Source organism: Nycticebus coucang, chromosome X, assembly GCF_027406575.1.
Source record: "Nycticebus coucang isolate mNycCou1 chromosome X, mNycCou1.pri, whole genome shotgun sequence".
NCBI lineage: Eukaryota > Metazoa > Chordata > Mammalia > Primates > Lorisidae > Nycticebus > Nycticebus coucang.
Genome location: NC_069804.1, coordinates 27,817,529 through 28,105,886, shown reverse-complemented (window position 1 = coordinate 28,105,886; position 288,358 = coordinate 27,817,529). Strand labels below are relative to the sequence as shown.

Here is a 288,358-nt window from a genome sequence, read left to right as displayed (position 1 = left end):
GGCTGGTAACCTGCAGAAGACTGAAATTGGACCCACACCTTTCACCATTAACTAAGATAGACTCTCATTGGATTAAAGATTTAAACTTAAGACATGAAACTATAAAAATACTAGAGGAGAATGCAGGGAAAACCCTTGAAGAAATTGGTCTGGGCGAGCATTTTATGAGGAGAACCCCCTGGGCAATTGAAGCAGCTTCAAAAATACACTACTGGGACTTGATCAAACTAAAAAGCTTCTGCACAGCCAAGAACACAGTAAGCAGAGCAAGCAGACAGCCCTCAGAATGGGAGAAGATATTTGCAGGGTATAACTCTGACAAAGGTTTAATAACCAGAATCCACAGAGAACTCAAACGCATCAGCAAGAAAAAAACAAGGAATCCCATCGCAGGCTGGGCAAAAGATTTGAAGAGAAACTTCTCTGAAGAAGACAGGCACACGGCCTTCAGACATATGAAAAAATGCTCATCATCTTTAATCATCAGAGAAATGCAAATCAAAACTACTTTGAGATATCATCTAACTCCAGTGAGACTAGCCTATATCACAAAATCTCAAGACCAGAGATGTTGGCGTGGATGTGGAGAAAAGGGAACACTTCTGCACTGCTGGTGGGAATGCAAATTAATACATTCCTTTTGGAAAGATATATGGAGAACACTCAGAGATCTAAAAATAGATCTGCCATTCAATCCTGTAATTCCTCTGCTGGGCATATACCCAGAAGACCAAAAATCACAACATAACAAAGATATTTGTACCAGAATGTTTATTGCAGCCCAATTCATAATTGCAAAGTCATGGAAAAAGCCCAAGTGCCCATCGATCCACGAATGGATAAATAAATTGTGGTATATGTACACCATGGAATATTACGCAGCCTTAAAGAAAGATGGAGACTTTACCTCTTTCATGTTTACATGGATGGAGCTGGAACATATTCTTCTTAGTAAAGTATCTCAAGAATGGAAGAAAAAGTACCCAATGTACTCAGCCCTACTATGAAACTAATTTGGGGCTTTCACATGAAAGCTATAACCCATTTACAACCTAACAATAGGGGGAAGTGGGAAAGGGAGGGGAGGGAGGGGGTGGTGGGTAGAGGGAGGGGCATCGGTGGGATCATACCTGTGGTGCATCTTATAGGGGTATTTGTGAAACTTGGTAAATGTAGAATGTAAATGTTTTGGCATAGTAACTGAGATAATCCCAGGAAGGCTATGTTAACCATTGTGATGAAAATGTGTCAAATGGTCTATGAAGCGAGTGTATGATGCCCCATGATCATATCAATGTATACAGTTCTGATTTAATAAAAAAAATAAAAAAACAAATTGATATGAAAAGAGGGTCGTGAGTTTAGAGGACTAGCTTTCAGTGTGGCAGGAAAGACAGGAAAATAGGTTAATTATGATTCAGGTAAATTACCATAATAGACATATTACAATAACCTCAGTGCTATGTCTCTCTTGGAAGAAAGTAGTTGCACAACTTTTCTGTTACCTGCTGACAAATATACCCTTTGGAGACTGTTTGGGTCAACATGTCATTTCAGTTCAAGCAATCTGTTCCACCGATTTAGAATCCAAAAGACAGAGCGAATTAACAGAAGAACTCTATTATTAGGCAATATTAAGTTTGGAAAAGAATAAAGGAATATGTAGCTTGATAAACCTAAGGAGCTCTGCTAGCTGTTAATTTTGCTGTGAAAAAGTTTTTTTTAAATATTTTGTTATTATTCCAACTTTAATTTTTTATGTCCAAATAATTTCAAGCTATCCAAGACTTGTAAAAATACTACAAGTCACTCTTATGCATCCTTCAACTTCACCCAGGTTCACCAATTGTTAATAGTTTGCCAATTCTTCTTCTTCTCCTTCTCTCTCTCCATACACACACACATCTATATGGTTTTTAATCTCTAAAATATTTGTAAGTTTCAGAGGATCATTCCTCATTTCTCCTAAACATTTCACATCTCTTTGCATTATTTTTATGAACAAAAATATTTTCTCATACAATGACAGTATAATTATCAAAATCAGGATACTTAATACTGATACTGTAGTATCTAAACTACATTCTTATTCAAATTATTGAAATTATTACAATAATGTCCTTTATAGCAACTATTTTTATTTCTTTCTGGGCTCCAACCTAGAATCAGATTTTGCATTCAGTTGTCATATTTCTTAGGCTCTTTTAATTTAAAAAGTTCCTAAGTGTTTCTTTATCTTCAGAATATTGACATTTTGGAGAGTTAAAACCAGTTATTTTGTATAATGTCCCTCAATTTTGGATTTTCTGAAATTCCCTCTTTATTAGATTTAGAATATGTATTCTGGGCAGGAACACTACATATGCAATGTTGTGTTTCTATTAGTATATCATGTCAGAAGGCACAAGCTGTTGCTTCATCTTATTGTTGGTGATGTGGACTTTGATCACTTGGATACAGTGACTTCTGCCAGATTTCTCTATGTTATAGTAACTATATTTTCTTTTGTAGTTAATAGGTAATTTGGGGAGACATCTTGAACTTGTTCTAATATCTGTTCCCTCTCAAATTTTCCCTCACTAGTTTAACATCCAAAGATAATTGTTATTTGTATTAGTTATAATTCCTAAAAAATGTTGACTTCAACATTTTTGCAAATATTTATTAGTTGATATTTTATACTAAGTGTGCATTGTACCTCTCTCTCTCTCTCTTCCCTCCCCCCAACATCATGGATCAATAAATCCTTACTTTTATTTTTGAGACAGAGTCTCACTCAGTTGCCCTGGGTACAGTGCCATGGTGTCCTAGCTCACAGCAATCTGAAACTCTTGGGCTGAAGCAATCCTCTTGTCTCAGACTCCTGAGTAGCTGAGAATACAGGCACCCACCACAATGACCACCTCATATTTTTATTTATTTATTTATTTATTTATTTTTTAGTAGTGACAGAGTCTTGCTTTGTTCAGGCTGTGGAACTCCTAAGCTCAGGCAACAACCGCCTCGGCCTCTCAGAGTGCTAGCATTATAGGCATGAGCCATGGTGCCAGGTTTAAATCCTTACTTTTTAAGGTTTATGATCCCCTAATGTTGTCATCTTTATTACTATTAATATAAAAGTGTCTCATATTTGTCCTTTGGAAATCCATTCATGCCAGCTTCTGTTTCCTTTTGACCTTTCCTTGTCATTCTGAGAATGTACTTATTTTGTAGCCCCAAAAGGTGTTCTAGATGTGTGTGTTTGTGTGAGTGCGTACGTGTGTTCTGCTTCAGCCCCAGAATGAGGTATTTCTCCAAGGATCCCTGATTGTATGGCAACTCTGTAGAATTATTTCTTCTAAGTTTTCTCTTTCTTTCTTCCACCACTGTGCTCTTTTTTTACTCCCTTATTTTCTTTCTGGGCAATCAAGATTGATATTTTTCACCCCCATATATAGGTTGGCAGTAATTTTTTTTAACTCTACTTGCTTTGTGAGGGCAGAAGTTGGTCCTGGGAGATAAGAGAACAAAAGTCAGTATCACGTGTAATTTCATTAACATTTTACTTGCTTCCCAGGCCAAGTGTGTTGTTGTAGTCTTCTTCTTTTTTTTTTTTCTTTTTCATTTTTGAAGTTAGTGCAGGGCTGATAAAATTGAATTCACTTTCATGATTATATAGAGAGGGAATAATGAAGGGAAAAGAAAATGGAATTTGAATTCAGAAAATCTAATTGTTATAAATAATGATCTATCTAGATCTTTGGCAAGCCATTTTGGTTCTCTAAACTTCTGTTTTCTTAGTTTTAAAAGAGAATAGCTTTCCTTTTTCATTGATCTCAGAGAAGTACTCTTCATAAGCAATTATTTTAATCTGTGAAATACTATCTCTTTGCCTTGAATCTATTTTTCCCCTTCATAAATGTGTTTTTTACTAGTAAATAAAAATATTATTATATCAATATATTGCAACATGATGACTTATTAAGCACTGATTTATTTGTAGCAAACTTGAAGTAAGAATGAGGAATTATTATTTTTTCATAAATATGTTTTTTAAATTAAATTAACAAATGATCATTGTTAGGTATTTATTTGCTTCAATGACTTATTATAAAGTAAATTGTCACAATGTTGACATTTCATTGCTTTGGATATGAGGAAGGTTTAGTGATTTTTAGATTCTATCTTTCACACAATATGGGCTTATAAATGTTGAACTTATTGAATGAAAGAAGAAATCATATCATATAATGATGGAGGTGTCACAATATTCTTTTTACCCAAGTAAGAGCCTATTTATAACACTAAGGCTATACAAGTAGAGACTTGTGGCTAAGAGACTGAATATGCAAAGGAACAAGGGCTAAACCATATATAAAAATAGAACACTGATCCACAAGTTCTATAGCAACCAGACCAGGATGCCAAACACAATCTTTGCAGCAGTTGGCCTTTAGTGGTCAGGACGTGGCCAATAACTTCCATTTCCCCTAATTTTTGTCCCAACTTACAACTCAGAACCAGTCATAGAAGGTCAAATTTACTCCCCTGACCAATCATATAGGATGTCCCATGTCCTATATAAGCAGGAAGTTAGTCAATCTCCAGCTTCCCCATGCAACACACTCTCATCGGGGCATACCTGGAGCTCTTTGTCTTAGTCTTAATCTGTTTGTGTTGAATACCTGAGGCCAACTAATTTATAAAGAAAAGAGGTTGTTTGGCTCATGATTCTGTAGGCTATGTGAGAAGTATGGCTCTGGCATCAGCATCTGGCAAGGGCTTAAGAAAATGAAAGGGAGTGAATGTGTGCAGAGATTACATGGTGAGAGAGGAAGTGAGGGGTAAACAAGCTCTCCTGGGAACTTACAGAACGTGCTAATTACTTCAAGGACTCACAAAGTCATTCATGAGGGACATTCCCCCCCCCCAAACTTCTCATTAGACCCCATTTCTAACATTAAGTCTCAAATTTCAATACACAATTTGGAGAAGGCAGACATCCAAACCATAACAGCCTCCCTTTATGCCACTATAAGCTTTCCCACTTCCCTGTCTGCCTTTGAGGCTCTGGCAAATGTAAGTAATGGTGGATGATTCTTGCTCTAGTATGTACTGAACAAACAGCTTTTCTTTGTTCTCATTTGGGCGGCCTTCATTTATTTCCACATAACTATCTTTGTTTGAAAGATCTTTTGGTGACTTCTTACATGACCCATGTTAAAAACGTCTACAAGAAATTCAAGTTCACAATTATATTGTCAAGTTCTTTTTATCTAGCCTTTTATTGTATTCACTAATGAAAGGTTTACTAAGCACCTGCCTCTTTTAAAAATACAATTAAGGGTAAATATAAAGAGACAATTCACATCTTCTGGTCACTTAAAATCTGTACTATGCTTTCCTATGAAAACAAAATAGTTCTCCTGAAATGGTTGTATAGGAGTGAATATGTGGATATAATCAGTCAGAATATGTGGATATAATCACTTGAACATAAAGCAAAGTATTCTCTTTCCTATAACCTTGAAAACAATCATTCCTTAAAGTCATATAATGTATCTTAACCTCGTTGGTGCATTATGAAAGATGATCTACCAATTAAAGCAATAAATACTCTCATTTTAAATCATCTCTGAGTTCAGACTCTGGTTTGTACACCCAATTTTCTTTTATAGAGACTTGAAATTATCTAGCACAGGTGGTAATGGTAATTATGGATGAGCATTATTCTTTGGTTAGTGAAATCTGGCTACTAGAAAATAAAAGACAAACCAACCCATAGTTAACAATTCCTCTCAAATCAGCAAGCATTTCTATACAATCTTTTTGGATAGTATTGTCAGCAATTAGGAAGGTACCATTATTCTTATTCATTTTTCCATGATAACATATTACTGTGCCCTATCTACTCCATCCATTCAAATGCTACCATCTTTTAAGATAAAACTAAATTGCCATTTACTTAATGAAATATTACAGAAACCCATTTGGGCTCAGTGACAATTTTCTCTTTTCAAGTCTATTGCACTTGTAACTTATGCCAAATAGCATTTCTACAATAGGGCCAAATACTTCTTGAAGGCAGAAACAATGTCTTGATTTGTCTTTGGATCTCCCATAGAATATTTTACCACTGTCTCCTTGCATGTGTGTTGAGTTGAATGGAAATTTGTTGGGTTTAATTCACTGCATTTACCTCTGGCTGATACTTTATGCGCCACAGCGTGTAGGGTGATTATGAATTCAGGGCAGGTACTCACTAAAAGGCTTTTTGGCTAATTAGTATTAAAATAGTTAATGGTATATTTTAAATTCATATCCTAGGGACTAAGAAAATTTGATAGATAAAATGTATCACAAAGCACTGTTGAAAATAACTATGTAGGTTTATCTTTATGTAGGTGTGTATGTATTTTAATTCTGAGGCACTGTTTATGGCCATTACTCCTCGTATTTCATGGTGGGACAAAGGAGAAGGAATCCAGTGAAATGTGCTGAGAAACTATCTGCTGACTCTAGGATCTTGTGTTACAGGTTGTTCCTTTTTCTTGCTTGATTAAACACTGTGTTTTATATCTATTCCCTGGACATATCATCAATTACTTACAGATTGTTAAAGGTAGTTATGTTTTCATAGAAGATCACTGGTAAAGGTCATGAACAGGCATATTAATTTCTTCACTTGCTCTTCACTTTTTAAAGGGAAAAGTAATTCTTTCTTTGCAATTGTTATAATTATCTTTGTCTAAATATGCAAAATTCCTTTTTTAAAATTGTTGGAAGAGGGAAGGAACCAAAGAACCAATATTTACTGAATACCTAATATATACCAGATTTTCCTTATCTCATTGAATTCTTGTGAAATTTTTATTAGATGGGATTTGCAACTACAACTTTCAGTTGATACTTTAAAAGGTTTGACAATTAAAAATTGATACTCAAAGAGATTAGACCACATAAAATTAGATATTTCCTTTCATTTATTACATTCGGTTAGACTACACATCTTTTAATTAGGAAGATAATTGTTATGAGTATGTTTATGCCTAAATAAATGTATGTACATGAAGACTAAAGAATAAATGTATTTTATAGAATTCTTCTCTTATGAGTTTTAATTTTCAATTTAAACAAACAGGTGTCCCTTAAATTTCTCAGGTGTAGTGAAGAAAAATAAAGAAGCTGTTTGCTTGCTTTTACTTCAAGACACTAGCAATCCCTTCTTTGGTGATACTTTTAAAAGTACCACACAGGACATTATCTGTTTCTTTCTCTCTCGCTCTTTCTCTCTCTCTCTCTCACAGACACACGCACTCACACACACACTCTACAAAATCAGGCTTTTGAATAAGTTTTATGGCAGATAAACTAGAAACATGTCAGGTTATAACCACTAATGTAGAAAGCACTGTTTTTCATCAAGTCTCTTCAGCAGGGCACTAAAAAGGATTTTAACATTAAGTGGGCCACTACCAACAAACTCAAGAGATATACTGCTTATACATGACAGAGCAGGCAAGAAACCTGTTTTAGTGGAGAACTGGCTTACCTATGCCGAGTTCTTCTTTTCAAATGTGAAGAAATCCCAAACCATAAATGATAAAAGTAGAAAAAATGAAAATTCTTTAGATTATAATTACATATGTGAATTATTTTAGTGTTAAGTGTTGCTGTTTCAGTGTCTATTATTGTATACCTTATTTTTCTTTTTTATCTGATATTTTTATAACAAAGTAAAGTCAAGGACTATATATTAATTGTTTTTCTTTCCATGCAGGGAATTATCAGAGAAATTGAGCAAACCATAAATGAAAGAGAGATCATGACCCCTCTTTTTTAGGAGCTGATAAACATTATGGAGAAATAAGGTATAATATGTGGAGGCTGTGTAAAGCAATAAATTGAATAAAAATTCATTGCTACAGAAATCCAGGGATGAAACAGCATAATGTGAGCTAGAAGATGAGAAGAGGTTGACACAAAGCTTTTGGAGTGAAAAATAACCAGTTGGTTATGATTATAAACCCTTCTACCAATACCTAACCCTTGAGTCTATTGTGTATTAGTTGTCCCGTTGTGATTAAGCTCCTCAAGTTAGACAACACTTACTCACCTTGTGTACAATGGGGATTCTAACAGCAATTATTTCATAATGTCGATAGGAAGATGAAATAAGTTGATGCATTAGAAATGCTTTATTTATAGAACATAGTAGGCTTTCAATAGGCATTATCTATCATCGATGTTGTGATTATTGAGGGAATAGTAATTGCAAGTGTTTTGAAGTTATTATTAGATTTACACTAGATTTACATTAGATTTGCTAGAAAAAGGCAGGCAACTATGGTTCCAAAGTAGTAAAAATCATTGGTCATAGGGAACACCAAATGTGAACAGCAATTTGACATTACGACTTGTCTTGACCTGGTATGTGGCACATTACAGTTTGTGAAATAATTTCATTAATATAATTATATTGCAATCTTTCAAAAATTTTGTGAAGAAAGAACTATTACTTTCAGTTTAGAAATTGCAAAAATGAATCTCAAAGAAACTAAGTCCTGTATGCATGTTAGGAATGTGAATTCAAATCCATGCCTGGCACCTCTTTCAATTGAATTACAATTTGCTCATTGAACTGGCTGGAGGTTGATGTTTGGAGATAAGGGCCAGAAAGTACATTATGGTTTTGATTGCCAAGAATGAAGTGTTTGCATTTTCTTTAAAAAGGAACACAGAGTTTAAACTGAACTGATAAGTGAAAGAGTGGCATAAAGAAGCTGGATAAAAACTTTGGTCATGTATGCAAGAATGAAAGCTAAGAAACTATGGGAAGAGGGTCCTTCTTTATCATCGTCACTGAAAGACCCCCGGAGAAGGAACTCAGAAATTTGTTAAGTAAAATGGCCTTTGATGCAAGGGAAATGGATAGTGGGCTATTAAAGTGGTCTGATATGAAGTATATTGAAGGTACCATTCACTGGGGACAAAGGTAAGCAGAATCCAATTGAAAACTTTCATGATAGATAGAAGAAGGAGGAAACAAGGTGGGTACAGTAGCTATTAGATAATAAATAATAACTCAATACTTCTTACAAAGAGTTGTATTCCCAATTTCCAAGTAATAATGTACTTTTTACTAGAGGACTAGATCATTGAGTTGAGAAATGTATATTCTGGAATGTCTTTTTCTTTGTCTCCAAGCCTCTAGTCAAGAAGAAGGAGTGGAATTAATATATAATACTTGTGCATTTTATGGAGTGTATGGGTTACTTTGTTACATTCAAATTGGTTGCCTTACAGGGAGAGTGTGAGAATCCCCCTTTCCATATAATATCAACTCATTAAGTTGAGGAATCCATTCATCTCCACTCTCCCCCACTTCCCCTTATGGAGGTGGCCTAAATGGCATAAGGCAGATAGGCAATGACTCAGATTCAGGAACATAGATGAAAAGTCACAGAAGGGAAGGATACAGAGCTCCTTAGCATCAAGGACGAGCTGTGCTCACTCAAGTATAGACCAGGTGAGCTTGAGTGTGACTGGATTAACTGATGGTTACATACTCAGCTCCCATGTGGTTCCCAGATGCTAGCACACACAGTACCCATTTGAAAGGAGGCCTGGTGGACAGTAGACTCTGGCTCTTATCTTGGGTTCTCAGGTTCAGTCTCCTTTTTAGGGACCTTGCAACCACCTAAGGCCTTCTTCCTTTCCTCTCTTTGATTCTAACCTACTCCTGCAAGGACACCTTGAAAAACTTCTTTAATCTGGGAGGAAACTCTGGTTCTCATTTATCATGATTTTTATTATTTTAGGTCATTTATAATAGTCTGAATTAAATGTATTCTCTAGGAGTTCTCATTAAAAATTTTCTGAAAGGAGAATGCTTTCAAATGGAAAAAATGTCAGACTTATGATTATATAGGGAATATTATAATGTTTCCTAAAAATGTTGGAAAAATATATAATCACAGGGGTGACTGCACTTTATTATAAGAAATATAATTAAAATGATCTAGCACAATCATTGTCCTTTTTCTGTGTGTAAAGGGGTTGCTGGTTTGAAAATAAAACAGATATCAAGTATTTCCCCATGCTTGCTTTATATAACACTGAGGTTTTAAATAATACATCACTTTATTTAAAATCTATTTACATGGTAATTGCCACTGTATAATGTATGAAAGATTACTTCACTGAGTTTAAATCTGCTTTGCAATGTAGGCTTGACATATATTTTATTATTTTTTTTAAAAGCTTCTTAAATTACCCTTTGTGTATTTCTAAAATACAAGTAGCTATTTTTAGAAAAATAATCATGAACTCTAGCTGTTGCTAACCTGTTTTGTGATCCTTTGCTTTCTAGATTTGGTTGCCTTTCTGAAATGCCATTCTGTTTCTTTAAAAAGGTGGGCAGCAATGGATTTAAATATGACCTAAGAGAATTATTTTTTTAAATCCTATTTCAAATTTCTTACATGATAAATCAGATTTTTAAAAGTTGTACTTTGAACATTTTATCATATATGGTAAGAGATAATTGCTCTGAAGAATATATTTGACTTCATTAATTCCTTCCACATTGCTAGGCTTTGGGCACCACCAGAATTTGAGACCATTGAACTCAAAGGCTCAGTACATTTCTCTGCCTCCCCATGCTGCAAGCCTTGCTCTCAAGCCTTATTCCTTTAGAGACAGCAGCACCTTTTGGTTTAGAGCTCTTTTTCATTTGTCTGTTGTTATCACTAATGCTAGCTGTTGAATATCCTATGATCTTCATAGAGATCTTATACCTAGTAAGGACTAAATTAATATCTGTTCAGTAATTTCACCACTATGATTGGCAGTAAGAAAATGAGGACCTTACCTTTTTAAGAATAAAATTGAGAAATGTATTTGTCATAGGGAGGACTTAATGGTGAACCCAGTTCAACACATGACATCACTTTGCTGTGTGAGAGTTTTCCGATTGCTTCATTGTACCCCAGAAGACGCAGTCCATGGACATTTTAAAACTTCTGCTGGTACTCACATCTTAGGTAATTTCATCCAGAATTAAATGATTATATGGATTAGATCTCATTTGTTTGCAAATTAGTTTACAATTGTTTAAAACTGAGAATTTTTATTGGCTCACACACTGGAAGTGTAGAAATTGGATGTCTTAGGACAAGAGACAACAGTTATCTATGTCTGTTTCTCTATTTTTTTCCTTATGCTTTTTTATCTGAAAAAATTTTTTATTTGTTACCAATATTGTCCCAACCTCCTCCCCTCACTTCTGCTGGCCTCTGGTAACCACAATTCTACTTTTTACTAATAAAAATTTAAATTTAACTTTTTTAGCTCCCACATATGAGTGAAATCATGCAGAATTTTCTTTTACCTGTCCCACTTATCTTATTTCACTTAATATAATGTGGAAAATGACATAATTTCCTTCTTTCATAACATTGAATAGTATTTTACACACACACCACATTTTCTTTATCTATCCATTAATTGTGTGTACACTTAGGTTGATTCTATATCTTTGCTCTTGTGAATAGTGCTGCAGTAAACATGGGAGTGCAGGTATCTCTTCAGTGTACTGAATTTATTTCCTTTAGATACATATCCAGTAGTAGGATTACTGGATGTATTCTTTTTATTTTCAAATTTACAATTTACTGTAATTGAGAGATTATATTTTATTATTATTTTTAATTGACACACAATAATTGCACATTTTTATGGTGTATAGTGTGATATTTTGATACATGTATAAAATATGTAATGATCAAATCAGGGTGCTTATAGCCATACACTGAAACCTTTATCATTTATTTGTCTTGGGAACATTCAAAATCCTCTTTTCTAGCTATTTGAAGATATACAACAAATTATTAACTATTAACTATAGTCACCCTAAAGTGCTATAGAACTTATTCCTCCTATCTAGCTATAATTTTGTGTCTGTTAACTAACCTCTCCTATCTCCCTCTGCACTACCTCCTCACCCTTCGGTAAACAGTATTCTATTTTTTTTTTTTTTGAGACAGAGCCTTAAGCTGTCACCCTGGATAGAGTGCTGTGGCATCACAGCACATGGCAATCTCCAACTCCTGGGCTCAAGCGATTCTCCTGCCTCTGCCTCCCAAGTAGGTGGGACTAAAGGCATCCACCACAATGCCCAGCTATTTTTTGGTTGCAGCTGTGATTGTTGTTTGGTGGGCCTGGGCTAAATTCGAACCCCCCAACTCAGGTGTATGTGGCTGGCTCCTTAGGTGCTTGAGCCACAAGCGCCAAGCCAACAGTATTCTATTATTACAGTATTCTATTATTTATTTCTATGAGGTCATTTTTTTTTTTTTAGCTTCTACATATGAGCATTGGACGTGAGGTACATATCTTTCTGTGCCTGGCTTATTTCACTTAATATTGTTGGGGTCCTGCCCTGGGTGCAGGGTCCACTAAGACCTGTGGAACTGCTGCAACCAACTGAAGAAATATAAGGTTAGCAACAACCATAAAGAAAAGACACAAGACACAGAATATAATTTTCAAAGGTGGAAGCTCAGGGGACCACTGCCTGTTTGTGGGCTCCAGCGAATGGACTGGAGTCTTTGTTCCACACAGCTTTTATTGAAATCTATCTGCTCAGGTGGTAAGCTGAAGGAGGTAACAAAGACACCAACAGTTTGTCTGAATGAGCATATCAGCTCCTATTTTTATTATTATTAACTTTAAGGATTTGAGTAGTTTTGGATCATCTGTAACTTGAGCCTTGTATGGGGGAAGCCTCCTGTCTGAAGTCACACACAGATTCCTACGAAAGTGTTAAGCTATGCTACTTCACTGTGGAGTATAACACTACTGGTGTTAGTCTCCTCTGAGGAATCGAAGGGAGAGAGGCTTTTTCCTTTCATCTCCACCACAGAGGATTTTCCTCTGTGATAAGGGATGTTAAACTTTCCTGCCCATATCTCAGAGCTCCAGCTATTCCCTTGGTCTCTGCCCCAGCCAAATGCAAATCTCCACAAAGGGTATCTACTTTTTCTGTTTAATGGGCAGGAAATGACCTTAAAGGTGTATCTATTCCAGGTCTTGTCATAATGTCTTTTATAACCATTACCTTCCTCAGAGTGTTCACAGACTCAGCAGGGTCTTGGTGTAAGCTGTATCCCCAATAGGCCAGAGTTTCAGGGAAGGCCAGAAACTTGTTCAGATAAGAAATTTAGCAATGGCTAGCTTAAAGGTAAACTAGAAGACTTTCCTTTGTTCTGACTTCTGCAGCTTACTTTTTAATTTTCCCATTCTCTGGGCATGCTCTCCCCTGCCAAGAATGTGGTCTTCGATCCCCATTATGCCTGCAAATACAATGTTTTCCAGGCTCATCCATGTGACGAGAATGACAGAATTTCATTCCTTTTTGGCTGAATAGTATTCCATTGTGTATATATACCATATATTTTTTTATCCATTCATATGTTGATGAACACTTGGGTTGCTTGCATGTCTTAGATATTATAAATGGTGCATTAAACATGGAAGAACAGATATCTATTTGATATCCTTTCTTTTGAATATATACTTAGTAGTGGGTTGGCTAGATCATATAGTAGTTCTATTTTTAGTTTTTTTTTCCCTTTTATTAAGTCATATACACATAGATCATGAATATATTTATGCATTTTCAGGGTACAATGTGTTGATTTATTATACAATTTGGAGTACTTACATCAAACTAATTAACTTAGCTATCACTTCATTTACTTGATTATTATGTTAAGACATTTATGTTCTGTACTTGATAGATTTGACATGTACCCTTGCAATATGTTCCATAGGTGTGGTCCCACCATTTACCCTCCCTCTATAATCCTTCCCCCTCCATTTCTCTCCTTCATCTTGGGCTATAGTTGTGATCTATCTTTCATAAGAAAGTGTGAGTAAACAGAAATTGGGTTCATAAAAGTACTGAGTACAGGATACTTTTTGGATACTTTTTCTTCCATTCTTGAGATACTTTACTAGGAAGAATATGTTCCAGCTCCATCCATGTAAACATAAAAGAGGTAAAGTCTCCATTTTTTAAGGCTGCATAATATTCCATGGTATACATATACCACAATTTATTAATCCATTTATGGATTGATGGGCACTTGGGCTTCTTCCATGACTTGGCAATTATGAATTGGGCTGCAATGAATAATCTGGTACAAATATCTTCTTGCAAAGTGATTTCTGGTCTTATGGATATACTCCTAGTAGAGGAATTGCAGGATCAAATAGCAAGTCTACTTTTAGATCCCTGAATGTTCTCCAAACTTCTTTCCAAAAAGAACGTGTTAGCTTGCATTCCGACCAGTAGGCAGAAGTGTTCCATTTTCTCCACATCCACACCAAAATCTGTACTTTTGGGATTTTGTTATGTGGGTACTCTTACTGGAGTTCGATGATATCTTAAAGTGGTTTTGATTTGCATTTCTCTGATGATTAAAGATGATGAGCACTTTTTCATATGTCTGTAGACCATGTGCCTCCTGTTTTCTTCAGAGAGGATTGTGTTCAAGTCTCTTGCCTACAATAAAATGGGATCACTTGTTCTTTTCTTGTTAATAAGTTTGAGTTCTCTGTGGATTCTGGTTATCAAACCTTTGTCAGAAACATAACCTCTCCTATTCTCAGGGCTGTCTGCTTGTTTTACTTACTGTGTTCTTGGCAGTGCAGAAGCTTTTTAGTTTGATCATATCCCAGTAATGTATTTTTGGTATTGCTTCAATTGCTTGGGGGGTCATCCTCATAAAGTATTCTCCCAGGCCAATTTCTTCAAGTGTATCTCCTATACTCTATCCAAGAATCTTTATAGTTTCATGTCTTAAGTTTAAGTCTTTTATCCAGTGAGAGTCAATTTTTGTTAGAGGTGAAAGGTATGGGTCCAGTTTCAGTCTTCTACAAGTCACCAGCCAATTCACCCAGCATCATTTATTAAGTAGGGAATATTTCCCACATTTATATTTTTGACAGGCTTATCAAAGATCAAATGATGATAAATGTCTGGATTCATCTCTTGGTTCTCAATTCTGTTCCGTACATCTGCCTCTATTTTTTGTGCCAATACCATGCTGTTTTGATCACTATGGAATTATAGTATATTCTGAAGTTTGGCAATATGATTCCATCTGATTTGTTTTTATTTCTAAGTAATGTCTTGGCTATTCGAGATTTTTTTATTTTCCATATAAAATGAAGTACTAGTTTTTCCAGATCTTTAAACTATGACAGAGGTGCTTTAATAGGGATTGCATTAAATTTGTGTATTTCTTTGGGTAGTATGGTCTTTTTTTTTTTTTTTTTTTTTTACTATTATTGGTTTATTATAAATGCTACAATCCAGGAACAGCCAAATGGAAGAGATGCATAGGGCATGGTATAGGGAGAAGGGTGAGGAGCTTCTATGCCCTCTCCAGACACATTACCTTCCTAGCACCTCTGGATGCCACTAACATAGCAGCTCTCCAAGCCCTCTAATTTAGGGATTTCGTTGAGGTTCCATTACATAGGCATGATTGGTTAAGTCATTGGTAATTGTGATTGGCTCAATCTCTATCCCTTCAGGTGGATGGGGTGGTGGTGATGGTGGTGGTACCGAAAGTTTTATCCCTCCAATCTCATGGTCAGTTCCTCTGGCAGCCACCAGCTGTCTGCCTGAAACTATTGAGGTACCCACCAAGAGTCACACCATTATTGTAAACTCAGGGATGACTGAAATGGGCTTATTAAGAACAACTAAAGCTCCTCATATCTATCTCTCAGGAAATTCTAAGGCTTTTAGAAGCTCTGTGCGAGGAACTGGGGATGAAGACCAAATATATATTTTTTATTATAATAAGATTACTGTGGGGTTGGATCAAGGTGCAGGAGAGCAGCGTATGAAGGAGGAAGGAGTCCTTCCTTCCTGAAGTTCAAGGGAATATAGAATGTGGACTTCTCTGACCCTGAGGAGTGGGGCCTGTTGAGCAATGGGGGCTGATTGCATTGGGCAGGTAATGGTGAGTCTGATCATGGGTACTTTAGGAGCTACATGGATATTTAAACATGGTGGGATAGCAGAAGAGAAGGAAGGTTGTTCCCTAAGTAGGGGAGTGGTATGAGAAAGTGGGACTTTAGAGAGATTGATTCTTTCTTTTTCTTTTTTTTTGTTCATTCATGTGCATTTCATATATATATTTGTGTTGGGGATTCATTGAGGGTACAATAAGCCAGGTTACACTGATTGCATTCATTAAGTAAAGTCCCTCTTGGCATCATGTTCTGGGGGCAAGACATGATGGATAGTATGGTCATTTTAACAATGCTGATTCTTTCTAGCCATGAGCATGGTATGTTTTTCCATTCGTTAGCATATTCAGCTATTTCTTTTCTTAGAGTTTCATAGTTCTCTTTATAGAGATCTTTCACATCCTTTGTTAGGTACACTCCCAGATATTTCATTTTCTTTGGCACTACTGTAAAAGAAATAGAGTCCTTGACTGTTTCTTCAGCTTGACTATTGTTGGTATAAATGAATGCTACTGATTTGTGAGTATTGATTTTGTAGCCTGAGATGCTGATGTATTCCTTGATCACTTCTAAGAGTTTTGTAGTTGACTCCCTGGGGTTTTCCAGGTATAAAATCATGTCATATGTGAAGAGTGAAAGTTTGATCTTCTCTGATCCTATTTGGATACCCTTGATCACCTTGTCTTGCCTTATTGTGATAGCTAAGACTTCCATTACAGTGTTAAAAAGCAGTGGAGACAATGGGCAACCTTGCCTGGTTCCTGATCTGAGTGGAAATGTTTTCAATTTTACTCCAGTCAATATGATATTGGCTGTGGGTTTGCTGTAGATAGCCTCTATCAGTTTAAGAAATGTCCCTTCTATACCTATGTTCTTAAGTGTTCTGATCAGGAAAGGATGCTGGATATTATCAAAAGCGTTTTCTGCATCAATTGAGACAATCATATGGTCTTTTTTATATTTTATTTATGTGATGTATTATATTTATAGATTTACATATATTGAACCATCCTTGAGACACTGGGAAAAAACACACTTGGTCATGGTGTATAATTTTTTTGATGTGTTGCTGGATTCTGTTTGCTGGGATCTTATTGAATATTTTTGCACAAATATGCATTAGAGATATTGGTCTATCATTTTTGTTTCTTGTTGGGTCTTTTCCTGGTTTGGGTATCAGGGTGATATTTGCTTCAAAGAATGTGTTGGGAAGTATTCCTTCTTTTTCTGTGTTTTGGAAAAGGTTAAGGAATATAGGTACTAGTTCCTCTTTAAAGGTTTGGTAGAATTCTGATGTGAAGCCACCTGGTCCTGGACTTTTCTTTTTGGGGAAATTTCAGATAGTTGATGCTATTTCAGAATTTGATATAGGCCTGTTCAACATTTCCACTTCTTTCTGAGTAAGTCTAGGAAGGTGGCATGCTTCCAAGTATTGGTCTATTTTCTTCAGCTTTTCATATTTCTGAGAATAGAGTTTTTTGTAATATTCATTAAGGATTTTTTGAGTTTCTGAGGAGTCTGTGGTTATCTCATCACTGTCATTTCTGATTGATGCAATTAGAGATTTTACTCTTTTATTTCTGATTAGGTTAGCCAACGGTTTATAATTTCAATGACCTTTTCAAAAAGCCAACTTTTTGATTCACTGATGTGTTGTACAATTCTTTTGTTTTCAATTTCATTTAATTCCACTCTAATTTTAGTTATTTCTTTTCTTCTGCTGGGTTTGGGGTTGGAATGTTCTTCCTTTTCCAGTTGCTTGAGATGTCCCATTAAGTTGTTGACTTCCTCGCTTTCTGTTCTCTTGAGGAAGGCTTGCAATGCTATAAATTTCCCTCTTTGTACTGCCTTTGCAGTATCCTACAGGTTCTGGTAGTTCATATCTTCATTATTGTTTTGTTCCAAAAATTGGGTAATTTCTTAATCTCATCTATGATACAGCTATAATTCAGCATATGATTATTTATTTTTCAGGTCTGTGTGTGAGTTTGCAGATTCCTGTTGTTACTGAGTTCAACTTTTATTCCATAATGGTCTGAGAAGATACACGGAATAATTTCTATTTTTTTAAAATTTGCTGAGGTTAGATTTGTGACCTAAGATGTGATCAATTTTGGAGGATGTTCCATGGGCTGATGAGAAGAACATGTATCCAGTTTTGTTAGGATGAAATGTTCTGTAGATGTCTGTTAAATCCAATTGTTGAATGTTTAAGTTTAAGTCTAAAATGTCTTTGCTTAGTTTCTTATTGGAGGATCTGTTCAAAACTGCCAAAGGGATATTAAAATCTCCGACTATTATGGTGCTAGACAAAATTAAGTTGCTCATGTCAGTGAGAGTCTCTTATAAATAGAGGAGCATTCTGGTTGGTTGCCTAAATGTTAATAATTGAAATATTATCATGTTGAGTGTATCCCTTAACAAATACAAAGTGACCATCCTTATCTTTCCTTACTTTTGTTGATTTAAAGCCTATTGTATCTGCAAGTAAAATTGCAACACCTGTTTTTTTCTGATTTCCATTTGCCTGAATTATAGATGACCATCCCTTCACCCTGAGTCTATATTTATCTTTTAACGTACAATGAGATTCTTGTATGCAGCAGCTATCTGGCCTGAGTTTTTGTATCCAGTCAGCCAACCTGTGCCTCTTTTGAGGACAGTTTAACTATTCACATTAAGTGAGACTATTGATAAGCCTTGTATTATTTTGGGTGTCAAGTTTTTCAAAAGTCAGTAGATATTTTTAATCCTTTCACCACTGTGGATGTGGGGAGTTGATCAAAAGTTTCTGAGTGAGTTTACTTTGGTGGTGGAGCATTGTGCTGGTCATTGTGGAGAATAGGTCTGAGAATATCCTGGAGAGCTGGTTTAGTTATGGCAAATTTCTTCAACATATGAATGTCATTAAAGTATTTAATTTCTCCATCATAAATGAAACTCAGTTTAGCTGGATACAGGATCCTGAGTTGAAAATTGTTTTGTTTTAGGAGGTTGAAGGTAGATGAACATCCTCTTCTAGCTTGAAAATTTTCATCAGAGAGATCAGTCATTCTAATATGCTTCCCCTTGTAGGTTATGGTTTTCTTACATCTGGCTGCTTGCAGTATTTTCTCCTTCATATTAATTTTGGCAAAGTTAATTGTAATGTGTGTGGTAGATGCTTTATTTGGATAGAGTCATGTTGGGCTTCTGAAACTGTTGGCTATCTGAATATCAGAATCTCTTTACATGTATGGGAAGTTCTCCTCCATTATCTCTTGGAGTAGAGCATCTGGGCTTTTCGAAACAACCTCATTGTCTTCAGGAATTCCTATAAGGTAAATGTTTGCTTTTTTGGAATTATCCCACAGCTCTCTGCAAGAATGATCTGTTTTTGCTCTCCACTTCTCTTCCTCTTTGAGCATTTGGGAGCATTCTAAAGCTTTGTCTTCAATGTCAGAAATCCTTTCTAAAGCTTTGTCTTCAATGTCAGAAATCCTTTCTTATGCCTGTTCCATTCTGTTACTGAGGGATTCTTATGTATTTCTCATATCTTGGAGGGCTGCAACTTCTTTTCTAAATGTGTCCAAATCTTTGGTGATTTTGTCTTTGAATTCATTGAGAAAACTTTTGAATTATTCCTAGAATTTCTAATTCCAATTTTACTTCCATTCTGTTAATACTATTTGTCATCCAAATTCTAAACTCAGTTTCTGACATCTCAGCCATTTGTTTATGAATGAGATCTTCTGATGTGTCTGCTTTGTTGTTCCTTGGGGGAGATGATCTTCTCTGATTATTCATGTTGCCAGAGTTTTTCCACTGATTCTGACCCATGATTGTTTTCACTATTTGGCTAGATGAGCAGGTAAGGTGAAATTGGATTGGGGGTTCCTGGAGTTGTGATTAACCAGCCCTTTGCCAAAGAGCTGGGACTGGTGACTGCAGCTTTTCCCTTACAGCTTTGCAAAGCTGAATGGAGTTGAATTGAGTCAGAGGTAATGCCATTCATAGCACAGAATAGAAAATACACACAGGGAAGGGTTAAAGTCAATGAGATGTGGACATAATTCCAGGTAGTGTCGTGGATTTGTTCTGTAACTAAAGACAAGTTATTTAATCTTTTTCTATTATCATGTTCTTCAGTTACTTACTACAGTAACCTGATACATATGGCATGGGGCTACTTTATGGATTAAATTTGTTGACAATATGTAAACTGCCTGCCAAGCTGTAACACTAAATATAAGCTGTGTTTCTTCTTCTTAATTAATGGTTATTTCCATTACATGCAAAATCTTTTTTTTTACATATACATGTGTTTATTAGGTTTCCATTTTTTGCCTTCACAAAATTAAAGAGGCTTAAAATTTAAAAACAATAACAATGTTTAAGATAAGGACTAGAAACAAAAACCTTGTAAAGAATGAACAAACATAAATACATTCAGAAAATAAATCAGAGAATTGCTGCATCAAAATATTAAGCAATAATAATAATAATGCAAAGAAAGTAACATTCACATTGTCAAATAAGAGTATGTCTATTATAGAATGCTTTGATTCTGAGAATCAGTATGGAGTCATCAGTTAACTTCTTATTATTTTTTTAAGTCTCAAAAAATAGACAACTAATATTTATAAATAAAAGTAAAAGATAATTTCAGAAAACAGATCATGCCAAATCTTATAGACAATAGAAAAAGAAGAAATACTTCAAAATCATTCTAGTTGATCTGGGTACACCTGATATTAAAATTGGAGAGAATATATCATTATAAAGGGGAAATTACAAACATATTTCACTTATAAATGAGGATGCAATATCCCAAACAACATATTAACAAGTTGAATTAAAAATTAATGTTTAAGTAATATACTTTGGTTGAAATTAAATCCAATTTATATGAGAATTGCTCACTATTTTCTTTTCTTATCTTTTTCTTTTCTTTTTTTTTTTCATTTATAAGGAGATTAAGTTGGGGAAAAAACATTGTAAAATAACAAAAGCAAAATAATTAAAGTAATTGGGACTAAATATGATACTTTTCCCCATAGGGTAGAAGATGATGATATGAACTCTCTCTGTAGCTACAATCTGATTTCAACATAGGTTACATTAAATCTGAACAACAGTAATTAATGCTTTCTAAAGATTGTGTCCAATCATATTCATGACTGAAATGAAACACACAGCTCAGAATTTCCGGAGTTAGCTTGTTCATAATGTTCTATCTTTATTTTTATATTTTGAAGTTGGAGCTTTTATTTCTGAATTAATTCCTAAATTTGCTTCCTGGGTTGATATCCGGCACTCAGTAGATAAAGAAGAGGCGTGATGGGATGGCCTGTAAGAATGCTAAAAGTATGGCTTTTTATAGAGGAGTAATTTGAGGCATAAAGGAGCAAAATGACTTACTTAACTGAGATAAAACAATGACTCAGGTTCTTAGCAGGAATAGAACATGAGCTTTGGATTTAAGGCTGCTCAATTTTACTCTAAGAAATTATTCTTTCCCCTGTACTTTCTTTGGTAATGTGCAATACACATTAACACTTGAGTGAGGGAATTTATTTTCTGATTTTGTTTCTCTTCAATATGCATTTCACTGCCTAATTATCATGTAAAGATTGCTCTTGAAGAGTCTACCAACCTTCATTTCTGTTTTAGAGCTGCTAATTTCCTAAGTTTGCTTTGACATCTAAGAAGTTTTTGCTGCTGTAATCATTTTTCTTTGTCAGCCTTATGATCCTATATATAAATGAACATAAATATGAGCCATATATGCATAAATAGGGATTTATATCTCCCATTTTGTCATTCATTGCTATTTAAAAAATTGATTTGGTTTAAGTTCTACTATCATTTGTGGGGTTATTGATTTTCTTTTCTATTTCCTTTTCCATTCACTTACACAATAATGACTATAGGTTTGATGGACACAAAATGGTGTTTTTAACAGTTACAGCCCAGTCAATTACAATGTATTATAAAACTTCCATGGGGGGGCATAAGTATACATTATCATGACTCACCAGAAACAGCAATGTTACATTAAGAGAAGAACCAATAGAAAACACAACCTCTAAAATTATCACTTTCAGAATAACTGTATTTCTAAAAAATTGTTTTAAATAGTGATCCAGGCAATTTTTCATTTTGTGAATGAAAGGGGAAATACATACTTTAGACTCAAAATGTACAAAATCTCAAGTGTAGGGAATGACAAAGATATAAGCTCAATACTATCTATTTTACAATGCTCATGTGATGGTCCAATAACACAAAGTTTAAAATGATACAATACAGAACATGTGACACATAATAGCCTCCAAACAAATAATGGTAGCTTTTCTCTTTTCCATTTTTTGCACTTGTCCAGAAAAGTTGTAAAGAAATTTATTTTTTTCTGATTAAAATGTAATATGTGATCATTGTATAAACTTTAGGAACTCCAGAGAATCTTAAGAAAGAATTAAAATTCATGTACTCATACCAACTGGAGATAATTTTTTGTGATAATTTTGAGAACCTTTTATATCTTTTATGTGTTTATGAATATTTTCCTTTTCTGCAACATTAATATCATTTTTGGTTCTGATTTTCATGACATAAATTATAGAACAAGACTTGTATTAATACAAATGCTAGGTGAAAGGTGGCAATGAAGAGTTCAAGAAATAATTTGGGTCTAGAATTTTATATTCGTGAATATAATCAAATAAATAAGATACTGTAAAAAAATTCTCAGGATTAAAATGCCTCATAATACTACTCAGACACATTATTTCAAAGCACTCTTGAAGGAAACATTTCAGTAATTACCAAAAGGAATGTAAATGAATACCTTAGTATGTTTAATCATTGTCTAAAAATGATGGTTTAAAAATTGTATGACTCAAAAATTAGAAACCAAAGCTCTAATCTAGTAGTTCTTTAACATCAATCTACTTTTAAGAACCAAAACTCTAATCTAGTAGTTCTTAAACATCAATCTACTTTTACAAAATTATTGAGAATGCCAAGGAAGTTTTGTTTATGTGGGTTATGTCCATCAATATTTACCATATTAGAAACTGAAACAGAAAATTGAAAAATACTTATTAATAGTAATAAGTCCATTTCATGTTAACACAAAGACATGTCTTATGAATAAAAGCACAAAAATGAGGGATTGACATTGTTTTATGATATTTCAAATCTTTTCAATGTCTAAAATAATTAGAAATAGCTAGATTCTAATCCCTGCTTATGCATACAGCCTGTTGTGATGTATGTCATGTGGCCTCTGGGATAATCTACCATATACTCATGAAAGAAGCAAAGTGAAAGGCAAATAAGTACTTAGGATTATTGTGAAAATAATTTAACCTTGCATGTCCTTTACAAGTGTCTTGGGCAACCTCAAATTGTGGACCATACTTTGAGAACTGTTGCACTGAACAATGCTAATGCTTTGAGAAAAAATAGTCAGGTTGGACAATAGTACAGAAAGAACGGGAGAGAAAATCTAAATATTGAGAAAATTTCAAAAGGGATTGGTAAAAAGAAACATAAATATTAATCTTAGTAATTTATTGTAGCTACCGGAAGAACAAAAATATAACATATAGCCTTCAATCCAGAGAATATATTAATATAATTCTATGTACTCAATGAAAGGTAACAAAGTAGAATTCTCTGTATTATAAAATAACATTTAGATTAAAAACATGAAATAAGATGCAAAAATGAATACTAATACTATATATAACAATGCATTACAGCAAATATAAATATGATAAATTCACATACAAAGATAGACTCTCATTGCATTAAAAGCAAGCAAGCAAACAAGCACATAAGGTAAGGTCTATCTATTTATTCAAATAAAATGGGAGAGAAAAGATGTAGCAGATAAATACGAACAGGAGGCAATTTTAGTCTTAGACAAAATACAGTTTAAGTGAGGCACACTATATGCTGGTATAAAAAGTAATTTAAGAAGATGTAACACACTTGAACATCTTTACATTAACAATGGCTTCAAAATATAGAGAGCAACACAATGGATAGTCTCAAGCAAAGAAATGCAGAAATGAGTAATTATAGACTATTACACTCTTTTTATTAGACACTGATAGGTTAAGCAAGTAATAAAAGACTAATTGAATAATATTATTAAGCTTAAACTTTAATATTTTTAACTACAGATAATTTTACACTTAATAAATACAGAATATATGTTCTTTTCAAGAACACATGAATTCTTTACAAAATTCACCATGTTCTAGGTTTCAAAGGAAGCTTCAGTTAATCTCTAAGAATAAATGCAATAAAGTTAAAGATGCAGAGCAATATTTGTAAACAGCCAACAAATTTGGAATTGTCTGGAAAAACTACTACTATACATGTTCTGAAAATTAAGTTTATGAACTTGCCACTGTGTGCTTATGCTAGCAGCACACTCCAAATAACTCAGTAAGATTTCAGAACCTTGGTATATCAGTGTTTCATATTCCTGTTCCTTGCTGAGTGACATTCATTATTGTTGTTCCATATTTTGTGTGCCATCATGAGAATGTCAAAGCTTGAATTAGAGCAATGAACAAAATTAAACTTCTTGTTAAACTTGGCAAGTGAGGAAGTGAAATTGGGGACATGTCAGTCCATGTTTATGAGGATAAAGCTGTGAAGAAAATGCAGTGTACAAATGCATAAAATGTTTTCTGAGGGGATAGGAAGCATCACTGATGAGAGAGATCAGGATAACCAGAATGAGCAGAGCAGAACTGATACAAACCCTGCAAAAAATCATTGAATAGCACATCAAACTCATCACCTGACTGTTAGAAGCATGGAAGACCGATGAGCATCAATAGAGAAATGGTTAGGAAAATCTTGCCACAAGAAAGCTGTGTGCAAAATGGTCCTGAAGGAGCTCACCAATGAACAAAAGCAGAGTTGAAGTTTGCCAATACCTTTTGGAGAGACAAGATGATGTTTTGGGCTGTGTTATCACTGGTAATGAAACACGAGTGTATCTATACAACCCTGAAACAAACTTTCAAAGTGCACAACGGAAGTTGTCCAATTCTTCATGGCCAAAAATGTTCTGTCAGTCCAAATCAAGAGCCAAAATGATGTTGCCAATTTTTTTTTATATCAGAGGAATTGTATAAATTTGCTATAAAACTGACAAACAGTTAACCAGGTATATTATTTGGAAGTGCTAAAAAAGCTGTGCAAAAAAGTTAAAAGAAAATGACCTAAACTTTTTGCCAAAACCTCATGGCTCTTGTGTCATGACAATGCACCAGCTCATACATTAGAGTTTTTAGCCAGTAAACAAATAACTGTATTGGAACACCCTCCCTACTTATCTGATCTTGCCCTCAATGACTTTTTTCTTTCCCTAAAGATAAAGGAAATATTGAAAGGAAGACATTTTGATGACATTTGGGGGATCAAGGGTAATATGACAACTCTCGTAGCCATTCCCCCGCAAAGTTCCAAATTTGCTTTGAATGAGAACTAGGCACTGGTGTGGGTGCATAGCTTCCCAAGGGGTGTACTTTAAAGGTGACTGTAGTGATTTTTAGCAGTGAAGTATGCAGCACTTCTTCTAGGATGGATTCACAAAATTAATTGTCAGACCCTTATATAACTATTTTAGTAAAGAAAAACCATATGATAAGTTACAAAATACTTCTAGCTAATGAAAATGATGATGATGAAAGGACAAGTGAGTGTGTGTGGAAAGAAGTCTGTAAAGGAAGTTCTATACATTTAAATATCTTTACCAGAAAACAAAAGCATGTTAATGAATAAGATGAGTATTCAACTCAAAAAGCTAGGAAAACAATCCAAAACTTAGAAAGAAATAATAAAAATAAAGGCAGAAATGAATGACCTTCAGGAACAACACAAGTGAAACTGATTTAAACAAACAAAAAAAACTGCCTCTCTGAAAAGACCAATTAGAAAGACAAATTTTAAAAGAGATTAATGAAAATAAGAAAATATGTAAATAAGCAAATACAGAATAAAAATGGAAAATAATCAGAGCTATAATATAGATATTAAATATCTATAATTTAAAATAATACAGACATTAAAATAATAAACATTCATAAACAGTTATATGCAAATGCATTTGACAATCTGAAAAAATGTAGAAAATATGAGTGAACCAAAAGTCTTTAAAGAAATCAAGTATTTATCTTTCTACTTTTCCTCTTACCCACAGATATTCTTTTCCAAAGGTTCAGATCCAGATTGAGTTCTCCAAATGTTCAAGGAATACATAATCTTATTACACAAAACACAAAGAAAGAATACTGCTCAGTATCCAGAAAAAAAATCATAAAAGAAAAGAAAATTATTGACTGATTTAAATTATGAGCACATTTTGAAAAATCCTAAATAAAATTTGGGGATCTGAATTTAACAGTGGTTAAAAAGACATCTCTCATAGTTATGCAAGGATTGTGTCTAAGCTAAAATATGGTCCAACATTGGAAAAAAATCTCCCAAAGAAATTAAACACATTTTAAACTAAAAGGGGAAAATGTCACATAATTTTCAATACATGCAGGCAAAGAATTTGAAAAATCCAATGCATTTCTATAAAAAATAGGCAATAAGAAATTGTAGGGTATTTCTTAACTAATGGATATTTGTTCCCCAAATCAACAGCTAATATTACACTTAAGGGGCCAAGATAATATGCATTTCCCTCTACAGTGGTCATTAAAATAAGGATACAACTTAAAGTGGTAGAAGAAGTTCATTATGGTCTAGAGCAGGGGTCCTCAAACTTTTTAAACAGGGGGCCAGTTCACTCTCCCTCCAACCATTGGAGGGCTGGACCATAGTTTAAAAAAAAAAAAACAAAACTATGAACAAATTTCTATGCACACTGCACATATCTTATTTTGAAGTGAAAAAACAAAACAGGAACAAATACAATATTTAAAATGAAGAACAAGTAAAGTTAAATCAACAAACTTACCAGCATTTCAATGGGAACTATGGGCCTGCTTTTGGCTAATGAGATGGTCAACGTCTGGTTCCATATTTGTCACTGCTAGTCTTAACAAGTGATGCAAGTGTGTATCAGTTAGTCTAGATGTGGTTGGAGATTTCAGATGTTTCATTCTGGAAAAAGTCTGTTCACAGACATAAGTGCTGCCAAAGATGGTTGCCATTTTGAGTGCATGGTTCCTGAGATTAGGTATGTCTCAGAGGGGAGAGATGCATAGAAATTAGGAAGGCTGCTTGACTTGAATGCGTCTTTCAGTCACAATTCTGCAGTTCAGCCAGTTCCATTTGGTAAATCATATGCACATTTTCAATGTCAATAGAAAATGGGTTATGGAAAAGCTGTATGTCCTGTTCACGGAGATGAAGCTCTTTAAATCTAAATTGGAGCTCCTTTTGCAACTTTTCCAGTGAATTCATACATGTTGTGTTTGGGAATGCGACCAATGGTTTTTCCACTAACAGATTTTGAGTTGTGGGGAGATGGCAGAAATTTTCCTCTTTCACTTGTTTGATGAAGAGGCCTAATTTTACTTCAAGTGCTTTCACATGTGATTGCATATCACAGATGAGCTTCCCCTTTTCTTGAAGTTGCACATTGAAACTGTTGACTAGCTCTGTTACATCTGTCAGAAAGGCAAGGTGCCATTTCCATTTTGTATCATTGAGCTCTGGTACTTCTTTGTTTTTTTGAAAGCAGAAAAGCTATAATCTGTGGAAGTAAGTCATAGAAATGTTTCAAAACTCTCCCTCGACTCAGCCAATGGACTTGTGTGTGGTACAGAACATCTTCATAGGCAACATTTAGCTCAGACAGAAATTTCTGAAATTGTCTATGGTTTAGTGCATTAGCTCTAATGAAGTTAACACAAGACACCACAATTTTCATAACAGAGTCCCATTTCAGTGATTTACTACACAGCACTTGTTGGTGGATGAGGCAGTGTATAGCTATTGGATGATAATGGTTATGTTTGTCCATCTCTAGGTTAATGCGAGCAATTACTCCTTTCTTAGACCACCATGATAGGAGCACCATCAGTTGTCACACTGGCTAGTTTAGCCCAATCCAGCTCCAAATCATTCACAGTTTGGCAAACCTTTTCATAGATATCCTGTCCTGTAGTTGTTCTTTTGATGCTTTGCAGTGCAGCAAGCTCTTCTGTGACTTCAAAATAGTCATTCGTCTCATGAATAAAAATTAGAAGTTGTGCAGAATCACAAACATCATTACTTTCGTCGAGTGCCAAGGAAAAATAGGAAAGTTTTTTTGCAGAGTTTTGCAAATGCTGATGCAAATTGTCTCCCATTTCTTCGATCCTTCATGTAATTGTAGGTCCTGAAAGACTCACTGTACTAAATAAATTGGCCTTCTCTGGACACAGAAGGCATCTCTTTGGCAACAGAAAGAAGGCATTCTTTAACAAATTCTCCCTCCACGAATGGTCTGCCAGTGCATGCTATTAGCTTGGCAACTTGAAAAATTTCTCGCAGTGATGAAATATTTAGCTGCTTCTGCTTCACAAAAGTATTTTGCTGAGTTGTCAATGTATTTTTAAGTTTTAATATTTTATCTTTTCTCACTTCTCTGACCAAACAATCATATTCATCTTTATGTTGAGTTTGATAGTGTCAATGCAAATTGTATTCTTTGAACACAGACACTATATTCTGGCATATCAAACACACAACTCTTTCCTTGTACTGCATGAAAAAATAATCGTAAGTCCCCTGTTTTTTGAATATCCTACACTCCGACTCAATTTTTGTCTTTCTTGATATTGTTTCCTAGGGATTCTAAATTGCTATTAGTAAAATACCAATATATATATATATATAGCACTATAAAAACAATGTACCAGCAAAAACTTTGCCCACACAGAGAAATATAGACTGCACTGCCTATCAATGCAGTCTGATCAGTGTCCATCAATGCAGCCTTGCCAGTCCACATCATTTCAGCCTCAGCAGTGCCCATATTGGTGGAAATCCACTTTTACCTCAGGCTCACACTGGTGCGGTGTGGGAAATGGCATGATTACAGAGCCAGTTCCTCCACCACCTTTCCAGTTCACACTACCCTGTGCAGGCCGCACTGCAATCTGTGAACTCGCACAGGAATCTGATCGCATGGGTGAGAAGACCCATGTGATCAGATTCCACTGCAGGAAAAAAGAAGGCACGTACACCTTTTTTTCTTCTGAAGCCATAAGCATATGCCTGAACTCGCACTGCTCAGAGATCGCAACAGTGTGAACTGGGGCTTGCACAGCACACAACATACAACATCATACACAACTGAATAGCAATCAGAATATAAATGCAGGGGAGTTGGTGAGTTTGGCTCATATTCCACACATGCGCGCTGTGGGCCCGGGACGAGTTGGCTGCTAAGCAGGACAGGCAGCGGCGGCAAAAACACCTGGTGGGCCAGATAAATGTCCTTGGTGGGCCGCATGTGGCCTGCGGGCCATAGTTTGAGGACCCCTGGTCTAGAGCTTTAGGCCAACTGAATATATTTAAAAAAGAAAGTATGAAGGAAAGTGATAACCCTGTCACCTTTCTCAAATGATGTGGATAAAAGGATTTCCCCAAAATGATAAGATCCAACTTAAAAATATAATCAAAACTAGAACATATTAGCAACAAGATCCAAAATATAACTAGAAATTACCATAATGAAGAATTCACAGAACATTTATAGAAAAAGCTTTAGATCTCTCTTAAGTAGAACATAAAAGCATCCATGAATGAATGGAGAAATATACTAGATTAATGTATGATAAAACAGAATTATAAAGCTGGATTAATATTACATGTTACAGAATACCATTTAAATCCAACTGGAATATTTGGTGAAATATGACAAACTGATTATAATTTTTTATGGAAGCTTAAAGGTTTATGAAAAATCAGAGTAATTTTAAAAAAGAATAGTAAGTAGACGAGATTTGCTTGTTTGGAAATTAAGTCATATTAAGCTATTAGCTGTAAGCTATAGTAATAAATCATTGGAACAAACTCTAATTGGTCATAGTATACAGGTTTTTTCCCCCCATACACACAATGATTTATTTTACATATTACTATTTCCTTTGGAATTATAGCATTTACATTCCATTTTTGCAACATCTATAAAAGATTTTGTTATTAAAATTAGATGGCCTTAGAAAATTGAAAATTTTTCTAAGAATTGCAATATATTTTTAAAAAACATGAATATGATCTATTTTTTAGATATTTAGAACTCAGAGGGAGGAGCAAGATGGTGACAGAGGAAAAGCTTCTATGCAACCAGGCAGGCAAGTTTGGGGAGAGAAGACTCCAGGTACCTCTGGCTTGTGGGATCTGCCCAGAAACATCCCTTTGGGGATTCAGGGAGACAGTGAGAGACTTCTGGACCCCAGGATGTGTACAAAAGCAGTAGAGAAGTTGCAAGTGGTTGCGTTCATTTGGTATGAGGCCGTGGCACCTGCTGTAGCTATAGCTACAACAGCAGTAAGATTGCAGACAGGGTTGGCCTTTTCTGTGGGTTGTTTTGTTTTGTTTTGTTTTTTGGACTTGGGCACTTGGGTGAATTACCTTGGGAGAACTTGGGCGAGAGTGCAGGTGACTTTAAGCATTGTCCAGGGTCCAGGACTGAGCCGCTGGGCCAGAAGGGAACTATCATTGTTCAGCTGTGGGCTGCATGCAGCCATTGTGGGAGAGCTGACCTGCAGGAGCCACCCTCAGGATCGCAGAGCAAATCTGGGATGGGAGACCTTGGGCGAGTGATCTAGTGACTGTGAGCAGTGCCAAAGGCTGGGACTGAGATGCTGGGCAAGAGTGGAGCTTTCAGTGTTTGGCAGTAGGAGAGCTACTTGCAGCCTTGGCCATCAGGGGCATAGAGTGGGACTGGTTTTGGTACACCTGATAAGTGGGCAGCCACTTCCAGAGATATCCCAGGCACATGTGCTATCCTGGGAAAGCCTCTGCTTAGCCAAGGTTAACGGTTTAAAGTGTCTTTTAAGTGGGCTGAGCAGAGATTCAGGTTCTTTGCCCTGGGATCTGAGGGAAAAAAAGTCAGCAGAGGCATCTAGTCTTCATCATATACAGCTGTATTAGCTTTGTGATTAGCATCTCACACTCCAGAAGATCACCTATTGCCCAGACTATATTTAGTAAGATATATATATATATATATATGTATATATATATACACTGCTTTGTTCTTTTTTTTTTTATTTCAACCTTTTCCCCCTAGATTTTTCTTTCTTTCTTCATTTTTCTACTGCAAATATAATTTTCCATTGTTGCCCTCTTTAATAATAAGAACTTCATTTTTGCTAGTGTTTCTGCCCCTGTTATTTGGTTTTCCCCCCAATTTTATCCTGTAAGCTTTTCTGTTTGTTTTGTTTTGATTTATAGTATTTTTGTTTTTCCCCTCTATATGTTGGAGGTGGGGTACCATGTCTGCTTAGGCTGGCAAAGAGCTGCTGACCTCAAGGGAAATACCCAATCCAGCACCCCCAGAGGTTGGAGGTTTTTAAGGGGTGGGTCAAAGTACTGTACAGTACACCTTTATTATTCCTGTCTCCTTCTTTCTGTGCCTCTCCTTTTTTTTGTCAATATTCCCTTTTACTAACCCCCTCCCCATTCTCTTTTTTCCTTTTTAAAAATATTTTTTCCCTTCTTGCTCTTCAATCTTCTCATCCTTTTAGTCCTGTACAAAAAGGACTCATCAAAACCTTAGGTCAGAGGCACAGTAACTTAAAGAGCAAGAAGAAGTGAAAGGAAAATTAGGGCAAGGAAACAGCTAAAAGATAACACTCATGAGGAATAATCAGCAGAAAAATCCTGGCAACATGAAAAAACAGTCAAGAGCAATGTCCCCAAGGGACCATGACATAGCTGCTGCAGAGGATTTCACCTATAAAGAAATGTTAGAAATGACAGAAGAGGAATTTAAAATATAGATGATGAAAACAGTGAAGGAAATTGCTGAGAAAGTGAAAAATAACCAAAAGGAAATCCAGAAACAGAATCAAATAAGAGATGAATGATATGAAGAATATAGAAAGGATATAGCAGACCTGAATAATTGGAGCAGTCGATTAGGGAACTTAAAGATGCAATAGAAAGTATCAATAACAGATTAGACCATACAGAAGAAAGAATCTTAGAGGTAGAAGACAAAGCTCTTGAGATAATTCAGAAAGTTAAAGAGACAGAAAAAAAGAGAGCAAAAGCAGAATATTCACTGACAGGATTATGGGACTTCATGAAGCATTAAAACGTACAAGTGAGTTATAGGTATCCCAGAAGGGGAAGAAGAATGCCCCAGAGGAATGAAAACCATACTAGAGAATATTATAAATGAAAATTTCCAAAATATCACCAAAGATTCTGTCACATTCCTTTCAAAGGGATATTGGACCCCAGGTCACCTCAACTCAAATAGAGCTTCTCTAAGACACATTGTGATGAACCTGTCCAAAGTCAAGACAAAAGAAAAAAATCTGCAATCTGCTAAGAGTAAGCACCAATTGACCTACAGGGGTAAATCCATCCAGCTGACAGTAGACTTTTCTAATGAAACATTTCAAGCCAGAAGACAATGGTCATCTACCTTTATTCCACTTAAACAAAACAATCTCCAGCCCAGAATTCTGTATCCTGCTAAGCTAAGCTTTAAAATTGATGGAGAAATCAAATATTTTACTGATACACAAACATTGAGGAAATTTGCCACAAGACCAGCTCTACAGGAAATACTTCAACCGGTTCTACACACTAATCATCACAATGGACTATCAGCAAAGTAAGCACCCAGAAATTAAAGGACAGACTTAGCTTCCACAATGACACAAAAAAATAAAACTAAGCAATGGACTTGCACAAAATAAGATGAATAGAATGCTACCACAATTATCAGTTATCTCAATAAATGTTAATGGCTTGAATTCCCCATTGAAGAGGCATAGATCAGCTGATTAGATTAAAAAACACAAGCCATCCATTTGCTGTCTGCAGGAAACACAACCTAGCCTCAAAAGACAAATTAAAACTCAGAGTTAAGGGTTGGAAGACATTTTTTCAGTCAAATGGAATTCAGAAGAAAAGAGGGGTTGCAATCTTATTTTCAGATACAAGTGGATTTAAAGCAACCAAAAAAAAAAAAAAAAAGACAAAGATGGACACTTCATCTTGGTCAAAGGAAAAATACAGCAAGAAGACATTTCAATTCTAAATATTTTTGTACCCAACTTAAATGCTCCCAGATTCGTAAAACAGAACTTACTCAGTCTGAGCAATATGATTTCCTATAGCACCATAATAACAGGGACTTTAACACTTCTCTTACAGAGCTGGACAGATCCTCTAAACAGAAATTAAACAAAGATATAAAGGACTTAAATGAGACCCTAGAACAACTGTGCTTGATAGACATATATAGAACACTCCATCCTAAATCTAAAGAATATACATTCTTTTCATTGGACCATGAAACATTCTCCAAAATTGATCATATACTAGGGCACAAAACAAACCTCCTAGGAATCAAAATAATTGAAATTTTACCTTGTCTCTTCTCAGACCATAAGGCTATAAAGGTGGAACTCAACTCCAACAAAAATGTTCAATACCACATAAAGGCCTGGAAATTAAATAACCTTATGCTGAATGACAGTTGGGTGCAGGAAGGAATAAAAGAGGAAATCATTAACTTCCTTGAGCATAACAACAATGAAGGCACAACTACCAAAACCTGTGGCAAACACAGTCCTGAAAGGAAAATGTATCATTTTAGATGCCTACACCTGAAAAACAGAAAGAGAGCACATCAGAAAACTTACAAGCCATCTTATGGAACTGGAAAAAGAAGAACAATCTAAGCCTAAACCCAGCAGAAGAAAAGAAATATCCAAAATTAAATCAGAAATTAAAGACATTGAAAACAAAAGAATCATTCAGAAAATTAATGAAACAAGAAGTTGATTTTTTAAAAAAATAAATAATATAGATAAACCTTTGGCCAGACTAACTAGAAATAGAAAGGTAAAATCTCTAGTTAACTTCAATCAGAAATGATAAAGGGGAAATAACAACTGATGCCACAGAGTGTTGGGGTCCCACTCCAGGGGCAGTGTCTGCTAAGACCTGTGGAACTGGTGTGGTCAGTTGAAGAAATATAAAGTTAGGAACAATGATAAAGAAAAAGATGTGAGACACAGAATAAAATTTTCAAAGGTGGGAGCTCAGGAGACCACCGTCTGTTCGTGGGCTCCAGGGAGTGGCCTTGAGTCTTTGTTCCACACAACTTTTATTGAAATCTATCTACCCAGGTGGTAATATGAGGGCGGGAACAAAGATGCCAGTAGTTTCTTTGAGTGAACTATCAGTTTCTATTGTTAATTATTATTAACTTTAAGGATTTGAGCAGTTTTGGAGCATCTGTAACTTGAGCCTTGTGTGGGGCAAGCCTCCTGTCTGAAGTCACACACACAGATTCCTGCAGAGGTGTTAAGCTCTGCTAGTTCACTGTGGAGTAAAACACCACTGGTGTTAATCTCCTCTGATGAATTGGTGGGAGAGAGGCATTTTCCTCTCATCACCACCACAGAGGATTTTACTCTGTAATAAGGGATGTTAAACTTTTCTGCCCATATCTCAGACCTCGAGCTATTCCCTTGGTCTCTGCCCCAGCCAAATGCAAATCTCCACAATGGGTATCTGCTTTTTCTGTTTAATGGGTAGGGAATGACCTAAAAGGTGTATCTATTCCAGGTATTGTCATAATGTTTTTTATGACCATTTACTTCCTCAGAGTGTTCACAGACTCAGCAGGGTCTTGGTGTAAGCTGTATCCCCAATAGGCCAGAGTTTCAGGGAAGGCCAGAACGTTGTTCAGATAAGAAATTTAGCAAGGGCTAGGTAAAGTAAACTAGCTGACTTTTCTTTGTTCCAACTCCTCAGCTTATTTTGTAATTTTCCCTTTCTCTGCAGGTGCTCTCCCCTGCTAAGCATTTGGTCTTCAGTCCCCATTCTGCCTGCAACAGAGATATAAGCGATTATCTCTGAATACTATAAGAATCTCTATGCCCAGAATTTTGACAATGTGAAAAAATGGATCAATATTTGAAATCGTACCCTCTCCCTAGACTTAGGCAGGAAGAAATAGAGCTTCTGAACAGACCAATTTCATGCACTGAAGTCAAGGAAACAATAAAAATCACCCAACAAAAAAATACCCTGGTCCAGATAGCTTCACACCAGAATTCCATCAAACCTTCAAAGAAGAGTTTATTCCCATACTGCAGAAATTATTCCAAAAAATTGAGAAGGAAAGACTCTTACCCAACATGTTCTATGAAGCAAACATCACCCTGATACCAAAACCAGGAAAAGACCCAACTAAAAAGGAGAACTTCAGACTGATTTCACTAATGAATATATATGCAAAAATTCTCAACAAAATCCTAGCCAATAGATTACAGTTTATCATCAAAAAAGTCATACATCATGATCAAGTAAGTTTCATCCCGGGGATACAAGGCTGATTTAACATACACAAGTCCATAAACATTATTTACCATATCAACAGAAGCAAAAACAAAGACCATATGATTCTCTCAATAGATGCAGAAAAAGCATTTGATAAAATCCAGCATCCTTTTCTAATTAGAACACTGAAGAGTATAGGCATAGGTGGCACATTTCTGAAACTGATTGAAGCTATCTATGACAAACCCACAGCTAATATTTTACTGAATGGAGTAAAACTGAAAGATTTTCCACTTAGAACAGGAACCAGACAAGGCTGTCTTCTATCACCAGTACTATGCAACATAGTGCTGGAAGTTCTAGCCAATATAATCAGGCAAGAGAAGGAAATAAAGGGTATCCAAATGAGAGCAGAGGAGGTCAAACTCTCCCTCTTTGCTGATGATATGATCTTATACATAGAGAACTCCAAAGACTCAACCACAAAACTCCTGGAAGTCATCAAAAAATACAGTAATGTCTCAGGACATAAAATCAATGTCCACAAGTCAGTAGCCTTTGTATATGCCACTAACAGCCAACATGAGAGGCTAATTAAGGACACAACTCCCTTTACCAGATCTTCAAAGAAAATGAAATACCTAGGAATATACCTAAGAAAAGAGGTGAAGGACCTCTATAAAGAAAACTATGAACCCTAAGAAAAGAAATAGCAGAAGATATTAACTAATGGAAGAACATACCATGGTCATGGTTTGGAAGAATCAACGTTGTTAAAATGTCTATACTTCCCAAAGCAATCTACTGATTCAATGCCATCCCTATTAAAATACCAACATTTTACTTTCAAGACTTGGAAAAAATAATTCCTCATTTTGTATGGAACCAGGAAAAACCCGGTATAGCTATAGCAGTTCTTAGTAATAAAAACAAAGCCAGGGGCATCAGCATACCAGACTTAGGCTGTACTACAAGGCCATAGTGGTCAAGACAGCATGGTACTGGCACAAAAATAGAGACATAGACATTTGGAATCAAATAGAAAACCAGGAAATGAAACTAACATCTTATAGCTACCTAATTTTCAATAAATCAAATAAGAACAGACACGGGGGGGAAAGACTCCCTATTCAATAAATGGTGATGGGAGAACCGGATATCCACATGTAAAAGACTGAAACTGGACCCCCACCTTTCTCCACTCACAAAAATTGATTCAAGATAGACAAAATACTTAAATTTAAGGCATGAAACGATAAAAATCCTCAAAGAAAGCAGTGGAAAAACACTGGAAGATATAGGCCTGGGGAAAGACTTTATGAAGAAGACTGCTGTGGCCATTGCAACAACAAAAATAAACGAATGGGACTTAATGAAGCTGAAAAGCTTCCGTACAGCTAAGGAGACAACAACCAAAGCAAATGTACACAGTGGGAAAGGATATTTGCATATTTTGAATCAGACAAAAGCTTGATAACTAGGATCTATGGAGAACTCAAGTTAGTCCACATGAAGAAAGCCAACAATCCCATATATCAATGGGCAAGAGAGATGAATAGAACCTTCTCTAATGAAGATAGACCTATGGCTAACAAGCATATGAAAAAATGCTCAGAGTATTTAATTATTAGAGAAATGCAAATCAAAACCACCCTGAGATATCATCTAACCCCAGGGAGAATGGCCCATATCACAAAATCTCAAAACTGCAGATACTGGCGTGGATGTGGAGAGAAAGGAACACTTTTACACTGCTGGTGGGACTACAAACTAATACAACCTTTTTGGAAGGAAGTATGGAGAACCCTCAAAGAACTCAAACTAGACCTCCCATTTGATCCTGCAATCCCATTACTGGGCATCTATCCAGAAGGGAAAAAAAAAATCTTTTACCATAAGGACACTTGCACTAAATTGTTTATCGCAGCTCAATTTACAATGGCCAAAATGTGGAAACAGCCTAAATGCCCACCAACCCAGGAATGAATTTAACAAGCTGTGGTATATGTATACCATGGAATACTATTCAGCCACTAAAAAAGATGGAGACTTTACATCCTTTGTGTTAATGTGGAGGGAAGTAGAACACATTATTCTTAGTAAAGCATCACAAGAATGGAGAAGCAGGACTCCTATCTCCATAGTGAGGTGGCACCTGTGGCTCAAAGAAGTAGGGCACTGGCCCCATATGCCAGAGGTGGCGGGTTCAAACCCAGACCCAGCCAAAAACTGCAAAAAAAAAAAAAAATTATCTCCATAGCAAGACATGTGTACTAACCAAGGATTCATAATAAGTAGGGTGGCTAAAATTCACTGTCACCGAACTTCATACTGGCACAGCTCTTATCTAGACTCTTTGAGATTTTTTATTTCTTTTTATTCCCTGTGCTCACCCAAGATTTTTCCCCTATGTTTTTTGTTTCCCCCTTCCATGGCCTACATCTATTTCTACTGCATACATGATGACTGACTTCTCTAATTAGGTAACGGAAGTGATTCTTGTAAACCTTTTCAGTAGATATTAGCATGGCCTAGAAAGTTCCATTCTCCTTTCTTTCTTGGGTATAAACCCAGTCACTAAGAAGCCACACACAAGTGGACCTTCCTCTGTGCTCTCCATACAATGCATGTTCTATAGACTGAATGTTTGTGTCCTCCCCGTAGCTCAGATTTGAAATCCTAATCTTCCATGTGGTGGTATCTGGATGTAGGTCTGTTGGGAGGTGATTAGGTCATAAGTGTAGAGATCTCATGAGTAAGATTAGTACCCTCATAAAAGAGGCCTGTGGGAGAAAGACAGGCTGAATTCCTCACAGACCTTCCAACTTGGGGTAAAAATGCCCAATCAGGGGAATGTCTATGTGATTATCTCTGCATGGGGATTCAGCAGTACAGGTGGGCTAAGTTAGGAAAGTTAAGATAGCTCAAAGGGACAAAACTAGTTTCCTCTCTTCTCCCTGTATACATTATCTGGCTATTTCAGATGTTCCATTCCCCTATGTCTGTTTACCCTTTACCCAACCTTTCTGGGGGCTATAATCTTCCCTCTCTCATTCTTAACCTTCACTGCTGTGCATTCTTGAACATATACTCTATTATGGTACCCAATAAAAAGACTCCCGAGAAGCAGGACAGGTTGCTGCACTCTTTTCAGGCTGCCACTTGGCTCATGAGACAATGTAAACCCTTAGAGACTTCTGGGATATATGATGTAGTTTGGTGTTGGGCTCCATTAGATGCCCAACAGAGGCCACAAAGTGCTGCCTTACCACATCTGCCATGTGAGGACACAGTGAGAAGACCGTTGTACATGAACCAGGAAATGGATGCTCAATGGACACTGAATCTACCAGCACCTTGATCTTAGATTTTCTAGCTCAAGAACTGTGGTAAATACATTTCTGTTGTTTATAAGCCACCAAGTTTATGGCATTTTCTTATAACAGTTTCAATGGACTAAGACAGTATAGAAATTTCTCTATTCTGGTTTCACACCTTTGGGATTGATTTTCTGGATTTTCACATTAACTAATCTGAGAAATGTACCTTCGTTAAAGGGATGATAAATTACCGTTGTGATTCCCAAGGACGACATGTGGTTATAATCAAGTTCTTCTGGGGATAGTGATCAACTAAATGACTAGTAATTGGTGCTTCAGATGAGGTAAAATCAAAGATATTGTTGGAAATAGGATGTGTTTGGTGGCATCTTTCCATCCTATCTACTCAATGTATAAAACCTGCTATGGATCAACATTGCAATATTTTAATATTGGCATTCAAGTATATATTATCGAACAGTAGGTGGAAGAAGGGATTTGTAAGAAACTTGATAGTTAACGTATTACTTAGAATCATGTAAATAATAAATTTCTGCAAATATGTTATATACAATTTTTAAATTTTAATTATTTTTTAAAAGAGCAATTTTTCCTTTTAAAATATATGGAGCACTGCTCAGGCATAAAAAGGATGAAATAATGTCATTTATAGCATGGAGTCAACTGGAGACCATTATCCTAAGTGACATATCTCAGGAATAGAGAAACACCATCTGATCTTTCTAATAAGTGGGAGGTAATAGGTGGGTACACACAGGCACAAAGCAACATCAAGGACATGATACACCAAGGATAGCATAAGGTGGGAGGGTGGATGGGGAATAAAGATCTTACCTATTGGGTACACTGAACACTATTCTAGTGATGGGCTCACCAAAAGCTCTAACTTAAGGATTATACAAGATACCTGTGTAATAAAAGTACTTGTACCAGCTTAAATAATAATTTGTAATAAAAGTAAACAACTTAAATTTACCCTAATATCTGAGTTATTTCAAAATAACATTTAATTGTTATTGTTGGACAGTAAATACCCAAATGTGTGTGAACCTGTCTTTTCCCAATTGACATCAATGTAGTTCTGCAGTCATAATTGTATGTGCTACAGAAAAATTCTTAAAAACAATCTTGATATGAAAAAATCACTTAAAATTTGTTCAGAGATGGGTAATTCACCTTTTAAGATTCATTAGAAATGCAGAACTATGGTAATGTAGATCAGCATTCTCTTACTTGGTTGACAAGTCCTTGAAATGAAATTAAATCTGCAATATGATTCAAACTCTTTTTGTATTTTCCTCTTGGAAGAAATCACAGGAGCACTGGGAAACGAAAAAAAAAAAAAAAATAAGGGAACAGGAAACTCATGCATTAATTTACTTTTTCTTAGGGTTTTCTTAGGCAGCTATTGTGATTCAAATAAATGAGCATCTGAGACTTCTCCTCCATTCAATATTTTTACACAAAGATTGAACAGAGAAAAGCAGAGATTCATTAGTCTTAAAGCTAAGGTGTGGTGACAATTTATATAGGCCTGGTTTTTTTATTCTGTTTAAATTCACTTTTTCAAGTTCAATAAATGATGTTTTGGAATGGACCAATGGGGTTTTCACAAGGTAATAAAAGGAGCATTTGTCCTTGAAATTCCCATGTGATTTTTTAGAATCCACTCAAACTAAATAGTAAAATAACATTAAAAATATGGTGTCTCTTGAAAATTCATTGATGAAATGCAAGGCCCCTTCAGCATGACTAATTCTCTATTCATTTGAGAGTTTTGACTTGCCTTATGCTGTTCATATCCGTTTCTAGGCAGATACAATATGGTTTCTGAGGATGAATTTATAGTAATCAAGATACATTTACTTAATTTAAAATGCATTGCAAAGAAATTTGGAGATTATATTTGTCTTGAAGTTATAAAGAAGAAAAGCTATAGTGTCTTCTCTTCCAATGAAATTATTGTGCATTGTTTGAACATATAGTTAATTTGCATCCAAAAATGAGTTGATCTTACATTTGAGACAAAAGCATTATAACACTGCCTTTTGTCTACTAGAAATTGAATTTATTTTAGTGTAATATCTTTAGAAGAAAAGGACAATTGATTTTTATTATGATTGTGGAAATTGCATAACAAGTTTTTTTTAAAACTGACTTTTTTTTCCTATAGAGGTAATGTGTCATTTTTCATTTCTCAGTTATTCAAAATTTAGAGGCACACAATTGGGTTTACACCAATAAAATAGCTATTGATGTTTGGAATGCCTATACTTGCTGATATCTACTGATTTCATTCCTGCATATCCCTCTTATAAAAAGAATATGAATAAAGCTATGCTTAATTAACACTAATCACCATTCATTTAACAAATATTTATTGAGCACCTACTGTGTATCATATTTGGTTCGATTAATATATTCTATGTAACCTGTGCTGAATAAGACAAATAAGATCTCTGTTTTCATGGAACTTAAATTCTGCTAGGGTCTAGTTTCTAGCAGTGGGTGTGATTTGAGAAGGCCAAAAATAAAAATTCATGAAAAGAATATAGGGATGAGGCAGAGAAAGAAGGTTGAGAGAGCCTCAGTGCAGCCATTTTGACTGATATCAGACCCTAACCACGCTCAAGAAGGAAGTCAACAGCCAGTCACTGCCCAGCACCACTTGAGGATGGATGAGTTAATAAGCTAGATGCCTTATTAATCTTTGGTGTTCAACTTTCTGTAAGAGCAGTTTATGATTAACTTTTATAGACTGACCACAAGATTGTCTTGCTGATCACATATGGCTGTTTCCTAACAGGGTTTTGAACATTTGAAAATGCTATAATTGCCCCATAAGAGGTCCCCCTCTTGCTGAGGAGAGGACCCTTACTCTGTCTATGGAGTAGGATCTGTTTTTTTTTTTTCTCTCTCTCTCTCTCCTTTTTGTTGCTAGCTGGCTCATGCCAAAATTCTTTCTCTTGCTAGTTGGCTCATGCTCAAATTCTTTCCAGTGCAAAGCCAAAACCCATTTGTTGAGTTCTGGGTGCTTGCCTTTCCTCCCTTCCTTGGGATACCCCCTGGATCAAAAATAGAATTTAAAATACTAATCAAGAAAAAGGAGAAGTGAAGTGTTTTGACAGCAAAAATAAAGGTGATAGTTAGATATTTTGCTTTATTTAGGACAATTATAATAATAGTTAGCCTTATTGGACACTTAGACACCAAGATCTTCTCTGTTTACCATTTGAATTGATTAGGCTATTTTGACAACTTTACAATGTTGGTATTATTGTCATCTTAATTTTACATAAGAAGATATGCAGGCACTGAGACACACATTGTTTTCCAAGATCATGCTATTAAGAAATGACAGTGATGAGTGACATTTGAACCTAGATAGCTTGACACAGAAGCAGTGTTCTTAACAACTGTGCTATTTTTGAGGAAATTATACTTGGCCTCACAGCAGACATATGAAACATAAGGTATGGAAAAGGGCCAGCTACCCCGTTTCCCCAAAAATAAGACAGTGTCTTATTTTAAGGTGTGCTCCCAAAGATGCTCTAGGTCTTATTTTCAGGGGACGTCTTATCTTTCCTGTAAGTAGGTCTTATTTTCAGAGGATGTCTTATTTTCAGGGAAACAGGGTAGATGCAGAGGGAACAGCAAGTGCAAAGGCCTTAAGGCAAGAAAAAAATCATGATGTGTTTGTAGAACATAGTAAGGTTGGATGAAGTATAGTGAGTAATTGAAAATTTCTATGAAAATTGCTTTTGGAAACACCCTGGGACAGGTAATAAAGGGCCCTATAAGCCATGGTAAAGATTTTGTATTTTATTTTAAGAGCAATGCAAAACAATTAGAGGGCATTAAAACAAAGGAGAAACATGATTTGTCTTATATTAACATAAATCTCCTTATTGTATGCAAAATAGAGGGGAGTAGTATACTCCCAGTGGAAAGATTATTGCAGCAGTCAGAGAATGAAATCAAGCTAGCTTGAATTAGAAAAGTTATAATGGAAATGGAGAAAAAAGGACACTTTTAAGATATAGCATTTTTGATAGGCAGTCAGTGGTACTTGATAGATTGGCTGTGCAGGATTGAGGAAAAGACAGACATGAAATTCCATTTTGAATATGCTCCTTTTGAGATGCTTAATATCCTACTGACAATATCAAATAGATGGAGAAAGATCTTGGCTGGTGTTATCTACTTGGAACCATCAACATATAATTGGTACTTAAATGTATGGGCCTGAAAATTTTCTAGAATAACGCTCCTTAATCCTGATGGCACTTTGGAATCACCTAGGATGATGTTTTGAAAATATAGATACGTTGAAGAACTGCCCCATGACCCTCCATCAGCACCCTCCCAGACCTCTGGAAGAGCCATGCTGGGACCCACGATAAGCACCTTCCCGGACCTCAGGAAGAGCTGCACCGGGACCCACAATTGGCACCATCCTGAACCTCCCAAAGACCTGCAGTGGGACCCGCCATTGGCACCCTCCCAGACCTCCTGAAGAGCTGCCTGACGACCAAAAATTGGCACCCTCCCGACCCCGGTAAGAGCTGCACCAGGACCCTCCCAGACCTCTGGAAGAGCTGCGCTGAGAGGGGCTATCGGCACCCTCCCAGACCTCTGTAAGAGCTGCGCCCGCCTAGACCCAGTAAGAGCTGTGCTGGGACCCTCTACCCCACCAGCCAGGCCTCCCCACACCCTGACCAGGAACTCTGGAGCCGCACAACCCCACGTCCTCCCTCCTGTACCCTTCCTGCTTCCACACCCGCCTGCTCGTCTGGCCAGGGGCTCTGGTAGCCTCGTGCCCTCTGGAGCCCTCCCTGCCTCTGTGTGGAGCCCTTCTCCTGGCCAGAGACTGCTGGAGCCTTGGGCCCTCTGTGCCAAAGTTGCTAGGCACCAGGCACTCCAAGAACAGTGTGCATCCCCCCCACCCCCCGTCCTGTTGCTGGATCCACGTGTGTCACACTCTAGAGCTGCTCCCACAACCAGAACTCCCTGGCTGGGGCAGGCCCAGAGGAGCTACACAGGGTCACTCCCTACAAAGATCCAGCAACAATAGAGGGATCCTGCTAGGGTCTAATCTTGGAGAGACACCTGCCCAACTCTGAGGACGGCCAGAGCCAACAGTGAAAAACAATCATGAGGTGAAATCAAGGGAAAAACTCTGGCAATATCAATAATCAGAATAGATCAACTCCCCAAAGGAACAATGTGGCAGACACAGCACAAGATCCCATGCACAAACAAATAGCTGAAATGTCAGAAATCGAATTCAGAATCTGGATAGCAAATAAGATCGAATTAGAATTCCAAGCTTACAAGGGTATATGTGAATCTTAGTAAATGTGGAATGTAAAGGTCTTAGCAAAATAACTAAGAAAATGCCAGGAAGGCTATGTTAACTAGTGTGATGAAAATGTGTCAAACGGTCTATGAACGAAGTGTATGGTGCCTCATGATCATACTAATGTACACAGCTATGATTTAATAAAAAAAACAACAAAAAACAAACAAACAAACAAACAAAAAACAAAATAGGTCAGTTGCCACTCTTAACAAATAACCGTGGGCTTATCCAACCAAAACACATGGGAATTCCCTCAACATTGCCCAGAGTGAGAGGGCATGTTCATAATTGCTCCTTAAAGCATTTTTATCAGGCTAATGTTTTTTCTATTAATACTAATACTTCTGTTATCTTGATGATGGCATCTATTATTGTCTTTTACATTTAGTTTGAAAGCTTCCTGGCTCTTGCTTGGTCATATAAATGAATTTTTAAATGTAAAAAAAAAAAAAAAAAGAATTCCAAGCAGTAACCCAAAAGATATCTCAAGAATTCAGTGAATTCAAAGACCAAATGACCAAAGATTTTGACACATTTAGACAAGAAGTTGCAGCCCTCAAAGATCTGAGAAACACAGTAGAATCCCTCAGTAACAGAATGGAGCAAGCAGAAGAAAGAATTTCTGACATTGAAGACAAAGCTTTTGAACACTCCCAAACTCTCAGAGAGGAAGAGAAATGGAGGACAAAAACAGATCGTTCTCTCAGAGAGCTCTGGGATAATTCTAAGAAAACTAATATTCATCTTATAGGGATCCCTGAAAGCGACGAAGTGGCTTCACAAGGCACAGAGTCTCTTCTTCATGAGATTATGAAAGAGAACTTTCTAGACATGCCAAAAGATTCTGAAATCCAGATAGCAGACACTTTCAGAACTCCAGCATGACTCAACCCAAATAAGATATCCCCCAGACACATCATAATCAATTTCACTAAAGTTAATCTGAAGGAGAAAATTCTGAAAGCAGCCAGATGAAAGAAAACCATCACCTACAAGGGGAAGAATATTAGAATAACTGCAGATCTCTCTGCTGAAACCTTTCAAGCTAGAAGAGGATGGTCATCGACTTTTAATCTCCTAAAACAAAGTAACTTTCAACCCAGAATCCTGTATCCAGCTAAACTGAGTTTCATTTATGACGTAGAAATTAAATACTTTAACGACATTCACATGTTGAAGAAATTTGCCATAACTAAACCAGCTCTCCAGGATATTCTCAGACCTACCCTTCATAAAGACCAGCGTAACCCTCCACCACAAAAGTAAACCCACCCAGAAAATTTAGATCAAATTCCAACTTCCACAGTTGCAAAAGGATTAAAAATGTCCACTGGACTCTTGAAAGGCTTATCAATATTCTCAATTAATGTGAATGGTTTAAATTGTCCTGTATAGAGGCACAGGTTGGCTGACTGAATACAAAAACTCAAGCCAGATATCTGCTGCATACAAGAATCGCATCTTACATTAAAAGACAAATACAGACTCAAGGTGAAGGGATGGTCATCTATACTCCAGGCAAATGGAAAACAGAAAAAAGCAGGCGTTGCAATCCTATTCGCAGATGCAATAGGCTATAAACCAACCAAAATAAGGAAGGATAAGGATGGACACTTCATATTTGTTAAAGGTAATACTCAATATGATGAGATTTCAATTATTTATATTTATGCACCCAACCAGAACGCACCTCATTTTATAAAAGAAACTCTAACAGACATGAGCAACTTGATTTCCTCCAGTTCCATAGTAGTTGGAGATTTTAACACCCCTTTAGCAGTGCTGGATAGAACCTCCAAAAAAGAAGCTAAGCAAAGAAATCTTAGATTTAAACTTAACCATTCGACATCTGGACATAACAGACATCTACAGAACATTTCATCCCAACAAAACTGAATACACATTCTTCTTATCAGTCCACGAAACATACTCCAAAATCAACCACATCCAAGGCCACAAATCTAACCTCAGCAAATTTAAAAAAAAATAGAAATTATTCCTTGCATCTTCTTAGACCATCATGGAACAAAAGTTGAACTCAATAACAATAGGAATCTGCATACCCATACAAAAACATGGAAGCTAAATAACCTTATGCTGAATGATAGCTGGGTCATAGATGAGATTAAGAAGGAAATCACCAAATTTTTGGAACAAAACAACAATGAAGACATGAATTATCAGAACCTCTGGGATACTGCAAAGGCAGTCCTAAGAGGGAAATTTATAGCACTGCAAGCCTACCTCAAGAAAACGGAAAGAGAGGAAGTTAATAACTTAATGGGACATCTCAAGCAACTGGAGAAGGAAGGACATTCCAACCCCAAACCCAGCAGAAGAAAAGAATAACCAAAATCAGAACAGAATTAAATGAAATTGAAAACAAAAGAATTATACAACAGATCAATAAATCCAAAAGTTGGTTTTTTGAAAAGGTCAATAAAATAGATAAACCTTTGGCCAACCAAACAGGAAAAAAGAGTAAAATCTCTAATTTCATCAATCAGAAATGGTAAAGATGAAATAACAACAGACTCCTCAGAAACTCAAAAAATCCTTAATGAATATTACAAGAAACTTTACTCTCAGAAATATGAAAATCTGAAAGAAATCAACCAATACTTGGAAATACACCACCTACCAAGACTTAGCAAGAACAAAATGGAAATGTTGAACAGGCCTATATCAAGTTCTGAAATAGCATCAACTATACAAAATCTCCCTAAAAAGAAAAGCCCAGGACCAGATGGCTTTACATCAGAATTCTACCAAACCTTTAAAGAACTAGTACCTATATTAGTAAACCTCTTCCAAAATACAGAAAAAGAAGGAATACTACCCAACACATTCTATGAAGCAAACATCACCTTGATCCCTAAATCTGGGAAAGACCCAACAAGAAAAGAAAATTATAGACCAATATCACTAATGAATATTGACACAAAAATACTCAATAAGATCCTAACAAACAGAATCCAACAACACATCAAAAAAATTATACACCATGACCAAGTCGGATTTATCCCAGGGTCTCTAGGCTGGTTCAATATACGTAAATCTATAAATGTAATTCAGCACATAAACAAACTAAAAAATAAGACCATATGATTCTCTCAATTGATGCAGAAAAAGCTTTTGATAATATCCAGCATCGCTTCATGATCAGAATACTTAAGAAAATTGGTATAGAAGGGACATTTCTTAAACTAATAGAGGCCATCTACAGCAAATCCACACCCAATATCATATTGAATGGAGTTAAATTGAAATCATTTCCACTTAGATCAGGAACCAGGCAAGGTTGCCCATTGTCTCCATTGCTCTTTAACATTGTAATGGAAGTTTTAGCCATTGCAATTAGGGAAGAAAAGGCGATCAAGGGTATCCACATAGGGTCAGAAGAGATCAAACTTTCACTCTTTGTAGATGACATGATCGTATATCTGAAAAACACTAGGGATTCTACTACAAAACTTTTAGAAGTGATCAAGGAATACAGCAATGTATCATTCTATAAAACCAACACCCATAAAACCAGCCTTTATATAAACCAACAATAGCCAAACTGAAAAAATAGTCAAGGACTCTATTCCTTTCACAGCAGTGCCAAAGAAGATGAAATATTTGGGAGTTTTTGTAACAAAGGACGTGAAAGATCTCTATAAAGAGAACTATGAAACTTTAAGAAAAGAAATAGCTGAAGATGTTAGCAAATGGAAAAACATACCATGCTCATGGTTGGGAAGAATCAACATTGTTAAAATGTCTATACTACCCAAAGCAATATATAATTTTAATGCAATTCCTATCAAAGCTCCATTGTCATATTTTAAAGATCTTGAAAAAATAATACTTCATTTTATATGGAATCAGAAAAAACCTCGAATAGCCAAAACATTACTCAGAAATAAAAACAAAGCAGGAGGAATCATGCTACCAGACCTGAAACTGTACTATAAATCAATAGTGATCAAAACAGCATGGTACTGTCATGAAAACAGAGAAGTAGATGTCTGAAACAGAATAGAGAACCAAGAGATGAATCCAGCTACTTACCATTATTTGATCTTTGACAAGCCAATTAAAAACATTCAGTGGGGAAAAGATTCCCTATTTAACAAATGGTGCTGGGTGAACTGGCTGGCGATCTCTAAAAGACTGAAACTGGACCCACACCTTTCACCATTAACTAAGATAGATTCATACTGGATAAAAGATTTAAACTTAAGACATGAAACTACAAAAATATTTTAAGAAAGTGCAGGGAAAACCCTTGAAGGAATTGGCCTGGGTGAATATTTTATGAGGAGGACTCTCCAGGCAATTGAAGCAGTATCAAAAATACATTACTGGGACCTGATCAAACTAAAAATCTTCTGCACAGCCAAGAACATAGTAAGTAAAGCAAGCAGACAGCCCTCAGAATGGGAGAAAATATTTGCAGGTTATACCTCCGATAAAGGTTTAATATCCAGAATCCACAGAGAACTCAAACATATTAGCAAGAAAAGAACAAGAGATTCCATCTCGGGGTGGGCAAAGGACTTGAAGAAAAACTTCTCTAAAGAACACAGATGCACGATCTGCAGACACATGAAAAAAAGCTCATCATCCTTAATCATCAGAGAAATGCAAATCAAAACTACTTTGAGATATCACCTAACCCCAGTAAGAGTAGCCCACATAACAAAATCCCAAAACCAGAGATGTTGGCGTGGATGAGGAGAAAAGGGCACACTTCTACACTGCTGGTGGGATGTTTGGAGAATACTTAGAGATCTAAAAATAGACCTGCCATTTGATCCTATAATTCCTTTACTAGGTATATACCCAGAAGACCAAAAATCACAATATAACAAAGACATCTGTAACAGAATGTTTGTTGCAGCCCAATTCATAATTGCTAAGTCATGGAAGAAGCCCAAGTGCCCATCGACCCACGAATGGACTAGCAAATTGTGGTACATGTATACCATGGAATATTATGCAGCCTTAAAGAAAGATGGAGACTTTACCTCTTTCATGTTTACATGAATGGAGCTGGAACATATTCTTCTTAGCAAAGTATCTCAGGAATGGAAGAAAAAGTATCCAATTCCTCAGACCTACTATGAAGCTAATTTATAGCTTTCACATGAAGGCTATAACCCAACTATAGCACAAGAATATGGGGAAAGGGCCAAGGAAAGGGAAGGGAGGGGGGAGGTTACGGTGGACGGAGGGTAATGGGTGGGGCCACACCTACGGTGCATCTTAGAATGGGTACAGGTGAAACTTACTAAATGCAGAATACAAATGTCTACATACAATAACTAAGAAAATGCCATGAAGGCTACGTTGAACAGTTTGATGAGAATATTTCAGATTGTATATGAAACTAGCACATTGTACCCCTTGATCGCACAAATGTACACAGCTATGATTTAACAATAAAAAAATAGTAAAAGAAAAAACAAGAAAAACATGTTAGCTTTCTAAAGAAGCACAAGCTCTGCAACAAATATCTTTTCTAATTGCAGAAAACTGTGAAATGAAAGACTCACTGGAGCTAGGATAAGCTCGTAAGACTCTTCTGCAAGGCTTGAACACCTCAATGCTGCATATTTCTGGAACCAAGTTACCAATCCAAAAACATAAACTCACTTTCATTCTGAGCCTCTACATTTAGGACAATGCATCTATTTGTAGTTTTGCATGAAATCATTACATTTTAATATTTGATTCTTACCTTTAATAAAATTAAGTGGTAGACAGAAAAAAAAGCAAGAAAATATAGATGCAATACTCTATTTTAGGCCAGTTAAATTAAAAATTTAATTTCTTCTTCTTCTGATTTTTAAATTTTAAATGATTTGAAAGAACAGAAAGGCTTGAGAACCACTGGTTTTGGAAGAAAGCATAAATAGAATGAGGTTCTGGACCTTTACCTCATGTGGAAGTGGAGAAGTGTTGAAGCCAGGAAAGGAAGTTGAAGAGGGAGTAATGAGATAAATCTGGGAGCGTAAAGTCCAGAGAGGGAAGTATTTCAAGAAGACTGGACCTATTTAAATAAGGGCAATAGAGGTAATGGGGACAAAGAAGTTGAGTGAGATGAGAACTTTTGTATAAGGCAATATAGAAGTGGTTAGAAGCCTCAACAAATACAGTTTTGATAGGCTGGTACACGGGTGATGATAAAGCAGAGGTTTCCAAATCGCAATGCATTTGGGAAGTTTTTATATGAGGAAGAGCAGAGAGAAAGGGTATTTGTTAGAAGAGGATATACAGGAAGGAATTCTTTCTTTTATAAGAAGCAAATAACCCAAGTCATCTTTTCTGCTGATGAGATACTCCAGTAGGAATGGAGGAATTACCCTTGAGAAGGCAGAAGAGATGCCACTAAGCGCTCCATTGGAAGTGATGGCTTGCACTGGGGACAGAGGTACTGTTACGTTGTGAAAAGGGGGAAGGCTCTGGGATTCTGGGATGTTGGTCAATGAAGAGGATGACAGAGATACTTTTTCTCTTGGTCAATGACACAGGATGACTGATTGCTTTTCTTTTATTCATGAAGAAGGAGGGAACTTCAGCAGCTGAGACTGCATTGGGCTGAGAGCAGCAAGGGTAATAGGGGAAAGGATGTGTAAACTGGCTATTTTGGAAAATGGGAAAGTAAATTTTCTAGGATTACACTTCAGTGTTCTTTCTTGGATAGTTGTAAGGAATTAATTTCAGGTGGGAATGGTCAGAAAAGTTGTGTGGATTTTATAATATTTCCCCCACAAATTTTCAGCTGCTTGTGTGCAAATAGTGGAAGAGTTGCACTTTGCCAAGTGATAGTAATTAAGAGAGCCAGAGAATACAAATGTGCTCAGAGCACTTTTAAAGGAAGTGGTTGTAATAATGAACCATAGAAACCATGAGGAGTGAGAAGTGGTGTTTGGATGGGATCTACTCTTCTTTTTATTCTTTTTTGGAGTAGTGATTATATTTTGCCTTGAATGGGGGGGGAAAGCCATTTTAAAGCATGGAAAAAAGAATATTTTCTCATTTCTTGGGATGGGATTGAAGAGGGAGAAGCTATCCTGTGTTGATAATTCACAGGAATAAGATGTATTATCCTTTCTGGAAAGAGCTGAGAGCCCAAGACCTAAGGATGTCTAAGGAAGAACATACCTGGGGGTAGCAGATCCACTAGTGAATGCCAGTTGTGCCCCAGCATGCCATGATTACATGACTTGTAATTTTCTCCCATCACTTTTGGAGCTTTCTTTCTGCCAATTTCTCATAAAATGCAGTTCCTGCCAATAATAAGTTCAAAAGACATATTGGTCCTTGCTGAAGAAAAGGAAAAGGAAAGTCCCCAAATGACCCTAGATATACCGAGATATAAATTTTGACAAAACTGGAGTGAGTTTTGAGCATATTGATTTAAAAATGTTGTTAGTGCTACAATAAACACATGAATTAATTTGTAGCAACTTTGTTTAACCTGTTAAAATGCATTTCCTTTCCTTTTTTCTTTTTTTTTTTTTGTAGAGACAGAGTCTCACTGTACCGCCCTCGGGTAGAGTGCCGTGGCCTCACACAGCTCACAGCAACCTCCAACTCCTGGGCTTAGGCGATTCTCTTGCCTCAGCCTCCCGAGCAGCTGGGACTACAGGCGCCCGCACAACGCCCGGCTATTTTTTGTTGCAGTTTGGCCGGGGCTGGGTTTGAACCCGCCACCCTCGGCATATGGGGCCGGCGCCCTACTCACTGAGCCACAGGCACTGCCCTGCATTTCCTTTTCTTTATCCCATTCGTAAAATACTTTACTAAGAAGATGGTGTTTCAACTCCATTCAGGTAAACACAAAAGATGTAAAGTCTCCATCTTATGGCTGAAAAAGTAACCAATGTACTCGATACTAATATAAAACCAATATATAAATGACTATACTCCCACATGAAAGAGAAAACAAAGTATAGTCTAGCAATGGGGAGGAACAGGAGGCAGAGGTGAGGAAGGAAGGTGATTAGTGGGATTTCAACTAATGTCCACAAGGTGAGGGTGTTCAGAACACCCCCAGGTGAAGGGCTTAACTACAACTTGAACTTTACCTCAGAAATGAAAACAATGTAACCTAAACATTTGTACCCTCATATTGAGCTGAAATTTTAAAAAAATGCATTTCCTTTTTCCTCATTTTATCCTTACAACAATTATGTAATTAAATTGAACATGTATCATAATCTCTAACCAGTCAGATGCCCAAAGATATCAAGTAGATTGGGCACAATCAAACAGTCAATATTGGGCAGCGCCTGTGGCTCAGTGGGTAGGGTGCTGGCCCCATATACTGAGGGTGGTGGGTTCGAACCTGGCCCTCATCAAACTGCAACAACAACAACAAAATGCCAAGGGCAATAAAATGAGACTCTGTCTCTAAAAGAAAAAAAAAAGAAAATCTTTTAGGTGGGCATTGTGGCGAGCGCCTGTAGTCCCAGCTACTTGGGAAGCTGAGGCAAGAGAATTGCCTAAGCCCAGGAGTTGGAGGTTGTTGTGAGCTGTGACGCCACAGCACTCTCCAAGGGCGATAAAGTGAGACTCTGTCTCTAAAAAAAAAAAAAAAGCCAATATATTTAAAGAATAAAGACTCCAACCCAATGCTTTGTTTAATAGCCTGCTGACAATGTTGAATTTTCCCTGAGCCCTGTGCTCTCGGAAAACAGTAAACAATGACAGTTAAGAAAATTCCTCATACTTTTGTGTCCTGGGCAACAGCTTACTGCACAGAAGTACCATTCCCTATATGACTTAGATAAGACTCTTGGATGCTCCTTATTCAGCTGTGGAAAGGCAAGGCACAGACAATTCAAATGTCCATTCTTTGTTAAATGATTGTCAGTATGATTTATACAACCAACCTGGATAAATGCATGGTAACTTGGTATGACCAAACTTTAGTTAGACTTCTCTTTTTCTCCCAGCACCCTGATTGTCAGCCTACCCTTGAGTTTAAGAAAATATGAAAATATAGAACAACCTCACCCTCACCTCCCCTTAATAGCCTTTCCCAGAGAATCAGCTGATCTCAAAAAAGAAAAATAATGCCCTGCTTACTTTCTAGTACCATGTCCCAAACCCAGTTCTTTTTTGAGGGGGAGGGGATAATTTTTTACTATATTACCCAGGCTAGCCTCAAACTACTGGGCTCAAGTGACCCTCCCCCATCAGCCTCCCAAGTAACTGGGAATAAAGAGGGAATACCATCATCCTTGTTGACAACCCATTCTTTCTAGACTTGTTTACTCTTCCCTATAAAGAAAAGCCATAAGGTCCACTTCTTAAGATTGCACATATAAGTGCAGTTGACTCTAAGGTCCTCCAAGTTCATCCATGTTGTTGGAAATGATAGGAACTCATTTTTTATAGCTAATTACTATTTCATAATATATATATCCATATATATATGTATGTACTGTGTATATCTCACATTTTCCTTACCCGTTCATCCATTAATGGGCACACAGGTTGATTCCATGTCTTGATTCCAGGCAGTCCCCAAGCTACAAATATCTGAGTTATGTACGACTTGCCCTTACAAATGGAGGCCACTGTAGGTAATAGGTAAAGGTATGTGTTCCAACTAACATACAAATTCAACTTAAGAACAAACCTACAGAACCTCTCTCATTCATAACTCAGGGACTGTTTATATTGTGAGTGATGCTGAACATGGGGATGCAGATCTCAAACAAGTAGAGAATAGAACAACGGTATTTTCCAGGGGCTGGGACAGGGTGGGAAAATGAGGAGATATTGATCACATGCTACATACAACTGTCAGTTATAAGATGAACAAGTTCTGGGGATCTAATGTACATTATGGGTGATAATGGATGTATTAATTTGATTGTGGTGATCATTACACAATGTTTACATTTATTGAAACATCATGTTGTACACCTTGATTATATTCAATTTTTATTTGACATTCAAATATGTTACAATAAAAATAAGCTTTGAAATTTAAAAAAAAGGAAAGAAAGGAAGGAAGGAAAAAGCCATGTCTTCTTGCCCTTTGAGATACTTAAACATCTTAAGATCCGAGTATTTTCTATGTTGCAGTAGTTCTCTCCTTATTGCAGTAGTTTTTGCAAATAAAGTCTCTCCTTATCTATGTCTGGATTTGTTTTTTACTTGATACCCCATTAATTCTCTTTCCTTAGCTCAATGACTTCCTGTAAATAGCATTTATGATCTTACCTCTCCTTCCCCTACATTCACACCTTTGCGCCACTCCTTTCAAAGAGGATTATAATAAAGGAAAAATCTAGGTAGACACAAAGAAGGATTTTCTACGCATCCAAAGTGGCTCAGACTCAAATATATATCAAATTTTAATATTTCCTTAGACTTAGAACCCAGACCACGTTTTAGTACTATGTTAAAGCCAAGGACATATGTTAACGCCACACACTATGGAGTTATCTTGGCTCTATCTCACTCTGACACTAATATCTTAGGACAACCTTTAATTTACTTGTAGCCTAAACTTTAACCTAACCTGATCAAATATAAGTAAACATCAATCTCCTGACAATAGTGTTCCTCTTTCTCTTATAATGAGATATCGAAAAAATTCAAGATTTGGCATTGGTTAAATGAAAGACTGGTCTAGATGACCCGACAAAAAATTCAGGAATAAGTTTTATCCTGAAGAATTATCACTCCTAAGCATGTTTCTACATAAGCAAAACAATGCCTGCAGATCAAGCTTGTAGGACAACTGTGATAATATCTGAGGCATAAAAAATTATTCAAGATTCTCCAGAGTCTAAAATCCTGTTAGCTATTCATTTAAGTTTTGAAAGTTGTGCTAATAAATTTTAATCTTTACATGACTTCACATTTCTACTCAGAACTATCCTTGGATGCATTTATTTAGAAAACAAAAATATGTGAAATAACTTGTGTAAAAAGTCCCTAGGACTTTTATGAAATATTCTAGGCCACTCCACCAAGTAGAGAATCGATGTCATTGTAAAGAATATCTTTGAAAAAGATATTACCTGAGATGTTAAAGCTTATAATTAGCTCTATTCCTGTGCAAATTCTAAAGTCATAATTTGTTCATAAAATGTCACTATTTAGGCATCTCATTATGTAAGCAATATAATATGATATACACTAAAATAATGTTTTCTTAATATTCAAAAATGGTGGTAGTATTTTTAAAATAGTGATAAAATCTACATAACAAAATTTATCATCTTAATCATTTTAAGTATAAAGTTCATCTTAATCATTTTAAGTGTTCACTTAATACACTGGTATTAAGTGTACTTACATTGTTTTGCAATCTCCATTACTTTTTCATCTTGAAAATCTGAAACTCTATACCCATTAAACAACATCTCCCCATGGCCCCTTCTTCCTTAGCCCTTAGAAAACACTATTCTAATTTGTCTCTTTATGAGTTTGACTATTCATATAAATAGAAGAATACAGTATTTGTTTTTTTGTAACTGGCTTATTTCACTTAGCATAATGGTCTCAAGGTTCATCCATGTTGTAGCCTGTGTCAGAATTTTCTTCTTGTTCAAGGCTGAATAATATTCTGTGGTATCTATATACTACATTTAGTTTATCCATTTATCTGTTGACAGACATTTGAGTTGTTACTCCTTCCTGATATTATGAATAATGCTTCTATGAAGGTGGTAGTATTTTGAATCAAGGATGGTACATTCTCAAATGATAGTTGGAAATGGTTGGAAGATTTTGTGGTGTCATGACAACTTGAAAGCAACTGGAATTTAGTGCCTAACTGCCAACCAATAATGCTGTATCATGCAATATTTAAGAAAAAGGTAATATCAAAGAATTGTCCTGTGCAAAATACCATTCATATCCATGTCAAGAATTTCTAAATAATCCAAGTTGCTGTTAACATATTGGTTTCATTTTTCCCCAGAATTCAATGAATTGTAAGGCTAATGCTCAGTTGGCCTTCATTTAATGTATATGTTAAGGACCTTACCTATGTAACTTGATTCAAGCTTCTATTCCTTCTTGTGGAGGAGAACTCTATCAGGCAAAGCTTCAGGGCCAGTGTGAGTGCATTTATGTCTATATGATGAATGAGTTCAGAGAATGCTACTCCAAAATATGCCACTTACCATAAGGATAATTTTGAACTAGAGGGATTTGAGATTCAACAGATGCAGAAAGGGGCCTTTAAGGGGCTTTCCTTACCTGATGAAAAGCAGAAACTCCTGACAAATGAGGCCTGCCATGAATCCTCTCTCCTGGGGAAGATTTGTGGCCATGAAGAAGATGGAAAGTTGGTGCTGAGCTAGATCTGCACAAACAAATATAAATCCATTAGTCTCCCCCATAACCCTAACCTTCATACAACTTGACATCCTTGGAAACTTAAAACCTTTTCTTTATCTTGTCACTCTCCATAATATTATTATACCTTTAAGAGTCTATGTGAGCCTAAGTTCTAGCCACAACTTTGAGTTACTCATCATTGAGTGCTTCTGTGTGCTTGGATGGCTGTTTGTATTTCTTTTGTTAATGTTTTTGTCAGTCTAATTTGAAGGGTTCCCGCTAGTGAAACTAGAAAGATAGAGGAAAAGAATTTTTATCCTCCCCTACAATGATTTCTGTTATAATGTTAAGGAATAATGTGTTAGGAAAAGGGAATCCATTAGAACACTGCTTGGCTGGTGGAAAAACTTCTGCTCTATTTCTATACACAATCACTGAAGCATCATATATGCACAGAATCCTTTAAAGGAAACCATAATGACTGGGTGTGAGAATGGGGAGTAGTGGTCATGCTGTTCATATGCCACTCTAATTTGATGCAGTATTTAAACAATTTTTAAATTTATTAGCAGCACAATTTAGTCAAATAAGAACTTCTTTTATACCTTAATTTTATGATTCTTATGTCCTTAGTTTTCCTTATAATTGTATGTCATATGTATGCACTCAAACAAAATGGTTGATTTTTCCCTGTTTCGAGAGTTATATGAATGAAATCATGTTGAATGTATCATTTTATGTCATTCTTCTTTTGTCCAATATAATGTTCATATGATTAATCTCTTTTTTTAGACTCGCTAAAGGATTTTCACTATCGGTGACAGTAGTTCTTCTTTTTATGATAGTTTAATAAGTAACTGGGAGATTGGAGCCAACCATTGAATATGCACTTTCTGCTTTTCATTCTGAGTCCAATAAGTGAAACATAATATATAAGTCCAGTAAGAAAATTATCAAAACCCAACAGAATCAGGAAGTAACCGTGTAGTTTTCCATTGATACATAAAAGTTCTCTGTTCGTCTATTTGTCTAGAATTACTCACATAGAATCTTTTTTTCTTCTTTCTTTTTTTTTTTTTTTTTTTGTAGAGACAGAGTCTCACTGTACCGCCCTTGGGTAGAGTGCCCTGACGTCACACGGCTCACAGCAACCTCTAACTCTTGGGCTTAGGCCATTCTCTTGCCTCAGCCTCCCGAGCAGCGGGGACTACAGGCGCCCACCACAACGCCCGGCTATTTTTTTTGTTGTTGTTGTTGCAGTTTGGCCAGGGCTGGGTTTGAACCCGCCACCCTCAGCATATGGGGCCGGCACCCTACTCACTGAGCCACAGGCGCCGCCCTCACATAGAATCTTAACAAAGGTACAATAATGTTATGGAGAAGTGACAAAACAAAGAAAAGGTTTTAAGTTTCCAAGGGCATCAAATTGTATGAAGATTAGGATTACGGGGGAAACTAATGGAGTTATATTTGTTTGTGCAGATCTATCTCACAAACATAATACCATATTTCTGGGTTATCTGATTCTAACCTTATTCTTTACCTTTGAGCTATTGTACAACCTTTCAAGCTGTAGATAACTAATACACCTATAAATTCTGTACTCTCTGACAGAGAATAAGCACTCTCAACACACACAGCCTTACTCTTTTACTCCCAAAATAAGTTTTGCTTTTATTTGCAATTCAGTTCCTCCCCTCCAAGTACATTTGTGCATTTTAACTGTCCTTCTAGATAGTTATAATGACTGTCTGATTTTTTCATGAGTTGCATAAAATCTTCACCACGTGTTCGTTTTTAGATCTGTAGGAGAGTCCAAATTTTACTTTTTCCTGAGAATTATCTTTTCACTTTATCAAACAAAAAGTATAACTTTAACATTATGAGAATGGGATAATTTTATACAACCATTTTACCTTTGCTAAGACTAGAGAAAGTCTTCTTAAAGGAAGATCACTGATTTCTAAGGAACAGACACTTAGGCAGTGTTCAAATCTCATGCTTTGTAGAATTGTATCTTCCATTCAGATGGAACGAATGAATGAAACACTGTTAATAGTCTTGAATCATTGAATGCTAGGTACAGACTTTTCTTACCAAAGCTATGATTCAACCAATTAGCATAGATAAAATATTACCCTATTACTTTCTGGCAAGGTTTTGTTTCATTGTCATAAACCAGAATTGGCTCCCAACAATACTTAATAGTTTTAGAGGTATATTAAGAAAGGCATTCCCTTACAATTTTTATAATCTTAATGTACAGCCCTATGATATCCAATGATAAGGAAAATAGGCAAACACAGAACTCCAGCATTTCAATATGACACACAAAAAGAGAGATTGGAATCGTTAGTCTGCTGACATTAGAAAGATTCAGCATGTTATCCTGAAGTCACTTCAGTGAAAGAGGCTTTACAAAGTTGTTAATTTATCTAGGGCTGGCACCTTTTGGGAAGGATACCAGAAAATTGGAACAAAAAAAGGTGCAGCTTATCTCACAGTAGGAAAGAAGGGGCCTTTTAATTGGATTAAGTCACATCACCACAAAATTTATGGATCCTGTCCACTATGCCAAAGAGGTGAGAAAATTTTAAATTTACTTATTAGGCTGGTTGGAGAGGGGTAAAACTCACAATTCACTTAGAAATTTCAATGTCAAGGTTTTATTAAGACAAAAGCACAAATAGAAATCACAAAAAAGGGAAGTATTGGGAATTTTGTGTCTTACCCCAAGATGTCCATATGTCCCGAAACTATACATTTAGGCTAGTTAGAATCTCTGAGAACATTTTTAGGGAAAAAAAATTCTCATAAAAATAAAACATAAAATACCAGTCTTGTATATTCCCTTCCTAAAAAGCAAATTTTAATGTAAGTATAAAATGATTATTGTATCTTTATATTAAGGAAAACTTTAAACATCCACAGGAGTCTTTAACATTGTTAAAAATGTTGAAAGTTTTTAATAGTAATAAAAAAAACTATGGAGATTTACTATCAATTTTTATAATAATCTAAAACATGAAATATATTTATATTAAAGACAAAATATTATAAATTCCCAATTTACCTATCCAGACACCATCTTTGGAAATCTAACAAAGTAATAAATAATTATTAAAATGATTTTTATATAATAAAATACATCAAAATTGAATTAATTCATATAGAGTCAAGTATAAGAATCATAGCTAAAAAAGCCAGATTTTCATATAGCTAATTACTATTTGAAGAGTGGGAAAATAATTTAAGTGTTTCAGTTATGCATATCCTTATTTCTTCAAAGACTGATGATTTATATTTTAAATTTCCTAGACAATCTAGTTTACTACATTTTATCTTCCTCCCTTATTCTCCTGTATAAACAAAATGTGTCAAATAAATCATAATGAAATAAATTAACTCAATTAAATTTAATTATATATGTATAAGTATAAAAGACTTAGGCCCCCAGTATTTTGTTTTCCCCTGGGCCAAATGGTATCTTATAATTTGAAACCAGAATAAGTTGCCTATTTTGCAAAAATGGAGACTTGACCACTTAGGGTAGACACATTTTATCTTAGGTGATTCTATGAGTTTCATGGGATGAGCAAAAATACTTCTTGGCTACCAGGAAAATTATAAAGTAATTGGGCTGAGAAGAATATTTGCTCATAGTTCAATACAATATTAATCCATAAGGGTGAGGGGGGGAATGTTTTAAGATTTTATAGAATGTCTCTCTACTCTGAAATAACCATCTTGTTTTTTCTTTGTCATAAAGCCAACACAGGAGTTTTCTAGTATTGTATCAAACTGTAGTGTACGTATACTATGGAGTACTATTCAGCCATAAAAAAAGATGAGGACTTTACATCTTTTGTATTTACCTGGATGGAGTTGAAACACATTCTTCTTAGTAAAGTAACACAAGATTGGAAAATCAAGTAACTAATGTACCCAATACTAATATGAAACCAATATATAAACAATTACATTCCCACATGAAAGAAATACACAAATATATTCAAGAAAGGTGGGGTAGGGGGAGAGGACAACTGGCAAATTCTCACCTAATGTGTACAATGCAAGTGTATATAGCATACCCATTGGGTGAGGGACTCAACTACAACTTGACCTTTACCTTAGAGATAAAAACAATGTAACCTAAACATTTGTACCCTCATATTAATCTGAAATTAAAAAAAATGAAAAATATACATATCCACATATATGAATAAAAGTATTATTTGTATTAACAACAAAATAACCAACCATCCATATTACGGAATTCTAATCTGAAATTGCTCAAAGTAGATCAGAATTTGTCAACAAAGAAATGGAAAGAAATCAGAGTAAAGCACATGAGTAAACTAACATTTTTTAAACTTATACCATGTACATGTCATAGTATTAAAGGATTTATGGTTTTATGCCAGGCATTACCTTCCTAGTCTAATAGAGGAACATGTAAACCTTTAGTGGATAATTACAAACAGAATTACAAGTAAAAAGTAATCTGTGTCTATAAGACTTCAATTTGGTCCACTGTAAAGATTTAATGCAACGAAATTGAACTTGTACCCACATTCCCCAAAAGCAATGGTAGCTAAAAAATCTCCCAAACTTTCATGTTCTGAGAAATTGCTAACTTCACAGAACCATCCTGCTTTTAAATATCAACCCCCTCTTTACTTGATAACTTGCATAAGATCTATCTCCATCCCTCTTCATGAGACCCATGACACTGATGACTCCCTTGTTTATTGGCCTTTCATAAATCCCAGATTTCCTTCTTTTTTTTTTTGAGATGTTTCTCATCAATTAATGTGCTCCCTATTACAGTAGCCTACATAAAATAATTTCCTTAATTGTCTGGTACATTTTATCTTTCATAGTTTTGCACCATGACTCAAATGAGACTGTACTTTGCCTTCAGATCCCTGTACAATCTATCCAAGTAAAAAGAGCATTTGTGCGCTGTTCCTGACAGACAATCTGAAACCCAGTTATGAGTTTAACCATTTTCCTGTGCTTTTATCCACAGTAGGCATTTGATTTTTGATTCTTTTTGAGTGTTGGCTTGATTTCTGGTGGTACTTTCGGTTTCATGGTCTGATCATTTGGTGATTTCTTAAAAACTGATTAATGGTTTAGAGAGATCTTACCTCTGTTGAGTAAAAGATAACTGAAAATCTGGTTAGTATTCTCTGTTTGTCTATTTTGAGTCCAAACTACTGAATAATTTCATGTTTAACAGGTAATGGCTACATACAGCAATAAGGTATATACTTCTGTGTTTATGCTTACCCCATGACTAAAATTTTAGAATTGAAACTATAAGCTTTTCTCTGGGTTCCTATCTACCTGTATACTTATGTTTGTAATTCATATAATTTTCATTGTGTGGATGTGCAATATTTTCCTATCTCAAGATGGTATTAATAATAAATAGATAATATGATGAAATCTTTTAAAGAAGCGCTACTCTGATTGGCTTATAAAGATTTTTAAAAACTCATATAAGTAGTATACTCCTAAAATTGTCATAAAATAAGAAAACTAATGAGATTTATCTTCCAAAACTTTGCATGTGTTTAATTTAAAACATATTTTTACAGAAATCAACTTGGAAATGTGTTAAGAATTCAAATTTACATCATTTAGGTAAATTTTAGCAAATGACACTAGCTTAACACTTGGTTTTATCTTTTCTGATTTATCAGTGATAAGTATAATATACTTATAAATTTTTACTTCGTAGTGAAACTTCTAAAATTATATAGCCTACTCAATGAATAAGCTAGCATTACTTTTACTAAATGTTTAAGATTACAAAAAATATAAATTTATTTTTAAGTCAAATCACTGTTTTGATAAACTTTATTTCAATAGGAATTATATTTTTGGTATGTCAGCGTGAACATAATTTCCCTGATCTTTAAGTAACTTAAAATCTTGGACTACTACTAAATTGAGTTGATTCGTGGACATTAATTAGCACCCCAGATCATTTCTAAGTAGGAAAGAATACTAAAATACTGATTAGCAAACTTAATTTATGTTTACATATTTTTGCTTCTTATTTTATCTATGCTATAGAGAGGTTATAAATATCAAGATCTGCTAATAAATGTGTTCATTTTTGCCACATTGAGAAGTTGTAGTATAAAGTATATGTATGGATATGGGAAACTGTAGGAGATTTTTTTGAAAGGGAATCTTATGTGTCATGGTCAAAGCTAGCTAAGATTTGATGATTTTTAAGTATAAGATATGAATTCTACATTGTATATCAAATCAGCACATTATATCCCATAAAAGCATTAATGTACACAGTTATGATTTAATAAAGAACTAAAAAAGCTTTAGATATTTTGTTGATGCAAAATTAGAAATTGAACTTTTTTGTAAAAATAACACAATTTTCTTGGATTATTGGTCTGCTCTTAATAAGAGGTTCCAAAAGTTTATTCTTTGTTTCTGTGCAATCTCTCCAGATAGCAAAGATTCCGTGTCTTACCAGGATAACCTTTTACTATTTGTGTTAACTTCTTATAGCTTTGATTACTTAAGAAAACAAAAGTTTCTAACTTAGGAAAGAGTTAAGGTATTTACCACCCACGTTTCCTTTAAAAAATATTTTATTGTCACTTTGGTAAATAGGCAGCTACATAATTTTTTTCCTTAGTAATCCAAGATCCTATCTTAATCAAGTATTCAAATCTCCAGACAACTTTTGATACTTTCCCTGCCCCAAGTTGAATTCTAATTGATGTGTTTTATGTGGGGAAGAAATTCTCAGGACTGTGACAAAAGTACAGCTATTTGGGAGACAAGTAGAAAAGGAAAGCAGGCCAGAAACCAAATCGCATGATTACAGCAACCCCCTTCCCAAACTCCTATAAATCCTCATGACCTTGACAAGGGTACAGCCATGGTAGAGGACAGCTTGTGATAGAAAGCAGGTCAAAGACCAAATGGCATGGTGACAGCCACCCCCTCCCCACCCTCCTGAAATGTTTTAAGGCCAATGTTCCTTAAAACATTTTTAAGATCCTGAAGCATCAGGATCTCCTACCCTGGTCCTGACTGGTACTAGAGATAAGGCCTTGTGCAAGATTAACACCTTTTGTGGAAGGCAGTAATTGTAAAATCAGTTTCAGGCATCTGTCACTCTGTAGGAAAGATGACTTCCTTCACCTCTCATGACCCTCCCACATTCCAACTACAGTAATAAAAGTCCCTTGAAACTGTGTGAGCTGAGCTGACTTCTGGTCAGACTCCATTCTGCTCTTTTAAAATCAATCCTATCCTTTATCCCTGGACTGGCTTCCTTTCCTTCTCATGGATTCTGGCAGGACTCTATCCCTAAACCTCTCCATTTACAGATATAAGTTTTCCTATAGGCCTTTGGAAAAATCACAAAGGATTTGTTCTCTCACCTTGTAAGAAGAAATGTGCTCAAAATAATTAGGCTTATTTGATATGTTATTATTATGTCCTGGGGAGTTACAGTATAAAGTATATAGTATGAGAAGTTTTTAGAGATTTATCATTGTCATGTGTTTCTATTTATTAGAGTCCCCATACTGCTTTGCCTGATATTAGACAATAATAGAACATAATTGCAAACACTGGTTATGCAACAAAGGCCTTGCCTGGAATGTCATATTTAAGAACAAAATGTATATAATCAAATGTGACTGAACACTTTTGATGAACTAAGGTTGACTTTATAGAGCCAGTATTTAGAAAGCTTTTTTTGGAAAACTGATTTTTTACCTGGTTTACAGGGTTCTCAGCCTTATAGGTGAGTAAGAAGAGTCACTTCCTACAGGCCCTGGAAACCCAGGATATTTTGGGAAACTCAAGAAGAGAGGAATTCATCCAAATCTACAGTTACTGCAAATGGAATCTTATAGTGAGTTCTTGGCTTGGCTTCTATGCCTCACAGAACTTTCTTTTAAAAGTCCAATCTGGGAATCCTTAGGAAGAATTTCAGGAAAGAAAAAAAAAAAAACTAAGAAAGCCTATATGATAAACTACCACTCTTGCTACACCTACGTAAATAATTGTGCCAAATCTAATGAGAACATTTTTATTTTGTAATCAAAAATAATCTTTCTTTAGATTGACTTTTGAAAAAAAAAGGTAAAGGTTAGGGAGAGAAATTTATTTTGTGTTTCAATAGAAAACTGTGACTTATCTGTAGCATATCCTTTCAGGTAATCAGATTTTGGTCCTATTCCTTGTCGCTGAGATATCTTGCACTTCTTTGCAAATTGCAAATGATTGAGTATCTACTCAAACTGTTCTGCATGGTGGAGATTTTACTGACTTTCCTCACTGTGGAAAATAGTTTTGTCATTGATCTGCAAATTGGACTGGATTCTGTTATCCTGCCCAAGTTGTCAAACCCTAGCAAATTTTTGATTGATCATGTTCCCTTTTATACATGTTTGCAATCCTCCACACTGACCCTTCTAAATTTTCTCCTTCCTACCCTGTCTTGAGGGCACTAAGAACTAAAACCCACTTACCCAGGTCCTTAATGGGAATCTAAGTCGCTGTGCTGCTGCACCTTTCCCCAAGATCTGAAGAAGCCCTGCCAGGTGAACCCCAGTGACTTGCTATAAATTTTGAAAGATTCCTCACCACAGCAGACTATGCATGTGCTGGAATTTTCTGTGAATAAGCTGATGTCTGGATCACTAAGGAAGTTTAAAGAAATGCTTCGGCCATGCATGATCTTATGAGAGAGGCAACCATGACTGTTGATAATATCACTAAGAACATGAACATCATATTTGTGATTTTTCAAGAAACTCAATTAATAATGTTATATAACCAAAAGATTTTCCTCTACCTATTTCTAGATATCTACCACACCAGTTACTCTCAGGGTTTGACCTCTAGCTCTTTACTTCAACCATTTATACATTTCTTTTTTTATCAGTTTAGACAAACTTCTGCCTGATCCCTAGAACAGCTAACCACTGCTACTGACTCTCAAGAGATGTTTCCTTTGGTTTTGCATGAACAATGCCTGCAATAATACTTGAGCACCATTCTTGGATACTACTTTGCTCCACTTGGGAGGTTTATGATTGCCTCTGCATTGCATTGATATTCATTCATTATGACCAAAATGAGTGGCTGACAATATTAAAATTTATCTGAACCTTATGCTCCTGGAAAGCAGTAGATGGTTGAAAACTCCTCCATAGTTTTGTGTTTGAGAATAGACTTCCATGCTCTTCCATATTCTGACATAAGATCCATTTCTACTCTTCCTCAGTGACTCAGAAACAATGCATCTCCATGATTCCTCATGACTCTCATGAGACTTATTAATGACTCCCTCATTCACGTGTCGTTATAAAACTCCACCCCTTTCCTTTTCTTTGAGATGTTCCTCATTAATGAGCATGTTTACACCTGAATAAAATCATCTTCTTAAATGCCCTGTGCACTCTGTTGTTCATAAATGTCAAAACCAAATAAAGTGCCACTTATTCTATTCCACGGGCAAGAGCAAGGGCCATTCAGTAGAAAATAACACTTTATTAACATGAGCTATGATATTCATTGGAAAAAAATCAATGTGACTCTATAGTAACCCAACAAATTTTATACTGTAAACATTGTGAAATAATTCACTGAAAAGGGAGATAAATTATTTTTAAATTTGGCTTAAAATATCTGACCTTTGGAATGCTATTTAGCCACTAAAAAAGATGGAGACTTTGTATCTTTTGTATTAATCTGGATGGAACTGGAACACAGTATTATTAGCAAAGCATTACAAGAATGGAGAGGCAAGAATCCTATGTACTCATTCTGATCTGAGGACAATTAATGACCTAGTACATGGTGGGGGGTGAGGGATGGGGAGAGCAGAGAGAGGCAAGGAGGGAGGGGTAGGAGGTCATGGTGTGTGGTACACCTTTGGGGGGCAGGACACAATTTATAAGAGGGTCTTTATCTAACAAATGCAATCAATATAACCTGGCTCTTTGTACCCTCAATAAATATCCAATAATAACAAAAAAATCTGACCTTTTATTTAATTATTCCCATGGACAAAAAAGAAATGATAGTTGTCACAAATAACTGAAAACGTGAAAGTCACCAGGTGGAAACAGCCAAGGGTCTTCAGGAGTATTTGTATATGGTCTATAGTGCTCTTTAACTTGTTTTACCTCTTTGTTTATTTTAAAAAGCACTACTACATGGCTTTGTTGATAAAACTATTTTGGTAAAAGTTTGGGAAAAATGGAGAGAAAGTAAAATAGAATTTTAAATAAATATTAAAAGTCATGGCTCTGATGTTTTCCCATGATCTCCACTCTAGAAAAAAATCCCTCACTGACTATGATTTTCCATCTGCCCAGTGCTCCCCACCATGCTACTGGGGGCCTTCCATTTCTTCTGGTTCCTTTCTTTTCTGCTTCCAGATCCTGGGTCTTCTCAAGTCTCTGCCACTTAATTTGTAAAAAAATTTTTTTATTTATTTTTATTAAATCATAGCTGTGTACATTAGTATGATCATGGGGCACCATACACTTGGTTCATAGATCGTTTGACACATTTTCATCACACTAGTTAACATAGCTTTCGTAGCATTTTCTTAGTTATTTTGCTAAGACCTTTACATTCCACATTTACTAGGATTCACATATACCCTTGTCAGATGCACCACAGGTGTAATCTCATTAATCCCTCTCCCTCCACCTACTTCCCCCCTCCCTCCCCTTCCTTTCCCCCTTCTCCCTATTCTTAGGTTGTAACTGGGTTATAGCTTTCATGTGAAGGTCCTACATTAGTTTCATAATAAGGGTGAGTACATTGGGTACTTTTTCTTCTATTCTTGAGACACTTTACTAAGGAGAATATGTTCCAGCTCCATCCATGTAAACATGAAAGAGGTAAAGCCTCCATCTTTTTTTAAGGCTGCATAATATTCCATGGTGTACATATACCACAATTTATTAATCCATTCGTGGATCGATGGGCACTTGGGCTTTTTCCATGACTTAGCAATTATGAATTGGGCTGCAATAAATATTCTGATACAAATATCTTTGTTATGGTGTGATTTTTGGTCTTCTGGGTATATGCCCAGTAAAGGGATTACAGGATTGAATGGCAGATCTATTTTTAGATCTCTAAGTGTTCTCCATATCTCTTTCCAAAAGGAATGTATTAATTTGCATTCCCACCAGCAGTGCAGAAGTGTTCCCTTTTCTCCACATCCATGCCAACATCTCTGGTCTTGGGATTTTGTGATATAGGCTAGTCTCACTGGAGTTAGATGATATCTCAAAGTAGTTTTGATTTGCATTTCTCTGATGATTAAAGATGATGAGCATTTTTTCATATGTCTGAAGGCCATGCACCTGTCTTCTTCAGAGAAGTTTCTCTTCAAGTTCCTTGCCCAGCCTGCGATGGGATCCCTTGTTCTTTTCTTGCTAATGCGTTTGAGTTCTCTGTGGATTCTGGTTATTAAACCTTTGTCGGAGACATAACCTGCAAATATCTTCTCCCATTCTGAGGGCTGTTTGCTTGCTTTACTTACTGTGCTCTTGGCTGTGCAGAAGCTTTTTAGTTTGATCAAGTCCCAATAGTGTATTTTTGAAGCAGTTTCAGTTGCTCGGGGGTCCTTCTCATAAAAAACTCGCCCAACCCAATTTCTTCAAAGGTTTTCCCTGCACTCTCTTCTAGTATTTTTATAGTTTCATGTCTTAGGTTTAAATCTTTAATCCAGTGAGAGTCTATCTTGGTTAATGGTGAGAGGTGTGGGTCTCACAGTAGTGCCAAAGAAGATGAAATACTTGGGAGTTTATCTAACAAAGGATGTGAAAGATCTATATAAAGACAACTATGAAACTCTAAGAAAATAGATAGCTGAGAATGTTAACAAATGGAAAAATATACCATGCTCATGGTTGGGAAGAATCAACATTGTTAAAATGTCCATACTACCCAAAGCAATATATAATTTCAACGCAATCCCCATTAAAGCTCCACTATCATACTTTAAAGATCTTGAAAAAACAATACTTCGTTTTATATGGAATCAGAAAAATCCTTGAATAGCCAAGACATTACTCAAAAATAAAAACAAAGCAGGAGGAATCACACTACCAGACCTCAGACTATACTACAAATCCATAGTGATCAAAACAGCATGATACTGGCACAAAAACAGAGAAGTAGATGTCTGGAACAGAATAGAGAACCAAGAGATGAATCCAGCTAATTACCATTATTTAATCTTTGACAAGCCAATTAAAAACATTCAGTGGGGAAAAGAGTCCCTATTTAACAAATGGTGCTGGGTGAACTGGCTGGCAACCTGTTAATTTGTAAAAATTGTGAAATTTTTACAAACAGAAAAATAGTGTTAAGGGATAATTTTGGGAAAGGTTAAATCATGACTCTCATATAGATATAAAAGTGAACACATGTTAAGGAATTTGTTTTCTACATATGCTAAAAGAGAACCAGGCAGATGCTATAACCGGTTCAAAGAAAAAGTCAAAGTAGCACAAATTTATATGGAGTAAAAAGTAATGTTGAGGTGAATTTCAAATGAGGACAAAATTGTGGTTTTTATTTTGGAGTATGAAAAAGGAAGTCAATTAAATCACTCTCAGAAAGGACACTTTAATAGGTGGCAGACATTTAATATGACAATGTTTAACTTTATTGGGTTCAGTATTTATCAGTTATCTATGTTTTATAAAGTGTAGAACAGTGCAAAGACAATAAACAGAGCTAGAATTTGAGAACTCAGAAGAGTGTACTGTAAAAGGCATGCAGTTTTTCTCTGAAATACACATTTTTTTCTGTTATAGACACATATAACGCATAAAAATGAGAGAATGACATTTTACATTATTGTTTCATATCTCTTTTTATAATAAAATATAATAGGTGTAACTGGGACCTCAAACCTCCCTACACCCACCCCTTTCTATCCTAAAAGTTAACGCTGCCCTGAACTCATGATTCATTCTTTTGAAACACATTTTTATACTTTTACTGTAACTGTAAGTGCCCCCAAATATACTTTTTATTCTACATTTAATGATTTAGAAAATTATATCAATGTATTGATATCCATATGCAAATTTTGACTCAATAGTGTATTTTTGAGATATTTTGAGATGAATGATGACTAAATTTTCCAATGTTAAATCGGTTTTGTATTTTTAATGTAAAACATTTTTTAAAAACCTTTGGTTTATTTAAAAATACATACACGCATACCTCATTTTATTGTGCTTCACTTTACTTCACTTTGTTGATTGGGTTTTTTACAAATTGATGGTTTGTAGACATCTGACACAAAGCTCTGATAAGATTATTGTTGATCTAATACTCACTAATACTACATCCATTCTACAGCCGTGGATCAAAGAAAAAGTTTGACTTTCAATTTGTGTTATTTAAGAAAGATATTCTGTAAGGCTATAACTGTCATCAGCAGTGATTCCTCTGATGGATCCAAGCAAAAGAAATTAAAAACTTTCTGGAAAGCATTCACCATTTTAGATGCCATTAAGAACATTCATAACTCATAAGAGGAGGTCAAAATATCAGCATTAACAGGGGGTTGGAGAAAGTTGACTCCAACTCTCATGAATGAGGGGTTCAAGACTTTAGTGGTGGAAGTTGTTGCAGATGTTATGGAAAGAGCAAGATAAATAAAATTATAAATGAAGCCCGGAGATATGGCTGAATTGTTACAATCTCATAATAAAACGTGAATGGATAAGGAGTTGTTTCTTCCAGATGAGCAAACAAAGTGGTTTCTTGAGATGGAATGTATTCCTGGTGAACATACGGTGGACATTGTTGAAATGGAGACTTTACCTCTTTCATGTTTACATGGATGGAGCTGGAACATATTCTTCTTAGTAAAGTGTCTCAAGAATGGAAGAAAAAGTACCCAATGTACTCACCCTTATTATGAAACTAATGTAGGACCTTCACATGAAAGCTATATCCCAGTTATAACCTAAGAATAGGGAGAAAGGGGAAAGGGAGGGGAGGGAGGGGGAAGGAGGGGGATTAATGGGACTACACCTGCGGTGCATCTTACAAGGGTATATGTGAATCCTAGTAAATGTGGAATGTAAAGGTCTTAGCAAAATAACTAAGAAAATGCTACAAAAGCTATGTTAACTAATGTGATGAAAATGTGTCAAACGATCTATGAACCAAGTGTATGGTGCCCCACGATCATACTAATGTACACAGCTATGGTTTAATAAAAATAAAAAAAAGAACATTGTTGAAATGGCAACAAAGGATTAGAATATTACATGAACTTCCTTGATAAAGCAGCAGCAGGGTTCGAGAGGACTAATTTTGAGAGAAGTTCTACTGCCGGTAAAATGCTACCAAATGGCATTGCATGTTACAGAGAAATATTTCATGAATCAACGTGGCAGACTTCAGAGTTGTCTTAGTTTGAGAAATCAACACAGCTGCTCCAACCTTCAACAACCACTATCTTGTTCAATCAGCAGCCATCGACATTGCAGGACCCTTCACCTGCAAAGAGATTTCCATTTGCTGAAGTCTCAGACAATTAATATTTCTTAGCAATAAAGTATTTTTAAATTAAGTTATATATGTTTTAGACATAATGCTATTGCACACTTCATAGACTACAGCATAGTATAAACATTTTTTATGTGCTCTGGAAAATGAAAAAATTTGTGTGACTCGCTTTGTTGTGTTACTTGCTGATTTCAGTGGTCTGAAATGGGCTTGTGGTAATCCTGAGATATCCATGTAGCTAAATTTGATTTGCTAATATTTTAATTTTTTTTCTATTTTCCTAAGTAAGATCTGCCTGCAATTTTTCTTTCTCACATGCCATGGCTGATTTTAATATGCAGGTTATATTTGATAAAATTGTTTGGGTGGTTTATCTGTTTTCCATTCTATGGCACTATTTTTCCAAGGTTAAGAATGATCTTTTCTGTAAATATTTGCTAGACTGTCATGTAAACTTTTGGGATAGTTCTCCCCCTTTTTTCAAACTATTTACTAGGTGAACTATTGATTCCATTTCTTTAAGATTTGTAGGTCTGTTTATATTTTAAACATTTCTTGTTGAATTAATTCAAGTATGCTATATTTTTTCCAGGAAACTGTCCATTTTTTCACTTTTTTTGCTTTCTTGGTATAAAGATCCACATGGCATACTTTTTAATTATTATTTTCAACTGTAATAAAAACTATAATGTAAAACTCACACCTTAATATGATCGCATTATTGTGTAACCCGTCTCAAGAACATTTTTATCTTGAAAAATTAAAACTTTATCGCATTAAGCGACATCTTCCATTTTCTCCTCTTTGCTAGCCCTAAGCATCTACTATTCTGTTTTTCATTTCTGTGAATTTGACCACTTTACGTGTCTTATACAAGTGCAATCATACAGTAATTTTCTTTTTGTGACTGGCTTATTTCACTTAGCATGTCCTCAAGGTTCATCCATTATGTAGCATGTGCCAGAATTTCCTGCCTTTTAAAGGTTGAATAATACTGCATTTTATGTATACACTACACTTTGTTTATCCATCAATGGACATTTGATTTGCTTCCACTTCAAGGCTAATGTGAATAATGCTGCTGTGAAAGGTGTCTTCCCACACTTTCCTAAACATCTCTTTAATATTCTGCTTTTGATTCTTTTGACCAAGTTGCAAAATTGCTACATTTTTTGACAAATTATCATACTGTTTTCCATAGTAGCTATACCAGTAGTGCACAAAGTTTCTTGTTTCTCTACATTCTTACCAACACTTGTTATTTTGTGTGTGTTTTTTTTTTTTAACAGTATCCATCCTAATGAGAGTGGGATGGGATCTCATTGTACTTTTGATTTGCATTTCCTTAAAGATTAGTGATTTTGAACATGTTTTCTCATCTTGTTGGCCATTTATATATAAGGTTTGGAGAAATGGCTATTCACATCCTTTGCCAATTTTCAAAATTTTTGTTTTTGTGAGTTTGGGGGTTTGTTGTTGATGAATTGTAGGAGTTCTTTGCATATTCTGGATATTAACCTCTTATCAAATTCATTCCACAGGTTGCCTTTTCACTCTGTTGATTGTATTCATGGTCTACTCATATGCCTAAAATTTCTGCCATAACTCTACTCATATATTCTTACATTTAATATGGGATATATACCATCTCTCTCTCTCTATCCTTCTCCCTTTCTCATTCTTTCTCATCATTCTCTCCCCCCAAGTTGATTAACATTTGTATTTGAGAGCTTTTACTATTTTATTAGTCTACTTAGATAACCAACTTTTAATTTTGTTGATTTTTCCATTATTTTCTTTTATTAATGCTGCATTATTCTCTTCTTTATATATTTTTTTAATTTTTCTATTTAAAAAAATTCTTTACTTGGGTGCTCTGTTTGATATTTCTTCTTCTCTGATATAAGTGTTTAATTTTTAAGTGTTCCTTCAAGTTTGTTAGTCTCATCTTCAAAGTATTGACATATGGACTTTTAATCGGCAGTCTGTAATTTCACATTATTCATATTAATGTGGAGCAATTTTTATTTATTTCACTCACTTGGGACTTAAGATTTTCTTTTTAAAGTATAAATATCTTTAAACAATACTGTAAATATCTCAGAAATTTTCCCTGCTAATATTGCACATTGCCTATTCTCTCTCTTCTTTTGGGACAACATATACTAAAAATGTATTGGACATATGTTTTATCCCCAATTACTCTTTTTTTTTCATTTTTAAAAAATTATTGGGTATTCATTGAGGGTATAAAGAACCAGGTTACACTGCTTGTATTTGTTACAGTCCCTCATATAATTGTGTCTTGCCCCCAAGAGGTGTGTCACACATCATGCCCAATTACTCTTATATTTTCTTTTTGTTTTCCATCTCTTTATTTTTCTATATGCCATTCTGACTTATTATTTGTCACACCTAGCTTCCTGATTACTAGATATTGCTTCAACTGGCTCCAATCTGCTTTTGAACAGAAACCTGTGATTTAGTTGGCCATATGATTTTAGGAAATTTTAATTTTAATTTTCCCAAATCTATATTGGCCCACTTATGTGGGTTTTGACTTCTTAAAGATTATTTTTGTAACACCCAGTAGACAAGCAAGGTTTCTTTACTGATTAATGATTTTTTTCTACTACTTACTTTCACTGAAGATGCTGAGTATTGGGTGGCAGGGATGTTCTCTAGGGCTTCATTTCCAACTTCCTTTCTCATACGGGCCTGGGCTTCATCTCCTATCTCTAAAGAATAACACCTGAAGCAATGAGAACTACCATTTATCATTATTTTTGGCAACTGTGATGGTTAATCTCCTTTTCTGTCATGACATCAACTATACATTCACGTTTTTTGTTTATAACCAAAATTCCCAGGTGATTTGAAAGTGTTTTTGATTTTGTTTCTTCATAATCTGAGTTTATCTTTCTACCATAGTGTTAATGATCTCCTTCTTGAACTTCCAAAGGAATATCAGTACATTCCTGCTACTTGGGTAAGCATAGCAACTTACTTGTCTATTTTTTATATTTTCCACCTTCCAAGTGGATCTTCTGCAACAGTCTTAACAAGGTAATTGCACAAAGGAAAGAGGAGAACCTAAGTCCTTTTCTCCACTTTCAGAGCTCCCAACTTAAGTTGCAGCTATGTCTTAACATTTACTTTCTCTACTACATATTTGTCTAAACCAAGAATATGATCTAATGTATATAATAACTGCTTCAATCTTGGTCTGCACTGAAGAAAAGCATCCAAACAATGGTAGTGACATTTCCACTGTCAGCCGCATTGAGAAGATACTCCTGGAACATTATGGCATGTAACATTATTAAACTTATGCATTCAGACAGGAGTGAGAATGCTTAACTCCAGAAGAGAAACCTTAGAGGCACATGTGCCCTGTTTTCGAATGCTTTGTGAGTTGTCATATGGGACAGGAATTATCTTACTCTAACTTTCTCTAGAGTGTTCTATAAGTTCCTATGGGTACACTTATAATGATGTAGATTTTTGCTAAGTAGAATAAAAACTGTTACAAATGAAATGGCTCATCTTTGGCAGTAATCGGCTTTGGAAGAACTTTAGCAGAGGATGCTGACTCTGTCATGGTTATTCTAAGGAGATTCTGGCAAGTAAAGGAAAGTTGAACTAGATAGCTCATCGTCTTTCTTTCAAATCAAAGATTCTTTTCTTCCACAAAGGTCCTATAGTTGAACTTTTATTATGTTTAGTACTGTGATTTAGTGGGAGATTTGTTTATGATTAAAATAGACATGTAGCTATAGATTTTTGAGGAAATAGAGGTTGAGGGCAGGAGAGTATAAGCAGATAAGCCAGCCCTCCTCATAATACTTTACCTCTGCCACTGTGCTGTTTCTTAGTAATAATTCTCATCTTTGTTTAAATGAATGTGCTGTCTAGCCCGCATCAAACTGAGGACCACAAAATACACAAATTTACATCCCTGTTATATAATCAAAATGTTTTAGAATTTTAGCTTCACACTTCCTTTGGTTTCCTTTGTGCCCAAATTAAAGCCTTTGTTTCTGAATGTCCCTTCTTTTTTCAAGGGTAACACAGCTTTTTTTCTCAGCATCATACCTGATTCATGTTTATTTCTGCTTTTAAAGCTATACTCATGCTTCAGGTTTGAAACTTATTTATCACCAAGGATTATGGGTTGAATGTTGTCACTTAAATATTCCTATGTTGAAGTCCCAGTATCCCAGAATGCAAACTTATTTGGAAATAAGATATTTGTAGATGTACTTAGTGGAGATGAAGTCCTGCAGGAGTTGGGTGAGCCTCTATTCCAATATGGCTAGTGTACCTACAAGAAGGGAAAATTCATGCACGGACATGCACACAGGGAAAATGCCATGTGAACATGAAGGCAAAGATTGGAGTGATGTGTCTATAAGCCTAGAAATATCAAAGATTGCAGGAAAACCACTAGAGTCTAGAGGAGAAGTACTCAACAGATTCATCCTCAGAGCCATCAGAAGGAGCCAAACCTATCTATACCTTGAGCTTAGAATTTTAGCTCCCAGAAGCGTGAGAAAACAAATTCCTGGTATCTAAGTCATCTAGTTTTTGCTTTGTTATGGCAGCCTTAGGAAAATAATATACCTAGAGATGTGAAAAAACTTGATGCTACCACAAAATAAATCAGTGGGCTTTAGGTTACAGCATAAAAGAAGATATCTTCTTCCCTTCCATTGATCTTGTAAAATTCCAAGAAAGCTTAATGTCTTAAAAAACACTGAAGTTAGGTATTTAGTTAACAATTGTGCATGAGTATTTTATTAACAAATATTTCAAATAAAGATGCATTCAGTATGCACATATTTAAATTATTTTCATTTAACCATGCATTTGCGCTTCATGTTCCTTGCCACTGACACATACTCAGTCAGAAAAGCTTTTAACTTTTCAGTTGCAAATGAAATGTTTTTCAGAGAAGCAGCAGTTTTTTTAATTAACAAAAGACTCTAAAAATTTACTTCTCAAAGTAAAAATTTCAGAGAAGTTGTAAAGTAACCCAAACTCACATGTTTGTTGCCCGATAAAAAATAGGCCAAAGTGAAAATAAATTAAGCTGAGTGCAATTTTATAATAAGAATAAATATGATTCATAGAGCAATTAAAAGAAGTTTTTCCTTGGGTCAGAAAATTAAAAGTTTGTTCAAAACATCAGAAGGAGAGATTTTAGGTACTGACAGATTATTGGGCTAAAATCCAAAAACATTAAAATTGATTTAAAAGATTTAAAATTGATTTAAAAGCATTTGACTTCTAGTTATATTAGACTATAGTATAATAGAACTTTCAACATCATACAGGTAGAAAATGTTTGTCATTCTTGCCTTGAGAAATTTTTGTAGTATAAATCTTGTCTGTAAACCGTTATTTAAAATTTGGAGGACCAGTTTCAGGGTGTAAAAGAGATTTTGATGTAGCAAAGTAGATAATGTACTTTGTGAGCAGAAAGATCTGGGGTCACATCCCAAATCTGCCACTTACATGCTGCAGGCAAATTATATAAATTTCTCAGCCTTGGCCTCAGGTAGGCAGAAAACTATCTTGAAAGACTTTAATAATCAAGAAAATTAAATGTAAAATGCCTAGCACAATTTCCAGGCCATAATAAGAGGCTAATAAGTAATAGTTATTATTGTTATTATTCAGCTGACTTTTCTTCCAGCTAAACCTGATGCAATAATCCCTCCCTTCTTCTCATCCTGATGTAGCTGTATTCAAATCTCATTTTTCTTCCAACATGAAAATGATCTACTGCTTATTTAAAAGAGGAAAGGAATATGACGATAGTGGGTTCAAGGAAAAGGTAGTGTAGAGGTAGTGGTCAAATATATTCATGTTCTAATTCCCAGAATCTGAATATGTTACCTTACGTGGCAAAAGGAACTTTGTAAATATTAGTAAGTAAAGGGCTTTGAGATGGCCGGATCATCCTGGATTATTCAGGTAGGCTTGATGTACTCACATGAGTTCTTGAAAGAGAGACATAAGAGGAGTCAGATTCAGAGGAAAAGATGTTGTAATAACCAAAGCAGAGATGGGAGTGATGGGTTTTGATGATCAAGGAAGGAGTTACAAGTCAAAGAATACGATCCACTACTAGAAAATGAAGAAGGTGAGGACATTGATTCTTCCCTAGAGAGTCCAAAAGGAACCAGTCCTATTGACAACTTCACTTTAGCCCAGTGAAACTGATTGCAGATTTCTGATCTGCAAACTGTAAGATAATAAATTTGTGCTCTTTTAAACTATTGCATTTGAGGTAATTTGTTACAGGGGCAATACCAGACTAATGCAGGTAGAGACGAAGTTATGTGAGGTCTGTATCAATGTTATGTAACAAACTACCCTGAAATACATTGACTTAAAATACCAAGCATTCGTTTATCTCACGGGCCTGCTTTAGGGGTGTGCTAATCTGGTCTGGGCTTGGCTGATCTCAGCTGGACTCATTCATCTCAAGTTACTTTGCCAGACCTATGGGCTGGCTGGTCTCGGGAGACCTTAGCTGGACAAGAGGAGAGTATGGAAATTATCTCTGTTCTACATGTTCCCTGGAAAAGCTAGCCAAGGCTTGCTCTCTCAGATTTCTATGAGAGAGAACAGGGAAAGATATTTGACCTCTTGAGGCATAGGTTCAGAATTGGCACATCACGTACACTGCATTTTTGGCCAAGACGGATCACAAAGCTTCCCCAGGTTTTAGTAGCTGGTGAAATAGATTTCAGTTCCCAGTGGAAGGAACTGCAAAGGCATCTTGCAAAGAATGTGAATAAGGAAAAAGGTAAAAAATTTGAGATATTTTTGCAACCAATGGACCATACAGTCACTCTCAGAAAAGCATGTATCTTGGTTTTCACCTGATTTTCTGGCTCCTGTTTTTGGCCATTCCTTCAACCATTCATCATTTCCCCTTTCTGTATAATACCCATATGCTTATGAGCTTCTGATAGGTTGGTTATTAGTTTTGAAAAGCTCTGACCAATTAATTCTCTTGACAGGTAAATATTCTTAGATATTTACCTAGTGAGTATGCCTCCTTCTCTCATGTCTATTAACTTTTTAAAGGCAAAGTGTCAAATAGTTTTTGCCAAATTTCTTTTCCCATGTATGACTCCAGGCTCAACAAGCCTTATCCATATGGAGTTACTAATGGGTTATCTCAAGACTTTCTGAACTGTTCCTAATGCAGCTTCGTTAAGGACAAAAAAGACCATATGCTGCCTGCTGCCTTTTCTACATAAGATATTTCCTTTTTATTTCTTTACCCAGGTGTTACTTTTTTCTTAAAAAAAAGAAATAACAGTACAGACACATATGCGAATGCTTATTAGAGTAAAGGAAGTTACTGGGCTCAAGTCGTGCAAGTTCCAGACTCCAGAAGGGCAGGTGTGGCAGCTGTGTTTTAATCAATTGTGAAGGTGTTTTTCCCAGAATGCCTTGACAACAGCAACATCATTAGAAGCAACCAAGCTCCCAAGAACCATCTGGTTTAGTTCTTACTTATTTATTTTTTGTTATTGTTCTTCCTCTTATGAATGCATAAAATTCAGTAAATGAATGAATGAAGCTCATTATGGTCTTTGCAATTGCCGAAATGTACTCTTTTGAAATTTCCTAGTCTCCTGGTGAAATTTAAATAATATGTTGAATCAAACTTTGGATTATCTCAAATCTTTCTTCTTCTCTAGTTTCACCATTCCTTTCTTAATTCTGTTCATTATCATCTTTTTAAAGGTTATTTTTGAATTAGCATAAAATAACATTTTTGGTCTACAGTTCTATAAAATTTAGCACATATATAGATTTGTGTAACCATTACCATAATCAGAATACAAAACAGTACTATCTGTACATAAATATTTAAGTAACTCCATTTATAACATCCTCAAACTAGAAGCAATCAAAACTCCTTTCAGTTGGCAAATATATAAAACACATAGTTGTGCATCCATACAACAAAATGCTACTCTGCATTAAAAAGAATGGAACTACTCATTCAAGCAGCAGTGTGGAAGACTCTCTCAAACATTATGTTGAATAAAGAAAGCTAGCTAGTCGCAAAAGATTGGATGTTGTATAATTCCATTTACACCATATGATCACTTCTTGCCTGAATTTTTTAATCCTCAATTATTTGTTCATATCCAGTATTGCTGCAGTTTCCTCTCTAGTTCCTGGCCCTCACCAAATGGACTTTGAAACATAAAAATCAGATCACCAGGGAGTTGCTTAAATCACTTCAATGAGTCTACACATTTCTGTGTGTGATTTAGAAAATTCTTCATGATGTGGGTCTCGCCTACATCTCTAGCCTAATCCACTGCCTACCCATCTGATGACCAATGGTATAGTAATCACCGCCATCTTGCAGTTTTTGAATGCACATATATACATTTGCCATAACCATGCATTCTCCAGTTCATCTGTGGCTTTTCCTCTTGGCTGAAAACCTCTCACATCTCTCCACTTACCTTGTTGTCCCTCTTCACACTTCCTACAGCATGATTTTTCTAAAAATCTTCACTGATTTCTTTCAGACGAATAATGGGAAGCCTCAAGTTTCTCTGTTTATGTCTATGATTGTAGAGGTGGTAAAAAGGGGAATCTGCTTAATATTCCACTAAAATGATCTGGAAGAGATAGGATTGGCAGGTGTGAAGCCTCTCTAAGGCAAAATGAATTTCGATTTCTTCATTTAAAGCTTCTAGAGAGCATAGTTTAAGTCTCTGCCCATATTTACAAATGTAACAGGCTGAGGAGGCATAAACACTTACTAAAACCCTTGTAGGAGCACATTGTGCCTGCCAGCAACTCCTTGCCAGAGCAAACATTTTGAAAACACTTGGACAATCCTGGCTGCTCAAGTGTTTTCATAAATATTTCCAGCCGGCAGTCACAGAACCCTTGCAAGAAGAGAGTGGTCAACAGGAAAACTTGAAATGGAAGAGGTTCAGTGAGCAGCTGCTGAGTTTTGAAAATGTATGCAAAAGCATATGGTTGTCTTTAGGCCCTTAAGGCAGCATTTTAATTAATTAATTTATTTATTCTCTATCCTGCAAAGATCAAAATACATGATTCCATTTCAGAAAGTTTGCTTGTAAGCAAACACTTCAGTCTCAGAAAGAGCATATAAATGGCTAGCATAATGTAAATATTTGTTTACCTAAAGTATGTCTTACTGAGAAATAAAAATTCTGTATAATTTGGCCTGTTGGTCCTCATGAATTTCCAATAATCTCATTGGCATTCTTGCCTTCCCTTATTTGGAAAGATATGAGATTTAACATTCTACCATTTAAGCTGAATTGCAGAAGGATATCTAGGTGAAAAGCGTTGAGAATTTGACGCTGGTGCAGAATGCTGCAATTTGCTTCCTTGAGTATAAATGCTGAGCTTTCAACACTTCTATATGCTCAGCTATGTTTTGCATTTAATTCAAGCATTGAATTATGTCTAAATATATCTTTACTGTTAAGGTCCCAAATCTGCAGCCACCCTTTTTTCTTGCATATTGGGACTGCATTGGTTTAGCCATAAGGGACAAATCTTCCTCCGTGTGTCCCTTTGTGCCAGCAAGAAATTTCCTCCTCATTTTCCTTTTCCTCACATTGGGAAAAGTCAGATTTTCTGACGTAGGCAAGAAGTTTCCTCCACGAGTAAGTGAGTTTAAACTAGGATAGTTTTTCCTCCCTGCTTTGTTAGATGCCCCACTTGAAAAACATTGTCTATAAATAAGGATCCAATTTCCACTTGGAGTTCAGTACTTCCCTTAGAACACTGACCCTTAGGAATATTTCACTCCAAAAGTATTCTGTGGCCAAAGAAATTCGGGTGCTTTTGCAATTGTATCATACCTTGGTTCTTGCAGATTCTCAATTCTCATTAACATGCTACAGACCTGATTAGAACTGCATGAAGTTAGTTCTTTTTCACTTGCTTAACCCAGTATTTCCAAACTTATTTGACAGTGAAATCAATTTTTTAACATGTACCACATTACCATTTTAAGGAACAGTTCTTAGGGAATGTGGTATTAAAACTTTGATGGAATTTTTAATCAGATGAAGACATTATCTAAATGTCTCTTCTATAATGCTTAGTGGCAGTTGCTAGAAGTTCTCCAAAATTAAAAACAAATGAACAAAGCAACCAAGAAGAAAATAACTAATCAAAATGATCACTTTCTTATGTATAATACAGCTAATAATAATTAAACTTTGGGAGCCATTGACAATACAGAATTCTAAAGCAACCTGAGATCTGAGACATGTCCTAAGCTAGTTCACCTTTTGAAAAAAACACAAATGAAAAAATAAAAACAACAACAACAACAACAAAAAAGAAAAACAACAAACGTGGTGAGGTCGGGTAGTCAGTAAGCAACAAAGCTGGGAACAGAAAGTGTCTGAATTTCTGGTCCATTATTCTATTGATTCACAAAATAAAAGCCTAACTTCAATGTTGAGAAATCATAGTGCTTCTAAGTAACTGAACTCCATTGTTGTGATCTGCCCATCACAATAACTCCTAAACATCTTTATTTTTTTTTAATTTTTATTGTTAAATCATAGCTGTGTACATTGGTGCATCAAGGGGTACACTGTGCGAGTTTCATATACAATCTGAAATATTCTCATCAAACTGTTCAACATAGCCTTCATGGCATTTTTCTTAGTTACTGTATGTAGGCATTTGTATTCTGCATTTAGTAAGTTTCGCCTCTACCCATTCTAAGATGCACTGTAGGTGTGGCCCCACCTGTTACCCTCCCTTCACCAAAACCTCCCCACTCCCTTCCCCTTCCTTGGCCCTTTCCCCATAGTCTTATGCTATAGTTGGGTTATAGCCTTCATATGAAAGTTATGATTTAGCTTCATAGTAGAGCTGAGTACATTGGATACTTTTTCTTCCATTCCTGAGATACTTTACTAAGAAGAATATGTTCCAGCTCCATTCATGTAAACATGAAAGAGGTAAAGTCTCCATCTTTCTTTAAGACTGCATAATATTCCATGGTATACATGTACCACAATTTGCTAGTCCATTTGTGGGTCAATGGGCACTTGGGCTTCTTCCATGACTTAGCAATTATGAATTGGGCTGCAGTAAACATTTTGGTACAAATGTCTTTGTTATATTGTGACTTTTGGTCTCTGGGTATAAACCTAGTAAAGGAATTATAGGATTGAATGGCAGGTCTATGTTTAGGTCTCTAAGTATTCTCCAAACATCCTTCCAGAAGGAATTATCCTAACATCTTTTAAATACTAGTTTTACTATAATGTTTCATTTCAAGAAATATTTATGAATTACCTACTTACTACAAAAATGTATATCCTCTGCAGAGACATTCTAAACCCCATGAAGCTCAGGCATATGTGTGTGTGTTTCTAACACATTTCTAAGTAAAATTATTGTACAGTCCTTAATTTTTTTCTGGTGGGTGGAAATGAAATTTTTGTTCATTCTAATATATAGATTTGTAAATAATTTCTTAGAAAAACAAAAGGAGGGGGCGGCACCTGTGGCTCAGTCGCTAAGGTGCCGGCCCCATATACCGAGGGTGGCGGGTTCAAACCCGGCCCCAGCTGAACTGCAACCAAAAAATAGCCGGGTGTTGTGGTGGGCGCCTGTAGTCCCAGCTACTCAGGAGGCTGAGGCAAGAGAATCGCTGAAGCCCAGGAGTTGGAGGTTGCTGTGAGCTGTGTGATGCCATGGCACTCTACTGAGGGCTATAAAGTGAGACTCTGTCTCTACAAAAAAAAAAAAGAAAAAGAAAGAAAAACAAAAGGAGGAAGCTAGCCAAAAAGACCTCAGGAAGCTTATGTGATAGGGGTTCCTGGGAGTAACATTTGTAGCCTCCAGTCCTAGGCCCATTTCTCCCCATTGGTGGAGGATGGTGCTATTACTCCATGGTTTTAAAGTGATTGATATAATTGATGTGTCTCCTACAAGCACTAGGTATTCCATCTCCTTTCTTTTCCTCATGTGAAGCTATGTTCCTTGGTTGTCTGCTCTGAAATTTTCCCTAAAAAGTTATTGTCCCAAGATCTGAATTAAAGATGAGGGAGTTAGAAACAGAGCCAGGGATCTTAAGTCCATTTGGCCATCACATCTCAGCTTCATTGGTCAAAGATTTTATCAGTTATAAAGGTGATATTTTGTCATAACAAAAGGTGAAGAGTAAAAAAGAGAGACAAAAATAACTATCTCTAGAATTGAGAAGCCAAAAATATTTTAAGCATTGTAGAAGTTTGCCACAATTTAAGGCTTGAATATCTAGAGCCAAAATCTCTCAGATTTAAGTTCATCAAATATCTCTTCTGGTTTAAGGACCATTTGTTAAATTGGGTAGACAGAAGCTAAACATGTCTTGAGTAATACTTCCTCAAGCTTAACGTGTATTTGGACTGCCCGAGGATCTTATTAAGATGAAGATTCTGATTTAAAGGTCAGAGATTTGGCCCTTTCTAACAAGCTCCTGGGTGATGCCAAAGCTGCTGGACCACACTTTAAGTAGCAAGGTAGGCCCCAGAAAGGAGCTGATGGAACAAACAATGATAATAAGACTGGATGAGCTTCATAAGTAGCTCCTGAATTTTCATAGTTCTTAAGGTGAAGTAATTCTTAGTGGCTTTCTCAGGCCTTAGTGTTTTGTGAGTCTTCCAACTGCAGGCTCCACATGTAAATGGAACAATGGCAGTGCAGCCTGTCTCAGAAAGGAGGGTTTCTTACCTTTTGTCTATGGATTGAGGGCCTGAACAAAAGCAAATCAAAACAAAACATAAAGCAAATCTTTTGAGACCAGGGCCAGGGCTGCCTGGGTTCCAGACCATGGTGTTGACCTTCCTTCGAACTAGTAGGTTTCCATTTATGGCATCTCTCTTTCTTCTCTAACAAAGTAGATCTCTACATTAATTTAAAGCAGATTTGTTGTGTGTATGTGTGCATGGGGAGAACATGAAATGGGCTCACTCATTTTGACATCTCCCAAGGATTTATATGTAAAGCCCAAGGAGGATACATCTGAGGAGAAGATTTTTAAATCCTGGGAACAGAGGTATGGAAAAAGAGGCAGGAAGCAAGTAGTGTGTGCTAAGGATTTTTCTTAAGTAGTAAAAAGGACTTACTGGGCTGGGGACTAAAATCAAAACATAGGTTTTAGGTTAGAACTGAATTGTCAATGGAAAATGACATGTTGTGTTTAGAGTTGTTGTCAGGGAATCAGATATATTCTTTTCAATGACTGTGTGTTTCACAGAAACTCAATTTTCTGCCTGTTTATTTATTTTATTCTCTATCAGAAGTAGTATGCAAATGGATAGAATTTTTATTTCCTTTAATGCTCTAGGATATTTGGATAAAAGGCATCATCAAGTATTTTTATGATTATAAGCGCACATTCATTGCTCAGTGGTAGAATATCATTAGGAGAATAGAACACTCTCAATAACTCACCTCCAAAATAGGTTTTCTTTTCTTGGGAAAATGCATATTTTCAGCTTGGAACTGAAAATATCAAAATTTTTAAAAGGCTCTCCAGAATTCAAATGAAGTGGAATGTAGTTTGTTTGCCTTCCCTGTAACAAACAATGTTATTAGTAACTGAAAGACAAACATTGGGTGGCATTATGTAAGGCCCGAGTCTAATACTGCTAGGGCCAATGAGTTGCAACTTAACCTAAAAATTGTGGGGGGGTGATGGTGGTGGAGGAGGTGATTTTTAGAAAGACCTCTTTTCCTGTCCATGTTTATTTGCATACATTCTCTTATTTTTAGCATCTTTATTTTTTTGGAATATGCATTTTCCAAAGCATGTTTACCAACTCAAAGCCAGAATTATGTTTAAAAATATCAATATAACTTAAAGCAGCAGTGTTTTGTCCCCTTACATTTATGTTGTGCAGAAAAACAGACTTGTGTGTGGTGAAAGTGTGTTCTGATTAAAGCTTTAAATTGGTGGCTAGTAGCCCAGTTATGAGAAACTTGGCTGCCTGTGGCTCCTTGGTAATGTGCTCTACAGGCTGTTGTTTTTCTGCTGATCGCCTATTTACAGTGATTTACTCCAAATATGTGGGTGTCTTAAGTGTATGGGTGTTGTCCAAAAAGAAAGTCAGTTCATTCAAAATGATGAAATGAGAGGCAACTCACAATAGCTTCCATTGATCCCTTAGTCATTCTTAAATTGAAGAAAGACCTGCCGTAGAGGCTTGAAGGCTAACTGATGAATGAGCTAAGAGGGAGGGAACCAGTTGCAAGAAAATGGGCATGTGAAAAGGACCCTCTGCACATCTGCTGTGGGAACAGCACTGATGTGGGGACAGGGAAAGAACTAAATAAAGCCTGAACCTTGAAGAAATTTATAACTTCAGTTGATGAGGCTGAACAGCACCTAAACGAAATGAGCTCAATTGCAAAGCAATATAGCCATGATACTGTATCAATTTAATACATTATGCCACTAGATAAGAAGCACAAGATAAGGCAATACCACTTCTTTTATTTATTTATTTATCTATTTTTTTTTTTTTAGAGGTGGAGTCTCACTTTGTCGCCCTCGGTAGAGTGCCATGGCATATCACAGCTCACAGCAACCTCCAGGTCTTGGGCTTAGGCGATTCTCTTGCCTCAGCCTCCTGAGCCGGGACTACAGGTGCCTGCCTCAATGCCAGACTATTTTGTGGTTGTTGTTGTTGTTGTTGCAGTTTGGCTGGGGCTGGGTTCGAACCCACCACCCTCAGTATATGAGACCGGCGTCCTACCCACTGAGCCCCAGGTGCCACCCAACAATACCACTTCTTTCTAGGATTTAACATTACTCAATTGGAATAAGAAAGCCTAGGGTAATTCTAATTAAGACCTCTCTCTATTTCATATAGATCCATTAATCAGTGCATTTAAAGTTAATACTTTTCAACCATTTATGAGTCTATTTATATTGTAATTCAATGTCAAGTATTCAATTTTATTGTACACACCTGAAGTGTGACAAACATTGTATTAGGTATTAGGGTTATATGGTTAAATAATATATGCTTCTTGACATTCAGAAGCTCCAGACATAGTGGGATGAAGTAAGGACAGATATGTGAAAATATAACTGCAAACAAAAGCGATAATAATTATCATAGAAGAATGAACAAAATTATGTAGAGGACTGTTATCAAATGTATTCGAATGATCCAGGACAGGATTTGCAGAGGTAATTACTAGAAGGATTTTTGATAAATGCTAGAAGAAATTTAACTACACTGTAAGTATGAGAGTCTATTGATTTTCTAGTATAAAGTTTGTCAGAAACCAATTAATGTTTGTTTGCCATGCCAGTCTTTTACCAATTCCAGGCTGGCTTTCTGAAATTACTTTTGTTTCATTTAAAATGGTCACAAATACTTTATTTAGCAATTGTTCCAGAATTTTGCCATGGCTTGAGCTCAGAGTTATTGGTCAATAATATAGAAAATGTACCATTTTTCCAGTTCCAGTCTTTTTGATATTTTATGTATGTCTTTCTAGGTCCAATGCAGGCAACTGACAATTCTAAGTACTTTAAGCAGGGAAGGATTTAATAGAAGGGCTAACATGTTTAAAAATGGAGTACTGAAAGTCAGCTGTCTTCCATGAGACTCTCCATAGCTGAGTGCCAAAGAGGAGGAAGACGTTGTTGGTACTATACCTTCTTTGTCGTATCTGTCTCTCATACTCAGGAGTTAATGACTTGCCACGGGAACCATGAGTCAGGCCACAAACAAATATATTTTTATGAATGCTTTGCAAGCAGTGCCAGCAGGCATGGCAGGAAGATGGCCTTCAACCCGTTTTCTCTCAGAGTGGGGCTTACTGGTGGAACCTCATTACCATTCAAAAACCTATCTTGAAGGGAGCCTGAAAATGTAGTTCTTAGCTTTCTACATTGTGGTATATGAAGGTTTGTGGAAGGAACTGGGAATAAATAAGCTATTGTTTAATTGTTACAAAATGACACATAGCACAAAATTAATAATATTAGTCATTTTTTTATATTTCCTTTTCTCCCTAGAAAGGAGATCTCCTGTGTTGTCCAAACTGGGTGCAGTGCCTAAGTATAGCACATAACAGCCTAGAACTCCACGGCTCAAGCCATTCTCCTGGCTCAGCTTCCTGAGTAGCTAAGTAGCTGTGACTATCACAATTAAGAAATTAAAATATATATGCAGATGTATGCATTTTAATTTATATATGTATGTATAATCTAATTTATATAATGTAATTATGCTCAAATATAAAATACATATGATTAAATTGTAATTAAATGTGAGTATGTAATTTAATTATATGTTTGTATCATAAGTATGTATATATACATATATTTTTAAATTTCTTAATTATGATAAAATATACATAAAATAAAGTGTACCCTCTTAACCACTTTTAAGTGGACAGTTCAGTCGTGTTAAGCACATCATGTTGTGCAGCCAATTTCCAGAACTCTTTTCATTTTGCAAATCTGAAACGCTATACCCGTTAAACAACTCTCCATTTCCCTCTTTCCCCAGCCCTGGGCGATCACCATTCTACTGTTTGCCTCTATGAATTTGACTACTCTAGGTATCTCGTGTCAGTGCAATCTTACAGTATTTTTTCTATTGTGACTGGTTTATTTCACATAACATAACGTTCTCACGTTTCATCCACATTGTAGCATCTGTCAGAATTGTTTAGAGACAGAGTCTCACTTGTCGCCCTCGGTAGAGTGCCATGGCATCACAGCTCACAGCAACCTCCAGCTCTTGGAATTAGGCGATTCTCTTGCCTCAGCCCCCCGAGTAGCTGGGACTACAGGTGCCTGCTACAATGCCCGGCTATTTTTTGGTTGCAGTTTGGCCAGGGCCGGGATCAAACCTGCCACTCTTGATATATGGAGCTGGCGCCCTACCCACTGAGCCACAGGCCCCGCCCAGATTTCTTTCATTTTCACGCAGAATAATCTTTCTTTGTGTAGAGTGTATTTTATCTACTCGTCTGTTGCATCTACCTATTAGCTGCTGTGAACAATGCTATTTGTGAATATGGGTGTACAAATATTTCTTTTAGATGCTGTTTTTAATTCCTCAGGGTATAGTACCCAGAAGTAGAATTGCTAAATCATATGGGCACTTTATTTTTAATTTTTGGCAGAACTGCCACGTTTTTTTCATAGCACCTGTGCCATTTTACTTTCCCACTAATTGTGCACAAGGGTTCCAATTTCTTTACATCTTTATTGACACTTTACTGTAGGATATTTTTTGCTTTAAATATGTAGTAGCCACTCCAATGGGTTATGAGGTGGTGTCTCATGAGGGTGTTGATTTGTATTCCCCTAAAGATTAGTGACGCTGAGGTGTGTTTTCATGTGCTTGGTCCTTGGATAAATGTCTGTTCAAGTCCTTTGCATATTTTTTTAAAATTGAGTTGTTTGTTTTGTTGTTGTTGTTGAGTTATATGAACTATTTATAGATTCTGGATATTCTTTACCAGATACATTATCTGTAAATATTTTCCCATTGCAGGGGCTATCTTTTCTCTCTGTTGATTATATCCTATGATGCATAGAAGTTTTTAATTTTCAGGTAGTCCAATTTACCTATTTTTTTTTTTTTGTTGCCTGTGGTTTTGGTGTCATATCAAAGAAATCATCACCAAAGCCAATGTTGTAAAAAGCTTTCCTCTTGTGTTTTCTTCTAAGTGTTTTACAGTTTAAACACTCTTCTAGTTAGTTCTTTGGTCCATTTTGAGTTAACTTTTGTAGGTTGTGTAAGATACAATTTCTTACTTTTGCATGTGCCAAGTTCATTTTTCTTAATACCACATGTTTACAATATTCTTCTTTCCTTGTGATAAATTTTATTTTAATAGAAACGTGAATAGTCTCCTCTTTTTGCTCTTTTAAAAAAGTGTTTGGGGGCGGCACCTGTGGCTCAGTAGGTAGGGCGCTGGCCCCATATGCCGAGGGTGGCGGGTTCAAACGCAGCCCCGGCCAAACTGCAACCCAAAAATAGCCGGGCGTTGTGGCGGGCGCCTGTAGTCCCAGCTGCTCGGGAGGCTGAGGCAAGAGAATCGCGTGAGCCCAGGAGTTGGAGGTTGCTGTGAGCTGTGTGACGCCATGGCACTCTACCCGAGGGCAATAAAGTGAGACTCTGTCTCTACAAAAAAAAAAAATAATAATAAAATAAAATAAATAAAAGTGTTTGGTTTATCTACATGTTGTGAATATCACTTACCCTTTCCCTTCGTTTGTCGGACCTCATCTGACAGAATGATTTTCCTGTTCCACTCTGATGTCAGAAGGCTCTGACACTTTTCTTTTTGTATCTCTCATTCAATGACAAGAGGTTAGTGACAATGCTGAGTACATTCGTTGGCCTTCAAATACCATCAATCACTGGTTATAAGAGGAAATACCCTGTTCAATTTGAAAAACTGACAGTTATTTTAGAATACACGAAGTTTATGGGAAGAGGGGACAGAGCTGATCAGTACCGTGGGTGTCACGGATTTACAAGGACATCCTACAAATGGTGAAAAAAATATTCTTCTGGCTGATGGGAGTTGCATTTGTGAGCAGGTACATCCTTGACTCATGAGATAAGGAGGAGAGTGGAGAAACAGTGCAGACCCACCTTTCTTACAGGAGAAACCTCATCACTCAGCCTCTGAGCAATGTGAGGAATGGAAATTCAAGAACCAGGGGAAGACTATCACCTTCCGACACTGAGGAAAGGCTAAATAGGAAGATGCATTTTGTAAGGCAACATAAAAACAATCAGCAAAGGATTGCGTGGTTTGCAGCAGAGACTTGAGAAAGGTGGAAGGAGAGAGACCATTTCCTACTGTGAGACGTGCAGGAGGGAGCCTGCCTGCATCCTGGAGATTGCTTCAAGAAATATCACCCTCAAAAACAATCATCAACAAAACCTAATTGTTTTATATAACCTAAAATAGAAAGTAAAATCATCATGTCATTTCATATTTATGTTTTTCTCTTTTAAAACTATAGGATAATTGCAACTAATCCATAATCTCTTTCCCTCCCCAAATAAATAAGAGTTGGGGAGTATGCTGATGGCAGAAAATTGGATTAGATTAAACAATTTTTTATGTTTTTGGAATTTTGTCCAAAATACGCATATATCAGTTTATATTTTGAGCTGTCCAATGATGTTCTTAGAGCTGCTGATCATCTTTCTCTTTCCATTTTTATTCCTACAGATGCTCATGTCATTTATCTACCAGTTCCTCCAGGATTTCTTGTCTCCTTTTACTGTTAAAATGCTTAGGTCTGAGGGGAATAGTCATTGCCACATTCTACTTGCAACATGGCGTTTGTATCTCTGCCTTGTACTGAATGGGCCTTCTTGAAGGTTCTTCTTAATAGCTTCTCTTAAGAATTTTCCTTACTCCATTCTGCTGCATGTGATTGATTTTCTGTACTCCATTCCACACTGATACCCTATTTTTTTGTGGTGCCAGTGAATTTCAATTGCAAATGATTTATTTAATACCTTCCATGTTGTACATATGAGATATGAGGGAAAATTATGATACCCCTTGTTAATGTTTCCTGTATTCTTCAAATCTCTCTTCCCTTTATTAATTTTTCCATTTTCTCCTGACATTTTTTATGTAGTCCTTACCTATCTGTTCTCTTCTTTCACCCACCCCGTGTTATAATTACATCCATTCATTCCGTCTCTCCATTGAGGGATAGGGACGTCCCCCCAAATCACCAGTACATCTTGCATAGAGTAGATACTAATAAATATGATTTGAATTGTGAAACATCTATAAAGAACAGAGTAAAAAAAAAAAAAAAAAGAGCAGAATCAAACTCATGGTAGAATAAAACCAGACCATATAAGGGAAAAAACCCTACTCGTGTAGGCTAAAGAAGGAAGAATATGGAATATAACAGTAGGCTTAAGAAATGAAAATAGACTAGGGTGGCATTAGGGAGACATTAAATAATATCTTTAAAAACAAGAAAATTACTTCTTAAGCCAAATTCTAAAAAAAGAAAGAAAAAGGAAATGGGAAAGGGAAAGACTATGCTTCTGTGGAAGAAGAAACCATTAAGGATATAGACAAACACCTCCAAAGTTTGAAAAGGCAAAGGACTCTTGGGTCACATGACCTCAGAACAGAATACTACAAGGTTTTTGCATACAAACCTAGTAATTATTTAGCTGAAATATCCAAATAATTGTTTTTAGGGAAAGGTGAAACAAAACATGATGTAAGTCACATTACTAAGCATTAATTAGAAAGTTCTTATAGGAATACAGATTGAATAGGAAGTGAGAATAGCTGACAGAATGATGCATGAGGTAGAGTGAATGCTTTCGAAGAGACATATGTTTACAAATGATTACTGGCAGGGATATAATAGCCTTTAGGCAGGAGACTAGACCAAGGGTTTAATATCAAGAGCAAACTTACTTTTACTGATTTTTTTTCCTCATAGGCAGATATGATAATGTTAACTATTAAAAAATGAGCAACACAAAATAAGATAATTTCACCTAGTAATGTTATAAATGTTTCAAAGTTTTATTACCTAAATTAATTGATAATAAAAGAAAAAGTAGCTAAAGATAAGATAAGAAGGGCGGCGCCTGTGGCTCAGTGAGCAGGGCGCTGGCCCCATATACCGAGGGTGGCAGGTTCAAACCCGACCCCGGCCAAACTGCAACAAAAAAAATAGCCGGGTGATGTGGCGGGCGCCTGTAGTCCCAGCTGCTCAGGAGGCTGAGGCAGGAGAATCGCCTGGGCCCAGGAGTTGGAGGTTGTTGTGAGCTGTGTGACGCCACAGCACTCTACCGAAGACGATAAGGTGAAACTCTGTCTCTACAAAAAAAAAAAAAAGATAAGATAAGAAAAAGTAGCTAAAGATAAGATCAAAGTAAAATGACCTATGCTATCAATTCTATATTACAGATTCTGTAATTTCATCACAGGCAAGTAACTCTAACTTTCCTTTTTTTCTAGAACTCCCTTTTAAGGAAAGCAGAAAGAGTGTTCTCTTCCTTTATGTCATGTTACTTAAATGTCCTAGATCAGCGGTTCTCAAACTGTGGCTCACAACCCCTTTGTAACAATGAAAATACAACCTGCATATCAGATATTTACATTACAATTCATAAGAGTAGCAAAATCACAGTTATGAAATAGCAACGAAAATAAATTTATGGTTGGGGTTCACCACAACATGTATTAAAGGATCATGGCATTAGGAGGCATTAGGAAGGTTGAGAACCCCTGTCCTAGATAAAACTGATTGGATCGTGAGTTAATACTGATACCAAAGGAAATTAGCTAAAGGCTGGCTTAGGAGCTAAAGACGTAGCCCACCCTAGAACTCTGATTAGTATGGGCAGGTCATATTGGATTCTAACTACCAGGCTCAATAGAATTCTCTCTCTTAGGGAGTTTATTTTTGTTGTTGTTCTTTAAACACACTCACACAAATAGAAACAATAGTAACAGTAGTGGTGGAGGATACAGAAAAATAAACAGAAATAATAAATAAACATAAAAAGAAGAGAGAGGAAAGGCGAGAAAGGCAGAATCACAAGAAAACAATAGGGGCTTAATTCTGGGTGATGATCTGATAATTGATTCCTCAGTGCTGCTTTTCTGTCCTGAGTCATGAAGGACTTTCATCTTAGTTTTCCATGAATCCTGAATGGGAAGGTGTTGAGAAGGGTTGACTGTGTCTCCTCACTTTTCTGTGCACACATTATAATAAAATTTTATTACCTATGTAAATTTAAGCAATTCTTACCACTAAAAGATGTTAACATGGAATAATAATGTGCATTTTTTGGAAGCTGTGCTTTTTTTAAAAAGATAACCATGCATTATGAATATTGTATTATGCCAGTAAATATATTTCTAGAACATCTTTTTCATGGCAGCATAATAATTCTTTTCATTGGTATATCATAATTTATTCAAGTAATTCCCCTTTCTTGTATATTTAAGGTTTTTGATTGTGGATGCAAAACTATGCTGCAATGAATATCTTGTGGCTATGTTATTTCCTTAGAATAAATCCCTGGGAACTTTGTGTGTTAAGAGATACTGCCATTTTAAAGACAAATTTCTTCCAGGAAAGTCATAGTAATTTATGTGATTACCAGAAAATTATCATTTTTTATTCATATGCCCATCAACAGTAGGTAGAAATATTGCCTTAAAAAATGAACCATGTATCAAGTAAATAAATGATCTTGTTGCTTCAATTGCAATTAATTTGATAACTGGTAAAGTTGTCCATTTCTGTATTATAGACTACTTCTTTTTGAGTTACCTATTCGTATCTCCTTACAATGTTTCTATTAATGTAATTTTCCCATTTTCATTTGTGAGAACTTATGTATTAAACTAGTAACCCTGTGTCTTTCCTGGTATTAGAGTCTTTCTCCTAGATCATAATTCATCTTCCATTTTAAAATATCATTTATGACATACAGACATTTTTATGAATTTATATTGAAGCATATAATTTTATATTTTGAGATTCTTTCTGTATTATATGATTCTATTAAGTCACATAAATCTCAATGGGAAAGAATAGTTTAATTTTTTCTCGTTTAGTAATAAAAATGACATTTAATGACAAAATAAGATAACTGCAGATAATTTCACCTAGTAATGTTATAAACATTTCAAAGTTGTATTACCTAAATTAATTGATCATAAAAGAAAAAAGTAGCTAAATATGAGTACTTACCCTATTTCAAATTATACAACAAACAATTCTCTTAAAATCACAAATATATGTTATTAAACTCTCTAAAAGGCATGCCTTGGGATATGCTCAAATGGTATCAACACTGTATTTCCTCATAATAAGTATAATTTTATGCATAAACGTATATATTCAGTTGCTTAGTATAAATAGGTAATGGGAAGTTAGAAAATCACTAAACGTAATCACATGGAGTCAAGCTATCAAGGAACTCTGCATATGCCCTTGATATCAGAAAAGCCTTTTACGGTAGATCTGATAAAAGTTATTTTTTTGACTCGTTTTCCTTTCATCCATTATTTCCTCTGGGAATAGCTTAGATGATGCAAGAACGTTGCTGCAGACAGAATGGCTCTGCTTACTGTAATATTGAATTCATCAAAAGTTTAAAAAAAAACAGTTTCAAAAATTCTCAAGTAAACATTTGTTGTGGGAGCTTCAGTGGAATAATTAATCATGATCGTATTTTTGAGAATTATTTCAAATACATTCGTACATGTCTTTTTTACGGTTCTACATCATTCAGACCGATGTATGTTTGTAACCCTGGTAAGTAAGAATGGTATAGGGTGATCATATGGCATTTTATATGCTACAAAATTAGTTGATTTGAAAAATTCGTTGGAGAGGAAAGAAGAAAGAAAGTGAAACACACACACTTACATACACACACAATGCATTAGTGGAAAGTACTACCTTTTCACTACTTAAGAAATTTGTATAGAAAAGTATGTAGTACTTTTCTGAGCCACCATTTTTTTGTAGTTGATTTTAAGCTGTAGTGTTCTGTTTTCTGCTTATTTTAGAATTCTTGCCCTATGTTCCCAATTCAACTGCAAGTTCTTATGTTTCATTATATAAGCTAGCATATTTCCAGAAGTAGATGTATCAGGTGTCATACAGTTCCCCTGCTGTAATAACATAATGATGCAAGTGTAGCTTCTGAAAGATACTGGGCACATTTTGCTGTTAGTTCCTCTGTTTTATAGTTACCCATAAACAGACCTTGAAAGCATTTTAGGAGGGTCTAGTTGGGGAGTCCAGTTACTTATAATTATTTTATGGAAGACTGTGCATCCTTTCCATGATAAGATTTTTCCTCTTCACTGACTGCATAAGTGATAGCCTGGAAAACCAGCCAAGTTCATATTACTGGTCCAAAAGGTGACAAATGTGAAGCAAGATTTCTCTTGCAGCAATAGCTGATTAAATCCTAATGATAGAATTGTTGCTGTTGTATTTTGAGCTCACAATTCTCAGAAGAAGGAACTGGGGCTTCATATAGTTTGGATGTTTATTCCCTTTAAAGCTCATGTTGAAAATTGATCTCCAATAATGGAGGTGGGGCCTGATGAGAGGTGTTTGGGTCACAGGGGTACATTCCTCATGAATGAGGGCTTTGTGCCCTTCCTGAGGTGATGAGTGACTTCTCAGTGTATTAGTTCACTCTACAACTGGTTGTTTAGAAGTGTGCGGCACCTCCCCCAACCTTGCTCCTTCACTTACCATGTGACAGGCCTGCTCCCCCCTTTTATCTTGATTGCAAAGGTATTGAGGCCTTTGCCAGAAGCAAATTCTGGTGCCAGGCTTCTTTTACAGTCTACAGAACCGAGAGCAAAATAAACCTCTTTTATTTATAAATTACCCATCCTCATGTATTTCTTTATGCCAAAACAGACTAAGACAGAGGGCTGGAAATGTTTATTTTGCTCAAGTACACATCAGTTAAGCTGGAGTCACATTTTAAACCAATGTCCTTTTGACTCTGAATCCCATGTATGTTTCTTCCACAAAACCATAATGATAGATCATTGATGCTTGAGAGGATGAGCAAACCCCTTTACAGAAGAAGAGACTTCAAATATGGGTTTGTAGGATGAAGACGAGTGGATCTCAATATAAATGAGGAAAGGGAATTTCAGGCAAAGGACAGAACAATTTATATGATGTGTTCAAAGGTTCAGATCCACACGGTAGTTCCATCCTCTAGGTAAAATATTATACTTAGGTTATCCGTAACAGGATAGCTGGACCTCTGCATTATTGACACTTGAGACTGGATAATTCTTTGTTGTGAGAGGCTATTCTGTTCACTGTAGGTTGTTTACTAACATCCTGGCCTCTACTCATCAGATGCCAGTAGCACCACCACCACCAGTTGTAATGACCAAAAAGGTCTTCAGACATTGCCAATGTTCATGGTGAGACAAAATCCCCAGATTTAGAACCTCTCGTTTAAAGTTTCAAGTGTGAGGGAGGCAAAGAGAGTGGAGAAGACCCACGCAGCTAGGTCTGTACAAACTGTCTATTTCAGGAGTGGGGGATGGAAATGGACAAGTCTAAATGAGGAAATTACATGATCAGAGTTTCCTTCTGGAAGGCCGAGGGACAGTTAGAAAACTGAGAATAGGCCAAAGAAGGACTAAGAGAGGTCTTTCCTAAAACAATGACTGCGAATGGAATGAGTGGAAGACATTTGAGAAAAGGCGTGGCTGATTAGACATGAGATTTGAGATGAACTTGAAAAGGAGAAGTTGCTTTAGTAAAACAAATAAGGAATCACATATTGAATCTGTAGGTGTAGAGGAACCAGTAGTACCAAAAGGAATAAATACTTAGTAACTATTTCTAGATTTTAGAAAAGAGTTCTGTGAATGATCAACATGTTAAGTGTAGACACTGTGGGCACAGATGAGAAGATATTTGGTGAGAAAAATAAGATGTTCAAGGAGAGAACCACGGGAAACACTAGCATTTAAGTTAAGAGATGTTAGGATAGGAGGTTTCTTGAAGAAGACTAGAAGGAGCTGATGGAGAGGTAGGGAAAAGATTCAGAGGTATCATAGACGCTGATGAAAGATGTGACAATAGTACCAACTGTTGATGAATATTCATATAAGATGAAGACTCAACGTGGTTGTTGGTCACCAACAGCATGGAGGTCTTTGGTAACTATATTAAGAGCAGCTTTAGTAAAGTAGAAATGATAGAATCCAGTTTTCTGTTGCCACTCACAAATCCAGGGAATCTAAGCATGAGGAGAGTGAAGCAATTCTTCCTGCTGAGTAATAACACCTTACAATGAGAGGCTCAAGCTGCTCCTGTGGTTATGGCTGAGATATAAATGGACTGTTAAAAATAGGCATGACATATGAGGGTCCAGAAGTAATCCATCTACCACACTCCGTGTTAATAAGACCTGTGTAAGAATGTTTTTGTCCAGTTTTACTCACATCGCCCTCAAAAGGACTGTAGATGCTTGGTAAAAATGTCCAAAAATGCATAAGATAACTCTAATGGAGAAAAGCTAAGTTTTCTGAGTATATTTAGCTGAGAAATGGAAAATCTGGAGTGTGACTTAATTGTTGTTTTCAAGAATATGGGAGTTTGTATGAAGAACATGCCTAAATGATATTTCCATACTCACATAAGGGAAAGGGGCTTACATAAAACAAGAAAGATATTCTGGAAATGGCTATCAAATGAAGTTTTGAGATTAACATTTTTTAGAAGAGACTGTCCATGATTTAATGTAGGAATTATTCCATTAAAAAAGAAATTTACCAAGTAAAATGCATTTCCTTGATTTATTAATATTAACCTTCAGAATTCTGATTTACATGCATTAACTTCCAAGAATCAGGTACAGTGCTTTGATTTATACATCATGCATATAAAAGTTCTTATTAATGAATCCTAAATTTTAAAGTTGTGATTTAGTAGTTAGTTTATAAATCTTAACTTTATACTTCCAATTTCGTTCTGTGATTTATGGGAGCCAAGTTTCATGCTATTTATGAAACATAATGCTAAAGTTCTGATTTAATATGATAGTTACTGTAAGAAGCATTAATACAATAAAATGTATAATTCTTAAGAGGCAAAGATAAAATTGATCAATATTCCTATAGGTAGCACACTGTACATAGACTCAATGAAGGAGCCATCCTCACTGGTATGTTCTGCATAGAATGCTAAAATGGGCCTAGAAGAGATTAGAGCAGAGATTTAATAAGCCATGTTGAAGGGACTTTCTTCTCTTTTTATTAGAACTTTCATGGTAAAAGCAAGTTTAGGGCTGTTATACCCCTTATAATTGTATTAAGAAGGCAACAAAAGACATCAACACTGACTAAAATCAATGTCTTAGTAAGGTGGTCAAATTTTCTTAGGAGGCATATATACCTTTGGTTAATGCAGCTTATAGCAGCCTTGAACATGATTCTCTCATATCGTTCACACTGAAAACGAAGCATTTGCTCACAAAATTTATACGAATACCACTACGTGCCTCTAATACCATTTCCCACCCTAACCCTTCGTCATTATCTTACCCATCCTCCACTCCTGCACTGTCCAATAGGGGAGCCACTAGCCATATGTAGCTGTTGAACATTTGCCAGTTAGAATTGCTGTGTGCTGTAAGCAGAAAATACATAATGGGTTTTGAAGATGGAAAAAATGTAAAATATTTTATTAACCAATGTTACATCAGTTGTGTGCTGAAATTATAATATTTGGGGTATGTTAGCATGAATATAGTATCAAATTTAACTTCACACATTCCTTTTTACTTTCGAATGTGGCTTCTAAAATGCAGCATGTCCATAAAGTTTGCACGCAGTTAACAATGTAAAACTATTTTCAATTGCACATGAACTTTACGGACACCCTGTATGTAAAATTACCTGTGAGGCTTACACTTGAACAGTATTGTACATCCACTGTTTTTCAGAATAGAAGCATCTACAGGCTGCAGCCACTTCCAAATAGTTCACTCATGTTGGCATGAAGAGCATACTAAAAGGTGAAAGGATAAACAACAAAGAATATAATTTATTTACGTTGTCTCCTCCTACCCAGACCAACTTGATTTTCGTTAAGAGAAATGTACAGCTAAGAGACAAACATTTTTGTTGTTTACTGTGTTTCATGGTTTTCCTTCCTGGATAGGTTATGATTTCATTTATCAATCTTTCTAAGTTACCACTTACTGATTGCCTAATGTGGCTAAAACACTATGCAAAGTGCTCTCTCTATATATTTTCATTGAATCGTCATCATAATTCCATAAAGCGGATAAAATTAATACACTGTCTCTATGAGCATGAACTCTGAGCTGCAGATAAGTAACACGATCGAGATCACACATTGGCAGAGTTAAAAGTCAAAGTTAGAATCTGCTTTCTATGTCCCGTATATTAAGCAGCCGTTCAAGGCAGACATTTGGAATCTGCAGCTGTGAGCCATGCCCTAACGTGTTTGCTAAAAAGGGATATGTTAAAGCAGAAATGTCAGGATCTCAGCCTAAACCCCTTTACTTTATACTTCACATTCTTGACTTTCTTTTTAACTAAAGATATGTTGAGGAAACCAGCCAAGGCAATCTGAGCTAGTGGTGGGTTTGTCAGGCAAGTTAACTGGCCATGCTGAGCTCCAAAACTGGGATTCTAAATAAATTTAGTGGAACACAAGGAAGGTGGTATTCTGAGGACATGATGAAGTTTTTTCCATTCCTGTTTTCCTAACAGATATAGCCATTTGTGTCCTTGTGGGGATTCCTCTTTAATTAGAGGAAACTACTTCGCTCAGGTGATGGTAGTTTATCTAATCCTGCTGCACATGCTTTTGAAGAGGAGAGCAGGAGGTTGGCAGCTTCACACTTTTAATTTGGTGGTGTTCCATGTCTCTTTTTAAAACCACAGTCATTCTGCCTTGCTTTCCTGTAAATCTAATAGCAAACTCTAACTTTGCTTTGAATGTACGATTCTCAAGAGATAATATGTAGACTCAGAGAAATTTACTGAAATATTTAGTAATGACATACTTGGAATTAGAGGATGGATGCAGTTTTGAATTTAAATCTAAGCCAGGAAGTTATCTTTTAAGCCCACCAAAGGAAAAATTAGCATCCTGACTTGGAGTGGCCATAGCAACACCCCTCCCCCAAATTCCCACTAGCATAGCTAATAAATAATAAAAATTGTTATTGAAAACTAACACATTGCTTGATGACAAAAGTATGATTTGATACTTTTGTTATTTGAGATAAAATAGAGACAATGTATGGTATTGTTTCTTTTCTGTACATGTAGAAGATATAAAGAAGTGATCAAAGTAGTAGTCCCCATTAAAACAAAAGCTAAAGATAAATTGTTAGCAAACTGGGACTCTACAGACATTTTAGTATCTTCCTAGTTAACCTACTTGAGGCAGTTACCAAATAAAAATGTAGTTGTCATATGCAAGGCAATAGCTATTCTTTTCTTTCTATCTTGTTCAAAAGCGCTATATAACAATGAGTTTAAGTGTTCTTTTCAGACCTTGTCAAGGATCATTACAGGGCCAATAATTTTGCCATCAATGCAAGCTTTAATTAAAGCAGGAAAAAATAAAAATGGCAATAAGTGGCATCCTAAGTTTCAGCTTTGCACACATGTCCCATCCACTGACACACTTCTGAGAAAGATGCCTGGGACAAGAGTGTAACTTTTTGAGAAAAAATGAATTTCAATGTTAATTTTGTCATTCAGAGAGGAAGCATGATGAAATGTAGAGTACATATCACTTATTTTTATTTAAACTTCAAGTTAAAAATATTATATTTGAGGTATTTTTGGGCTATCTTAGATACATATCATTGATTTACACCCAAGAAAATAACATTAAATTGAGTGGAGATAGTAACTCAAGATACTGGACTGAAACTAGAGTTTAGTCATTTTACATGTATACCAATCACTTAAACTTTAAACATTTCATAACCTCATCAAAACTCACACAGCTTCTGAAATCCTCTTATTTGTCTTTGCTGAAAATTCTCACATCAAATCTGCCTGCTGATTGGCTATGGTTTCCAGCCCTCACCTGAAAATTTAGTTGGATGTTGTTTTCAGGAGTGTTATGGGCAGGACCTATGTAATAGATTACATTATGGTTTAGAAAAACTTTACTTCTCTCCCCTTCCCCATTGTAAGAGTAGTGAATTTCCTCACCCCATTGATGATGGGCTCACCATGTCACGTTGGCCAATGGACCGATGAAATCTAAGGGGACGTGAATATGTGTCAGTTCTAACTAAAGACAGTCTGAAGGGGAGCTCTAAGAGGCACTATTAAGTTTCTGCCAGCCTCCTTGTGCTCTTACACCTGCATGAGGACACTCCATTGTAGATAAGAGGTGTTCTTTCAGCCTTGGGCCCAGAATGAGAAGTCACTTGAACCTGAACACTACCTGGAACAGAGCCATTAGAAGTAACCCAGAGATCCATGATGAAGAAATAAACGTTTTTTTTTTGTGTGTGTGTGTGTGTGAATCAATGAGATTTTGGATTATTTAGTGTGCAGATTTATCACAGCAAAAGCTTTCACAGAATATAAGGAAAATGAGGGGTTCCAGTCTATGAATGACCCTGGAATTCCCTCAGTCAAACCAAAAGTTATATAGGATGGATAGAGTTAGAACTTGGACTTGTCCGATAAGTGGCATTTTCTTCAGAAGGCAAGAAAAGTGAAAACAGTTATATATATATATAATACAAGACAGAACAATGGAGGACACATGCACTAGACTGTTTATCGCAGCTTAATTTACAATCGCCAAAATGTGGAAACAGCCTAAATGCCCACCAACCCAGGAATGGATTAACAAGCTGTGTTATATGTATACCATGGAATACTATTCAGCCATTAAAAAAGGATGGAGACGTTACATCTTTTGTATTAACCTGGATGGAAGTGGAACACATTATTCTTAGCAAAGCATCATAAGTATGGAGAAACAAGAATCCTATGTACGCAATTCTGATATGAGAACAATTAATGACTTAGCACATGGTGGGGGTAGGGAAAGGGGAGGGCAGAGAAAGGGAAGGAGGGAGGCAGTGGGGGGATCCTGGGGGGGTGGTACACCTTTTGGGGGTGGAACACTATTATGGGAGGGTCTTTATCTGACACAAGCAATAAATGTAACCTGGTTCTTTGTACCCTCAATGAATCCCCCCAAATAAAAAAAATAATAAAATAAAAAAGAATAATTGAGGGTGGCGCCTGTGGCTCAGGGAGTAGGGTGCTGGTCCCATATACCAAGGGTGGCAGGTTCAAATCCAACCCTGGTCAAAAAACTGCAAAAATAAATAAATAAATATAATTAAAAAAAAGAATAATTGAATTGCTGTTTGTGTGGTAATAGCCAAGTAATTAATAAAATATCTACTTATTTACATACCTCTGTCTGTCTGTCTGTCATCTATCTAATTTCAAAGACCATAAAACCAAATAACAAAGGAAGCAAACTCTTTTAAGAACCTTTGTGTTAACTTTCCCAATATAATGGTGGATGTTGGTAGACAGTCTGCGAGCATCTTTCCCAATGTGAGAATAATTCAGTGCTGAAGACTGGACACAACAGTGCCTATAATTCTAACACCCCACATCTGCTCTTGACTCCCAACCCCCATGGATCATTAGAGAGCAACTTGCATGTTGAGTCATGTTAAAATACATTTGGACAAATATCTCCAATATCTCCCTTCAATTTTTACTGAGGGTATTTGACAAGTCCTAAGGAAGCTGTTATAATTTAGATTCAATTTCACAGGCCTGGAAGTTACATGACAGAGTTCTCTTGGCTCAGCAACAATCTTGATTAAAAACTTGGGTCAAGAACACTTCCCTATACTTGAGTTTCCTTGTATGAAATTACTTATTTGAGACTATATTAGCCAGCATGGTCAGGATTTGTTTATAAGCTATGGATAAAGTTTTTGAAAATATAAAATAATATAAAAATATATCATGATGCCCTCATATTACAAAATGGATGAATTTTCTCTTTATTCTAAAAAATCCAACTATATTTAAAATAAAAATTGACTCACTTCCCAGTGATCACTGATTTTTTCTTATTTGTAAATTTTGAACTCCCCATGAGAACAAAAGCAAAACATTTGAGACTTTTTTTTTTTTTTTTTTTTTTAAGTTTTTATTTATTTATTTTTTTTTTTTAATTTTTTTATTAAATCATAAGTGTATACAATGATATGATTATGGGGCATCATACACTCACTTCATAAACCATTTGACACATTTTTATCCCAGTGGTTAACATAGCCTTTCCGGCGTTATCTCAGTTACTGTGCCAAAACATTTATATTCTACATTTACCAAGTTTCGCAAATACCCCTGTAATATGCACCACAGGTGTGATCCCACCGATTCCCCTCCCTCTACCCACCCCCCCCTTTCCCACTTCCCCCTATTGTTAAGTTGTAGCTGGGTTATAGCTTTCATGTGAGAGTCCCAAATTAGTTTCATAGTAGGGCTGTGTACATTGGATATTTTTTCTTCCATTCTTGGGATACTTTACTAAGAAGAATATGTTCCAGCTCCATCCATGTAAACATGAAAGAGGTAAAGTCTCCATCATTCTTTAAGGCTGCATAGTATTCCATGGTATACATATACCACAATTTATTAATCCATTCGTGGATCGATGGGCACTTCGGCTTTTTCCATGACTTAGCAATTATGAATTGGGCTGCAATAAACATTCTGGTACAAATATCTTTGTTATGTTGTGATTTTTGGTCTTCTGGGTATATGCCCAGCAGAGGAATTACAGGATTGAATGGCAGATCTATTTTTAGATCTCTGAGTGTTCTCCATATATCCCTCCAAAAGGAATGTATTAATTTGCATTCCCACCAGCAGTGCAGAAGTGTTCCCTTTTCTCCGCATCCACGCCAACATCTCTGGTCTTGAGATTTTGTGATATAGGCTAGTCTCATTGGAGTTAGATGATATCTCAAAGTAGTTTTGATTTGCATTTCTCTGATGATTAAAGATGATGAGCATTTTTTCATATGTCTGAAGGCCGTGCGCCTGTCTTCTTCAGAGAAGTTTCTCTTCAAATCCCTTGCCCAGCCTGCGATGGGATCCCTTGTTTTTTTCTTGCTGATGCGTTTGAGTTCTCTGTGGATTCTGGTTATTAAACCTTTGTCAGAGTTATACCCTGCAAATATCTTCTCCCATTCTGAGGGCTGTCTGCTTGCTCTGCTTACTGTGTTCTTAGCTGTGCAGAAGCTTTTTAGTTTGATCAAGTCCCAGTAGTGTATTTTTGAAGCTGCTTCAATTGCCCGGGGGGTTCTCCTCATGAAATACTCACCCAGACCAATTTCTTCAAGGGTTTTCCCTGCATTCTCCTCTAGTATTTTTATAGTTTCATGTCTTAAGTTTAAATCTTTAATCCAATGAGAGTCTATCTTGGTTAATGGTGAAAGGTGTGGGTCTAATTTCAGTCTTCTGCAGGTTGCCAGCCAGTTCACCCAGCACCATTTGTTAAATAGGGAATCTTTTCCCCACTGAATGTTTTTAATTGGCTTGTCAAAAATCAAATAGCGGTAAGTAGCTGGATTCATCTCTTGGTTCTCTATTCTATTCCAGATATCTACTTCTCTGTTTTTGTGCCAATACCATGCTGTTTTGATCACTATCGATTTGTAGTAAAGTCTGAGGTCTGGTAGTGTGATTCCTCCTGTTTTGTTTTTATTTCTGAGTAATGTCTTGGCTATTCGAGGTTTTTTCTGATTCCATATAAAACGAAGTAATGTTTTTTCAAGATCTTTAAAATATGACAGTGGAGCTTTAATAGGGAGTGCGTTGAAAGTATATATTGCTTTGGGTAGTATGGACATTTTGATAATGTTGATTCTTCCTAGCCATGAGCATGGTATGTTTTTCCATTTGTTAACATTTTCAGCTATTTCTTTTCTTAGAGTTTCATAGTTCTCTTTATAGAGATCTTTCACGTCTTTTGTTAGGTAAATTCCCAAATATTTCATCTTCTTTGGCACTACTGTGAATGGGATAGAGTCCTTAACTGCTTTTTCAATTTGACTGTTGTTGGTGTATATAAAGGCTACCGATTTATGAATGTTGATTTTGTAACCTGAGACGCTGCTGTATTCCTTGATCACTTCTAGGAGTTTTGTAGTAGAGTCCCTAGTGTTTTCCAGATACACAATCATATCATCTGCGAAGAGCGAGAGTTTGATCTCTTCTGACCCTATATGGATACCCTTGATCGCCTTTTCTTCCCTAATTGCGGTGGCTAAAACTTCCATTACAATGTTGAAAAGCAATGGAGACAATGGGCAGCCTTGTCTGGTTCCTGATCTGAGTGGAAATGATTCCAATTTAACTCCATTCAATATGATATTGGCTGTGGGTTTGCTGTAGATAGCCTCTATCAGTTTAAGAAAAGTCCCTTCTAGACCAATTTTCTTGAGTGTTCTGATCATGAAGGGATGCTGGATATTATCAAAAGCTTTTTCTGCATCAATTGAGAGAATCATATGGTCTTTGTTTTTTAATTTGTTTATGTGCTGAATTACATTTATAGATTTACGTATATTGAACCAGCCTTGAGACCCTGGGATAAAACCAACTTGGTCATGATGTATAATTTGTTTGATGTGTTGCTGGATTCTGTTTGTTAGGATCTTGTTGAATATTTTTGCATCTATATTCATTAGTGATATTGGTCTATAATTTTCTTTTCTTGTTGGGTCTTTTCCTGGTTTGGGGATCAGGGTGATATTTGCTTCATAGAACGTGTTGGGTAGTCTTCCTTCTTTTTCTACATTTTGGAACAGGTTGAGTAATATAGGTACTAATTCCTCTTTAAAGGTTTGGTAGAATTCTGACGTGAAACCATCTGGTCCCGGGCTTTTCTTTTTAGGGAGGTTTTGTATAGTTGATGCTATTTCTGAACTTGATATGGGTCTGTTCAACATTTCCACTTGATTCTGGTTAAGTCTTGGAAGGTGGCGTGCTTCCAAGTATCGGTCTATTTCCTTCAGATTTTCATATTTCTGAGAATAAAGTTTCTTGTAATATTCATTAAGGATTTTTTGGATTTCTGATGAGTCTGTGGTTATTTTGTCTTTGTTGTTTCTGATTGATGATATTAGAGATTTTACTCTTTTTTTCCTGATTAGGTTGGCCAGAGGTTTATCTATTTTATTGACCTTTTCAAAAAACCAGCTTTTTGATTTATTGATCTGTTGTATTATTCTTTTGTTTTCAATTTCATTTAATTCTGCTCTAATTTTGCTTATTTCTTTTCTTCTACTGGGTTTGGGGTTGGAATGTTCTTCCTTTTCCAGTTGCGTGAGATGTCCCATTAAGTTGTTAACTTCCTCTCTTTCCGTTCTCTTGAGGAAGGCTTGCAGTGCTATAAATTTCCCTCTTAGAACTGCCTTTGCAGTGTCCCAGAGGTTCTGATAGCTTGTGTCTTCATTGTCATTTTGTTCCAAAAAATTGGTGATTTCTTTCTTAATCTCATCTCTGACCCAGCTATCATTCAGCATAAGGTTATTTAACTTCCATGTTTTTGTATGGGTATGCAGATTCCTGTTGTTACTCAATTCAAGTTTTATTCCATGATGGTCCGAGAAGATGCATGGAATAATTTCTATTCCTTTAAATTTACTGAGGTTAGACTTGTGACCTAAAATGTGATCAATTTTGGAGTAAGTTCCGTGGGCTGATGAGAAGTATGTGTATTCAGTTTTGTTGGGATGAAATGTTCTGTAGATGTCTGCTAAATCTAAATATTGGATGGTTAGGTTTAAATCTAAGATTTCTTTGCTCAGCTTCTTTCTGGAGGATCGATCCAACACTGCCAAGGGAGTGTTGAAATCTCCAACAATTATGGAGCTGGAGGAAATCAAGTTACTCATGTCTGTTAGAGTTTCTCTTATAAATTGAGGTGCATTCTGGTTGGGTGCATAGATATTAATAATTGAGATCTCGTCATATTGAGTATTACCCTTAACAAATATGAAGTGACCATTCTTGTCCTTCCTTACTTTTGATGGTTTAAAGCCTACTGTATCTGCAAATAAAATTGCAACACCTGCTTTTTTCTGATTACCATTTGTCTGAAATATGGATGACCATCCTTTCACCCTGAGTCTGTATTTGTCTTTTAAGTTGAGATGTGACTCTTGTATGCAACAAATATCTGGCTTAAGTTTTTGTATCCAGTCAGCTAACCTATGCCTCTTTAGAGGACAGTTTAAGCCATTCACATTGATGGAGAGTAAGGATAAGTCTGGTGGAATTTTGGGTATCGAGTTTTTCAAAGGTCCAGTGGACATTTTTAATCCTTTCGCCAGTGTGGAAGTTGGAGTTTGATCCGAAGTTTCTGAGTGAGTTTACTTTTGTGGTATAGGATTGGGTTGGTCATTGTGGAGGATAGGTCTGAGAACATCCTGAAGAGCTGGTTTACTTATGGCAAATTTTTTCAACATATGAATGTCATTGAAGTATTTAATTTCTCCATCATAGATGAAACTCAGTTTAGCTGGATACAAGATCCTGGGTTGAAAGTTTTTTTGCTTTAGGAGATTAAAAGTTGATGACCAGCCTCTTCTTGCTTGGAAAGTTTCAGCAGAGAGATCTGCAGTTATTCTAATATTCTTACCTTTGTACGTTATAGTTTTCTTTCGCCGGGCTGCTTTGAGAATCTTCTCTTTCATGTTAACTTTAGTGAAGCTAATTATGATATGTCTGGGAGATGGCTTTTTGGAGTTGAATCGTGCTGGGGTTCTGAAGCTGTCTGCTATCTGAATTTCAGATTCTCTAGGCATGTCTGGAAAATTTTCTTTCATAATTTCATGTAGAAGGGCCTCTGTGCCCTTGGCTGCCATGTCATCAGCCTCCGAAATTCCTATAACCCTTATGTTATGTTTTTTCGAATTATCTGAGAGCTCTCTGAGTGAGTGATCCGTTTTTGCTCTCCATTTCTCTTCCTCTTTGAGAGATTGGGAGCGTTCGAAGACTTTATCTTCAATGTCAGAAATCCTTTCTTCTGCTTGCTCCATTCTGTTACTGAGGGATTCTACTGTATTTTTCATATCTTTGAGGGCTGTAAGTTCTTGTTTCAGTGTGTCTAAGTCTTTGGTGGTTTTGTCTTTAAATTCGTTAAATTCTTGAGACAGTTTTTGAATTTCTCCACGAATTCCTAATTCCATTTTATTAATCTTGTCTGCAAACCAAATTCTGAATTCGACTTCTGACATCTCAGCCAGTTGTTTATGAATGGGATCTTCAATCACATCTGCCGTATCTTTTCTTGGGGGGGTTGATCTATTCTGGTTATTCATGTTACCAGAGTTTTTCCGCTGATTCCGCCCCATGGTTTACTCCCTTTGGTTTTTCCCCTGGGGTTTTATCGAGGGCCCGTACAGTGTTGTGGCCTGAGAAACTGGGGCCCTGTCTGGTGTGGTGGAGCAAAGTGGTTCTGTCTTGTTTTCAGCTGGTTTCTATTCTATCCTATTGCAACTTCTACTCTGGCTTGAAGTCTCAGCTGTGTGGAAAAATCAGCAATTAAGTCACCCCGCCTGCCCACCTCTGGCCCCAGTTGGAAAAGGAGAATCAAACCTTCCTACAATCGCACACCCAGGGCACCACCTGAAAAGTCCTCAGTCTATTAGCCCAGTTCAAAAGGTCCGAATCAACTGTCTCAATCGGCACTTGTCTCAGGTGGAAGGGTTCAAGAGGTCTCTGGGAACTGGATCACAGGGGCCTGGTGACTCCTCTGAGACAGCTCACTCCAGTGCAGCGTGGAGTCAGGAGGAGCCACCCCGCAAACAGAGCAGTCTGGGAAGGTTGACGTCTCCTTCCCCACTTTGCCCCTCCGTCGGACCCAGTCACTGGTATCTCTGCAGATGGCTAACCCAGTTGCCTGCAGTGAACAGACACTCCAGGGGTTTGCACCTGCCTGAATCGCGAGGAAGTCTGCCAGGCCCCCGCAGACTGCCGCTATCTAGCAGGAGGAGATGGGGCCTGACATCTTTGAGTGTTTGATGCAGGTGATGGGAAGGAGGTGTTCACTCAGGCTTAGCCCCGTCCCTGATGGATGCTGCTAACAGAACAGAACAGAACAGACAACTTTGTGAGGTTCTGTCTCTGTTCCTGTCGTCGCCTACAGGAGACGGGCTGTTTTGAGTTCAAACGTCTTTGCTGCTGGAGAATTGCGTCTGAACACCTCTCTGGGTCGGCCCCGCCCTGGAGGCTTCTGGGTTTGTGAGTCGTGACACAGGTGGCCTCCTCTGGTTGCCCAGGGAGACAGGGGGTGTGGCCTCAGAATATCCAGAAGCGAGCGTTCTGCCGTTAAAGAAAAAACGGCTGTTGATCTACCTCCAGGGAACTGCTGCTCTGGTGTGGGCACTCAGGCGACCCTTTTCTCCTCTGTCCCGCGCCCCAGAGTCAGCACTGAGCGGCCGCAGTTTGTGCTGGGTCCACACCCCTTAAGAGATCCCCCAAGAATCAGAACTCTTGGGGGATGGGCGCCCAGACCCGGATTGGGAGTGGGGCGGGGGGAAGCTAGAGTTTCATTCAGTTTCACGCAATACTACGGTCCGGGGAGGGCTCCTGCACTGCACCGCAGGGAAGTGCCGCCAAGGCTTGATTTCCCCTCAGCGGAGTGCCCTCTCCTCGCTCACGTATCCCAGAGTCAGCGCTGACCTGACGCAGCTCCGGCACTGTGCACTCCCCTCGAGAAATCACCCAAGGAGCCGAACTCCGGAGGGATAGGCCCTCAGACCCCGAGTGAGAGTAGGGGCTCTCAGCTCTCAGCGGGGAGGCCAGAGTCTTATTCAGTCTTGTGCCCGGGGAGGGCTCCTGCACTGCACCGCAGGGAAGTGCCGCCAAGGCTTGATTTCCCCTCAGCGGAGTGCCCTCTCCTCGCTCACGTATCCCAGAGTCAGCGCTGACCTGACGCAGCTCAGGCACTGTGCACTCCCCTCGAGAAATCACCCAAGGAGCTGAACTCCTGGGGGATAGGCCCTCAGACCCTGAGTGAGAGTAGGGGTTCTCAGCTCTCAGCGGGGAGGCCAGAGTCTGATTCAGTCTTGGGCCCCGTATGCCCGGGGAGGGTTGGTGCACTGCACCGCAGGGAAGTGCCGCGAGGCGTGACTCCCCCTCAGCCCGGTGCCCTCTCCTCACTCGGCGCGCCTCAGAGTCAATGCTGACCAGACGCAACTCGGGGACTGTCCACTCCCCTTGAGAAATCACCCAAGGATCCGAAGTCCTGGGGGACAGGCCTCCAGACCTCAGTGGGCGGGAGGGGAGCGCCGGGGATTCAGGGTTGCCGGCAAAGGATTCCCAAAGTTTTATTCAGCCCTATGTCCGGCAGGAGAACGCCACGGCACCCCAGTAGGGGAGGTAGGTCCAGTTTTTAGAAGGTCTCTCCCGTGGAGTGTAGTGGGAGGGGCTTTAATTTCTGCCCACTTGTTCAATTGTGGGGCTACAGAGCCGGTCTCATGGGGGAGGGGGACTCCCGTCCGCTTGGTGGTGGATTTTGTACCTTTTGTTTGCGTCCTTGTGATCACAACTTGCCTCAGCGGTGTTGATGTGCGTTCTTCAGCCTTCTCTCTTGGTGAGGCTCAAGTCCACCAGGATACTTACTAAATTCCTGTCCCTTAACTCTCCTTCTGGACGGGAGCCTTTGTTGAAAGCTGGCTTCAGTCCGCCATCTTGTCTCTCCAACATTTGAGACTTTTAAAAATGTTTACAGTTTAGTCATATATGCTAGAGTTTGTACATGTACATGCCTTTGAGTCAAATCTCTCCATTGGTACCTCATAATGTTTGTGATTTGAAATTATACATAGCCTATGATTTTTCCATGAAATGTTCTTACCATCAATAACAAAATGATAAAATTCTGAATTTTTGGTGGAAAGTAACAAGAAGTAACTCTGACTAGCATCACCAATAAAAGACAATTTATTGGAATTATACAGGAAAAGATTATAAGAAAATCAAGGAGTCAAGTGGACCTCTGCAGAGTTAAGGTACCTACTTAATCAATAGGAACACTTCTATTAGCACAACTCAATTGATCTCTAGCTGGTTGCCCTCTTGAAATTTCCAGAGCAGCAGTATCTGACAGGACCGGTTTGAGTCCTGATTCTACTCCAAGATAATTCAAGAGTAGCTAAAAGGCTGGGATCACAAAATAGGGGTCAGTTTTCCTGAAACCAAGCAGTTTACAGAGAGGGGGAAGCTATTGGAAGCTGAGCCAGGCAACTACACATGACTATATCTGATAAGGGGTTAATATCCAAAATGTATACAGAACTCATACAACTACAAAGCAACAAACAAATTAACAAGTAACCCGAGTATAAATGGGCAAAGGAACTGAAGAAGTATTGTTTCATGGAAGAAACAAACAGCTAACAGGTATATGAGAAGGTGCTCAACATCGCCAATAATAAGGGAAATGCAAGTCAAAACCACAATGAGATATCACCTCAGACCTGTTAGGATGACTGTTATCAAAAAGGCAGGAGATAAATGTTGGCAATGGTGTGGAGAAAAGGGAACCCTTGCACACTGTTGGTGTGACTATAAATTGGTACAGTCATTATGGAAAATAGTATAGAGGTTTCTCAGAAATAAAAATAGATCTACCCTGTGGTCCAGCAATCCTACTTGTAGGTATATATTGAAAAGAAATGAAATCAGTATCTTGAACAGATATCTATGCTTACTTGTTCACTGCAGCACTATCCATCATATCTGAGATATGGACGAAACCTAAGTGTCTATCAATGAGTGAGTAAATGGATAAGGAAAATGTGGCATATATAAAAAGTTAAGTATTATTCATTCATAAAAATAAGGAAATTCTGCCATTTGTCACAACATGGCTGAAGCTGGACACAGAAATGCACATCCTACATATTCTCCCTTATCTGTGCAATCTAGAAAAGTAGAGCTCATAGAAGCAGAGATTAGAATGGTTGCCAGGTGGTTGAGGAGGGAAAAGAAATAGGGAAATGTTCTTTAAAGAGCATTGGGTTGGATATTTTAGCATATCTCTTTTAGCCATTACAAATCAGTAGACATACTGATCAAATTTTAAACTTCAATAGAGACAGTAAACAAGAAACCCAATGCTTATAATGTCATTTATAAGAAGAATAAGTTCTGGTGATCTAATGTACATCATTGTCACTGTAGATAACAATACATAGTACACAGTCATGTGCTGCTTAATGTTTGGGATATATTCTGAAAAATGTGTCATTAGGCAATTTTGTCACAGTGCAGACATCTCCTACTACACACCTAGGCAATATGGCATGGTCTATTGCTCCTAAGTTACAAACCTGTACTACATGTTACTGTGCTGAATACTGGAGGAAATTGTAATACAGTGGTAAGTATTTGTGCATCTAAACATAGAAAATGTACAGTAAACATACCATATTATAATCTTAATTTTATGGGACCACCATTGTATATGCAATCCATCATTGACAAAAATGTTGTTATGGGCTGTACTTGAAATTCACTAAGCAAGTAGATCCTGAGTGTTCTCACCACAAAAAAAAAAAAAAATAAATAACTACAAGGTTAGACAATTAAGTCACCAGATGGTAAAGGGGAGTACTTCCAAGCTGACTATAGTGATATTCAACATTGAGGTATATAGCACTTCTTCTAGAATGAGTTTTTAAACTTAGTTGTCTGACTTCGTATGTGAAGTGGTAGGTGTCTTAATTAGTTTAAGTTTAAACTTAGTTTGATTATGGTAATCATTTTATAATGTATACGTGGATGTACATCAAATCAGCATGTTGCACACCTTAAATACACAATTTTTACTTGTTAATTATGCTTCTGTAGAGCTGAAAACCAGAATGTATTGATTCTATCAGAAACACACTGTAAATATACTTAATCAGTGAAATAGTAAACATGCTTTTTAAGTAAAAGAGGAGGCACTTTTCTTCCTTTCTTCCCTCCCTCTGTGCCTTTCTTTTTCTTATGCTTTATCCTGCTCTTTTCTTCCTACTCTAATGGTGCCTACATATGAAGTGCTGAAAATTAACTGCACAGCAAAGTAATAAAATTATCTGCATGGGACAAAGTCACACTTCCACAAAAATAGACGAACTTTCATCTTCATTTGTCTAGTATTATAACATTTGATTATAGACACAATTTTTTGTAAAATTTATCTCTGATTTGAAGGATTGGCAGGGAGAAAAAGATATAAAAAATGCAAACATTCCATGATGTTGTGAGTCCAAGTAGATATTCTATGAAAAAGCAGCAGAAAACATTGTTAAAGTCAAACCTTAAAATGAACCACCATATTATTCTATCTATGGAAAGGAATCAGTCAGACATTAAAAATTATTAATAAGTAAATGACAAAAATCACAATCATAGTGAGATATTTTAGCATATCTCTTTTAGCCATTACAGATCAGTAGACATACTGATCAAATTTTGAAATTCAATAGAGATAGTAAACAAGAAACCCAATGCTGCAGAAATTCATATAATTAATTTAAAAGATTGACCTGAGACGATTTCTCAGAAGTCAGAGGAAATGGTTAATGAAATGAAGGTGATAAGTGAAAGGATAAGAGACCTAGAGAACAGATCCAGGAAATTCAATATGTATAATGAGAACTCCATAAAGAAGGAACAGAGCAAACCAAATGAAAACAAAAAGTGAAAAAAAAGTTTCATGAGCATAAGGAAGAATTAAACAACAAATGGAAGAGGTCTTCTGGGAACAGGAAAAAATAAATATTAATAGCTATAGTTTATCAAGCCCTTACTTAGGATAATAAAATTGTCTTGTTTGAAGCCCATTAAGTTTGTGGTGATTTATTATATTAGTAATGGAAAGTATAGAAGTAAAAGATAACATTGAAAAAACCACGATCATGGGAGACTGTTTAAAACATAACAATAAGGGTTTGAAAGATAAAATAACAAAGAACTACAGAAAATAAATAACATGACAAATAATGTACCCAACAGCTGTTAAATGGTAGTGTGCAGTCTCACTGCAGGTTATGACACAGGTGACCTACAAAATGAGCATGCAGGATGTAGAAAGAAGATACTTTAAAATAATAAATTTTATTTCTCATCGCTTTTCACCCACATACGTAAAAATAATTTTAAATACTCGAGAGAGCATTTTTTTTTTTTTGTGGCTTTATTTTTTTTGGCCAGGGCTGGGTTTGAACCTGCCACCTCCAGCATATGGGACCGGCGCCCTACCCGCTGAGCCACAGGCACCGCCCTAGAGAGAGCATGTTTTTAAAGGCAGTTGTTGATGTTCTCCTTTTGCCCTGCTATGCTCTATCAGAGGAACAAATATGGGCAACACAAGAAGGAAATGTTTTCTGAATTTACTTTAAGGAACATTCTGAGCAGGCAGGAAAGCCTCAACAGAAATATGATGTAGGAGGATGGGACGAGTATGAAGCTGACAGGTGTGGAGAAGCAATCACCAACTTCAGTGGAGTTAAGTGGTAAGTAATTTCCTTAGTGGCAAACTGCACAAAGTATGTGCTTGATAAAGAATCAGGTTTAGGCTTGGCACCTGTGGCTCAAGCAGCTAAGGTGCCAGCCACATACACCTGAGCTGGCAGGTTTGAATCCAGCCTGGGCCCACCGAACAACAATGATGGCTGCAACCCAAAAAAATAGCCGGGGGTTGTGGCGGGCGCCTGTAGTCCCAGCTACTTGGGAGGCAGAGGCAGGAGAATCACTTGAGACCAGGAGTTGCAGGTTGCTGTGAGCTGTGATGCCACAGCACTCTACCCAGGGTGACAGCTTGAGGCTCTGTCTCAAAAAAAGAAAAAAAAAAGAGTCAGGTTTTAGTGTTTGCCACACCCAGAGGAAGTCAATGACACATAGATACCAGTCAGCTGAAGGCTTTCTTGATCCCTTACTACTCTGCCCCCTACCCCCTTATTGCCAGAGAGTAGCCAAAAACAGCCTGCAAATAGGATAGGAGAGCAAAAATGCAAGGAGTAATGTTGGTATACAATAAAAGTGGGAAAAATAAGGTTTCGGTAATGGTAATTTTGTGGAGAAAAAAGATCAGGCTCTACTTCATACTATGCACAAATTTCCCAAAACCAAAAAATTTAAGTGTATGTACAAAGTGAAATCAAAAACTAACTTCACACTTTGGGGAAGTCTTTTACAACCACAAATAGGGGGCGATCTTTCTACTTTGGCTAAAATCAGAGGATATATAGAAAGGACATGCCATTAGATAATCTGATAGCAAAATTGTCATAAAGTCAAAAGATAAGTAATAACACGTTACAAATGAAAATATAATACCTGAATACCAATCACCCCTGAAAATGATTAATGGACACAAAAAGGTGCTTATTGAGAAGGAAATACAAATGGGTCTTAAATATAAAGAAAAATACTCTATTTTACTGCTAAGAGGAGGTAAAAATTAAAATATATCAAGATAGTATTTTTTTTTTTTTTTTTTTTTTGTAGAGACAGAGTCTCACTGTACCGCCCTCGGGTAGAGTGCCGTGGCGTCACACGGCTCACAGCAACCTCTAACTCTTGGGCTTACGCGATTCTCTTGCCTCAGCCTCCCGAGCAGCTGGGACTACAGGCGCCCGCCACAACGCCCGGCTATTTTTTTGTTGCCGTTTGGCCGGGGCTGGGTTTGAACCTGCCACCCTCGGCATATGGGGCCGGCGCCCTACTCACTGAGCTACTGGCGCCGCCTCAAGATAGTATTTTTTACCTACTGGTTTGGAAAATTTTTTAGAAATTTGATAATACACAGTGTTGGTCAGGCTATATGGAAATACATGCTCTCATTCCTTTCTAGTAAGGATTATAACTTGGATAGCTCCCTATAGGGCAATAGAGCAATATCCATAGAACTTACTGTGTACCTTTTGAACAACAATTACACTTTCTAGAATTTATCTTACAGATAGAGTCACCATGTGAAAAATGACATATAAAGGCTTCACCCATTCATTGTTTAAAGTAAATGCTAAATGAATCTAAATTATGAGGCAATAGAATACTCATTAAAATAATTACAGTAAGTCCATAAAGAGAAAAAAGCTGAGTAAAAGAGTAAAGAAGCTTATATATTGATGTAGAAAGATCTCTAAGAAATAATAAGTAAAAGGAAACTGAAAAAGTATATTGAAGTTGTTTTATTGAAAAATGGGAATTAATATATCTTCATATTTGCTAGCATTTGCTTATACTCACAAATCTTCGAAAGGCTGCACAGGAACTATTAGAAATGGTGAGATAAAAAGGGGAAAGGTTGTGAACCAAACGGGGAAGATTTTTCACAATGCAACTTTTTCTATGCATATATGTCAAGTTTTGGCCCATGTCAAAAATTACTCATTATAAACATTTTAAAAATAGGTTAAAATATAAATTATTGAGAAAAATAATAAAAATGTAAAAAAGCAGAAGATAGGATACAGTTAAAATAAGTAATTTGCAGAAGATGAAATTAAAGAACTTAGAATTTGACAAGAACAATAAATTATATAAAAATTTTCTAATGCTTACCTAGAATAAAAACTTAAAGATGTAGTACATGAAATTATGAGTGAGAAAAACATCTAATCACATGTCATAGACCATTCAGGCTGCTATGGCAAAATGCCTTAGACTGGGTGATTTATAAATAACAGATTTATTTCTTACAGTTCTGGAGCCTGGAAAGTCCAACATCAAGGAGCCAGCAGATTTCTTGTATGTTCAAGGCTTGTTCTTTGCTTCCAAGATGGCACATTGCTGCTTTGCTCTAACACGAGGAAAGGAAGAAGGGACAGAGAAGAAGGAAGAGGGAGAAAGGATAAACTCAAACCTTTTTATGAGGACACTAGTCTCATCCATGAATGCAGAGCCCTTAATAGCATCTCCTTGGTGTTTACATTTTAATGTATTTATCTGGAGGAAATCATAAACTCAAACCATGTCACCACATACATAGAGTTTAAAAATTATGAGAAAATTATTTCCAAACAAGATTACATTTAAAAAAGAACATATAGAAAACAGTTGTATAGCAATAAATGTGAATTCCTCTTACCAGCAATAAAGTCTTTTTTGGAAAATATAAATGAACAAAACTGACTGAAGAAGAGTCTAGAATCCAGAATAGGACAATTATTACAGAAGAAATTCTGTGACATGTCAAATAATTACCCCCATGGAAAAGTGCCTAAATGGAATCCATGGGTAAGTTTTCCCGAGCCTTTAAGAAATAAATAATTCCAGTGCTGTTCTAACAGCTTCATGGGAGAAACAAAGAAGAGATGCTTAGTTAAAAAGTACTTAAGCTTAGCTTCACCAGTGACAACTTCAGGGCTCTAAACAGAAAAATCCATTATAAATGCATCATACTGACCTCATTAACAGGATCTTAAAACTCTCGTTGCTATTAAAGAGTAGGGAAAGGGACCCCCAGTCCTAGGAATATTCCACTTTTATACAGCATCCAGTCATATTAAAACACCTCCAATACAGCATTCTATCCCCTGGCTTTTTTATGCCCTTTGTTATAAAAACACCACATTGGTTTTCAAACGTCTTATGAATTAAAATCCGTAGACAACAAGAATCATCAACCATCGAACACGTCGCATAAAATATTAAAATTCACTACGTTTTTGGAGACAGGGTCTCATTCTGTTGCTTGGGCTAGAGTACAGTGGTGTCAGTCTAGCTCACTGCAATCTCAAACTCCTGGGCTCAAGTGATCCTGCTGTCTCAGCCTCCCAAGTGGCTAGGACAATAGGAGTATGCCACTTGGCTAATTTAAAAAGAATTTTTCTAGAGATGGGGTCTAAGAATGTTAGTCTGGAACTCCTGGCCTCAACAGATATTCCCATCTTGCCTCCAAAGTGCTGGGATTACCGACATTAACCACCACACTCTCAGCCTCAAAGATACAACTTTTAAACAAGGTCTCTTCTGAATTAAATTCCATGTGTCTGGTCCCAAAGTATGATGACTTTATTTAGAGTCTGTATGAAAAGTATTAAAAGTCTGATAGCAATAGGAGCAAAAATAGAGCTTAAAAAGATCTGAGGAGGCCTGGCACCCATAGCTCAGTGAGAAGGGTTCTGGCCACATACACTGAGGCTGGCAGTTCAAGCCTAGCCCAGGCCTGCTAAACAACAATGACAACTGCAACCAAAAAATAGCAGGGCGTTGTGGTGCGCACCTTTAGTCCCAGCTACTTGGAAGGCTGAGGCAAGAGAATGGCTTAAGCCCAAAAGTTTCAGGTTTCTGTGAGCCGTGACACCACGGCACTCTATCAAGGATCAAGGGTGACATGGTGAGGCTCTGTCTCAAAAAAAAAAAAAAAAACAACTGAGGGAGAGATAAAGAGAAAGGGCTAGATATTAAATACATTTTAATTTTTAAGCACATTTTAAAGCTACCCTAATTTAAATGAGGATAAGGAATCCAAACTCCTACTGATACCAGGAGACTTCTAAGGCACTTGATGAGATCCACAGGTCTCCAAAAAGCTCAGGGATCTTAATGAAGTGCGATGTTAAGGGATCTTATGTAAGTGAGATTTGATCCCCTGTGGGGTCGCCACAGGTTGAAAACAGCTGAGATGAATCTCACTTAAAGGGCTGCGGCATTAGGAAGGTTGAGAACCACTGGTCTAGATCTTTCTAGGTGTCTCTCAGTTTGACCTATCTCTCACATGGGAACAGATCCCAAACCAAAAAAATAAAGTAGGAATCACAGTGGGGTTTAGAGAAAATGGGCATAGGATAGTGGATTGGGCAAGCTGATGTAAACTCTATGGGTAAAGAATTAGTCCATTTGGAAAAACATACCATGCTTGTAGCTAGGAATAATCAACTTTGTTAAAATGTCCATACTACCCACGACAATCTACAGATTTAATGCAATCCCTATCAAAGCACCGATGTCATACTTTGAAGAACTTGAAAAAATAGTATTTTGTTTTATATGAGATCAGAAAAAACCTTGAATAGCCAATATATTACTTAGAAACAAAAACAAATCAGGAGGAATCACATTACCAAACTTCAGGTTATACTACAAATCTATAGTGATCAAAACATCATGGTACTGGCACAAAAATAAAAATGTAGATATATGGAACAGAACAGAGACTCTAGAGATGAATCCAGCTACATATTGTCATTTGATCTCTGATAAACCTAACAAAAACATACATTGGGGAAAAGATTCCCTATTTAACAAATGGTGCTGGGAGAACTGGCTAGTAGAAGACTGAAACTGGACACTCACTTTTCAACACTAACAAAAATCAGTTCTCACTGGATAAAAGATTTAAACTTAAGACATGAAACTATAAAAATACTAGAAGACAGTGCAGGGAAAATGCTTGCAGATATTGGCCTGGGAAAATATTTTATGAGGAGGACCTTCCTGTCAATGGAAGCAACACCAAAAATATATTACTGGGATCTGATCGAGCTAAAAAGCTTCTGCACAGCTAAGGGCACTGCAAGTAAACCAAACAGGCAGCTTTCAGAATGGGAGAAGATTTTTGCAGGTTATGATTCCTACAAAGGTCTGATAACTAGAATCTACAGAGAACTTAAATTAATCAATAAAAAAAGAATAAACAACCCTGTTTCTTTTTTATTTCAGTATTTTTTTTGTGTGTGTGCAGTTTTTGGATGGGGCTGGGTTTGAACCCACCACCTCCGGTATATGGGGCCGGTGCCCTACTCCTTTGAGCCACAGGCACCACCCTTTTTTTCTTTTTTATATTAAATCATAAACACATAGATCATGTATACATTAATGTATATATGGGGTACAATGTGCTAATTTCATATAGAATTAGGAATGCTTACATCACACTGGTTAATATATACCTCATCTCATTTACTCAATTATTGTGTTAAGACATTTATACTCTATACTTAATAGATCAGACATGTACCCTTGCATTATGCACTATAGGAGGTGTGACCCCACTATTCACCCTCCCTCTATCTGACCTCCCCCATCCTCTCCCATCTCATCTCCTCCCTCCTTCACCCTGGGCCATAGTTATGATCTGTTCTTCATGTGAAAGTGTGAGTGAATGTAAATTGGTTTCATAATAGTACTGAGTACATAGGATATTTTTTCTTCCATTCCTGAGACACTTTACTAAGTAGGATATTTTCCAGCTCCATCCATGTAAACGTAAAAGAGGTAAAGTCTCCGTCTTTTTTAAGGGTGCATAATATTCCACGGTATACATATACCATAATTTATTAATCTATTCATGGGTCGATGGAAACTTGGGCTTCTTCCATGACTTGGCTATTATGAATTGAGCTGCAGTGAACAATCTAATGCAAACATCTTTGTTATAAAGTGATTTTTGGTTTTATAGAAATACCGCTAGTAAAGGAAGTGCAGGATCAAATGGCAGGTCCACTTTTAGATCCCTGAGTATTCTCCATACTTCCTTCCAAAAGGGACATATTAGCTTGCACTCCCACCAGCAATGCAGCAGTGTTCTCTTTTCTCCACAGCCACACCAACATCTATAGTTTTGGGATTTTGTTATGTGAGCCACGCTTACGAGAGTTAGACGATATCCTAAAGTGGTTTTGATTTGCATTTCTCTCATGATTAAAGATGATGAGCATTTTTTCATGTGTCTGTAGGACATGCACCTATCTTATTCAGAGAAGGTTCTGTTCAAGTCTCTTGCCCACAATGAAATGGGATTACTTGTTCTTTTCTTATTAATAAGTTTGAGTTCTCTGTGGATTCTGGTTATCAAACCTTTGTCAAAAGCATAACCTGCAAATATCCTCTCCCATTCTGAGGGCTGACTGCTTGCTTTACTTACTGTATTCTTGGCTGTGCAGAAGCTTATTAGTTTGATCATATCCCAGAAATGTTTTTTTGGTGTTGTTTCAATTGCCGGGGGGGTCCTCCTCATAAAGTATTCTCCCAGGCTAAGTTCTTCAAGTGTTTCTCCTGCACTCTCTCTAAGAATCTTTATAGCTTTGTGTCTTAAGTTTAAATCTTTTTTCCAGTGAGAGTTAATTTCTGTTAATGGTGAAAGGTATGGGTCCAGTTTCAGTCTTCTACAAGTTGCCAGCCAATTCACTGAGCACCATTTGTTAAATAGGGAATCTTTCCCCCAATTTATATTTTTGATGGGCTTATCAAAGATCAAATGATGATAAGTGTCTGGGTTCATCTCTTGGTTCTCAATTCTGTTCCATACATCTACCTTCCTATTTTTGTGCCAATACCATCCTGTTTTGATCACTATAGATTGATAGTATAGTTTGAAGTCTGGTAGCATGATTCCTCTTGATTTGTTTTCATTTCTGAGTAATGTCTTGGCTAATTGGAGTTTTTTTCTGGTTCCATATAAAACAATACTATTTTTTCCAGATCTTTAAAGTATGATGGTGGTTCTTTGATAGGGATTGCATTAAATTTATAAATTGCTTTGGGTATTATGGAAATTTTAACTATGTTGATTCTTCCCATCCATGAGCATAGTATGTTTTTCCATTTGTTAACATCTTCAGCTATTTCTTTTCTCAGAGTTTCATAGTTCTCTTTATAGAGATCTTTCATGTCCTTTGTTAGATAAATTCGCAAATATTTCATCTACTTTGGCACAGTTGGAAAGGGAATAGAGTCCTTGACTGTTTTTTTGACTTGACTGTTATTGGTATATATAAAAGCTACTGACTTGTGAGTATTGATTTTGTATCCTGAGATGCTGATGTATTCCTGATCACTTCTAAGAGTTTTGTAGTTGAGTCGCTGGGGTTTTTCAGGTATACAATCATATCATCTGCGAAGAGTGAAAGTTTTATCTTCTCTGAACCTATATGGATACTCTTGATCACCCTCTCTTTCCTGATTGCAATGGCTAAGACATCCATTACAATGTTAAAAAGTAGTGGAGACAATGGGCGACCTTGCCTAGTTCCTGATCTGAGTGGAAATGTTTTCAATTTTATTTCATTCAGTATGATATTGGCTGTGGGCCTCTATCAGTTTAAGAAAAGCCCATTCTATACCTATTTTCTTCAGTGTTATGATCATGAAAGGATGCTGGATATCGTCAAAATTTATTTCTGCATCTATTGAGAGAATCATATGGTCTTTGTTTTTTAGTTTGTTTATGTGATGTATTATATTTATAGATTTATGTATATTTAACCAACCTTGAAACCCTGGGGATAAAACCCACTTGGTTATGGTGTATAATTTGTTTGATGTGTTGCTGGATTCTGTTTGCTAGGATCTTATTGAATATTTTTGCATCTATGTTCATTAAAGATATTGGTCTATAATTTTCTTTCCTTGTTGGGTCTTTTCCTGGTTTGGGGATGCAGGTGATATTTGCTTTATAGAATGTGTTAGGAAGCATTCCTTCTTTTTCTATGTTTTGGAAAAGGTTAAGTAATATAGGTACTAGTTCCTCTTTAAAGGTTTGGTAGAATTCTGATGTGAAGCCATCTGGTCCCAGACTCTTCTTTTTTGGGTGATTTCATATGGTTGATTCTATTTCAGTACTTGACATCAGTCTGCTCAGCATTTCCAGTTGTTCCTGATTAAGTTGGTATGCTTCCAAGTATTGGTCAATTTCTTTTAGATTTTCCTATTTCTGAGAATAAAGTTTATTGTAGTATTCATTAAGGTGTCTTTGAATTTCTGATGTGTCCATTGTTATTTCACTTTTGTCATTTCTGATTGATGATATTAGGAACTTTAATTTTCTATTTTTGAATAAGTTGGCCAAAGGTTTATCAATTTTGTTGAATTTTTCAAAAAACCAACTTTTTGATTTGTTGATCTTTGGAATAATTCTTTTGTTTTCAATTTCATTTAATTCTGGTCTAATTTTACTTATTTCTTTTCTTCTGCTGGGTTGAAATGTTCTTCCTTTTCCAGTAAGTTATTGACTTCCTCTCTTTCCATTCTCTTGAGGAAGGCTTGCAACACTATATATTTCCCTCTGAGGACTGCCTTTGCAGTATCCCAGAGGTTCTGGTAATTCATGTCTTCATTATTGTTTTGTTCAAAAATTTGGCAATTTCCATCTTAATCTCATCTATGACCCAACTATCTTTCAGCATAAGGTTATTCAGTTTCCATGTCTTTGTATGCATATGCAGATACTTGCTATTGATGAATTCAACTTTTATTGTGTGATGATTGGAGAAAATACAAGGAATAATTTCTATACTTTTAAATTTTCTGAGGTTAGACTTGTGACCTAAGGTGTGATCAGTTTTGGAGGATGTTCCATGGGCTGATGAGAAGAATGTGTATTCAGTTTTGTTAGGATGAAATGTGCTGCAGATGTCTGTTAAATCCAATTGTTTAATGGTTAAGTTTAAATCTAAAATGTCTTTGCTTAGTTTCATATTGAAGGATATATCCAACACTACCAAAGGGGTGTTAAAATCTCCTACTATTCAGGCGCTAGAGGAAATAGAGTTGCTCATGTCTGTTAGAGTCTCTCTTATAAATTGAGGAGCATTCTGGTTGGGTGCATAAATGTTAATAATTGAAATCTCATCATGTTGAGTGTTGCCCTTAAGAAATATGAAGTGACCATCTTTACCTTTCCTTATTTTTGTTGGTTTAAAGCCTATTGTATCTGCAAATAAAATCGCAGTATCTGTTTTTTTTCTGATTTCCATTTGCCTGAATTATAGATGACCATCTTTTTACCCTGAGTCTATATTTATCCTTTAAGGTAAGATGAGATTCTTGTATGTAACAGCTATCTGGCCTGAGTTTATGTATTCAATCAGCCAACATATGCCTCTTTAAAGGGCAATTTAAGCCATTCACATTAATTGAGACTATTGATAAACCTGGTAGTATTTTGGGTGTCGAGTTTTTCGAAAGTCCAGTGGACATTTTTTTTTTCTTGCAGTTTTTGGCTGGGGCTGGGTTTGAACCTGCCACCTCTGGCATATGGGGCTGGTGCCCTACCCCTTTGAGCCACAGGCGCTGCTCCTCCAGTGAACATTTTTAATCGTTTCACCACCTGGAAGTTGAAATTTGATCTAAAGTTTCTGATTGAGTTTACTTTGGTGGTAGAGCATTGTGCTGGTCATTGTGGAGGATAGGTCTGAGAATATCCTGGAGAGCTGGTTTAGTTATGGCAAATTTCTTCAACATGGGATGTCATTAAAGTATTTAATTTCTCCTTCATAAATGAATCTCAGTTTAGCTGGATACAGGATCCTGGGTTGAAAGTTATTTTGTTTTAGGAGATAAAAGGTCGATGACCATTCTCTTCTAGCTTAAAAAGTTTCAACAGAGAGATCTGCAGTCATTCTAATATTCTTCCCTTTGTACATTATGGTTTTCTTGTATCTGGCTGCTTGCAGAATTTTCTCCTTCATATTAACTTTGGCAAAGTTAATTATAATGTGTCTGGGCAATGTTTTATTTGTGTTGAGTCATGCTGGTGTTCTGAAACTGTCTGCTATCTGAATTTTAGAATCTCTTGCCATGTGTGGGAAGTTCTCCTTGATTATCTCTTTGAGTAGAGCATCTGGGCCTTTTGAAGCAACCTTGTCACCTTCAGGAATTCCTATAAGGTGAACATTAGTTCTTTTGGAATTATCCCAGAGCTCTTTGAGAGAAAGATCTGTTTTTGCTCTCTACTTGTCTTCCTCTTTGAGTGTTTGGGAGCATTCAAAAGTTTTGTCTTCAATGTCAGAGATTCTTTCTTCTGCCTACTCCATTCTGTTACTGGGGGATTCTACTGTATTTCTTATGTCATGAAGGGCTGCAACTTCTTTTCTCAATGTGTCAAAATCTTTGGTAATTTTGTCTTTGAATTCATTGAATTCTTGAGATAACTTTTGATTTGCTCCTTGAATTTCTAATTCAAACTTTACCTCCATTCTGTTAATCTTATTTGAAATCCAAATTCTGAATTCCATTTCTGACATCTCAGCCATTTGTTTAAGAATGGGATCTTCTGTTGTGTCTCCTTTGTCATACCTTGGGGGAGTTCATCTACTCTGATTATTCATGTTGCTAGAGTTTAATCACTGATTCTGCCCCATGATTATTTTTCACTGTTTGGCTAGAGACTATGGTAAGGTGAAATTGAATTAAGGGCTCCTAGAGTTATAGTTAACCAGTGCTTTACCAAGGAACTTGGACTGGTGATTGCAGCTTTTCCCCTAGAGCTTTACAAAGGTCCAATTCAGTACTACAGCCTGAAAGTCTGGGGAACTGCTTGGTGTTGTGGGGCTAGATGGCTCTGACCTGTATTCAGCTAGTCTTTGTCCAATCCTAGTGAATCAGTGGCGATATATAAGCAACTAAGACACACCACAACCCCACAGGCAACAACTGGAAGAGGAGAATCCCACACTCCTACAACAACACAACCAGGGTACAATCTTGGTGGATACCCAGATGATCGGCCCAGGTCAATAGTTCCAAACCATTTTCCTGGTCAACACAAACACTGATTGATCAGGTTGGAGGGTTCAAAATGTCTTCAGCATCTAGGCAGAGGAGTCCACTGGCAGCTCAAGTGTAGCTTACTCTGGTGCTCTGTGGAGTCAGAAAGGCCCACCTTGCACCTCCATCACACCCAGGTACTGGTAGCCGCATGGGGCTGTGGTCCACTTCCCTCCAATGAACAAATGTGCCAGGGATTTGGGCCTGCCAGAGTCAGAGGAAATTCAATGCCTCATCACCCGAGCGGCCATACTCTACCATCAGCCAGCTGAGGGAGTTGAAGTCTGATTACTTTGGGTGCTCAATGGAAACTTGAGAGTGTTCCACCTGAGCTCCTGAGTTCCACCAGAGGTTAACAAAGCAGCAAATGTTTTTCACCCTCAGAGACCATGTCTCTGCCCTAATTGCTCTGCTCCTCTGGTCTCCCTGCAATTCGAGATCTAGCTCCCTCCAGCAGTCCACAGAATTGGGAAGGTGTCTCTCTGAAATTTGACCATGGAAGGATAGCTATTAATCCTGTTGCTAGGTGGGAGGTGTCTCCACTAGGGTGCTCATGCCTCAGCGGTTCCCAAGCCTGTATCCATCGTACAGCGACCCAAGCCTCCACTCGCTGCTGAGTTGCTCTTTCTCAGAGCCAAGCCAGACACCTTCCACCCTGTGCCTTTCTGCACTTTTACTGGATTCACAGTTACAGTGTAGCTGCGCTACCTGAGACCATGCAATTCCCAGTCTTAACAAAGAACTGCGAACATTCTAGTCTCTGCAAGGGTTGGGCTTCTTGACCACCAGGGCAGGGGGAAGGGTGGACTGGGAGTTCAAAGTGGCATGGAAAATATTTGTTCAACCTTCATGCCAGGCAAGAGCATGCCCAGGCACACAGCAGGGACTCTCTGGACAAGGAGTCCCAGCTTCCAGAAACTTGCTCCTGTCGGGTAAGAGAAGAGGACCTCAGTTTACTGCTCACTAGTACATATCTCACAGCAAGCAAGCAAGCAACTCTGTTGGTGGAGGGGATGGACACATATCCTCTTTGGGGTAGGTTCTGTACCTGAAATTTGTGTCCTTGGAGTTGCAGCTTGCCTCAGCAGAGAAGATGTGCAATTATCAATCTCTTCTCAGCTCAGCTCCCATCCTTCAGCTTTGTTGAGTTCTTTCTGGTCGTTATCTCTCCCTCTGGATGGGAGCTTCTGTTGAAAGCTGTCTTCAGTTGGCTAACATCCCCCACTCCCCTTTGGTCTTGTTGAATGTAAAAATTGGGAGTTAGGAAAAATAGCCAACCCAAGGTTTTAGCAGAATATAAGGCACACTGAAACAAAATGAACAAACAAAAATAAAAACAATCAGACACACAAATACACACAAACAATCAAAAACAAAAACAAACAAACAAATAAAAAACTTGAATAGACTGATGTACGCATTCTCAGCAACCATAAGAGGAATGGGAGGGCTTAGCACCCATAGCCCACTGGCCAGGGCACCGACCACACACACCAGAGCTGGTGGGCTTGACCCAGCCCAGACCCCACCAAACATCAATGACAACCACAGCCAAAAAACATCCAGGTGCTGTTGTGGGTGCCTGCAGCCCTGAGCCACCTGGGAGGCTGAGGCAAGAGAATCACTCAGCCCAAGATAGGGCTTGCCATGAGCTGCGATGCCACAGTGCCACAGCACTCCACCAAGGGCAACACAGCAAGACTCTGTCTAAAAGAACAAAAAAAAAAAAAAAAAAAAGGAAAGCAGAGAAAAAAATAAGAATAATAATTAAAAACAATTAACAATAACTCCCACAAGAAAGAAAAAAGGGGAAAAAAGCAAGAAGAATGAACAAAGAGAGAAAGAAAAAAGGCAACAAAATTATATATATATAATTATATATATATTAAAATTATATATATATATATATATATTATATATATATATATATATATATATACCTGCAACTATATATATGCCATAGGGATTGACTTTACTAGGAATGTATTTATGTTGCAATATACTTTCTGGATACCAGGTGGTGCTGTGAGTGGTTCCCAGGCTTAAATGGTTCTTGGTGTTTGCCTGAATACCTGCTTGGCACCTAGACCCTGCTGAACTGCTGATTCCACCAATCTCAAAACATCTTCACAGACAGGTTTCACAAATTCTCCCTGCAACAGTTCCTGTGAAGTGCAGAGTATCCTGAGCCAGTTTCGAGTATAGGACCACGGTCTGCAGGTGAGACTCAAATCGCTGCACCTGGCCTGTGCCAAAATGTGCCTGCGCAACTGCTATTTCCCAAATTCCAAAACAATGGCCTTTTCCTATTCAGGATCTTTCCCATCTGAGTGTCTCTCCTTCTGCCTAACCACAGTGGTGCTGCACCAGACAGCACCCCATTCTGGCTGCCTAATTCCACTAGGGAGTGCACCCTTCACCAGTCTTTCCACACAATACCTAGTTTCCCCATGAACTGGGAACTGTGATCCTCCATGGTGGGGCTGGTTGCCACTGCTGTCACCTGCAGCCACTGCAGCCACGGGGCAGGTGGCTTTTCCTGGATTTTCCTGGCTGTCTCCACAGCTCCGGATTACATTCCAAGTCCAGAAATCTGCCACCTTGCTGCATACCCCAAACTGCCACTTCACACCAATATTCCACACCAGGAATGATCTAGCCCACTTACTCTCAGCTGCTGTTCCAGAAGACCTAAGCTAAATGTCCTTCCCATCCATCATCATGATCCCCCTCCAACAACCCCATTTCTTTGTGGGCAAGAGACTTGAAAATTCTCTGAAAATTGTAGGCAAAAGGCCAACAAACACATGAAAAAATGCTCATTATCTTTATTCATCAGAGAAATGCAAATCAAAACTACTTTGAGATATCACCTGACTCCAGTAAGATGAGCCCACATCACAAAATCCCCAAACTTCAAATGCTGTTGTGGATGTGGAGAGAAGGGAACACTTCTGCATTGCTGGTGGACTTACAAACTAATATAGCTTTTGGGGAAAGAAGTGTGGAGAATTCTTAAGGAACTAAAAGCTGACCTACCATTTGATCCTGCAATTCCATTACTAGGTATCTACCCAGATTAACAACAATCATTTTACAACAAAGACATTTGGACCAGAATGTTCATTGCAGTTGAATTCATAATTGCCTAGCCATGGAAGCAGCCCAAATGCCCATCGACCCATGAATGGATAACAAACCGTGGTATATGCATGCTATGGAATACTATACAGCCATAAAAGAGGGAGACTTTACATCTTTTATGTTTACCTAGATTGAGTTGGAAAGTATCTTAAGAATGGAAAAAAAGTACCCAATGTACTCAAAACCATTATGAGACCAATATATAATCATTTACGCATTTATATGAGTGATAAAAGACAAATTTAGTCCAGAAAGAAGGAGGGGACAGGAAGAAAAGAGGAGGGGCAGGAGGAGGGCAAGTGGAAGGAGTGTATTGGTGAGATCTCACTTAATGTGTACAATGCAAGGGTACATTTCAAAACAACTGAGAGTATATTATAAATGTCTTACCACAAAAAATAAGTGAGATGATAGTTATGTTAATCAGTTTGATTTAAGCATTCCACATTGTATATCAAATCATCACCTTATACCCCATAAATGTATATAGTTATGATTTAATAAAAATTAAGTTAAGAAAAGAAAAAATACGGGTGGTGCCTGTGGCTCAATGAGTAGGGTGCCGGTCCCATATGCCGTAGGTGGCGGGTTCAAACCCAGCCCCGGCCAAAAACCCAAAAAAATAAAAAATAAAATAAAAATAAAAAATAAAATTAATTATACATAAAAAAGAAGAGATGTTTCCTATTTTTTTTTCAAACACTTCATGCCATATTATGATATGCCTTCTAGTGAACAAGTTGTGTTAGTACTGTGGCAGACATGTTAAGCCCTGTGTTTTTTACTGGCAATAATGTTATCGGTTGTATTGTCAGGTAGAATAAACATCTATACATTTTCATACCATTTTTATGTCACCAACACTGTGCTTATGACATGATCTTCACTAGAAATTTCTGTTTGTAGAAAGTAACTGCCCTTGAAAATATATCACAAGATGAATTTCAAGAAGCACAGGCATTCTTCTTGCATTGTGAATTTGTCTGTATTAAAATGAGTTTATTCTGAGCACACAGATTGACAATGAGATTATCCTCTTTCCCTCTATGAAAGTCTTGAGTTTCATTGTGTGAGTAGACTTCTTTTGATAATTATAAAGTGGTATAACTAAGACCTCTCTACTTTTAATTAATCCAAATAAGTAAAGGCTGCAAAATAAAATTTAAAGATGTCACTCTTGAGGTATACTGGTATCATTACTTGTTAATTTTTGTTTCCAGGCTTACCTCAGAAAAGCTGAGTTTGAATATGCTTGACATAATGATAAAATTATAAATATCATTCATTACATTAAGAATAAAGCCATAGGGAGCATAGTGTCCATTCTTGCTACTAATAATGGACCCCAAAGGGAAAATAATGCATCATAAGAGCATTTGATATGCACTAGCAATTCTTACAGTTAAACTATGTTGCACAAATTAAATTATGTACATATCCAAAGTGTCTGCCAAATCCTGGACAAGTAATTTCTTGGTAATATTGAATAAATATTCACCACATGTGGCATAAAGAGACAAAATTCTGTCTATAGTTAGTTTGAGTTTTGCTACTTGACACTATATAATTTGTAATATGGGGAATGATTGTTGATTACTTTTTGCAAATGAAGAGTTACCTATAATTTTCATGCATTATGCTTCAAAGAAATAATTTACATTAACTGTTATTAATATTTTGCAATTTAAAAAACTCTGAAACATAGCAAAGAAAAAGCAAAGAGTATGTAAGATTTATATACTTCCCTAAGCCTTTGAAATCTTATACTTGCTTGGTGTTCACTGTTTCCTCTGATTTCCTCATGTTTTCCTTTTCTTGAGAACTGTTAGAGCCCATAGTTCCTACTCTGTACCCAGTTTATTTATCCTGACATTCCATACAAATTTTTCTTCAGGCAAAAATTGCTATATTTTTTCTACCCAGATATACTCCATTTACTCCAAATTCCATACCATTGCTTTGGTAAATCCTTATACCCATATTTTTTTCATATTAACTTTCAAAATTATACCTGGTAGTGCTATCTAATAATTTAATAACTCTGTGATGTGTTTACAAGAACCGAACAGCCAGGTATTTTGTTCAAGTATGTACTAAATACATGGTTGCCATAAAGTTCATGTGCAACTTACATACTTGTAATTATTTAAATTGCATGCAAAGTTAATGGCCACCCTGTATATTGGCATATGCATATAACTAAGCATTTATTTTATAATCGTATTTTATACTTGTTAGATCTGTTGAAAAATGCAGAAGCTTATTGAGGACAGTAGCCTTTGTAAATGTACTTTTATATTAATCACAGTACCTAAAATACTAGTTCTCAAAGTGTGATTTCTGGAAATAGAGCAACAGGAACACCTGGGGTTATGGATGGAATTGTGCTCCCCCAAGACCTACCATAATTATATATGGAGGTGGTATCTTTAGTGAGGTAATTAAGGTAAAATTAGTTCATAATGGAAGGACCCTAATCAGATAGCAGTAATGGAGCAGATCTCTCTCTCTCCCCACTTCTCTCCACAAAGAAGAGATTGTGTGAACACACAAGTAAACAGCAGCCACCTACAAGCTAAGAAGACTCAAAATGAAACCTACCTTGCCAGCTCCTTGATCTTGGACTTCTCAGTCTCCAGAGTTGTGAGAAATAAGTTACTATTGTTTAAGCCACCCATTCTGTGATATTTTGTTATGGCGGCCTACTATACCTGAGAATTTGTTAGAATACTAAGTGTTGCATCCAACCTCAGAACTACTGAATCAGAAACTCTGGAGTTAAAGCTGGTCTGTGTCAAAAGAAGCCCTCTATGGGACTTTGAAGGAAGCAAAAGTTTGAGAACTTCTGACCTAACACATTGCTGAGTACAGTGGTATCTTCAGGGATTTGAGAAATGCATTTGACCCGTTGATTAGAAATGTCTATTCTCTATATAGGTTTGCATTGTGAAGACTTTGATACTATAAATTCGTAAGCCAATTTAACAAGACAAGTCCATTACATTTTAACAACTACACACTAGACACCTACTTTTGAATACTCTAATTTTACTATTAAATCTCATTTGGACATCTAAAACTATCTCTATCACACCAGGCTTCAGCTTTGCCACTGCTCATTTGTCCCTCCCACTGTTATTCTTCATTTCTTTCCGACATTTTTATAGTGTGGAAGTGGCTGCAAGAGATTAGGGTAATTCATTTCCCAAATAAATAGCTTCTGACTTCAGTCTTCACATTCAATATTTAAAAAGCTTGGAGACTTTTTAAAGCAGTTATGTAAGTATCAAGAAAAGGTTTCAGTGGAAATCAAAATGAGTTAGTGAGAAAATCTGTACCCTATTGATAGTGGCACTTTTATTCTGAGGGGTTGGTAATAAGAGAAATTGAAGAATGCCATTAGAGTTACTGACTTGAAACCTATCCAGCATTACTTTGTTGAAGCGTTCTGTACTGCAGAAAGAATATGTTCTTCAATAAGTCAGACACTTTGCCATCTTAACTGCATTAATATGACTTTAAATGACATAGAAAAGACAATATATAAACATGTACCATCATGTACACTTTAAAAGAAAGAATTTGCCATTTGGCCTTCTTTAGCAATATCTTCTCCTAATTATAGAATATAAAAGTTGTATTTTCACAATTTGTCATTGTGTGAAAGGAACTCAAGTAAAATGCAGTCCTCTCAAACATTTAAAGATTTATAATTAAAGAGCTGTCTCCTGAACAATTTAATTTATTCACCTTCAAATACTTTTTACTGTGATAGATTGGGGGGAAAGTAAGAATCAAACATTCTTGTGCAATTCAGACTAAAAAGTATACTAAAATGCTGGTACCAATTCATAGTTTGAAAGCCCATGAATAGCTTCATTTGAAAAAAAAAATGTGACACAATGTTTATGAAACCCAAAAGATTTCTTTTCATACTTCAATACCCTCTTGGAACCAGTGCAATGTGACCTCAATTCCAATTAAGATGAACTCATCAGATTTCAATAGATCGTGACTCTTCATATCCCCTGACAGGTAGCGTGGGTCTGGGTATATAGCTGTTTATAAATATTTATGGAATTGGTTTTATTTAACAGAGGCATAAAAAAATGTTCAGTATAGAATACCTATAATTTAGTTGCGAAATATTTGTTTCCTAGACTAATGTAAACTATCATTTATTGAGCAAGTGCATATAATTAAATTCAAATAATGAATTTCAGAGGGATTTAATTATTAAAAAACGTGGCATGGTTTGTTGAATACTCAAATCATTTGATCATATATTATGCTTCTCACTAGTGCTTTCCGCGCTAATCAATTGCGCCACTGGAGTTCCACGCTGGTGCTTTCAATAGTGAATAAAAATTTCAAAGCTACCTGCATATGCATGTGTGTGTTATCCTCTATGTAGGTGACTGTGTTTAGTTTTGTCTTCTGAGGTGAAAGGTAGGAGTCAATCCATATGATTGTGCTAATGATTTTCCTGTGGATTACAATGCATCTAAAGCTATTTGATGGAATTAATTTTCTGACTGATAAACTTTCAATAAAGCGTTTGAGAGAAGATTTCCTTTCCTGACTTTGGATATGAATTTTTTTCTTTTCTAGAAAGGTTTTCACTTAGATATTTTAAGTCTGCAATTATATCTATTGTAGACTTATTTTGGCCATACCGTATCTTCTGCTATATGACTCTCATTTAAAACTTTTTAATTGTTTTGTGACATTTGAATTAAAACAGCTGGATGCTTTCCTGTCAACATTAATTTTAGCTATTATAAACTTTAGGAATTCTTACATATGCTCAAAATTTTACAGTGAAGTTTTATGTAAAATAAATAAATTAAAAGGGGGCCCCAAGACTGGGTGTATATTTGTGTAGAGGGGTAGTATGAATACATAAACTTCTTCAGACCCTATCCAATATTCAGGTGTGTTTTTTTGAAGAGGTGAAAATTGTTCAAAATGTAATAGAAGATTGGAGTGAGAAGGACATAGGCAAGAGAATTACAACAGGCACCTTGAAGACTGGAAAAGGCATGGCCATTGGGTTAACTGCAATCCGCTAGTCTCATTTGATGCTAGACGTTTTTACTCTCCACTATCTTTTCTTTTTCCAGGATCAAGATTCTCCATGGAGAAAGCCATAAAGCCACCAGCCCTTGCTCAAGTTATTTTACAGTTAATATTTTATCTTTTTCCCCCTTTTCCACCATTCTACTACACCCCAAAATATCATAAAATTTGGAAATATATAAATTTCTTCACCAGAAAAGTCTGGAGATTCTTTATCTGAAGTAAATTAACAAAGTTACACTAGGAAGCTGTTATTGAGGAAGGTCTCTAGATATATTAGAAGAAAAAAAACCCAGTATTTTCATGTTATGGTTTTGACTTGATAGGTTTTATGAAAAAAAAAATATGTTTGTGTGGGATTGAATCTGAGATCAAATATGTTTGGAAAACTGAGATTAAAACAAGTTAAGGAGCTTCCATGACAATAGGGTTTTTAAGTGCTAGATTACATTCTTAAAGTGCCAGTTTAAGAGAAATTATGTAGTTTTTCAGTATGTTTTTTATGTGTGTTTTCCCCTTGCCCCCAGAGAATCTCCTCATGGGAAAGTCTAGTATAGTGAAAAACACTGCAAAAATCACTTCCAAATCTATCACAACATTATGGTTTAGAGAAAAGAACATGGACTCTAAAGTAAGACTTAGTTTTTTGTTTGTTTGTTTTTGGCCAGGGCTGGGCTTGAACCTACCACCTCTGGCATATGGGGCTGGTGCCCTATTCCTTTGAAACACAGGCTCCACCCAAGACTTAGTTTTTTAATCTGACTTTTTCAGAGTATAACCTTATGTAATTTAGCAATAATCACTTAATATCTTTGAGTCTCATTTATTACTTTATGAAACAGGATAAAAAAATCACCTCATTAAATTTAAATTTGTAGCCCGCAGTTTTAGCATGTTGTGTTGTATATATACCTGTTAGGAATTCTGTATTATTCTCTACTGATTCTTTCCCTCAGTGAGAGATGTGTTAAGATGTTCTATTGTTATTATAGATTTATCTATTATCCTTTTAGTTTTTAAGTTTTTGATTCATATATGTTGAGATCATATTCTTAGTTCCATGCAAATGAAGTGTTTTTTTCTCTATACATATACATGTTTTTATTTGGTTTCCACTTTTTGCCTTCACAAAATTAAGAAGACTTAAAATTTAATAACAATAACAATGTTTAAGATAAGGACTAGAAACAAAAAATTCATAAAGAATGAACGAAGATAAATACATTCAGAAAAAAATCAGATGATTGCTGCAACGAAATATTGAGCAATAATAATAATAATGCAAAAAAATAACATTCACATTGTCAGATAAGAGAAGTCTATCATAGAATGCTTTGACTCTGAGGTTCAGTATGGAGTCATCAGTTAACTTCTTTTTTTATTCCAGAGTCTCAAAAAATAGACAACTAATATTTATAAATAAAAATAGAAGATAAATGAAATGAAGTGTTTTTATATCTTCTCGTTGAATCGAATCTGTTGTATTTGTAGTATCTCTTTTTTTATTCAGAGATGCTTTTTTTGCTTTAATGTCTACACTGCCTTATACTAGTTTGGTTACCCAAGTTTCTTTTTTTTTTTCTTTTATTTATTTATTTTTAGTGTATTCTTTTTCTTTCTTTTACTTTCAAACTATATGTGCCTTCATATTTAACATGTTTATTGTAATCAATATATGATTTAATTTTTAATGCAATGTGACTTTTTAATCTGTAAGTATTAAACCTATTTTGCAGTTAATGTATTCAGAAATATTTGGATTTAATTCTACATCAGCAACTATTTTTTTCAGGTCTGTGACTATTTTTTTGTTGTTGATGTCTGTTCTTTCATTTCTTTTGAGGCCAGCTGTTAGCTGTGAAAGTAATGGGTTGTTTTAAATCTTAGTGTTTGTTTTAGGATTTTTGCATTTACTTTGGTTTTCAGCATCTCATCTAAATAATTATGACCCATTATATGTATTTTCTACTGTGATTATATAGATATTAAATATTTTTATCATGTTCAATATTTTTTATGCTCTTTTCCATACTTAAAGAAGTTTTCTTCACTGTTTTTCCATCTGAAGTCTTATTTTTCTTCTAGTTCACCAACATTTCCTTTGGTATTGTTTACGTATAATTAAAACTTTTAAGTTCTTAATTTTATATATGATATATTTCAGTCCCAGGATTCTACATGGCTAATGTATATATATATTCCAGTCCTGCATTAAAATTCATCACATTTTTCTCTATTTTACTGATCATATTTGTTGTAGTTATTTTAAAATCTTTCTGAGAAAACCAATATTGGTTTCATCTGTTTCATTTGTCTGTAATTTTATCACTTGGCTTTTGGTCACTATTGTCTTATTTTCACCTTACAATTTTTTAGGTGATATAAATGCCAGACAATGAGAGAATTTAATTTTTATTATTTTTAAATTTTATTTGTTTATTTTCAATTAATATCAGAGTACATAAAATTAGGTTACATTGTTTGCATTTGAGAAGTAAAATATAAGTTGTAGTTGTGTCCTTCATCTAAGAAGTGTGCCATACTCTCACACATTGTCCCCACTGTGAAGGATCCTGCTGACTTCCCTCTCCCCTTCTTGGATTTAATTGAGTTTTTCTCTTATGTGATCATGTTGTTAATCTACAAGTTTTAAATTAGTACTAAATACATATGATGCCTGTCTTTCCATTCTTGAGATACTTTACCTGAGAGAGTGCTCTCTAAAGCCATCCAAATAGGAGCAAAGGATACAAAATCTTCATTGTTTTAATGGTTGAATAGTATTCCATGCTATACATATACCACAATTATTTATTAATCCATTTATGTGTTTAAGGGTACATGAGTTTTTTCCACATCTTTGCAATTATAAATTTGGCTACTATAAACATTTGAGTACATATGTCCTTATGGTAAAATGACTTTTTTTTTTCTTTTGTGTAGATACCTAGTAATGGGCATTGGATCAAATGGAAGGTTTATCTTTAGTTTTTGAGGGCTCTCCATACTTCTTTCCATAAAGGTACTACTAGTTTGTGGGCCCACCAACAGTACAAGAGAGTTGCTTTCTCTCTGCACCCACACCAGCTTTGCTACCTTGTGATGTGGGCTATTCTCATGTGGGTTAGGTAATATCTCAAAGTGTTTTGACTTTCATTTCTCTAATAATTTGAGATGATGAGCATTTTTGCATGAGTTTCTTGGCCATTAGTTTGTCCTCATGAGAAAAAAAATTTGTTCATGCCTCTTGCTCAGATTTTAATGGGATCATTTGGTCTTTTTCTGTTGATTTGCTTGAATTCTTTGTAGATTCCAGTTATTAACCCTTTGTTGGATTCGTACACTGCAAATGTTTTCTTCCATTCTGAAGATTGTCTTTTTGCTTTGTTTATTATGTTCTTAGCAGTATAGAAACTTTTTTACATTGATGAGGTCCTATTAATTTATTTTTTTTTGTTGTTGTTTTTGCCTTAGGGGCAAAATTCTTTCCCAATAATTCAGTTTTTTGTAACATATTATTAGGGTCAAAGAAGATCACCATGTATATCACATATTCATTTAAGCTTTTGGAAAGCTTATTTCCCTATTCCTAGAGCATATTCATGCTGAGGCTTCCACCATGGCAGGCCCTGGAATGCAATGTTTGTCTTTCCAGCATTATGAGACTGCCTAAATATCTGCTTAGAATAATAGCCTCTTAGTAGCTGCTTTTTTTCTAGGTGTCTTGGCCTCTCTCTTTAAATTCTCAAGGGAAAATTGAGGGCAGATGTTGGGTTCTTTTGTATTCTCAAATTCTATTGTATTGACACCTTTATAGCTCTGAACTTCAGTATTTGCCTCTCCATTACTGTGAAACTGTCGCAAGTTCTAGGCTACTGTTTTTGATTGAGTCTCTAGATTAAATGAAGATAAGGGAATACTTCTAAGGGAAAAATGTCAGTAAATGCATTTCAAGTGTAAAACAATCATGGGGCAGAATCACCGGAAAAATTCTGGTAAAATGAATAACCAGAATAGATCAACCCCCCCCCCAAGGAAAGATATGGCAGATGTAACTGAAGATCCCATTCATAAACAGCTGGCTGAGATGTCAGAAATCGAAATCAGAATTTGGATTGCAAACAAGATTAATAAAATGGAGGAACATTTGGAATTAGAAATTTGAGAAGCAATTCAAAAGTCGGAATTAGAAATTCGAGGAGAAATTCAAAAGTTATCTCAAGAATTTAACGAATTTAAAGACAAAACCACCAAAGATTTTGATGCACTGAAGCAAAAATTTGCAGCCCTCAAAGATCTGAAAAATACACTAGAATCCCCCAGTAACAGAGTGGAGCAAGCAGAAAAAAGGATGTCTGACATTGAAGACAAAGCCTTTTAACGCTCCCAAACTCTCAAAGAGGAAGAGAAATGGAGAGCAAAAATGGATCACTCTCTCAGAGAGCTCTGGGATAATTTGAAGAAGGGTAATATCTGCCTCATTGGAATCCCTGAAAGTGATGAAGTGGCCTTGCTAGGCACAGAGGTTCTTCTCCATGAAATTATGAAAGACAATTTTGCAGACATGGCACGAGATTCTGAAATTCAGATAGCAGACAGTTTCAGAACCCCAGCACAATTCAATCCCAATAAAACATCCCCCCAGGCATATCATAATTAACTTCACTAAAGTTAATATGAAGGAGAAAATGCTGAAAGCAGCCAGACGTAAGAAATCCATTACCTACAAAGGGAAGAATATTAGAATGACTGCAGATCTCTCTGCTAAAATTTTCAAGGCAGAAGAGGGTGGTCATCAACTTTTAATCTCCTAAAGCAAAATAACTTTCAACCCAGGATCCTGTAACCAGCTAAACTGAGTTTCATTTATGATGGAGAAATTAAATACTTTAATGACATTCATATGTTGAAGAAATTTGCCATAACCAAACCAGCTCTTTGGGATATTCTCAGACCTATCCTCCATAACAACCAGCCCAATCCTCTACGACAAAAGTAAACTCACTCAGAAACTTTTGATCAAACTCTAACTTCCACAGTGGCAAAAGGATTAAAAATGTCCACTGGACTTTCAAAAAACTCGATACTCAAAATGTTATCAGACTTATCAATATTCTCCATTAATGTGAATGGCTTAAACTGTCCTCTAAAGAGGCACAGGTTAGCTGACTGGATACAAAAACTCAGGCCAGATATTTGCTGCATGCAAGAGTCACATCTTACCTTAAAAGACAAATATAGACTCAGGGAGAAAGGATGGTTATCCATATTTCAGGCAAATGATAATCAGAAAAAAGCAGGAGTTGCAATTTTATTTGAAAATACAATAGGCTTTAAACCAATAAAAGTAAGGAAGGATAAGAATGGTCACTTCATATTTGTTAAGGGTAATACTCAATATGCTGAAATTTCAATTATTAATACCTATGCATCCTACCAGAATTTATAAGAGAAACTCCAACAGACATGAGCAACTTGATTTCCTCCAGCTCCATAATAGTTGGAGATTTCAGCACTCCTTTGGCAGTGTTGGATAGATCCTCAAATAAGAAGCTGAGCAAAGAAATTTTAGATTTAAACCTAACCATCCAACATTTGGATTTAGCAGACATCTACAGAACATTTCATCCCAACAAAACTGAATACACATACTTCTCATCAGCCCATGGAACATACTCAAAATTGATCACATCTTAGGTCACAAGTCTAACCTCAGTAAATTTAAAGGAATAGAAATTATTCCTTGCATCTTCTCGGACCACCATGGAATAAAAATTGAACTCAGTAACAACAGGAATCTGCATACTCATACACAAACATAGAAGTTAAATGACCTTATGCTGAATGATAGTTGGGTCAGAGATGACAGTAAGAAAAAAATTGCCAAATTTTTGGAACAAAACGACGATGAAGACACGAACTATTAGAACCTCTGGGATACCGCACAGGCAGTTCTAAGAGGGAAATTTATAGCACTGCAAGCCTTCCTCAAGAGAACGGAAAGAGAGGAAGTTAACAACTTAATGGAAGATCTCAAGCTACTGGAAAAGGAAGAACATTCCAACCCAAAACCCAGTAGAAGAAAAGAAATAACCAAAATTAGAGCAGAATTAAATGAAATTGGAAACAAAAGAATAATACAACAGATCAATAAATCAAAAAGTTGGTTTTTTGAAAAGGTCAATAAAATACATAAACCTTTGGCTAACCTAACCAGGAAAAAAAGAGTAAAATCTCTAATCTCATCAATCAGAAACGACAAAGATGAAATAACAACAGATTCCTCAGAAATTCAAAAAATCCTTAATGAATATTACAAGAAACTTTTTTCTCAGAAATATGAAAATCTGAAGGAAATTGACGAATACTTGGAAGCATGTCACCTTCCAAGACTTAGCCAGAATCAAGTGGAAATGTTGAACAGGCCCATATCAAGTTCTGAAATAGCATCAATCATGCAAAACCTCCCTAAAAAGAAAAGCCCAGGACCAGATGGCTTCACATCTGAATTATACCAAACCTTTAATTAGGAATTAGTACCTATATTACTCAACCTGTTCCAAAAGGTAGAAAAAGAAGGAAGACTACCCAACACGTTCTATGACTACCCAACATGTTCCCCAAACCAGGAAAAGACCCAACAGGAAAAGAAAATTATAGACCAATATCACTAATGAATATAGATGCAAAAATATTCAATGAGATCCTAAAAAACAGAATCCAGCAACATATCAAACAAATTATACATCATTACCAAGTGGGTTTTATCCCAGGGTCTCAAGGCTGGTTCAATATCCATAAATCTATAATTCAGCACATAAACAAATTAAAAAACAGAGACCATATGATTCTCTCAATTGATGCAGAAAAAGCTTTTGATAATATCCAGCATCCCTTCATGATCAGAACACTTAAGAAAATTGGTATAGGGTGGTGCCTGTGGCTCAACGGGGTAGGGCACCAGTCCCATATGCCAGAGGTGGCGGGTTCAAGCCCAGCCCTGGCCAAAAACCACAAAAAAAAAAAAAGAAAGAAAATTGGTATAGAAGGGACATTTCTTAAACTGATAGATGCCATCTACAGCAAACCCATAGCCAATATTGTATTGAATGGAGTTAAATTGAAATCATTTCCACTCAGATCAGGAACCAGACAATGCTGCCCATTGTCTCCACTGCTCTTTAACATTGTAATGGAAGTTTTAGCCACTGCAATTAGGGAAGAAAAGGTGATCAAAGGTATCCATATAAAGTCAGAAGAGATCAAACTTTCACTCTTCACAGATGATATGATTGTATATCTGGAAAACACTAGGGATTCTACTACAAAACTCTTAGAAGTGATCAAGGAATACAGCAGTGTCTCAGTTACAAAATCAACATTCATAAATCGGTAGCCTTTATATATACCAACAATGGTCAAGCTGAAAAAACAGTTAAGGACTCTATTCCATTCACAGTAGTGCCAAAGAAGATGAAATATTTGGGAGTTTATCAAACAAAGGACGTGAAAGATCTCTATCAAGAGAACTATGAAACTCTAAGAAAAGAAATAGCTGAAAATGTTAACAATGGAAAAACATACCATGCTCATGGCAGGGAAGAATCAACATTGTTAAAATGTCCATACTACCAAAGCAATATACAATTTTAATGCAATCTCTATTAAAGCTCCACTGTCATACTTTAAAGATCTTGAAAAAATAATACTTCGTTTTATATGGAATCAGAAAAAACCTCGAATAGCCAAGACATTACTCAGAAATAAAAGCAAAGCAGGAGGAATCATGCTACCAGACCTCAGACTATACTATAAATCGATAGTGATCAAAACAGCATAGTACTGGCATGAAAACAGAGAAGTAGATGTCTGGAACAGAATAGAGAACCAAGAGATTAACCCAGCTACTTACCGTTATTTGATCTTTGACAAGCCAATTAAAAACATTCAGTGGGGAAAAGATTCCCTATTTAACAAATGGTGCTGGGTGAACTGGCTGGCAATCTCTAAAAGACTGAAACTGGACCCACACTTTTCACCATTAACTAAGATAGATTCTCACTGGATAAAAGATTTAAACCTAAGACATGAAACTATAAAAATACTAGAAGAAAGTGCAGGGAAAACCCTTGAAGAAATCGGTCTGAGTGAGTATTTTTTGAGGAGGACACCCCAGGCAATTGAAGTAGCTTCCAAAATACACTACTGGGACCTGATCGAACTAAAAAGCTTCTGCACAGCCAAGAACACAGTAAGTAAAGCAAGCAAATAGCCATCAGAATGGGAGAAGATATTTGCAGGTTATGTTTCCCACAAAGGTTTAATAACCAGAATTCACAGAGAACTCAAATGTATAAGCAAGAAAAGAACAAGTGATCCCATCGCAGGCTGGGCAAGGGACTTGAAGAGAAACTTCTCTGAAGAAGGCAGGCGCGTGGCCTATAGACATGAAAAAATGCTCATCATCTTTAATCATTGGCGTGGATGTGGAGAAAAGGGAATGCAAATTAATACATTCCTTTTGGAAAGATGTTTGGAGAACACTTAGACATCTAAAAATAGATCTGCCATTCAATCCTATAATTCCTCTACTAAGCATATACCCAGAAGACCAAAAATCACAACAAAGATATCTGTACCAGAATGGTTATTGTAGCCCAATTCATAATTGCTAAGTCATGGAAAAAGCCCAAGTGCCCATCGATCCACGAATGGATTCATAAATTGTGGTATATGTACACCATGGAATATTATGCAGCCTTAAAGAAAGATGGAGACTTTACCTCTTTCATGTCTACATGGATGGAGCTGGAACATATTCTTCTTAGTAATGTATCTCAAGAATGGAAGAAAAAGTATCCAATGTACTCAGCCCTACTATGAAACTAATTTATGGTGTTCACATGAAAGCTGTAACCCAGTTATAACCTAAGAATAGGGGGAAGGGGGAAAGGGAAGAGGGGGAGGTGGGTAGAGGGAGGGTGATTGGTGGGATTACACCTGTGGTGCATCTTACAAGGGTATATGTGAAACTTAGTAAATGTAGAATGTAAATATCTAACACAAATACTAAGAAAATGCCAGGAAGGCTATGTTAACCAGTGTGATGAAAATGTGTCAAACGGTCTATAAAACCAGTGTATGGTGCCCCATGATCGCACTAATGTACACAGCTATGATTTAATTAAAAAACAAAGAATTCCACTAATAACAGCATAAAATGAATAAAATACATAGAAACAAATTTGAACAAAGTAAGTGTAAGATTACATAACTTAAGAATGAAGTAATACCTAAATAAATTGATAGTTCATGTTTAGAAGAGGAATATTTATTATCATAAAGAGAAAATTGTCTAGAAATTGATCTATAAATTCAATGTTATCTTTGTCAATATACCAGCCAGAATGTTTCTATATATTGACAAGCTGATTCCGAGATTCATATGGAAATGCAAAGGATCCTGAAAATGCAAAGCAATATTAAAAAAGAAAACCAAAATTGGAGGACTCAACTTCTTGATTTCAAAACATACTCTAAATCTACAGTAATCAAGACTATGTTGTACCAGTATATGCAAAGAAAAATAGACCACTGGAATAGAATTGACAGTCCAAAAGCAAACCTTTACATTTATAATTGATTTTTGACAGATACAAAGACAGTTCACTTAATAAAAGATAATCTTTTCAGCAAAAGGTGCTGATATAATTGTACATTTACATGCAAAAAATGAACTTAGACTCTTACCTCACACCACGTCTAAATTTTAATTTATGGATTAAACATGTATTTAAATTTAAGAACTAAAACTATTAAACTTCTACAGGACAACATAAGAGAAAATTTTTTGTGGCCTTGAATTTGGCAGAGTTCTTAGATACAACACCAACAGTGTGATCCATAAAGAAAAACATTGATGAATTGAGCTTCATAAAATCAAAAAAAAATTGTACTGACAAAGACACCACTGAGAAAATGAAAGGGGAAGAAATAAACTGGAGCAAAATATTTGCATATATCATTCGTCTAATAAAGAACTTGTATTCAGATATCTATTCTTGTGATTCAATAATACAGGAAAAAATGTCCAACTAAAAAGGGTCAAAACTTTTGTATAGTTTCACCTAAGAATATATATAAGTATCATCAAATAGATAAATGAAAAAATATTTATCATTATTGCTCATTAAGAAAGTAAAAATTAAAACCACAATGAGATACCACTATATGTGTGATAGAATATACTGAAAAAGACAAAAATTACTAAGTGATAGCAAAAACATAAGGGAACTGGACCTCTTCATGCATTGCTGATTCTAATTTTTTGGAAAGCAGTTCAGCAGTTTCTTAAAAAGTTAAATATAACCTTGAGATAGCACTTGACCCTGGTGAGATTGGCCCACATCACAAAATCTCAAAACTGCAGATGTAGAGAAGGGAACACTTTTATACTGCTAGTGGGACTACAAACTAATACCTTTTTGGAAGGAAGTATGGAGAATTCTTAAAGTACTCAAATTACGCCTCCCATTTGATCATGCAATCCCATTACTGGGCATCTACCCAGAAAAAAAAAATCATTTTCTCATAAGGACATTTGCACTAGACTGTTTACTGCAGCTCAATTTACAATTATCAAATTGGGGAAAAAGCCTAAATGCCCACCAACCCAGGAATGGATTAACAAGTTGTGGTATATGTGTACCATGGGATACTATTCTACCTCTGAAAAAGATGGAGACTTTACGTCTTTTGTATTAAGCTGGATGGAGGTGGAATGCATTCTTCTTAGTAAAGCATCACAAGAATGGAGAAGCAAGAATCCAATGTACTCAATTCTTATATAAGGGCACTTAATGACCTAGTACAGGTGGGGGAAGGAGGAAGGGGAAGTGGGGAGAGGGAAGGAAGGAGGGGGACATGGAGTCACATTGTGTGACTCACCTCTTGGGGGCAGGACACAATTATAAGAGGGAATTTACCTAACAAATTAAATTAGTGTAACCTGGTTCTTTGTATCCTCAATGAATCCCCAACAATAAAAAAAAGTTAAATATAAACTTACTATGCATCATAACAAGTACACTCCTAAGACTGTACCAAAGAGAAATGAACACATCGTCCACACAAAGATATATAAGCAGATATTCATAACAGCATTATTTCTAATAGTGAAAATTGTAAATAATCAAAACGTCCATCCACTGATGAATGGATAAACAAAATATGGTATAAGCATGTTATATAATGGAATACTTACTATTTAGCAAATCAAAGGGACACATTATGGCTACATGTACAATATGAATCAACCACAAACATATCATAATGAACGAAAGAAAGAAGATGCAAAAGACTATGTATTATATGATTCCATTTATATAAAGTGTTTTAGGAAGGGAAATGTATACAGACAGAAAGCAGATCCATGGCTACCTAAGGCTGCAAAGTGGGAGTAGGAATTAACTGTAATCAGAAATTAACTGTAATTAGGAACAAGGGAAATTTCTTTGAATGATGGAAATGTTCTATTGGATTATGGAGATGGTTGCATAACACTTAATTTACAAATATTGCATTGTACACATAAAATGGGTGAATTTTATAGTATGTAAGTTATATCTCAACAGATATTTAAAAATAACAGGAACCATTTTCAGCTGTATATTAATTGGCCATGACTTTTTCTGTTACCTTAAAACCACTAGTTTGTATAGCTTTAAACAAAAGACAGAGCACTTGAGGATTTCATAATGTTAGTTTTAAGGTTTAGTTAGTTCATATTTGTATAGAATTTATGCTTCTGAGTGGCAAGTCATATTAAGGGATGATAATCATAGCCTGTATTATACCCTCAATTACTATGGGATGTAAAACCTTTTATCCATTTAATGTTCTTTCTGTAAACCCTTGTCTGGAGAATTCTTACAACTTTTGTGAGAATCGGAGTAATGAATGGAGTTACATCTTATTCTTCCTCCTTTAAGCACTAATACCTTCTCTGAAAAAGAACAAATTGCATTACAAGTGTTCTCATTAATTTCTACAACAAGCTTATTCAGAAAAAAATAAAAGTACATCTTTAAAAGCAGGCACACAGTTATATCAAAATTGTGGTTGCTGCATAGGTTTTAGGAGTGGAGGTAACCTGGATTTCAACTTAGAAATTACAAGGAATTGCCTGATAATCTCAGCTTGATAACTTATATTAGTCAAATTTCTGAAATGATGTTCATACTATCCCCAAAATATGTAAAATTAACTACGAAGTGAAAAATAGACTTTGAATACACAGCAAAAAGTATTCTACTTCAAGTAAAGCTGTAATTAGAAAGGTATAAACAATATTAGTGGCCATGTTTTTCATTATTTAGAAAGAAAAATATGTTGACTATTTTTACTTCTCTCCAAAATTTCTTTTGGTCATAAATTTTTTCAGCTTTAGGAAAAAATAATATAAAAATAATGATAATATCAGAAGAAAAATAGGGTATGTTGCATAGGGAAAGCCACAGTGAATTGAATCCTGTATTACTTTCTTAGCTATCTGGATTCTCTCCAATAAACACAAACTTTCTGTCATTGGTAAAAGTGGTATATGATTAAAATTAGATTGTAGTTTTTAAAATTTTTATTTGTATAGATTTATAGGGTACAAATGCTTTTCGTTACATGGATATATTGTGTAGTGGTGAAGTCTGAGTTTTTAGTGTACTCATCACCCAAATACCGTACATTGTACCCAATGGGTAATTTTTCATTCCTTGACCCTCTTCCCCCTCCCAAATTCTGGGGTCTCCAATGTTATTATTACACTTTATGTAGCCATGTGTACCCGTTATTTAGCTCCCACTTGTAAGTGAGAATATGCAGTATTTGTATTTCCATTCCTAAGTTACTTTATTTAGGTAAATGGCCTCCAGCCATCCAAGTTGCTGTAAAAGACATTCTATTCTCTTTATGGCTGAGTAATATTCCATGGCATATACATATCTATACCACACTTTCTTTATACAATCATTGGTAGATGGACAGTTTAGTTAGTTACAGACCTTTGTTATCACAAATGGTGCTGCAGCAATCACACAAGTTCGTTTTATATAATTTATTTTTGTTTGCATAAATAACAAGTAGTAGGATTTCTGAATTCATTGGTAGATCAGGTTTTGGTTCTTTGAGAAATTTCCATACTGTTTTCCACAGAGGTTGTACTAATTTACATTCCTCTCATCTTTGCCAACATCTTTTTTTTTTTTTAATCTTTTTAATACTATGTAAGGACATTCTGACTGAAGTAAGATGTTATCCCATTTTGGTTTTAATTTGCATTTCTCTGATGATTACTGATGTTGAACTTTATTTTCATGTTTATTGACCATTTGTATGTCTTCTTTTGAAAAATGCTCAAATTGTTTGCCCACTTTTTTTTTTTTTTTGAGACAGAGTTTCACTATGTTGCCCTCGGTAGAGTGCTATGGCATCACAGCTCACAGCAACCTCCAACTCTTGGGCTTAAGCGATTCTCTTGCCTCAGCCTACCAAGTAGCTGGGACTACAGGCACCTGCCACAATGCCAGGCTAAGTTTGCCTACTCTTTAATGTCGTTATTTTCTTGTTGAGTTGCTTGAGGTCCTTGCTAAATATTAGTTCTTTGGTGGATGCATGGCTTGCAAATATTTCTCCCATTCTATATGTTGTCTATTTATTCTACTGATTTTTAAATTTTTTTTTGCTGTTCAGAAGCTTTATTAGCTTAATTAAGACATATTTTTAATTTTTATTTTTGTTATATTTCCTTTTGGGGTCTTAGCCATAAATTATTTACCTAGAACAATGCTACCATGCTCAATTTTCCCCCTAGTTTTTCTTATAGGTTTTGTTTGTTTGTTTTAGTTTTAGCTCTTACATTTAATTCCCTAATGCATCTTGAGTTAATTCTTTGTATATGGTGAGAAATAGGCATCCAGTTTCATTCTTCTGCATATGACTATCCAATTTCCCAGCACCATTTATTGAACAGGGTGTCCTTTCCCCAGTGTATGTTTTTGCCTGTTTTGTCTAAGATCAGTTTGTTGTAGGTATTTGGCTTTAGTTCTGAGTTCCCTATTCTGTTCCCTTGATCTATGTACCTTTTTTTTTTTATAGATGCATCAATATAAGTTGGTTTAGTTTATAGCCTTGTAGAATAATTTGAAGTCAGATATCGTGATGTCTCCAACGTTCTTTTTACTTAGGATTGCTTTGGCTATTTAGACTCTTTTTGGTTCCATATGAATTTTAGGATTCTTGTTACTAATTTTGTGAAAAATGACATTGGTGTTTTGAAAAGAATTGTACTGAATCTGTAGATATTGGTCACTATCACAATATTGATTCTTTCAATTCATGAGCATGAGATGTTTTTCTATTTGTTTGTGTCATTTATGATTGCTTTCTTTGGTATTTTGTAGTTTTCTTCGTAGAGATGTTTTATTTCTTTGATTAGAGATATTCATAGGTTTTTAAAAATAATAATTATAAATGGGATTGAGTTTTTGCTTCAATTCTCAGATTGGTCATTATTGGTATATGGAAATGTTGTTGACCTGCATCTATTGAGATGATAATATAGTTTTTGTTTTTAATTCTGTTTATGTGGTGGGTCACATTTATTTATTTACATATGTTGAACCATCCTTGCATTCCTAGGATAAAACCCACTTGTTCATGATGTATTATCTTTTTGTTGTGTTGTTGGAATTGGCTTGCTATGATTTTGTTAAGGATTTTTGTATCTATGTTCATCAGAAATATTGGTCTGTAGTTTTATTTTATTATGTGTTTTCTCTTGGTTTAAGTAGTAGGGTGATAGTGGTTTCATAGGGTGCTTAGAAAGGATTCTTTCCTCAATATTTTGGAACAGTTTCAGTATGACTTGTACCAGTTCTTCTTTGTATGTCTGGTAGAATTCAGCTGTGAATCTACCTGATCCTGGGCTATTTCCTTTCTTTGGGAGTGTTTTATTACCGAATCAATCTCAGTATTCATTTGTTGGTCAGCTCAGGATTTCTATTTCATCCTTATTCAAGTTTAGAAGGTTTTATATTTTCAGATATTTATCCATTTACTTCAGGTTTTCTAGTACATGGGCATAGAGGTGGTCATAGAAGTCTTGGATGATCTTTTGTATTTCTGTATTATCAATTGTGATGCCTCATTTTCCACTTCTTATTGAGATCATTTGAATCATCTCTCTTTTTCTTGGTTAATCTAGTTAGCAGTAAATTACTCTTATTTATCTTTTCAAAGAACCAATTTTTAGTTTATTGATCTTTTGTACTTTATTTTTTGTTCTCAGTTCCATTCAGCTCAGCTCTCATCTTTGTCATTTCTTTTCTTCTGCTAGCTATGGATTTTGTTTGTTGTTGTTTATCTAATTTCTTGAGGTGTGATATCAGGTTATTAATTTGTGACCTTCAACCTTTTTGATGTAGGCAATTTAACACTATTAAATTTTGGCTTAGCACTGTTTTTGATGTATTCCAGAAATTTTGATACGTTGTGTCACTATATTCATGTATTTAAAAAAAAATTATATATTATGCCTCTATATTTTTTACTCTTGCTCTGTACCAAGGCTGTATAGTGGCACGATTATAGCTCATTATAGTAGCAAGACTCTACTCTTGCTCTGTAGCCAAGGCTGGCGTATAGTGACACGATTATAGCTCATTATAGGCTCAAACTCTAGGACTCAAGCTATCTTTTCACCTCAGCCTACTGAGTAGCTAAGATTACAGACATAAATCACCATGCCTGGCTATTTATTGTCTCACTTTGTTGCCCTTGGTAGAATGCCGTGGCATCATAGCTCACAGCAACCTTAAACTCCTGGGTTTAAGCAATTCTCTTGCCTCAGCCTCCCAAGTAGCTAGGACTACAGGTGCCCGCCACAGTGTTCAGCTATTTTTCGAGATGATATCTTACTCTGGCTCAGGCTGGTCTTGAACCTGTGAGCGCAGGCAGTCTACCTGCCTTAGCCTCCCAAGTGCTGAGATTAACCACTTACCCTCCCAACCTGGCTATCTTTATTTCTTTTATTTTTGTGTAGAGAGTTACTCTGGCTATGTTTCCCATGCCAATCTCATGGCATTTTTCCTTTACAGAATATTAGAGAATTTGTTCTGATTCTTTAAAAAAAAAATTCCTTTACATTGTCTTTAGATAATCTGATGTCTGTATGCTTTGGTATATCTCGCTGGTTTCACTGAACCTATTTATCTAGATATCTAAATCTCTTGAAAGACCAGAGAAGTTTTCCTCAATTACTCACTTAAATAGATCTTTCACACTTTTTTACTTTTTCTTCCTCTCTCAGGAATACCTATAACTTGTAGGTTTGGACACTTTATAAAATCCCACATTTCTTGAATGTTTTGTTCATTTTTAAAACTTTTTTTTTTCACTTTTGTGGGGAGGTCAATTCAAATAATCTGCCTTCAAGCTCTGAAATTCTTTCTTCTACTTGACACCAAACAAAGAAATATGATGTTTCAGCTTTCAAGTGTATTTTGTAATTCCTTCAGTAAATCTTTCATTTCCAGAATTTCTGTTTTTTCCCTATCTCTTTCGTCCACTCATATCCTGAATTATTTTTTTGTTTTTGTTGTTTTTGTTGTTTTCAGTTTTCCTTTAAGCTTCTGTATAATCCATATTTTGAATTCTGTGCCTATCCATTCAGAATTTTCATTTTTGTTGAAATCCATTGCTAGAAAGTAAATGTGATCGTTTGGGGTTGTCAAAATACTCCATATTATCACACTTCCAGGGCTCTTATGTTGGTTCCTTCCCATCTGGAGAAGCCATCACTTCTTATTTTTGAATTTACTTTTGTGCCGATGGGATTTTTATGTTTTTCCCCCTTGAGAGATTGCCTGTTGTGTATACTATGTGTTTTTGTTTGGCTTTGATTTGGAGTACATTCAGTGGGCCAAGGGTCTGTGTGGGTTCTTTAGTTGTAAATGGCCTTTTTGCACTGGATTTCCAAGATGTTGATTTTAGTATCAATTGGGCTCATGAGCAACCTTATTACCTTCTGTGGGACTGGAATTGTGAAGGTCACAGGAAACTTATCTTTTTCTTCCTGAAAGCATGTCAGTGCTGTGCTCTTCTGACACGTTTTAACTTTGGGGGTCAGGACACAATTATAAGAGGGACTTTACCTAACAAATGCAATCAATGTAACCTGATTCTTTGTACCCTCAATGAATCCCCAACAATAAAAATGTGTACATATATTAGATTATATTGTGCAATTCAGCCACCTGCCTGCCCAGTAGGGAGCACTTACATGTTAAGGCCTGTTGTGGCATAAAGTGATGGGTATGTTAATGGTCTCAGTTTGCTCAGGCAGTGCAGCCTCTGGTATGCCTGATATCCAGTGATCCCTGTTCATCCCTGGAGTGAGGTACAAAGATGGGTGGAACTTGACTGCTAAACTCTCAATTTTATATCCTGAAGATAAGCAGAATTACCAGCCCTAATTCCTTTACCAGAATAGTAAGGGAAACTTATGTTGGAATGTACAAGATCTTGGTTTGGGTGGGAGAGGGAGGGGGCTATACCAGCTCTAGGACCTGGGTAGGCAGAAATGCAATCAGCCTCATGCCCCTGTCTTGGGCTCCTGACTTTCAGTCCATATAGAAATTGTCATTTACCTCCAAGCTGCAATGTATCTGAGGGTCACAGAATATGCCTGTCCTGCAATTCTCTGCTAGGATGACTTCAATACCATCCCTTAGCCTGAAACAGACAGGCTTATAGACTGCCTTATATAAAAGCCTCCTCCACTGCAGGAGTTCTTAAAAAAATGATTGGATTATGAGTGTTCTGCCTTCATTAATTCACTTATGGATTAATAGATTAATAAATTAGTTATCATGGGAGGGAAACTTGTGCCTTTATAAGAGGAAGAGAGAACTGAGCTAGCATATGAGTTCAGCTCCTTCGCAATGTGACATCATGCATTGCCTTGGAACTGCAAATCATCTCACCAGCAAGATGCAGCTCCTCAACCTTGGACATCATAGCCTCCACAACTATAAAAAATAAATTCCTTTTAAAAAATAAATTATTAAGTTTCAATCATTCTGTTATAAGCAACAAAGCATGAACTAAGATACTCTCCATTTTTGAGATTAAGTGCACTAAATCCTTGTACTTTTATCTCTAACAATTGAAACCTTGAGTGGCTCATCATTTACAAGGCTTAGTACAAGAATTAGTAACTAAGCTAAAAGTTTATATTCCCTACTTTATTTGAATTTCATCATTATGTGTTGCTTTCCCAGTATATAATATAAATCTGTAAGTGTTACAGCTGGATTTCCAGTTATTCACATCATCTCTATCCCCATATCCAAGGAAATAAACAAAAACAAAAAGTCATGAGTAGTACGACATACAAGGGGAGAGATATGAAAGACAAAATGCACTAAGGAGATGATTTATTCAGGGTTTTGTAGTAGGGAAAACACTTATTAGAGGGAAAATTTTCAAAAAAGTGAGAAAAAATAGAGTTTTATAAAACAAGGGAGTTATTGAAGAAATGTGGGAATGAGTATCATCCTGGAACACATAAGGGAAGGTGGGCCCTTTGCAGGTACCCAACTTCTGGGAGCAAAAAGACATTGGTAGTTTCCTTAATTATTGATATTTGGGAGCACAGAGATTAGGTAAAGTTCAATATTGTTAAGGGCAAAATCCAAGAGTGGAAGCCAAGGAAGGAAAAAGAGGATTCCTAGGGAGACACCTCTGAGAAGCACCACTTTAATCCCCCCCTCATCTCGGCCACAACAAACTATGCTAGTAAATTAAAAAATATTCTGGTAATTCTCATAAAACTCCCAAATTTGAAAATAAGGAAACTGAGTATCCTTTTCTCTTTTCTGACTGTGAATTTAGAAAAAGAGACCCATTGGAAAGAGCACATGGAAACATAGTGCTGATCCCTTGTTTTTTAGGGGAAATGATGATTTTTGGACTCATCAAATAGAAAGCAATTAGAATTCTGAGGTTTGAAAACTGCCAAAATTCTCAGCATGAACATGAACTCTCCATCCAAACAGCTGCACTAAGATACTTGACTATTACTAGCAGGGCTTCTTGCAGCCTAAGGCTCTGTCCCCAGCACCCAACCTCCTTTTATGTTCCTGTCTGGAAAAGTTCAGTGTTCTCCCAAGAACTTAGTTTGTTCTAGCCAATACTTAAAGATAGGCTCCTGACCTCCCTTTCTTAAAGCCTTTACTAAAAAGGGCTTACAATTGTGAATTATTCTTCTGTCTCTTGGAGATGTGTATGTATCTCTTACAACTCAGGATTGTCTTTCTGAAGGATGAGTGATTCCTTTGAAATGTAATCACCAAGAAGGATAAGGCCTCTTTCTCCCAGTCTCTGAGGGAGGATAGAGTTCTACCTCTGTAATTGCCAGCTAGCAGACGCAGATAGACCAGTTGCATTCACAATAACCAACTGTAATTTTTCACTTCCCTAAACCTACTTGAGTATCCTCCTTTGCTCACTCTCTCTGTACTGCTTCATTCTCCTTTTAAAACACCTAGTCACCTCTGTGAAAATAGGAATGAAGTCTAGCTCTTTCTCATATTTTCAGTAATTATTGAATAAAATATGTTTTTACCACTTTTACTAATATCTGGCTTTGTTTACCTTTGACAGTTTTATTACTCTAACGCAATAAACGGTATACACTACTTTGTAAGTAGAGGAATAAACATCAGTAAGGCATTTAATAAACTCTCAGAAGAGTGGGCCACGCCTCAGAAATTTTAATAAATGCAAATCACAACCTGAACTGAACTTTCCATCCCCTTCTATGATCTCAAGTTATGTAAACAAGTGGATGGGGATAAGTGAGGTAAGAGCTGAGATTGAGTAGGAATGAGGAATATTATCAGTCTTCAAACTTTAGCTCAGAATGAAACAAACATGTCTCTAGAATGGTGGGAAAGGATTTAAAAAGACACATACAATAACAAAATAAAATAGATCTAGAGAGATGGTGCCAGAGCACCAGCAAGATGAAAGATAACTGTAAAAGGGACAGGAGAAAAGCAGGAGGAAGGGGAAGCAAAAGACAAATCACTCAGTTTAGACTAAAATGCAACCCAAGGAGAAGGCAATTTCCCACCTGTGCTTTGTGCCATGAAACAATGTATCCATTCAATACAACTAGAGCTCAAATATGAGATGAGTAATATAATGAGGTGAAAATGAAGATTGATGATGTAGGGGCCAAGGGAAAGCTTCTCCCTTTACCTTCTGAAGGTTCACTGAAAATGAACTGTAATATGCATGTATATAGATTAAGAGAAGAAAAGGTGCATTGATTTATTTAATGTGTAGGAATCGCAGGAGAATGATTACCAATACACATAATTAAATACATATACTTTTATATCCTCCTGTATAGGGGAAAAATTGATGGAGCTGTAGGACCTGTAAATGATTTTTAAAAGGTAATTAATGGAGACAGGAGGTCAACATTATTTTGTAAATAATTCTGTTTGGAAATTGAATGGGACAAATAATAATTTGGGGCATAATTCATCTGGGCTAAAGTGTGGTGTTTAATTTTTAGCCTCTTCCTCTGTGATATGAGTTTTACTTTTCTCTGGTTAATACCAGAGAAGGCAATTGTATTGCTTTTTGTTGGCTCCAGTTCTATGTAGATAGAGAACAGCTTCATCCTATGCTTTGGGAGGGACATAGAGTTGACTGCCAGTTGATCAGAGAATCTTTGAAAATGCTTCTTTGGTTCAGCATGCCAAAGCACCATATTTTAGGTGTTGTTTTCTTAGCCTCATCATCATCCTATCTGAAACTTCTAAGTTTTATATATTAAAAGCTGAGTTGGTGGCTGTGAGAGAAAAATTGAGTTAGGAGCCAAGTGGCAAAGGATCCTATAAACCAGTCTCTCATTTATGGGAAGAGGCCAGTCCAATTAAACAGCTGTTTCTTTTTTTTTTTTTTATTCTTGGGGATTCATTGAGAGTACAATAAGCCAGGTTACACTGATTGCAATTGTTAGGTAAAGTCCCTCTTGCAATCATGTCTTGCCCCCATAAAGTGTGACACACACCAAGGCCCCACCCCCTCCCTCTGTCCCTCTTTCTGCTTCCCCCCACCATAACCTTAATTGTCATTAATTGTCCTCATATCAAAATTGAGTACATAGGATTCATGCTTCTCCATTCTTGTGATGCTTTACTAAGAATAATGTCTTCCACTTCCATCCAGGTTAATACGAAGGATGTAAAGTCTCCATTTTTTTTAATGGCTGAATAGTATTCCATGGTATACATATACCACAGCTTGTTAATCCATTCCTGGGTTGGTGGGCATTTAGGCTGTTTCCACATTTTGGCGATTGTAAATTGAGCTGCAATAAACAGTCTAAGTGTCCTTATGATAAAAGGATTTTTTTCCTTCTGGGTAGGGTAGATGCCCAGTAATGGGATTGCAGGATCAAATGGGAGGTCTAGCTTGAGTGCTTTGAGGTTTCTCCATACTTCCTTCCAGAAAGGTTGTACTAGTTTGCAGTCCCACCAGCAGTGTAAAAGTGTTCCCTTCTCTCCACATCCACGCCAGCATCTGCAGTTTTGAGATTTTGTGATGTGGGCCATTCTCACTGGGGTTAGATGATATCTCAGGGTTGTTTTGATTTGCATTTTTCTAATATATAGAGATGATGAACATTTTTTCATGTGTTTGTTAGCCATTCATCTGTCATCTTTACAGAAGGTTCTATTCATGTCTCTTGCCCATTGATATATGGGATTGTTGGCTTTTTTCATGTGGATTAATTTGAGTTCTCTATAGATCCTAGTTATCAAGCTTTTGTCTGATTGAAAATATGCAAATATCATTTCCCATTGTGTAGGTTGTCTCTTTGCTTTGGTTATTGTCTCCTTAGCTGTACAGAAGCTTTTCAGTTGAATGAAGTCCCATTTGTTTATTTTTGTTGTTGTTGGCAATTGCCATGGCAGTCTTCTTCATGAAGTCTTTCCCCAGGCCAATATCTTCCAGTGTTTTTCCTATGCTTTCTTTGAAGATTTTTATTGTTTCATGCCTTAAATTTAAGTCCTTTATCCATCTTGAATCAATTTTTGTGAGTGGGGAAAGGTGTGGGTCCAGTTTCAGTCTTTTACATGTAGACATCCAGTTCTCCCAACACCATTTATTGAATAGGGAGTCTTTCCCCCAAGGTATGTTATTGTTTGCTTTATCAAAGATTAGGTGGTTGTAAGATGTTAGTTTCATTTCTTGGTTTTCAATTCGATTCCAAGTGTCTATGTCTCTGTTTTTGTGCCAGTACCATGCTGTCTTGACCACTATGGCTTTGTAGTACAGACTAAAATCTGGTATGCTGATGCCCCCAGCTTTATTTTTATTACTAAGAACTGCCTTAGTTATACGGGATTTTTTCCAGTTCCATACAAAAAACAGAATCATTTTTTCCAAATCTTGAAAGTACGATGTTGGTATTTTGATAGGAATGGCATTGAATAGGTAGATTGCTTTGGGAAGTATAGACATTTTAACAATGTTGATTCTTCCCATCCATGAGCATGGTATGTTCTTCCATTTGTTAATATCCTCTGCTATTTCCTTTCTGAGGATTTCATAGTTTTCTTTATAGAGGTCCTTCACCTCCTTCGTTAGGTATATTCCTAGGTATTTCATTTTCTTTGAAACTATGGTGAAGGGAGTTGTGTCCTTAATTAGCTTCTCATCTTGACTGTTATTGGTGTACACAAAGGCTACTGACTTGTGGACATTGATTTTATATCCTGAAACATAACTGTATTTTTTGATGACTTCTAAGAGTCTTGTGGTTGAGTCTTTGGGGTTCTCTAAGTATAAGATCATGTTGTCAGCAAAGAGGGAGAGTTTGACCTCCTCTGCTCCCATTTGGATTCCCTTTATTTCCTTGTCTTGCCTAATTGTATTGGCTAGAACTTCCAGCACTATGTTGAATAGTAAAGGTGACAGAGGACAACCTTGTCTGGTTCCAATTCTAAGAGGAAAAGCTTTCAGTTTTACTCCATTCAGTAATATATTGGCTGTGGGTTTGTCATAGATAGCTTCAATCAGTTTTGGAAATGAGCCACCTATGCCTATACTCTTCAGTGTTCTAATTAGAAAAGGATGCTGGATTTTATCAAATGCATTTTCTGCATCTATTGAGAGGATCATGTGATCTTTATTTTTGCCTCTGTTAATATGGTGGATAACGATTATGGACTTGTGTATGTTAAACCAGCCTTGCATCCCTGGGGTGAAGCCTACTTGATCATGATGAATGACTTTTTTGATGGTAAACTGTAATCCATTGGCTAGGATTTTGTTGAGAATTTTTGCATCTATATTCATGAGTGAGATTGGTCTGAAATTCTCCTTTTTGTTTGGGTCTTTTCCTGGTTTTGGTATCAGGGTGATGTTTGCTTCATAGAATGTGTTGGGGAAGATTCCTTCTTCCTCAATTTTTTGGAATAATTTCTGCAGTACAGGAATAAGCTCTTCCTTGAAGGTTTGATAGAATTCTGGAGTGAAGCCATCTGGACCAGGGCATTTTGGGGTTGGAAGATTTTTTATTGTTTCTTTGATCTCAGTGCTTGAAATTGGTCTGTTCAGGAGCTCTATTTCTTCCTGGCTGAGTCTAGGGAGAGGGTGTGATTCCAAATATTGATCCATTTCTTTCACATTGTCAAATTTCTGGGCATAGAGTTTCTGGTAGTATTCAGAGATGATCTCTTGTATCTCTGTGGGATCAGTTGTTATTTTCCCCTTTATCATTTCTGATTGAGGTTACTAGAGATTTTACTTTTCTATTCCTTGTTAGTCTGGCCAATGGTTTATCTATTTTATTTATTTTTTCAAAAAACCAACTCCTTGTTTCATTAATTTTCTGAATGATTCTTTTGTTTCAATTTCATTGATCTCTGATTTGATTTTGGATATTTCTTTTCTTCTACTGAGTTTAGGCTTAGATTGTTCTTCTTTTTCCAATTCCATAAGATCACTTGTGAGATTGTTGATGCACTCTCTTTCTGTTTTTCAAATGTAGGCATCTAAAGCGATGAATTTTCCTCTCAAAACTGCTTTTGCAGTGTCCCACATGTTTTGGTGGCTTGTGTAAACAGCTGTTTCTTATTTCAAGAGATGGTGATGCAGATTTGCTCTCAAAGGTAGCCCTTTGTATATGATGCAGGCTAACAGATCTTTTTATAAAGACGTATTTCTATGGAAACAGAAGTAAAACAAAGGTTCATGTTTAGAGTGGTTTATGTAGTATAAGTTAGTTTCTTTAGACTCTGGAGGGCATTCAGTTGAGAAGATTAGAGGCAATCTGACAAATTTCTCTGGTCTGCAGTTTGTGTGTAGCTTCCAAATGGAAGCTATTGCAAGGGGTTTTCTTCAAAGCCAAGTTCACCACTTTCAGCCTCAGGAAAAAGGCAGTTTATATTTTTAGTTACTTCAAGTCAGATGTATGGGAGAAAAAATTCTGAGAATGTTAGTTTGGAGACTCACAGCCAGGTATAAGAGGAAAGCCTAAGAAATTGAGATCCAGTTCAAGTTGCAGGTAATAAATTTTCAAAAACTATAAGTTGGAATCTAATACTGGGTGTATTATTAGTTTTCTTCTAATACATTTTTTTATTCCTCTAGTCCCTCATTTCTCCCAAAGTCAAATCATAGTAATACACATTTATTTACAAAATAAATTTTAGTATTATAAAACTTGGACTTATTATTTGCATGAAGTGTAGCCAGAATAGTGATTGATCATATAGGTTCTTGGTTTAGCTAGAACTTTTTAAAAGGAATCTCAAATTAGAGTTTATTTAAAAAAACTCTCAAGGGTAAGGAATGAAGCCAAGGGCTTACCATTAGACTGTTTCTGCAATACCTGTATGAATTAGATAACTACTTCTCTTCTCCAGGTCTCCAAATATTCTGAAGTTCTTGGACCTGTCAAGAAGTGACATTCTTTACCCTCATTGTAAGGCAATCCTTTGAACTATGTATTTAAGTTATCAAGCCAGTTTTTCCAAGGGACTTTTTATTTGGTCCCATAAAGTGAACTTTAATCCCTCAAAGCAACCCAATCATATCTGAAAATATAACATTTTGGTCAAAGACGTGGTAAAATAACCAGTGCTTCCGATTGTATCCTGTTAAAAAAGAAAATATATTTTATTGAAATCATGCAAATAATTATATTACCATAACATAAAATATTCACAAATAGATTCCAAATTCTGAAGGGATCAGGTAGAGAGAAGGATAAATGCTTCAATTTTTCTCACAAAAGTACACTTTAACGAATTACTGCTCTGGATAACTTAAGAGAGAAAAAAAGTGTTTTAATTTTGGAAAACAAACCATAAGCATAAAAAAGAATCAGCAATGTTTCCAATTTTAAAAAGTCATAAAAAATAATCTTAACCCTTCATCATCATATGTAATTAATTCTTGCTCTATTTGGTATTAGGTTAGCTATTTTGAGTCAAGTTCTTTTTATTAGTTCTGGAATTTTTTTCTTTTTACCCAAACCAAAGTTATGTTCTCAAAGTTATCAGAAACCCTTACTTGCCAGAGGTCTCTTCATTGTTTTCCTGAACCTTCTTGAAGACATAATACTTTAGGATTTGCAAAGAGTGCTTAGAAAAAAAGCTTTAGAATAAAGCAATTAACGGTGGACAACAAGACTTAAAACAACCATGGTTAAAGATGCAATTGAAAAAGAAATTTGGTTATTTTTGTTTCCTACAACAACTTAATATAATAGCCATAATTACAATTAATAATGTATACCAAGGCATATTAGAATTTTAAAAACCTCATACAATTTTGGAACACATATTAATAACATACCCATACACATGTAACTCAAAGGTTAAATATTACCTCTCATTTGACAATGCTTCTCATACAATTCACCATATGAAACAACCTGTTTATTTTATCCCTTTCCAATGCTTCAGGTGCCCTCTGGAGTATCCTAAAGTTAGTGTGAAGCCAAGAAGACTTAATTTTAATTTTGAAATTTGATTTTGGGAAGCCTGCCAAATACATCAAAGGTTTAAAACTCTTCATCAAAATAAGATAACAGGTCATTGTAAGATAATAGACATTCATTTAGTGGAAGTGATAATTGAAAGATTTCAAAGAGTAAGCCTTTTCTCTTTGATAGAGGGGAGACTCAGTTGTCCAAATAATCAAATGACCTAATAAACACAACATGAAAAATACAGAATCTGTTTCTCTTTCTCACTCTTTTTGTTTGTTTGTTTTGTAGTTTACCCAGAAAGTGAACAAAAGTATTTTCCTAGGTTTAGCAATACTATACAAAAGTCTTATTTGAAAGAGAAAATCAAACATTAGTTTTATATTAGGGTACTTTTGGTATTAAGGCTTTACAACGAGGCTTTATAATTTTATTTAATCTTACATTGTCATGTGTAAATTTTTATAAGATTCACAATTAATAATTCTTTTGCAATTTTCTTATCTATTCTGTTTTATCTATATTAATTTACCTATTTTATTCTTAAACAACTTTTAAATGACCTCTAAAGTAGAAAATTTTTTTCCTGTAACAGAAAACACATCCTTATGTCTTTCTTAAACATTTCTCACCAAAAGTACAATATACCTACTTGTTGGTATGCCCTGTATATTCTATTATGCTTGGTAGTTTTTATTATATATTAATTAAAATTTTAACTTTTAGTTAACCCTAATTTGCAGTGAAAAACCTATGAAGCAAGCAACTTTAATATTTATGTCCCAAACTATTTTATAAATATATAATTTATAATTTCTAGAAACATAATTTTCATAGAACACTTTTCCATTGCGGAACAGGACATATTTACCAACTCACTCAAATATGTTTAGTCTTTTCATAAATTTTAAAAAGCCAAAAGTAAATGAACTTGAGTCTATGCTTAATGATTAATGTTTTAGCATTTTATCTTGCTTAGAAATGACTCAGACATTTCATGATTATTACTTAATTTAACAAATGATGACTTTAAGACTTAAAATTACTGAAAGATTTTTGAAACTATGACAAGTTAATTTATAAGCATTTATGCCATTCACATTCACCAAATTTATTCATTTTTTTCTATTATATTTGGATAGATCATAAAATACAAAGCTAGCCATTTAAAATTCATTTTCATTTGGAAACAGCAAAAACAGGTTAACCCTACATTATCTGATCTTATCCTAACCAAAGCCTTTTAAATACTGGACATAGTTACCCTGCTTAATTTTCCTCTATCATCCTGGGTCCCAACTACTCACATGCCACCTAAGGCACCTATGAATGGCAGGGACCCTCTGGGTCCCAGATTTGCATACCAAGTGCAGAGTCCAGAATAGAGGAAAGAGCTGTGAAAACAAACTTGAACTATCCAAGTTGGAAACTTGAAGTATCCAGCCTTTTCCAGGATGACCAGGAGGCATAGCTGGGCCAAGAAAAACAGGATCATCTTGGGTTGGCTCTGCCTTGCAGCTGGTGGTCTAGGAGCTGCATACACACCCATGTTTCCAAACCCCACTATGATCATTTGTCCAGACCCTAGAATCCAGAGGTTCAAAGATGAAAGCTTATAAGTAAGATATGTGCAAGGCTTTGGGACAGCCCAACAGCCAGTCGGTATAGCTTTAGCTCACAGACAAACTAAGCAAACATGAAAAACATCACAAAAGCAATAGTTTTATGACTTTAAAACATCTAACAGAGAAATTATAAATCTATCTGATGAGTAGACCCAGGAAAAAATATCTAAGCTAGATTCTAAAGACATTTTTATTTTATTTTACCAATATTTTAAAACTAGTTTTATTTACCAAAGATTGTTAAAGTAACATGAAATATAAAAGGATTTGGACTAGTTAATCTATGAGTATTTACTTTTAAGTCATTTTGGTGCCATGTAAAAAATATACAAACACATTCATTGACATATACATATATTTAGACACAACAAATAGCACATGCATGTATACATGTATTTATCCAAAAGCCAAAGACATCAGAGAATTCAATATAAAAGACAGCAGAACTTTAGATCTGAGAGATACTTGCCTATGACCCACAGGATTCAGTGAGAAAGACAGATGAACCCCAACAAAAGGGGAGACAGTGCTGCCTCTTTTGTGCTCCTCTAGGGATCCAGGGTTGCTAGAAGTCTCCTTTAGAACCCTTTATGTGGTATCAAAGATGGCAAAAGTAGGCAGAGAAGAAATAAATGGGAGAACAGGTCTTAGAGGAGCCAGTTTGGTAAGTTTTTATGCTTCCCAAAAGACCAACTATTTGCCATGCTGCAAAAATCTGAACTTTCACCTGAAAGGTGGAAGTAGGATGAGGACATACCTGGAACAAGGCTGCTGGACTTTGACAGGAAATATATCTCTCCAGCCCAGTAAAGAAAAGATAAGTGTGTGTGTGTGTGCGTGCGCGCGCGTGCGGGGGGGGGTGGGGTGGGGAGTTGGTATTACACTCTACATATAAGCAAAAGTTTTAAACTAAAATTGTATCTTCAAATGACTCAAAACCAAAACAAATAAACATTCATGAAACCAAAACCAAGAAACCCTTTATGGCTTTAACCAAGGTTTCCAAAGAGGCAGCAAAAAGCTATACCTCCTTTAAGATTCAGACCATTCCCAATGGCAGCTTAAAGAAAGGAAATTTCCTCTAGCCATAATGGGTGCCACCTGCATCTCTGTCCAGCCATATTCTCTAGGACTCTTACGCTCTGCACACATGGCCAAATAATCCATGTGCCCAAGAGATGAAAAATTAAAAGAGACAATTAATAAAACATATAGTAAGACAAACAGAAAGTCAAACCATGGGAGAAGAAGGAATTGTAAACAAATCAGTCTTTCAAAATGTCAAGAGTCATTCTAATATGAATTTTAAAACAAAAGATTCAAAATAATTATTATGAATTTTTCTTTATCTTTCTAAGTTAAAGGATGTACATCTCTAAAGGACTGATTTGCTTGTCTGGGAATCAAACTTGGGCCTTAGCACAAAATCTTAACCATTGGACAGACCACAGGCCGAAGTTCCTTTTTTGTAATTTTGTAGGAAATCCAAGGCAGATAGTGTAAGCATTCACAACATTTTAATGTTGTTTTAAAACTGATTTCTGCTTTTATGAAATCTTGTCAAGAGAGTTGCTAAGACTGTATTTCTGTTGTATCTTTTCATATGTACCAATAAGATAGCTATTTAAGATGAGAATTCTCTAAAAGTTTTCTTTTAAATATACCCCAAATCATTTATTTTTAAGGTGACTCAAGCCAATAAGCCTTTTTTATAGAAAGTCCTAAATCTAACTAGCCAAGTTTTGAATACCATGAATGTAAGCAGCATTTTAAAAGTGTGATGCAGAAGAGGCAGCCCCCATTATAAAAATACATCAGAGTCACCAAACCTAAGACTAGTACATACAAACGCTTTTTTCCCATTAATCTGAATTTGGAAATGTAAAAAAGACAAACAGTGATTTTTACCATCTGCTTGACCAAATTTCACAGACAGATGCCCAAGAATCTGATTGGTAAGAAATTCTTTCCCTTTTGGCAGGCTTGTCAGCACCCAGGTTCCTTTCACTGCAGCTTCCAGAAGAGCAAAGAAGTTTTGAGGCATCTTACTCACAGGGCCAAATCTGTAGGTAACAGAGGAAAGCTTCCATTTTTCCCTTTAAAGTTTCACTGAATATAAACTGGCAATAGGTAGACTAATAGGATAAAAGGGCATACAAAATTAATTTTAACGTGTATAGCATGGGGGGATTGCAGGAAAATGATTACCCAATAACATAGTTTATAGGTCAAGGGGAAAAGAGGATGTAGGAGCAAATGTTTTTTGGGGGAAATGAATGGACCCAGGAGGTTGACATCAACTTGTGAATGAATTGTTAAAGAGTGAATGGCCTGGAGGGATGCCTGTGGCTCAAAGGGTAGGGTGCTGGCCCCATATGCCAAAGGTGGCAGGTTCAAACCCAGCCCCAGCCAAAAACTGCAAAAAAAAAAAAAAAAAAAAAAGAGTGAATGGCCTGAACAATATGGCCCTCACTCCTTGGGAGCTGAAACCTGCCTCAGGCCAGTGGTCAGCAGGGGCAGGAGAATGTCTTTTGTTCTTTGTCCCATAGGAGATACCTCAAAGAAATCATCTGAATGGAGGCCACAAGATTGTCTTACCCAAAGATGAAGTTAATCTGGGTCAAGGTCATGAGATAATAGCAGCTGAAGATTGGATAAATCCTCACAGAGGCCACAAAGGGCATGAGATTGTCTCAGCCTGAGATGGAATTATGAGATTCATCAGAACCTTTAAAAGCTCCAAGCTTTTGCTCAGTAAGAGAAATTTGGACATTGGAATGACAGTCTGCCATTTTCTTCCTTTGTGGAAAACTAATACATTTCTCTATTTCTCTTTCCTTCTCCTCAACCACTTGCCCCTGTTCTTCTGAGGTGGCCTCATGGACAAGTGCTTAGATTTTGGTAACAGAATCCCTTTGTAAACTGAATGGGATCAGAGGTAAAAAAAACCAATGGTTTGGGGACAAAAAAATCATTGAAGATCTATATGTGGTGATTAATTTTCAGTCTCTTCTTCTGTGATTTAATTTTAATCTTCTCTAGTTAATGAAATTTTAGGGAAGGGTTAAAGACAATTAATTATGTTTCTCTTTGCCAGGTCCAGATTCCAGGTAGATAAGGGACCTTCAAAGAATAGCATCATTCTGTGCCTTGGGACAGACACAAGACTGATAGTTGGGGTGTGGAGGAGGTCAGAAAGAGCTTGAGTCTGCTTCTATAGTTTAGCATGTCAAAGTGCCATTCTTAGAACTATTGTTTTTTGAGTCTCCCCATCAAATTCATAAAATCTAATACATCAAGGGAACAAACAAACACCAGCCAGAATAAACAAAGTAAAATTAAATATCCTAAGGGGAACAGAATAAAAATACCTGAAAATTTAATTACTAACATGGATAAATAACTGATACAATCATAGTCAACATAGATTAAAAATACAAACAAAGGGACTGGAGGCAAAGATTGCAGATTAGAACTAGTTTGGACAATGCCGCTCTCAAGGAGAGGATTTAAAACAGGAATAGATACCCACCTTTGTATTGATCATCTGAGCAAGAGCACTGGGAATCCATGAAGAGGAGGCAGGAGTGAAGTGTAGAAGACAAAAGTGGGATGAGCTGCTCTGCAAGATTGGAGGTAATTAGGGAAGGCACGCACATATGGACAAGGGAATGTGGAGAAAATCTCAGGATTTATGCTTCCCATGAGGATACTACAAGCAGAATGGCAGCAGTTGGTGCTATTGTAACATCCCAACTTTGGAATGCTAATTTTGCCCCAGGGTCAGATCTGTGACTATAGCCACCCCTTGCCCCTGCCAGATAGAGAAGCAGCAGGGAATCTTGTGTGGGTTAAACTGTTCCACATAAGCCACACAAGGCAAGTCTGTAATGGGTTAAACATGGCTTTTGCTAACACAAAGGCAAAAAGGGAACTGGACTCCCCTCTGAGGCATGCTCAGAGCCTGTTTCAGAACAGTTTCTCTGATGTTATGCTCCCATTAAGCCCACGTGGTCAGAGACTTACAATCTGGGCCAGAGGTTGACAGGTGTTAAAAATACATTGTCTTTGGAGCCTAAAGGTCTCTGCCTTGTGAAAGAACAAAGTCATTACTCCATTATGAGGCAAACTAAGTGTGTGCTTGAGGGATGTTGTTTCCTCCTTCTTCCCCAGGAGTTCTTTGTGATTTTTATTTGGATACCTTGCTCAAGAATTAACATATGTCTGAGAAGAAAGAAAAAGCAAAGGAAATTGTGCTGATTTGTAGACTTGATGTCTCCTCACAAGTTAAGGTTAGATAGAAAGAGTTAGAGATCATAGATTAAGTGTGTACGTGACCACCAGTGTACATAAGGTAGTCAAGAATAAAGATGTTTTGCTACATGCCATCCCACGCGATGTAATCTGTTTCTTGTTTACCTTTAATAATTATAGGAGTGAGCTTATACCCACTGCAAAGCTGCTGTTCTTTCGCATCTCTGGTCATGCAACATCTTGACATTCATGTATACCCTGTGGGCATGTGGCATGCATCCCCACCACTGCTGCAGCCCCAGGCCCTGGGAAGAGCAGGAGACCAAGGGCCTGGCACATGCGGATGTGGGCTGGGCAATCTTAATCAACTGCAATTCTTCTGGGACTTGGGTGGAGCATGAGCCTGTACCCTTGCACCCACTTCCCACTACCTGAGCAGCTGAACTGCCGCCACCAATGCCACTGCCTGAAAGGCCCCAAATGGGACAAAAGGCAGTATAGCTGAGGCCTTTGGATCTGAGATGTCTGTATGCAACAGACCTGCATCATCTTGCCACGGGACACACAACCTTCTCTGTGTACTATACCCTGCACAGGACCTGCCTCACCTGCGTGGCCCAGCCCTCAGTTGCCCTGACCTATGCATGTGAGTGCTGTACTCCACAGACCTGACCCATCCAAAGTAGGTGCCTCGCAATGTGGGTCCACTCTATCTGAGGGTTTCACTCCACCTCACCCAGGTGCTGTGACTTGCTGTCCTGATTCACATGTGGGGACATTGCACCCCATTCTCCATGGTCCTATGGGGCTACTAAGCCCTGAGCACCTGCTACTCTCTACACCCTATGGGGCAACCTGCACAGACCTGACCTAGTTCAAATGCCTGGCACCTTGGCTGCCCAGGTCTACGTGTTTGGGCCATACCCAGCATATCTCCTTCATTCCATGTACATGGATGGCCCCATCCTACAGCCAGCTTCAATTCATGTGTGCTCCTGGTGCCAGCAGCTGGACCTACTACAGTGGCCCAGGTATGACCATAAGGGAATAGGAGAACATAGCAGAGCAATAGAAGTAAAGGCTCACAGTACATTCACCCTCTTCTGTCTCATCAATATTCTGTAGTAGAGCCAAGCATGCCATACAGAGACTGATGCCTATCTTTACTGAGCAACAGAGGTCTCAGCACAGGAAGATAGATATACCATATCTGCTGTTTGTTTTGAGCTGAAACAAGTAGCCCCAGATGAAAAGGCACCAGAATAAAGAACTCCAGCAATATGAAAAAACAGGCTGTCTCAGCATACCCAAAGTAAAAAATAGCTCTCTAGTAATAAAATGGAACTGAAAGAAAATTTTTGAAATGACAAATATGGAATTCAAATTAGGGATGGCAAGTAAGATGAATGAAATTAAGGAGATAGTATGAGATTATCTTAAAGAAACAAACAAAAAAATCAGGATGTGAACAAAAAGTTCACTAAAGAGATAACATTGGAAAAGTGATAACAGAACTAAAAGAAATGAAAGAGTCACGTAGGAAATTTCAAAATGCAGCAGAAAGCAGACTAGACCAAGCAGAAGAAATAATTTCAGAGTCTGAAGACAAGAATTTTGAAATAACCCAATTAGTAAAAAGAAAAATGCAGAAAAAATAACAAAGAAGAATTAACAATGACTAAGAGAAATATGGGATTAGGCCAAACAAAAATATAAGAATCATAGGTAAACTTGAGCGAGAAGAAGAAAAATTAAGAAACATGGAACAGCTAGTTGAGAGACGAATAGAGGAAAACTTCTCTGGTATCAATAGAAGCTTAGATATCCAGATACAATTAGAAGATTCATAACAGACACCAGGGCATATAGTTATTAGCCACCTGACCAAAGTCAAAGTGAAGGAGAAAATCCTATAAACTTTGATTAATATGAAAGCAACAAGTTACTTACAAAAGAAAACCCATCAAGCTAACAGCAGATTCTCAGTAGAGAGACCTTTCAAGTCAGAAGGGATAGGGGATCTCTCATTTTTTGTCTCCTTAAACAGAATAACTGCGGCCAAGAATTTTGTATCCTATAAAACTAAATTTCATAAATGAAGGAGAAATAATGTCTTTCTTAGACAAGCAAATATTAATGGAATTTGTCACCCAAATATTAATGGAATTTGTCACCTGCCTTACAGGAAATGCTTAAAAGTACTCCATGCATAGAAAAGAGCAATTGATATCCATTAATGTAAAAACACCTGAAAGTTAAAACTCTGAACTCATACAAAATAGAAATACAAGGAGTAACACAAGGGAGGAAGCAAAGCAACCAGGTATCATTCAATGCAAGAAACAGAACAGTATCTCACATGTCAATACTACCAATGAGTGTAAATGGTTTTAATGATCCTTTTAAAAGATGTAGACTAGATGAATGGATGAAAAACACACCCCAAGTATCTTCTGTCTCCAAGAAACCCATCTAACTTATAAAGATAATCATACACACAAAATAAAAGGGTAGAAAAAATATTTCATGCAAATGAAAATCAGTAGCTATTCTCATATCAGGTAAAATAGATTTTAATTAACAATTTTAAAAGAGGCAAAGACTGATAAAGGGGGCAATTCAGCAAGAATATATAACAATCCTAAGTATATGTGCACCTAACACAGGACCTCCTACTATATCTAAGTAAGGAAATAACAGTGATTACTGGCGACTTCAACAATCCACTGACAGAACTGGACAGATTATTAAGGAAGATCAAGGAAGATCAATGAAGAAACTCTGGAATTAAGCAGGACTCCAGAATAAAAGGGCCTAGCAGACATCTACAGAAACTTTTAGTCCAAACCTGCATAGCATATATTCTTCTCATCAGCATATAGGACATTTTCCAATTTAGAGCATATGTTAGCCCATGAATCAGAAAATTCAGGAAAATTGATATCATTCCATGTATCTTCTCAGCTCATAGTGGAACAAAACTGGAAATCAATTCCAAGAGGAACTCTCAAATCTACAAAAAGTCATGGAAATTAAACAACCAACTGCTTAGCAATCCTTGGATCAATGACAAAATTACAATGGAAAAGAAAAGATTTTCCACCTGAATTACAATCATGACAAAAGCATCCAAAATTAATGGGATTCAGCAAAACCAGTGTGAAGAGGGAAATTCCTTTCCTTAAATGCTTATATCACAAAACCAGAAAATCACAAATTAACAGCCTAATGTTACATGGCAAGGAACTAGAAAAAGAAGAACAAACCCAAAGTTATCAGAAGAATAGAAATAGCAAAGCTCAGTGCAGAACTAAACAAAATGGAAACCAAATTAACAATACAAAGATCAATGAAACAAAAGGTTACTTCTTGGAGAAGATAAGTGAAAAGGTAGACCTCTAGCTAGATTAACTAGAAGTAGAAGCGAAAGGACTAAAATAATCTCAGTCAGAATTGGAAAGTGAGAAATTACAACTGGTACCACAGAACTAAAAAATATCATTCATAAATACTATGAAAGTCCCTATGCACACAAACTAGAAAATATAGATGAATTGGATTTAGATTCCTGGAAACACAACATGCCAAGCCTGAATCAGGAAGAAATCCTGAACAGACCAATAACTTTCAGAGAGATTGAAGCACTATTAAAAAATCTACCACCACCACCAATAACAAAACCCCACACTGATGGATTAACAGTTGAATTATACCAGGCCCACCAAGAGGAACTGGTACCTATCCTACAGAAATTATTCCATAACATTGAGGAGGAGGGAATCCTCTCTAACCCGTACCATAAAGCTTGTATCATCTTGGTATGAAAGCCAAGAAAGGGCACCACCACAAGAACAACAACAAAGTAATCTACAGAACTATATCCCTTTAAACATAGATAAAAACACCTTCAACAAAACATTAACAAAATAAATTGTTCAAAAAGATAACTCACCATTATCAAGTGGGTTTCATCTCAGGGAAACAGGGATGCTTTAACATACAAATAAATATATACAATCCACCGTGTAAATAGAAGCAAAAACAAAGTCCACATGATCATCTCAAAAGATGCAGAAAACACATTCAATAAAATTCGTAACCCTTCATGATAAAAATCCTCAATAAACTAAGCATAGGAAAACATATCTAAATATTATAGAAGCATCTATAAAAAACCCCATACCTAACATCATACTGAATGTGGGAAAGCTGAAAGCCTTCACTCTGAGAACTGAGACAAGACTAGGGTGCCCACTGTCACCACTTTTATTCAATGTAGTGCTGGAAATCCGAGCTAGAACAATCAGGCAAGAGAAAGAAATAATAGGTATCTAAATCAGGAGAGAGGAAGTCAAATTATCCATGTTCACTGATAATGTGATCCTGTAATAGAAAACCCTGAAGACGTCACCAAAAGTCTCTAAGAAAAATTCAGCTAAGTCTCAGGTTGTAAAATTGATGCACATAAATCAATATCATTTCTGTATTCTAATAACAGTCAAGCTGAGTATCAAATCAAGAACTCAAAACCATTTACAATAGCCAAAATGAAAATAAAACACATAGGAATATATGCAAACAAGGTGAAAGATCTCTACAAGAACTACAAAACACTGATCACAGATGATGCAAACAAATGGGAAAGATACCATGCTCATGAATTGGTAGAATCAATACTTTAAAATGTCCATAGTACCCAAAGTGATTTAAAGATTCAACACAATCCATTTTAAAGTATCAATATTATATTTCACAGATCTAGAAAATATAATTCTACATTTCATTTGGAACCAAAGAAAGAGCCAGAATACCCAAAGAAATCTTGAGCAACAAGATTAAATCTAGAGGCATCACATTACTCAACTTCAAATCATACTATAAGGCTATATAGCCAAAACAGCATGGTAATGGTATAAAAGTAGACACATGGACCAAAGGAAGAGTATAGAAATAAACAATGTAGCTAAAAACAACTGATTTTCAACAAAATAGACAAAAACATACACTGAGGAAAAGATACCCTATTCAATAACCAGTGCTTGGAAATCTGCATATTCTCATGCAGAAGAATGAAATTTGATACCTACCTTTCACCATATACAAAAAAATACCTCAAGATGGACTAAAGACTTAAATTTAAGACCTGAAACCATAACAATCCTAGAAGAAAACATAGAAAAACTCTTCTAGATGTTGGCCTAGGTAAAGAATTTATGACTAAGACTCAATGTACAAATACGGTAATAGTAAAATTAAATTAATGGGACCTAATTAAAACAGAAATGTTCTGTATAGTAAAGGAAATAATTAGCAGAGCAAATAGACAACCTACAGAATGGGAGATAATATTCTCAAACCATACATTTGACAAAGCTGTAATATCCAGAATCCACAAAGAATTTTAACAAACAAGAAAGAAAAAACAACCCCATTAAAAAGTGGGCAAAAGATATAAACAGAAGTTTTTCAAAAGAAAACAGACAAAAGGCCAATAAACATGAAAAAAATGCTCAGCACTCCTAATCATCAGGGAAATGCAAGGTAAAACCACAATGAGATACAATCTAACCCCTGTTAGTTTGGCCATTATTAAAAGCCAAAGAACAATGGAGGCTGGAATGGATGCAGAGAGAGGAATGCTTAAACACTTTTGGTGGAATTGAAAATTAGTACAACCTCCATGGAAATTAGTGTAGAGATACCGCAAAGAAATAAATGTAGGCTTGCCAGTAATCCCACTACTACCCTGTTTCCCCGAAAATAAGACCAACTTACAGGAAAGATAAGACGTCCCCTGAAAATAAGACATAGCACATCTTTGGGAGCACACCTTAAAATAAGACACTGTCTTATTTTCAGGGAACAGGGTAGGTATCTATCCAAAGAAAAATAAGTCATTTTTATCAAAAAGAGAATTGCACTTGAATATTTATTGCAGCACAATTACAGTTGCAAAGATGTGGAATCACCTTAGGAGGTGAGTGATCAATTCTGAGGTGGTAAAGGTAATGTGGTATACACACACACACACACCTTGGAATAGTATGCATTCATAAGTACTGAAATACTGTCATTTGCAGCAACTTGGATGGAACTGGAAACCATTGCCTTTTTTTTTTTTTTTTTTAGGGATCAAATTTCAACTTGGATGGAACTGGAAACTATTGACTTAACCTGGGTGAAGTATCTCAGGAATGGAAAAACAAACACTACATACACAAAGAGAAGTGAAAGACAATGGAAACCAAAAATAGGAAGAGTTGAAAGGCTGAGGGGTAAAAAGTTACTGCTGGGAACAACGAACACTATTCTGATGATGAGCACAATAAAAGCCCCAACTTCAGCATTATACAAGGTATCCATGTAATAAAACGTTTGTAGCTCCTTAATATTTTATAATAAAAATAAAAACAAAAGGAATAAAATAATTTGAGAAAAAATAAGACACAGGGAATAGATGGCTGTATTTAAAAACAAAAATAATCTGCCGAAATTAGAAAATCCAATAACAAAGATTTAAATATATTAGAAAATTTCTGAAATGAAAAAAATCAATCCAAAGTTCAAAAAAGCACCAAAAAAACAAAAAACAAAAAACATAGCCATAACTCGACCAAAGGCCACACATTACTGACCAAAACTGTAACTGAAAAGTATTTTATCTGATGAGGAATCATTGAAGTATCAAGATAGCAGCCATTTTTAATCAGAAAGGAATTATGGGGGCAATTTCTCACTAGTCTTTTTTGTCATCTTTTGTGGTTTGAGGGAAGATGATTTATATCTATTACATTATTGAAATCCATAAAATTTTAAAGCTTAAGAATGAAGATCTCTGGAAGGGGTTGTATTAAATAAGTTTACATTACAATGAACACCAAACAATTGTGGAAGCTCTAATTTCAGAATAGAATACAAATTCTACAAATCTTGATAATGTAAAAATAGTATAGAGATGCAGGGGTGGGTGGAACAAAGTGAGAACTAACATTTTCATCTCTCATAGTGGGGAATGAATGAATATTATTTTAACTCAAACAGAGATAAAAATACGTAATGATACCATGTTCTTAATGCTTTCCATAATCTATTTACTAAGTTTAGAGGGCTATTTTAGGATGCAATCTTCTGTAGAAAACCTTAAGTTATTTGATGTGATGGTTTTCTTCTGTTTTCAGTTTATTTTTTAAAAATCTAATACAGAATCAACTTTAAAAATAAAATAGAAAAGATATAACATCATGTTAATATGATTAAGACATTACTGGACTGTTGGTTTTGACAATTTTTGCTGGTTCAATCTTTCCTAAGTGATTTCCACACCTCCCTGGTTTTTATTCTACTTTCAAATAATATGACTAGTTGAAACTGACCATGAAATTCTTGTGTAAATTTTAAAGATCAATAACAAATGTATGAAAAAATCAAGGAAGTGATAAATTGAAGTGTAAGAATTAATATGTTTGAGGAATACAAATATTCTTGAAAAAACTCTGAAAAATATATAAGGACTCTTGTTCTTAAAATTCAGATGTTTGATATGAATGTATGTTATTTATGTGTATATATCACTTTATAAAAATTAATATATAATTTGTTTCATATTTACCTGCTTTTGAAAAGTCACTCTTGTTTATTTAAAGTTGAAAGCTTGCCTTCTTTTATTACCAAGAGTAACAGAGATTATTTCAGTACTCAGTAATAATGTGGGTATAGTTGAATGAATTGTAAGTTGACCAATTGGCTTCTAACACTTTTGATGTATTCATGATCTATGTATATATGACTTAATAAAAAAAAAAAAGGAATTCTTAAAAAAAGAAAAAAAGAAATGTCTGGGAAATCTAAAAAGAAAAAAAGAAAAGAATCTTTGAAGACTATATCAATACTCTCATGGTTCTTTTTTGTCAACACTGATGTTAATTTATTATTTTGTTAATTAAAATATTTTATAAGCAAGGAGTTAATATAAGTGACTAGGTGTTTAAAGTAAATTCCAAGATAGAAATAGTTTCCTCAACTGATGTGTATCTAAGAGTGCATGCATTGGTTTGTTTAGAGCACAAAAATCATTAGTGCTTTTTGTTTTCTAGCAAGAGGAAAATGAATTGATAATATTTAAGTGTTATGATGCCCACATTCAACCTAGTAAGTAAATATATATTGACTTCATGTTCTGGGAAGATGCTTTTATTCAGGAGAAAAGGAAATGAGCACAAGTGTCCTGTCTTAAAAGAGCGTAGTTTGAGTTCTCTGTGGATTCTGGTTATTAAACCTTTGTCGGAGACATAACGTGCAAATATCTTCTCCCATTCTGAGGGCTGTCTGCTTGCTTTACTGTGTTCTTGGCTGTGCAGAAGGTTTTTAGTTTGATCAGGTCCCAGTAGTGTATTTTTGAAGCTGCTTCAATTTCCCGGGGGGTCCTCCTCATAAAATACTCGCCCAGACCGATTTCTTCAAGAGTTTTCTCTGCACTCTCTTCTAGTATTTTTATGGTTTTGTGTCTTAAGTTTAAATCTTTAATCCAGTGAGTGTCTATCTTATGGTGAAAGGTGTGGGTCCAGTTTCAGTCTTCTACAGGTTGCCAGCCAGTTCACCCAGCACCATTTGTTAAATAGGGAATCTTTTCCCCACTGAATGTTTTTAATTGGCTTGTCAAAGATCAAATAACGGTAAGTAGCTGGGTCTCAGGCTGGGCAAGGGACCTGAAGAGAAAATTCTCTGAAGAAGACAGGTGCACAGCCTACAGACATATGAAAAAATGCTCATCATCCTTAAGCATCAGAGAAAGGCAAATCAAAACTACTTTGAGATATCATCTAACTCCAGTAAGATTAGCCCATATCACAAAATCCCAAAACCAGAGATGTTGGCGTGGATGTGGAGAGAAGGGAACTCTTCTACACTGCTGATGGGAATGCAAACTAATATGTTCCTTTTGGAAAGATGTTTAGAGAACACTTAGAGATCTAAAAATAGACCTGCCATTCAATCCTACAATTCCTCTACTAGGTATATATCCGGAAGACCAAAAATCACATTATAACAAAAATATCTGTACCAGAATGTTTTTTACAGCCCAATTCATAATTGCTAAGTCATGGAAGAAGCCCAAGTGCCTGTCGACTCACAAATGGATCAATAAATTGTGGTATATGTACACCATGGAATATTATGCAGTCTTAAAGAAAGATGGAGACTTTACCTCTTTCATGTTTACATGGATGGAGCTGGAACATATCCTTCTTAGCAAAGTATCTCAAGAATGAAAGAAAAAGTATCCAATGTACTCAGCCCTACTATAAAACTAATTTATAGCTTTCATATGAAAGCTATAACCCAGTTATAACCTATGAATATGGGGAAAAGGGAAAGGGAAGGGAGGGGAGGGGGAATGATGGGCGGAGGGAGGGTAATTGGTGGGAACACACGTACGGTGCATCTTAAAAGGTACATGTGAAACTTACTAAATGTAGAATATAAATGTCTTAACACAATAACTAAGAAAATGCCAGGAAGGCTATGTTAACCAGTTTGATGAAAATATTTCAAGTTGTCTATAAAACCAGTGTATGGTGCCCCTGATTGCATTAATATACACAGCTATGATTTAATAAAAAAAAAAAGAGCATAGTGAGACTGTGCTCAAAGCTAAGCTTTTTTCCAAAATTACATAATAATGCTTTACTTTTACACAGATCTTTGCTGTGTAAGTAACATTTACATATATTATCTGATTTATTTTCATTATCACTTAGTCTTTTTCTATAAAAACTCACTCACTTTACCTTATTCTACTAATTTATAGCATGGAGATATGGAAAGACAAAGTAAAAAAAAAATCAGTACTACACAGAACTGCTTCTCTATATCTTGGTGCTATTCCTAAATTAGTTCTTGTACCTACTGTCTCTTCTAATCCCCACCACCATCTCAAGGCCAATATAACCACTATTTTTAGAAAAGAAGAAATAGAAGCTCAGTACTTTGCCTTAGATAATATATCTAACATTATCAAGGAACCCTGAATATAAGTCAATCTCCCATTTTTTCCAGTGAGAAGATGTTTTAAAAGTTTGTAAAAATGTGAATACATTAGCTGGTAGATGAGGTTGCCAAGTCTCTGCTTGATATCTTTAAATAACTCAATTATATATTTAAACACATGTTATATAAATATTATAGATTTAAATATACTGTTTTTTTTTAATTTGCATTACATAAAGAAATTTTATTTCAACTCTCCACACATATCTTTGACATCAGTATTAGTGGCCTGAAGAACCATGACACGTGCAGTTGTGTAATCTCCTTGCCATCTGGGCTTTGCCTGGTGACTATCAATCAAAGGCTCAATAATTACTTGCCTGGTGGGGCATATACTACTGGACTGCTCACTCTTGGGAACCAGACACCATGCTATAACAGAGCTTGGGCTAGACCACTGAATGATAAAGAGGAGAGACATACTGAATAAGAGTTTCAGCCAAATCCTCACATGCTTGGCGACTCCAGGCAATGTGGAGCATAGATAAATCATCCTCAAAAACTGCTGCCCAAACTACAACAGCTTGAGCAAATAAAAAGTTTTAGAAAGTAGAATGGTGATTACCAGGGGCCATGTCAGACGGGAATTGGGGGATTGAGAAAGTGTCGGTGGAAGGATAGAAAATTTTAGTTAGATAGAAGGAATAAATTTAAGAGATGTACTATGTGGTGAGTATAGTTAATTACAATGTCTTGTATTCTTGAAAAATGCTAATAGAGATTTTTAGTGATCTCACTGCTAAAAATAAGTACGTGAAATAATATATATGTTAAATATCTCATTTTAGCTGTTCTACAATGTAAACATGCTTTAAAACATATACACGACAAATGCATAAAAGTTCTATTTGTCAATTTAAAGTTCAAGCTGCTAATTTTTTAAAGATGGTATCAATGACTTTACAGCAATCACTTTTTGAGTCATCTAACAGTTTTCCATTCCATGTCATCTTTACTTATTTCTAAGGTTTTGTATACGAATTTTGTATTATCACCAAAACTTTTATTCCATGTCCTAAGAAGCCATGCCTACAATATTAATAGAGTTTCAGTCCTGTAAGTTAATATCAAATATGTTTTATCTTTCAGACACAGCACTTATTGTATGATATTAAAAGTCAGTTGTAAAATATTTATTTACGAAGATATCTAATTGCCTTGGTGAGGTTGTAGAACAAGTTGGCTGATCTCCGATCTAGAATGTAAGAATATCTTGTATTTTTGAGAGGTTATTTTGAGGAAAATCATCATATTTTAAAATGGAGTATTAGCTCTGAGCCTTTGTTTTCCTCATCTGTAAAATGGAGACAGTGGTGATTACCAGGTTTTTGTGTGTTTGTGTGTGTGTGTATAAAATTGGATATATAATCAGAAATAAAATCAGATCTATAATAAGATATTTGGATTCAAATTCAGTACTCTTTGGAGTTCTCTCTCATAAAAGAGCATCTTTATCTCATACATGGCATCCTTTACTACCTCTTAATCATATGTAACCATTTACAGAAGGAGAAGTCAGCAGTAGGAAGTGAAGTGCATTAACCTAGTGAATCTATACATACTTGATTTTGTGCTCTCTTAAAAAATAAATAAACATGCCTACACTTAATAGGTATTACTCTATTAATTTCCTGCTGTGAGAGGCTATTTGTCTTCAACTTCACACTCATAAATTGTTACTATGATGAAATCATTCTGGGAAAAGTACAATCAATGAATGTATAACGTTAAAGCTGGTAATTCAATGGAAATATGCGGGGATCTCAGGATGTAGCACATTGTACACTAAAATCAAGAAGCAGAGCCTGATAAAAAGAATTAATGCCTGGAGCTCAAATGGGAAGCTTGCCAGAGGTTCAGAATGTAATAACATCACTCCAAAATTCATGGTGTTGAGCTATTAGGAATATGGTGAGAAGCAAGATAAAAGTAACTTTTGTGGCACCGTCTAGTTCTGAGCTATTTCTTATAGAAAAATGGCAAATTATTATTTTCTAATAAACAGACAATAGCGAATAAAGCAAATTGATCTACTTTTGAATTGAATTGAAAACAGCAAATTGAATACTGTGCGTATTCCACTTATTTAGAAGCACAAGTGAATTGTGGCACATGGATAATTTAAGGGTTAGAGGAAAAAAAAGTTTGAGACTACTGGCTCTTACTGACCATTATAAAAAGCAATTAAATAATACTAGTAATTAAGGATAGGAATGACATCTCCTAAGAAATCTCTGTAACTCAATAAACTCTAATTGAAATCCAACTAGTCAGCAAAACCTCAAGTTATAAGTTGACTGCAGATTTCTAACAGTTTTAGCATTAAATAAATTTGGAAGACAAGACAACAGACAGTGACTAATTAAGTTGTCAAATATGAGGAGTTCTCAAGCTTAAAGTTGCATTGTAATCACCTGGAGGACTTGTTAAAACACAGATTGCTGGGATCCACCCTTAGAGTTTCTGATTTAGTAGGACTGAGATGGGGATCTAAGATTGTTCTTTCTTTTTTTTATTATTAAATCATAGCTGTGTACATTAATGTGATCATTGGGACCATACACTAGTTTCTAACAAGTTTCCAGGAAATGTTGATTAACCACTGGCTTAAGTCACACTGTGCTGAAAAGAACTGAGGCACCCTGACTATCTCTCATTTGGAATGTTCTAAACACCCGGGGGGAGATGACAAAAGACTATAATTACTTAAAAATCAGGTAAGAAGTTGTAAACACCCATTGGCCTCGGCATACTATAAAAATAATTCTTCAAAATAGCATTTGGATCATGAGCCTAGCATTTCAAATAGCTGATATGACCTCACTGTATAATAATTTTGCTATTAGAATTCATGTTTGAAGAGAGAAATTAGGCCAATTATCTTTGTCAAAATGAAGTTTTGAAAAGGGAAAATAGTTTGAGGATTGCTTTTATCAGAACTGCCATCTAATTACTCAGGGTTTAAGTTAACAATGCATAATTTTATTTATAAATAACTTGACATTGATTTTCAGTGTTTTTTGAATGCTGAGTATGAAAATGTATTATTTTGTTTACTTATAAGGTGAGTTGTTAGAGATGTGATTACGCTTCAAAAGCTATACAATTATCTGGTATGACAGTATTTGCATAATAAATCACGTATTTATATTTTGGTTGCCACATGTAGAAAAGCTACATGTGTAAACACGTGTTTATAAGATACTGTAAAATATGGAAAAGAGTTCTCCCCCACAAACCAAAATTCTTCTTTGAAAGATATGTCTATAAACATTTTATATGTGTATGAGGCAACCTGAAGAAATCAGTGACACACAAAGTATGCAAATTTTGGTAATCCTTTAATTAAATTTATGATGGGTTTGTGTTGCTAACTAGGATTTTGCAGTGAAAAGTTTCCATACCGAAATGTGTGTCATCACTGAATAAGACAAAAATCTATAATAAAACCTAGTAAGATAATGTCTGCCAAGAAATCAAAATAAAATAAAAATTTAAAAAGCATTAAAGCTTTATATGCTCTTACTCAAAGGAATTTCTCATTTTTCAAGATCTGCTGGTGGAATCATAAAACAATGTAAAACCTTATAGTATTTCGGGGACTAAAATAAGAGAGGAATGATGATAATATTGAAAATGAACCCTGCACGTGGTATTACAGAGAGTGAGGACAATTAATGACAATTAAGGTTATGGCGGGGGAAGCAGAAAGAGGGATGGAGGGAGGGGGGTGGGGCCTTAGTGTGTGTCACACTTTATGGGGGCAAGACATGATTGCAAGAGGGGCTTTACCTAGCAATTGCAATCAGTGTAACTGGCTTATTGTACCCTCAATGAATCCCCAACAATAAAAAAAAAAAAAAAGAAGGCAGATTGAAGGTAGAAATATGAGTAGGCAGTGTCCATATTAAGAACATTCTCCATTGTCATAACAGAGTAACACACACTGTCTATACATTAAGTAATGGAGGCATGAAAATAAAGAACCAAATCATTTTCTTCCATAGCCCTGTCTAGATGTCCAAGCTAGACTTGTGTTTTTGGCTATGAAAAGGAAAAGGAGAAGGTAAGGGAAGTCAAGAAAGTACAGAGGGAAATCTAGAAAGAAGAGTAAATTTCTTCTGTAGTTGCAAGTGAGAAAAACCTTGCTTCAAGTGTAAATAAGTGATAAAAATAAAGCAAAATTATTATCTCACATGGCATGAAGCCTGTAGGTTGGACAGACACCAGGAGGTAGGTATGCCAGGGCTTCAGTCAATGTCTTCTTCTCCTTGCTGGTTTCCTATAATGCCCTCAGAGAAGACTGATATTGAAGTGTATTAAACACAGTCTTCTATTTATTCAGATCTCTCCGGTGCCTAGATTTGTATCCCGTCTCTGACACTTAGTAGCTGTTTTACCCAATGATGGTTCTGATGATGGTGGTGATGATGATGAGATTCCTTTGCCATTTTATCTGTCCTGTCTTGTGGGAGACAACATTTATGTAAACAGGGAAATTGTACACACGTATGTCTCAAAAGTGGAAAGTTGCATATTTGTTTCTAGGGCTTAGTCAGTAACCCGGCACACCGATCTTAAATACATATTCATAGGCAAGCATTCAAGTAGAGATACTAGATACTCACTATCTGGGGTTCAGTAGTAATAGCTTCATCTCCTTTGTCTGGATTTCTGAAGGCCAAGTACCCTGCAGAAGAGTCAGCAGGGTGAAACACAGAAAGATCATGGACAGAAAGGAACAAGAGTTATGCAGGAAACAAGACATGCTCGCGCCATCCAAGTGACAGTTCAGGGCTCTGTTGTGGACTCTTCTCTCACATTTAGCAATGACTTTTCCTCTCAACCACATTTTAAACAAATTGTATTTGCATTAAGTTTGTCCTTTTCTTTACCAAGTGGATAATATTTAGACTAAATCTGGTGGGTAAATGATTTTTTTCACAATAAAATACAGCAAATACAGTAATAATAATAAAAATGAACAATACTAAACTAATAATAATTCTTAAAATTCTAGATATATAAAGAAATTGCCTTGTAGAATTTAAAAACAATTGCATTTAGGGGTTAGCCATTTGGTGCAAGAAAGAGAATATTATGACAAAAAGTGTATTCTAATCAATTTGAAAAAATGCACAGCATTTTTACTTCTAGACATGTTTCGAATGATTCAAATGTAGGTCATAAGTGAGGAAATTGTGTGGAGGGACAACATTCAAACCAAAGCAATTGTTTGAGTTATTTCCATTGGAATGATGTTTCAAGATGCTGAAATAGTGATTCAAAATTTGAGAAATGATTTGAAAAATGGATTCATTGTCATCCTAAGAAGATCTACGATCTCACAAAATATTTTGTTAAGACTGATATTTTTTACTGTTATTTCAGTTACATTGTTAACACAAAAGTAAATGTAATACGTAGTCGGGTATTTGATAAATACTTGTTGAAAGAAAATAAAAATATGTTCACTCTCTTTTGCAGTTAGAATAGAACTCTACTATGCCTACATTTCCATGTTAGGTTGTTGCATGTATTTTTTTTTTTTTTTTTGAGACAGAGTCTCACTTTGTCGCCCTGGGTAGAGAGCTGTAGCGTCACAGCTCACAGCAACTTCCAGTTCTTAGGCTTAGGTGATTCTCTTGCCTCAGCCTCCCAAGTAGCTGGGACTACAGGTGCCCACCACAATGCCCCGCTATTTTTTGTTGCAGTTTGGCCAGGGATGGGTTCAAACCCACCACCCTCAGTATATGGGGCTGGTGCCCTACCTACTGAACCACAGGCGCCACCCCAGTTGTTCCATGTATTTTTATCATAAATTAACACATCTAAAACTTTAAAATTTATTTTGACATAGATTCAGACTTTCTGACAAGTTACAAGAGTAGTACAAAGAATTTCTATATTCCCTTCATTCAGAATTCAGATCCCCCAAATATTGACATGTGTTCTTTCTCTCTGTATTCATATTATTTTTTCTGAGCTGTTTCATAGTAATTTGAAGACATGATATTTTACAATTATAACCATAGTGTAATTATCAAAAGAGAAATTATCATTGATACGGTACTATTGGTTCATTTAAATACCCTGTTCAATTTTTACCAATTGTCTCAAAAATGCCCTTACCAGAGAAAGAGTCCCTTGGATCGTGTGTTACACAAAGTTATAAAGTCTCTTTATTTCCTTTAATCTGGAACAGTTTCTTAGTGTTTCCTTGTCTTTTATGGTCTTGACTTTTTTTTTCAATGAGAATAGTTCAGCAATTTTATAGAAATTCCCTAAATTTGTATTTGTCTGAAATATTTTTGGTGATTAAATTCAGGGTATGCATTTTACAGCAAGGGTACCCCAAAAATGTGTGTTGTGGACTGAGTGCGTATGTCTCCCCAAAATTCATATATTGAATGCCCAATCCCACTGTGATGGTATTAGGAGATGGGATCGTCAATAACATAATTAGGTCATGAGGGTAGAGCCCAGTGAATGAGATGAGCACTCTTACAGGACACAAAAGCTTACTCTATCTTTGTTCTCCAGCATGTGAAGATACAAGAAGGAAGCCATCTGAAAACTGAGAAGAGTGCTTTCACTAGACACTGAATCTGCTGGTGTCCTGATCTGGGACTTTCCAACCTCCATAACCATGAAGTATAAATTTCTGGCTTTGGGCCACCTAGTCTACGTTGTCCGGTTATAGCACTCTCAACTGAGTGAGACAATGTTATATTATTCTTTTCAATGCATCACATTAGAGTTCACACAATGTTGATTTTCCCTATAATTCCTTTTGTTAACTTCGGTCACTTCGTAAATATATTAGTTTCTGTCACTTGGTAAATATATTACTTCTCTATTGCTGCTGTAACAAATTACCACAAATTTAGTGGCATAAAACAGCATGAATGTATTTTCATATAGCTCTGTAAGTAGGAAGTCAGAAATAGGTCTCACTGGGTCTAACTGGGCTAAAACTAAGGAGTTGGTAGGTTGTTTTATTTCCATAGATTTGGTTATGCGTGTGTGGAGGGTAGATGTTAGGTTCCTGTACTCCCTGGTTCTTGGTTCTCAGTACTGAAGAATTGTTACTGGTACTGAGTCAACACAGTAAATGAGCAAACAAGTAGGTGCAAGCAGGCAAAGTGTCAAAGTTTCTTGAAGCATAGTACATTCCAGAAAATGAATGGGTCAGCCCCTTTTAGTGGAGAAAACCCTGAATTTAATAAGATTTCTCCTTTTATGCTGATTTCCTAATTTAATGTTAAGTGGAGGAGGGGTAAAATATTTATGATCTTCCTTGGAAAAGGGTGGAGAATTGTGGAATTGGGAACCCTCCCCTTTTCTATCCTCATAAGGCTATTTCTGGGGGTTTCCATGGTATTTGTAAACTGTCATGGTGCTGGTGGGTATGATTTTTCCTATGTTAATGAGGGTAAGTCATTTTAGGGATGCTGTTATGTCAATTGTGCACATGCCCCCAAAACATTGAGGTGTCTATTGAGGTCTTGGTAATACCTCCACTTTGTGGTTTCTCTGTCTCTTTTTGGTTGGTCAGTACTTGAAGACCCCTATATTATAGACCAAACATCTGGTCAGTCCTTGGGGACCTCTTGATGCATCATCTGTTTCTTCTTTGTATCCCCCTTCATGTCAGTTTGTTCCTCCTAGTAGACAAAGCATCTCCTCGCATCATCTGCCTCTAGGATACCCCTAGACAAAGCATCTGACCCCCTTCCTCCTTATCCCTCCCTACATAACAGTCTTAATGGAAACATTCCCTTTCTTGCCTTTTTCCAGTTTATAGAGGCCACCCACATTCCTTGGCTTTCATGGCTCCTTCCTCTATGTTCAAAGCCAGCAGCATTGCATATGTCTACCAGAATATGTCTACTTTTCTGTAGTCATAGCTCCCTCTGATCACATCTGGAAAAAAATACTCCACTTTTAAAGAATCGTGGGTTTAGATTTGGCTACATATACAATGTAAAAAAAAAAACATTTCAAGGTTCTTAACCTTAATTACAGCTATAAAGTCTCTTTTGCCATGTGAAAAACAGTCATAGGGTCTGGGGATTAGGGTGTGTACATCTTGGGGGACCAGTATTTTGCCTGCCATTGTTAAGGTGGTTTTAGGTATGTTTCTTCACTGTGCAGCTGCTATTTTCCCCTTTGCAATTGATAATTTTATTGTGGGTAATACTTTGAAACTATCTTGTTACTCATCATACTTTCAGACATCAATCTTAGCAGCTATTGAGGATTCCTGCCTTGAAGCTAAAACATTACCTTTTCCTACATTGTCCAATATTTTGAGACCACGTGTCTTACGTGAAGTTGCCACCTATGCAGATCTTGACATAAGGATGTGAGTAGAAATATTTCATTGGGTATGCGATCCTAGGAAAGACAAAGAGGGAGTAGAGAAGGGAGACAAGGGAGGAGGAAATCCAATGAAGGGTATATTAATGAGTAGGGTACTTATGTGGAACTGTTGTGCTTAAAAAAATTTCTGGGGACCCTCAAAGAGAATGTACATAATACAATTCAGAATTGCTTCACCAATTATTAAAGATATTGGAGTATTTATACTCCATCTCTGTTTCCCTGGGGGCATTAATTCTTCATTGCCTTTGGCTGTAAGCATGCTCCTGAGGTTAGAAAAAGGCCTCAGTCAGAGACATCCAGGTCCCTGAGGTAGGAAGCTCTGCACACCCACAGGAACTGTTCTCCAAGGATGCAGGTACTCTCCTGCTTGATGGAGGGGATGTGAGTGGGGCACTGACAGTATCTTTTATACTTTAGCTCATTTTTGTCCTAAATTATTAAAATAAATATTACATTTATAGTGAATACCATTTGTAGAAACCATAAAAATTGATACAAAGGCATTTCATTAGCAGATATAACGTTTATTTCCTTTGTTGTGCCTCTATTATTGCTTTCCTTTATTTTTTTTCCTTTTATTAAGTCATATATACAGAGATCATAAATACATTTATGGCTTTGTAGATTCAATGTGTTGATTTTTTGTACAAATTGGAGTGCTTACACCCAACTAATTAACATAGCTTTCACCTCATTTACTTAATCACTATGTTAACACATTTATGTTCCATAATTGATAGATTGACTTGTACCCTTGCAATATGCTCCACAGGTGTGGTCTCACCATTTACCCTCCCTCTATAAAACCACCCCCTCCTGTCCCATCCCCCGCCCCTTCCCTGCTTCATCCTGGTCTATAGTTGTGATTCATCTTTCATATGAAAGTATGAGTGATTATAAATTGGTTTCACAGTAGAACTGAGTACATTGGATATTTTTTTCCATCCTGAGATACTTTACTAAGAAGAATACTATCCAGCTCCATCCATGTAAACATAAAAGAGGTTAAGCCTACATCTTTTTTTAATGCTGCATAGTATCCTATGGTATACATATACCACAATTTATTAATCCATTCACGGGTTGATGGGCACTTGGGCTTCTTCCATGACTTGGTAATTATGAATTGAGCTGCAGTGAACAATCTGGTGCAAATATCTTTGTTATAAAGGGATTTTTGGTCTTTTGGGTATACACCTAGTAGAGGAATTGCAGGATCAAAAAGCAGGTCTACATTTAGATCCCTGGCTGTTCTCCAAACTTCTTTCCAAAAGGAACATACTAGCTTGCATTCTCACCAGCAGTGCAGAAGTGTTCCCTTTTCTCCACATCCACACCAACATCTGTTGTTTTGGGATTTTGTGATGTGGGCTACTCTTACTGGAGTTAAATGGTATCTCAGAGTGGTTTTGGTTTGCATTTCTCTGATGATTAAAGATGATGAGCATTTTCTCATGTGTCAGTAGGCCATGTGCCTGTCTTCTTCAGAGAAGCTTCTGTTCATGTCTCTTGCCCACAATGAAATGGGATCCCTTGTTCTTTTCTTATTAATAAGTTTGAGTTCTCTGTGGATTCTGGTTATTAAACCTTTGTTGGAGACATAACCTGCAAATACCTTCTCCCATTCTGAGGGCTATCTACTTGCTTTACTTACTGTGTTCTTGGCAGTGTAGAAGTTATTTAGTTTGATCAGATCCCAGTAATGTATTTTTGGTTTTGCTTCAATTGCCTGGGGTGGTCCTCCTCATAAAGTATAAAATAGACAAGACATTACTCAGAAATAAAAACAAATAAGGAGGAATCACACTACCAGACTTCAGACTATACTATAAATCAATAGTGATGAAAACAGCATGGTATTGGCACAAAAATAGAGAGATAGATGTATGGTACAGAATTGAAAACCAAGAGATGAACCCAGACACTTATTGCCATTTGATCTTTGATAAGCCTATCAAAAATATAAATTTGGGGAAAGATTCCCTATTAAACAAATGGTGCTGGGTGAATTGGCTGGCAACTTGTAGAAGACTGAAACTGGACCCACACCTTTTTCCTCTAAAAAAAATTGACTCTCACTGGATAAAAGACTTAAACTTAAGACATGAAACTATAAAAATTCTTGGAGAGAGTGCAGGGGAAACACTTGAAAAAATTGGCCTGGGGGTGGGGCAGTGCTTGTGGCTCAAAGGAGTAGGGTGCCAGCCCCATATACTGGAGGTGGTGGGTTCAAACCCAGCCCCGGCCAAAAACTGCAAAAAAAAAAAAAAAAAAAATTGGCCTGGGGGAATGCTTTCCTTTATTCTTTCTTGCCTTCCTTCTAAACTTATTAGTCTGAGTTTAACTGCTTTCTTACACACTTTTAGAATTATCAGTTTAGGTGATATTTTGCATGTAAAAGTGCCTGACACTTATTAACAGCTTAATAGATGTTTAATAACTAAACTCCTAACAGAATGAGAGATTTTCCAACTTCATGATTGAATGTTTGAGCCCAGTCATGACTGTAATAAATGCCACTTGTAGAGAATTTTAATTAATAATAGGGTCTTCTGATTCATCTTTAATTGCATATTATATTATTGTTTCAAAATAATGCCTCCATTTTTGTTTGATACCGAAGGGAATTTATAAGCTCCCATATACGCTGCTGAAATCATTTTATAGATAAGATTTTTCCTTTTTATTGCTTCAGAATTATATTTCAAAATATTATTTAAATTGCTTTTTGGTTCATACGATTGCCAGGAAATTTTTTTTCTGCTCAGCATGGCATTTTAGACACTATTGACAAAACAGAGTAAGGAAATATCCTCACCTTCAGAGAATTTATTTTTGAAAAGTATGAAAAATATAGTAAATATATAAAACATAAAAATCCTTTAATAATATATTTTTTACTTCTTCTGGGTAGATACCTAGTAATGGAATTGTGGGATCAAATGGAATGTCAACTTTTAGTAGGTATCTACCCAGAAGAACAAAAATCATTTTATCACAAAGACATTTGTACCAGAATGTTTATTGCAGCCCAATTCATAATCGTGAAGTCATGGAAGCAACCCAAACACCCATGAACCCATGAATGGATTATACCAAATTGTGGTATATGTATAACATGGAATACCATTCAGTCATAAAAAGATGAAGACTTTGCATCTTTCATGTTTACCTGGATGGAGTGGGAACACATTCTTAGTAAAGTATATTAAGAATGGAAAAAAGTATCCAATGTACTCAATACTATTATGAAACCAATATATGAACCCTTACACATTCATAAGAATGAGAAAACACAAATATAGTCCAGCAAGGTGGAGGGGTAAGGACAGAGAGGGGAGGGGAAGTGGAAGGGGGATTGGTGAGAGGGGGGAGGGCATTTGATGGTATCTCACCTAAGGTGCACAATGTGAAGGGTATATTTCAAAATAACTACGAGTAAATTTTAAATGTCTTACCATAAAAAACAAGTAAGTGAGTTAATGGCTATGTTAATCCATTTGATTTAAGCATGCCACATTGTATATCAAATCATCACATTATACCCCATAAACATACACAGTTTTGAATTTAATTAAAACTTAATAAAAACATTCAAACAAAAATGTCTCCTTTAGTCTTCTAGAATCATGATTAGCTTATTCTAACCTGAAGTAAAAACTATTTTATCCTTCAGATTATTTCAGTGGCTCACTTTTGAAAAGCTAGACTCTTTGACCTTTAGAGATGGACAAAATCCAAGAGCATGAAGGCCAAGTTGTGTTTAAAGAAAAGAAACGTGAGGGCTGAGAATTCCCAGAGATACCTGTCATTGCCCAGCTGGTTAGGAGAAGTACTATAATAAAAATGTGGGCTTCTGAATTTCTTATTAAAATAAAATGTACATATATGACTGAAAATGCAGTAGAAGAAACCTTTAATGACATATTTTCTAATCAGAGAGGGACTTTTTTTCTGATAATTTTTTCTACTCTGTAATTAGTACTGTATATTGTTTTCTGGGCAAAAATAAAATTATAAACTTAATTTGTTTTTTTCAAAAGCAACAGTGTAATTGTCTTTAGGCTTTTTATTCAGAAAGGCCTGTGGAAGTTGAAAGCATTTTCAGTTCCATTATTTGGGCATAACGGTAAAAAATATTCCAGCAATAGGACTTTGTGCAATGGTAGGATAATGTTTTGTTTCACATAGAATGATTTTATGTTGCCTTTTAAAATACAAACATTTGTTGTGTGGTGCTGTTATCTTGTGGCAGCAGTCAAAAATGTCTTGGTAACCCAGGTCATGCATAGCAGCTGATAGATAATAATCCTTCAACTCAGTAGCATAATATTTTCCGTAATCACATTTTTCCTGGAATAACTTTTAGTTATTTCAAAACTAAAGTGCATAAAACATGAAATTATACTTACAAAAAATATAAATAATAGATATCTTCAAACAACTGTTATATTTCATGTTAGGACACTGACTAAAATACAGACCTGGAATTCAAATCAGTGGGCCTTTTGTTAAGTGTCTGCACGCAAGTTTTCTAACTTCCATGAACATTAATTTTTCATCTATCAAATGGGACTAATAACAGTACATGTCTCATAAAATGGTTGAGAAGATTAAATAAGATAATCTACAAAACACGTTATACACATGCAATAAGTTTTTGATAAATTTGAACATTAGTATCCTCAATCTCAGAGCAGGGCAATACATTCCCATGGCAAACGTTAGCAGAAAAATTGGTGATGGAAGACAGGTGCGCCACAGGGTTGAGGAAAGCAGGATGAAAACACATCGAAAATTCTATTACTCTAAAGTAACTGAGATAATATGAGACAAGGGTTTTGATAGTATTTGGGGAGAATGTAGATATAATTCAAATGTATCTATCTGCTATAGTCTGAATATTTGTGCCTCTTCCAAAGGTCACCAAGAATTAGACAGACATACTAAAAAACTAAATAAAGCAATTCTATAGGCCCAATTAAGGACACACAGCAAAGGTATGGACCTCTGGAAGCCAATGAGTCTCACAACTGTCTTTCCCAATGAACTATAATTTCTTTAAGAGTTTTATAATGATAAGAGCTGTCTGTCCAGTTAAAATTAAAATGCCTGGCTCTGTCATTGCAGATTACATGTATGAACAAAGCACAACCAGGTAGACCGTGTGATACATTCTCTATCGAATCTTTAAATCTTTAACATTTCTTTGATACCATTTATCACATGTGCATAAGTACTGAGTGCCCTTTCCTACATTATCTAATTCTCACGACACGAAGATATATTCATTGTTATTGTCATGTTACTAAGCATGAAACAGGTTTTTTAATCTTATTCCAAATCCCATGAGGTGAAATACTGTCACACTGTCTTCCTAAATTAGTGAGAGAATCTAGTTAGATAATGCATTTGAAAGAGTTTGAAAACTCCGGGCAGCGCCTGTGGCTCAGTGAGTAGGGCGCCCGCTCCATATACCAAGGGTGGTGGGTTCAAACCCAGCCCCGGCCAAACTGCAACAAAAAAATAGCTGGGTGTTGTGGCGGGCGCCTGTAGTCCCAGCTACTCGGGAGGCTGAGGCAAGAGAATCATGTAAGCCCAAGAGCTGGAGGTTGCTGTGAGCCTTGTGACGCCATGGCACTCTACCGAGGGCGGTAAAGTGAGACTCTGTCTCTACAAAAAAAAAAAATAAATAAATAAATAGTAAAAAAAAAGAGTTTGAAAACTCCAAAATTCAAGGTGAGCTATAATTAAGAATAATTTTAGTCAATAAAAAGCCCAGTAAATTTAATTGAAACGAAATCAAATATGAAAATAAGTATATATGCACTTTTGTAAAGAATCGTGTTAAAATCCTAAATGAATAGCCATAGATTTCACAGCATGACACATTTGTATGTCGTTGGTTTAAGGTAAAGGGCACTTTATTAATGTTTTTATTTTACTTTAATTTCTGAGGCAGGAGGATAAAAACATTTTCATATTAGAAGAGCCTGGCTCAGCACACATTGCTCAGTGGTTAGGGCACCAGCCACATACACCAGGTTTGGTGGGTTCAAACCCAGCCAGGGCCTGCTAAACAATAATGACAACTGCAACAACAACAACAACAAAAAAAAAAAAAAAAAAAAAAAAAACAGCCGGATGTTGTGGTGGGCACCTGTAGGCCCAGCTACTTGGGAGGCTGAGGCAAGAGAATCACTCAAGCCCAAGAGTTTGAGGTTGCTGTGAGCCGTAACGCCATATCACTCTACCCAGGGTGACATAGTGAGATTCTGTCTCAAAAAAAAAAGAAAATGAGCCTGAGTATTTCCCTAGAACCTTGTAAATTTTAGTTTTAAAATTACATATTTACATTTATTTTTACTTAGATAATGCACACACATCATTAAAAATAAAGTATATAAGTTTCATTTGTTTATTTTTGTTGTTGCTGCAATTGCCACAGCAGCCTTCTTCATGAAGTCTTTCCCCAGGCCGATATTTTCCAGTGTTTTTCCTATGCTTTCTTTGAGGATTTTTATTGTTTCATGCCTTAAATTTAAGTCCTTTATCCATCTTGAATCAATTTTTTGTGAATGGAGAAAGGTGTGGGTCCAGTTTCAACCTTTTACTTGTGGATATCCAGTTCTCCCAGCACCATTTATTGAATAGGGAGTCTTTCCCCCAGTGTATGTTCTTGTTTAGTTTATAGAAAATTAGGTGGCTGTAAGATGTTAGTTTCATTTCCTGGTTTTCTATTTGATTCCAAATGTCTATATTTCTGTTTTTGTGCCAGTATCATACTGTCTTGACCACTATGGCTTTTAGTACAGCCTAAAATCTGGTATGGTGATGCTTCCAGCTTTGTTTTTATTACTAACAACTGCCTTACCTACATGGGCTTTTTCTGGTTTCATACAAAATGCAGAATCATTTTTTCTAAGTCTTGAAAGTACGATGTTGGTATTTTAATAGGGATGGCATTAAATCGGCAGATTGCTTTGGGAAGTATAAACATTTTAACAATGTTGATTCTTCCCAGGTGAGCATGGTATGTTCTTCCATTTGTTAATATCCTCTGCTATTTCCTTTCTTAGGATTTCATAATTTTCTTTATGGAGGTCCTTCACCTCTTTTGTTAGGTATATTCCTAGGTATTTCATTTTCTTTGAAACTATGGTGAAGGGAGTTGCGTCCTTAATTAGCCTCTCATCTTGGCTGTTATTGGCCAAAGGCTACTGACTTGTGGACATCGATTTTATGTCCTGAGACATTACTGTATTTTTTGATGACTTTCAGGAGTCTTGTGGTTGAGTCTTTGAGGTTCTCTAAGTATAAGATCATGTCATCAGCAAAGAGGGAGAGTTTGACCTCCTCTGCTCCCATTTGGATGCCCTTTATTTCCTTGTCTTTCCTAATTGTATTGGCTAGAACTTCCAGCACTATGTTGAATAGTAATGGTGACAGAGGACAACCTCGTTTGGTTCCAATTCTAAAAGGAAAAGCTTTCAAATTTTCTGTACAGCTAAGGAGAGAACAACCAAAGCAAATAGACAACCTACACAATGGGAAAGGATATTTGTATATTTTGAATCAAACAAAAGCTTGATAACTAGGATCTATAGAGAGCTCAATTTAATCCACATGAAAAAAAGCCAACAATCCCATATATCAATGGGCAAAAGACATGGATAGAACCTTCTCTAAAGAAGACAGATGAATGGCTAACAAATGTATGAAAAAATGCTCATCATCCCTAATTATTAGAGAAATGCAAATCAAAACCACCCTGAGATACCATCTAACCCCAGTGAGAATGGCCCACATCACAAAATCTCAAAATTGCAGATGCTGGCGTGGATGTGGAGAGAAGGGAACACTTTTACACTGCTGGTGGGACTGCAAACTAGTACAGCCTTTTTGGAAGGAAATATGGAGAAACCTCAAAGCACTCAAGCTAGACCTCCCATTTGACCCTGCAATCCCATTACTGGGCATCTACCCAGAAGGACAAAAATCCTTTTATCATAAGGACACTTGCACTAGACTGTTTATTCCATTTACAATCACCAAAATGTGGAAACGGTCTAAATGACCTCCAACCCAGGAATGGATTAACAAGCTGTGGTATATGTACACCATGGAATACTATTCAGCCATTAAAAAAATGGAGACTTTGCATCCTTTGTATTAACCTGGATGGAAGTGGAACACCTTATTCTTAGTAAAGTATCACAAGAATGGAGAAGCATGAATCCTATGTATTCAATTTTGATATGAAGACAATTAATGACACAGTGGGGGTGGGGGAAGGGGAGAGCAGAGAGAGAAAGAAGGAGGGAGGGGTGGGGCCTTGGTGTGTGACACACCTTTTGGGGGCAAGACACAATTGTAAGAGTGACTTTACCTAACAATTGCAATCAGTGTAACCTGGTTTCTTATACCATCAGTGAATCCCCAACAATAAAAAAAATAAAAATCAAGTATATAATGTTTTCAATAAAAGTTACCGAGGGTGCCAAAAAAAGTATACATATTTTAAGAAAGTAAAAGAAAACTTTACTAAATTTGTAATACTCAAGTCATGTTTGACTTGTGCAATTATAAAAGGTTCTCAATGTGACTTGGGTTCATCTTTTGTTATCAGCATATATTGAATATTACAATTGTAATTTTTTTTTTTCATTTCTTAAGATACATATATATTTTTGGCACCCTCTGATATATTCTCATTTTCTCCCACCCTCATTTTTCTTACAAACTTCTTATTTCACTTCTGCTTCCTGGAAAACAACACACCTATTTCCTTTCCATGTTTCCTCTGGAATTTATCTGTATATTTGTAACTAATTTTGGCAAACTACTGTTTCTTGGTTTATTACTTTTAGACATTTCCAATGTAGTTTTGTTAACATTTAAGCTTTCCTAAGGTCTTATTGTCTCATTTTTATCAACAAATATTTTCTGGGTACCTACTATGTGGCGAGCATTGTTCCAGGCTCTGAGAACACAAAAGAACAAAACAGACAATTGTCTCTTCTCAGCAAAGGAGATAGATGACACAGGGCTGTAGGTGATATAAGAAAAAAAAAAAAAAGGCAGGATTCAATGTGATAGGAAGGAGAGGTTTTTCCTCTTCACATTTTCTCAATATAAGTATTCAAAATATTTTCTGCTTAATAAATTAGTGTTTTTTGGATATACTTTCTTTCCCTTATCACTTTTATTTTTCCTGACATTCATAATAGTCATGTTATTCAAGCTGCTTACTTTTCTGTATTCAGTATTTTTTCCCAAATGTTTCAACAGATTTCTCACAAGTCAATTTCTATTTTTCCCCATGTGATCAAACACAATTCTTGACACTATCAGCTACATTTTATTTTCACAGATCTCTTCCTTTCCCAGCTATCCATCCTTTGTCTTAAGTATTGTTCTTGAATGTTTATGCTCCCTACCATTCTGAGACTTTTTTGCACCCATTCAACTCCACTGTTGTGTGATGGGAACAGCTATAGATAATATGCAAATGAATGGGCAAGGGCTGATTTTCAATACGCTTTATTTATAAAAGCATGATGTGAGCCAGATTTGGCCTGCAGGTCATAGTTCTAGGGTAATTAGAAGAGGAACTTTATTTTCCTTATCAGTAAGCATTTTCTCTATGGATATTCAATTTCTCCATAGAAGAAAACTATAATTTCCTATCTGAAAGTTTGGGGTAGTATGTTGACACAGTGGTAGAAGGAGCTATATTTCTCAATATTTGTTATGCAGGCAACTCCAAGTTTTAATTTATCCACTTCTCCCATCTTCTCAGAATTCAGATTCTCTGGTATTTATTTTCTCCACAGAAAAGCCTCTGGCATCAGAAAGTTTTATGATCGGTGTAGTCACACCTGACTGTATAACCTCAGTCTCCGCACTAGCTGTTACCACCAACCCCTGTGCTGACCAGCATTCTACACATAGACCTGTTACTTATCACTAGCTCCCTCTGTAGCACTTAGATTTTCATTTCTGCAGCTTCCCCTAATGAGGTCTAACTCTTCCAGCTGTCTTTCCTCTTCCACAACAGATGACCTAACTGGTCCAGTGTTATCCTCTCTCCCATTCTCAATGTCTGGGTTTATAAAATTTTTGATTCCTTTACTGTCATTTTAGTGGAGTTTCAGGAGGAAACAGAGATAGATGCACATACTCAGCCATTTTTCACTAGACATGCGTGAGTGCTTATTATAAAATAGGCTCTCATGGAAGTGAAATAGTAAAATAGAGGACGCCTAAGGTATAATCGTCCCAGGAAATATTTCATTGCCATACACAAGAAGTATCATAACATTAGGGTTTCTACTCATCAATGCATCTATTTTTTTTTTCTTTTGCCGTTTTTGGCCGAGGCTGGGTTTGAACCCGCCACCTCCGGCATATGGGGCAGGCGCCCTGCTCCTTTGAGCCACAGGCACTGCCCAAATGCATCTATTTTTAACCAGAATTAAGTCTACTGTTTAAAGTTCTTCTCCAAAATTTGCAAATAATAAAAAACAAAGCCTTTCTATTATAACATCTTGGTAAGAATACACAAAACATATTACATTAGCAGATAAACATCCAATATAGAACACAGCCACCACACTGACATTATGTAAAGTGAATTATTTCTATCATCATGGAGAACTAGTTGAAGGATTGTGCAGAGCCTACTGGAGAGAAGAAAAGTTTGTTAATAATATAACTGATTAGCATTTTATTTTTAAGAGTCAAAATAAAAAATCGTATTTGTATAAAGTATAATTTTTACATATTTTAATACTCATTAAAAGAAATAAATATCTCACTGCAAATCATTTTTGAAATTAGAGAAGAGGAGCAATAGAATTGAGACAGACAAAGAAAAAATATCAGTGAGAGGACAGACACAAATATAACTGTTTTGTGATATTCAATAATACTTCCTCTATTAATGATGTGACAGTTATTTATTAATCATCCATTGTAGTGAGAAATATAGCATGGTATACTGGAAAAACCTGTGACTGTAACAAGCCACAGCCTGGAGTTCATATCCAACGTTAAGCTTTTTATGTGTATGGGGGGTGTATTGGGGCTTAGAAAACAATACACCAAAATGAAGGGCTGGCAGGAACCTCAGAAACTAAAAATTTTCTTTGATCTTTCCTGCGCCCTGTGGCTGTGTCCCGTTTAACCCCAAGGCTAGCCGTAGAAAGTAGAATCCCTTTCCTCAATGCGTGTCGGAAACCAGAACTTTTTTTTTCAAAGGCATCAAACCTAAAGATTTCTGTGTAAAAATAATGAATCCCCAACAATTAAAAAAAAAAAAAACTAAAAAAAAAAAGAAATTATCTGACCTACTTTGCTTGACTATGGGACCCCCCACTCTTGAGAGGGCCCTTCCTCACACCCAAAAGGAAGGAATGCATGCTCAGGGAAGCCAAGAAGAATCTAGACAGACGGGTCTTGCAGGGGTTCCCCACTCAGTCTATTAGCATTAGATCCTACCCTGTGGTTCAATCATATTTCTACACAGCTTTCCATACTTGTTGAACCTATGCATACAAAGGAACAATTTCCTCTTTATCGTTAGTTCTCTATTCTGAAAACTCCCACGTATACTTGTTAAATAAATTTGTGTTCCTTTTCTCCAATCAGTGGGCATCTTGTCAATGATTTTTCAATGAACCTTCAGAGAGTCAAGAGAAATCTTGGCCCCTACAGTTGAGAGAGGGAGAGAGATAATATGGGCAAGTTATTTAAAATGATTAGTCTTTATGTTCCCATATTTTTTAAACTTAGGGAAAAATAATATTTCCTTTATTTGGTCACAAGAAAGTGACTTATGATGTGTGCTTATAATGTTTTGCTGGCCATATAGGTATTCAATAAAGTTTAATTGGGTGGGTAGGTAGTTATAATTGAAGTTGGACCTCTAGACCTAACCTTGCCAATGCAGATGCTAATCTGGGCCACTGAACAGGAAATTTGTTAAGTAACACTTTTCACAGAATATTACCCTTAACATGACTTATTCCTGTCTGAATTATTGGTGCTTAGCACAGTGCCTAGTATATAATAAACACTCAAGAAATCGTTGCTGATTTAATTAAATTTGTTTCGTTATTAGCCTAGTTTAATAACATCCTAGAAACAACTATGAGCTCAGTTTGAACAAGTCTTTTACACTCTTAGACTATTGTTTCCTTTCGAGTCTTTTGAAACCTAATTTGCAAATATGGCTTCTAGTCTTTTATACTCTTTGTCCATTGTTTCCTTTTGATGATTTCAGAACCTGATTTTTAAATACAGGGTTTATAAAGAAAAGCCATTAACATTGAAACATTCTTTTCCATTATTAAAAAGCACTAATGAATGTGATTCTCAAAGAAGAATTTTAGTTCTTTCATAATTAGCTTGTGTAAGGTAAGGTCTGTTTGACTGAAGAGACAAGTTATAGGATTCAATAAAATATATATAAGCCTTAGTGGTGAAGTATAAAAATATCAGAACCTACATTATATTTAGAATGATGCAAAAAGATAACATACTTTTAGGTAATTTGAGGTAGCACTTTTAACATTTTAACACATTCTTTTATCTATCTATCTATCTATCTATCTATCTATATATCTTCACTGACACTGTGGCCTCAATATTGTCTGTTTCCAGGCAACCTTGACGGGATCTTAAATTTTTCCATATTTTCTGTTTACACTTCCAAAAATCTTTTGTCTTTTATCTATGTGACTCCTAACACTTGTCACTTCTTGGTTTTCAAGACAAGACAGACAAAGGCTTAATCATGTGTGGCTCTTTGCTTGTTGACCTCTCTACTTCTCATTAATTAATTAAAAACATCGTTTCTAAAAAGCATTTCTTAAACATTTATCCTCATAGCTCCTCTAATCAGAATTCTTAACTGTGAAGAACATTCTTTTCACTATAGTGAATGAGACACCAATAGTGCAACTGTTGCTTTTCCACATTCCCAACCTGATACTGTCAATTTAATCAACCCACTGTGAAATATGCTATTCACTAATCCTTTTGAGTTTCTGTTGAGATCAGCAGAACTTTATATGAATCCTCAGATTGGTCCTTTTTGCATTGTAAAGTGGCATGTAGTTTTTCTTCCATGAATTAATTACATTTACATTTCCTGCAACAGTTTTCCTTTGTTTTATATATTCCTAATTAAAACACTGGCCTGAAGCATGACACACAGGAAGACAGAAATACATAAAGAAAAATATTTTACTATAATCCAGCTCTGTTGTAATTATTCAAAGCTCTTAGATTATGCAGATTTAAATTCTTCAGCTTCTCCTCACCCCGACTTTCTACCTCACTGACAATGCTCTAAGAACATTTGGAAAAGGAATGATTAAAACATTTTTTCTAAATAATCCTCCTTATGAATTGATGTAGGAGTTTCTAATCTTGAGTACTTGCATCCCTGAGTGAAGCAAAGGCAAAAATGATAGCCCTTGACTTATGCTTAGTTGCTTGAAAAGCCAAATGCAAATGTCAACATTTTCATAAGCTGAGGCTGCACTACTCAAGTGAAACCTGACATTTGTTTTGTTTGTTTGTTTGTTTCTGGAAGTCTTTGCATGTTGTATGTAAGTTAACTGGTTATCACAGTTTATTTGAAACTCTGACTTTCAGTTCTGTTTGTCTTTAAAGAAATTGTGAATGAAGATTATGATCAAGTTGTTTATTGATAGGACAAACTTTCAGAACATGAAATTTGGGCATTGAAGCAGGAAGCAGAATTGAAGGTATTAACGTTGTTAAAATCTTGGACAAACCTGAGATAACAAATTTCAGGATATTCTATGGTCTAAAGACTGGTTAATGAATTCCAGCAAAAACTGGATAACTGATCTTTGATTGACATACCGTGTGAAATTAAGGAACATTTTTAAAGTGGCTGCAGTTCCTCTAGGGAGATGAGAAATAACAGAGATGTTGATTTCTGAGTGTCCCGCAATGTAAGTTGTATAACTGAATTTAATGAGAATCTACTGATTCAGAATTGGTATCTCATATATTCAGAAACAATTACATACATATTTATTCATTTTATATATATCAAACTGGGCACAGAGGAGAATATTGAGGCTTCCAAAAGCTCTGAAGGAACTCTTCCTCACTTACGTGATTTCATCTTTAGCATGCACCTGCCTGGTAGGTGATTGGGGGTTCAGGTGATTTGGCCATTTACCCTGATTTGTCTGATTTCATTTTTTGGACAGCAAAGCCTGTTTTTTTTCCACCTAATCAAATATTAGTGCTTACTTGTTCCATGAATTCAAGCACACTGCTACTGCTGACTCATGTCAATGCAATTATCATGTAACATGGAACAAGGGTTAGGAATATTTAGCCATAATACTGATATTTTTCAAAAGCAAGATTTGAAAAAAAATTATTTCAGAATATTACAGGGTTACAAATGTTTCAATCACATAAATCACTATTGCACAGTTAAGTCAAAGTCATAAGTGTGTGCCTCATCCTGATAGTGTGTATTGTACCTGGTAGGTGTGAATTTACTCTTCTCCTCCTGCCCCTTCCCACCTGGTTGTGTTCTGTTGAGTTTTCTATCAAATGTGCACATGGGTGCTGATTGATTAGTTCCAGTTTAATTCTGAGTACATGGTTGTTGGTCCATTCTTGCAAAACTTCACTTAGAAGGATGATCAATACATGAAGAGATTAAGGAAAGAGCAAGATTTAAACAAACAAAAATGCTTTGAGGAAAAAATGAACTAGAGTAAGAATTAAAGTAGCTTGCAAACTATAGATGCTTTTCAGTTTTTTCTTTTTTTATTATTTTTTTTTATTAAATCATAACTGTATACATTGATATGATCATGGGGCATCATACATTTGCTTCATAGACCATTTGACACATTTTCATCACAATGGTTAACATAGCCTTCCTGGCATTATCTCAGTTACTGTGCCAAAACATTTTCTAACATACATTTATTGGGCAAAGTTATAATGAACACAGAGTCAATGTGGATAATATTATCTACGATACAAACAGTGAACCTCAGCAGCTCCACTGATTTTTCTATGTTGCATGCCAATCTCTATCCAGTAGTACAAATTTGACCTAACTATAGTTAAAGTTCACAGTTTAACAGAATGTGATCTCAACCAATGGGTGTGCTATCAATTATTTGGATGCATTTTTATTTTTTCCTCTTCAATTTTTAATTATATAGAGAATATAACATTGTCTTACATGTAGAATTACTGGTATGTGATTTTTAAAATTAGCATCCAACAATGACCGTAGCTATCCAGCAGTGGATGATAAAGAGAATAGAGAAGGTACCAGGTAAACACAAGGAAAGAAGACTCAGGAAAACTCAAACAAAAGAAGTGGCCAAAGGCTTCCCACCGAGGACTTACATTCTGACAATTACATCTTAGCCTTAACTTTAGCATTTTATTTCTGATTCAATTGATGTAAAGCATAAAACAATTTGTTATACGAATTGGTATTTTTGGAAGATTACTGCTTTCTTTTTGTGCATTTGTTTACTGTGTGTTGTTTGTTATATGGATTTGAAATGAAAACAGGCAAGCTGTTGTCATTCTAAGGGTATTATAAAAACACAAACAAATCTTCACTGCTCAAAAACTCCTCACTGTTACCCTGTTTCCAAAATCAGGAAAGACACTATAAGAAAAAGAAATTATATTTCTGAAAAATCCAAATGCAAATATCCTTACCGAACTTTCAGCTAATGGAGTATAGCAGTATATAGGATATTAAAAAAAGTCTTGTAGCCAAGTAGGTTTGATCCCCCAAAACCAACAGCTGAAATCATACTGAATGGTGAAAGAATGCTTTCCCACTAAGATGAAGAAGAAACCAAAGATGTTTGCTTTCAAAACTTTTATATTCAACCTGTACCAGAGGTTGTAGCCAGGACAATAAGGCAAGGAAAGATAGAAGGAATAGTGATTAGAAAGGAAAACATACAACTATATTTGCAGACAGCATAATTGTCTAGGTGGAAAGTCCTAAAATACCTAGAGAAAAATTTAACAAAATGTGCATCTTCTGGCACTGAGAACTACAAATCATCACTGAGAGATATTAAAGTAGACCTAAATAAATAGGCCTGCACTTTTCTCATGACTAATAATGTTCAGTATATATTTTGGTGCTCATTTGACATTGTAGGTATTCTTTGGTAAAAGTGTATTCAAATATCTTTTTTGTCAAACAAATATTTTCTTTTAAAATAGTTTTAGAATTACAAAAAAGGCATAAAAATATGACAGTATTTCCCTATACCTCATACCCAACTTCTTCTATCATTAACAGCTTACATTTATGTGGCTTATTTGTGTATTATATGTGAGAGATTTACCCCCAACAAATTAAGAAATAAATCCACACAAAAATATATACTCAGATATTAAGCCAATTTCATTTAAAGTTCACCCAAACTGGAAGCAGCCCAGTTGTCTATCCGTAGGTGAATGATAAACAAATTATAATATATCCATACAAGAGAATATTATTCAGACATATTATAAATTGTACCAAAAAGTACTGGTACATTTTATAATATAGATGAATCTCACAAACATTATCCTAATTGAAAGAATCTAACCACAAAAATCTACATATTTTATTATTCGATTTCTATAAAATTTTATTTATTTTTTATTTTACTTTTTACATGAAATTTAAAAAAAGGAAAAAGTCTAGTAACAGAACAAAGATCAGTAATTATTATGTGTTGGGATCAGGGAAAAAGATTGAATGCAAAGAGACCAAAGGAAACTTTGGGGGGTGCTGGAAACATGTTATATGTTAATTGTCAGAGTAGTTACAAGATATATGTACTTATCAAAACTTATATGTGGAACCTAAAAGAGCAGATTTCATAGAAGTGGACTGTAGAAAGGTGATTATTACCAAAGGCTGGGAGGGAGGAGAAGGAATGAGGAAAGACGAGATGGTGATCAAAAGGCATGAAGTTTCGGTTAGATGGGAGGAATAAGTATTGGTGATCTATCACGTTGCATGGTGGCTGTAGTTAATAATAATCTGTGGTATATTTCAAAGAGGCTTAAAAATAGATCCCATAAACACACACAATTAATATTTGTCCATTAAAAATAAATAAAACCCTTCACAGAACTGTATGCTTATAATGGGTGAATTCTAGCACATGTAAAACATACATCAATAAAACTGATTTTTAAAAAGTAAGGTGGTAGATGTTATTACAATGGAGATCATAGAACTCTATAGAATGTAGACACAGAGGGAGGCATGTTCTTCTACATGGCTGTTCAACTAGGCATCCTTGAAAAGACAAAGCTTATTTCACAAGCCTTGAAAGACGAGTAGGTTGAGTCCTTCCCCAGGGAGCATGCCGAACTCCCTAACGTTGTGCACATTAGGTGAGATCCTGCCAATTTCCCTCCCTCCTCCCATGACTTGAATTTCACTTTCATTGGAAGTGAGAACAATGTAACCAAAAATTTTTTTCTCTCATATTAATTTGAAATGAAAAAAGAAAGATGATGAAAGCATTCCAAACTGTATATAAAATCAGCACATTGTACCCCATAAGTGCATGATGTACACAGTTATGATTTCATAAAAAAAGTTAAGAGGAAAAAAATAACAATAAAAAATAAAAAGAGAGTACAGGCTGTTAAATAATGAAAAATATGATGATATTTCAAATAGAAGATATCTACAAATCACTGAAATCAAATAATTCACTTAAACCAGGATTTAGTGTTTTTATGATGAAAGAGGTTAGTGTCTCTAGGTTATTGATACAATAAAGTAGCCTCAGCCTCTTAGTCATAGAGTACTTTCTTGGAGTAAGTAAAAATCTGGATGAATGCATACTTTCTCTTGTCATTAAATGAACTATTAACACAGCAATTTATGGTTAGATCTGGTGTCAGGTGCACCTGACTTAGATTGCTCAAATGATATTGTGAAAAATCTGTTGGTTACTTTCCATCTCTTAAGTTTACTTTCTTCAATTTTAAATTTTCTTAGGTTTTCACCAACGAATAAAGTCATTGTAAATAACAAGGAAAAAATACAAGTTCCCCACCACTGGTTTTTAATGTTTAACAGAACTTGTGCAGATTTATTTTAGACTTAGAGGTATAGATCAAAGCAAGGAAGCAGAAAGAAATACAAAATACCAAGGGTGTTCTCAAAGAGCTCATTTACGCAGATGGTCATACGTCTTAAGACTGATTTTAACTGTTTTAAACTATTTTAATTGCTTTACAGTACCCTTTAAATAACTGTGATACTAAAGTCCCTGCCTAATGTATGCTTAACTTGTGTCACATGTAAACATACAATGACACACAAAGAGAGCTCTGTGTCACTTGGCAGAAAGGAATTTAAGTCTCCACAAATACTCAGGGAGTGTCTTACTCTCTGAAGAACTCCTGCCAAGGAGTGCTGAGAGGATTACTGTTTTCAGTAGGAATGAGAGCCCTGGGTAAGTAACCTCTAATAAACACATCTAACATGCTCAGCTAGATTTGTCTGAGTAACTTTGGTCTCTTGGAACCATCTCAGTTTAGAGAGTGCTTTTTCTATATCTTCCAGGATTTTCCTGAAATAATAACTTATCCTCCAGACCGGGACAATGTTATCACTAAGTATTATGGAATCATAGCCATGAAATAGGATTGTCCTGGGCAATTGGGATATATGGGATGATAACAAGATGAGTGCAAGCAACTCCAGGCTTACTATTTCCACATGGCAGGCTCACGTGAAAGATTTTTTATCAATACTTTCAGCAAAACCATGTCATTGATTCTCATTTTGGGTTACCTGACTATTCTTTTTTTTTCTTTCTCTAAACTTTTTTATTGTTTGGGGTTCATTGAGGATACAAAGAATTAGGTTGAACTGATCGCATTTGTTAGGTTAAGTTCCTTTTATAATTGTGTACTGCCCCCAAGAGGTGTGCCATGCACACTGTAACCCCCATCCAACCCGCCTCCTCTCTGCCTTGCTCCTTTGTTCCCCTGCTGGCTCCCTTGTTCCCTTACCCCCCACCTTGAATTGATTTGAGTTTTCCTCTTATGAGAGTACGTATTAGATCATCTGCTGGCTTCATATTAGAATTGAGTACATTGGATTCTTGCTTCTCCATTCTTGTGATACTTGACTAAGAAGAATGTGTTCCAACACCATCCAGGTTAATACAAAAGATGTAAATCTATATGGCTAGCTAGGAAGATGCAATGCACTAATTGGTCATCCCAGGCCATTTGCTTGCCTCTGGAGCTAATCTAAATCCCTAAAATTCCAAAAATAAATATATAAGCAGATTTTGTCGTCTAAAGGAAAATAAAGATACTATTATCAGAAGAAGGGGGAATGGACAATAGGTTGATAAACAAAGCTGCCCAAAGTATACAGTATATAATTTCATTCTCTATATGCTGTTTGGTTAAATAAGTTTTATTCTTTTTAGAAATGGTAGATTTTTTAGTCTTGTGACATGTTGAATGAATTACTATATCTTAATATGACTAGAATTAAAATAGAATTTAATGTATGTTTCATCAAGCTTTTAAAAGCAGAGGTTTAAGTTGTAAACTAGATGGAAGAATGCATCCTATATTGTTATTTCTCCAAAAAAAGAATTTTAGTTGTAAGTCATAAACTTTTTTTTATAGTAACACACATTCTCCCTTTATTTGCCACTGTTGCTTCATCTATATTTCATAAAATTTCTATTAACTTAGTTTTGCTTTTGTGAAATGGATCCAGTGAAATTATGGTTGTATGTTTTCTGAAGTGTTTGGTTTTCCCTGTCAATCAGGATTGTAATCATGGCTTGTAATATGGGCATGTAATGGCTTATGAAAGTTATTTCAGCCCCTTTATATTGTTTGAAATTGAGAACCACAGGAAACTGTTCGCTTTTCCTGTGACTCATATCACTTTTCAGATGTTTCCCTCTTTTCATTTAAAAAAGGGTATTCTACACATTGGGAGACATTCATCTAAGTTTATATTGGAAAAGCAAAGAAATATGAGGAAATTAAGAGTAAAACCATGAAATGGCTGCTTGTGGTTTCACTTCATTTTCTAGCCTTCCAAGGGTGCTAAAGCTAGTTTGTCCTGTCAGAGGCTTGCCTATTTTTTTCCCTCCTATATGCTCTTCTTGGGTGATTTTTATCCACTTTTGTGTGTCAAAATGCTGCTGACAAACTGCAGTCTCTCAATTCTTTTTCTATCTCTTGTCAAGGTTTCTTCTCTACGTTCTAAATCCATTGGCAACTGGCTGTCTCTGCCTCGATGTTCTAACCATTATTCAGATATAAGAGGTCCCCATTTAACACAATATCTCCTGGTATTATTCTCTCCTGTGAAATACGCTTCATCTCAGTGGGAGCCCTTAACTCATAGTACAGTGTTCACACAAGAAGCTCACACGGCCCCCAAATACGTTTCCCTTCCTCATGCTGATATCAAACTCTGCAAATTATAAGCTCTAATCATTTATTAAATACTTTAAATACATTTTTCTAGCCCTGCTGCTTATACTATAGCTATTTCTGTCATTAATTTCCACCCAGATTATTGCCCAGGTTTGCTCCCCCAAATCTACTCTCAACATTAACACTAGGGAAGTCTTTTAAACTGCAATGCAAACAAAGGTTTCCAAAAAAGCCTATGGATTTGAAGAAAGGAAAAAACTGCATTAAATTTGTAACACGCAAGTCACATTTGACTTCTGCAATTATAAAAGGTGCTCAAATGACTTATATTCATCTTTTGTTACTGGTATACATCAAATATGACAATTTAAATGAGGTTTTTCCTTTCTTAAAATGTGCATACAGTTTTTTGGCACCCTCTATATTTCCACTTTCAGCCCTAACATAATAATTTTGAGAAGCCAATGTTGCCATTAATACCAATCATTAAAAAAAGAAAAAGAAATAAGATAAGATCCATTTAAGAGGCTAATATCCCTCACTGAAGGAATTGCAGAGAGGTGAGCCAACGTTCTATATATTCCCAATCTGGCAACTGCTATGTTTTGGCACTGGTCGAAAGGCCAAGATTTTGTCAGGAAACTGCAGTCAGGAAGCAAAGAAGTCAACAGAAAATCTGGCTATCTCTTAGGGCATGAGAACTAGAGACTGAATCCAGGGGCCAGGACTCATAAGACTGATGATATCTTGGTTAAAAGGAGGCATACCAGTGGTTCTCAATACTTTGCAGTGCTGCCTTCACGGTATTTGTTCAAGTCTTAAAAACCTAAGCAGAAAGTTTCATGTTCAAATGATCTATTGCTGAGTAGCAGACCATCTCAAAACAAGTAGGCTATAAAACAGCGACATTCATTTGTTCATGATTCTGCTATTTGGAGGCATCTTCGAAGGGATAGATTGTCTCTGCTTTATTTTCAGCTGGGGCTGTGTGAAGATTTGGGGACTAGAATCGTATGAAGGCTCATTTCCTCCCCCTTGCATGCCAGGCAGTTGACACTGGCTATTGGTTGGGACTTCTGTGGGAATTGTAATCTGAACTTTCCTATTGCTTTTCTATGAAACTGTTTGTGGCTTAGTTCCAAGGGAGAATATCCCAAAAGCATTGGGTGGAAGGAGGTCATGTTGCCTTTTATGGCTTAATTACAGAAGTGACATAGCATTGTTTCCACCACAGAAGCAGTTCCTACCAGATGCAAAGGAACATAGACGCTACCTTTTGATGACAGCATGAAACTGTAAGAAAAACATATGGGAGGTGATGAAAAATATTGGTGTAGCTATCTTTGAAAACTATTTTATGCCTTACTAAAGAAAAGTAGAATAAAGTTTATATCAGTCTCACAGTGCTGAGAGGACAGTATTGGAATTCATAACTCAACAAAGGGAGCACATCTAGTAAACCCATCAGCCTCTAAGTTGGAATCCATGCTGGGCTATAAACCAAAAGTGAATGTAAAAGAGAGGAAGATGGAATCTCAGGGAAATTGCAACCTACTTTTCAGTTACTACAGCCCCTGGTTGGATTAGAGTAATCTGCCTTTATTCTTTCTTCCTTCATGAAAAGGTGGCTAACTCTCTTGGGAAAAGATGATATCTTCTAAAGTCTTTATAATTTTTCGCATACGATGTCTGGTATAATGTTAACACATCAAAGAGGGCATCAATGGAATTATACTAGTATAAGTTTCTTATAATATTAATTTAAGACAATGATAAGTTAATTTATTACTATAACAAGTATTTAGATATAAGATAAAGAAGTCATAATGGTTACTAAAATATTTTTTTAATCCAAAAAAAGAGGAACAAAGAATATAGAGGACAAATAGAAAACAAATAGTAACATGGTAGACTTAAATCTAACCATATCAATAATTATATTAACATTTAATAGTATGAAAACTCAAGTGAAAAGGTCAATTTTCAGACTGATTAATAAAGCAAGATGAAAACACGTGTTATTTACAATCAACAAGTTCTAAATTTGAACACAGAAGTTGGTAGAAATTTAAAAATTGAAATGAAACACATGAAACAAACTTAATAGAACTAACAGAAAAAAACATCAGTGCAAATACAGGAGATTTAAATAACTCTGGTGGACACAAGAATGTACCATCCAAATGTCCTTTAGGGGGAGGGAGGGCTTGTTGCTCGAGTTATGAGCTCCTTCAAATTTTGTCTCATCTGAGAGAGCCATCTCATTCAAGAACATGCCTTAACCTGGGAGACCCAGATCTAATTATTGACCATGGCTAATGTATTCTGTAATGAATATCACAATCAAATTAATTAACAAATTCATCATCATCCATGTTGTACATTACATCACCAGAACTTGTTCATCTTATAACTGAAAGTTTATATTCTTTGATCAATATCTTCCCATTTCTCTTAACCCCAGCCTCTGGCAACCACCATTCTCTTCATTTTCTATGAGTTAGATTTTTCAGATTATACATAGCCGAGGTCATACAGTATTTGTCTTTCTGTGCCTAGCTTCTTTTACTTAGGATGATGTATTCCAGATTTATGTTGTCACAGATGGCAGGATTTCTTTTTTTTAATACAGAAAATTTATTGTCAGTATCTGCTATTGGATAACTCAAACTGTGATAAATGCTATCAACAAACTTGTGTTAATTTATATTTTTTGTGTATTATATCCAACTGCAGAGCACATGTTTTAATTAACTAATTAATTAATTTAGAGACAAGGTCTTGCTCTGTTATTCAGGATGGAGTGCAGTGGTGTTATCATAACTCACTGCATGCAGCCTCAAGCTCCTGGCCCCAAGCAATCCTTTCTCCTCAGCCTCCTGAGTAGCTGGGAGTACAGGTGACACTCACTGTGGCTGCCTGCATATTTTTTAAAAGTGTACATGTGACATACTCTTGAATATACTCTGGGACATATAAGTTTTAGTTGACTTTAAAGTACTAAAATCATTCAAGTTATATTATATGATCACAACACAAATTAGTAATCAATAACAATAAGATAGTTAGAATGTCACCAAAAATTTAGATATTGAGTAGCATATTTCAAAACAATCTATAGATAAAAGAAGAAAAAAAAGAAAACTCAAGTATAGTCACTTTATAAAGGAGATATTCAAATATTCAAATAGTCAATAAATTATGAAAATGTCCTCACTATTATTTGTCTCAGAAACACATATTAGAATTACAGTAAGATACAGTTAAAGACCCATACAAATCTCTAAAATGCAAAACAGTGATAATATCAATGTTACTAAGGATGTGAAGTAAGTAGAATTCTCATGGGCTGCTGGGGGTAGTTTGAATTGGTACAAGTGCTTTGTCAGTACCTACTAAAGCTGAGCACTTACCCAGCCGGTCCATTTCTATATTATATACCCAGTGGAAATATATACATGAATGCATCAAAAAGACATGAATGAGAGTTTTCACAGCAGTGCTATTCATAAAATCTAAAAACCGGAAACAACCTAAATGTCCATCCACAATTGAATGGAAATACATTATGGAATATTCATACAAAAGAAAGCTACAGAGCGGAAGAACCGACAAATCTATAAAAGATCATGTATGAAGCTCAAGAAATGTTGAGTAAGCCAAAGGAACTAGAAACAAAGACTGCGCTACCGTTTCATTTAAGTTATATAAAAATTCAAAAGCAGGCCAAGCTAACACGAGGTCTCAGAAAATAAAAAAAAAAAAAAAGAAAAAGAAAAAGAAAAATAATAATTACGTCGTGGGGGGATAGTGACTGCATGAGTGTAGGAGAGGCCTTCTGTATGTACTGGTAATTTTTTCTTTCTCTGAGTGGTGCTTACACTGGGGTCTTCAGGATCTTAAGTTTTGTACTTATTATTAATGCACTTTTCTGTATATATGTTTATTTAAAATTTTCTTGGACAAAATATTAATATAATAAGAGTGCTAATAAAAAATAAAAATATTATTAAAAAAGAGTGCTAGTTGTCTTTATGAATATAATAAGAGTGCCAGTTGTCTTGAATGCTTTTCTTTCTTGCTTGCTTTTTTTTTTTTTTTCTTTGAGACAGAGTCACACTTTGTCTCCCTTGGTAGAGTGCCATGGTATCACAGCTCACAGCAACCTCAGCTTAATGTTGAGCTTAAGCTATCCCCTGGCCTCAGCTTCCTAAGTAACTAAGACTACAGGCACCTGCCACAATGTCTGACTTTTCTTTTCCTTTTTTTTCTTTTTAGAGATGGGGTCTCGCTCTTGTTCAGGCTGGTGTCGAACTCCTGAGCTCAAGCAATCCACCTGCCTCAGCCCCCCAGAGTGCTAGGATTACAGGCATGAGCCACCACGCCCGGCCCTTGAATGCTTTCAATAGTTCTCTTCAATGTATTTGATACCAAACTTCTAAGCAAGACAGAAAAGTCTCTCCATCATCCGGTCCCTTCTACCTTTCTAGTCTCATCTTCATTAAGACTTTATCCCTCATAGCCTATGTAGAATGATTTTCAGTTCCCTCAGTGACCACGTTTTTGCAGACTCCTGGCCTGGATATGCATGGCTCATTCTTCCTAATATTGTTTCTATCCCTCTTTTTCCTGATTATTTCCAGGTCAGACTTATGAGGGAAATCATGAATGGCCCCTTCTATCATTTCATTTGTCTCCTGTATTGCTTTGGGTCCTATTGCTTTTCTCAGCAACTTCACAGAACTTTTTCATTAATTGCTTCTTATAATCTTCCCAGTATTGCATTCGTCACTATCCTGGATGGGAATTACTTGAAAATATCTCACCTCTTATTAAACATTGTGCCTGAGAAACAGTTAGTGTTCAATTCATGATTATCGAACAGGTGACTCCTTGTATCAAACATCAAACAATCTATGAAGTATGCAAAGGCTATGTTATGTGGAATCTACTCCTCCCAAAATATTATGTGTCCCTACCCAGAATTAACTCTGAGATGTTTTGTACTGACAGTAGAAGTTATATTATCCCGGGTTCAGTCAGAATACAAGAGTAGACTAGTTATCTTAAAAGAAAGAATTTAAAATAATCATTAACTTCCAATTATTATTGAGTAGTGAAGACAAAAAGGAGATCTTAAAGTATCAGAAAAGTAGTAACTGCAGAAAGCAGCTATCATTCTTATGACTGGGGTAAAAAAATGAAAAGTTGTAATATTAAAAATTAGAAGCTTTAAAGTGAGTTCCCATCAAACAGTCTATTATTCTTCCTTTAACCTTCTTCCACCCTTCGACCTTCAGCTATGTGGTCTCCTGGTAGCATCTCTTATTGGTAAAGTGTAATGTGAAGTAGCTTCTAGCAGAAATGGGGCTTTCAGATTTTCAGGCTTAACATCACCCAGCAGAGATTAGAGGGATAGGTTTGAAGTTAAGAGGAAACAGCTTAACAACCACCCCACAGTGGGAATGGGGGAGAGGTGTCTGAACAGGAATTTCAGAAGTAGAACCTTTTTCTTTTCTACTAAGAAAATTAAAGGTCGATTCTTAAACTGCTCTCCAGTGTGAGTATAGTCCCCAGTGAGCCTAAAAGGCAAGTGAGAATGCTTTATTCTAAATACTGAGAGGATGGGGAGCTTCCTGGACATCCCTAGAAGCAGATGTGAATAGGGAAGTATATTTTGGTGGAAGGTGACATAGAAGGATTTCACAAACATTGACTAAACCAAGCAGAACGGAGGGCCTTCTGACTTAGGAAATATAATGGTAACCATGGTGACTATAATGTTTACCAGGTGAATTGCATGGCCCAGTATATTTTCTGCTGCTGTTGAAAACATATCTTTGTTTATAGATACAATTTCATTTAATAATAGCTAGGAAATGTAAAGTAGTTCTAAATGAGTGATAAGGGCCGAATTTAACACATCAACTCAAAAAGGACAAGAAAGTTCATCAGATACTATGGTATTTCAGTCGCTTTTGTTGCAAAATGTAATTCATACTCATCCCTTTGCAACTTTTGCCAGTTTAACGAAGATTCTAATGCAATCTATTTTCTAAGTTTATTCTAAAATCTTGTTATCTAAAAAAGCACAGTCTGCTTTTGCTATGATAGTAAGAAGACTAAGAAACCTCACATTATTAAAAGGTTCAATAATAAAAACAATTGTTTCAAATGAAAATGTGATTTTATAGTCCAAAAAGTTCTATGCTACCAATAATGAAATTCCCTTGCCTGTAGTAATTTCAATAAGGAAGGTATATTTGTGTGTGCATATGTGCATGTTTATCATTATAAATGTAACAAATTCAGGATATGCTTATATTAAATTTTATCATATAATAATGGATTTTATTTTTAAGTTGCATTAATATATATTTCTTATATAGCTATATAAAGCTTTATGAATTGCACTACCTATATTGTTACGCTAAAAAACACTAAATCACTCAGCTTGGATTATGAAAACTGCATGATGTCATATAAACACAATGAATTTGGATTGCACCTTGTAGTGAAGGACAATTCTACATGACTCGTGTTTCTGCACATCTTGCAAATGAGACACCAATTGCCTTTTGTTTCAGATAATCTTTTCAAGGATGTTTGTATGGCAAATGATGTTGGAACACTGAGATAGTGTCCCGCTCTGGAGCAAAGGACAGGCATGCTTACTTCTCATTACAAAAGATTGAGGTTCCATAAGCCCACGGTTTCTCTCTTCTAAGGCAATGCGCTGCATGTGTTAAGTATCACCTGGCCTTCCTTGCACGGCCCTATAGGAATTGGCGATTGGAGAATTGAAACAAAAACGCCGACACTCTGGCTACTGCTTGTATTCATTTTCTATTGCTGCTGTAAATACATTGCCACAAACGTAGCGGCTTAAAACAACACAGTTTTATTATCTTATGACTCTGGAGGTCGGAAGACAGACACAAGCTTTGCCGAGCAAAAGATCAAAGTGATAGCAGGGCTGTCTGTGTTCCTTCTGGACTTTCTAGGGAAAAATTCATACCCTTTCCTTTTCCAGCTTCTCAAGGCTGCCTTCATCTCTCCATCTTCAAAGCCAGGAGGGTGGTATCTCTCTGGCCCTGATTTGATCCTCATACCTTTTTGTCTTTTGTTAAAGTTTTATTTATTTTTTATTTCAGAAAATATGGGGGAGTACAAGTTGTCTTCTGTTATGTTGCTAAATTGTATCATGCTGAAGTCAGGATGATCAGTTAAGCCATCAAAGAATAGAGTATACTCACTGATCTTGGTCGGTAGATTTTTATCCCTCGCTATGGCCTACTCTCCCCCTTCTCAGTTTCCATCGTCCATTTCTGCTCTCTATGACCATCTACATCCTTTGTTTAACTCCCACTTATAAGTGAGAACCTGTGATTTTTTTTTTTTCCATCCTGAGATATTCACACAGGATTATGGTCTCCAGTTCCATCCAAATTCCTTTATTCAACAGTATTGTAGCCCTGTAACTGGTCAGCTATATTTTGACTTCTCTTCATTGCTGCTGAACCTAGACCAATGAAGGAGGCCACATCCCAAGAGCCCCCATGTCTAGCTGCTCTACAGGAGTTGTGTTTGTGAATAAAATGACGTTAGGGCAATGAATTTGAATTTCAAGGGTTTATATTATTTTAGATTCAGATTGTGAACAAGAACATGAAGGTTCATCTTGAGAAAATGTGAACATTAACAGACAGCAATATTGGATACAAATGAATACTACTTCCGAATATCGTTTTGAAAGACACATACACTGCTATGCTAGAAGTTTACATGAACTTGAAACTTAGCAAATGAGTGAGAAATCATAGCCCCAAATTTTAAGAAACGCACCAAAATTGCAAAACCTCTTGCGCGAATGGAAATAACTAAGCTTTCAGTTACTTTTCCCAGCCTAAATATTTGTAAGATTATGCATGGATTTGTATCCCTTTGTCTTGGTTGTTATTGTGTATTGGCTAATGGGGATTTAAAGTTCATTTGGGGAAACAATTTTTTAATATATATTTTTTATTTTGGGGGGAAAAAATATTTTACATTACTTTTATAGCCTGCCTATGTGGGAAAAAGTGGGTATATTGTTAAAGTGAATCTCTTAATATTAGTTTGTGGAGATATTTTGAAATTATCAAATTAGTAACATATTAATTTTATTCTCCAGGCTTTCTGTTCACTCGAGTGAGTGAACCTCCTAATTTGTTAATTTAACTATATTAAAAGTTCCAATTTATTAAATGTTGCATTTCATAGGAAACTGGAATCCACTTATTCTCAAACTCGAAGCTTTATCTTTTTTTTTGTTTGTTTGTTTGTTTTTGTGGTTTTTTGGCCAGGGCTGGGTTTGAACCCGCCACCTCCAGCATATGGGACCGGCGCCCTACTCCTTGAGCCACAGGCGCCGCCCGAGCTTTATCTTTTTTTAAATAAGGTGTTCTCGTTCTGTCACCTCACTGAGTAATCAACACAAATTTTCAAAGCCATTTCCTTTAGTCTAAGATTAAAACAAGAAACCATTTTATTTATTATATAATTCCTTTGTCCTTGCCATATACTCTTATGTATGCTGCGAGCTGTCATATTTATGGCATTTGACAACAAATCATGAGCAGTAACATTTTTGCATTAATTTAAGAAATATTGCTGAGTGCAACCATCAACACTGCGAGAGTGCCATTCCCATCATATTTATGAGTATGGTGCTGCTGGAATTGTGCAGTGCATTTCCTGTGCAACTGTATAAGGTTGTCCTGCCTAATAATGAATCAGGCACTGTGATGGGTGATGGGTACGAATAGAGAAAAGAATGACATCAAAGTAGTTTTTTTTCTTTTATAATATACGCTTTACTAATTAAGGGACCCTGTGATAAGATCTATGACAAGAAAACTGCAGTGTCTTCCTATATGTAGCCAACCAATTAAAATAGGAAAAAAAATGTTGGCTAGGTATGGTAGCTCTCATCTATGATCATGGTACTTTGTGAAGCTGAAGTAGGAGTATTCCTTGAGGCCAGGAGTTTGAGACAAATCTGGGCAGCAGAGTGAGAACCTATCTCTAAGGAAATATTTTAAAATATTATCTATGTGTGATAGTGCATGCCTGTCATCCCAACTACTCAGGACACAGGTGGGAGGATTGCTTGAACCCAGAAGTTCAAAGCCACAGCAAGCTATAATCATGCTACTGCATTCTAATCCCAAACACATTATTGTTATTTTCCTGTTCAGATCACAGGGACATGTTTGATTTCTCTTATTTTTCAGCTTATAGCTACATGAAAGAGCATAGGATCCATGAATAAGAATTGTGTATTGTTGGGACGAAATTAAACTTTTGTGAACTTAATGTTTTACAACAAACAAACAAACAAAAAAGACAATAAATATGAGCAGTAAGGCTAGAACTCACCCTGAGAATATTTCAAAGTATGGTGTCCTAAGCTGTTCTTTTTTTCTGTGATTGCTCAGTATTAACACAAAATTTAATCATAAAAATCATTCTTGTGTGAAGAGCCAGGTGCTCTTAACAGCATCCTCCCAGTTTATGGTGAGACCACAGCTATTCAATAAAACACGACTTTCCTATGTGTTCTCTCAGGCACTGTCATGGCTCTGCCTCCTGATACCACTAACCCCAAGTTGTGTGTATCCATTGTGTAGATACTCAGCTTTCAATCCAGCTCTTACCTGTTAGTCCCTGCCCTAGTACTTAAGGCTCTGCGAGGGTAGGTATTTCCCAGGCCAAACTCCATGACCTCCCTACTCTTTCTCTGGACCCTACAGCTGTGGCTCAGCTCCACCCACTTCTAAACCCTGACTTTGGGGCCTCAGTCCTGGGATACTCTTCTAGCATTAGTTCGGATTCTTTTTTCCTAAACCCAATGATAGGTTTATAAAATTGCTCAGTTGTTCAGTAGTTGCTGCTTGCAGGATGAGAAAAGAATTTCTCTAGGCCAAGATTAGAATATAAAAGAATAAATTTATTTTACATTAGAAAAAGGAAAGAGAGTGAGAAGAGATGAATGAAAAAGAGAGAAGCCAGCAGAGGGAGTGAGAGAGAGGAAAATGGAGGGAGGGCAAGGAGCAAGAGAATGGCATGGTGGCATTCCAAAGAAAAAAAGGATGAATGTTTAAGGTGGGAGGTAATTGTGACCGAATTTACAAGGTGTTGGGAATGTGAAGACTGTGTCTATTTTCCCTCAGGCAAGGTTGTAGACAGACATATTTACAGCTGTTTCCAATCCTGAGGCCTGATTGTTCATCTATCAGAGACACTCAGGAATCACTTGAGGCTAAAAGGAACAAATTCTAAAAGACTACAGAGCTGGGGAAATGTAAAGAGAATTTACATTTCCTTTTGGTCTGGTGAGTTTCTCAATGGTTTGTGAAACAGAAATCCACCAGGATGGAGTGGAATGGAAAGGGTGGGGTGGGGGTGGCAGAAGAAAGAAAACAGGAAGAGAGATTTTTATGCCTTACTGAAAACTATGAGTTAGTACTTTTTCTATTATTTTGCTATAAAGACCGACCATCCCTAAAGCCAAATTTCTGGGTGCAAATTTTGTTTTGATGAATGGATGCTTTGCAAAAACAAGGATTTTGACATGCAGCTTCAGTGCTAGAGCAAAGCCTAGCATATAATAAGTGCTCATTAACTTATTAAATGTATGTGGGACAATGCATAAGATTTCCAAGGGCCTTCCACTGGGATCTATCTCTCAGATGTTGCTGATGTTTGTTTATCTGAGGGTGCACCTTCCTCAGTTTACTGTAGTATTTCCTAGGCTCCCAACACAAAGCTGCTCAGGATCAAGCTCCAACATCCTGGAAAAGTGGACTCCACAGCGCTGATGCAGCTCAACGATGCCTCCCCATGGTAAAGAGTCCAACTGCAGCTGACTCCAATGATTTCAGAATCTACACCACCAAATTCCCTTCAACCCATCCATGGCAGGAAAACTACTCATGGACATATCAATCAATGATTTAGTGTCTCAGTCTTTTTCCTCATGGAGATGCTATTCTATCAGAGCACACTATGCTTCGGTTCCTAGTAGAGAAAGTATGGATCATTTGCAATGTTTCATGATTGGCAGATGAAACAGATTATCGCAGCACAATTCTGGTAAGGATTCTAGAAAAATAAATACATTAATTTGGGAATTTTTTTCTCTTTCCTTGCATTTTCTTTCCAGCTGTAAAATAGAGATAGTGGCTGAGGCCTATGAGCTCTCATTAAGCTGACCCATTTCCTTTCTACCCTTGAAACTTGAGCATCTCTTAAGCATACCTACAGCAGGAATTCATTGGGACCACCACCCCAAATGGAGTCCCAAAGCTTTTGTACATATGATGACTCTAATGGCACAAATCCTTGCATAGGAAAGAACTTGGTCTGGTCTAAAGAAGATGTATCAGAAGATGTCTTTTTTATTTGTTTATATTTTATTGATTTATTTTTTAAATTTCAGATTAATGTGAGGGTACAAACAACTAGGTTACAATGTTTGCATTTGTTAGATAGAGTCTCTGTTGTAGTTGTGTCCTCTTCCAGGAGGTGTGCCATATACCCTTACATTGTGCCCATTAAGTGGGAGCACACCAAATCTCCCTCCTCTCCCCACCCTTCCTTTTTCCCCCTCCCCACATCTTGAATTGAATTGAGTTTTTCTCTTGGGTGGGCATGTTGAAATCCTAGCCAACATAGATCCTAACCTTTAAGATTGATGGCACCAACTGAGTATCTTTGATGTAGGCAATACCTGACCTACAGGTCTCTGTCCTATGCTTATTTCTTTTACTTGCCGGTCCCAGGAAATATCATTTACCCTGTTTGGAATTGGAATTGCTATGCATCACAGCCATCTTAAAAGCTTGCTAATACCAACTCAAGTGGCTATGGAATTTGGTAGCAATGTGTTCTGGGCAATATTGATACATGGTTTCCCCATTCAGTGCTGCACAAGGACCCCCGTTTTCTAGGCCTAAACAAACAGACTTCTTTTTCTCTAAACTTCACTCTCTGAATACAAGCAAGACAGAATAAAAAACAGTTTTGCCAGTATTTCATGTAAGCCTGGGCCTCTTCTGAAGTGGAATTCCTGTCGCTTTGCCCAGAGCTAGAAGGACTGCATTCATTTGTTAATACACTCATTCGCTAATCAACATTGAAAAGGCATCTTTCCTCTGTCAAGTCCTCACCAAGTGTAATTCTCAAGACCTCCCTGTTTACAGAATGGTATATAACCCCCCCCCACAAAAGACTTGCACAAGACTTTCCACTTGGGTCTCCCCCCTCTGCCAGAGGTCCTAGTGCCTTTCATTTCTTCTGTATTCCTTTCTATGTAATAAATTCTATCTTATCACTGATCTGTGTGGTCAGTGGGTTCATTCTTACAAAAGACCTACTGCAGAAAGAAATTTTCAACAATATCATATGAACAATTTGGCAGACTAGAATCTCTCCACATATGACAGTGTGTGTCCTTTTCTTCTCTTTCATCATCTTCTGCTCATTAATTAGTAAAGCTTGAACAAGACTTAAATACAAGGCCTAGAAACACCATTTTTTTTTTACCAAAAAATGTATATTTAAATTAAGTTCTGCTCTTTGCAGTAACAGTAGTAATTACATTATTTTATGTGGAATTTAAACAAAGAACTTCATAATCAAGAAGAAAAAAATTTCCAAATTATGATTTTAAGTAATCTACAAACTGAGATTTTTATTTGAGAGGCAATAACATTTTAAATGAAGGACAAGAATATGGAAAGGGAATTTTTAAAATCCCAACAAAGACATTGGTGATATAAGGCATTTCAAATGGGAGATTATGCCAATTAATATTTTTTAATTTAGAAATTCAGGATAACATTACAGACAAATGGTCTCTCTAGTAATTGAAGATTTAATTCATATTATACTTAAAAATCTTAAACTGTGAAAGTCTTCAGACAAAATATATTTGATTGGAATGATAAAATGAGATGAGTTATTAAATGCTATTCCAATGATAAAATTTTAAAACCTTAGGTTTTTGTTGTTTTTATATAGTATGTACCCAATTGATGTTCATTGATTGAATGAATAAGTCAATAATGATTAAAGGCACTCCCAGGATGGAATTTTAAGAGCAGTTGAGAAATTCTTAAAGCAACCTTTTCTTTGACAGAGTGGGAAGCTGACTAGGAAAGCAGTAGGTTTCTGTGTTAAAATTAGGTAATTTTTGACATTGAAGGAGAGAAATATTGGAGTTCCAAGAAGTAGTGAACTACTTTAATTTTTTTCCAAAAAAAGGTTTTAAAAATTGCAAATGAGTTTATCATTTTACTTGAGGTTTGGAGTACATATGTTCTCCATTAAAAGTTCAATTTACTGTGGCACATGCTATTAAGCTATATATTAAAGGATGGATGGCTAGATTGATGGGACGATGAATGAAGGGAGAATTGTTTTAGTCACTTCTGCAAATAGTACCTCCTTTTGCTGAAGCACTGTCAGGTGATCAAAGATCTAGCACATTTTCTGTGGCTTTAAGTGTTCCTTTTCTCAGTATGGAATTAGGCAGTAGCTATGGAGAAGTTCAATCTCAATTGCGTTAGCAAATATTCTTTCATTGTAAAAATGAACATCGTAATTTCCATTGTCTTATAAACAAACTTCTCGTAATTTCCATTGTCTTATAAACAACATGGAATAGTTATACTAGATGACACTTTTCCTTTCTTTAAAGTACAAAAACACTCTCCAAAATGCAGGGGTCTAAAACATTCAACCAAGTAAATGTTTTACTTGTATTATCACAGGCTTAGTTAAAGAAACAATAATTTTAATATTTCTTCTAATTACTGTATAGAAAAGTAGAAACAAGTTTTTGTTTATTGCAAATGTAGGAAATAGACTGATACTGAATTGAGAGTCACATGTGATAATAAGGTAATTACTTTCTAAACCATCTTATCAAGAAGACAAGAACTTCACTATTTGAGAAAAGCAGATATATGCAGGCTTGGAACCAATAATTTTACCAACTAATATGCATGTTATTATGATACATAGCTCAATATATACACTATATGTGTATATATCTATATATATTCACATCTCTCTCTGTGTGTATATATATCCCTGTGTGTGTGTGTATATATATATATATATATATCTATCACCCATTACTTTCATTTATTATAATGAAACACTTTACTGATACATGTATATCCTTCTCTCAGTATAGAATTAGGTAGTATCTGTAATTAGTTAATAGGTCTGTCTATGTCAGAATTTGGTAAGTAATAATGATAATACCAATGTACACAGTATAGTTTTGCCAGCATTTTGGTACATTTTAAAAAGTATCTACATATTTAGTTTCATTGTATATTTGGCTTTTAGCTGGATGAAAGACTTATTCAACTTCATTTCATATTGGCATAGAAAATGTGTAAAACCACTAGAGGAACAATAGTGAAATTTGGGATTATATTTTACATCAATTTTGAATATGAATTTAAATTTCAGATGAGTAAAGAATATAACTGGTAAATAGAATAACTGCCCTCCAAAATATGCCTGTGTTCCAATCCTCAGAACAAAGAATTATGGCTGCAGACAGTTTTAAGCTTGCTAAGCAGATGACCTTAAATAAAGACATTACCTTGGATTGAGTGGGTGGGCCTAATGTAATCAGAAGGGTACTTAAAAGTGGAAGAGGGAAGCAGAAGAGGTCAGGGAAAGGAAATGTGTCTATAGAAGAAGTCAGAATAATGCACTGTGACAAGGATTTGACTCTCCATCACAAACTAAGCATTCACTTGCTTTTCTTTGTAATTCTATCTCATATATAAAATTATTTTCTTTTAACACGTGTCCTTAGCATTGCATTTGCAAGATCCTTAACAATCATAGCATGAGGCAGAAATCTGTTCATTTTCATTTCTATATAGTTAGTATCCACTGAATGTATATACCACAGTTTATGCATCCTAGTTTCAATGGATATTTGTAGTGTTTTCTGTCTGAGCCTGTTATTAATAATGCTTCTATGAATATATGTTACGTATACATATATATTATATATTGTTTAGAGAGAGAGAAAGGTAGAGATGGAGATAAATGCGTGTATGTCTACATGTAGATTTCTTGCTATAGATTAGTGTCTTTAAAAGTTTTGGATATTTGTAATATGTCCTAAAAGTTTTCCCTACTCCATCATTTCTCTCCTCTCATTCTGGGCCATCAACTAAATACAAATCAGTCTTTCTCACTGTGCAGTTTTGCCTCTTATGTTCTTTGATCCAAGATCAGGCTGCCCTAATAAATGGGTTCCGATGAAGGCCTGCTTTCTGCTTATAGTCAGCTGCCTTCTCTTGGTATCCTCCCATGTCTAAGAAACAGATTAGCTCTTTTGTGTTTCTTCTTATAAAGTCACGGATCTCATTCACCAGGGCTCCACCCTTATGATCTAATTACCTCTGAAAGGCTCCACCTATGGAAACCTTCATGCTGAAGAACAAGCTTCAAAATACGAATTTGAATACTATCCAAATTAAGAATATAATTGAATATATCCAATCCAATGGTCTTTGTTTTTTATTTTATTTATGTGATGTATTATATTTATAGATCTATGTATGTGAACCAACCTTGTAACCATGGGATAAAACCAACTTGATCATGGTGTATAATTTTTTTGATGTGTCATTGTATTGTTTGCTAGGAGCTTATTATTTTTGCATCAATATTCATTAATGAAAAGAATGCATAATCAACTATTGTTGGGTGAAGTAGTATTAAGGAGTCAATATATCCAGTTGATTGATGGTGTTGTTGAATTCAACTGTATGCATGTGGATTTTCTGCCTGCAGGATGGAAGAGGTTAAAGTTTTCAACAATTACCACAGATTCATCTATTGTTCCTTGCAGTTCTATCAGTTTTTGACTCACTTATTTTGGCTCTCTATTTTTAGGTGCATCCATATTAAGGATTGCTATGTCTTTTTGGACTATTGACCCTTTTATCATTACGCAATGCCCCTCTTTATTCTTTATATCTTTCCTTGATCAAAAGTCTGCCCTGTCTGAAATTAATATAGCTCATCCCACTTTCATTAGTATTAGGATGATATATTTTTATCATTTACTTTTAGTAAATCCATCCATTTACTTTTAGTCTATATATGTCTTTTTATTTAAAGTGGAATTTTTAGTAGGCAAACAGTTGGGTCTTGTTCTTTTGGTCCACTCTGTCAATCTCTTTTTTATTTTCTCAAAATATTAAGGGAATACAAATATTTTCGTTAAACAGATACATTTTTATAATGCTTAAGTTTGGGCTTTTAGTGTGTCCATTAACTAAATAGTGTTCATTGTACCCAATTAGGTAGGTTTTTACCCTCTAATCTTTCTCCTTTCCTCCCTTCTTTGTTTCCCAAGACATTTATATCTCTTTGTGTCTGTATTAGCTCCCAATTATTAGAGAGTATATGTGGTCGTTTTACCGTTAATGAAATATTTTACATGGGATAATAGTCTCCAGTTCTATCCATGTTGCTGCAAAAGGCATTCTTCCATTCCTTTTTATGGCTGAGCGGTATTCCATGGTATACGTATGCCACATTTTTGTTGTTGTTGTTGTTTTCTTTGTTTTTTGTTTTTTTGGCCAGGGCCAGGTTTGAATCCACCACCTCCCGTATATGGGGCCCGCACCCTACTCTTTGAGCCACAGGCACCACCCATATGCCATATTTTTAAATCCGCTTATGGATTGATGGGCCCTTAGGTTAATTTCATATCTTTGCAGTTGTGAATTGTGCTGTAATAAATATTTGAGTGCATGTATCTTTTAATGAACTGACTTCTTTTCCTTTGTGTAGATACCCAGTAGTGGTATTTCTGGGTCAAATGGTAAGTCTACATTTATTTGTTTGCATAATCTGCATACTGTTTTCCATTGAGGTTATAATAATTTGCGATTTCTTTCTCTCTGCATCCACACCAGCATCTTTTGTTTTCTGACTTTTTAATAATGTCCATTCTGACAGGGGTAAAGTGGCATTTAATTGTGGTTTTAATTTGCATTTCCCTAATGATTAGTGACATGGAACATTTCTTTATACTTTTTGGCCGTTTCTCTATCTTCTTTTGAAAAACTTGTATTCATGCATTTTGTCTGCTTTTTCTTGGGGTTGATTGTTTTTGTCCTGTTCATTTGTTTGAGTTCTTTGTGGAATATGGATATTAGCCTTTTATTAGAGGTATAGTTTGTGAATATTGTCTCTCTATATGCAAGTTTTCTATTTATTCTGTTGATAATATCCTTAGCTGTGTAGAAGCTTCTTAATTTAATCAAGTTCCATTTATTTATATTTGTTGTTGCTGTGTTTGCTTTTGGGGTATTAGTCATAAATTATTTGCTTAGGCCAATGTCCAAGAGACTTTTGTCTACATTTTCTAAAAAAGAAACTTATGGTTTCATGCTTTACATTGAAGGCTTTTATCCATCTCAAATTAACTGTTGTCTATGGTGAGAGACAGGGTTGCTGTTTCATTCTTCTGCATGAGGCGATCCAGTTTTCTCAGCACCATTTATTGAATAGGGCTTCTTTTCACCAGTGTTATATTATTGTCTGTTTTTTTTTCAAATATCAGTTGGTTATAGGTAGATGTTTTATATCTGGGTTAACTATTCTGTTTCATTGGTCTATGTCTCTACTTTTATTAGTGCCACATTACTTTTATTATACTCTTATAGTGTAATTTGAAGTCAGGTAATGTGATGACTCCAGATTTTTTCTTATTGCTTAAGATTTTTTTTGACTATTGGGGCTCTTTTTTTGGTTCCAAATGAAGCTTAGAATTATTTTTTCTAGATGTGTGAAACATGACATTGACATTTGATGGGGCTTGCATCGAATCTGTAAAATCACTTTGGGCAGTATGAACATTTTAACAATGTTAATTCTATCAGTTCATAAGCATGAGATGTTTTAATTTGTTTGTATCATCTGCAATTTCTTTCATCAATGTTTTGTAGTTCTCCTTGTAGAAATGTCTTACCTCCCTGGTTAAGTATATTCCTAAAAACATTTCATTTTCCTTATAGGTGTTTTGAATGGTGTTGAGTCTTTGATTTGACTCTCAACTTGATAGACTGTAGAAATGCTACTGATTTGTGTACATTGATTTCATAACCTGAGACTTTGCTGAATTAATTCATTAATTAATAGTTTCTTTTAATTGCTGTGTTTATATCATTGACCTGTAAAGTGATTATTAATATAATTGAATTAATATTTACTATATTTGCTACAGTTTTTTATTTGTTGCCCTTATTTCTTGTTCCTGTTTTTGTCTTCTACATTTTTCTGCCTTTTTTGGTTTTAACTGAGCATTTTATATGATTGTATTTTCTCGTATTTTTATCATATCAATTATGCTTCTTCTAAAATAGTTTTAGTAGTTTCCATAGAGTTTGCAATACACGTGTACAACTACTCTAAGCCCACTTTCAAAGAGAAATGCAAATCAAAACTACTTTGAGATATCATCTAACTTCAGTAGGATTAGCCCACATCACAAAATCCCAAGACCAGAGATGTTGGCGTGGATGTGGAGAAAAGGGAACACTTCTACACTGCTGGTGGGAAGGCAAATTAATACATTCCTTTTGAAAAGATGTTTGGAGAACACTTAGAGATCTAAAAATAGACCTGCCATTCGATCCTATAATTCCTCTACTAGGTATATACCCAGAAGACCAAAAATCACATTATAACAAAGATATTTGTACCAGAATGTTTATTGCAGCCCTATTCATAATTGCTAAGTCATGGAAAAAGTCCAAGTGCCCATAGATCCACGAATGGATTAATAAATTGTGGTATATGTACACCATGGGATATTATGCAGCCTTAAAGAAAGATGGAGACTTTACCTCTTTCATGTTTACATAGATGGAGCTGGAACATATTCTTCTTAGTAAAGTGTCTCAAGAATGGAAGAAAAAGTATCCAATGTACTCAGCCCTACTGTGAAACTAATTTATGGCTTTCATATGAAAGCTATAACCCAGTTATAACCTAAGAATACGGGAAAGGGGGAAGGGAGGGGAGGGAAAGGATGGGCGGAGGGAGGGCGATTGGTGGGATTACACCTACGGTGCATCTTACAAGGGTACATGTGAAACTTACTAAATGTAGAATATAAATGTCTTAACACAATAACTAAGAAAATGCCAGGAAGGCTATGTTAACCAGTGTGATGAAAATATGTCAAACGGTCTATAAAACCAGTGTATGGTGCCCCATGATCGCATCAGTGTACACAGCTATGATTTAATAAAAAAAAAAAGAAAAAAGGGTGGCGCCTGTGGCTCAGTCAGTGGGGCGCAGGCCCCATATACCGAGGGTGGCGGGTTCAAGCCCAGCCCCGGCTGAACTGCAACCAAAAAAAAAAATAGCCGGGCGTTGTGGCGGGCGCCTGTAGTCCCAGCTACTCGGGAGGCTGAGGCAAGAGAATCGCTTAAGCCCAGGAGTTGGAGGTTGCTGTGAGCTATGTGATGCCATGGCACTCTACCGAGGGCCATAAAGTGAGACTCTGTCTCTACAAAAAAAAAAAAAAAAGAAAAAAAACAAATAACAGTATACTGTTTCACAAATAGTGTATGTCCCTTATAGCAGTAAAATATTCCTATTGCCTCTCTCCTGTTCCTTCTATCACTGATGTCATTCATTTCACACATATAGGTTGGGCATCCCTTAGACAAAGTGCTTGAGATCAGAAATGTTTTAGATGTAAGATGTTTTCACATTTTGGAATATTTGTATTATTTTTACTTGTCAAACATTCCAAATCCAAAAATCCAAAGTCTGAAATGCTTCCAAGAGCAAATTCCTTTAGTGTTACGTCAATGCACAAAAAGTTTCAGATTTTGGAGCATTTAAATTTTGTATTTTTGGATACAGTATGCTCAGTCTATATATAGGCTTCAGTATACACACACGTAATTAAATACATTTTTACTATTAGCATTATTATTATTTTGAACAAATTGTTTACCTGCTATTGAAAAATAGGAAAAATAAGTTTTTAATTTGTCTTCACTTACCTATTCTCCCATGCTTTTCCTTTCTTTATACAGATCTGAATTTCTGACACATATCATTTTACTTGTTTTTTTTTCCCCCTTTAAAAAAGTTTATTTTAGTATATTATATGGGTACATGTGTTTTGGTTACATAGTTTGCTTTTGTAATTTTTAATTCCAAGTTATAGGTGCTCTTCTCACCCGGAAAGTGTGCGCTATGCCCATGCAAAGTACCCGTTGGCTGGGAATTTACCCTTTCCCTTCTTTCCCTTTGAACACTATTTTTAAACATTTATTGCAAGGCAAATCTAGAGGCAAAAAATCCTCAAGTTTTGATTTTCTGAGAATTTCTTTAGTTCTTCTTCACTTCTGAATGATAATTTCTCAGGGTACAGTATTATTGATTGGTGGGGTTTTTTTCTCTCTGAGCACTTTAATTATTTCTGACATTCCTTTTTTGCTTGCATGTTTTCCGAGGAGAAGTCAGATGTAATTCTTATCTTTACTCCTCCATCGCAAGGTGTTTTCTGCCCCCTCTGGCTTCTCTCAATATTTTTTCTTTATCTTTGATTTTCTGAAGTTTGAACATGATATGCCTAAGTCTGTTCTTTTTGTTTCTGTCTTGGCATTTATCATGCTTGGTGTTCTCTGAGGTTCCTGGATCTGTGGTCCAGGGTCTGACATTAACTGGTCCAGTGTCTTAGTAATTATTATCACATATTTTGCTTCTGTGCTTTAGTTTTTTTTCTGGTATTCCATTTACACACATGTTACATATTTTGTGGTTGTCCCACAGTTCTTGACTCTTCTGTTCAAATTATTTCAGTGTTTTTCTCTTTACTTTTACTTTCAGAAGTTTATATTGTCAGATCCTCAGGTTCAGATAGTCTTTTTTCAGGCATTTCCAGTCTACTAAGAACCCCATAAAAGGCATTCTTCACTTTTTTTGCAATGTTTTAAATCTTTAGCATTCCTTTTTTATTCTTTCTCAGAATTTCCATTTCTTGCTTATAGTGTGCAATTGTTCTCGCATATTTTCCACTTAGCCATTAAATTACTAGGTGCATTACTTATAGATTAAAAAAAAAAAAAACAATCCTGTGTTGATAATTCCAATATTCCTGTCATATATGACTCTGGTTCTGATGTTTGTTCAGTCTCTTCAGACTGTGCTTTATTTTATTTTATTTTTGGTTTTTAGTATGTCTTGTAATTTTTTATTGCAAAACAGTCATGACATATTGGTAGAAGGAACTATAGTAAATAAGCCTTTAGCAATGCAATGGTAAGGGGGTTGGCCGAGTGGAGGTGGGGAGATGAAGCTTTCTATAATCTTATGATTAAGTCTCAGGATTTGGGCCAGGCGCAGTGGCTGACTCCTGTAATCCTAGCACTCTGAAACGCTAAGGCAAGAAAGATCCTTTGAGCTCAGGAGTTCCAGACCAGCCTGAGCTTGTATAGCTGGTGCCTGTAGTCACAGCTACTTGGGAGGCTGAGGCAAGACAATCACTTGAGCCCAATAGATTGAGGTTAGTGTAAACTATAACCCCATGGCATTCTACCCAGAGTGACAGAATGGACTCTGTCTCAAAAAAAAAAAAAAAAAAAAGAAAGTTTCAGTCTTTTGTTAAGGCTGGGCTTCTGGACTGTGAACTTGACCAATGCTTCTCAGGTTGTTTTTTCTTCCTTAGAGATAGGACAACTGAAGCTGGCTGGAGTTGGGTATTTTCCTTCACTCATGTGGAATGCTAGAGAGAACTAAAGTTGGTCGTTTCCCTTTACCCAGGTACATTAAACTCTAATTATATAACTCAAGTAACTTAGATGCTGGGAAAATAGTTTTTCCTGAAGGCAGACCTTAATAATAAGAAGAAGGTACTCTGACATATTTCAAAATGGTTCCTATTTTTCCACTCCTGCTGGAGTCACAAGGGGATTTTTCTTAATATTCACTATGAGGTAAAACTCACAAAAATGTAAGGGCCCTCCTATGACTAGGTCCTCCGGGGTTTTTTGACTTTTGGACTTCTCTACACTGAGTTTCCAATAATTTGACAATCGTAGTTTAGAATTTTCTACCGTGGTACTAGTTCCTGTGGAGGTTTCTGTTTATGGGTTTCTGTCCTAATTCTCTGTATATACCTGTCTGAGGCTCCAATTTGGGGGGCAATGGATTACCCCATGATCTCACTTCTCTGATGGGTCTAAGAAGAGTTGTTGATTTTTTAGTTTGTTCAAATTTTTACCTGCTATGAAGACATATAACCTCCTTATACATGTATACTGGACCTGAAACCAGCCCTGGACATTAATTTTTGTTATAAAAATATTTGTGAGACAAATTTCTGGAACGATATGATGGTGCTTCTCTAAAAGGATCTTGCTTTCTTCTGCAAGGAGCGTGTGAGCCTTATTAGTCTTAGACTATTTTATCCAAGCTCTGAAGATTCCCAGGACTACCAATGGCAAGTCTTATTTACCTAGATCCTTTTATCCTTAAGAAATAGAGCTTTGGTATCTCAATTCTTAATGAGTGGGTTAACAGATTCATAAGAGCTACACAAACTCTTATGAAGCCCTTATGAAGGCTCTGAACATTTTTCCTCTTGCCCTACGAAGCTAACAAAACTGGAGCTTTGGGGCGGTGCCTGTGGCTCAAAGGGGTAGGGTGCCAGCCCCATATGCTGGAGGTGGCGGGTTCAAACACAGCCCCTGCCAAAAACTGCAAAAAAAAAATGGAGCTTTGTTGCTTATTCCCAATTAGAAAATGCCTTCAAAGCAAAAGTAGTTTTGTAAGCCAGATTTACCTTTCTGGATTTTCACTTTCTCCTAGATTTTCCTAACTATCATACTGTCTCTGATGTTTTTGAAAAGATATTTAAAAGGATTTTAGTTGTTCAGAATTAGAGAATTGTTCATTATCCAGTTTGCCATTTCTAGAAGTGAAAGTCTCATTAGCATGTATTTAAAATTATATTCCAATAAGTAATTCTCCAAGATACAAACAAAATTTTAGGGAAAGCCCTCACCACAGATTGGTGGGGCACTGTCTGAGGTCAGCTTCTAGAGGGGTTGTCTCATTATTTTTTCATGGATTTACAAGGAAAAGGAAGAAACCTCACTAATTGTCTTCTCGGTTTAAGGAAGGAAAATATTGCCCATGAACAAGAAATCTAAGAGAGAGAAAGAGATATTTTTCATAGGACATTAAAACCTAAACTTTCTAAACCATCTATTTGGATGTGAATAATATAGATGTAAGTAATTTCTTTCTGAAACCAACTTGATTGCAGCAGAGAACACAGAAAGTCGGAACTGAAGACCTCTTTCCCTATGCATGGCATAGGATGTAACTCTTGTGATTTTATTTTTTTTTTTATAGAGGTTAATGAGAAAGTTAACCTGAACCATTCTCCATCAAATTGAGCTCTGGAGTTTCCAAGTTAAGAATAAATACATAGGCACATCACTTTTTCATTTGAGAATTATACCATGTTTAGAAAATTTCACACCAAAGGTGTGCTTTGTTTAAATTCTCATTTTTAAAACTGAGAAATTTGAAGAATGTTGGAAAATACCAGATGAAAATATTTAAATTAAATTCAGATATTCAGTGACCTATATAATAAGCAATTAGAAATAAAACAAAATTTTAATTTCTTCTAAATATTCAAGCGTGTAATTTTTAAATGCCATTTTAAAATCTACGCCATTTGATAGCAATTGGGTTCTAATTGCACAAATGTATGTTCCAACATAGTTATTTAAAAAAAATCAATGATTGCCTGAGGTAGATAGTTATAATTTAAATCTATACAAATTAGTTACCATTGATCCAGTTGACAGTACATTTTTATTTTAATTGTCCTTGTTTATTAGCCAAAGGGAATTTATAAAAATTTATAATCATAACCATGATATATACCATTGCCCTTTTAAAACAAGCACCATTGATTAATATTGTCTAAGAATCTTCTCTGTTTCACATTGATATAAGTAAATGCACTAGTACTTTTAAGGCAAAAAATAGTATCTCAATAGTTAATCATTATAAAGAAGTAGCTTAAAAATCTGAACTTTGTATTTAGCACAGTATATGATGATTTTTTAATAAATGCTGTCATCAATTGACATAATTGAATTTTTTTGTTCACCTTGAATTTTTTTATTCATTCATGAAGGTTCTTTCTGCATATAATTCATTTGTCATATGTTTATCACAAATGCATCTTGAAAAGTAGTTAAAGCAGCTTTTCGGTTGATGGTAACTAAGGAAGCAATGAAGCATGATTTCTAAAGGTTGAACGTATATCATTTCCAACTTGGTTCCTGAATCCAGTATCAAACACTATAATATTGATCCATCACTGAAACTTAGAGAATAATTTCTAACAATGACCTCAGGACTGGTTGAGGGTATAAAGCCGGGGTCCTCGAACTACGGCCCACAGGCCACATGCGGCTCGCCAAGGACATTTATCTGGCCTGCTGGGCGTTTTTGCCACAGCTGCCTGTTCTGATTAGTAGCCGACTTGTCCCGGGTCGCAGTGCGCATGTGTGGAATGTGCGCCAACTCTCCAACTCTGTTCCTTCTCTCTGTCTCTCCTCGCCGGGTGTTATTTCTGTTGGGCCGCAGTGCGCATGTGTGGAATGTGCCCTACACTCTCCAATTCCCCATGGACTCTCCGACTCTGCTCCTTCTCTCTGTCTCTCCCTGCCCCTCCTTCTCTCTGTCTCTCAACTCCTCATCTCCGTCTCCGGTGTAATCAGAGGACTCACCAGGTTGCCTGTGCAGAGCTTGCTGCTGCCTAAGAACTGAGATAAGAACAAGTTAGGATGTTTTTTTTTCTTAAGTTAGGAGGTGTTTTTTTTTTTTTTTTTTTGCAGTTAGTAGGGCCCCTTTTTTTGCAGTTAAGGGGGGCCTTTTTTTCCTGAAGTTATGAGGTCTTTTTTTTTTTTTGCAGATGGGGGCACCTTTTTTTGAAGTTAGAAGAGCCTTTTTTTGAAGTTAGGAAAGCCTTTTTTTTAAGTTGGTTAGTTGGTTGGGGGTAGTTTCTAGGGAGGTTGTATCACAGTGATAACGCAAATAGACAGCGCTCAGTGCTAATGCAAATTGTCAGTGCTCAGAGGTAATGCAAATGGTCAGAGCTCAGAGGTAATGCAAATAGTCAGTGCTCAGTGGTTATGATAATTGTAAGTGCTCAGTGTTAATGCAAATTGTTAGTGCTCAGTATTAATGCAAGTTGTCAGCAGTCAGTGTTATTGCAAATGGTCAGTGGTCAGTGTTAATGCAAATGGTCAGTGCTCAGTGTTATTGCATGGGGGCCCCAAACTGGTAATCTGCCTAGGGCCCCATGGGAACTTAATCCAGCTCTGCAGACAGTCGAGGAGTAGAAAACCCAATTTAATTGCCAGTAAGTGCATTTATATTCTGGTTGCTATTCAGTTGTGTATGATGTTGTATGTTGTGTGCTGTGTAAGCCCCAGTTCACACCGTTGTGATCTCTGAGCAGTGCGAGTTCAGCCATACAAGCATATGTATTAGATTAGGAAGAAAAAAGGCATACATGCCTTCTTTTTTCCTGCAGTGGAATCTGATCATATGGGTCTTCTTATCCATGTGATCAGATTCCTGAGCGAGTTCACGGATCGCAGTGCAGTTTGCACAGGGTAGTGTGAACTGGAAAGGTGGTGGAGGAACCAGCTCTGTAATCGTGCCTGTTCCTGCACCACACGAGTGTGAGCCTGAGGTAAAAGTGGAGTTCCACCATATGGGCACTGGCAAGGCTGAAATAATGTGGACCGGCAAGGCTGCATTGATGGACACTGATCAGACTGCACTGATGGGCAGTGCAGTCTATATGTCTCTGTGTGGGCAAAGTTATTGCTGGCATATTGTTTTTGGAGCGCTATATATATATATATATAAATATATATATATGTATGTATGTATTTTACTAATAGCAATTTGGAATCCCTAGGAAACAATGATATCAAGAAAGAGAAAAATTTACTCGGAGTGTAGGATATTCAAAGAACAGTGGACTTATGATTACTTTTTTATGCAGTGCAAGGAAAGAGCTGTGTGTTTGATATGCCAGAATATAGTGTCTGTGTTCAAAGAATACAATTTGCGTCAACATTATCAAACTCAACATAAAGATAAAAATGACAGTTTGGTTGGAGAAGTGAGAAAAGATAAAATATTAAAACTGAAATATACATTGACAACTCAGCAAAATGCTTTTGTGAAGCAGAAACAGCTAAATACTTCATCACTGTGAGCAAGTTTTCAAGTTGCCAAGATAATGGTGTGCACTGGCAGACCATTCGTGAAGGGAGAATTTATTAAAGAATGCCTTATTTCTGTTGCAAAAGAGATGTGTCCAGAGAAGGCCGATTTATTTAGTACAGTGAGTCTTTCAGGACCCTCAATTACATGAAGGATTGAAGAAATGGGAGACAATTTGCATCAGAATTTGCAAAACTCTGCAAAAAAACTTTCCTATGTTTCCTTGGCACTTGACGAAAGTAATGATGTTTGTGATTCTGCACAACTTCTAATTTTTATTCGTGGCACAAATGACTATTTCAAAGTCACAGAAGAGCTTGCTGCACTGCAAAGCATCAAAGGAGCAACTACAGGAGAGGATATTTATGAAAAGGTTTGCCAAACTGTGAATAGTTTGGAGCTGGACTGGGCAAAACCAGCCAGTGTGACAACTGATGGTGCTCCTAGCATGGTGGGTTCTAAGAAAGGAATAATTGCTTGCATTAACCAAGAGATGGACAAACATAACTATTCTCATCCAATAGCCATACACTGCCTCATCCACCAACAAGCGCTGTATAGTAAATCACTGAAGTGGGACTCTGTTATGAAAAGTGTGGTATCTTGTGTTAACATCATTAGAGGTAATACACTAAACCACAGACAATTTCAGGAATGTCTGTCTGAGCTAAATGTTGCCTGTGAAGATGTTCTGCACCACACACAAGTCCATTGGTTGAGTCGAGGGAGAATTCTGAAACATTTCTATGACCTGCTTCCACAGATTACAGCTTTTCTGCTTTCAAAAAACAAGTACCAGAGCTCAATGATGTGGAATGGAAATGGCACCTTGCCTTTCTGACAGATGTAACAGAGCTACTCAACAGTTTCAATGTGCAACTTCAAGGAAAGGGGAAGCTCATCTGTGATATGCAATCACATGTGAAAGCATTTGAAGTAAAATTAGGCCTCCTCATCAAACAAGTGAAAGAGGAAAATTTCTGCCATCTCCCCACAACTCAAAATCTGTTAGCGGAAAATCCATTGGTTGCATTCCCAAATAAAACATGTGTGGATTCACTGGAAAAGTTGCAAAAGGAGTTCCAATTTAGATTTAAAGAGCTTCATCTCCACGAACAGGACATACAGCTTTTCCGTAACCCATTTTCTATTGACATTGAAAATGTGGATACGATTTACCAAATGGAACTGGCTGAACTGCAGAACTGTGACTCTCTGAAAGACGCATTCAAGTCAAGCAGCCTTCCTAATTTCTATGCATCTCTCCTCTCTGAGACATATTCTAATCTCAGGAACCATGCACTCAAAATGGCAACCATCTTTGGCAGCACTTATGTCTGTGAACGGACTTTTTCCAGAACGAAACATATGAAATCTCCAACCAGATCTAGACTAACTGATGCACACTTGCATCACTTGTTAAGACTAGCAGTGACAAATATGGAACCGGACATTGACCATCTCGTTAGCCAAAAGAAGGCCCATAGTTCCCATTGAAATACTGGTAAGTTTGTTGATTTAACTTTACTTGTTCTTCATTTTAAATATTGTATTTGTTCCCATTTTGTTTTTTTACTTCAAAATAAGATATGTGCAGTGTGCTTAGGAATTTGTTCATAGTTTTTTTTGTTTTTAAACTATAGTCCAGCCCTCCAATGGTCTGAGGGACAGTGAACTGGCCCCCTGTTTAAAAAGTTTGAGGACCCCTGGTATAAAGGAATTAAACAAATATAAATCCCTCCCTCCATCTGAGGTAATCGTTACTAACACAAGAGTCGCATGGTAGGCCAGGTGCGGTGGCTCACACCTGTAATCCTAGCATTCTTTTTTTTTTGCTTTGGCTCATGTTTTCTTTATTAAGCCTCCCGCATCACATAAAACTTAAATTGTATGCTTTCCTTTTGTTAATCAGTCTTTTGTTAATGAGACCCAGCCCAGACCAAAAGGGTAGAAAGAATAAGATACTTTTTCTTCCCTACATCCGGCTTCCATTACCTTACAACCTTTCAAAGAGTTGTCAGTTTCCAAGGGATTATGATTTTTTTGTTATTTTTGTTGTTGATGATTTCATTTTACATTTTATGTGATTATGTATGTCTATAAAAAACATGTATTTTATTATTCTTGAGTCAATGCCTAGGAGTGGAATTCTTGGCTCTTGAGGAAATTGCATGTTTAATTTTTTTTTTTGAGAAGAGCCAAAAGTTACATTTATTTTTTTATTTTATTTATTTTTTTTATTGTTGGGGATTCGTTGAGGGTACAATAAGCCAGGTTACACTGATTGCATTTGTTAGGTACAGTCCCTCTTGCAATCATGTCTTGCCCCCAGAAGGTGTGGCACACACCAAGGCCCCATCCCTCTCCCTCCTTCCCTCTCTCTGCTTTTACTATTCAGCTATTAAAAAAATGGAGACTTTACATCCTTCGTATTAACCTGGATAGAAGTGGAAGACATTATTCTTAGTAAAGCATCACAAGTATGGAGAAGCATGAATCCTATGTACTCAATTTTGATATGAGGACAATTAATGACAATTAAGGCCAGGGGTGGGTGGGAGGTAATCCTAGCATTCTGGGAGGATGAGGCAGGTGACTGCCTGAGCTCAGGAGTTCCAGAGCAGCCTGAGCAAGAGCAAGACCCTGTTTCTTAAAAACAAACAAACAAACAAACAAACAAAAAAAACAGCCAGGCATTGTGGTGGACACCTGTGTTCCAGCTACTCAGGAGGCTGAAGCAAGAAAATCACTTGAGCCCAAGAGTTTGAGGTTGCTGTGAGCTGTGATCCCACAGCACTCTGCCAGGGCAGGAAAGTGAATATCTCAAAAAAAAAAAAAAAAAGGAAGAGGTGGACAGTACGATGTAATAATGAGTACACCATGGCTTTGGAGTTGGAGAGAATAGATTCATATTTCAGCTCTATACTTAACAGCTAGATAAAGTTACTTCACTTTTCTCATCTATATTATAGGCTTTTGATTGTTTCTGCCCCACAGAGATGGTATGGAGATTAAAATAAAATGTAATAGATGAAGCTTTTCATCTGATTGGGAAGGTAGGTATGTGACCTAGTTACTATGCATAAGACCAAGTGAAATAAGTAAAAACAAAAAATCAAACCAATGTGTTGTAGGAATACAGTTATGGGAATGGTTAATGCTGTATATAGGCTTTCAAGAATTTGGCTTTCAAGAATATAGGCTTTCAAGAATTTGGAAAACAAATGAGGTGAGAAGTGGTATTTTACAGGTAGAACCTGGTCATTTTTTTATAACCAGTGCTAATGGTTCCCTGATTTTCTCTAAGATAGTTGATCTGAGTGTAGGACTCAGGCATGCTCAGTTTTGGTGGTAGTTTTATGCAATTTTCACTTGTCCTAGCATCTTTCCACTGTACATTCAAGATAATTTGTGAATCTTATTTACACAAAACTAATTTTCCAGCCCGATGAAAGCCTTAAGGGCAGTCTAAGACTTAAATTTGCTGAGGGCTTTTAATCAGTTTTTTTTCTCTGTAAAAAGATTAACTAGAAATTGGATATAAAGAAATGTAAATGCATTTGATGAACTTAACTTTCATTTCTCTAATCACAAATGTCATAATGATTTTCTGCTATAAATCAACATAAATATTTTATGCTGCTTCCTTTCATCATAACTTTTAAGTGTCTAATGTTTCAGAAACTTATAACTAAAATAATTTTAAAAATATATGTATAGAGACAAGGTTGGGCACTCATTTTTTTAAAAAATAGGATGAGATAATATAATGAAACTTGAAGGAGAGATGGCATTCAAGAAAGGAATTAAAGTAAGAATTAATACAAATTAGTTATCATAGATTAAGTTAAAACTCAAAATTTTAATCCTTCTTGTTTATTAGTCAAACGCAGTTCCCATACAATTATAGTCATGACTTAAGAAATACAATTGCTTTTCTAAAAAAAAAAAACCATTGATTCATATTGTCTAAAATTTACTGCCATTTTATAATGTGTACACCTGTATTTTAACAGTATTTTGACAGCTTTTTAAATAAATAAATTACTTCAAAAATCTGAACTTTATATTTTACCATAAAGCATAATATATGTGTTATTAGACAATACTGGGTATAAATAATATAGAAAAGAGGGGCTGTCAGGAGGATAGTTAAAGCTATGACATAGTTCAAAGAACAAACTTGTAAATAATAACCAGTTCAATTTACCATTGACTGTCTGGTTCAGGATGAGCTTCATCCATCCTCAGTGTCTTTTTTTAGTATTTGTATAATGGGTCGAATACTATGAGGGTTTTGAGATGAGTAAAGGAAGTGATGTATAAAAAGCATGGCAAAATAGATGAAGCATAGGTAAGGTCAGCATGGCTACATCGAGGACCTAAGAGGAAAATAGTGTAGGTTTTGCGGAAACAAACAACCTGACCTCTGTAATCTGCCACCTACATGGCTGCATTTTCCTCTCCTCTGCTTTTGTCATGATGCATTTTTTTCTGCACGTAACATAAACCATATTCAACCTGTTCTGTATAAGCTTTCCATTGTCTTTAAACTTAATTCAAATTCCCCATTCTAGTTTCCAAAGTTGAAAGTTATCTTCCCTACCTAACCATTTGATCTCACCCAGACTTTCCTTCTTGCTCACTGTGCCTAAGCAAATCCAGCTTTTAGTTCTGTTTCAAACCTATCAAGGTCATTTCCACCACTGGACTTTTGCATTAATATGTGCTGGTTTGGAATGTTTTCCCTTGGTTATCTCATGACTGACTTCTTCTTGCCATTTAAAGTGGACATATTCCTACAGGTTCTTTTCATGACCATCTATTCTGAAATAGCCACTCGGTAACTCTGAAATCTCCCCCATTTAATCATTTTAACAGCAAATATGGCTAATTGCTATTTCCCTGGTGTCTTGTTTATTGACAAACTATTTGATTTTTTTCATCCACTAAAATGTAAGCATTGTGGTGGGAGGAGGGAATTTTTTGTATCTTGTTTCCCAATGTAACCATGGAAACCTATAATAGCATTAGTACATAGGAGATAATAAATATTTAAATGAATGAATGTTGGATAGATGAAAATATTGCTTTAAAGATTCATCTCCAGGTTCGGCCAAAGTTAGACAGTATGTGTATTAAATACAAAAGTTATTTTTTTTATTAAATCATAACTGTATACATTGATATGATCATGGGGCATCATACACTCGCTTCATAGACCATTTGACACATTTTTATCACAGTGGTTAACATAGCCTTTCCGGCGTTATCTCAGTTACTGTGCCAAAACCTTTACATTCTACATTTACCCCTGTAAGATGCACCACAGGTGTGATCCCACCGATCCCCCTCCCTCTACCCATCCCCCCCTTTCCCACTTCCCCCTATTGTTAAGTTGTAACTGGGTTATAGCTTTCATGTGAGAGCCCCAAATTAGTTTCATAGTAGGGCTGAGTACATTGGGTACTTTTTCTTCCATTCTTGAGATACTTTACTAAGAAGAATATGTTCCTGGGAGGCACCTGTGGCTCAAGGAGTAGGGTGCCGGTCCCATATGCCGGAGGTGGCGGGTTCAAACCTAGCCCCGGCCAAAAAAAAAAAAAAAGATTTAAAAAAAAAAAAAAAGAAGAATATGTTCCAGCTCCATCCATGTAAACATGAAAGAGGTAAAGTCTCCATCTTTCTTTAAGGCTGCATAGTATTCCATGGTATACATATACCACAATTTATTAATCCATTCGTGGATCAATGGGCACTTGGGCTTTTTCCATGACTTAGCTATTATGAATTGGGCTGCAATAAACATTCTGGTACAAATATCTTTGTTATGTTGTGATTTTTGGTCTTCTGGGTATAGCAATGATGATATAAAATGATGAGACTCTGGAACATTGGGGGTTCTTAATCCCTTAAGAAACTAACAAAAGCTATTGGTCTTTCTTTGTGCATTTACATAGGTATCTACAAAAATAGGCACACTTGCTGTGCATTTGAAGATTCTCTACCACATTTCCGTAAATCCAAAGACCTTTGATTAAAAAAAAAACAAAAAAAAACTAAGTGTATATTCTATCCCTTGCAATAGGAAGAGAAAGTAAGGGACATTTTAAGAAAAAAAAATAGCATTCACATTGCTAATTTGAGGAACAGTAGGAAGTATGCTACCATAAAATAATGAATTAAGTAATGCAACTGTTATGTGTAAGATTGGATAGTTTTGCATTGTGCGTGACACATTGGCAATTAGAATTAGAAAACTGCAATCCTGATGGAAATCTGGACTGGGGAGGGAGGTTTAGGTAGTCAGTAGAAAAAGTAGTATTGAGATCATGATTTTCTTTTCTTTTATTTTTTTCTTGCTTTTCAAATGAGTTGGTATATAGAAAAACATATATTTAGGGGATTTTAAAAGACAAGAGCAATAAAGAGAGAAAAGTAGAACTCTGAAAGGTAGGATGGAATTAGAATAATTTATCAGCACAAAAATGAAAGACTAATAATCTTAAACACTGTTATGGGTTAGTGAGTGTACAGTGTCAAAAATTGAGCACTTATGGAATGAATTGAATAAGGAAAGAATGGGCAGGTCAAGAACTGGCTTCATTGATCAGTAAGTCTGGAAAAAATTTCCCAGAAGCTCAAGAAAGCAAGAATAAGTGAAATATTTGAGATGCATGGTGGTTCCAATGAGTTCATTAATAATCATGGGAAGTAGAAAACTTAAGATCTGGACTAAGATGCCTATTCAAGGCAGAGTAGGGCAAATTTATTTAACAAATAAAAGCCAGTAGGAGTTAGCAATAGAGAAGGAACAACTAACCCAGAGAACAGATACATTGATAGGAGCCAATTCTAATCTACTTTCTACTTTTAGTGTCCCTCTCTCTTATTTTTGGTTAGCTTTAGGGTATCAAATACTGTAGAAGAATCTGAAGGCTAGAAGCTCCATTATGCTGAGTACAGAAAGAAGGGAATTTACTATTAGGAGAAATAGTTTTCATGTAGCATAAGATAGAAAAGTATACTTTTTTATTGTATTGTTAGTATAATAGTATTGCATTTTATTGCATTGTTACTATAATAAGTATTGCTACTATAATAGCCCTTTCTAGGGCTATTGCTACACATAAGAAACGAAGCAAGAGTCTTCTAGAAATGGTAGACTAGATAATTAAAGTCAATCTGCCAACCAAAATTGACTAATAATACAGAACAAAAGATTGAAAATGTCTTCTTGAAGGCCAAAAATATATGATTGAAGTAAAGAATGAAGGCCTATTGACACAAACCGGTGGTGCTTTTTATTCCTCTCTGACAGCAGCAATTAGAAAATAATTTTAATTAGAAAACTAACTTTTAAAATGTTATGTAATATCATGCCCAAATGGCTAACAAGTGTATGCCCTGAGATTTGAACTCATTTAGTCATTAGTAAAATGCAAACTAAAATATGAGATACTGTAATACTCCTGAAATAGCTAACATCAAAATTACTATAATATAAAATGTTAGAAAAATTACAAAAAAGGGGGATTCTCATTCATTGGCATTTGTTGCATTGGAAAATATTTTGGCATTATTACCTAGCAATTGCTCTCTAGAAATATGCCCAACCGAAATCTATGCACGTAACAGCATACACATACAGAAATGTTCATTCACACATATTATTCATTATAGTTACTGGAAACAAACAAAAAAAAAAACATTAATCAATGATCAAACAGATGGAAACCATTCTTTGTGTATTTATCCAGTAAATACTACACAGTAACGAAAAGGAGACTTGCAGACACAAGCAATGACATAGATGAAACTTACATTTATAGTGTTGAATGAAAGGAGGGAGATCTAAGTATTATATAATGTCTAATTCCATGGACACAAATTTTAAAGTATAAGAAAATCTACAGCAGTATTTTCATTTGGTAAAAGTATAAAGAAAAGTAAGAAAATAATTATTTTGAAAAGCAGAAGAGTGGTTACTTGTGAGATAAGAGTGACACGTGAGAGTGTAGAGGCATCTAAGATGTGGTAATGCTGCAAATCTGAACAGGAGAGTGGTTTCATGGGTGCTTGCTTTGCTTTGTGTTGTATAATTGAGCTGTGCGTTTTGTGCAATATTTTGCATGAATATTAAATTTATGATAAAATTTTTCAAGGCAAACTAGAGGAAAAAGTGTCATCTCACATGTAAGAAGAATGACAGAAAGTTATCTTGACAGACCAGCATCTTTTTGTCTCTTATATTTAGTAAAAGTTTAATATATTTCCAGAACTAGCAAATAGAGCTTGAGAACAATCAGAAACCCTAGAGATTATGAATATCTCTGTGTTACAGATGAGAAAACGAGGCCTAACAGGTTTGAATATAAGCTCAATGCCACATAACTAGCTGGAACTCAGAACCAGGTCTTCTCTTCTGCCTGTGAGTATGTAATTTTTTTAAACTATCGTTGTATTTCTTTAAACTTGGGTATTATAAAGATTTTAAAGATGTAATTTAAAAAATTTTCTCACCCATAGAAAAATGTTTATACCGTGAATCCATTTCTTATGATCGATAGATTAGTATCTTGAAATGGACTTTTAAAGGTACATTTTTGGGGTAATTTTTCTCTGAAACTTTTTTCCATTCGAAGTTAATGTACATCATGAAATATCTTCACCCAGTAAATCTTTTCAAAATTAATGGATCTGCAAACTGTCAAATGATGCACGTGAGTTAAATGCAGGCTTTTAAGTAAGTGGGTGAGTTACTCTCTGCTCACATCAAAGTATAAGATTATCCAAGTAACATTCATGAATGTTGGCTCTTGCATTTACTGGCATTGATTTATCATTATAAAATATAATAGGAAGATGTGTGCATGGCATATAGTTAGTTACATATTTTTATTTTACAATTTTAAAAAGGACTTTATATAGTGGGCATTGATGACATGCTTCAGAGATGTTTTTATCCTTGCGCACATGCAAAACCAACGGAAAGGAAGGAAGCTATTAATACGTCCAATTCATTAAACAAATATTGAGATAGTGTCCAGTAATGCAAGCTTTCAAGAGTTATACTAGCAGTGTTTAGAAGGTAATGATTCCATATTTGCATTTTTGAAATAAAGGTTTGGTTGTGCTGGTTTCTGATTTAATTCTGGTTCTCTGTGTGAATCTTAGTTTCGGCTCACAGCAACCTCCAACTCCTGGGCTTCCGCGATTCTCTTGCCTCAGCCTCCCGAGTAGCTGGGACTACAGGCGCCCGCCACAACGCCCGGCTATTTTTTGGTTGCAGTTTGGCCGGGGCTGGGTTTGAACCCGCCACCCTCGGCATATGGGGCTGACGCCCTACTCACTGAGCCACAGGCGCCGCCCCAGTTTCTTATTATTTCAAAGCCATCTTTATTACATGTGTATTCATCTGTTAAGTAATAATCAATTAGTGATGAAAACCATCGCCCTAGGGGGAAGGAAAGACACATACAGGGCAGCAGTGTTAATATTCTTGGTTTAAAGGACATTTTCATGTGCTCAGTTTTAACTGCTCTGAATATTTAGTAGTATTTCTGCCTTTCATCATGCCCAAAAATGTGGAATTTTTCCTTTCACTGTCTTCTCTGGCTTTCACAACAACCCTTGATATTCATTGTCAATTTCACTGTTATCTTCTGTATGTTATAGCATCTAGAATTAAGCATAATGCTTTCAGAGTAATATGTTTATTCGGTTTAGCATTTCACCTCACTCTAAATGGAGAGCTTATAATTACATTGTTCAATAGTTTGTCACAATGCTTAGAGGAATACTTTAACAAATTAAAGGGAAGACAAAAACCTGTCTCATTACTTAATGACACATTTTTTACTAACTAATTCATCCTTGTTATAAAATAAGGGAGATTTTCTTTTCTTCTGAGATTGGTGATCAAAATGAGAAGAAAAGATATGGAAGATTTGCTCTTACAAGGCACTGTGGGAAGTAGAAGTAAAAGATACAATGTTTGACTTCAGTAGATATTATATTTCAGTTAGACAAGGAGAAAAATTAAATACTATAATAATATGACATAATATTTAAATAATAATTAATGTTTATTATGATAAAGTTTAAAATATTTTTAGTATTGTTATTAAAGGTTTATACGTAAATTTCACATGTATTCAAAAATTATAAATAAGTACAAATACAAATAAATAAAGAGGAATAAACTAAATGTCACCTTTTCTCAGTACATCTATTGAACTGTCAATTGCTAAAAGTTTACTTAGTTAACTCTTATAATGCAATATTGAAACTCTACCATTTGACAATTTTTCTTCATTCTTAGAGCATTTCTAATTTACAGCAAGATTAAAAGATTGTTTTCATTTATAAAAATTAAAAAGTATTTAATATATTTCTATGAGTGAAATGTTTCAAAAGGTAGACTATTCGGATGAGAAAGAACTGCATATTTATCTGACAATGTCATTTGTGAGTAGAATTTAAGAAAAAAGCATAAATAATCTATTTTTAAGGGATAGAAATAATTTATTTTTATCACTGTATATTTAGATCTGTGATTATATATTGAAATTCATGCTTGTATAAACTGGAGGTACCCTAAGGTAAACCATTAGTTTTAAACTATAAATATTTTCCACATGGATATTCATAAATCCAAATTAAAGTTGTTACATGTGTATGTATTTATGAGCAAAAGCTACAGCTCATCATTCAATTTCCATAAACAAAAAAACCTTAATAATGTAATTGTTAAAAACACAATTTGTAGAGCTCACATTTATGAATACTTTAAAATTATACATTCTAAAGCAAATATTATTACATACATCTAACGCTTTAGTGGGTTGCAATTGACATTTCCTTCTAGGTAAAACATTTGATTCCATCTTTTCCATACTACATCAATGAAAAGGAGTTTTAAAAATTGCGCATCACAACATGAAAGTAGGTCTCAAGGAAACAGAGTAATCAGTTGTTCAGTTTGGCTTGAAATAAATTAGAACTTTTCAGTAATTCTCATGCATGTGAGAAATATTTGTTTTCAAAAATAAGCAAGTATTTAAAGTAAATTTCTGTGTTAAAACCAATATCAGAATAGAGCAAAGAATGAGAAATATATCTTATTTATTGAACATGCATCTACAAATGGAAAAGATCTCATATGTTATAAAAGGGACACTGCATCGGTTTCTCTTCTCTTGGTCAACTGGACAGGAATGCTCAGCAAAGCAACTTCTCTGCGATCATTTACCAAATGTATTTATGGTCTGCCATGCATGCAGCACTTGGTTTTGAGGCAGCAGAGGACACTTAGAAATATAATACCAAGTCCTTTTCCATAAGGAGTGTCAATCTAGATTGGGTATAAGTCATGACAATGGATGATAAATCACTGCACAAGAAGAAATAATAAAACTCGACAGCAATATGAAGAATGGCTGCAAACACTTTGTGATAAGTGATGTAGGGAATATGTACTCTAGAAGTTCCAAGAAGGAAAATGTCATTCTTGGCTGGTTATGCATTATGATCAATTCTGGAACATTGGCCAACATTTATTATATAAAGTTATTTGCAACTATATATGTCATTTATATCTTTGTAGACATAAAAAGGTTTTATTAAAAATAAAGTATCTGGTTTGATGTTGTACATAAGACAACTTAGCCTCTGTGTTTTGCTAAATTCTTGAGCATTTATTAAATGTGTGTATTTTTGTGGCTACTCTTCTCATTCATGTAGATAAAATATAGGGAAAATGTATATTTAATACCCTCTTTTTTTGGTTAATTTGATTATATTTAATTCTAGAAATGCCATTTTATGTTCTTGATCTCAGTATCTCTTTTATTTCCCTGTTAGCTTTTCTCATATATTTAAAAGGGAGGTATAAACGAGTTCAAGGAGAGGAAGAAATCCACATGGTGCTATATTTCTAACTAGAGGATGTGATTCTCATTCACAAATATATCTCTAATAGAAGGGTCGATTTGAAATCATATTTTAAGTCTTACTTTCTTTAACATCTGAACTCTATAGTTCTTCTTTTTGAAAATCCATTCACTGAAAATTTTTTTTTTTTTTTCAGTTTTTGGCCGGGGCTGGATTTGAACCCGCCACCTCTGGCATATGGGGCCAGTGCCCTACTCCTTTAAGCCACTGGTGCCGCCCCACTGAAATTTTTTGTTGTTGTTTTGCATTGATTGCATGATGTTAATACTCACCATCCACACCCTAGAGTAGAAATATCTATTTTGCTCATACACTTATTCTTACTGTCCTACAAAAATTTAATCTCTTAACCAAAGCTGCTAAAGATTCTTACTTATTTAGTACAAGAAATATATATATATATTTTTTGAGACAGAGACTCACTATGTCCCCCTCAATAGAGTGCTGTGGTGTCACAGCTCACAGCAACCTCAAACTCTTGGGCTTAAGCGATTCTCCTGCTTCAGCCTCCCAGGTAGCTGGGACTATAGGTGCCTGCCACAATGCCTGGCTATTTTTCTGTTGCAGTTGTCATTGTCGTTTAGCTGGCCCAGGCTGGGTTCGAACTCGCCAGCCTCGGTGTATGTGGCAGGCGCCGTAACCACTGTGCTATGGGTGCCGAGCTGCAAGAAATAATTTTGATAAAGCTTTCTAAAGAATTTAAAGCTGCTTGTTTAAAAAGACAAACACTAAAGAATTGTGCATCATTAATATTTTCAGGATATGTAAGCTTTATAATTTTTCAGCTCCTTAGGAAATAACAGAAATATTACTGCTTGTTATAGACAAGTAGAATCTACATTTTAGGGAACATTAAGGCTTAATTGAACATCCCTCACAAGTTTAGACTAAAGGATTTTTGTTTTTCCTACAGAGGGTGTCAATTCTGGGCTGGAGGAAGAACACACAGAGCCTTTAGTGAGATACAATATAAACATAGTTGACCACGCTTATGTTTAATCCTACCTCCAAATTCTCACCGACTACATGATCTAGTTCAGATTAGTTAACCTGCCCCAGCCTTTGTTTTCCAATGTGTAAATAAGGATAGATTGCCAGGATATCAGGGCTTATTGAGAGAATTAAGTATTTGTTGATATGAAAAGTAACACCTTTGTTCATTTGCTAAACAGATGTTTGTGAAGTATCTACTGAAAATACAATGGTGAACAAAAATGACATGGCCTCAGTCCTCAAGAATAGAGCTGATAGATGTGATTGTCCATGACTGTGAGGCAACAGAAGAAAGGACTTGCTTAGGGTCAGCCAAGCATTCAATTTCACATATTTACAGAGACTGAGAGTGACCTTGAGTGCTTCCACATACTGTAATAGCTTTATTGAAATACCATACATTTCACCTGTTTTGAGTGTATAGTTCAAGTTGTGCAATAATTGCCATAACCAAATTTTAGATTATTTCTGCTACTTAAAAAGAAACATCCATCCCATTTGTAGTCACTCTCAGTCACACTCCCAGTCCCAGACAACTACTAATCTACTTTCTGTCTCTATGTGTTTGCCATTTAGGGACATTTAATGTAATTGGAGTCATACGAATAGTCTTTATATCTGGCTTCATATAGTATTTTATTGTGTAGGTCTCCATTTTTCAATATATATTTGAAATTTTTAAAAATTCAGCAATGTCAAAACATGACTATAAAAAAACATAGTACTATTTAAATACTTTATTGTAACAAAGTCATATCTTTGATATTATTAGAAAAATGTAGTGACTTTATGTTTATATGGATAACTGTGTTTTGTTTTTTTACATTAAAAGTCTAAACTTGAAATCTGAGGTGTAAATACCTGCCCATTCCCTGTGTACAAATACTATTATGTCCTGATTAGTTATTTAGCATTTGGCATGTAATAGCTGGGGGCCAAATAACTTGTATGAATGCTTTGTGGAGTTTGTATCATTTAATATTCATAACAATCCCAGAGGATAGGATTTACTCACTCTAGAATCAGTGACTTCCTTGGCGACCAGGGCTAGCCACTGGTTAAGTATGTGATATTGGTTAAAACACTTTAGTTGGTTAAAACACTTTAGTACCAGTGCTTCAGTATCCACTATTAAAACCCAAGAATAAAAATAAGATCTATGCAAGTGCTTATTGCAAATATTAAATTATACATATGTAAAAATTCTTGGAACACAGTAAGAGCAATGCTAGCGTCACCTACTATTAAGGGAAAAGTAACTTGTGCTTAGTAGTGAAATACCTTTGTCCTAGGTAATGCTGCAATTAAATACTACAACCAGAATTCCAACATAGACAACCTGACTCCAGACATCAACAGCCTCCTGTATGATGGAGGAAAGACTAGAGTCCAGATCAGGGAGATAAAATGAAACCCATGCTTTTTTCCCTTAGACTAGATAACAAGCTACTTTTCAAATATTGAATATGCACAATACAATAGCCACTGAATCCAAAGGTTTCCTAAAAAATAAACATAATAGCATACAATGTCTGCCAATTAAGTTCACAAAGTCGCTACCATGTGCTTACATTGGCAGTACTATACAAATAACTCATTAGGGTTTCATAACCTTGGTGTTTCAATGTCGCACAATTGTGTTCATGTGGACATGTGATGGTGTCTGGTGAGTGCATTCATTACTGTTGTTGCATGTCTTTGAGTGCCCTCTTGAGAATTTTAGAGGCTGAAATAGAGCAACAAACAAACAGTTTTCAATTTCTTGTTAAACTTGGCAAGAGTAGAAGTGAAATCAAAGACACGCTACCCAAGTTTATAGGGATTATTCCATGAATAAAATGGCAGTGTGCAAATTGATTAAATGTTTTTATGAGAAGGGAGAAAGCCTGACTGATAAAGAGAGGTCAAGGTCACCAGTAACAAGCAGAACTGATGAAAACATTGCAAAAATTTGTTGAATTGTGCATTAAAATCACTGGCTGACTAGAGAAACATAGTAATTAAATGCATTGGAACATCATACCTACTCACCTGAACTGGCCCCCAAGGAATTTTTTTCTTTACCCAAAGATAAAGGACATATTGAAAAGGAATACATTTTGATGACATTCAGGACATCACGGATAATACGACAACGGCTTTGAAGTCCATTCCAAAAAGAGTTCCAAATTTGCTTTAAAGAGTGGACTAGGCACTGGTGTAAGTGCATTCCCCAGGGGAGGGTTTCGAACGTGACCATGGTGTTAGTCAGCAATGAGGCACGGGGCAATTTTTCTAGGATAAATTCACCAACTTAATTGTCAGGCCTCACGTGCTTAAATTTGATGGGGTTTGGATTGACAATATTGGATTCTGGTGATATTATTGATACTGTTTTTGGTTATATCATTGAGATTATATAAAGCTATTTTATACTACGGGAACTTGAATCTGTGGAAATAATCTAACAGATTTTTACTTGAGCAGTGGTAAATGGTGAATTATCTATTAGTACAGAATACTTCTGCATTGTATTTCCACCTATAGTTTTAACTGATTGTAAATACTATTTATAACCTCTTCAGTTTGTTCAGAGTCCTCCAAAATAATTTAGCATGATTTTTATTAGAAAATAGTTTATGAATGACAATATATTCGCTAATCTGTGCATGCTCAAACAAAGACTAATTTTGATGATAGTAATTCCCTTCCAAAAAGAAGTACTCTTATAAGAGATCAGTAAAGGAGTTATTAAGTAGCTTTGCCATATTGCTTCTTTTTATTTTTGAAAGTGGATAATAACAATTATTTTCATGGTATATTGAGGTCAAATTTTAATTTTCACAGTATGTTTAGTCCAAATTTAGTCCAAATATTGGGCATGAGTAGGACAATCACTGATATATTTTATTTTTTAATTAATAAATTTTATTGTTTGGAGAAGTTTCAGGTTTACAGCAAAACTGAGTGGGAAATACAGAGTTCCCATATACATACTATCCCTATTTATTTTTTACTGGCCAATATTGTCTCTGAATCTCATAAAAATGAGTATCTCTTACCTAAATTATTGTTTATCAAAAGTGTAATCATAGCCATTGACTTCACTGTGATTTTGCTATTCATACACATTTCTGAATTTTAAAAGAAACTTGATTATTTCTTAAATAAAATTATTATTGTGGTATCCTGAATTGTTAACAATTATGTCCTTAGTTGACCCATGAGCCATTTTATGACTTTAACTCAAAACCTGTATTGAATTGGAGCAAAAAAGTATAGTTAGGTAGAAGAAACAATATTTAACAGCACAAAAAATGTCTATAATCAACAAAAAGTCAGGGTATATTTTAAAATAACTAAAAGGGTGGAATTGGAATGCTCCTAACACATTGAAGTGGTAAATGCTGAGATGATGGGTATCCCAATTACCCTGATTAGATCAATTCACATTGTTTGTCTGTATTAAAACACCACATGTACTCTATAAAGATATACAACTATTATGTACCCAAGTAATTAAATATGAAAAATTCACTATAAAAATGTGCATTGTACCAAAAAAGAGATAATGATAACCAACACATGCAAATATGCTGAAAATCATTCAGTTGAAAGCATTTTAGCATAATGAGCTACAACTACAACCCACTAGACTGAATAAAATTAAATAGACTAACCATGTGTTGGTCAGAAAAAGGAACAAATGGGATTCTCACATACTGCTGGAAGGAATGTAAAATACTATAACCACTTTGGAAAAGAGTTCAGTAATTTTTTTAAAAAATATTAAATATGCAAGTCAAATCCTACAGAAAGGTATAAAGGATTGGAGACTTCGTGTTGACCAAATGCAGCAGCACAAAAGTGGAATTGAATCTTCTCTAAAGGAGACCAAGGGATTTTTGGACAAACTCCATAATGAAATTCGTAGGACTTTGGGAAAGACTGGCAGCCGAGAAAAGTATATCAACAATCAATTTGAGCACTTGGTTCAGGAATATTGTGCAGCTCAAACCCAGCTGAGTGAGGCAAAGGAACAATACCAGCAGGGAAATGGAGGGATAACTGAAAGGACTAGACTCCTGTCTGAGGCTACAGAAGAATTAGAAAAGGTAAAACAAGAAATGGCAGCAAGGGGCAGCAGCATGGCTGACGGTGCTCCTTGGTGAAAATTAAACAGAGCTTAACAAAACTGAAGAAAGAAACTGTTCAGATGGACATTAGAATTGGTGTGGTGGAACACACATTACTCCAGTCACAACTGATAGGGAAGTCCAACAGGACCTCGGACATGCATGCAGCAGTTATTCTAGAGTCAAGCAATAGGCTTTTATTAAAGCATTCTGTTTTCACGCTTCTGATTCATTGTTTTTTATATTAAATTATATTTCATGTTACAGACATTTCAAAATGCACACCTACACCTTAAAGCATGTTGAATGGGTCCTTTTTACATATGTACGCTCGTATTGTATCATGGTGATTATTATGGTTAAAGCTTTCACAATGAATATAATGTTTAATAAAGTAGTAAAAAATTCTGACTTAAAAAAATTTAAACATGCATCTATCACACAATCTGGCTTTAACCAAGGGAAATGAAAGTATCTTCCACATAAAGACTTATAGAGAAATGCACATAGCAACTTTGTTTGTAATAGGCAAAAAATAGAAGCTTCCAAAGTGTCCAACAAGTGTGTGGATGAGCTCATTGTGGTACATCTGCACAATGGAATACTAATCAACAATAAAAAGGAATGAACTATCAATATACCTAACAATATGCATGTGTCTCATAATAAATAAAATGGGAGAAAAACCCAGACAAATATTTTATACTGTATGTTTACATTTATATAAATTATGTCTAAATTCATCAAATTATACACTTTAAATATGTCCAGTTTATTATATGTCAAATATATCACAATAAAATTATGTTTTTATTTTAGATTGATGTAAGGGCACACACAATTAGGTTACAATGTTTGCATTTGTTAGGTATAGTCCTTGTTGTAGTTGTGTCCCCCACCCAGGAGGTGTGCCATATACACTTACATTGTGCCCATTAACTGGGGGAACACCAATCCCCCTCTGTCCACCCCTGTTTCCCCTCCATTCATCTCCCTTCCCACCATCTTGAATTGAATTGAGTTTTTCTCTTCTGTGGGCATGTATTAGATCATCTACTGGCTTCATATGAGTATTGAGTACACTGGATACTTGCTTTTCGGCTCTTGTGATACTTTACTAAGAAGAATGTGTTTCAGCTCCATCCAGGTTAATACAAAAGACATAAAGTCTCTGTCTTTTCTTATGGCTAAATAGTACTCTATGATATATGTATACCACAGTTTGTTAATCTGTTCCTGGGTTGACGGGCAATTTAGGTTGTTTCCACATATTGACAGTTGTGAATTGAGCTATGATAAATAACCTAGTGTAAATGTCCTTATGATAAAATGATTTTTTCTGCTGGATAGATGTCTAGTAATGGAACTGTGAAATCAAATGGGAGGTCAATTTTGAGTTCTTTGAGGTTTCTCTGCACTTCTTTCCAAAGAGGCTGTATTAGTTTGCAGTCCCACCAACAGTATAAAATATTTCCTTCTCCTCACCTGGCGCCAGCATCTGGACTTTGTGATGTGGGCTGTTCTCACTGGGGTTAGGTGATATCTCAGGGTGATTTTGATTTGCATTTCTGGTGATTAGAGATGTTGAACACTTTTTCATATGTTTGTTAGCCATTTGTCTGTTTTCTTCATAGAAGGTTCTGTTCATGTCTCTTGCTGGTGATAGATGGGATTGTTTGCGCCTTTTTTGTAGATTCTAGTTACCAACCCTTTATTAAATAAATAGCATGCAAATATCTTTTCCCATTCTGAAGGTTTTCTGTTTGCTTTAATTGTGTGTCCTTAGCTGTACAGAAGCTTTTCAGCCTAATTATGTCCCATCTGTTTATTTTTGTTGTTGTTGTGATTGCCACAATACAATATAAAAAAATTTCTTCATGAACTCTTTCCCCAGTCAAAAATCCTTAAGAGCTTTTCCTTTATTTTCTTCTAGGTTTTTTATTGTTTCATCCCTTACATTTAACAGCTACACGTTAAAAAAAAATTACACATCACAATCAAGTAGGCTTTATCACAAGGATGCAAGGTTGGTTTAGCATGTGCAAACACATAAATGTAATTCGCCATATCAATAGAAGCAAAAACAAAGGCCATATGCTCCTCTCAATAGATGCAGAGACAGCATTAGACAAAATTCAGCATCCTTTTCTAATAAGAACACTTAAGAAAATAGGCATAGGTGGCACATTTCTTAGACTGATTGAAGTTATCTACGATAAACCCACAGCCAATATCATACTGAATGGGGTAAAACTGAAAGCTTTTCCACTAAGATCTAGGACCAAACAAGGATGTCCACTTAATTGTGATAATGGTTTCATGGGTGTATACTTACGTCTAAATTCATCTAATTATACACTTTAAATACGTCCAGTTTATTATACAGCAAATATATCACAATAATTTTTTTTATTTCAGATTGATGTGAGGGCACAAACAATTAGGTTACAATGTTTGCATTTGTTAGGTATAGTCCTTGTTGTAGTTGTGTCCCCCACCCAGGAGGTGTGCCACATACACTTACATTGTACCATCTATCACCACTACTATTTAACATAGTTCTGGAAGTTCTAGCCAATGCAATCAGGCAAGAGAAAGATATAAAGGGCACCCAAATGGGGGCAAAGGAGGTCAAAGTTCCGCTCTTTGCCCATGATAATGATCTTATACTTAGAGAACCCCAGAGACTCAACCACAAGACTCCTGGAAGTGAATAAGAAATATAGTAAGGTCACAGGGTATAAAATCAATGTCCACAAACCAGTAGCCTTTGAACATGCCAATAACAGCCAAGTTGAGAAGCAAATCAAGGACACGATTACTTCATAGTAGCCTCAAAGAAAATGAAATACCTAGGACTATACCTAACGAGAATTTCCTTGCAGGAAGGAAATAAAAAGTAAATAAAGAAAGTAAAGGAAAAAATATAAAACAAGGAAAAGACATGTTTTCTAACATGTAAAATATAAATCTTTTAAAATCATTCATTCAATGAACCTACAGAAGAAATAATAGAAAAGTTAAAGAAAGTTTAAACCTTTTAAAAATGAGAAAATATATATGTCACTGAAAAGAACTTGAGTAATGATTCCACTTACTATAAAATAAAACTTAAGCTAAATATACTGTGAATGCCTAAAAAGGAATTCTATACTGTAAAAGGAAATAAAACCAAGAATACATATTATCATAGGTCTATCTGTATCTGACTTTGCAAACTCAAACATCTGGAAAAAAATGGAGGAAAAAATAAAAAACTAAGTTATCAAATGTACCTGAGAATGTTAATGCTTTTATCTCAAAACATAAAAGATCAAGGAAAAAAGCAATTAGTAGAGATCTTGAAGACATGAATAATATGATTTAATTTTCAGATATGTATAGAACTCTTCACAGGAAATATTGGAAAAGTTACAAAAACATGAGGCCATAAGGAAGCCTTAATGAAATCTAAGTGATTAATATAAGTATTGTCTTCTCAGATTACATGAAGCAAAGTACAAATTAGTAACAAAATGTTAGTTTACACATAGTATGTTTTTGAAAAATATTAGATTATATTCTAAAATAATTTCTTAATTAAAAATGAAATCATAAAAGAATTTAAGACATAGTTAGACCTGAATACCAAAATACTACATGTCATAATGCAAAAGACACAACTACAAACCCAGGGAGAGGAAACTTAAGCTTCAAATTCACTGTTGGCAAATGAAAGATTTAAAATAAATGAACTGAAAATACATGATTTCAAGTAGCTTGATAGATAGCAAGAGGTAAAACTATCAAAAAATCTTAAAAAAGGAAAAGTACAGAAATGAAAGTGACTAATGTTAATAAGGGAAGGTTATACTTTGAAAAGATTAATAAAGTGCACAGACTTTATACAGTGTAGTCAAGAAAAAACAAGAGGCTATAACATAAACAAAAAACAGACTGAGAAAGGAAAAATGTATATGCGATGAAAAATTGAGTAAATAACTACATGTGTAGACATATACTGAAGTAGTTGAAAGTGTGTTTGAACTGGATTATCTCCTAGAAAACTGTAAAAGTTCAAAATTGATGAAAGAAGAAATACAGAACTTTAATAGACCGATAAGAATCAACGCAATCAAAATGGCTGGTAAGCTTTATTCCCTCAAAAAAACAACTCCAACACTGAATAGTTTAACATGTGAGTTCTAACAAACTTTCAAGTAACAGTTATTTCTTTTCTTAGCTCATGGAGCAGAATACAAAAACAAAGGCACATTTTCCCAGATGATTTTATGAAGATAGTGCAGTCTTGATTTCAAAATCAAACAAGGACAATTTCGAATAATAAAATTAATACCTCTGTTTTCTTGTAAATATAGATTCCAATATCCTGGACAAAGTATTAACATACCAAATCTAATAGTGTATTAAAAAGTAATGCAACATAATCAACTATGGTTATCTCAGAAATGCAACACAGTAAAGTGTCAGAAAACCTATCAATATTTTTATATGTAATTCATGTAATTGTTTCAACCAACACAGAATAAATATTTTGATACAGTTCTTAATTAATTTAAAATTAAACTACTATCAAGTCAACAATACAGATAAAAGAACTTCCTTATCTTGTAAATTTGTATTCTAACATGTGACAGCACATATTATACTTGTCAGAGTAACTTTAACACACATTCTTTAAGATTTAGAAAAAGTCAAGAGTGTCTACTATCATTGTTACATTTTAATTTAGAACAAAGGACTGACCCAAAATCAAGAAAGAACAGAGATATTAAGGATTGGAAAGTAAGACAATAAAGTTGACATTTTTTGTGTACATAATTGTAATTTACCTAGGGAAAAAAATAGAATCCAGACAAACTATAAAAATTAATTAAAATAAATTCAGCTGCTCTGTTGTTAAAAACAAGATAATCCTATGAAAACAATCAGGAATAGATAATTAGAACACATAATAAAATAACTTGCCATTAATAATTAAGAATTAGTTTAAAGTAAGAAGAAAATAAGATTCATAAAGAAACTTTAAAATTCTAATGAGGAACACAAAATATTTCATGCTCTTGATGAGGGTGACATATTATAAAGGCATCCATTCTCCACAATTATTTCACAAGTGCAATCGCATTCCAGTCAAAATTAAAGTATGATGTTTAAGGTACATGGTAAACTGACCCCAAAAATTGCATGCAAGAACAAAAATTCAGGGATAGGTCAATCTTTCTAAAAAAGAATAAAATGGAAGACAAGATCTACCAAATATTACGATGTAAAACAAAGTCAGAGAAATACAAAGTGTTTATTAAAGCAAGATAATAAACTCAGCAAATGAAACACTAAAGTGAGTTCAGAGACAGACATAAATGAGAATTTGACGCAGGTATGAAACACATACCAACAGGGAAAATGAATTATTACATAGACAGTGTTGGGGAAATTGGATCAATATACAGAGTAAAATCAAACTGGATTATTTGCCATCACATTGAATGATGGATTACAAACACATTAAAGACCAAAATTCAAATGGAAAAACAATACAAGTCAATGTAGATAGGCATGATTTATAGGCAAAAAAAGGACTTCTTAAAACTTCAAAAGTAACAACAAAGAGGCAACAGTTTTGGTTATGAAATGTAGTTATGTAAAAATTACGAATTTCTATTCAACAAAGAACACTAGACAAATTTAGTTCACAGTTGACAAAGTGGAAAAAATATAATTGTAGTATTTGAAACAAAGAGGGATTTTATCTTTTATACAAAAATAATCTGCAAATCAGGGAAAAAGATGATTTTCATTATAAAAAATAGGCAAAAGATACAAACCAGAATGTTACTAAAGATAAATCCAGAAAGGTATCAAGCACATGATAAGATGCTCCAAATTACTATTAATTAAAGAAATAGAAATGAAAAGAAAAGGAGACTAATTTTCAAAAAATTATTGTGGGTACATAATAGTTGTCCATAGTATCACTGTATTCATTTTAGATCAGTAAGAATTAGGAAGCTACATTATGCCAGGTGTGTTCAGAGATTTGAGGTCAATGTCTTCACCATTGGTTTTGGTATTGTAGACTAGTGCAACAATTCAGACCAGTTCACATTACTTAGTAAAATTAAATGCATCCATATCTACGTTTTACTAATTTTGAACCCGGGCATATATAGCAGGAAAATTTTCATAAAGGTACATCAGGGTACCAAGAATATTTATTGCAGTGTGGATGGTATGCTGGGAAGACAGATGCAAACTCATGTCTATCCCTAAGGGAGTGTTCAGGTAAAATGTGATGTATGCACAAATTGGAACACTATTAGCAGCAGCAACAGATTAGATGTACAAAGTGGAACATGTGTATACCTAACAAGCATTGATGGAAATTAGTGACAAAATTAATCAACAAATTGAGAACTAAAATATATTATTTTTATATTTGTTAAATTAAATGTATATATTGAATCTATGTATCACTCTGAATAGTCTGAACATCAAACATAAATACTATATTAAATATTCTGGTCCATAATATGGGATGTATTGCCATTTATTTGTTTCTCCTTTAATTTACTTCATCAATGCTTTGTAGTTTTCACTGTACAAGTTTTTCATCAACTTGGTTAAGTTTATTCCTAAGTATTTTATTCTTTTTGATGTTTTTTAAAATGATGTTTTTTAAAGGAGTTTTTGAAACGTAACTGATTTTTTAATATAGATTTTTGTATCCTGCAACTTTATTAATTTATTAGCTCTAATAGTTTTTCTTGTGCAGTCTTTAGGGTTTTCTACATTTGGATCACATCATGTGGAACAGGGACAATTTTACCTCTTCCTTTCTAACTCAGATGACTTTTATTGCTTTTTTTGCCTAACTGCTCTTGCTAGGACTTCCAGTACTATGATGGGTGGAAGAGTACATAGTGGGCATCTTTATTCTTTCCCTTAGATAAAAATCTTTCAATTTTTCACCATTGAGTATGATGTTAACTATGGAATAGGAGAAGATATTTGCAAGCCATATGTCTGATAAGAGGTTAATTTAAAACATCTGCAAGTAACTCCTTGGACTGAGCAAGCCTATTGGAGTAACTTTTCCAAAAGCATGTGTTCACTTCTTGTCTCTACGCCAGGTTTTGTCAATTCTTGCAATATTTCACACTTTTTTATTCTTATTCTATCTGTTATCATCTGTATTGTAACTGTTTTGGCGTAGAATGCACCACATTCATTTAAGATGGCAAATTTAATCAATCAATATTGTGTGTATTCTGAGTGTTCCACTGACCGGCCATTCTCCCATCTCTCTCCATATCCTCAGGCCTTCCTGTTCCCTGTGATACAACAATATTGAAATGTGGCCAAGTAGTAGCCCTACAATGGTCCTTACGGGTTCAAGTGAAATGAAGAGTCATACGTCTATCATGTTAAATCAAAACCTAGAAATGATTAAGTTTAGTGAGAAAGGCATGCAGAAAGCTGAGATAGCCTGAAAGGTAGGACTTTTATGCCAAATGGTTAGCCAAATTTGTGAATGCAAGGGACATGTTTTTGGAAGAATTAAAAGTGCTACTCCAATGAACACATGAATGATAAGAAAGTTGTCAGGTCTGGACGGAGGGAGAGGGTGGGGCCTTGGTGTGTGTCACACTTTATGGGGGCAAGACATGATTGCAAGAGGGACTTTACCTAACAATTGCAATCAGTGTAACCTGGCTTATTGTACCCTCAATGAATCCCCAACAATAAATAAATAAATAAAAAATAAAGTTGTCAGGTCTGGAAAGATCCAAACAAGTGGTAAGAAAGTGGCTAAGGGTGGAGCATGGGAACTAATTCTAGCTAGGAACCAAAATATGGCTGGTAACTGTTCCCTCATAGGAACACACACAGTAAGAGTTGCTAGTGTTCTTTAACTGACCTGGAGCTAATTACCATCTAGTTAGCATAACATGAGTGGAGCTTACTTAAAGGATTCTGGGGAAGACACATGTATAGAAATGGAAACTATTATCTAATCAACCTGTTATGCAATCTTTTATATAACCCCCAACCTGGTTACAATAATCAATCCTGCAAGAAGAATGATGGGGCAAACTAGTAAGCACATAACAAACAGACAGCATGTATTCAAACTTTGAGGTCTTTCTCCACTCTTGGAGACTGACCCATTTCTCTCTCTCTCTCTGGAAGAGTATTTTCCCTTTGTGTCATTTTACGCTGCTTCCTTCTTCACTTTCACTTTGTATAACTCTTTCTTTTCACTATAATAAACTGCTTGCGTGGGATTGCTCTGTTTCTGTGATCACTCCGTCATCAGCTCAACTTGGTACCAGTACTCATTCTTGACACTGAGAAGTGGGTGACCAGGGAACACCCAGACAGACCTAACGAAAGTGAAACATCACATTGCTGATATGGAGAAAGCAATAGCAATCTGGACAGATCAAATCAGCCACAACATTTCCTTAAGCCAGTATCTAATCCAGAGCAAAACCCTAACTTCTTTTCACTTCTATGAATGCTGAGAGAGGGGAGGTAGCTGCACATGAAAAGTTGGAAGCTAGCATAGGTTGGTTCATAAGGTTTAAGGAATGAAGCCATCTCCCTAACATGGTAGTGCAAGGTGAAGCAACAAGTTCTGATGGAAATAAATTTAGAATATTTTGAGAAATGATTCACCATTCTAGATGCCACTAAGAACATTTATGATTCATGGGAGGAAGTGAAAATATCAACATTAACAGGAATTTGGAAGAAGTTGATTCCAATCCTTATGGATGACTTCAAAACTTCAGTGGAGAAAGTCACTGCAGATATGGTCAAACCAGCAAGAGAGCTAGAGTTGGAAGTGTAATGGGCAAATGTGAGTGAATTTTAGAAATCTCATGATAAAACTTGAATGTAGGAAGAGTTGCTATTTATAGATGAGCAAAAAAAAATGTTTTCTTGACATGTAATCTACTTCTGGGGAAGAAGATGTGAATGTTGTTGAAATGACAACAAAGGATTTAGAATTTTCCCTAAATTTAGTGGATAATGCAGTGGCAGGATTTGACAGGAGTGACTATAATTTTGAATGAAGTTCTACTGTTGGTATAATACTATCAAATTGCATCACATGCTACAGAGAATTTTTCATTAACAAAAGACCTAATTGATCCAAAAAACTTTGTTGCCATCTTATTTTTTTTAATTGTCATAGCCCTCAAACTTCAGCAACTACCACCTTGATCGGTAGCGATCAGCACCAAGGCGAAACCCTCCGTCAACAAAAATATTAAAACTCACTGAAGGCTCAGATGCCCATTAGCACTTTTTAGAAGGAAAGTATTTTTAATTACTGGATTTCCATTATTTAGATATAATAATGCTTCTTCACACTTAATATACGATAGTAGAGGGTAAACATAATTTTTATGCACTGGGAAACCACAAAATTTATAAGACTTGCTTTATTACAATATTTGCTTTTTGTGGTCATCTGGAACTGAACTCATAGTATCTCCTAGTTATGCCTGTATAAAGAAAGATGCCATATAAGTGGTTACGTGAGTCAACGTGAGAAACAAGAGAATAGAGTGTAGATAAAAAGGGGGATTATTTAAGTTATCAATAAATTAGTTAAGACAGACTTGGGTTCTTGCATGAGAAAATATACCATAAACCGGGTAGAATGAGTAATTCAACTCATTATATTGAGGTAGCTCTCTCTTTCTGTTTGTCTGTCTGCCTGTCTATTATTGTAGCTACAATTGGCTCTTTTAAGCAACAGCAAAAATAATCAGATTAGTTGTATGATTTTAACACTAGTAAACCAATCTGAGCCTGCACTAAAAAGAAAGTAGAGTACTACCTAAATTACTAAATCAACTACTAACTAAATAATTGGTTTGGGGTTGATTATAGGCACCCTCCCGCATTATGTTTTTTAAGGATTCTGAAGAGGTTGTATATTATGATAGAAAGAGAGCTTTCACAAGCTGAATTCTTACTCTGCAATGACATCAGACAAAATTACTAAGCCTCTGTGCCAGACATCTGCATGTGTGCGCTCAGATCCATCTGCGCCCTTCTTTGTTCTGTTTCTCATGGATCTGACACCTGCATACATTTCCTAGGCAACCTTGCCAATGTATAGCACTAATAGGACATTGCAGGACAGGAGGAGGGGAGAAACCAGGATTTCTCCCCCTCTTTCTTTGCTTAGAGTGGCAATTCTAGTACAGTCTCCTTGTCTTCTGTTGCTGAAGCTCCTGATGGGCAGTTTCATTTTTCTGGTTCCAGCTCTACCTGGGCCTCACCTCTGTAATAGCCTTCTCCTCCAGGTCTCTAATTCTTGCTTGGATAGCCAGCCTCTCAGCTACCACTTATTCCAAGGTTCTAAGCTATCTCTTAGTGACTCTCCCTCCTGAGAGCAACTAAAAAATTTTTTTTCTGTTTATATTCCCCTAGACTTGGTAGGATCTTCCTGTTGTTTTATTTCCTGAAATTTTTCACCTTGCCCTGTTGGCAGTTTCTCCCATGCTTATTTCCTTGTATTAAATTATCTCTACTAAAATAGTTGTAAAACTGTTCTTCCTGCCCTTTTCAATGTACCTTGTCTTATTATTATTCTATATCCAGGCACTGTAGTCTCTTATCTGGTTTCCTTAGCTCTTGGGAAGGTACTTTCATGCCTTTAAGAGAAAGAAAATTGTTCAAACTGATGTTTCTTCTGGAGGGAAATCACTGGAGAGTCCTACTCTACAATCTCGTTGTGCCCTCCTCCATGAAATACTTGTTTTGTTATTAGATTATTACTGATTTAACCTGGCAATCAGAAAGCTTGTTTTGGAGATTAAGTTATTTAGTAAGAAAAATAGTAATACTACAAGTATTATTATTATCGAATGTGTATAATACATTTACTATGTGCCAAATTCCATGCTGAGAACTTCGAATGCATTTTATTACTTATTCTTTATCACAGTCTTTCAAGAGCACTATCGTATCACTATTTTACTAGAGATAAAATTGTAATCCAAAGGATAAATTGCCCAGTGTACTGTAAATAGCCAATGATTCCTCTTAATCATTATCTATAATCATCTTATGTGATGAACAAAGCATGTGGAACTTAGTGGCCACTACTATGATTCCTTAAAAATATATATATTAGTCAAAATGGAAAACATAAATTTTGGTTCATAGGGCAAAGATTGGCTGATGAAATACTATGATTAGCACATTTTTAAGGGATGCAGTATTTGTTGTTACATCTTTTCTACTTTGAATGGGGTAGGACCATTTTTAGAATAAATTATATAAGTCTGTCTGTGGATTGAAAGCAGACTATAAGTTCTACTAGTCCTAAACTGTCTTTTACCAAGAGAATATTTGAGAGAAATATGCAGCATGAATACAAGAACATTACATCCAAAAGGCATTGAAAATATTTAGAAATAATTCTATTTAAATGTAAGAATGACAGAGTTTGTCAATTCCTGGAAGTGACTAAAAAATATAGACCTACACAGAATAAAATCCAGGTAAGGAAACAACGTCTTGTTTAGCACATTTAAAGGGCAATGGTGTGAACAATTAGGTAGGAAGAAGACATAATAGATATCGACATTGAAAATGAAAGAGTAAAACTATCCCTGTATGGAGGTGACATGATCTTATATATATATATATATAAAAGTCTAAAAAATCCATGAAAAAACTACTAGAACTAAATAACAAGTTCAGCAAAGTTTTAAGATAAAAGAGTACTACACAAAAATCAATCGTATTTCTATATATTAGCAATGAACATTCCAGACATGAAATGAAAAGAAATTTGTTCACAAGTGCATCAATAATAGCATACTTAGAGATAAGTTTTAAACATGAAGTGCAAAATTTGTACATACTGAAACTATAAATTATTAAAAATAACTAAAAATGATCTATTATTTGTAGATAAACATCTTATATTCACAGACCAAAAGACAATATTTTTAGATACCAATATTTTCCAAATTGATCAACAGATTCAGTGTAATCCCCATAAAATTGTGAATAAATTATTGTAGAAATAAGCAAGCTGTGCCTAAAATTTATATGAAAATATATGGGTACCTATATAGCCAAAGTACTTTGAAAGAGAAGAACAAATACTCACATTTCTTGATTTTAAAACTTAATAAAAAGCTACAATAACCAAAGTGTATGCCTATAAATGTTTTGTATATAAGGATAAACATATAAGTAAACAGAATTAAAAGTCCAGAAATATAACCTTACATTTATGGTCAATTGATTGCCAACAAAGATGCTATGATAATTCAACAGAGGAAAGAACAATGTTTTCAACAAATTGTAGTTAGGTTACAGAGTAGCTTCTCAGATATGACACCGAAAGCACAAGTGGCAAAATAAAAAAATATATTGGAGTACATCAAAATTAAAAATGTTTTTGCTTCAAAGGACATCATCAAGGAAGCAAAGAAACTCACGGAGGTAGAAAATACTTGTAAATCATATATCTAGTAAGGAACCGGTATCTGGAATATATAAATAACTCTTATGACTCAATTAAAATAATAATTAATTAAACACAAGAAAAGAATTTGAATACATGCTTCTCCAAATAAGGTACACAAATGGTCAACAAGCACATGAAATGATGCTTAACATCTTTAGCCATTAAGAAAATACAAATCAAAACCACAATGAGATGCCAATTTACAACTAATAGGATAGCTATTATTAAAAAAAACAGACAATAACAATATTTGGCATGCATATGAAGAAATTTTGCCTTCCTGGTGACAATGTAAAATAATGCAACTACTTTTGAAAACATTTTGGCAATGTCTCAAAAGGTTGAACATTGAGTTACTATATGACTCAGCAATATCCTCTAGGCACATATCCAAAAGAAATAAAAACATATGTTCACACACAACTTGTACAGGAATGTTTATAATAGCATTCTTCATACGATCCCAAAGTTAAAACAAGTCAAATGTCTATCAACTATTGAATGGGTAAACAAAGTGTGGTATACACATACAGTAGAGCACTGCTTGCCTATAAAAAGAAAGGATACACCAATACATGTTACAACCTGGATGAATCTTAAAAACATTATGCTAAGTAAAGTAATTCATTCACAAACGACCACATATTATATGGTTCCATTCATATGAAATATCCACGTTAGGCTAATTTATAGTCAGAAAGATTAATATTGATTACAGCTAGAGTGGAAAGGCTACATTGGGATTGACTGCTCATGGGTATTAGGTCACTCTTTGGGTTGAATTGTATACAGATGAATTACATGTCATGTGACTTACATTTCAATCAACCTATAAAAGAAAAAGGAATGTGAATTAAATAAAGCTGTTTCAGGATGTCATGTTAACTCACTGAGTCTAGCCTGTCAATAATGTCAGATTCAGAAGTTTTGACTTTGTAGGCTGCAGAAAAGTGACACAATGTGAGATTTTATTAGAAATATGAGAGGATACATTTAAAGAGGGGAAGTAGGGTAGAGCTTTTGTGTATAAATGAGTAATGAAAATATTAATAGCAATGAGGTAGGTGTAACATGAAATGGTAATGAGAGCTGCAATTGTGCTTTAAAATTATTGAGCGAGGGTGACAGCGATGAGAAACCAAGGGTTGGAGAGAGAATTTTTTCATTTATTTACTTGTTGTTTTGTTCTTTTTCTGCATTCTAATTAGGCTTCAGAGAGTCCTTAAAGACACAAAGAGGAGAATGCCTACTGCTGACTTGAACAGCTTAGATGTGTTCAGATGACATTGTGGAAAGGGTGTTTCTGGCACATGAAATTGCCTCAACCTATTGATTCATTCAGAATTAATTTGGCTCATCTGGCTGGCCGGGGTGGGTGGGTGGGGTGGCACCTTCCTCGATTGACTTCTCCTCTGGTTTTCCTTCTGAAGTTTCATGTTTCATTGAAGATGACTTACTTAAATAAGCATAGAGCTGAGTCTGACTTCCAAATAAAATTTCTGAAAAGTTCTCAAGGTCAATGTAAAGAGTAATTTAAGCTGTCTTAAGTCATTAGTAAAGAGGGTAACATTAGTAAAGAGAGTTGAGCACAACTTTTCTCAATGTCCATGGAAGTTGCGTTTCTAGAAAATTCAGGTTATATTAAAAGTTTACAAACATGCTTTGTGTTTCTACATAAAGTGAAACAAAGTCATCCTCACAGATAATTATAAACAGGCATTGCAAATTCATGAAAATTCACTGAAAATGTTTGGAAGTCATCAAATGGAAGGATATTTCTTTACACTGGGGACAAGATAAAGCATTTCTAGACCTCTGCCCACTTCATCCTATTAGCTCTCCACTCCCATCCCTCTCACAACCTAAAATGCTGCTCTGGGGTGAGTGGTGCCAATCCCCTTAAAAAATCACAGATCTAAACAATTATGTAGGCAAGAGATCTCCTTGGAACTTAAGTTGCTTGCTCATAAATATATGTATGTATGTGTGTGTTTTTTGAGTTTGGGAGATCTTTTGAATTGACTGAAGAAAAACAGGTGAAGATTATTATAGAACCAACCTACATTAAGCAAAGTAAATTGTCATTCATCAGTGGATATTTGCATTTCTCTAATTCTGCCTCTGAAAATACAAAATTCATACTCTACTAAAAAACTTTGCAGAAGCGTGCAGCACCACTTTAAAAGATGGCATCCTTAATGGGGTATAATTTCTTTCTGAGAAGTTAGTTTTTCTAAAGGGTATCAGCCTGAGGTCATCAATAGGACTCATCAGTGGTTTGTTTGCAAAGCATAGTGGTTATTTATTTATTTATTTATTTACTTTGTTGTCATCATTTTTAAATGGTTACATTTTAATCAATGAAAATTATGACATAACTTAAAAAAGTTTTTAAATGCATCCTCATTGGGCCCACCCATAAACACTACCATTTATAGATGTGGTATGCGTTCTTCAGTTCACCATAGATTTTTTTCACTTTTTATTGACCTTCCAAAATGGTTGACCTCAAGAATTTATTCATCTGCCTTCTGAACCAGGGTAGAAGTAGCCCTGGGGATAAATGAAGATACTAATTAACTTAAAGGGATATTTGAAGCTATTGTCAGAGAAAGTGGCTTTTATCCCTTCTGTTTAACATAGTAATGTTCTTTACAAAATAATTGGAAAATAGAGATAAATGCAAAGAAAAAAGTATAAAAGTCACACTAAGATAATAATCATTAGCATTTTAGTGTATGTGCATCCAACTTAACAAAAGCAGGGTCATATTTGAGATCCTTTGAATCTCTTTTCTATCTAAATTCAAGGGAAATCTTAATTAAGGAAAAATGCAAATATAGAAAAATACGAAGCATCAAAATCAGTCAGATATCTCTAGAGAATAGACCACTAGGATGTATACACACACACAGAGACACACACACATATATACGTATATATATACACACACCCATATATATATCCACATATATATATATATCCCATATATATATGTGTGTGTGTATATATATATATATATATAGAGAGAGAGAGAGAGAGAGGGAGAGAAGGCCAATGAGCTGAAGACTTACAGAAGAGTTGATACTTGATACTGCATTTCAAGTCCAAAAAGAGTTTGCTGGCTGGATTCCCTCTTTTCCGGGGAGGTCAATTTTTTTTCTATTAAGGTCTTCAACTCACTGGATGAGGCCTATCCACATTATTGACAGTAATCTACTTTACTTAAAGTTTACTGGTTTAAAATGCTAATGTCATATAAAAATACTTTCACAGAAACATCTAGAATAATATTTGATTGAATATAAGGGTATCATGGCCTAGTCAAATTGACATATAAAAGTGGCCATCACACTTGTCCAATATTAATAAAAGCCATGTGAAATATTCCATGGTCCCTACATGGAATATTTTTATTCCATATAAATATACATGTAAAAGTGTCATGGATGCTCATCAGAGAACATTTCATTCATTTTACCTTTTTTGAGAGAGTAGTCAGTGAGAAGGTGGTGTTATTGTATTAGAAGGAATTTGGGAAGTTGAAATTACTGAAGGAATTATAGAACAAGATAAAATAAACAAAATTTAATAGGAATTAAAGTGTACAAATGTAAGATGCTTAGGAACCACGATGGGCAGAAAGAAGGGTGTGCTGGAATTAAGGTTAGAGTAGTCCTGGGGTTGATACTTACTTCTGACCTCTGTTATAGAAAATATTTGTATCACCTTTTCAAAGGAGTAAAGTTTCATACTAAAATAAGAAATTACTATGTATTGAGATGTTTCTATGGGACTTTTCTTTTGAATTTTTATTGTTTGCTTTTGTCTCTCTTTGGTGGTCCTTATCAAACAAGAGTTAAAATAACTCAATCTCTTAACACCTTCTGTGTTAAGATGTCTATTTTGCAAAGTAAGGACAGTTCAAGGTTTTGTATTCATATTATAAAATGAAATGTTTTCTATTGAAGATAGGCTTGGAAGTTTTAAAAATTCTCTTTTATCTATGCTCACTCAAATTATATGTAGGATCAGATTCATGGTCAGCATATCTGAGGATCACTTTAACAAAAAGAGTTTTATTCCAAAGGGAGAATCAATAAATATCTATTTATTTTTAGAACATATAAGAAAAAACAAGCTCCTTATTTACTAATACTCTCCTTTTATGATATGATTAAATAATGATTAATTTGGCCAAATATTTCTATATTTCTTTCCAAAAGTTACCCTCAGAAACTGTCATAGCATAGGGCTTAATTCAGCATCTGGGAAGTTAATAGAGTAGTAAAAGGTGGGAATTTTAAATGTTTTATTTATTAAAACTTGACAAGGCTATGGAGTATTAGGAGCACAATGTGCCTCTTCTAATTTAAGGCTTCTAGGTTCCTGGAAACAATGTGTTAACAGGTTACTTTAAGGTAATAGTCATAGGTTTCCAAGAATTTGAGATTCACAATTAAGTAGAAGGCATATCAAGATTAGTACATTGTACTCAGATTAATACATTGACTGAGTCTGAGTCATCCAGGGATTAGAGTTCAGTTTCTCCTTGGCTTCAATGCATTCTCAGGGTTGGCTATGAAATGATCCACTAAAGGGTTGGAGTTGACAGGGATGATAGCAGGGGGGCTAATTTTTTATTAAACATCAGACTCCATTTTTCTCATATTGTCATTTGGAAAAACCAAGTCACCTTCTAGATGTAACAGGATTTTGACACATAAATGTTACAGATGTGCCTTATAGAGAAGTAATCACCCAAAGCCAGATTTACTAAAACAAGTATAGGAAATACCATTACCAATATTGTATTTACATCTTTTAAAATGCTAATGTATGTTCAATGCTTCAAAATAAACAAATTGACTCTTGGCTTCTGATAAATCCATCCACACACAATTTAATAGGGTGTAAAGGAAAGTAAAATTGGCCTTATGAAGAAGAGTAGATTAAAATACACATACTTCTGTGTGTGTGTGTGTGTGTACACAGACAATTTTTCAGGAATAATTTAGAGGTAGAAGAGCAATGCTCCATTACCTTGAATGATTTCCTTAAAACAAAGACATTCTCTTACATCACTATGGTATAATTATAACTCAAGAAGTTAACTCAGAGTAACTGTTTCACTAGGGTCAAACAGAGACCAGCTGAAAACAAGACACAACCACCACACCAAACAGGTCCTCAGTTTCTCAGGCCATAGCACTTGTACGGGTCCTCAACAAAGCTCCAGGGGAAAAATCAAACACTGTAAAACAATCATGGGGCAGAATTAGCAGAAAAACTCTGGTAACATGAATAACCAGAATAGATCGACTCCACCAAGGAAAGATATGGCAGATGTAACTGAAGATCCCATTCACAAACAGCTGGCCAAAATGTCAGAAATCAAATTCTGGATTGCCAATCCTAACAAACAGAATCCAGCAACACAACAAACAAATTATACATCTTGACCAAGTTGGTTTTATCCCAAGGTCTCAAGGCTGGTTCAATATACGTAAATCTATAAGTATAATTCAGCACATAAACAAATTAAAAAACAAAGACAATATGATTCTCTCAATTGATGCAGAAAAAGCTTTTGATAATATCCAGCATCCCTTCATGATCAGAACACTTAAGAAAATTGGTATAGAAGGGACATTTCTTAAACTGATAGAGGCCATCTACAGCAAACCCACAGCCAACATCGTATTGAATGGAGTTAAATTGAAATCATTTCCACTCAGATCAGGAACCAGACAAGGCTGCCCATTGTCTCCACTGCTCTTTAACATTGTAATGGAAGTTTTAGCCACTGCAATTAGGGAAGAAAAGGCAATCAAGTGTATCCAGAAGAGATCAAACTTTCACTCTTCGCAGATGATATGATTGTATATCTGGAAAACACCAGGGATTCTACTACAAAACTCTTAGAAGTGATCAAGGAATACAGCAGTGTCTCAGTTACAAAATCAACATTCATAAATCGGTAGCCTTTATATATACCAACAATAGTCAAGCTGAAAAAAACAGTTATGGACTCTATTCCATTCACAGTAGTGCCAAAGAAGATGAAATATTTGGGAGTTTATCTAACAAAGGACGTGAAAGACCTCTATAAAGAGAACTATGAAACTCTAAGAAAAGAAATAGCTGAAAATGTTAACAAATGGAAAAACATACCATGCTCATGGCTGGGAAGAATCAACATTGTTAAAATGTCCATACTACCCAAAGCAATATACAATTTTAATGCAATCCCTATTAAAGCTCTACTGTTATACTTTAAAGAGCTTGAAAAAATAATACTTCATTTTATATGGAATCAGAACAAACCTCGAATGGCCAAGACATTACTCAGAAATAAAAGCAAAGCAGGGGGAATCACGCTACCAGACCTCAGACTATACTATAAATCGATAGTGATCAAAACAGCATGGTATTGGCACAAACACAGAGAAGTAGATGTCTGGAACAGAATAGAGAACCAAGAGATGAACCCAGCTACTTACAGTTATTTGATCTTTGACAAGCCAATTAAAAACACTCTGTGGGGAAATGATTCCCTATTTAACAAATGGTGCTGGGTGAACTGGCTGGCAACCTATAAAGACTGAAACTGGACCCACACCTTTCACCATTAACTAAGATAGACTCTCACTGGATTAAAGATTTAAACTTAAGACATGAAACTATAAAAATACTAGAAGAGAGTGCAGGGAAAACTCTTGAAGAAATCAGTCTGGGTGAGTATTTTATGGGGAGGACCCCCGGGCAATTGAAGTAGCTTCAAAAATATACTACTGGGACCTGGTCAAACTAAAAAACTTCTGCACAGCCAAGAACACAGTAAGTAAAGCAAGCAGACAGCCCTCAGAATGGGAGAATATATTTGCAGGTTATGTCTCCGACAAAGGTTTAATAACCAGAATCCACAGAGAACTCAAACGTATAAGCAAAGAAAGAACAAATGATCCCATTGCAGGCTGGGCAAGGGACTTGAAGAGAAACTTCTCTGAAGAAGACAGGCACACGGCCTACAGACATATGAAAAAATGTTCATCATCTTTAATCATCAGAGAAACTCAAATCAAAACTACTTTGAGATATCATCTAACTCAAGTAAGATTAGCTCATATCACAAAATCCCAAGACCAGAGATGTTGGCATGGATGTGGAGAAAAGGGAACACTTCTACACAGCTGGTGGGAATGAAAATTAATACATTCCTTTTGGAAAGATGTTTGGAGAACACTTAGAGATCTAAAAATAGATCTGCCATTCGATCCTATAATTCCTCTACTAGGTGTATACCCAGATGACCAAAAATCACATTATAACAAAGGTATTTGTACCAGAATGTTTATTGCAGCCCTATTCATAATTGCTAAGTCATGGAAAAAGCCCAAGTTCCCATCAATTCACAAATAGATTAATAAATTGTGGTATATGTACACCATGGGATATTATGCAGCCTTAAAGAAAGATGAAGACTTTACCTCTTTCATGTTTACATGGATGGAGCTGGAACATATTCTTCTTAGTAAAGTATCTCAAGAATGGAAGAAAAAATATCCAATGTACTCAGCCCTACTGTGAAACTAATTTATGGCTTTCACATGAAAGCTATAACCCAGTTATAACCTAAGAATAGGGGGAAGGGGGAGAGGGAGGGAGGAGGATGGGCGGGGGGAGGGTGATTGGTGGGATTATACCTGTGGTACATCTTACAAAGGTGCATGTGAAGCTTAATAAATGTAGAATATAAATGTCTTAACACAATAACTAAGAAAATGCCAGGAAGGCTATGTTAACCAGTGTGATGAAAATGTGTCAAACGGTCTATAAAACCAGTGTATGGTGCCCCATGATCACATTAATGTACACAGCTATTATTTAATAATTAAACACACACATACACACAAATATCCTTTTTCAGCCAAAGGGGAAAAAAATCTTCCTGGCCCATGATTCAATCCTGGATCAACACGGTGCATTTAGTTATGTTTCTTTAGTCTTCTTTAATCTAGAAGAGTTTCTCAGCCTCTCTTTGTCTTTCATGACTGTGACAATTTGGAAGCATACTGGGAAATTATTTTACATAATTTGACTTAGTCTGATGTTTCCTCACAGTTAGTTTCAGGTTATACATTTTTGACAGTATACCACAGAAGTGATTTTGGAGAATACATATTCTAGAAGAAGAAATTACTGGATAATAATCAGAGAAAATATTGTTTGGGGTTTTCAGAAAATGTTAGTAAATGACTGTCCCTATTGGTTAAAAAGTAAAATAAGGGTCCATGATATTGTGCAAATGTGTTCCTGTAGCTTACTTGCCTTTCAGTTCTTTAAATAGTTGGAGTTTTCCCCCTTTAAATATTAAGTTGTTTTTTTTTTTTTTTTTAATTTGGCCAGGGCTGGGTTTCAACCCGCCACCTCCGGCATGTGGGACCAGCGCCCTACCCGCTGAGCCACAGGCGCCGCCCTAAATATTAAGTTTTTACTGTGAGGCTACATTTCACAGCACAGTTTCCCATCTGAAAGTATAGTGGCACATTGAGAGAATGTAGGTCCAAATAACCCCACATGATGCTCCAGTGAATGGATGTTCTTAAAATTCTTAATGTACCATGTTCCTAGGAAAGTAACTCAATACAAATGGAAAATAACTAAGAAAATGCCAGGAAGGCTATTTTAACCAGTGTGATGAAAATGTGTCAGACTGTTTATAAAACCAGAGTATGGTGCCCCATAATCGCATTAATGTACACAGCTATGATTTAATATTAATAAAAAAATGGAAAATAAAATGAGGTTTGAAGAATTGGAAGGATTTATGTTTCTACTTTGTGATAAAGAATAAGTTCATCATAGTATTTCTGTGTACAAGTCATTTTAAGTACCTGTTTTATTTGGCAAAAGCAGCAGAGTGCAGGAATTACCTGGTTACAGAGTCGGATCGCTTAGGGAGAATCCCAGATCTGTAATATCTTAGCTGGGAGATCCTGGATCACAGTAACCTTGGTTTGTACATCTACAAAGAGGATCATCCTAGGACTGAATTAAGGTAGCTATGGAGGATTAACTGGAACAAAGCAAGCAAATTCCTTACTGTGGTTCCTGTCATATAGCTCTCACCTACACTGTGACCTGATGATGAATGACTTTGTTAAAAGCCAGGGTTATCCGCTTTTGTGTCCTTGGACAAGTAATTTGCTCCTATTTGGAAATGGAGGTAATAATAGTACTCACCTCATAGGGTTCTTATAAAACATTAGCAGCAGTTTAATATATTGTTATTACCTTTTATTAGTATCTTTATTAATATCACTAACACATTACTATCTTTCTCATTAACATTCTTTAAAAAAAACTTGGTAGAAAACAGTACTTTTAATAACAATCTATAAATTTTAAAGTGTTATTTAAAATCGAAGACAATAGTGGGATATATCCCTCTGTAGGGAATGTTTGCTTTCTTCCAAAGTATAATTGTTGAAAGATTTTCTTCTTCAATGAACACAAGTACTTTACAGGTAACCTCAGGTCTGTTTCATTGTTTGGATTATACACAAATGTAGGAATTTAATTTTTATTATTAATTATAGCTACATATTGACATTGAAAATATACACAATTTAATATTTCAAATGTGTTGAAATAGGAATCATTATTACCTTGGCAAAATATCAAAGTTTTGTGTGTGTGTGTGTGTTTATATTGACTCTAAGTCTGCCTGTAGTGAATCTAACCAGAATTTCATGTGGCTTAGTTAATGTTCCAGAGAAGGGGCTGCTTACTTTGTCTGTTTAAACTGGACACCAGCATGTTCCCTGCCACTGTCCCTTGGGGGACACACTGTTCACAGATCACATCTAGAGTATGGTGTAATAGATTGTTATTTCCCAGCCCATAGACAAATCCAGTTCATACAAAGCCGCTCTCTCCTCTGCATCCCATAGTTTCCTCAAGTCTTGCTTTGTTTTTACTTCATGGTTAAATCGCCTTATGAAGGAAAATCACTAGACTCTAGGGTTTTGTTTTTGTTTCATGGACCCTATTTGCAGTCTGAGCTCAGTTAATACTTATTTATCTCTTTCTTTTCCATGCAGGCATAATCCTTTCTCTAATATCCACAGAAGTGTAACTCATTACTTTAGAAGAAAAAGTATTCCATTTCCTGGGAATCTTAGATTGTTAGGAAAGATCTTTTTACACAGAAGATAAGTTGATGACTACGTTATAAATCATGTTTCGAACTGGGACACCATTTTATTAGTTTCCCTCTTAGAAAACTAGGAACATTTTCCTTATATAACTCAAAGGGTAGTTTTAATAATTAAAAATTACACGATAATAAGATGATAAAATTACAAAAAAATAATTAAAACAAAAATAAATAATAAAATTAAAAATACATCTCCAATTTATGAAATATTAAGGACAAAAAGGTTAAAAATTATTTGGAATAATTTATAAGTAATTTTTCACACTCTAGTTATTGACCATTTCTTCTCCTTGTTCTATTGCTATTACAAAATACTCATGTTTTATATAATTTAGTTTCCACAATAGTCCTGTAAGATAGGCAGGGCAGGAATTATTTTCCTGTGTGCGTAGATAAGGAAATTTAGCCACGAGATGCTGAGTGATTTACCAGAGTTCTGGTATCTGCTACTGCCTGAACCAAGAACTGTCTCCCAACTCCCAGACCATTATTCTTCTCAACACACTACCCTGTTGTTCAGTGAAACATCAAACCGTATAGCCTGCCAAGTCAATTCCACAAGTCAATCAGCTTCTGTCTTTCAGTGTTGGGAACACTAAGTCCTCTAGCTAGAGGAAAATCTTTAGGCATTATTTCTTCAATTTTTTTTTTTTTTCTGTTTACCTCACCTTTCCTTGCTTTTGATGACTCCAGCCAGTTACATTTATTTATTTGTTTGTTTGTTTAGTTATGTATTTTTTTATTTTGAGACAGAGTCTTACTTTGTTCCCCTGGGTAGAGTGCCGTGGTGTCATAGCTTACAGCAACCTCAAACTCTTGGGCTCAAGTGATCCCCTTGTCTCAGCCTCCAAAGGAGCTGGGACTACAGGCGCCAGCCACAATGTCTAGCTACTTTCAGAGAGAAGATCTCGCTCTGGCTCAGGCTGGTCTCGAACTCATGAGCTCAGGCAATCCACTTGCCTTGGTCTCCCAGAGTGTTAGAATTACATGTGTGAGCCACCATGCCCAGCCCTCCAGTTACATTTATATTAGACAAACTGGTGTCTCACCACTGACAGCCTGTTCAATATTTTCCAGTCTTTTTCTCTGTTTTATTTCAGACAGTTCTTATTGGTAGGTCCTCAAGTTCAGTACTCTTTTCTTTTTTTTTTTTTTTCTGCAGTGGTTAATCTTCAGTTTATGATACCAAACATACTTTCTTTTTTAATCTCAGACACTGTATTTTTCATTTTTACAAGTTTGTATTCTACTCAATATGCTCTACCTTGTTTCATGTATACAATAAAGTTATAACAACTGTTTTAAAGTACCCATGTACAGTTGAAGCATTTATGAAATTCTTTTATTTGTTCTTATTGATCTATATTTCTTGTTATTATAGGCTATCATTTCCTCTTTCTTTGCAAGCCTGATGATTTCTTTATTGGATGCCAAAATTGTAAATATTGTCTTGTTAGTCCCTGGATATTCTTCGACTGTCTTGTGGGTTTCAGTTAAGTTAATGTGATACATACTTATCCTTTCAATTTTTGCTTTTATACTGTGCTCTGTAAGACTAGAGTAGCTTTAATCTATGGCTAGTTTTTCTCCATTGTGGTAGCAATGTAGCAATGCTATCCTGTGTACTCCTATACCTTTTGATTTTCAAATTTTCAAGAGTTTCCACTTTGGTAGAAACAAATTATTCCTGGCCCTCTGGGAACTATAGTGATTGTCTTCTCTAATTCCTTTAATTCCTGGTGTAATCCCACCAATCCCCTTCCCTCTACCCACCTCCCCCTTCCCTCCCCTCCCTTTCCCCTTCCCCCTATTCTTAGGTTGTGAATGATGCCCCATGATAATTTAATGTACACAGCTATGATTTAATAAAAAAAAAACAAACAAAAAAAGAAAAAGAAAAAAAAAAGAAGCACATAAAAATGTTAAATTCTTCTTGGTGAATTAAATGTTTTATCATTATAAAAAAAACTCCTTTAATTCCTTTTATTTATTTATTTATTTATTTATGAAATCAGTTCTCACTCTGCCATCCAGTTGGCATACAGTGGTAAGATCACAGCTCACTGCAACCTTCAATTCCCAAGCTCAAGCAATCCTCCTGCTCTCCTAAGTGGCTCAGACTACAGGTGTGCACATCATACCCAGATAATACTTAAGATTTTGTTTTTGGTAGAGACAGGGTCTTGCTGCATTGTCCAGGCTGGTCTTGAACTCCTAGACTCTAGCAGTCTTCCTACTTCAGTCACCCAAAGTGCTGAGATTACAGGCATAAACCACTGCACTGTTTTTTCTAATTCTTTTGGGTAAATTTTTTAGTCCATTTTGTGTTGCTATAAAACTACACCTGCAGCTGGGTAATTTATAAAGAAAAGAAGTTTATTTAGTTCACAGTTATACAGGTTGGGAAGTTCATGACTGGGCAACTGCATCTAGTGAGGACCTTATGCTGATTCTACTCATACTTAACAGTTGAAAGGGGCTAGATGCATGCAATAATACATGGCAGGAGAAGAAGCAGGGTAGAGAAATCAAGAAAGCCAGATTCTTTTTAACAACTCACTCTCACGGGAACTAATTCATTCCCATTAGAGCAAGAACTTACTCTTCACAATAAGAGGACATTAAAACTATGCCTTTTATATAATTAATAATTTTCATAGTATAATCTAGGACCTTTTGTAATTCAGGCACAAATGATTTTGATACTAGCACTTCTTTGTGTAGAAAACAGTGTGTAAAATAATTCTTGGATTTTTTTTTAATCCAAGTGTAACAAATCCTTTTACACCTCCCGACATAGATGGGGCTCCATCCAGACAAATATTTATGCAGGAATCTCAAGACAAGTTATTATAATTAAAGTAATTCTCAATCAAATACAACATATCTTGGCCTTTTGCTCTTATTGGGAGTTGTCAACAAAATAAAAATTGTTCTATGATTTCTTCTTTATATACAAATCTACTGAATGATAAAAGTTGGGGTTTACCACTGAGATCAGTAGATTCATCCAACTGAATTCCAAGCATGTTTACTTCTTTGAAGTGAGATAATACTTGAAATTCTATGTTTTCAGATAAATCCTTAACATGCTGAGAAATTACATTATCTGAAAGTGGAATTTTTAAAATTTCCATTTCATATTCTTTTCCAAACATTGTTTTTACAATTGCACAGCAGGCCAGTAGAAAAAAAGGTATTCTGAAATTGCATGAGATTTCATTTTCCTATGATTTCTGCAACTGCCTAACTCACTTCTTGGGCTTTATCTGATATCATTGCCTCTTTGGTCCCTATTTTTACTTATTTAGTATTACTAAGTACAAGTCATTTGAAACATTCTACAGGTTCTTTGGATAAAGTAGGACTGTCTGGATTGTAAATGTCTCTTTAATTTGCTAGAAAACAGCTATATTCGCTAATGCTTTGCCACAAAATGCACATATGGGATGTGGTGGATTTCCTTTACTATATATGAAATTGAATGATAAGTAATCTTTATTAAAAGATGACTAATTGTTTTTAATTTAGTTGCCTATGTACTGGATGAATCAATATTTGATGCACTAGCATTATCTTCTAATTTTCGTTTCTATACTAAAAATTTGTCCATTTTAATTGAATTTTATGTAACAAAAATAAAAAATGCCAAATCAAAAATAATAAAAATAAGTAAACAATCCATACTTTTAAAAAAGAAACATATGTATTAATTAAACACACTTGGGAATTTTTCAAAACTAGGATTTGCAAGGCAATTGTGTCTTCACTATTTCAAATCTAGACAAAACTATATGACATGTTCATTTTCATGTTTCAAATCTAGACAAAACTATATGACTACACCTCCTTAATACTTCAGACACAACAAGGGATTGCTGAGTCATTTGGCATCATTCACTTCAGATGATTTCTACATATATCAGTGTTCATTGGCAAATCCTTGTCAAATCCTGCTATCTATGGATGTGTCATGAAACCTTATTTTTCAAGGCTATGCCCCCACCCACTTTAAAAATAAGCTTGTGTTTATTTATTATAACAATAAAACATTTATTTATTATAATAATGATGCATGCATATAATCAATTTTAAAAGGCTTCAATTTTGATATGCACACTTACTCTGCTTTGAATTCTTTTGAAAATAATTTTATTCACGATCTTTGAAAATTTTAATGGCACACCTAAGATCCTTTCACAGCACACCAGTGTGCTGTTGAACACCTATTCAAAATCACTGCTTTAGACAGTAAGCTGAGGCAATCATAAACATATGTCAATCATTTCTTTTCCTTTCTTAGGGAATCACTGTCTTGTAATATCTGATATATAGTGCCTGTAAAGCATTTTTTAATACATATTTTGTATTTTTAATTTTTTTTAGACAGAAAGGTAAATCCAATTCTGGATACAAGAGGAAGTTTCACACCCCACAGAATAAATGATTACTGTTCACCTTGTGAAGAATTAAAGCTCAAATGATAATTAATTTGGAACCTAAGGGATGAATCATAGTTTTCATTCAACCATTTCTTATACTTATGAATTCATGTCAAATATCCTGAGCATTTGTGCTTCATTTTGTCACTCATAGCATTAGGAAGAAAATAAATAACTAAGCCATCCAAGTAGAGAAAGTGTTATGAAGAATATTTGAGTTCACTAAATGGAAGCTTATATACAAATATGAGGTTTCTGCATTATTAATAAGGCCCAGAAAGTTCAAATTATATTATATAGTATAGCGAAACATCAAGAAAGATCATATCAAATATGAAGCCTCTCTCCTTCTACGGCAGATGTTGCATGATACCATTTCTTTAAATTTTTAATTGTTGAACATGTAAAGCAAACACATCTTTATCCTTAATGTTTCTAATTCCACCCATGTGGATTTTAGTTTTCTATGTTCCTTTTATTAAAAAAAGAAAAGGAAAAAGGCAGAAATGTTTGAATTAATTAGAACATGTAATGGAAATTAAACCCAGACAAAAAGTGAGTCTTGTGATATAAAATATTTTTCATAGAACAAATATTTCATAGATAAAATATACAATAAAATATTGCATTTGATCTGGACCACTTAATAAAATACTGGTAAATTGTATCAGCACTGATGAATGACTTGAAAAATAAAGGTGAAGATAGGCAAGCAACTGAAAAGAGATTAGAGTGAAGCATCTTTGCCTTGGGGAGAGAAAAATTATTATTTATGAAATAATTTTTTAAAAACTCTTCTAGGGGTGGAACAAGATGGGGAACTAGAAACATCTCCCACTAGCATGTCCCTGCAAGGCCGGAGAAATAAAACCCCCAAATTTCTCTGGGGGGATGGGGGGGACGGTGGGTATCCTACCTGGACTTGTCACTCTGGGGGCTCACTGAGGCAGTGGTGCACTACAGGAACCAGCAAGTAGGCCAGGAGCTAAGGAAAGCCAGCACAGAAGGCAAGTGTGTGGGAATGGGCTGGACCGGCAGGCCAGCCCTCACACAGAGGACTGGAGACTGGAAGGGGCTGTTCTGAAGGTTTTTGATTTTCGACTGGACTGCACATTGGAACTGCCTTGGAGGGCTTAGATGAGTGGGTGGGCGTGATGTCCAGTGGCCTGACTTGAATACCTGGTGGGGTGAATCTCCCATGATTTTGGCTGCTAGCTAGGCTGCCATTTTGGGAAGGTCGTGGCTGATAGCTGGGCCACCATTGTGAAAAGGTCGTGCTCCTACCTGGGTAGCCATTTTGGAAAGGTCTAAGCTGAGACTTGGGTAACCATTGTGGTAAGGTCCTGCAGGAGAAAAGGTACACAGGGTCCTAGTACAGGGGTGGCTTTGGTACAGATGAACTTGGGTATCCACTCTTGGGGTGATCTGAGCAACTCCCACACCCCTGGGGAATTGTTAACAGAGGGAACTGTGAGACGTACCTCCTAAGGATTTAGGTGAGAGTTTAAAAAATCCCAACCCGGAGGGGACTGAATCCTGACAACGACCAGGCACCGACTGAGGACAACTAAGTCAGGAAGACAGGACCTGATCTCCTTGACAACTAAAGGGGTGGGAGCATGTGTTCTCTTTCTCATAACACCAGAGCACCACCTTGTGGCCAGGCAATAAGTTACAACATATATTTAATTATACATTTATATATATATATTTTTCTCTATTATTTTTGTTCCCTTTCCCAATTTTTTAAGTTTTTTTTCCCCTTCTCTTTTTTATGTTAGGGTTTTTTTTCTTTTTCTTGTTTTTCTTTTTGGTTGGCTGTATTCTTAATCTACATTTTTACTTCTTCAATAGCAAGAGCTCCTCCTTTTTTGTTATGTTATTTCAGCCCACTTTATTCTCTCTTTCTTCATTTCTCTCGTTTTTTCACTCTTGGAAGAGATGTTTCTATGTTTCTCATCTTTCCCAAATGCATTTCTCATGTAACAGCTAAGATATCCCTTTTTCATTTAATCTTACATAACCATATTTTTATTTATTTTTTTCTTTAAAAAAAAATTTTTTTTTTTGAGACAAAGTCTCAAGCTGTTGCCCTGGTTAGAGTGTTGTGGTATCATAGTGGAGGTATGATACCTGTTGGAGGTATCATACCTCCAACTCTTGGGCTCAAGTGATCCTCTTGCCTCAGTTTTTCTATTTTAAGTAGAGATGGGGTTTTGCTTTAGCTCAGGCTGCTCACAAACTTGTGAGCTCAAGCTATCCTCTTTCTCATTCTATAATTGGCAGTCTTGCTTTTTCCCATAATGCTAAGGCTCTCCAGATTTCTAAGGACCCATCCAGGCCAGAAGCCCAAAATCCTAAAGTTGCTGGTGTGGCTATAGCACCCTGATGGACCACACCATATCCTCCTGTTACTCTTTCTTTCTTTGTCTTTGTTTTTCTTTCTTTCTTTCTTTCTTTCTCTATTTCTCTCTTTCTTTCTCTCTGTTTCTCCAATTCTTTTCTTTCATCCTGCTTTTCTTTCTTTCTTTCATAAAAGAATTCATTTTGAATAGTTATCCCCCTTTAAAGTCCCAACTAAAAAATGCCTATAAAAATGTTATACTTATTGTTCTTATTCTATTGGTTAATATTTGGTGGGATTTAATTTTTTTACATATTTATCTGAACTATCAGAATATTTTTATGCATTAGAATTGCTGTAGCTAGAATCAAATTGATATTTTATTTAAAATCTATTTTGTCTTTTATTTGTGCTAACTTTAAAGAGGATGAATAACTGGTGGATTTCAGTTTTCATTAAATTTTGCCTTTCCTCAGTGAGTATCTATAATTATTCTGACCAGTTATAGTGAAAGATGGGATTTTTTTGTTTCACTTTCTTCCTCTTAAATAGTCTTCCCCAAAGATAATATCAAATAGCAAATAGATGATAGCAAATAAATAAATGATGAAGGTAAGAGAGAACTGGGGATGAAACACTGGGGCCATGAACAAATTACCACTTGGATAATTGAGTTAATGTTGTAGAAATCTAAACTATAAATTTCTGTAATCACTTGCCTTTTTTTTTTTTTTTTTTTGAGACAGAGTTTCACTATGTAGCCCTTGCTTGATAGAGTGCTGTGGCATCACAGCCCACAGCAACCTCAAACTCTTGGGTTTAAGAGATTCTCTTGCCTCAGCCTCCTGAGTAGCTGTGACTACAGGCACCTGCCACAACAGGCTAGTTTTTTGGTCACAGTTGTCATTGTTGTTTAGCAGGCTCAGGCCAGGTTCGAACCCTCCAGCCTTGGTGTATGTGGCTGGTACCATAACCACTGTGCTATGTGGTGGCAAGCTCACTTGCCTCTCCTCTTAAGAATTACAACAGGGCGTTGTGGCGGGCGCCTGTAGTCCCAGCTACTCGGGAGGCTGAGGCAAGAGAATCGCTTAAGCCCTGGAGTTGGAGGTTGCTGTGAGCTGTGTGAGGCCACAGCACTCTACTGAGGACCATAAAGTGAGACTCTGTCTCTACAAAAAAAAAAAAGAATTACAACAGGGCTCAATGCCTGTAGCTCAGTGAGTAGGGCGCTGGCCACATACACAGAGTCTTGCTGTTTGAGCCCAAACTGGGCCTGCTAAACAACAATGACAACTGCAACCAAAAAATAGCCGGACATTATGGCAGGTGCCTGTAGTCCCAGCTACATGGGAGGCTGAGGGAAGAGAATTGCTTAGGCCCAAGAGTTTGAGGTTGCTATGAGCTGTAACATCACAAAACTCTACCAAGGGTGACATAGTGAGACTCTGTTTCAAAAAAAAAAAAAAGAATTACAACAGATTTGTCCTCTACACATCTAATTTAGGGACTCTGAGTTATTAAACATCATTTGATGTTTTTAAAAACACAGAATCTGTTTATTTTAGTCCTTTGCACTTGTAGCTCCACAAATCCACTTCCTTTACCCTTTTTTTGCATGTTTAGCTTCTACTACTTATTCAACTTTTAGGTATGGCTTTTAATTTTAATTCATCCAGACAAGTGCTCCTTAGGATAACATTTACTATACCATTGGTAATTATTTGGTTTATCTCCCTTACTAGAAGGCAAGTTTCTCCCTTGAGGACTATGGCTGCACTTGCTTACTGCTGCATCTCCAGTGACCCTGAGAATACCTGTGGTAGTTTCCTCTTGCAGCTGTGACAAATTAACACAAATTCAATGTCTTTGGACACCATAAATGTGTTATTTTACAGTTCTGGAGATCAGAAGTCTAATACAGGTCTCCCCAGACTAACATCAAGGTATAAATATTAATAGGGCTTCATTCTCCTTGGAGACTCTAGGGGAGGATCTGTTCTTTGCCTTTTCCAACTTGCAGAGGCAACCTGTATTCTATGGCTCATGGCCCCTTCTTTCACCATCAGACCAAGCAATTGGGTCCTTTTCACACTGCCATCTCTTTAGTTCTCTCCTCCGTACTCAGATATTTTTCTTTCGCTTTGAAGAACGCTTGTGATTACATTGGACTCGTGTGACTAATACAGGATAATCTCCCTATTTTTGTGTCAGTTTATTAGCTACCTTAATTTCCCTTTGCCATGTAACACATATTCAACATTTCTGGAAATTATGACATGGGCATCTTTTGTGGGGGCCATTAACTTGCCTACCACAGTATTTGACGAATGAAAGGCTTTCAAGTAAAAGTTGCTGAATAAAAGAGTTCATCACTGAAAGAAAGAATAAATAAGCATTAAGCAAAAGGTGTGGGAATGATAGAGAGTCACAGGATGATGTTCAGGGAAGACACTTGCTTACCAATTTCAGAATAAAAAAGTTAATAAAACCTTGAAAAAAATTAACAGAGATACGATTTAAAGTTGAAGGCTATCTTTGGGGTCGTAGGACTTACAATTTCTAATAGTACAAAATATCTAAAGCTGGATCAAAGGCTTTATCCATTTATTTCCACTAGAAAAAGCAATACAGAATAGGACAGAGATTCTTAAACTTCAGTGTGCACCAGAAACATCTGAAAGGCTTGTTAAAAATATAGATATCTGGGTCCAACTCTAACAGTATCTAGTTTATTAGGTCCGTAATAATGTATAGGAATTGTACATTCTAACTGTAGAACTTCTAACAAGTTCTGAGGTGATGCTGATACTGCTGGTCCAGAGACCACACTTTGATAACAACTGATATAGTGGAAAAGGAACAGATTTTTTTATATATATTTAAAAATATGGAAGACTTCAGGAATTTGCGTATCATCCTTGCCCAGGGGCCATGCTAATCTTCTCTGTATCATTCCAATTTTAGTATATGTGCTGCCAAAGCGAGCACAGGAACAGCTTTTTTAAAAAAGCCAAGCTTGGGGGGTGCATGTGGGTAAAAGGGGTGGGGCGCCGGCCCCATATGCCGAAGGTGGTGGGTTCAAACCCAGGCCTGGCCAAAAACTGCAAATAAATAAATAAATAAATAAATAAAAATAAAATAAAAATAAAAAAGCCAATCGTAGGGGTCAAATATCTGTGCAGGCATTTATTACTCATGTGACCTCTGATGAGCTATTTAGTTTCTCTTAACTTGAATTTACATGATTGGAGAATAAGAAGAAATGATTTTAAGGTTATTTAAGAACATCAAGGATGTGAAAATTACTATTTCATTAACATATGTAAATTTTATGATTTCTAGAAGATAATCAGCAAATATTGATATTCTTCATTTTCACTTTCTAATGAAGTTATACTGCTTTTAAGAGAACAAAATTATGAATGGAAGTGAGAACAGTAGGGTACATCAGTATTTAGTGTGTCATCAAAAATAGCAGATGCATGATGCTTCCAGAGCCTACATTAGGCAGTATGGGAACACGGCCACATGAGATATCAGGAAGGGAAAAATGATAAGAGTTAAGGTCCCTGTATTAAAAGACTAAGCAGCAGCTGGAGCCTTAGTTGTAGCTTAAAATCTTGATTGGTTTTAAACTAATTGGTGCCAATTATGATAATTAGCGTGCACTCTTTTGCTCATAAATGATCATAAAACTTATTAGCATTGAGTGTTTTTAAAATTATGATTTGGGGGTGACAAATGCTGGTATTTATTTCGTTTTGTTTTTGTTTTTTGTTTTTTAAGAAAAACTGTATGTTTCTGCTTACAGTTCTCTGGGGAAATATCTCCAGTTATGAAGTCCCCCCCCTTTTTTGTCAGATAAATGTGATTTACTTTTATTTTGTAAATGTAATATTTCAAAGATTATACGAGAGTCTTGAAATTTGTATTGGTAGAGCTTCCTCCAGTTGACAATCACCAGTGACTCAGCTTATAAGTATTGTTGCTCAGTGAAATTGTATTAGTAGTTATGCCCTAAGAGTGTAGATCCTGTCTGAGTTTCAACTGAAGTTATTAAAAAAATAGTTATCTCTTGGTCAAGTACATTAAAATGTGCTTGTGAAGTATCAAGCAATATATTATACAAAATTCAAACTAGGCAACTTTTAATATGCCAATTCCACAGTTTACTAAACACTAAAAATATTTCTAGAAAATGTATTTATCCTTCTATTAGACCTTCTTGGTGCCTTTATCTGACTAGGGCTTTCATCCCTCAGTTGCTGTCAGTGTTGGCTGCTAATATTCATAGCCGGTCCTTCTTCAGGAAATTGCCTCTACTTTGCCTGGGAGATAATACCCTGTCTTATACCCCAACCTCTCCTTACCTGCCTCTTCCTCCTACTTCCATCCATTGGCCAATGATTGACTGGTATGGGCATAAAAAAGGCCACCCCCTTACCTCATGGTAGTAGCTACTGTGTGTTGCAATTCATGCTCCAGAGCTCCCTGAAGGGTTAGGCTCAACCTAGACTCCAGTTTAGATAACACCATTGCTTGATTTTTTTTTCCCTTTGCTGTATTTGCTTCCTTCACTTCCTTCTCTTGAGAGCACTTTCTCAATAAATCGCTTATTCAGGAATTCCCTTTTGTCTCTGTTTCTAGGAAAACCAACTCAACACTCCTGAAATCAGATACTAAGTTATTTCTGAATCAAGTTTGGATTTTATCTTGCACTGTTTCATTACAAAGATGAAGATAGTGAATTACTATACCCTTACTGCTTACCTCGGATAAGGATGATAGTAAATTAGAATTGATACAACACAGTATCTGGTGAAAACTTGGCATCATCTGATCCAATTATCATCAGTCTACAAAATTAGTCCCAAATGATGAGCTTGAGGATCACACCTTTGGTCTGGACCCAGGAATGAGAGGGAGAAATCAGAAACCAACAGTGATGAGGAACAAAGACAGTTGTGGATGCAAAGCACTAAAGTTTGGCCAGGCAATTCAACATCCAGTAGTTGAGAAACACAATATGGATTCCCTAGAGATCCCTGTATCCTGCTAGATAAATTAAATTGACCTGAATGCCCAGTTGTTAATTTTTCATTAAAAATAAGTCATGAAAGAAAGAACAGATACTTTACTGCAATGATCCATATTCCCATGTTTAGATACAATCTCTACATTATTATGTCATTCTAGTGTCTTCCCTTCATTCTGATTATGTACTCAATTTCTCAAAAGTGCAAAAGAAATTGGAAATTAGTTTTCAATTTGTAAACTGGTGAAAATTCATTCACCCTTCCTGCCCCAAACTTTCAAATGGATTTGATTGATTTTATTTTTTTGTAAAGTAATTCAAGATGTCCAATATTGTTGTGCCAATATAAGGAAACACTCCCACTAGAAATAACAGGGCTCTCCTACTCAAACATAGCCTTCACTTCCAGTATTTTTTGATATGTCCTATCTAAACTTACATTCTTTAGATGTTAGCAACTGTCTCTCTCTTTGCTCTCAGCACTATTATTCTGTTCAGCTTTGGACTTTTATTTTATTTGGAAGTACTCTCAGCAGAGTACTTCCTCAACTTTTTTTCCTAATGATCAATATTTCTTGGTTAATTCTTGATACTAGTGTAAACCACCTTGACCAGTAAGTAATACTGCCTGGTCATAATTTGGGGCCACAGACTCTTTCTCCTTCTACAGACAAAGATCCCATTAAATAAGAGTTAAGTGACAAATTACATAAGGAAAATCATCTAAGTGCTACCTAATATATCTTCAATTATCCTTTATTGAATAATCTGATTTTTGCAATAATGATTTTTTTTAGTGGGTTTTTTTTTTGTTATTTGTTTGTTTTCGTTTTAAGAGATAATATAAATTCCTCATCTGGGATAACCCCTAATTTTATAGATAGGTAATCTGAGGTCCAAAAATGTTTACAGGTGGTATTCACTCTCATAATTTGAAACTATAATTCATCAATTTTATAGCATTTATATAGCATTATATTGTATAGTATTTGTATATCATATTGTGACTCACGTAGCATTTCAAATATCAATTTTACTGTTGATGTGCACTTGAGTTGCTAGAATCTGTTTATATGCATATATCCTGGTTGGATATGTGCTCCAGAAGACTACCAGGATAGCTAAAGAGTAGAAAGGAAAGTTTTACTGGTGTTATCAATTTGCAAATCTGGAAAGAGATTCTCTGAAGTAGATCGAAGATGTTCATTCTTCAAAAAGGGAAAGGGAAGGTTTTCTTTTTATGTCTCTGTCATAAATATTCAGAAAGTTTCAGGGGAAAGCTATACATATATAGGAAGCAGGTCAAGTGCATGTGCAATGGATAAATATATATGTAACATGCATTCCATATTCACTTTGGTGGGGAAGCATTAGCATTAACATGAGGTACTACAATTTGGCTCTTTATGTCAGCAGGTGAACTATAGGATGAAAAGACAATTTGAGTGCAGCCTCTGTAAAGTGGCTGAAACTACCTTGAAGTGTATAATTGTTTCTCAGCAAATAATGTTTGTAAGGCCAGTCCTCTGTCCAGTCAGAGTTGTAGTGGTCTGGGTTGTAAATCAGAGTTAGGAAAGGTCTGACAATTTTCCTGATTGCAAATTGTAAACTCCCTATTATTAGGTGTGGTTTTTCTTGTGGCGATAGGAGTTTAGGAAGTTGCCAAGTCAGCTGAGCCCTGAATGACGGGGTGGGATAGAGGATTGTTCCCTTAACTTTAGGGCCCATCTCAGTTGAATAAAAGGTGTCTATTTTGGTCTTTCAGATCACGGATAAATAGGAGTTTCTCTAGGTTACATGCCTGATAACCGAACAGATGAAACATAGATTATAAGCATTTTCACTTGCACTTCATAAAGCCAATTCATTTTCCAAAGTGGTTGTACCAAGTCACATTCCCACGGCAGTACAATGGTTGTAGTTAGTCCATAAACCCATGTATGCTTGATTATTTTAATTTTTGTAATATGTTTGGTATGAAATAGCATTTCATTGTGGCTTTAATTTGTACTTTCCTGATTAGAAATGAGGCTGTTATTTATATTTTTTTTATTACTTGGTTTTCCTCTTGTGCCAAGTCCCTGTTCAAGCACACTGCCCATTTTTACACAGAATTATTGGCCTTTTTCTTATAGATGTATTAACAAAAGAGGTAAAACATGAAAAATACATTGAGTATGATTACATTTATATGAAGATGAAAAACAGGCAAAACTAATTTACATTGTCTATGCATGCTTACATATGTATTAAAACTGGGAGTAAAAATAAGAGAATTATTATCCCCCATACAGGGATAGTGGTTACATTTAGGGGGAAGGAAGTATTTATGATCAAGGAGAAACATGAAGCAAGTTGCTGCAGTGCTGACAACATGGTAGTTTGTGACTAAAATATTGGTTATATTAATATTTGTTTAACTGTGAATATAGGTTTATACTCTATTCTGAATATAAACTTGAAAATTGAAAAAGTTACACCTCCCATCTGCTTGCTTCTGTTGACCAGAATGCAATTGATTTTTATATATTGATGTTTTATCATGCAATTTAAAAACTTTTTATTAAGTGTAATAAATAATCTGTAGGCTGCGATTTTTTTCAAACACATTATTATCTGAGAAAGATGATGATATTGCTTCTCCCTTTCCAATCATTTGATTTATTTTCCTTAACATACTGTACTGACTTTTAAATTCAACATTGTTAAATAGAAGTAATGTATCCCTGAACTTAAAGGGAGTATTTTTATATTTTTTCATTAATCGTGATTTTTACTATAGGATTTGAAGAGGTATCTTTAATCAAATTAAAGGAGTTCTTTCCTATTACTTAAAAAAAATCATTTCTTAAATCATGTGTTGCACTCTAGTCTCAGCAACAGAATGAGACCCTGTCTCATTCTGTCTCAAAAAATGAGGTTTAATTGCATTGATGTTTTCCACATCTACTATTGAGCTCTTAATACCCAATTGTATTTTAATTATTAAATTCAACATGGGCATTTTAAAAATCTTTTGCTCCTTTGTATATTTCCTTATTTTCCTCATATTTAATCACTTCTTTGAGTTTTTAAACCTATCCCTATGCTTATTTTTGTATTCTTCTAGCAATTCAAATATATGGAATATCCACAGATCTGACTCCATAGTCTGGTGCTTTTCATGGCTTTCACATATGGTACTTTTATTTTCTGTTTTACGATATTTGAATTTTAGTTCATAATTCTGGAAACTTGACCTCTGAAAATCCTTTGAAGGTTTGGTTTTAGGTGAGTTTTTCCAGAGAGGATTTTCATTTTCTTTTCAAGTTACCAGGAGGTTCTACCAGCTCTGGGCACTAAATTTTTGATTAAATGTTTTTCAAACTACACAAGTAGTAGTAATTTAGGTTGTAAGGGCTATGTTTTGGCTATAAATTTTCAGGGAGGATCTAGTGTTTTGCCTCTGCACTCAATGTCAAAGTTCAATTGGACATTTTTCCTTGCATTGTTCTAGAGGTGGGGAGGAATGGAGGCAGATTTGCTTTCTGTATATTCTTACTTTGAAGGTATAGATTTTTGGGACCTCAGCTCTATACTGGGGGTATTTTCTATTAGACACTGCAACCTGGCTGACCCCTGTGCTTTGCCTATTCTCTTTCCTGGGTTTTGAAGAGTATCTGAAAACTGAAGTTCAAGTTCACATATTTGTCAGGTGTTATCAAGTTGCAAGGCATTCCTCAACTTATTTTGCCAAAGGATCTCAGCTTACATTTATTTTATTTTAAAACACTTTTCAAGCAGTACTTTTTTGGTGTTGTTTTTTTCCACTGGAAGGGTTGTTTGGGTTACTTAGTCAGCTAGGATGCCAGAGGCAATAACTTAAACTTTATGATTTCTGACCTCTCTTTCAACTTTGTGGTTGACACTGTGTTCACTATATTAAAGATTTGTGGCTGGTAAGTGCTATATTTCTAAAAAGAAATAACTTGTGATAGCAAGCAATATAACTATCCATTCATGAGAATTTTGGGGGCCCCATGTCCCCATAGCTTATGCACCTATGTCCTTGCCCTAGGCTATTCCATTTAACATACAGAGCATCTTTAGTTAAATGGTAAATTCAGGTTAACTGAAACTCTATTCCCCAATCATTTTCTGGAATCCAATAACTATACCTTGATAATTGTTGAAACATTTCTTTTAAGAAAAGATAGCCTTCTAAAATAATGTCAAAATTCATGTGGTATAAAATAAATGGACTTTTCAAAGATATAAGCTTTTTTTTTTTTTTAGAAGTTAAACATGCCTTTTTCCTGTTAAACACTCATTAACTTTCTGACAAGAGTTTGGTTATTGGGATTACATTTGTGTGTATTCAATCATATTCATGTCTGCAATTACCATTCTTGCTATGATAAGAATACCAACCTCACAAAGTTGTGAGAATTACATAAGCATATGTATGTGAAAGGATTTTGTAAATCATAAAGAAATACAAAATTACCAAATATATTTTATTAAAGTAAATGTTACATCATCTGGATTCTCAAAGCACTTTAAAAAATCATAGGTGTCTACATGTTTATTTTTTCCATATAAATTATAAGCTTAATGGTGAAGGAAACAAAATGATTCAACTGCCAGAAATCTATAACTGAGCACTGTTCCTGGCACATAGTCAACATTCAATTATAAAGAATGTTTTGCTCATTTGTTATTTCAGGTTAATGTGAGGGTGAAAACAAGCAGGTCAAAATATTTGAATTTATTAGGTAGAGTCCTTCTTGTAGTTATGTTCTACACCCAAAAGGTGTGCCAAATTCCGCCACACTGTGACTGTTCAGTGAGAGTATCCCTTTTGCCTTCCACCTAACTCATTCCCACTCCATGCAACTTGAATTGAAATGAGTTTTTCTCCTATAAGGGCATTCATTAGATCGTCTACTGGCTTCATATTATGATTGAGTATATTAGATAATTGCTTTTCCATTCCTGTGGTACTTTACTAAGAAAAATGTGATTCAACTCCATCCAGGTTAATACAGAAGATGTGAAGTTACTTTTTTAGGGCTGAATAGTATTCAATGGTATGCACATTCCACAGTTTGTTCATCCATTCCTGAGTTGATGAGCACTTAGGTTGTTTCCACATCTTGGCAATTATAAATTGAACTGTGATAAACAACCTGGTGCAAATGTCTTTATGAAAAAATGTTTTCCTTTTCTTCTGGGTTGATGCCTAGTAGTGAGATTTAATTTGAGTTCTTTGAGGATAATCCATACTTCTTTCCACAGAGGCTGTATGAGTTTGCAGTCCCACCAACAATATGAAAGTGTTCTCCTCTCTCCATGCTCATGCCAGCATATACAATTTGGGGATTTTGTGATGTAGGCTAATCTTACTGGGGTTAGGTGGTATTTCATATTTGTATTATTCTGATGATTAGGGGTGATGAGCAATTTTTCTGTTTGTTAGCCATTTGTCTGTCTTCCTCAGAGAAGGTTCTGTTCATGTCTTTTGCCCAGTGATAGATGGAATTGTGTGCTCTTTTGTTGTTGATTAATTTGCGTTTTCTATTGATCCTAGTTATCAAGTCTTTGTCAGAGTCATAACATGCAAATATCTTTTCTGATTCTAAAGGTTATCTATTTGCTTTGATTGCTGTGTCTTTAGCTGTGTAGAAGCTTTTCTGTTTAATTGGATAATTTTTGTTGTTGCAATTGCCATGGAAGTCTTCTCCATAAAATCTTTCCCTAGGCTTATATCTTCAAGAGTTTTTTCCACATTTTCTTCTAGGATTTTATCATTTCATGCCTTAGATTTAAATTTTTTATCCATCTTGAATAAATTTTGTAAGTGGTAAAAGGTGTGGGTCCAGTTTCAGTCCTTTACATGTGGTTATCCAAGTCTCCCAGCCCCATTTATTGAATGGGGATTCTTTTCCCCACTGTATGCTCTTGTTTGGTTTATCAAAGATGAGATGACTATAAGAGATTAGTTTCATTTATCAGTTTTCTATTGAGTTACAAATGTCTATGTCTCTATTTTT

General features: G+C 35.7%; 1 non-coding gene and 1 pseudogene across 1 annotated transcript; one reads left to right on the top strand and one right to left on the bottom strand.

Annotated features, from left to right (window-relative positions):
* The first annotated feature begins 56,327 nt into the window (after positions 1-56,327).
* Positions 56,328-248,020, top strand: LOC128576736 (intraflagellar transport protein 57 homolog; annotated as a pseudogene).
* Positions 248,021-280,172: 32,152 nt separating this feature from the next.
* On the bottom strand, positions 280,173-280,279 carry LOC128578659 (U6 spliceosomal RNA). Its single transcript, XR_008377798.1, has one exon. It is a non-coding gene; the product is annotated as a U6 spliceosomal RNA (small nuclear RNA).
* Positions 280,280-288,358: the final 8,079 nt, after the last annotated feature.